The 288,358-nt window shown below is 42.8% G+C and overlaps 2 protein-coding genes, 2 long non-coding RNA genes and 1 other non-coding gene across 8 annotated transcripts; 3 read left to right on the top strand and 2 right to left on the bottom strand.

The window, feature by feature from the left end:
- Positions 1–22,821: 22,821 nt before the first annotated feature.
- Positions 22,822–22,893, top strand: TRNAC-GCA (transfer RNA cysteine (anticodon GCA)). Its single transcript has one exon. It is a non-coding gene; the product is annotated as a tRNA-Cys (tRNA).
- Positions 22,894–25,099: 2,206 nt separating this feature from the next.
- On the top strand, positions 25,100–52,983 carry API5 (apoptosis inhibitor 5). Of its 2 annotated transcripts, none has more exons than XM_004016416.5 (14): positions 25,100–25,313; positions 34,122–34,283; positions 35,363–35,456; positions 35,954–36,019; positions 36,547–36,698; positions 38,543–38,749; positions 39,444–39,548; positions 40,638–40,727; positions 41,865–42,046; positions 43,624–43,717; positions 44,563–44,619; positions 46,331–46,407; positions 46,921–47,057; positions 50,848–52,983. In XM_004016416.5, exons 1-14 carry the CDS (start codon positions 25,245–25,247, stop codon positions 50,928–50,930), a joined length of 1,575 nt encoding a protein of 524 aa, XP_004016465.1. In that variant the 5' UTR covers positions 25,100–25,244; the 3' UTR covers positions 50,931–52,983. The 2 variants fall into 2 exon arrangements, with proteins under 2 accessions (XP_004016465.1, XP_011951655.1); XM_012096265.4 differs by having other exon boundaries at positions 50,853–52,983.
- LOC132657887 (uncharacterized) lies at positions 45,487–50,926 on the bottom strand. Its single transcript, XR_009596671.1, has 2 exons — positions 50,652–50,926; positions 45,487–47,625 (listed from the first exon to the last, which is right to left on the bottom strand). It is a non-coding gene; the product is annotated as an uncharacterized LOC132657887 (long non-coding RNA).
- Positions 52,984–61,631: 8,648 nt separating the features above from the next.
- Positions 61,632–187,163, top strand: TTC17 (tetratricopeptide repeat domain 17). 3 transcript variants are annotated; one of them, XM_027979637.3, is made up of 25 exons: positions 61,632–61,807; positions 84,241–84,330; positions 87,688–87,857; positions 88,506–88,617; positions 88,851–88,982; positions 94,415–94,524; positions 95,101–95,245; positions 95,687–95,826; positions 97,246–97,406; positions 98,960–99,072; positions 103,073–103,219; positions 104,704–104,819; positions 104,976–105,141; positions 106,315–106,392; positions 106,529–106,753; positions 113,475–113,661; positions 133,647–133,817; positions 146,959–147,218; positions 147,736–147,889; positions 153,002–153,122; positions 155,215–155,374; positions 156,304–156,387; positions 182,732–182,851; positions 184,314–184,457; positions 186,030–187,163. In XM_027979637.3, the coding sequence occupies exons 1-25, from the start codon at positions 61,649–61,651 to the stop codon at positions 186,159–186,161; spliced, it is 3,597 nt and encodes a 1,198-aa protein (XP_027835438.1). In that variant the 5' UTR covers positions 61,632–61,648; the 3' UTR covers positions 186,162–187,163. The 3 variants fall into 3 exon arrangements, with proteins under 3 accessions (XP_027835438.1, XP_027835439.1, XP_060256047.1); XM_027979638.3 differs by lacking the exon at positions 133,647–133,817; XM_060400064.1 differs by lacking the exons at positions 61,632–61,807; positions 84,241–84,330; positions 87,688–87,857; positions 88,506–88,617; positions 88,851–88,982 and adding an exon at positions 89,792–89,810.
- LOC132657888 (uncharacterized) lies at positions 159,269–181,037 on the bottom strand. The gene is made up of 3 exons (XR_009596672.1): positions 169,076–181,037; positions 163,623–163,695; positions 159,269–161,604 (listed from the first exon to the last, which is right to left on the bottom strand). It is a non-coding gene; the product is annotated as an uncharacterized LOC132657888 (long non-coding RNA).
- Positions 187,164–288,358: the final 101,195 nt, after the last annotated feature.

Consider the following 288,358-nt stretch of genomic DNA (forward strand, 5'->3'; position numbering starts at 1 on the left):
TAGCTTTGTTTCCCGGGCAAGTTATGTACTGTCGTTGGTAAATTAAGGATAACAAAGTCTACCTTAAAGAGCCCTGGTAAGAAGTTAATGAGATGATTTCCATAAAGCACGAGGTATAGTAACTTACTAGGCACACAGTACCTTCTCATTAAAACCCGAGCAGGACCCTGTGGTGGAACTCCAGGGCATAAAAGTTTTTCCAGGTCCCCCATTTCTTGTTTGTAGGAAAAAATAGCTTTCAAGCATCTAGACCTTCACTGAGCTCTAAAGGGAAGATTCAAACAGTTACTAATTAGGAGAGTGAGGGAATACAGAAAGAAATAATATGCAGGATGGAACGGGGGCATGCCTGGTTCCTCCTCAAGGGTTGAACCTAAGAATTTGATACATACCTCTGAATTCCTCAACAGGATGGTAACTTCAGGCTGAGCAGCCAGACCTCAGACTGGTTGGTAATAGAAATTCCTGGCGACCAACCTGTTACTTCACCACCGACCTATCAGAGGAGGTTTACAAGCGCTGCAGCCTTCCCCACAGATTTTGCCTGTAAAAACTCCCTGAAACCTATTATGGAGAGTTCATGTCTTTTGAGCACGAGCCCCCCATTCTCTTTGTATGTTGTTGTGCTGCTGAGTCGCTTCAGTCATGTACGACCCTTGCTATCCCACGGACTATAGCCAGGTTCCTCTGTCCAAGGGATTCTCCAGGCAAGAACACTGGAGTGGGTTGACATGCTCTCTTCCAGGGGATCTTTCCTACTCAGGGATCAAACCCACGTCTCTTTACATCTCCTGCATTGGCAGGCAAATTCCTTATCACTAGCACCACCTGGGAAGCCCTGTATCCCTTGTAGTAATCCTTGCAATAAATCTTTCACTGCTCCAAACCCCGACATTTCAGTTTGGCTACGATCTGCACTGGGCGCATGAATGTCACTGTTAGCCATTGATAGGGCTACTACGTGCAGAGAGGAAGATGACCACGCTCCTGGCAGACAGGTTTCAGGAATAGAGGATGAGCGCCATCTAGTGGTCTACAACTGAAGGTCAAATACAACAAATAGCACGGCCAAAAGCACCAGAAATGTAATTCAATATTGTCATGAAAGATCTAGCCACCTCCTGCCCACTTCTTAATATCAAGGCTTTAGAGGCTGATATAGAAGTAGAAAATGAGGAAAAAAGCAAATCAGACAGGTAGTTTTCTAAAGCCTTCTTGACTAGCCCTAGTAAAATGCTCAAAACCCATAAGCTATACCATCAGGACATGTCTCGAAAGCCCTTGAAACATTATGGATGAAGTTAATGGAGTTCAGAGAAGTTAAGTACATGTACACCTGTACACATGTACACCTGTACACCACATGTACACCTGTGGTGGATTCATGTCAATGTATGGCAAAACCAATACAGTATTGTAAAGTAAAAAAATAAAAATTAAAAAAAAAAGACTAATAGGAATTCTGGAGTGAAGGATGGATACATTAAACCTCTTATTAAGGTAAAAAAAGAAAAAAAAGAAGAAAAAGAAGTTTCATCTGAGCTGCCTTTTTCCCCCACCAAGTCATGGTCTTTCTCCTCTCTCCCAGTGTGCAAGTTGATGGCTGGGAAAGACCATCTCATATCTGGATTCAAGCCCCAATTCTGCCCACCTCTAGCTCTGATCTCCAGGAAAGTCCTTTAATCTCATTAAGCCCCAACATCCCCATCCGTAAAGTGGGTCTGTACTTCCCAGTGGGAGGAAAAACCAGCTCGACGTGAGAGAGCTGGACTCACGTCTGAGCATCAGTTTGACTTTTCTAAACTACTTTTCTCTTCCACCAGGTGCAACAAGTAATTCCAGCCTTGATGGATTGTTAAGAAAATAACAGGACTGAAAATTTTTAAACCACCTGGCATTTAGAAGTCATTAAACATACGATAGCGTTCCTCCTTAGTTATTCTGCAGGTTTGTTGGGAAGTTTGAATGGCACAGTGTACATGAAAGCTCCTTGCATTTTGCCTGGTCCATAAGTAGAAGTTGTGTGTTATGGATGCTGTGGGTTGCCACCCAGATCCCCTCAAAACCATCAGCACGGAGTGGTGATAACTGAGAGCTCACAGCTGAGTCTCCTTCTGGAAATTGTTCTAGGCTAAAGACAGCAGCCTTGACCAAGGTCATATTCCTTACCAGGGTGGTTCACACCCAAAGAATGCTCAGTGTGTGGGTTAAAGTGGCCTTTAAAAGGCCCAACCCAATTGCCTCCCTTAAGTCAACTCTGCAGGTTTATTCCAACTTCAGAGCTCGCCGTGGGATGACTGAGGCTTTGTTGCAGCTGAATCACACCGCTTCTTCCCCCTCTGCCCATTTCTGCTTTCTTCACTTGCCCACAGCTGTCATTCAGAGAGCACTTCCCAGTGAACTTGCTTCATGCAAACCTTCCCAGAGTCAGCTTCCTGGGGAATTGCCCTGCAACACTTCAGTGTGGGTTCTTTCTTAAAGCCCCAACTCCCTGCCTCTTTCTTCCCCACCTGCAAACTGAGGACCTGGAACACACACATTTGTCTCTTACCGGTTTCACTGGATGAGAATAAAGATAACTGGGGCAAAAAGAAAAAAACTTAATACCTCAATCTCACTTTCCTCCCCTTTAAATTGAGATTATTACTGTGCTATATCTTTCTAGAATGTTTTAGGCAAATCAATAAGACGTGGAAGAGAGAACACTTTGGGTAAAAAGATAAATAATCTATAAAAATCGAAGGAATTAGGAAATGCTGCAGAATTGACTGACAGGTAATAATTATAATAGCGACAATTTACTGAATAGTAAGTGCCAGGCACTGTGACGCTTTACATGGTCTGTGTCATTCGTCACAAAAACCATAAAGGTGAATGCTAATATTACCATCATTTGATAACTGAGGAAACTTGGGCGTAGAGGATTACACGACTTGCCCAAGGTCATGGAGGGATTGAGCGGTTGGGAGGCAGGCTTGATTCCAGAACCAAAACCCTTCTCAACAGGTACACAGTCAACTAGGACTGAAATAATAACAGGGCAAGACTCTCTATTTCCTTGATGAGTACGCAGTCATTCTGAGTTTTGAAAACCATTATTTAGAGTTCCAGCAATTCCAAGAGAAATTCCAGGAAATCCAAGACTTCTGGGCAAAATGTGGATGGGTGGGTCAGAGCCACTGTTTTATGGGGACAACTGAGCCTCTCTGATGAGATAATGAGACTACCCAGCTAGGAGCCTTCCATTACATCCACTTCACTGCCCACTTACGAAGCACATAGTCATCCCGCTCAGACTGCATGGAGCCTCGGGGTCCCTGAGCAGGGGGAGAGGGTGCCGCCCTCCACTCATCGGGAACTTAGGGGTCGGTGGCTTCCACTCCCAGTGAAAGGAACACTTCCAAGACCGTTTCTTTCTGGCTTTTCTGGAACCTTTTGATGGGAAGCTCGAAGCACACGCCGCTGACTTTCCGCTTTTCCGAGGGCCAGGTCTGAGAAAGGAGGGCATTCCACCCTCGGGAGCCGTCTGGGATGAAGGCACACGGCGGAACCGTCTCAGGAACGGGGACACCTGGGACGAGCCTGAGACTATAAAGCATGTTGCCTCCCTTATTTACTGCAGCAAAGCAAACCGTCCCCAAACTCACTGGCCTAAAACTGGGCCGGGAAACCGCAGCCCGTGGACCAGTTCAGCGCGCCACCTGTTTTTGAAAACAAAGTTTGTTTGGAAGACAGCCAGGTCTATTTTGTTTCCGTGTCATCCTATGGCGGCTTCCACACTATAATGGCAGAGCTGAGTCCCTGTGACAGAAATTGCATGACCCCAAAAACCTAAAATATTTACTATGTGGCCCTTTCCAGAAGAAAAGGTTGATGACCCTGGCTTGGCGACAATTTTTTTATGTCTCTCAATGTTGCGGTTTGACTATGCTGGTTTCTCCCAAGCTCCCTCTAGCAACCACATTCAGCTGAAGGGTGAACTGGGTGAGGGGTTCAGCTGAGATTGCTGGGATCACTGAGCCTCTGCCTCCGGGGGTCTCCTTCCTCAAGAAGATTAGACCACATCTCCCCACGTGGTGGTGGCAGGAACCCCAGCACTCAAGTGCTTATCAGGCCTCCGCCTGCATCATGCTTATTGATGTTCCATCAGACAAAGCAAGTCCCACGAGCTAGCCCAGGCTTCAGGTGAAAGGGTATGAATACTGGGAGGGGTGGTTCACTGGGAGCCACCACGGCGGTAACCGTGTATCACATTGGCTTTCAATATTTTTTTGGTTGAATAAATAAGTGCAAAAGATCTGGCTGGAAATAGTGTTCATTCATTCACTCATTCCGCAGAGATTTAATGAGCCCCAACCATATGCTGGGTCTGCTCTGAATGATTGCGTTTGTCCAAGGATTTATCTGAAAGTGAGTTGGTGATGTATGTTTCACAAAAGCTACATGTGTACTGATTCTCTTGCAGTGAAGACGTATTGTGCTTTGAGGTTTTACCTAGTACGTAAGCATTTTAATGTAGTCTAGGAGTATTCCGTTCAGTGCAGATGACACACCTCCCCAAAAGGAACCCAGAGTAATTGCATCTTTACTGTGTCCAGTTGATGAAATGAAACCACACCTGTGGGAATGAAGCGGGGAATGAATCATTTGCTACCATGATGTGTAGTCTGGGTGGCACTGATTTTAATTTTGCTTCAGACGTCAAGCTCTTAACAGATATTTATTTTTCCTTATCAGAGTGCTACCTCCTGAGAGAAAGGTCCAAGAGTGGAGAGCCAGAGTTCTAGATCCCCATCCTGGCTCTACCAGTACCTCATTTCGTGTCAACGTAATGAAGCCAAGATCAATTTTTCACCAGATGTGACTATATTTTGCCAGCATCCTCTTTCTCTCTCCTTTCGGGCACAAGGAAAGTGTGCACTTCTCTGCCACTTGCAGTTAAGTGTAGCCATGTGACTCGCCCTGGCACACTACACGTGAGCGGAAGAGACCAGGAGAAAGGATGAAATCACCAGGGCTCAACTCTCCTCACTCTTCACTTTCGACAGCACACATAGATTTAAAAAAAAAAAATGCAGTACTCAGTCATCACACGCAGGATGGCTGTCCCAAAAAGTTACCCAAACCTACAAGAAACACGGTACGTGCAAGAAATCAACCTTTTTTGTGTTAAGCTGCTGAGATTTCTGAGATGTTCGTTATGCAGCATAACAAAACTCAACCTAACAAAAGCAGATTTCTTGGAGGCAGCACCCCATCTGTTTGGGAAAGATGCTCTGATGTGTTCTCAGTGCAGAGAAGGAGCATTTCCGACACACTCAACGAACAAAAGATGAACTAAACAGCTATGTGTGAGACGGGAAAAGAAAGTTCAGAGAGGGAGATGCAGAAACGAAAGGGAAGGGGAAACCCACAGGACACGGACCTATGCCTGCTAATGGGACTCCTCCTCCTTGTGGCCTCTCCAAGTCGTCCATAAACTGGACTTGAAACACTTTTTTTTTTTTTTTTTTTTTTTAGTTTTTTAGTTTTTAAATTTTAAAATCTTTAATTCTTACATGCATTCCCAAACATGAACCCCCCTCCCACCTCCCTCCCCAGAACATCTTTCTGGGTCATCCCCATGCACCAGCCCCAAGCATGCTGCATCCTGCGTCAGACATAGACTGGCGATTCAATTCACATGATAGTATACATGTTAGAATGTCATTCTCCCAAATCATCCCACCCTCTCCCTCTCCCTCTGAGTCCAAAAGTCCATTATACACATCTGTGTCTCTTTCCCTGTCTTGCATACAGGGTCGTCATTGCCATCTTCCTAAATTCCATATATATGTGTTAGTATACTGTATTGGTGTTTTTCTTTCTGGCTTACTTCACTCTGTATAATCGGCTCCAGTTTCATCCATCTCATCAGAACTGATTCAAATGAATTCTTTTTAACGGCTGAGTAATACTCCATTGTGTATATGTACCACAGCTTTCTTATCCATTCATCTGCTGATGGACATCTAGGTTGTTTCCATGTCCTGGCTATTATAAACAGTGCTGCGATGAACATTGGGGTACATGTGTCTCTTTCAATTCTGGTTTCCTCGGTGTGTATGCCCAGAAGTGGGATTGCTGGGTCATAAGGTAGTTCTATTTGCAATTTTTAAGGAATCTCCACACTGTTCTCCATAGTGGCTGTACTAGTTTGCATTCCCACCAACAGTGTAGGAGGGTTCCCTTTTCTCCACACCCTCTCCAGCATTTATTGCTTGCAGATTTTTGGATCGCAGCCATTCTGACTGGTGTGAAGTGGTACCTCATTGTGGTTTTGATTTGCATTTCTCTAATAATGAGTGATGTTGAGCATCTTTTCATGTGTTTGTTAGCCATCCGTATGTTTTCTTTGGAGAAATGTCTATTTAGTTCTTTGGCCCATTTTTTGATTGGGTCGTTTATTTTTCTGGAGTTGAGCTGCAGAAGTTGCTTGTATATTTTTGAGATTAGTTGTTTGTCAGTTGCTTCATTTGCTATTATTTTCTCCCATTCAGATGGCTGTCTTTTCACCTTGCTTATATTTTCCTTTGTTGTGCAGAAGCTTTTAATTTTAATTAGATCCCATTTGTTTATTTTTGCTTTTATTTCCAGTATTCTGGGAGGTGGATCATAGAGGATCCTGCTATGATTTATGTCTGAGAGTGTTTTGCCTATGTTCTCCTCTAGGAGTTTTATAGTTTCTGATCTTACATTTAGATCTTTAATCCATTTTGAGTTTATTTTTGTGTGCGGTGTTAGAAAGTGATCTAGTTTCATTCTTTTACAAGTGGTTGACCAGTTTTCCCAGCACCACTTGTTAAAGAGATTGTCTTTACTCCATTGTATATTCTTGCCTCCTTTGTCAAAGATAAGGTGTCCATATGTGTGTGGATTTATCTCTGGGCTTTCTATTTTGTTCCATTGATCTATATGTCTGTCTTTGTGCCAGTACCATACTGTCTTGATGACTGTGGCTTTGTAGTAGAGTCTGAAGTCAGGCAAGTTGATTCCTCCAGTTCCATTCTTCTTTCTCAAGATTGCTTTGGCTATTCGAGGTTTTTGTATTTCCATACAAAGCTTGAAATTATTTGTTCTAGTTCTGTGAAAATGTGGCTGGTAGCTTGATAGGGATTGCATTGAATTTGTAAATTGCTTTGGGTAGTATACTCATTTTCACTATATTGATTCTTCCAATCCATGAACATGGTATATTTCTCCATCTATTAGTGTCCTCTTTGATTTCTTTCATCAGTGTTTTATAGTTTTCTATATATAGGTCTTTGGTTTCTTTAGGTAGATATATTCCTAAGTATTTTATTCTTTTCGTTGCAATGGTGAATGGAATTGTTTCCTTAATTTCTTTTCCTACTTTCTCATTATTCGTGTATAGGAATGCAAGGGATTTCTGTGTGTTGATTTTATATCCTGCAACTTTACTATATTCATTGATGAGCTCTAGTAATTTTCTGGTGGAGTCTTTAGGGTTTTCCATGTAGAGGATCATATCATCTGCAAACAGTGAGAGTTTTACTTCTTCTTTTCCAATTTGGATTCCTTTTATTTCTTTTTCTGCTCTGATTGCTGTGGCCAAAACTTCCAGAACTATGTTGAATAGTAGCGGTGAAAGTGGGCACCCTTGTCTTGTTCCTGACTTTAGGGAAATGCTTTCAATTTTTCACCATTGAGGATAATGTTCGCTGTGGGTTTGTCATAGATAGCTTTTATTATGTTGAGGTATGTTCCTTCTATTCCTGCTTTCTGGAGAGTTTTTATCATAAATGGATGTTGAATTTTGTCAAAGGCCTTCTCTGCATCTATTGAGATAATCATATGGTTTTTATTTTTCAATTTGTTAATGTGGTGAATTACATTGATTGATTTGCGGATATTGAAGAATCCTTGCATCCCTGGGATAAAGCCCACTTGGTCATGGTGTATGATCTTTTTAATGTGTTGTTGGATTCTGATTGCTAGAATTTTGTTGAGGATTTTTGCATCTATGTTCATCAGAGATATTGGCCTGTAGTTTTCTTTTTTGTGACATCTTTGTCAGGTTTTGGTATTAGGGTGATGGTGGCCTCATAGAATGAGTTTGGAAGTTTACCTTCCTCTGCAATTTCTGGAAGAGTTTGAGTAGGATAGGTGTTAGCTCTTCTCGAAATTTTTGGTAGAATTCAGCTGTGAAGCCATCTGGACCTGGGCTTTTGTTTGCTGGAAGATTTCTGATTACAGTATCAATTTCCGTGCTTGTGATGGGTCTGTTAAGATTTTCTATTTCTTCCTGGTTCAGTTTTGGAAAATTGTACTTTTCTAAGAATTTGTCCATTTCTTCCACGTTGTCCATTTTATTGGCATACAACTGCTGATAGTAGTCTCTTATGATCCTTTGTATTTCTGTGTTGTCTGTTGTGATCTCTCCATTTTCATTTCTAATTTTATTGATTTGATTTTTCTCTCTTTGCTTCTTGATGAGTCTGGCTAATGGTTTGTCAATTTTATTTATCCTTTCAAAGAACCAGCTTTTGGCTTTGTTGATTTTTGCTATGGTCTCTTTTGTTTCTTTTGCATTTATTTCTGCCCTAATTTTTAAGATTTCTTTCCTTCTACTCACTCTGGGGTTCTCCAACTCTTCCTTTTCTAGTTGCTTTAGTTGTAGAGTTAGGTTATTTATTTGACTTTTTTCTTGTTTCTTGAGGTATGCCTGTATTGCTATGAACTTTCCTCTTAGCACTGCTTTTATAGTGTCCCACAGGTTTTGGGTTGTTGTGTTTTCATTTTCATTAGTTTCTATGCATATTTTGATTTCTTTTTGATTTCTTCTGTGATTTGTTGGTTATTCAGAAGTGTGTTGTTCAACCTCCATATGTTAGAATTTTTAATAGTTTTTCTCCTGTAATTGAGATCTAATCTTAATGCATTATGGTCAGAAAAGATGCTTGGAATGATTTCGATTTTTTGAATTTATCAAGTTTAGATTTATGGCCCAGGATGTGATCTATCCTGGAGAAGGTTCCATGAGCACTTGAAAAAAGGTGAAATTCGTTGTTTTGGGGTGAAATGTCCTATAGATATCAATTAGGTCTAACTGATCTAATGTATCATTTAAAGTTTGCGTTTCTTTGTTAATTTTCTGTTTAGTTGATCTGTCCATAGGTGTGAGTGGGGTATTAAAGTCTCCCACTATTATTGTGTTATTGTTGATTTCCCCTTTCATACTTGTTAGCATTTGTCTTACATATTGTGGTGCTCCTATATTGGGTGCATATATATTTATAATTGTTATATCTTCTTCTTGGATTGTTCCTTTGACCATTATGTGGTGGCCTTCTTTGTCTCTTTTCACAGCCTTTGTTTTAAAGTCTATTTTATCGGATATGAGTATTGCCACTCCTGCTTTCTTTTGGTCTCTATTCGCGTGGTATATCTTTTTCCAGCCCTTCACTTTCAGTCTGTATGTGTCCCTTGTTTTGAGGTGGGTCTCTTGTAAGCAGCATATAGAGGGGTCTTGTTTTTGTATCCATTCGGCCAGTCTTTGTCTTTTTGGTTGGGGCGTTCAACCCATTTACGTTTAAGGTAATTATTGATAAGTATGATCCCGTTGCCATTTACTTTATTGTTTTGGGTTCGGGTTTATACACCCTTTCGTGTTTCCTGTCTAGAGGATATCCTTTAGAATTTGTTGGAGAGCTGGTTTTGTGGTGCTGAATTCTCTCAGCTTTTGCTTGTCTGTAAAGCTTTTGATTTCTCCTTCGTATTTGAATGAGATCCTTGCTGGGTACAGTAATCTGGGCTGTAGGTTATTGTCTTTCATCACTTTAAGTATGTCTTGCCATTCCCTCCTGGCCTGAAGAGTTTCTATTGACAGATCAGCTGTTATCCTTATGGGAATCCCCTTGTGTGTTATTTGTTGTTTTTCCTTGCTGCTTTTAATATTTGTTCTTTGTGTTTGATCTTTGTTAATTTGATTAATATGTGTCTTGGGGTGTTTCGCCTTGGGTTTATCCTATTTGGGACTCTCTGTGTTTCTTGGACTTGGGTGATTATTTCCTTCCCCATTTTAGGGAAGTTTTCAACTATTATCTCCTCAAGGATTTTCTCATGATCTTTCTTTCTGTCTTCTTCTTCTGGGACTCCTATAATTCGAATGTTGGAGCGTTTCATATTGTCCTGGAGGTCTCTGAGATTGTCCTCATTTCTTTTAATTCGTTTTTCTTGTTTCCTCTCTGATTCATTTATTTCTACCATTCTATCTTCTATTTCACTAATCCTATCTTCTGCCTCCGTTATTCTACTATTTGTTGCCTCCAGAGTGTTTCTGATCTCATTTATTGTGTTATTCATTATATTTTGACTCTTTTTATTTCTTCTAGGTCCTTGTTAAACCTTTCTTGCATCTTCTCAATCCTTGTCTCTAGGCTATTTATCTGTGTTTCCATTTTGATTTCAAGATTTTGGATCATTTTCACTATCAATATTCGGAATTCCTTCTCCGGTAGATTCCCTACTTCTTCCTCTTTTGTTTGGTTTGGTGGGCAACTCTCCTGTTCCTTTACCTGCTGAGTATTCCTCTGTCTCTTCATCTTGGTTATATTGCTGTGTTTGGGGTGGCCTTTTTATATTCTGATAATTTGTGGAGTTCTCTTTATTATGGAGCTTCCTCACTTTGGGTGGGGTTCTATCAGTGGCTTGTCAAGGTTTCCTGGTTAGGGAGGCTTGTGTTGGAGTTTTGGTGGGTGGAGCTGGGTTTCTTCTCTCTGGAGTGCAGTGGAGTGACCCGTGATGGGTTATGAGACATCAAAGGTTTTGGGATAATTTTGAGCTGCCTGTATATTGAGGCTCAGGGGAGTGTTCCTGTGTTGCTGGAGAATTTGCGTGGTATGTCTTGTTTTGGAACTTGTTGGCCCTTGGGTGGAGCTTGGTTTCAGTGTAGGTATGAAGGCATTTGATGAGCTCCTATTGCTTAATGTTCCCTGAATTCAAGAGTTCTCTAATGTTTTCAGGCTTTGGGTTTAAGCTTCCTGCTTCTGGTTTTCAGTTTTATTTTCACAGTAGCCTCTAGACTTCTCCATCTATACAGCACCGATGATAAAACATCTAGGTTAAAGATGAAAAGTTTCTCCACCTTGAGGGACACTCAGAGAGGTTCACTGAGTTACAAGGAGAAGAGAAGATGGAGGGGTAGTTAGAGGTAACTGGAATGAGATGCGGTGAGATCAAGAGAGGAGAGAGCAAGCTAGCCAGTAGTCACTTCCTTATGTGCGCTCTATAGTCTGGACCGCTCAAAGGTATTTACAGAGTTATACGGGGAAGAGGAGAGGGAGGAAGTAGACAGAGGTGACCAGGAGGATAAGAGAGAGGAATGAGAAGGAGAGAGACAAATCCTGCCAGTAACCAGTTCCTTAGGTGTTCTCTACCGTCTGGAACACACAGAGATTCACAGAGTTGGATAGAGAAGAGATGGGGGAGAAAAGAGACAGAGGCCACCTGGTGGAGAAAAAGGAGAGGCCAGAGGAGGAGAGAGTGGACAAGCCAGTAATCTCACTCTCAGGTAAACTTGGGTAGTGAAGTTTGGGTTTTTAAATGTACAAAATTGACAACAAAGATTAAAAATCTGGAGTAGAGGTTGGATTTTCAAAGATACAATATTAAAGAAAAGCAGAAGGAAAAAGGAAGAAAGGAAAAAAAGAATTATTAAAAAACAAACAAACAAACAAAAAAAAAAACAAAACACCAACAACCATCCAAAGAGTATATATGGTGTTTGCCTTAAAAAAAAAAAAAAAAGTCTTTTTTTTTTAAAAATAGTAATACTAGGTTATAGAAATAAAAATTAGAGGAGAAATAGAAGACTTAACAATTAAAAAAAAGCTCGGAAAAAAAGAAAAAAAAGCAAAAGGCAAAAAAAAAAGAATGATTTTAAAAAATATTAAAAAATTAAAAATATATCTGACTCTTCTCTGATGTTATGGGCCGTGTGGGCTCACTTCCAAGGTGGTTCCCTCTGTTTAACTTCTGTTTGCTGGTTTTTAGGCTCACTAGTTCAGTCGCGCTGTTTTTGAAGACAATGGTCTGCTTTTCTGGTTGCCTGATGTCCTCTGCCAGCCTACAGAAGTTGTTTTGTGGAGTTTGCTCGGCGTTGAAATGTTCTTTTGAGGAATTTGTGAGGGAGAACGTGATCTTCCCGTCCTATTCCTCCGCCATCTTTCCCCTTGAAACACTTTTGAATGCTGAGTAAGAACGGAAAATCGTGATCATTTATCAATGTGCTTCTGTTTATTGTTCACTTGTTTGCTGTGGATTTGTGGGGCGGTGGGGAGGGGTGGGGGTGGTTAATATTTTGTTTGTTTTGGTGAGAGCTGGGAAAAGGCTGAATTTCGTTTAAGAATTTTTATTTATTTATTTAGGCCACACCGTTCAGCCGGCAGGATTTTTGTTCCCTGATGAGGGGTGGAATCCATGCCCCTGCATTGGAAGTGGGGTGTCTTAACCACTGGACCACCAGGGAGAGTCCCAAGAGGCTGAATTTCAAGACACTAGAAAATTAACACAAGAAGGAGCAGACACAGCCTGCGCCACCACTCACAAGAACGGGAGGCAGAAAGTGACGGAAAGTAGAACTGCAAGTCCCTGGGGATTCACAGAACTCACCAGCACCAGCATACCACAATAGCTAACACACCCTGTGCCAGGCAATGGTCTAAGCACTTTATACTATATGCACTTTATGTAACCGCTTTATATGAGTTCCTTAAATCCTCATAACATTGCCAGGAAGTTCAGTCGGCTTGTTATCCTCATCTTACAGACGAAGACTCAGGCCTTGAGAAGTTAAATGTTGGCCATGCAAACAGCACCCCCTGGTGGACCCCTCTCCAAATGACCGGCTCCCTCTCACCCTTCAGGTCTTAAACATTTCCCTGGTGGCTCAGATGGTAAAGCGTCTGCCTGCAAAGCAGGAGATGCGGGTTCGATCCCTGGGTCGGGAAGATCCCCTGCAGAAGGAAATGGCAACCCACTCCAGTACACTTGCCTGGAAAATTCCATGGATGGAGGAGCCTGCTGGGGTCGCAAAGAGTCAGACACGACGGAGCGACTTCACTTTCACTTTGTCATCAAAGAGACTTTCCCCAGGCGCTGTATGCACCTCTGCCATCCTGTCACAACACCTATCACCGTGCATGGCAAGATTTTAATATGTTTAATCTCTGTTTTCCTCAGTTAATTTGACAGCAAGCTCCATGACCACGAGGAGCAGCGCCTGCCGTGTCTACCGTTCTATACCACCAGCACCACGCGCAGCCTGAATGAGGCAACGTGAGGACCCAGAACTGATCCATCAGGAAGGAAATCAGAACGCTTTCAGCCGCCAGCCACAAACCACCTGATTAATTGGCTTTTTAAAAACACAATGTTTTTATTTTCTTTTCATGTACCCAAAAATACCCAGTATCTTACCTAAACTAGAATTTGTATTTTTCTCTATAAATAGGGGGGAAATTTTTTCAGCAAACGTACCAAAATGTTAAGAGTTTGTTTCAGCAAACATATCAAAATGTTAACAGAGTAGGAGACATTTCCTTCTTTATGCTTTTCTTTGTTGTTCCAACTTTTTTCAGTGAATATCTATTATGTTTGCAATAAAAAATAAACAGGGACTTTCCTGGCAGTCCAGTGGTTAAGCCTCCGATGAAGGGGCACAGGTTCGACCCCTGGTCGGGGAAATAAGATTCTGCATTAAGTATGGCGCAGCCAAAAGAAAAAGAAAGAAAGAAAAGAAAAATGAACATAAAGACTGTTGGTACTTTTTTTGAACATCTCTGCCCTCGAGTTTGTGAATGAATTCTGGGGTCAGTCCCTTCCAAGGCTTCTCTTTCTCTGGGCAAAATTAAGCCAATGCCAATCGCATCACTTTGCATACGGTAGGCATTTCTTTCTGTTTTGATGAATGAACGGGGAACATGGAAGGAATTTTGGAAAAAGAACAGAATCTGCTCGTGCTCCATGAAGGGAAAGCAAACAGAGGGAAGACTTCTCAACTGGCTTCAGTTCGTTGCTGCCATGGAGGATGGTGGAAGAGACATAAAGCTGTGGACTCCAAGAGCTCAGGATTTGAAGTCAGACGGATCTGGGTTCAAATCCCACTTCTGTCTCCAATCAAGCTGAGCAACCCTGGGAAATGTATGTAACCTCCTGACATCTCTGATGTGGCACGGAATTAAGCCTTTTCTTCACAAACCAGAAGGGATCGAGGGAGATTCCCACAAGGAAAAGCAGAGAGAAATTGATCAATATGTTAGCTATCACTTTTTTAAAATTAATTTTTATTGGAGTAGAGTTGCTTCACAATGCTATGTTAGTTTCTGCTGTACAGAAAAGTGAATCAGCCATAGATATACGTATATCCCCTCCCTTTTGGCCTTCCTTCCCGACCAGGTCACCACAGTGCATTGAGGAAGGTTCGCTCTGCTACACACTCTATGCTCATTAGTTATCTGTTAAATATGTGTCAACCCCAATCTCCCAACTGCTCCCGCCCTCCTTTCCCCTTTGGTATCCATACGTTTATTCTCTACATTTGTGTCTCTGTTTCTGCTTTGCCAATAAGATCGCCTATGCCATTTTTCTAAATTCCACATATATATATGTTAACATACCATACTTGTTTTCTTTCTTACTTCACTCTGTGTGACACTCTCTAGGTCCTTCCATTCCTCTACAAATGACTCAATTTTGTTCCTTTCTGTGGCTGAGTAATATTTCACTGCACACCCCACCACGTGTGGGGGGATCTTCTTTATCCGTTCCTCTGTCTTTGGATATTTAAGTTGCTTTCATGTCCTGGCTGGGCTTCCCAGGTGGTGCTAGTGGTAGAGAAGCCACCTGCCAACGCAGGAGATGTGAGAGATGCAGGTTCTATCCCTGGGTTGGGAAGATCCCCTGGAGGAGGAAATGGCAACCTGCTCCAGTATTCTTGCCTGAACAAGTCCAGGGACAGAGGAGCCCGGCAGGCTGCGGTCCACGGGGTTGCCAAGAGTCAGACACGAGTGAGCACACACACATGTCCTGGCTATTGTGAACAGCGCTGCTGTGAACTCTGGGGTGCATGTATCTTTCTGAACTGTGGTTTTCTCTGGGTATATGCCCAGTAGTGGGATTGCTGGGTCATGTGGTGACTATATTTTTAGTCTTTTAAGCAACCTCTATACTGTTCTCCATAGTGGCTGTACCAGTTCACACTCCCATCCACAGTGGATGACGGCTCCTTAGCAATCACTTTTGTGCCTGTCATTACCATTAATATCAGGGGCAAATGCTACATCATCTCAGCTGCTCTCCCTCCCTTTCTGCCTCCCTCCTGCACTCTCCACCCAACAAAACCCTAAAGGTTATCAATCAGTACAAGCTGGGAGGGTCCTCCAAAATCACTGCAGATGGTGACTGCAGCCATGAAATTAAAAGACGCTTACTCCTTGAAAGGAAAGTTATGACCAACTTAGACAGCATATTAAAAAGCAGAGACATTACGTTGCCATCAAAGTCCAACTAGTCAAGGATATGGTTTTTCCAGTAGTCATGTATGGATGTGAGAGTTGGACTATAAAGAAAGTTGAGCGCTGAAGAATTGATGCTTTTGAATTGTGGTGTTGGAGACTCTTGAGAGTCCCTTGGACTGCAAGGAGATCCAACCAGTCCATCCTAAAGGAGATCAGTCCTGAGTGTTCATTGGAAGGACTGATGTTGAAGCTGAAACTCCAATACTTTGGCCACCTCATGTGAAGAGCTGACTCATTTGAGAAGACCCTGATGCTGGGAAAGATTGAAGGCGAGAGGAAAAGGGGACAAGAGAGGATGAGATGGTTAGATGGCATCACCAATTCAATGGACATGAGTTTGGGTAAACTCTGGGAGTTGATGATGGACAGGGAGGCCTGGTCTGCTGCAGTCCATGGGGTCGCAAAGAGTCAGACAGGACTGAGAGAATGAAGTGAACTGAACTGGGAGGGTGGGAGCTGGTCCAGCCTCCATTGCACTTCTTTCTCTGTTATCTACAAATTCTCAAATGTCCTGATGATCGTGAGCAGACTATACTTATGAAACATTTTGCACCATATAGGGCACATTGCAAAGCTTTTTGAAGAAGATGCCACCCTTCAGAAAAACTAGGCTTTCTTTAGAGACTCATTCTCAGTGATTCCTTTCAGTTCCATGAACTCTCTAGTTAGTCAAGAAATCTAGAGTAAATTTCCAGAGCTTTAAGCACTTTGCAAAATGAAGTGGCTCTACACATGTAAGGCTTTTTCAAGTGCACGAAATAAGTGGTGCCAGCTGTTAATAACTTGTAAGTGAAGTCTCTCAGTCGTGTCTAACTCTTTGCGATCCCATGGACTGTAGCCCACCAGCCTCCTCCATCCATGGGCTTTTCCAGGCAAGAGTACTGCAGTGGGTTGCCATTTCCTTCTCCAGGAGATCTTCCCAACCCAAGGATTGAACCCAGGTCTCCCGCATTGTAGGCAGACACTTTTACCGTCTGAGCCACAAAGCTTACTGGGCCCAAATTCCTTCAGATAAAGCAAGTTGATCACCTTCAGTGTACTTTTCACTTACATCCTTTATATCTTCGTAAACATCAATGTATAAATTACTCTTTTCTGCAAATAGAAAAGGTGATTGCAGGGGAGTAAAATTTTGAGTCACTAGCAAAGAAGCCTGAACAATAATTGCTGTCATGAATCTCTTGGGGTCTTACTTAACCCTAGCCTCAGTTGTTTCATCTTAAAAATGGGGACACCCAGGGGCATGTCACCGAGAAGCACTCAAATCTTGGTAGCTATTATTATTATTACTATTGGCTAGTCACTTTGTGATAGGCTCTGGGCAATGTGCTCTCTTTTTAACCCCACAATAGGCCTTTGATGGGGCACTATTGTTATTCCCATTTTGAGATGGGATTACTGAGGTTTGGAGCACTTTAGTAACTTGCTCAGAGTCACAAAAATTTAGCTGGCCCCCTTTGTCAGGTTTCCAATCGAGTGCTCTTCTGTAGCGGGACTGTACTGATGAACATCTGGGGCTACTGCATTCTGGGCAGCAGATAGAGGAAGTGTTTTCCTTAAACAGGTGGTCCACCTGGAGCTTGTTTCCAGGAAAACAATTCAGCTTTCCTATGGCTCTTATCCCACCCTTAATTAATGCTTAGGAACCCAGTCTGGGTTATTGGGCTTTGTGATACATCCTCAACCAAAGTTTGCAGGATCAAATGGTTATACTTTTAAAAAAATTTTTTTTGGCCATGTCGTGTGGCTGTGGGATCTAGTTCCCTGACCAAGGGTCGAACCTACATCCCCTGCACTGGAGGCTTGGAGTCCTAACCACTGGGCTGCCAGGGAAGTCCCAGGTTAAACTTCATTCTAGGCATTTCTGCAAGGACGTTTTTGAATTAGATTTACATTTTAATGGGTAGAATAAGGCAGATTGCCCTCCATAATGTGGATGGGCCTCATCCAATCAGTTGAAGTCTTGAATAGAACAACAACAACAGAAAAACAATCCTAAAAATTTCTCCAGGGGACGCCTTCAACTGAAACTGCACAGTCAGCTGTCTCGAGTCCCCACCTGTCAGCTCACATTTCAGATCTGGACTTGCCAGCCTCCAAATATATCTATTTCCTGTTGATGCTGTTTCTCTGGAGAACCCTGGCTAATATAAGCCCATTGCAGTCTGAGGAGAAGGGGGTCAGCATCAGGACACAGAGAAGAGGAACCACTATCCTTGATAAACAGGAGGAAGAAGCACTTTTACAGGCTATCGTCCGGATAATCTATTCCTCCCTGCTTCACGGCCAGAACCAGAGCTGACTGGCTCCAAGCATCTGTTCTTAACCCCTCAGAGTGGGTCAAATGGCGGTCCCCAACATGTTACATTCACTTCCCAATCCCTAGGACCTGTGAATATAACCTTAGTAGAGAAAAGGATCTTGGAACATGTAATTAACTTAAGGACCTCTGATGAGCTCATCCTGGATTTTCTTGTACTATGCTTAGTCATTCAGCCATGTCTGACTCTTTGCAACCCCATGAACTGCAGCCCGCCAGGTTCCTCTGTCCATGGGGATTCTCCAGGCAAGAATCCTGGAGTGAGTTACCATGCTCTGCTCTAGGGAATCTTCCCAACCCAGGCAGGGATCAAACCCAGGTCTCCCGCATTGCAGGCAAATTCTATTATCATCTGAGCCACCAGGGAAGCCCTTGGTGGCCCCTAAATCCCATGATACATGTCCTTACAAGAGACACATGGGAGAGATTCGATAGACACGAGAAAGTGATGTAAAGACAGAGACAGAGATTAGAACGAGCAACCACAAGCCCAGGAATGCCAACAGCCATGAGAAACTGGAAGAGACAAGGAATAAAATCCCTGCTAGAGCCTCTGGAGGGACCACGGTCCTGCAAACACCTTGATTTAGACTTCTGACTTCTGATCTCCAGAACTAGGAGAACAAAAGCCTCTATTTTAGCCAGCAAGTTTCTCATAATTTGTCATGACAGCTCCAGGAAACTAATACACTCCTATTTCCAATAACTGGGATACAATAGAGGGAGCAAACTGACATCCACTGAGCAACTTACAGTAACCAAGACCATCCATTCTTGAAATATAAATGAGTGAGATCTTCGAATGGTACAAGGGAAGGAAACCAATGTTGACCCAGGGCTTACTGTGACCCAGGCACCGTCTTAGGCACTTGGTTCCATTATTTCATTTAATTCTCATAGCAACCTTATAAAGCAGGCACCATTAATGAGCATGTGAGGCTCTGCTGGCAAGATCTAAGTTGGGTTAGGAGGTCAACTATTCCTTGATACAGAACTGTGAGACTCCAGGCATGACATAACCCATCTAAGAAATCAACGCATTAGACAAGAGGTAATCAGGTATATCCATCAGAACAGAGTACCAGAGCAGCGTAGGAACCCCAAAATTCCCACTCACCAGCTGTGTGACCCTGGGCAGGTCCTTAACATCTGTGTCTTGGTTTCTCCATCTCTTTATACTGGAGTCTGCCTTACCTAAGGTCTTTGTGAGTTAAAGCATGGAAGATACGTAGAACCAATCCTGGCTGACAGCGGCCACTCCATAAGGGTTAGCAAGCATTTTACATAAGGGTTAGATAAAATTTTACCATGCTATCAAGCACATGGTAAACACTCAATGGATATTGACTATCATTATCATCATTAGTTCAGGTTAAGACCCAGCTCGACCTTAATCTTTCCCTGTTTCTTCTAGAGTCACAATCTTGATTCTGTTAGGCTTTTAAAAAGCCCTCTTTAAAAAAATTGGATTAAAATGAATGTTCTCAGAATGTAAGGACTCAGACTGATCCAAAGCACACAGCATATAAAGTAATGGCAGGAGAGGGGGCGTTTCTTTAAGCCTTTCAACACATATTTAGTAGAGAATCAAGCTTAATTTCAAAATTATAACAAAAATAGATTCAAAGATAGTCACAGTGCTTGAAATGCCACAATTTACTAGGGCAAAGGCCACTGACTGTTGGGTGGGTGGAGGGAGGAGAGGCAAGGAAAAAAGACAGAATGGTTTTCCTAAAAATACAATTGTAAAAGTAAAAACGAAGTGAAAAATTCCTTCCAAGCAATCCTCAGGATCTTCGACCACACTGTAATAAACTGGGGACAGAAGAGTTTGACTGTTTGCTTAGTCCTGAGTTCATTCTTTTACTCATTTAACATTTATTGCACATTAATAAGTGGCTCCAAGTTTTATTACCCAGGGCAGTGTCTTTAAACAATTTCAGTTCAGGCTAGAAAGAACTGAGGGTTATAGAGGAACAATAGAAGCGAAGAAGTGTTCACTGCAGATTGCAAGGGTACGTACTAAACCAGATGACTGCCCAGGTCACTTCCTGTCCCTGGAAAGCTCATTTCAGACCACGTGATCAGTCACATATCACAGTATCAGTACATACAATCTGCCTATTGGCTGAGTACACTATGTTGATGTCGTCAATGTACTTTTGTAAATCAAATATATTTTACTTCCGCATTTTGTTTATTGTTCCTCTCTCGCAGCAGGTATGTTTCATGCCTAGCTGTTTGCATTCTTAAACAGTGTCTGGGGACTTCCCTGGTGGTTCAGTGGCGTAAGACTCTGTGCTCCCAGAGCAGGGGGCCCAGGTTCAGTCCCTGGTCAGGGAAACTAGATCCCACATGCTTCAACTAAGAACTCAGATGCCACAACTAAAAAGAGAGAGAGAGAAATCCTGCATGCCTCAACCAAGACCTGGCACAACCAAATAAATGATTTTTTAATAAAATAAACCAATGCCTGGCTCACAGAAGGTGTTCGATAAATACTTGCTGATGAGGCAAAACACAGCCTCTATTCAAGCACTGAGATTGGCAAAGCGGAATCCAGATGGCCTTTAAGCCTCCCCATTGATAGAGGTGTGCGTCCTAAGTCACTTCCGTCGTGTCCAACTCTGTGCGACCCTGTGGACTGCAGCCCACCAGGCTCCTCTAACCATGGGGGTTCTCCAGGCAAGAATACTAGAGTGGGTTGCCATGCCCCCCTCCAGGGGATCTTCCCGACCCGGGGATCAAACCCACGTCTCTTGTGCCTCCTGCACTAGCAGGCGGGTTTTTACCAGTAGTGCCACCTGGGAAGCCCTGTGATAGAGGGTGCCATAGCAACACACTCCCACCTCTCCTTTCTCCGGGAACAGGCCCTCCTTCATCTGAACACATGGCCCCCGTGATCTCACTTTCTTGTTCCTAACTGACTGGACCAAAGCAGGACACATGCCCTGCTGCTGCTAAGTCACTTCAGTTGTGTCCAACTCTGTGCGACCCCATAGATGGCAGCCCACCAGGCTCTGCCGTCCCTGGGATTCTCCAGGCAAGAACACTGGAGTGGGTTGCCATTTCCTTCTCCAATGCATGAAAGTGAAAAGTGAAAGTGACGTCGCTCAGTCATGTCCGACTCTTCATGACCCCATGGACTGCAGCCTACCAGGCTCCTCCGTCCATGGGATGCCCTAACCTGAGCCAAACCAATTCTCTTTTCTGGGACTTCATTCTGCCTTTGTAAGCATAGAGGGAATTTGACAAAATTGACCTGTGAACTCATTCACAGATCCAGCGGCCAGGAAAAACAAAACTACAAAAATAGAAGAGAAGCTGGACAATACGGAAAAGCATAGAGAAGGAAATTAAAAAATCACCCGTTTATCAGACTTTGTAGTAATAAAAAGTGGGCAACAACATACCCTTACAAAAGGAAGTGGATAAATGAACTATGGTACATCAATACTAGTCAGCGCTGTCATGGAAAGATTTATAAAACATATTGCTAAGTAACCAAAGCAAGGCACCAACAAAATGTGCTGTGTTACTACATATACTGGGTTGACCAAAAAATTTGTTCTGGTCTTTCATACCATCTTACAAAAAAACCCAAACAAACTTTTTTACCAACCCAACAGTTACGTATTTTCTTAAACAACGTATTGTGTATAAAGGTCTATAAGACTGTAAACTATACTGACAGCCATAGTTACCTCTGGGGAAGATAGATGTGATGAAGAACTTTTAGGTTTTATGCAAACTCATTTTATAGTATTTGACTATGTTAATATGATACTGTATTCCTACGCTAACTTGCTTAAAGGAAAAAAATCAAAATGATGAAAAGATCTGGGCTTCCTGGGTGGCTCAGACGGTAAAGAATCTGCCTGCAATGTAGGAAACCCAGGTCCAATCCTTGGGTTGGGAAGATCTCCTGGAGAAGGGAATGTCAATCCACTCCAGTATTCTGGCCTGGAGAATTCTATGGACAGAGGAGCCTGGCAGGCTCCAGTCCATGGGGTCGCAAAGAGTCGGACACGACTAAGCGATTAACACACAGTAAGAAGTAGAGTCCACTGAGATCAGAGAGAAAGAAATCATTTAGGAAGCTGTGGTCATTGCTCACATGTGAGGGTACTGGCCTGAACCACTGAAGAAGGGATGATGAGAAAGAGATAAATGTGTGGATAGGTTTAGGGTGTAGAGTTGAGACCCATGATTGGTTGGATGTAGCATTGGGGGCCAGGGGTGGGGGAGGTGGTGTTGGGTATGAGTGACACTTTCAGAGTAAAGAGCATGGGCTTTGGAATTCAGCTGCCAAGACTCAAAAGCCCAACCCAGTTCTTACCTGCTGAGGGATATTAGGCAAGTCAGTTCACATCCCATCTCTGTCTGCTTATTTGTCAGTGAAGACGAAAATATCATTTCCTAGCTCGCAGAGCTTTTAGGAATGAATTTGTGTAAAATGCTTAGAACTTTATCATTGCTCTGGATATATGTTGGTTATTACTAGAAGGACTCCTCTTAATATTACCATCACAATCATTGTCATCAAAATTATCATCACTAGGGCCAAATTTAGTCCCTGAGCCTAGATGACCAGTCGGAAATAGAGGAAAAAAATATAATTTGAACTGAAGCAGGACTGGGGGTCAGAGAAGAGTAAGGAAGCCAAGAAGAGTCCATAAGACTGATTACTGTGGTTAACTAAAGGGCAGCAATGAAGAAAGAAGGGTGAGTCCTGAGGGGAACTGCCTAGCAAGTTAGTTAAGGATTAGGTTTGAAGGAAATTGTATGAGTATGTATATTTTAAAACAGAAAAACACTGGTTGAGTCGTTCATCTTTTTTGAAGTTTATGCTTAAAAAATCAGGTATATAAAATTATAGAGAGCTTGTATATTATATATTATACTTGAGCTTCCCAAGAAGACTCCCTGGTGGCTCAGACGGTAAAGCATCTGCCTGCAGTGCAGGAGACCCAGGTTCGATCCCTGGGTAGGGAAGATCCCCTGGAGAAGGAAATGGCACCCCACTCCAGCACTTTTGCCCGGAAAATCCCATGGATGGAGGAGCCTGGTAGGCTACAGTCCATGGGGTTGCAAAGCGCTGGAAATGACTGAGCGACTTCAGTTCCCAATGGGCGCTAGTGGTAAAACAAACAAACAAACAAACAAAAAACAAAAAACACCCTGCCTGCCAATGCAGGAGATGTAACAGATGAGGGATCAATCCCTGGGTCCATAAGATCCCCTGGAGGAGGGGATGGCAAGCCACTCCACTATTCTTGCCTGGAGAATCCCATGGACAGAGGAACCTGGCGGGCTACTGGCCACAGGGCCACAAAGAGTCAACAGGACTGAGTGACTTAGCATGCAAGCACATTATATTATATGTATATAATAATTTATTCTTACCGTAGTGAATTAAAATATTAAGCCAAAGCAACAGTCCCCTTGAAAACGCAGCCTCACTTCCTGCCCCAGATCACTTTCCTATTTTTATACAAACACTTAACACTATATTGAGTACCTAATGTAGTATATGAGATCAACATACACCTTTGTTATTGCCTTTCACTATCTCTTTAAAATTCATTAAGGTAGAGAAATCTTGTTCGAACACTAGAGGAAAATTCTGGCAGAGCCGGAACTTTTTTACTTGCTTTTAGTTAAAAGATAGTCCTCGATTCAGAAATTAAATTGTCCATTCCCACATGTGAACACAAACACTAAACTCAATTTTCAACCTGATCTCTGCTCCAGGTGGAACTTGCTTCCCATCCTGCCTTTCTGCTGTTTATTCCCCACTCCATTTGGTTGTTCAGTGGCTAAGTCATGTCCGACTGTTTGCAACCCCATCGACTGTATCCTCACAGGCTCATCGGTCTATGGCATTTCCCAGGTGAGAATACTGGAGCGGGTTGCCATTTCCTCCTCTAGGGGATCTTCCCGACCCAGGGATCATCCCTGAGTCTGTTGCGCCTCTTGCATTGACAGGTGGATTCTTTACCACTGAGCCCACCTGGAAAATCCAAGATTTCTCTTTCAAAAAACCCTCACCAACTCCTCCTCTCCTACTTCCTAATATTTTAAAATATCCTTAATCTAAATGAGCAATACAAGGTCCCAGGAACTGTTTTGTAACTATTGTCTGTGTATATTCTGCACAAGTGAATCTGGGTTTGAAATTTACCATAGCTTGATGTTTCAATCTTGACTGTTCAATATGAATACATGTAACTTTGTTTTGTATGATTTTTGTAATAAAAATGTGATCATTTTATAGCTGTTTTGCAACTTCCTCTTTTTTTTTTTTTTTAGTTTAAACTTGTATTTTACAGACTCTCATCAATAAGGATATGTGGCTTCAGTTAGTTATTACCCTCTTGACTATTAAACACAATCAGGTGGTCCTAACTCTACTCTGGCAGCAAGCAAAGATAAACAAACCTTCCTGGCAAGCCAAAATTCACTCCTAGACTTGTTTAGCTTGATGGACAAATTTTTTTGTTTTGTTTTTTGGGGTTTTCTGTTTTGTTTTGTTTGAAACTAGAGTCTTTTTTTTTTTTTTTAAGGACACCTGAGTGATTTTTGCTCAAAAAAAGAAAAATCCCAAATTTAAAAAGAATAAAAACACTGAATCCATTGCCACAGATTTGTGTTATCTTCCTTGAGTCCGTTGTAAATAGTTTATGACTTACAATGGAAGAGCTTGCACTCTCATTCACCATCCTATTTTTCTCCCTGTAAAATCACTTTTCTGGCCAACTTGAGATTCTTTAAGGACAGAAACGCAGTCATCTTTGTATTTCCCTCCAAGCCGCAACCAAGAGCTCCTAGCCAGGCACACTGCAGTTCAGTCCCTCAGTCTTTGCGACCCCATGGACTTCATTCAGCACGCCAGGCTTCCCCGTCCATCACCAATTCCCGGAGCTTACTCAAACTCATGTCCATCGAGTCAGTGATGCCATCCAACCATCTCATCCTCTATTGTCCCCTTCTCCTCCCGCCTTTGCCAGCATCAGGGTCTTTTTCCAGGCCCAAGCCTTCCAAAATAAAAAAAAAAGGACGCGCTTCTTTAATCGTCCTTGCGGCTTTTTGCACCTCCCTGCACTAGAGGGCGATCAAAGCCCATACGGCGCGTTGGCCGGTAACTAAGGCCGCTCCCGACGCGCACGTCCTTACGTAACGTTGGGGGAGGAGCCGCCCTGTGCGCGGTGACTGGCGGCGGCACTGGCGGCAGCTGGAGGCGGAGTAGTGCGGGTCGCAGGCTTGGAGAACTTCGGCGGCGGCGGGGGCGCCGTTGACGACGACGACGAGGACAGCGGGAGCGGGCCCCGGGCTTGTCGTTCACCATGCCGACCGTGGAGGAGCTTTACCGCAACTACGGCATCTTAGCCGATGCCACGGAGCAAGTGGGCCAAGTGAGTAACCCAGCGGCCTGCGGGCCCGGCTTTCCGCGGCCTCGAAAGCGCTCCCCGGGCCCGGCGGGGGCTGCCGCTTCGCCCGCCCGCGAGCTCCTGGCCGCCCGGGCTCTTTTCGTCGGGGTGGGCCCCTCCCGGGAGTGCAGATCCGGGCTTCACCAGCCAGAGTGCGGTGCCCGCGTCCCAGGCTCCTCTGCCTCCCGTGGTCAGCCTTTTCTCACCGTTTCCTAATTCAGCTTTTTCAGCACCAACCCCCACCCCCAGTTCGGTCTCTTCCCTGATCCTTGTCCTCCAGGGTTCCTTTGAAGTCCTTCTCCTTTTCGGTGGCTCTCAATCCCTTGGAAGATTAAATTGAGAGTTCAGAAACGCCTTTCTCGAGGCAAAAATCTGCAGTTAATTTAGGAAGAGCGCTTGGGAGACAGAAGTTTGTGAAATACCGAAGGGGCCGTTACGTCTAGACTTTAATGAGGGCTTATGATTTCGTTATTTAGCCCATTAGATGAGCGCCTGCCAGGAACCAGGTTCTGCCGCCGGGCCCTGGAAGTACGAGAAAGACAGACCCGTGCTCTCCCAGGACGCATCTTTAGTGAGGAAGAGCAGTGATAAATAAGAAAGTTAGATGCTTCCCTCCCGCCCCACCCACCACACACACACACACACACACACACACACACACACACACACACTCACACACCCTGTGGAAAGTGTGAAGAAAATATAACAGGGCCATGCACGGGGGGAAAGGGGGGGGGGGGTGCAGCTTTAAATAGAGTTGTCTGGCAAGAGTTCCCTAAAGTGTTTGCCCAGACACAACTTCAGCAGTGCTGAATCGGCCCTCCGAGCCGCTGCTGCTTTGTGAGCCTTCAAGTGCAGAGTCCATTGAACTTGAGGAGTTGGTAAAGTGGTGGTGTGTTTTCTTGGTAAAACAACCAGTCTCTCCCCGACATAATCTCCATCATTGTTAGAAATCCCATGCTGTATCTTTTCAGTGCTTAAAACGTCATTTGATTCTCCTGCTTACCCATACCAAAGGAGTAGGAAGTGGGAAATCCTAGAGACTGATAACAGTAGCAAAGCTATGGCTGTGCATCTCCCATCCTTTTCTTCCGAACATGTGTAATTCAGTTTAGTTCAGATGCTCAGTCGTGTCTGACTCTTTGCAACCCGTGGACTGAAGCACGCCGTGCTTCCCTGTCCATCACCAACTCTCAGAGCTTACTCAGACTCATGTCCATCCAGTTGGTGATGCCATCTCATCCTGTCATCCCTCTCTCCTCCCGCCTTCAATCTTTCCCAGCATCAGGGGCTTTCCCAGTGAGTCAGTTCTTCACATCAGGTGGCCAAAGTATTGGAGCTTCAACTTCAGCATCAGTCCTTCCAATGAATATTCAAGACTGATTTCCTTTAGGCTGGACTGGTTAGATCGCCTTGCAGTCCAAGAGACTCTCAAGGGTCCTCTACAACACCACAGTTCAAAAGCATCAGTTCTTCTGCGCTTAGCTTTCTTTATGGTCCAACTCTCACACCCATACATGACTACTGGAAAATCCATAACTTTGACTAGATGGACCTTTGTTGACTAAGTAATGTGTCTGCTTTTTAATATGCTGTGTTGGTTGGTCATAGCTTTTCTTCCAAGGAGCAAGTGTCTTTTAATTTCATGGCTGCAGTCACCATCTGCAGTGATTTTGGAGCCCCAAAAAATAGTCTGTCACTGTTTCCCCATCTATTTGCCGTGAAGTGATGGGAACAGATGCCATTATCTTAGTTTTTTGAATGTTGAGTATTAAGCCAGCTTTTTCACTCTCCTCTTTCACTTTCATCAAGGAGCTCTTTAGTTCCTCTTCACTTTCCGCCATAAGGGCAATGTCCTCTGCATATCTGAGGTTTCTGATACTTCTCCTGGCAATTTTGATTTCAGCTTGTGCTTCATCCAGCCCAGCATTTCACATGATACACTCTGCATATAGGTAATCAGTCCATTGTTCCATGTGTGGTTCTGACTGTTGCTTCCTGACCTGTCTCTCAGAAGGCAGGTAAGGTGGTCTGGTATTCCCATCTCTAAGAGAAAGAGTAAAGAGATGTATAATTCAGGTTGAATCTTATGAGCTGAACAAAAAACTTATCTTGGGGCCATATTTAGCTTAATGTAGAATTGTGAATGCAGCGGTTTCAAGTATCACATGATTTTTCTTTCCTGCACATTTCCACTTCAGTAGAGAATTTTGATGTCATCGATGGTAAATATTTACTGATAGTCTGTTGTGGATGTTTATAGGGGGTGTGTGTAAGTCAGCTGTGAAGGAAACGTTTTCTGCCCATCGAGTCAGGGTGGGGAGAGCTTTACATGGTCTCTCAGTTTAGCTTCTGTTGCCCTTGTTCCTTAAGAGAACCAGTAAGTGAAGATGTTCTTGTTCATTATGACTGAGTTGGGGAAGAGTGTAGCCAATTGTTCTGCCTAAAATTGACTTCATTGCAGAGAGGATGGGGGACAAAAGATAGAACAGTGATTCTCAAGTCAGTTGTATACATTGCTCTCCCAAAGAGGTGATTCAGGACTCTTCCCAAGAACCCAGTGCTGTCCCGTAACCCTCATTTTTTGCTGGACAGTCACCTACTTAGAGTATGTTAGAGAAAACAGAAGCCAAACTGGAGTTTTCCTATGCTATGAATTTGAGAGTTGTTCAAATTTTCCTCTTATGTCATCTTTAGTTATAAATCTACCAGCTTAGGTTGAGAGTTCTTCCTCAAGAGGTCAGTAATGTTTCTCAGAAGAAATCTGCTTTTAATTTAGGAAGAGTGCTTAGGAGACAGAAGTTTGTGAGAAACAGGAGGGCCACCTTTCACGCAGATCTGAATGAGGACCCGCAATTTCATTTATTCAGCGTCTTTTTTGAGTGCCTGTCATGTAGCAGACACCATTGTTGATTTAGTCGCTAAGTCACCTCCAGCTCTTTGTGCCCCTGTGGACTGTAGCCCACCAGGCTCCTCTGTCCGAAGGATTTCTCAGGGAAGAATACTGGAGTCAGTTGCTATTTCCTTCTCCAGAGGAGCTTCCTGACCCATGAATGGAACCCACGTCTCCTGTTTGGCAGGTGATTCTTTACTGCTGAGCCACCTGGGGAGCCCACCAGACACTCGGCTGGACAGTAAAATTTTAGCATAGTTCTTTTAAGTGATGGCACATCAGTACCTTCATGACACTGTAATGTCAAGTGTCAAACAACTAAATAAGATAAAAAGATCTCTGTGTAATAAAGTGTCATGATTTGCTGAGCCTCAGACAGTAAATTCTGGTAGAACTGAAGCTGGCCTAAACTGTAATGCCAACTAATTCTGCTCTATTGTGTAATAATCCTTCCCTTTTAGAGAAAATTCCTAAAACTGCTCACTAAAGAAAAGTGTATTGGGCTTCAAGATACTGCTTATAAATTTTAATTGAAAGCAACAGCCAACTTACCAGAAGGGACACCATTCATGTTTTTTTAAGAAGAGGAAAAAAAAGTTTACATTCTTAATGTACCTAAGCCAGATTTTCATGTTACCTTAGAAGATTTACAGTAGAGATTTTGAATTTCCTGGCAGGCACCTCTCTGGACTTCCTGGTGGCTCAGATGGTAGAGAATCTGTCTGCAATGCAGGAGACCTGGATTCAGTCCTTGGGTCTGGAAGATTCTCTGGAGGAGGGAATGGCAACCCACTCCAGTGTTCCTGCCTGGAAAATTCCATGGATAGAGTATGTGGTCGCAAAAAGTCTGATACGACTGAGCAACTAACACACACTTCTCTGGACACTTTTGAAACCATGTTTGAGTTTCTTAGTCTAAAACGTCCTTCTAACTTTATTTTGATTTTCACCCTTTTTTAAAGAGGTGAGTTCCACAGTTGCTCAGGGAGCTGCCCAGGGTTAAATTCTTTTATTTTTTTGTTTCTCTCCTTGCCTTGTCCCATGCCCTTCAGTAGAACATTTGAAGAAATACAGTCAAGGAAGGAACAGGTGCATATTTACCACATAACCCTTGTTTTCAAGGAGTCTGTCTTAATGCAGAAGGGAACTTTAAACACACATACTCAGACATATTTAAACCATGATCATGTATGTTCTAAGGAGCAAACTGCAGGTCATAAATTCTAAGTGAAGCATTATTTAATACCTCAGAACTCCAGTCCTTCTGTCGTCTCTCCTCTCGTAACTCGTGTTGTCCACCTCCTTATCCGGCCCCCTTTCTCCCGCTCTGCCGCTGCCACTCCTTAGGCAGGTCTCCTTCCTCTGCTGTGTTTCTTATCCCTCTCTAAGCCTTTTCCTGGTCCCCGACAGGCCATAAAAGAACATGCTGTGGCCCATCGTTAAATTTTGTCTCAACTTTTTATGAATGTACTTAATTTTAAGATGTAAATATTTAATTTTATGTTATGTAGTTGAGAAAAACTTAAAGAAAAACCAAACAACTATTAAGGGATTTTGTCAGTTAGACTGAGGTAAGATCTGACCGATATAATACCTAAACTCTGATTTCTCTTGTGTTCTCTTACACAGGGGTGTATTGGCTTTAAAGGTGGACGAGTATAAACTACTGACTTACGTTTCATGAAATAGCATTCTTTCGGTACTTTTTTCTGGCATGCTTAAGCTAAAATCAAAGACCAACCAAGTTCATAATCCCTCAAAAATATGTAGAAGTGTTAACAGTTTAACACACAAACTAAGTTTAATTGAGTCTAAGGAAGGAAGTAATGTAGCTTAGTTTATCCGTCTTCTTTACATGTCATACTTGAGAAATTTGTTGAAACTGCATCCTTTTTTCTCTAAAGTAATGGCTTTACTTTGCACGTCACTGCTACTTACTAGTTGTGATTTCACAGTTGTAGGTAGAAGGTTTTTCTTTTAGAATGTGTCTACGGAATGTGAGTCAAATTGTAACTTTTTTACTTGAAAATATCTTAGTGATTTCTTTTGCGTTTGCTCTTTTTATTAGATACTAAAATCACAGATAAATATAGTTTTAGAAATGTATTAAAAATGTTTACAATTAAAGCCTCTTATTAGGATCATAAATCATTTATCTAGCTAAAATATGCAACTGTTGGAAAAGGAAAATGCACAGTGCTGTGTAGGATGTGAAACATTTTATTGTGTTTACACACCTACCTGTTACTGAATCACTGTGATCACTGAAAATATCACTTATATCTTGTTTCTTTGAAAACCAGAAGTAGTAACTACTTGAGGGAGATTTCTGTTCAAGTCTTGTCCGTATACTTCAGTTGAAAAACAGGTAATTTAAAAAGCTGGCAAAGAAGAATATAATTTTATTTTGCATTTCATAAAGGATAATTAAAGTCTCTTAATAATGTCTGTGAAATTATTTGATAAAACTGATGACTATTAATGGTAGTTTAGCGATGTTAAAATGTCTTAACTTTGCAAAGGTCTTGCTGTTTAGGATAATACATTTCAATTTACATGCTTGTGTGAAGCCTGTATTTAGGACTCAAATTACCTTTGACAACCCTGGATCTGGCAAGCTTTTCTTTCCTCTTTTGTTAATTAAGATCTCAGGATACAAATTTGAAAGATTCCAATTAAAGAAGCTTGGTATTAGACACAGGTCGTGACTTAAAAACCCATCAGAACTATGTTTGGGTCCTGGATCTGCTACTTAACTAACTGTGTGGTTCTGGACAAATTATTTCACTTTTCTGAGCCTTGGTGGTTTTCTCATCTGAAAAATAGGGATAGTAGTAACACCTAAGGCACAGGATTACTGTGAGGCATTCCACAGCCCCTTGTAGGCTTTCAGCAAATGTTGCTGGTGATCCCTTTTTGTTCTATTCCAGATTTTTTTTCCTTCATAGAGGGATGGGTTGTTTCAAGCAGGAATTCTTCATTTACTTTTAGACAGTGAATTTTAGACAATTCAAAGGTCTTTCTAAGCTTGAAATTCGGTTAAAGGAAATTGGACTGATAACTCTGCAAAAAATAAGGATGTCAGATGGCTCCAGACTTTGATATTATGACATCTACTGAGGGCTTCCCTAGTGGGAAGCCTTTACTTTCAAACAGTAAAGAATCCGCCTGCAATGCAGGAGACCTGGGTTAGATCCCTGGGTCAGGAAGATCCCCTGGAGAAGGGAATAGCAACCCACTCCAGTACTCTTGCCTGGGAAACCCCGTAAACAGAGGAGCCTGCCAGTCCCTGCAGTGTCAAAGAGTCGGACATGACTGAGCACCTGACACTTTCACTGTAACACTGAGCGACTAACATTTTCACTCTTCAGAAGCTGTGGAGCAAGCTACAGGAGTGTAATGTGGCAGAGAAGTCAGCCATGATTTTTTTTGAACCTTTGCACAAAAAAGTGGGTAATATACTTTTGAAGTAGTAATTCCTGAAGACTGAGTTTGTGTCTGCATTTCATGAGGAAGCTATCCTTATTCACAGAAATTTCTGTTATTTAGGGGTTGGTATTAATGTTTAAGATAGGAGGAGTTGTCATTAATTTAGTAAATACGTATGTATTAAAATCTGTATCGTTCAAAGATCTAATTGTGACCATAGCCTTTTGATACATAAAACACTTTATTTTTGATTATTTTTTTAAAAAAATAGTGTCCTTAATTGAGATTCCAATGAACCTAAATCACTTTGCACCCTGCCTTTTTTTTTTCCTTGAGTCTGTAATCTACTGGATGTTCTTTAGTCATCCACTTACTTACCTAAAGCATTTAGAGGATTGCCTTTTACAGAGTAAATACGATGCTGTGTACAAATTTGGTTTAGTGGTATGTTTAAGGTTTTCCAGTAATTAAGAGTTTTCTGTAGTCACGATATGTATTGCTTTGTTTCCCAACTTGATCCATTAATAAAAGGGCTAGTTTGGAGGCAGGTGTGAAGTGGGGACTGGGAATTGGTCGACTCTTCATATTATGAGTATCTGAGGGCAAGCACTTCTGAAATTTTTTTTTAAAGGAAACAAACGAACTTTGAATATTATTTTAATGAAAAGTCTGTGACATTGGGCATGCAGAAAAAAATACCACTTTTATATTCTAAAACAGACAAAATAAAGCTTCCTAACTTTCCTCTTATTGCTTAATTTCAGGAATATATTCTGCCTTGTGCAGTGTGCCCATTGAAAATAGATCGGTATATCTAAATGTAACACAGTTATTTGAGAACTGTGTTTCTTCAGTCTGTTCACTTGCTCAGTCATGTCAGACTCTTTGCAACCCATGCACTGCAGCACGCCATGCTTCCCTGTCCATCATGAACTCCCAGAGATTACTCAAACTCATGTCCATCCAGTTGGTGATGCCATGCAACTGTCTCATCCTCTGTCATCCCCTTCTCTTCCTGCCTTCAGTCTTTCCCAGCATCAGGGTCTTTTCCGGTGAGTCAGTTCTTCACATCAGGCGGCCAAAGTATTGGAGCTTCAGCTTCAGCATCGGTCCTTCCAGTGAATATTCAGGACTGATTTCCCTTAGGCTGGACTGGTTGCATCGCCTTGCATCCAAGAGACTCTCAAGGGTCTTCTCCAACACCGCAGTTCAAAAGCATCAGTTCTTCTGCGCTTAGCTTTCTTTATGGTCCAACTCTCACATCCATACGTGACTACTAGGAAAACCATAGCTTTGACTAGGCAGACCTTTGTTGGCAAAGTAAACGTCTCTCTTTTTTAAATATGCCATCTAGGTTGGTCATAGCTTTTCTTCCAAGGAGCAAGTGTCTTTTAATTTCATGGCTGCAGTCACCATCTGCAGTGATTTGGGAGCCCAAAAAAATATAAAGTCTATCACTGTTTTCATTGTTGCCCCATCTGTTTGCCATGAAGTGATGGGACCAAATGCCATGATCTTAGTTTTTTGAATGTTGAGTGCTAAGCCAGCCTTTTTACTCTCCTCTCACTTTCATCAAGAGGCTCTTTAGTTCCTCTTTACTTTCTGCCATAAGGGTGGTGTCATCTGCCTATCTGAGGTTATTAATATTTCTCCTGGCAATCTTTATTCCAGCTTGTGCTTCATCCAGCCCAGCATTTCGCATAATGTACTCTGCATATAAGTTAAATAAACAGGGTTACAGTATACAGCATTAACGTACTCCTTTCCCAGTTTGGAGCCAGTCTGTTGTTCCATGTCCAGTTCTAACTGTTGCTTCCTGACCTGCATCCAGGTTTCTCAGGAGACAGGTCAGGTGGTCTGGTATTCCCATCTCTTAAAGAATTTTCCACAGTTTGTTACAGTGCACACAGTCAAAGGCTTTAATGTAGTCAGTGAAGCAGAGGTAGATGTTTTTCTGGAATTCTCTTGCATTTTCTGTGATCCAACAGATGTTGGCAATTTGATCTCTGGTTCTTCTGCCTTTTCTAAATCCAGCTTGAACATCTGGAATTTTCTCGGTTCACATACTGTTGAAGCCTGGCTTGGAGAATTTTGAGCATTACTTTGCTAGTATGTGAGATGAGTACAGTTGTGTTTATTCTGTTTATTACAAAATTTTAAAGCATGATACAGTCACAAGACTAAGAACAGTTAATCACTAAATGAAGAAGTGTTAGTACATAACAAACCTGTTTTTTCCACGTAAAATTAGAATCATTCTTCTCTCTTTCCCAAATCACAAAGATAATGTGAAGGGCAGGGAGCGGATAGTAGGAAGGTAGGTGTTAAATTTAAGCAGTAAAACTCCCAAAATAAGCCCTATTTCTTAGCCTGTTTGAAATTTTACTAATTTAAAGCAAACTTTAAAAAGTTTGTTTAGCTTCCCATTCTTCAAAATTGTATTTCTTTTCTGCTTTATTCTTTTATTTCAGCATAAAGATGCTTATCAAGTGATACTGGATGGTGTCAAAGGTGGTACCAAGGAAAAAAGATTAGCAGCTCAGTTTATTCCAAAATTCTTTAAGCATTTTCCAGAATTGGCTGATTCTGCTATCAATGCACAGTTAGACCTCTGTGAAGATGAAGACGTATCGGTACGTTTATGGTTGATAGTTTCAACAAGTTTTCAGATGTTGCTTTTGCCACTTTCAGACATTTTCTGTGTGTAGCTGATGGAACTGAAGTAGCAGTCATATTAGTGCACGATAAAATACTGCCGTCGGGTCTGGGCTGGTGGGACAGCATCCCAAGGCCTCAGTCTACACGTGAGAAAATGTATCAGCTCTTTCACCACCTTTCAGTTGTGAAAAATGCATACAATATACTTCATTTTGCTTATTTATTTTCTACTGTTGAAAACAGTTGTGGCTCACATCGTTCTCGTAGATTGTTAGGCAAAGTGCATATGAAATCAGACTGGCTTTAGCTTGTAGTCAATTTATGCTTTCTTGGATATTTAAAATAATAGCATTGCAGCATAATATATAGTTTCAACACCCCTAAATATTTTTCATATCAGAAAAATAATTGAACTGTGAAATAATTATATGTCATTACTGGAATAAAAAGGAGTAGTTTTTTCTTGGAACAGAATTAACCATTAGCATTTCTGGCTGCTGATACAAGTTCCTAAGAATTTTCAACTATTAGCCCCTGGCTTTTCAAATGAAATTAGTGAATCATCAACATTTCATGCATAATTTGAATTTTTATATTAAACTAGATAAGCCAAGATCCTGTATTTGGAATTAAGTACACAGAATATATCCACAAATTTGCATACTGAAAATCCTAAAGTAAGTTGTTACCAGCCATGACCTTGGCCTCTGCAGCCATTCTTGAGGGATCCTGTATGGTGTGCCCACATAGTAAAAACCCAACAATTGTATGTAGTCAACATACAGACTGTTTATGATCTCCAGTCTGTCTACTCGAGTCAGAGAATTGTATTTAATGTCCCTTTCCACCACATTTTGTTTTAGTATTCTGTGAAGTTTGAATATTAAAGTGGAGCAAATTATCTCTAAAACTGAAAATCTCATGTTTTATATTTTTGTGGCTCATATGCCGGTAATTATGGTTTCTCTTGTGATTTTGTCCTCTTTAAAGATCGAGGTGGTTGTTTTTATTCATGATAGTATTTGGTTAATTTTTTATTTGAAATTATGTTCAGATTCGACGGCAAGCAATTAAAGAGCTGCCTCAGTTTGCCACTGGAGAAAATCTCCCCCGAGTGGCAGATATACTAACCCAACTTTTGCAAACAGGTAAGGAATTTTATTATTACCCTTTTAGCTAAACGTAACTTCTCTGAAGTAATGATTCTTTTTTTTTCCCCCTGAAGATTTTGCCTCTGATAGAAATTTAAATTCTTTTTTCATTCAGTTAGTTTGCAGCTTAATGACTTCTGGCTGTCTGGTTTCTAGTTTTGTTGTGATTTTGTTTGTGAAGGTATAATGACTGGACTCTCCGGGGCATTGTGATGCGTCGCGGTTTCACCCCCAGTTCCCTGTAGTTTCTTAACTGTGCCCTCTTACCATCTTAGCATAAGCGCTGGCCAGGTGCACGAGATCAGGGTCTGTACCCTTAGAGGAGAGATCACTAGATCAGGGTCTCTACCCTTACAGGAAAGATGTATTTTCTTGGTACCTGAGATAAACGCTTAGTTTATGTCTCCTCTTAGTGTAATCTGTGACAAACTGTGTTGAGGCTTAAGTTTGAAAATGAAACAGATTATACACTGTACCTCTTTCTCTCTATCCAGATGACTCTGCAGAGTTTAACTTAGTGAACAATGCCCTCTTAAGTATATTTAAGATGGATGCAAAAGGTAAGGCCACTTCTTGTTCTGAATTGTGTTTGATGTCCTAAAAAATTGGGGAGTTTGGCATTTCTTATTAAGGGTGAAGTCTGGGATTTACCCAGACATCTGTTTCATAAAAATTCTAAGTGTTCTCAGGGGAAAAAAAAGCAGCTTAACTCAAGATGTTGAGTGAAGATGACTCAAAAAACCAGCAGAAATAGTTTTTAAAACAAACCAAACTTTTCCCTTAGAAATATGTTGGAAAAACTCTGTTTCCCACTTGAAAGAATTCATCCAAAAATACTTGGGCTTATTTACTATTAATAATCATAGAAAAGGAATGTCATGCTCAAGCTGATTCTGAATCCATGAACAAAGTGTACGATCACTCTTATGGTTGAGACTGTAGAAAGTTTAGACTGGTTTAACCAGTATCAGTGATATTCATGATGTATAGTAATTCACTTGAAAAGAAATGCTGTAATTCCAGTTAACCTGAAGGATGTCATTCCTGTATAGATTTGACTTCCCGGATCAACTGTTTTGTTTTGCAGGGACTTTAGGTGGCTTGTTCAGCCAAATACTTCAAGGAGAGGACATTGTTAGAGAGCGAGCAATTAAATTCCTTTCTACAAAACTTAAAACTTTACCAGATGAAGTCTTAACAAAGGAGGTAGAGGAACTTATTCTAACTGAATCCAAAAAGGTAAGCTTCTGTTGTCTTTTAGTGAACTTCCCTAATGCCCAGGAGTGTAGTTGATTTTAGCACTGTTCATCAGTGCTCCACGTAGCTTGTTTATAAGATCACATATCCCGTAAGAACCACTGTAGAACTTCAGGGTTTTCTTCTGTTGTATTTTGCACTTTGGTCATTTTAATGGCAAGTGGAAAAGACAAAAGGAGAAGGGGGCGGTGGAGGATGAGATGGTTGGATGGCATCACCGATCAACGGACATGAACTTGGGCGAACTCCGGGAGATGGTGAGGGACACAGAGGCCTGGCGTGCTGCAGTCCGTGAGGTTGCACAGAGTCAGACACGACTTAGTGATGGAACAACAGCAGCAGCACTTGTAATGATGAATTATTGTGTTACTTTAAAGGGTTCGATCACATATAAATCCTTTGTGGTATTATCCTCAAAATCTATGCATTCGTCAGGTCTCTGAATGAATCATTTCCTTCAGGAAATTTTACTTATTTCCCACCTGTCTCCCTAATTTTAACTTCCCTGGTGGCTCAGAGGTTAAAGCGTCTGCCTCCAATGCGGGAGACCCGGGTTCAATCCCTGGGTCGAGGAGATCCCCTGGAGAAGAAAATGGCAATCCACTCCAGTATTCTTGCTTGGAGAATCCCATGGATGGAGAAGCCTAGTAGGTTACAGTCCACGGGGTCGCAAAGAGTGGGACACGACTGAGCGACTTCACCTTACCTTACCTTACCTCCCTAATTTTAGGATATTCAGCCGTAGGATTCTGAATCATTTCAAAATGGAAATGACCTGTGGTTTTATACTGTTCCATGACATTATAAGCTCAGGAGACCACGCTTATTTGTCTGTGCACCCAGCACTAGCAGAGTTACGGTTGCTCAGATTTGAAAGGTGTGCCACAATTAACTTTTCATTCAAACAGCACCAAAGTTTGGGAATAGTTTATTTTCACATGTTCAGGAAAATTCAACGTTGTCTCTAATGGCACCACTCACTTGCTTATTGGTAAGATTTCTTCAGTGAGAGAGAAAGGAGCTGTGTATTTCACTTCTGTGTCTGGTGGGATATGTCTTGATTGCTTGATCCTTTGGTCAGTGAACAGAAAGGTTTAGACCCACCAATACAGAGGACTGAAAATTTGCATGGTCTCCTGTTTTGTTTGTGTTCCCTTGTGGCTCAGCTGGTAAAGAATCCACCTGCAATGCGGGAGACCCGGGTTCGATCCCTGGGTTGGGAAGATCCAGAGAAGGGAAAGGCTACCCACTCCAGTATTTTGGCCTGGAGAATTCCACACTGTAAAGTCCATGGGGTGGCAAAGAGTCGGACATGACTGAGAGACTCACTTTTCCTGTTTTGTGTGTAACTACCATGTTATGTGAATGAGGCTGCTTTTAAATATAAGGAACTGAATCTGATTTAACAGTTTATTGCCAGATTTTCATGATTTTTTTTTTTTTTTTGCTATCAGCCCCTGAAGAGCCTTTTTAGATATTTTAGATTTAAATAGTATCCTTAGCCACTCTCCCATGAAATTTTTAACACCGCAGATATACTGTATATCTGTTTATGTACTGTGTGTACATCTGTGCTTTAGACGTAAAAAAAGAGTAAAATTTCCCGAGAACTAAGTGTTGTTCCCTTGGAAACGATACAGTGCACCACTGAGAGTGCGTGGCTTGCTCTGAAGCTAAGTCGACTGAAGCTTGAAGTTCTCTCTCCAGTGTTTCAGAAGTCAGCAAACTGGCTTCTGCAAAACGGATTTGCTGTGCAGTTTCAATATTGCCCTTTCTTTTCCATTCAAGTGATAAAGATACTAATAACTATTCTGAATGGTCTCCAGGTGCTAGAAGATGTGACTGGTGAAGAATTTGTCCTGTTCATGAAGATACTGTCTGGGTTAAAAAGCTTACAGACAGTGAGTGGAAGGCAGCAACTGGTAGAGCTGGTGGCTGAGCAGGCTGACCTGGAGCAAACCTTCAACCCCTCGGACCCTGACTGTGTGGACAGGCTTTTGCAGTGCACTCGGCAGGCGGTACCCCTCTTCTCTGTGAGCTCTTTGTTCTATATAGCTAGTATTTTGATTATTGGCTTGTAATTGTGTAGATATACACTTGACCATTCTCCTCAAAGCTCTGCATAAAAGTATTAACACAGTGGAGCAGTCATTTGTTTTATGCAGGCCTAGACAAAGAGCCCAAAGCAGCAAGAAGTTTCTTTAAAGTCTTGCCGGAGACTTCTGAAAAGTCTTGAGAATTTTATGTCCTACTTTGTAGTGTTCACTGAGTTTTTTAAACAGTTTAGTAACCTAACTTCTTTTTCTTAAATTGTCTAGATTGTTGTTATAGGTAAGTTTGCTGTTTTCTCTCTGGCTTTGGGCCTCCTCAGGCACTGAATCTTTTGAGATGTATGTAGCAAAGTTTAAAAAACACAATTTAAAGGAGCTGTCATTTTGGGGAAATGTATACTCTAAAATTCAACAATGAAGTCTTCCACACAGTTTGACCTTAGAATCAAAGAGTTCGAAGATGTATAAAAGTCCCATGCTCCAGATTACTTTGCAACTAAGTATATGCTGTGTGTTGAGGTTACTGATGAGATGCTCTGGGATATGCTCCCCCATTGTATTTTAGCTGTAGTACTTGATGCTTTGATACTGAGCATTTATTGATTGACATTCGACTATTAAATTTGAGAGAATATGTATTTTTTTTGACAATTCAGTATTCTTTGGATTTTTACAGAAAAATGTTCATTCCACAAGGTTTGTGACTTATTTCTGTGAGCAAGTTCTCCCTAACCTCAGTTCCTTGACTACCCCAGTGGAAGGTCTTGATATACAGTTGGAGGTAAGAGAAAATTTCTGGCTTTAGCACTGAAAAGGCATTGCCATATTTCAACCTGAATGTAAACCACTAACTTGATCTGATTGCTAAGAGATTTAAGGCTTGGTGGTGGCTAGCTAATAACCTGTCCCAGGATTAATTACATGGGAATGCTTTATGGATTCATTGAGAGTTTGCTGTAGTGGGAAAGCAATGCCTATAGTTTTCATTATAGTCATTCTGTACCTTTGTAGCCTAAATGCTTTTAAATACATTGTTCAGTCATGACAGTTCCTATCTCTATAACTGACAGAGCCAGGTTTAAATAGATTAACACAAAATGTCGTTTATCCCTTCTCCAATAGAATTGACTGCCCTCTCTCCCTTCTATATCGACTGTAATGTACATACACATTTTTTCAGAGCATATAAAAATACTTCTTTCTCCCCAATTTAACCTTATTCCGCTTGGAATCTCCAAAATCTAATGTAGAGCCTGATTCTGAAAAGCACCTGATGATGTTTGTTTAGTTGAACTGAAATATGGAAATACACCATTTCCTCATGGGTCTTTAGGGGAGGGGAGGCTCACAGTGCACTTAACTGTGGTTGCTCCACATGTCCTGGGTGTGACTTACCATACTGGGACTGAGTAAAGCAGAGATGAACCTCAGGAACAGTGGCGGTTACTGACGCTTTGATAGTGTCCAGAGACTGCATTTGATAGCAGAGGAAGCCCAGCCTACATATTAGCAGTGAAGAGCCCTTGCTCGTCATCTCTTCCTTGTACATCATTGTCCTCTAGCGGAGAGCGTCGTGTGTGTTCCTCTCCTTCCTGATCCCCAGAGGCATATTGAGAGCCATGAGGTCAGGGTTTCAGGGTCTACGCTGCCACTCACATATCTCGTGACTTCGCCAAGTTACACTCTCTCTACGACCTTCAGTTTCCTCAAAGTAAAATAGAGCTGCATCTCTAAATTTTTTTTTCCAGTTCAAACATTTTCTGTAAAAGCCTATTTGAAAAATAAGCAGTCTTAAATAGTTATCTAGAATACTATCTTACAACCCTTGCTCATTCAAAGAATGCTAATAACAGTAAATTGTGTGTTTTAGGTATTAAAACTCTTGGCCGAAATGAGTTCATTTTGTGGTGACATGGAAAAGCTAGAAACAAATTTAAGGAAACTATTTGATAAATTATTGGTAAGAATGTTTTTCTTTCCTTATGGCCTAGTCAGTATAGCGTCCCAAAGCTTAGTAGTGTAGTGTTCACAGATTATGCAGAGCCAGATTTTGAAGTGACTTAGGTAATAATCCTAATAAGTGTTCTTAGCTGCTCAGGCCACAAAATTGTCTACTTTTTTTTAAAAAAAATCTGTTTTAGTCTTTTGCATTTCTTCTGTTGTTGATGCTGTAGACAAAATATAATACGAGATTTATATAGTAAGTTTTTCTGCTATTTCTTCATCAAAATATTGTAAATGTTTGCTCCAGAGCACAATCACGGTTACTGCCCAGGGCCAAATAGCTTTAACAGCCTAGAAGTAAAGTCATTAAGTCATCATTGTTTTTTATTTTGTGGCTTACAATTTAGATGTCATATTCAAAAAATCATTATTGCCATGACCCACGTCGAGGAGCTTTATTCCTATGTTTTCCTCTAGGAATTTCGTAAGAGACAAACATCTTACAGTCTGGTTTCCTCTGGCATGCTTTGCTTAGTAATGATCTCTAGGTCTGTCCCTGTGGCTGCAGGTGGCGCCGTCTCCCCACTTCTTGTGGCTGGGGAGCACTGCAGTGTGTGCAGAGACGCACCACATCCTGTCTGCTTGCCTGTTGATGGGCATTAGGTCGCTTCCATATCTTGGCTATTGTAAATAGTGCTGTGAACATTGGGATGCATGTATCTTTCTGAATTAGTTTTCTCTGGATATTTCCCCAGGAGTAGAATTGCTGGATCATACTGTAACTCTCTTTTCAGGTTTTTAAGAATACTGTTTAAGGAGCATCAGCTTTTGTTGCCAAACCTAGATTGAATCCTGACTCTTTAGCTGGTTTTTTACCTAAATTCTCAGAACTTCAGTTCCTTCATCTGCCTAGTGCTGGGTTGGGTACTTTTGTTGTCAGTAGCAGCAACAGCTATACTATTGGTTAATACGGATTGTTGACCGGTTGGGTCATTGATCCAAAATGTAAAAGGGATATCTTATGTAAATTTCTTATCTTGGTAGTTTTTAATGTTTCATGTCTTAAAAGTGTGTCCTATAATTACTTGAGTATGTTTTATAATTAGAGTGTCTAGAGCAGATCTCGTATATCTCTTGCATTTTCATTTCTTAGGAGTACATGCCCCTCCCTCCAGAAGAAGCAGAAAATGGGGAGAACGCCGGTAATGAAGAACCCAAGCTGCAGTTCAGTTACGTGGAATGTTTGTTGTATAGCTTTCACCAGTTGGGCCGAAAACTTCCAGATTTCTTAACAGCTAAGCTGAATGCAGAAAAGCTCAAAGATTTCAAAATCAGGTGATATATGATTGAAGTGCCTCAGTCCTTGTTAAAGGTGAAAGCTATCTTGAAGCTGCCTTGGTTTTGTTTTCATTTTGCAAGAGCTTTTTCCCCACCCTTTCTTATTACAATGCAAAAGAATGCAAGATCCACAAAACAGGAATGTATACAAAGACACAGCTGTGGTGGCATGACGAATGCTTGGCAGAAGATGGCCTTTTACAGAAATGGACTCTGGCTCTCCTCACTTGCTTTAGGATATTGGGCGGGTTCTCTGACCTAACACCTTAAATTGTCCTCAGCTGTTCAATTTATAGATAACAGCACCTGCCTTATAGAGTTGTGAGAATCAAATTATCCTCAACTGTTAAATTTATAGATACTAGCATCTACCTTATAGAGAATTAAATGACAGTAATGAAAAGCTTTAAGCACAGTGCCTGGCGTATACTGGGTATTTGGTAAACTATAGCTGCTCTTAATCAGAGAAGGCAATGGCAGCCCGCTCCAGTACTCTTGCCTGGAAAATCCCATGGGTGGAGGAGCCTGGTAGGCTGCAGTCCATGGGGTTGCTAAGAGTCGGACACGACTGAGCAACGTCACTTTCACTTTTCACTTTCATGCATTAGAGAAGGAAATGGCAACGCACTCCAGTGTGCTTGCCTGGAGAATCCCAGGGACAGGGGAGCCTGGTGGGCTGCCGTCTGTGGGGTCGCACAGAGTCAGACACGACTGAAGCAACTCAGCAGCCGAAGCTGCTCTTAGTATCTTACAGGGTTTTTATTATGCTATGGTGTGGCTGGAGGAGCAGCACTGGAGAAGTTAATTTAAGTTGTTTCTCAGGAAGATACTTTGTATTAAATCATTGTTAACAAATTCTCTTCTTGAGCTACTGTATCACCTGTTATTGTCCTCTATGCTTTGGTAAGGCAGAGGTCTATTACTTGCTGAAACATTTGACCAGAAGCAAACGTCTTAGGAAATTACTCTGAAAGTGAAAAAAAAACAGTGATGCCACATTGTTATCATGCAGAATTCCTAGAAGGCGGCAGGCTGGAGTTACCGTAGCACTTTTCCACACATACTACCTGGAAACAAATTTGGAAAAAAGATTACTCAACATCCTTTGCAAAATTTACAATTTTGTTTTATTTTTAAACTGGACCCTAAGGTGCAAATGGGTCAGACACCATCCCTTGTTAGCAGATAAACACAGAGAGATTAAGTGACTTGCGTCTGTCACTTGAGCTTCATTTGACTAGTAGAAGAGAAGAATCCAGGCCACCTGATTCTAACCCATGGTTCTGTGTTGTTTCTAACTTAGGTTAACCTTGCAGGTTAATGTAACAAGCTTCCTTAACCCAGTTCTAGAAGTGTTTCCATTGCCAGGTTGAGTGTGGATCTCTTGCAATTTTTGACAAAGAAAAACTACTTTTATTTTACTTATTTGTGTATCTCTTATGATCATACATTGATAATTAAAAGAAATTCCCCCTCAAAATTTACTCTTTATTGGTAAAAGCTGTAGTTTTCTTCAAATTTAAAAACAGAGTTGAAGTGATGATTTGTTAATTAATAAATACTTCTTCATTTAGGCTGCAGTACTTTGCACGGGGCCTGCAGGTTTATATCAGACAACTTCGCTTGGCTCTCCAAGGTAAAACAGGCGAGGCCTTAAAAACAGATGAGGTAAGAATACTGGGTTATATCTCATTAGGAAATTTTTATAATAGCCACGATTCATTACAAATTCAGACTGAACTCATATATTGAAGTGTACCATTCAACTTTATTTGAACTGATGATTTAAGTCTAAAAGTTGAAGATAAAGTGTTAGAAGACTGCATATTTAGCTATATGCTAAGTTATCTAAGAAGCTTCTACCATTGTTGAAATGTCTTGAATGTTTCCAACGTTTGTGAACAGTGTTTGTTACCACACTTTGATACATACTGATCTTTCACTGGGGTCTCATTAGCAGCACATTTTGTTTAAATATTTGATTAGTGATTGTGACACTTTAAAATTTTACCTTTTTGAAACCCAAACATTAGTTTACATTAAAATTAAAAGTATTAAACTACTAATTCTGTACCAAACTATATCTTGTGTTTACGTTGGGATCTTTGGTTTTCCCTGATCGCATCTATTTTGATCAGTCTTCATCCTACTTCATCCTAGTCCTAATGAAATATTTTAAGTTTCCTTGTGCCTTTCTGTAACGTATTCTAGTTTCTTTTGAACAACTGATACATGCCAATGACCTGTCGCTTACTTGGTTTTCAGGTAAACTGTTAACAGTTTAATGTTCTAACCTGTTGAGGGAAGATAAAAGATTATTTGCTGTCTTTGCCATCGCCACATTTGTTAATTGTCGAGAAATAGGAATAAGCATTATCTGTAGATATAAGCCAATTAATTTCCTAACTGTAGAAATGATTCTGAAAAAGAAGTGGAGTTCAAGTTTTATATGGGAAAGTAATATATCATAAAAGTTACTGGCATTTTAATTTAATGTTGTTTTCCTTTTACAGAACAAGATTAAAGTCGTTGCATTGAAAATAACAAATAATATTAATGTTTTAATCAAGGTAAGTCTTCCTTTCTTACTCAGCCATCCCAACTAGCTAGAAAGTTAGTGCAAGGGATATGTCCGTAATGGTCTAGTGAAGGAGAAATGCCATTACATTGCATACATTTGGCCTTTTAAAGCTTTATGCTTTTTATAATACCAGGTAACACTTTTGTAGCTATTATAATTCATTGTTTTATTTATTTAAATGTTATTGCAGAAGATACTGTAAACAAAGGGAGGCATGCACAGTTCTGACAAACAGCGTTGGAGCAGATACATTAGACTCAGAAATTTCACTGACTTAAGCTCTTGTAGTTTTAACGCTATTGGTTCCTTTTGAATGACCAATAAAACCCTGCTTCACTTTTACTAAGAATGGACAGTCTTATGTGGTGCATGACATGTCCTATGCTCTTTTCTGTTAATTTCTCTATGTAATAAATTGAGAGTGTTCTATACTGTAGGCTAAGGTGTACCTTACCATTAAACCATAAATACGGTTCAGTTCCATTTATCCTCCTCAAGTATCTGTTAGCCTAAACAAAAACTAATAACCTGAAAGAACAAAAGAGCAATCACAACAAAGAGCCCATCATTTGATATCATAAGTTAACGGTATTGTCACAGTTAACAGTATTGTAGCCAGGTGGGAGAAAGAAATATTTGTCACACAGCACAAAGCCTGACAGGAACAAAATCAGGGCTAGTGGTATGTCTTAAAAGTAGTCTGGTAAAAATCCCATGGAATACTTACTTTTTATCAGAAGAGAAAGGGAACTTTTCAGAGAAAGCAGTGAGACATTAAGGGATGAATTATCAGTGCCAAGAGGAAAAGGGAAAGGGCATTAAGAGGGAAGAAAACTGACTCACACCTCAAAGAAAATTTTTATAATAGGCTCCATTTATTTCAAATCTTAAATATAAATCATAGTTTGAAATGGTGAATTAATACATTAAAATGTGAGATTTTACTTTATTTGAACTGATACCATAAATCAAAGTTGAAGATAATGTTTAGAATAAGCAAATACTGTGAAAGAAACTCAGTTTACTTTTATCAGATTTTACCTATATATAAAAATTAGGGTAAAACGATAAATATAAATTCATCATAGTTTTGAGGGTATAATGAGGACTAGATTACTTCACTTCTGAATTATTTCAGTATTTAAATTTAGCAAATATTTGCATTGCCATATATTGATAATTTAGTATTTAAATAATGTGGAATTTTTCATTATTGGTAATATATAGATATTTGAGGGGAAGAAAAACATGATTACCCAGACCATTGGTTTTGTTCTAGTATTGAACCACTTAAAAATCTGCAATAGCAAATGCAGATTGCACCATTATATTTTCCTTAAAGCACCTTAGTGACTGCATCTGTGCAAAAGAAACCACTTGATGATTTTATTGAAGTTGATAAAAATTGATATTTTGTCCTGTAACCTGAAACGACATTTGAAAAAAGTTAGCTGCACTTTCTTAAGTGATATGCACAAAATAACATTAATTAGGTAATGTATGTCATTTGCAAACCAAATTGTCCTTGTTTACTTTCTCATGCAGTTTTCCCTAGGTTCTTGTTTTAGTCACTAGCACAAAAGCAAGTGGATAAGTTACTCTCCTTCTAAGATTAAAGATGTGTCTTCCCATTTCCTATCTTTACTGCCACTTGCCACACCACCAAATACTTCAGAAATCTCTTCATTTTGTTTCTTCAGGATCTCTTCCATATTCCTCCTTCTTATAAGAGCACAGTAACATTATCCTGGAAGCCTGTACAGAAGGTTGAACTTGGGTAAGAAACATATTTAAAAGGGATTAAAGTGTTCTAATTTGATTTATAAATATGAAAAGTCTGAATTCAGATTATTGCATTTCCTGTACAAAATGGTACATTATTAAATGAGTCTTAATAAGATGTTAAAATATAGCTATTAGAAGCATGACTTACATAGAAAATCTAATCTAGTGTTTATAAAATAAACTGGTGGAATACAACTCTGGAATTTTCAAACCATTGTTTGTATTGCTGTGGCATAAGACTTTTTTGGTAAGTTCTATGAAATGAGTCACTTGTGTATAATCTATGAAGCTACATAGTTCACATTGTTTTAGAGCCTTGTAAATGCCCTTGTGACAATGTCTGCATAACCGAAGCAGAGTTAATTTGATGACATCAGATGTTATTTCCTTTTTTCTGATGTGATTATCATCTTTAGGGTGTCTTTTGTGACTAATATGATAAATTTATTGCTAGCCTCTGATATAAAAGAATTTTTTTTCATTGCTGCTCTTCCTACCGTTATAGGCAAAAGAGAGCCAGTGAAGATACAACTTCAGGTTCACCTCCCAAGAAATCTTCAGCAGGACCAAAAAGGGATGCCAGGCAGATTTATAATCCTCCTAGTGGGAAATATAGCAGCAATTTGAGCAACTTTAATTATGGTGAGCGTTTCCGTTTGGGTACAAGAAATATGAGAGATTAGGCAGAAACTGTGTTATACTTGATTTTAAATAATAATTGAAGAGTATCATAGCTCTTTCAGGTTACTTTTTTTGCGTTAGCGTGGGGAACTTGAACTGCTGGGAAAACAACTTATCCTATTCCTTTCTAAGTCACCCTTGTGGGTTCACTGACCTGAGCATGTAACACTAAGAACCTGAAAAATAAGCCTGTTGTATTCAGAGATGCCAACAGAAAAAAAAAAAGGAAGGAAGATGACATGAACCATCCATTCCTGATTGTCCCTGTTTTAGCTTCAAAGCAAGAAGGGTTGTCCATTCTCCCTCAGGAACAGATACAGCCTCTGGCAGATGTGGTATTAACGATCCTTCTTGGGCCTCGTCAGCCTCCTGCTTGTCCTCCGGTTGTCTGTGCTCCTTCAGGAGGAGAAGCCTGGAAGGCAGAGGCAGGCGGGAAAGCACCGGCTGGCAAAGATGCGTCCTCTTGCATTCTCCTCCATGCCCAGTGCAGTCCTCTTGTCGACTTCCACTAGTCCAGTCTCGCTCAGGCCTGTTGAATCAGAAGTGAAGTTTGTCTCATTGGCTTATAAAGAAGAATGGACATAAATATCACTGACTCAGATCCCTAATCTTGCTGAAGAAGACAAAGTTTAATATCTAGAACCAAACATACTTGTGATTGGTCTTGATTACCAATCAGAATTAATTCTACAGTAATTATTCCCCCAAAAAAGTACATTCTGAAGCATATACTCCCTATAATTGTTTCCAGGATGAGATGATTTGACATTAAGTAAATGCCTTCTATAATAGCAAAATTCCTCCAATATCCAAGCAAAAAGATTATGAAAAGGCAATTTCAGATTGTGAAATGAACCCTTAAACTCCAGTCAGACTCCTTGAGGCAACTTTAGTGTAGAAAAGATCACTGAACTCTTTTACTTATATAATAATAGGTAAACATGCCTCTCTTGGCTTCTTGTTTTATCTGAAAAATAGGGATAGCAGAGAACTTAAAAACTTCAAAAAATATTTATGATAGCATTTTGTAAATGGAAAAGATTCTGTTACTCCATTCACTAAATATTGTCTGTCCTCTGTCACTTGTATGATCTAATGTGGTACTTATCAAAACCTTTAACATACATCAGCTGTTCTCTCAGATACCATCTTCATTTGATTTAGATGAATGTAGTCAACTATGGAAATACATAGAGAATTATATTTATTTTCACTTAGGCAAGTCAATTACTCTGAATTTCCATGAGTATTCTGCCCTGTGACATTCATTGCCTGCCTTAGAATCAGATGATGTAATGCATGTGGAAAACAGATGTGAAAAATGCAAAGCCTTAGGTTGTGTGTGATTTTTTAAATTATCAATACAGAGGGGGGAAGCAGTTTTACCGAAGACAAAAATCAGGGAATTTCCTGGCCATCCTGTGGTTAGAATTTCGACCTCACCCTGAGGGCCTGGGGTTCAATCCCTGGTCAGGGAACTAAGATCCCATAAGCCACACGGCAAGGCTAAGGGAGAAATCCAGGAGTCCCTTACAGCTTCAGTTGTTCCTTAGTCAGCAAAGTAACAGAACGACAAACACGCCTGATAACTGCCTTTTGTGTCTGGTGTTCCTGTACTTCAGTAGTCCTACAGGAGCAACCTTGTAATTGGAGTGCTTGTCATAAATTGAGTTACAAAGCAAACTAGACTCTGATTGTTCTTTTTGGAAAGTAGGAACAAAATTTCTACTAGTATTTTTATTTGGGGGAGTTGAGATGTATCAGGTTATAAGTATTCTCATAGAAACAATTTGAAGAGTTTTCTTGGATTTCTTTCACCCATTCAGCTGAAAACAGTTCTCAGTATTACAGATGAAAATTAGTTGACCTATCTACCTCAAATTTTTCTACCTTTTAATGTCCTTTCCTTAGGGAACTGACAGTGGGTCAGGAGGAAAGAGAAACAGTGTTGGATTTTTTTTCCTGGGGTGTCAGTGTTGCCTCAAGACAGAGGGAGAAAAATGTTTTGTGTTTAGTCTTTAATACTTAGACTTTATTACCCATATTTAATCATTGAAATTCTACTTTCTATGTCAGCCAAACTCAATTTTATCATATCACTGTCTTACTACAGTGACCAAGTCTGCTGCAAAGAAAATAGATTGTGCCAGTGACTTGGGCCTAAACTAGTTTTATGCACAGAGGGAGCCAGAATTTGTAATTTGTCTGTGAGTCCATGTAGGCATAGTTAGACTTTTTTCCTTATCAAGGTTTTTCACTTTACTAACCATCATCTCTATTATTTGCTTTATCAAAAAGTGTTTGTTCCCATAACTTGGTCCAGCTTCCTGGTGCATTTTCAATCAAAGTATTTGCACATACCCATGTTTAGCTTTCCTTCCTGTAGAACAAGAGTTCCCTGGTAACCCACAAGTACTAATTCTATATTTTGTGACTTGTGTCCTTCAACTTTTACCTTTTTTGAATATTAAAGTAATTTTTTAAGTATAATTTTAGCTAGTAGCAGTATTAGTTTAAGCTTGAAACCATTAAAAAGATCATTAAAGTGATTTTTTTAATGTAATAGCTCATGCTGGTTTCATTTAAATAGTTGGCATACCAGTCAGTTTAGAAAAATTTATCATGACGTGAGAGGTGACTTTGAATCAGATTCCATTCTGTTGACAGGTAAATGTTGGTTAAGCTGGGGAAAGGTCTAGTTAGTTTTCTAACTCAGTTTCTGGAGGGAAAAAAATAAAGCATCACCCAAAAACAGTAACATAATTCTAGCCATAATGGCAAAAAGTGGATTGCAGTACTGACTGGATAGGAATTTTCAAGCCTCCAACATTATGGATCAGAAATGGCAACAGCAGGTTCTTCTTATTGCTCCTAACAAGATTCCTGCAGTGAGGAAGTTTGAAGGTTCCAATGAGGAGATTGGATCTCTGGAATTAGAAGTTTGAGACTCTTACTCATTTGTGTATGATGAAAGGTCCAGCCTTGCTGATACCATCAATCAGTTTTCTTCACTGGAAAGACTCCTTTGAGGAATATTTCTCTGGACCAGTGAAACAGACTGATAAGTAAACCAAGGACTTATTCTATCATATGATCCAAGGGACTTGATTTTTTAGCAAGAGATATGCTTAATTTACATCAATAACCCAAACACTGTAATATATACATACAGCCTTTTTGGCAGCACTCTGAGCAGCTCATACATAGCTGACAAAGCAGTGAGAAAAGCTGTCAGAATTTGTAACATTATTTTTCAGTGTGGTGACCCAAACAGATTGTCTTTTCATTGCATTTGAAAGGTACATTTTTCATTCTAGCCTAACTTTTCAGAATTGATCACTGGTAGTTTAAGATATTTTATATATATGACAGTAACTTTTGAAGGCCTATAGCTTTAATCCCTATTAAATATAGACACGTTTATAGTTTCATTAGTTATCTTTGTGATAGGCACCAAAATAAAGAACTAAATGTAGTTATCGTTAACATTGTCACCTTGAAATATTTTTAATGGGATACATTTAATTGAGTACATACTATGAATATGTTTGGTACCTTGAGGTAATGCGCTTTGGCATATATGATGCCCTGGTTTTATGTAAAGATTTGAACTTGTAGATGTGCTCGCAGAATACCATGCTGTTTTGATAGAGCCTCCTGCTGCATTCAGAGCTTCCAGCTACATTTCTTCTGTGTGTGCTGTCCCATGAAGTCCTGAACAAGACCTAAACCCTTGTTCGCTTTTTCGTAGAGCAGAGAGGAGCCTTCAGGGGAAGTAGAGGTGGCCGAGGTTGGGGCGCACGAGGAAATCGTAGTCGGGGAAGACTCTACTGAAAGAGAAGTCACATTCTTCAGCATTGTCATGAGCTTAATATACTTAATTCTACTACTCATTGGATTGCCGGGGGTGTCCCTTTAAAAAGACTGCTGCCTTCAGCTAAAAACTTACTGTTCTTTATACCTTTGTATGTATGATCTACTTTTGTAACAAACCATGGTTGTGTCCAAGGTAAAAACCACAGCGATATTTTTGGATGCTTTGTCTGCAATCTTGACTTGTTTTTGCAATATCGTCATTATTCAGACTTCACATTGTGAATCTTTTAAACATCTTGATAATTTGTTATTGAGAGCTATTCAGATCTAAACTGTAATAAAATTCAGTCCATTTCTGATAACTGGTAAAGATCATCAGTGCTGAAAGGTTCCTGACTTTCCTGTCCCCTCTGTCTCCCCGATGCCAACATATGGAGAAGAGTAATGGTCAGACTTAACATTTATTTTCATGGTTATTTAATAAAGCTGCTAGGCAATGGTACAGTATTCCTGCGTGTCAGAAAAACAAAAATAATCAGCTTTCTTAAAATGTAGAAATGACATGACATTTTTAGGAAGAAGTAAGTTGCTTTGCATTGCTTACTTAACTCTTCTCCATATGTTGTGATATAAACTTTTGAATATGGGATCTTACTATTTGCATAGAAATGTGTATGTATAATATACATACATACATGAGCATATATCTGTGTGTGTGTGTGTATATATATATATGCATGCTGTGAAACTTGACTATACAACATAAGTCTTTTTTTTTTTTTTTTTAATTCCAGGAACGGGTAGTCTTTGACACGGTGATTATCCTCTTGAGGCTGAATTCATTATTCACTTGTTATTTAGGTTTTCCTCCCAGTAGTGAGGGCTTTTGAGTCAGTTGCACTTACATGATTATTGTTATTTAAAACTAAAACAAAGGCTGCATTTTCAAAGATAAATTTGAGATCCCTGTTGGAGAAATACAGCCAAAATACTGAATCTGATGTACATACAGGTTTCTGCAGGATGAAATAGAGTAATTTAGAATTTGGGGATTTGATAACCAGGGCAGCCCAGGAAAAGTGACTTGGTAATATACCAATAAGTAAGGGATGCTCTCTCAGTTTGCTTTTGCCACTTTCAAGATTTTAACTTCTCAGGTTATTAATCAAAATTATTGTATAAGTTAGTCAATAGAATCTTTAGGTTAAAACAACAGATGGGGGGTTTGTGGAGTGTTTAATTGTCATGGGCATTTTTAGTAGCATAGGCCCTTTGCTCTGCATTTGAATGTTTCATATATTTTTGTTCCACAATTAATCTTCCCTCCCCAGGTTTGTTATTCAAATCTAATGCCTGAGTGACATTTTCTAGTAGTTTGACCTATTTTTTGAGGAATAGTTTGTGATTCCAATGCAGGTGTCTTCATTGTGTTACCTCTATACTGGGGGAATAGACAAAAAAAAAAAAACAACAAAACCTTTGTTAGAATTACTGCACATGTTTCTGGAGAAAATGTTTTTTGAAGACTAGAATGATACAAGTGAGCAAAAGAAGTTGGTCAGCTTGACTATGGAGTGGTGGCAATAATCTCTAAACATTCCGAAAGACTATGAGCTGAACTTAAGCTCCCTTGGTATCTGAACAGATACAGGAACATGGAATTGCCATTTGACAACTGTGACCAGGTAGTCTGGACCTTAGAGTCAGATCAGCCAGTGGCCTAACGCCATTTCAAGTACAGAAGCTGTTTTGGGACTACATTTATATAAATTTGAACATTAAGTATAATTTTTCCTCTTTTTCTTTTTAATATTTGTAAACTCAGAGCTAAAAAGTGACTTTACTTTCTAAAGTTTGATATTAAGTTGACTGTGTTCCTTCCCTTACCGCCTCATTGTTCCCCTTCCCTTTCCTAAAGCAATAGTGCACAACTTAGATTATTTTTGCTTAAAAAATTTGAACGAAAAATTTCATGCCATGGATTTTTTCTTTTGCAAGACACCTGTTTATCACTTTGTTCAAATGTAAATGTTCCCCTATGCTTTTGAAATAAATTTCCTTTTGTAATTTTGTTTTGTGTCTTGTGTTATCATTATGGTATCTTCAATTTCTTAGATATTCATTAACATTTCTTGCTTCTTGTATGCCAAACAGTGTGTCAGACCATGAAAATACAAAGATGGACAAAATACTGCTCTTCATTCAAAGAATTCAGTATTGCCAGTTATCTTTAATCTTCAGCCTTTTGGATTTATTTTTAGAAGCTAATAACCTTCTGAAAAAAGAATTGGGTTGTTTCTATCAAAGCAAAACATCAGACACTTGACAGACATAATGGAATAATTTCTTCCCTCAGTATGTAAAGGAACTTCTTGATTTGACTATCAGACTTTATTAAAAAGATTTTCCAGCCTTTGTTAAGAAGCACCAAGGAGGGATCAGTACAAGCTACCTAAATTTGCTTAGTGATCACATCCATTCCTATGGCTCTGATACCATCTACGTGCTGAGGACTGCCAAATGTCTATGTCCATCCTTTCTTGCCTGGAATTTCATGATAGCCTCCCGATTGATTTCCAAGCTATTACACTTGACTGTATAGCTTGCTCTAAACACAGCAACAAAGAAACATCCACTGTTCTCCTTGAAGATGTTCCATGACTCCTTCCTCATTTTAGAATAAAAATCAAACATTTCTGACTTTAGCTGCTACTCTCATCCTCCACTGCTCTGCCCAGTAGCTTCATGCAGGCTAGGCCAAGACACGCGCCTACCTTGCAGTCTGCACTTCTAGTCACGTATCTGCCTAACTCCACCGCCTCAACTCCTCAAAGGTCGTCTCAAAGAATCCTGTTTAACACCACAACGCCTGCTTTGTTCCCTGCCAAGACTCCAGAATCCACTTACCTACTCTATGTGCTCTGGAGCATTTGCCGACTTCTAACAAAATTATAATTTAAAATATACTATATTTTTAGTGTCTCCCCCTGGTAAAATATAATGTGGCTAGAAAGCCACAAAGGTTAGGGTTTTTGCATTTTGTTAACTGATAACCGAAAGCACTGAAAACAATGGTGGTAAGCAGTCAGTAGTAACTTGAAGGCAGTATTTTATGCTGAGGATATAGTGGTGAACAAGATAGGCAAACTCACATGGAGTTTATATCCTGTTATGCAGAGCCTGATAAGCTGATTTCAGAGAGAAGCATCATGAGGACCCTGAAGCATTTAAGGTGAATGTCTCTAAAAGCTAGCATAGAAATGGTTAGAAAAAGTTTGTGGAATTCATTTGAGCGGAGTCCTAGATGATGATTTGGAGCCAGCCTAGTGGAGATTTCAAGGAAAGGCATTTGAAATAGAGGCAATAAAACATGCAGAACACCTGGCCTTAAGAATACCAGTGCTTAGCTTCATAATCCCAGAATCCCTAAACTCATCTGTGGTGAACTACTTTCAGTAACTCAAGGGGCTCTTTCTGATACTGGGCAGGCACCTCTGTCTGGAAAATCTTTGTTCCCTGATTCTCTCTCCTACACTCACCAGGCTAACATTCCTTTTTCAGGTCAGACTAGATTTCACTCCCCATGGGAAGCCTTTCTGCCCCAGCTGGGTACAGGGCCACCTGAGTGCTCCCTCAGCTCACTATCCTTCCTCCCCATTTTCTGTTCTGATGTGTAGAAAACAGCAAGTGGGATTTAATTATAGCAAGTGTGATGGAAGCTAAAACTTAGATAAATGAAATCTATCAAAATCCTAAGAAACTCTAGATTTATTCCTAGAAGTTGTATGTTTAACATAGCCACAAGTAAAATCAAGTAAAATTCTGTTCAACATAGATGATAATTGAAATAAGATGAGAGAAAGCCAAGATAAACTAGTACATACACTTCCAATTTGTGTTCAAGAAATAATGTTAAGTAGAATTGGAACCAAGAAAAGCAAATAAAAGAGGGAAGGGTATTTCTAGAAGAAACAACTAAAACTTAGTATGCTGCTATAGTGATGGGTAAGATCAAAAGACACAAACTCACTAAATAGTTTTAATAGAATTCACTTGAATTTAATCGTGCTTAGTCGTTCAGTCGTATCCGACTCTTTGCAACCCCATGAAAACAGACTGGTTCCAAATAGGAAAAGGAGTACGTCAAGGCTGTATATTATCACCCTGCTTATTTAACTTACATGCAGAGTACATCAGGAGAAACGCTGGGCTGGAGGAAGCACAAGCTGGAATCAAGATTGCCGGGAGAAATATCAATAAGCTCAGATATGCAGATGACACCATCCTTATCGCAGAAAGTGAAGAGGAACTAAAGAGCCTCTTGATGAAAGTGAAAGAGGAGAGTGAAAACGTTGGCTTAAAGCTCAACATTCAGAAAACTAAGATCATGGCATCTGGTCCCATCATTTCATGGCAAACAGATGGGGGAAACAGTGGCTGACTTTATTTTTCTGGGCTCCAAAATCACTGCAGATGGTAATTGCAGCCATGAAATTAAAAGACGCTTACTCCTTGGCAGGAAAGTTATGACCAACCTAGACAGCATATTCAAAAGTAGAGACATTACTTTGTCAACAAAGGTCCGTCTAGTCAAGGCTATGGTTTTCCAGTGGTCATGTATGGATGTGAGAGTTGGACTGTAAAGAAAGCTGAGTGCCACAGAATTGATGCTTTTGAACTGTGGTGTTGGAGAAGACTCTTGAGAGTCCCTTGGACTGCAAGGAGATCCAACCAGTCCATCCTAAAGGAGATCAGTCCCGGGTGTTCACTGGTAGGACTGATGCTGAAGCTGAAACTCCAATACTTTAGCCACCTGATGTGAAGAGCTGACTCATTTGTAAAGACCCTGATGCTGGGAAAGACTGAGGGCAGGAGGAGAAGGGGACGACAGAGGATGAGATGGCTGGATGGCATCACCAACTCAATGGACATGGGTTTGGGTGGACTCCAGGAGTTGGTGATGGACAGGGAGGCCTGGTGTGCTGTGGTTCATGGGGTCGCAAAGAGTCGGACGAAACTGACTGAACTGGAACTGGACTGAAACTATATAGCCACCAGGCTCTTTTTTCCATGGATTCTCCAGGCAAGAATACTGAAGTGGGTTGCTATGCCCTCTTCCAGGGGATCTTCCCAACCCAGGGATTGAACCCAGGTCTCCCTCATTGCAGGCGGATTCTTTACCAGCTGAGCCACAAGAGAAGCCTAAGAATACTGGAGTGGGTAGCCTATCCCTTCTCCAGAGGACCTTCCCAACCCAGGAATCGAACCTGGGCCTCCTGCATTACAGGTGGGTTCGTTACCAGCTGAGCTGCCAGGGAAGCCCAGATTCAATCATAAAATCAGGACACTGAAAGTTGGGTGTATGTGAGGGAGTAAAAACTGGGGGCGGGGGTGGATATGACCTTTAGTTACTTAGAGACTGAACAGTCACAATACAATCACTCCACAGAAACTCTCATTCCCAAATGTATTAACAGCTGCAAGGATTTGGATAAATTAATGGCTGGTAAGTCTGTATCAAGAAAATTCTTTATTTTAAATTATAGTTGATTTACAATGTTGTGCCTATCTCTGCTATACAGCAAAGTGACTCAGTTTTATATATACATATATATATATATATATATATATACACACACACACACACACACACTCTTTTTTATATTCTTTTCCATTATGGTTTACCACAGGATATTGAGAATAGCTCTCTGTGCTATATATTAGGACCTTACTGTTTATCCATTCTGAATGTAATAGTTTGCATCTACCAACCCCAAACTCTCAGTCCATCCCTCTCCCTCCCTGCCACCCCTCTGGCAACTACAAGTCTGTTCTCTGTGTCTCTGGTTCTGTTTTGCATATAAGCTCTTTTGTGCCATATTTTAGTTTCCATATGTAAGTAATATTGTATGGTATTTATCTTTCTCCTACTGACAACTACACTTGGTATGATCATCTCTAGTTGCATCCATGTTACTACTGCCGATGGCATCGTTTTGTTCTCTTCATGGCTGAGTAGTATTCCACTGTATATCTATACCACATCTTCTTTATCCATTCATATGTTGACGGACATTTAGGTTGTTGCCATGTTTTGGCTATTGTGAACAGTGCTGCCATGGGGTGGGGAGGCGTGTATCTTTTTAATTATAGTTTTGTCCAGGTATATTCCCAGGAGAGGGATTGCTTGATCACAGCATTAAAAAAGTCCTGTTTTTAGTTATCTGAACCCCATACTGTTTTCCCTAGTGGCTGTACCAACTATTATTCCCACCAACAGTGTAGGAGGGTTCCCTTTTCTCCATACCCTCTCCAGCATTTGTTGTTTGTAGGCATTTTAATGGCAGCCATTCTGTTGGTGTGAGGTGGTACCCCACTGTAGTTCTGATTTGCATTTTTCTGATAATTAATGATGTAGAGCATCTTTTCACTTGCCCACTGGCCATCCATGTGTCTTCTGTGGAGAAATGTCCGTTAAGGTTGTCTGCCCATTTTTTGATTGGGTTGTTTGGTTTTTTGTTGTTTTGTTTGTATGGATTGTTTATATATTTTGGAAATTAAGCCCTTGTCTGTCCCATCATTGTCACATCATTTGCAAATATTTTCTCCTATTCCATATGCTGTCTTTTCGGCATTTGGAGGTTTCTGTGCAACTTTTTATGTTTGCGTCAGGAAAATTCTTTCGAGGCTGACCATCACGATATGCTCAGAGCAGCCCTGGTGTCACTGTGAGTTAGAATCCGGAGCTGATTTGACACTTGGTCTCATCCAAAGTAGTCCTCGTGCTTCAGACTCCCTGACTATTTCTAAATGAAATTACTGTATTTCATAATTTCTAGTGAAATTACTACTTAGGTATCCTTTGTCCCCCTGTTGAAACTCCTCTTCACTTTGCATACAGCTGTTGGGAGATATACCTATATAGCCCTTCCTCTGTGACTAGCCTCCCTTCCTAGTACAGAAATTCACCCTTTCAACCCGCACCAATTCAAAATCACTAAAGGAATTAACTACACGTAGTAGGCTGCAGTCCATGGAGTCGCAAAAGAGTCGGACACGACTGAGCAACTTCACTTTCACTTTCATATACTGGAGAAGGAAATGGCAACCCACTCCAGTATTCTTGCCTGGAGAATCCCAAGGACGGGGGAGCCTGGTGGGCTGCCATCTATGGGGTCACAGAGTCAGACACGACAAGCGACTTAGCAGCAGCAGTAGCAGGCTGCCAATAGTTCCTTCTATTCCTGACCAAACATGCTGCTTCACTTATCAAGATGAGTCTATTTCCATTTCCCCTTAAATCTGGGCTAGCCTTGTTACCTTCTTTGATCAACAGAATGCAGAAGTGACCCTTTGCCAGTTCTGGGCCTGGCCCTCAAGGAGCTTCTACTTTCACTCTTTGGGAGCCTTGAGCCACCATGTAAGAAATCTCTGTAACTACTGGGACTGAGAGACAGAGGCCCGGACAACCCTAGCCATTTCAGTTATTCCAGGTGAGCACTAGACATGAGTGGAAGCATTTGGGAACATGCCAGCCCCAGCCGAGGTCCCAGCTGAATGCAGCCTCATGAGTGACCCCCAACTAACAGCAGGAGGAGCAGAACTACCAGCTGAGTCCAGCCAAAAAACCTATGAAATATAATAAATCATGGTCTAAAGCTTAAAATTTATGCCACAGAGATTTACGTTGGTTCACCATGAAGCAAAAGATAATCAGCAGAATTTAAACCAGGGTGTTATAATAACTCTCTCAGGCATATTTATAGCTTAAGTATTTTCTCTAAGAAATAAAAAAGTACAGATCCTTTGCAACATTCAGATAAAGTGGCCCCAGGGAGGAAATGAATAATCCAGCAAGATCATTTTACCACTGTCCAAGTCTCAGCTTAAAAAGTCTATAATTTATGATAGTGATTAAGGGCATATTTGCTAAAATATTTTATGTTGAAAAACCAAATTACATACAGTTATGAGCTTTCCTATCATTTGTTCAACTAAGAATTGAATCACAATTTACAGATTATTAGCAATTTTGATAACTACCATCTTATATTTCGAAAGGTTTTATCTAACCATAAAGAACAAGTATGTGCTTAAAATGTAAAAAGAAATATCAAGTCTTAGAATAAAAAGACAGGTAGCAAGTGATCTGGGCTTCCCAGGTGGTGCTAGTAGTAAAGAATCCACCTGCAAATGCAGGAGACATATAAGAGAAGGGTTCAGTCCCTGGGTTGGGAAGATCCCCTGGAGGAAGGCATGGCAACCCACTCTTGTATTCTTGCTTAGAGAGTCCCACGAACAGGGGAGCCTGGTGGGCTACAGTTCATGGGGTCCCAAGAGTCGGTCCCAAGGAAGGGCTTCTCAGACTTTTATGTACATACCAGTCTGGAGCAACTGAGCATGCACACAAGTGATCTATTTGGATGTCAAAAATTGGCAGCAACAGTTTTATTTGAGTTAGAATTTTTCATTGCTTTATTCACATAAAATGGGAAAGCTACCTTTTGGGGAGTATAAAAATGAAATAAACTAACCACTTAAGTATCAAGCTTTATGGAAGAAAAAAATAAAAACACATTTCTTATACCGCCCTCAGATACTTCCATTCTAGCTGGTTGAAGGAAGAACTACTCGAGAGTTTAGCGTTCAAAATGTACAAAGTAGTATCATAAAGAAACCTGATATTGTCACATTCGTGTTACAGAATTCAGAGGAAGCAAACAGCAGTTGACGGATTTTTTTCTACAATCCAGGATTTAAGCTGTACCTTAAATTATATATATATTATATATATATATATATTTTTTAAAGAGCAAGGAAAGATGTTTTTGCTCATATTGTTTCTAAAGGCAGGGAATAAGACGAGCAAAAGCACTTTTAAGGGTTACTGTGACGCTCAAAACATAGTTCAGTAGGACTAGAGGAGTGGGACTTGGCAGTCAGAACCTGCGACAGGCAGAATTCTAATATGACTCCCCAATGATCCTTGTTGTTGTTCAGTCACTAAATCGTGTCTGACTCTTTTCGACCCCATAGACTGTAGCCCGCCAGGCTCCTCTGTCCACATGGGATTCTCCAGGCAAGAATACTGGAATCAGGGTAGTCTGCTTGGCCCACAGGTTGGTTCACCAGAAGGAAGTGCTTCTCAAACTTTTATGTACATACCAGTCATGTGGGGTTCATGTTAAAGGGGAAAACCTGCTGGAGACATAGATAAGAGCCAAGAATGCGCTTTTTTAATAAGCTCCCAGGTGATGCCAGTGCTGCCAGTCTCCAGATCTACACCCATGATGTTCAGTAAGGTAGCCACTAGACACGTGGGGCTATTAAGCTCCCAAAATCTGACCAGTCCGAATTTAGATGAGCTGATAGGTGTCATTCAGAAAACTAAGATCATGGCATCCCGTCCATCACTTCATGGCAAATAGACGGGGAAACAGTGGGAACAGTGGCTGACTTTATTTGGGGGGGCTCCAAAATCACTGCAGGTGGTGACTGCAGCCATGAAATTTAAAGACGCTTACTCCTTGGAAGGAAAGTTATGACCAACCTAGACAGCATATTAAAAAGCAAAGACAATACTTTACCAACAAAGGTCTGTCTAGTCAAGGCTATGGTTTTTCCAGTGGTCATGTATGGATGTGAGAGTTGGGACTGTAAAGAAAGCTGAGCACAGAAGAATTGATGCTTTTGAACTGTGGTGTTGGAGAAGACTCTTGAGAGTCCCTTGGACTGCAAGGAGATCCAACCAGTCCATCCTAAAGGAGATCAGTCCTGGGTGTTCATTGGAAGGACTGATGTTGAAGATGAAACTCCAATACTTTGGCCACCTGATGTGAAGAGCTGACTCATTTGAAAAGACCCTGATGCTGGGAAAGATTGAGGGCAGGAGGAGAGGGGGACGACATAAGATGAGATGGTTGGATGGCATCACCAACTTAATGTACATGAGTTTGGGTAAACTCCTGGAGTTGGTGATGCACAGGGAGGCCTGACGTGCTGCAGTCCATGGGGTCACAAAGTCGGAAAGGACTGAGGGACTGAACTGAACTGATAGATATAAAACATACCGATTTCAAAGACAAGATACAAAAATAAATAGTTCAGTAGTTTCTATAGATTTCACAATGAACTAATAATATACTGCATATAGTGGGTTAAATAAGATGTTGGTTATCTCCATCTTTAAAAAAAAAAAATTATGTTGTGGCTCACGGCTCGCGTTATGTTTTTACGTTTCTGCTGGACAGCGCTGTCCTAGACTAACAATCCTCCCAATTGTGAAGCTCCCCCTATTGTGAAATTTTCAGAATAAAACAGAACCTATCCCTTCCCTTAGGTGTTTCAAAAGCATACCTTTTATTTCCCAACCATTCGAAACAAATAAAAATAATCTTTTTTTTAAAGTAATAATACATATATGCTCTGAGTCCTCTCATTTTTGCTGAGGCTCCAACTGGAACACTACTTTTCTCTCCCTCTGGTTCCCACGCTACAAGATCGTATCGCGCACCACAAGAAAACAATAACAAAAAAGCGGTCTCCGACCTGAAGCCAAACAGGGACAGGGCCTAAGGCATCGCTTCCGCGTCGCCCAAACAGAGGCGGAGGAAGCCGCTTGTCAGCCGGCGGCACCACCTCGGCTCCTCCTCCTCTAGCGTCGACCTCCCCAAGATGGCGAACGGCAAGGGCTCACTTCCGCTTCCGGTGCGAGCCGCCGGGCCGGGGGGGGCAAGATGGCGGTGGCAGTAGGGGTCCGCGGCCGGTGCGAGCTGCCACCGTGCTCTAGTCCAGGCTGGTTCCTCAGCCTGTCCGCCTTGCTGAGTGTAGCAGCTCGAGGGGCCTTCGCCACCACGCACTGGGTCGTCACGGAGGACGGGAAGATCCAGCAGCAGGTAGCGGCCAGGGTGCCCCTCTCCGCCTGCCCTCGCCCGGGGGGAAAAGATTGCCCAGACCGGCCCGGCCCCTGGGTATTAGGCTCCGCGCGGCTCCGCCCCCGGCTTACCTTCTCACGGTCCTGGTGTCGGGGTTCGGGCGACCCCCGCGCTCTGACCCATCCATTCCCCGCTAGTGGACTGACTCTGGCCTCTGCCGTCTGCAAGTTCTCAGGCTTCCTTCCACCCCTGGGGTCGCGCGCCGCTCGTGGAGAGTCGCCCAGCGGTGAGGGGATCGGGCCCTGGGGACCTTTTCTGGCGCTCTGGCTTTAGAAACCGGATTCATTATTTCTTCCCTGGTGCCTCTCGGGCCCACGCGTCACCAGCCCTCCCCGAGGAAGTAGAAAGCAGGTGGCAGCGCCCGGCTGTGCGCGAGTCCCAAGGAGGTGACAGCTTCGGCCCCCCAGGCAGTGTGTCAGCTAATGCTTCTTCCCTCGTCTCCTCTCCCACATGCTGGCGTTCGTGTCAGGCTCGGGTGCTTTCAGCTGGGACCGTTACCCGGGTCAGCAGGGGCTTATTACAAACCGCACGCACACTCTGTTTGCAAAGGAATGCTTGAGAATGCCTCTGGTGGCGTTGCCTGCATCTTTTCAGCCGTAAACTGCCCTGGTTTCCTAGTGTTCTTTGCCCAGTTTCTTTACCTAGTACCTTTGACCCGGCTCCGCAAGGAGGATATGTGATTTCTTAGAAGGTTGAATGAATTACTCAGAGGAAAGGCTGCTTTTCTTACATAACTTTCTGATGGCCTGTATTTTGTGAATGCTGCTGATGCTTGAAGAATGCATGAGTGTGTATTCTGCTGCAGAAACTCGGTACATTTAATGTACCTGTAAAGTCCTGTAAAGTCCAGGGAACATTTACAGAGTGATGTGCGTGCCCCATGCAATTTCATTTGGTCCGCTGGTCCGAAATGTATTAACCATTGTCCTGTAAAAGTCGCGGGTTGTTTGTAATGCTTGGTGATAGGAGCACAATGCCAGGCTTGCGTTTGGGTAAACTGAAGTTCACATTTAGAGCCACCGTGTGATGGCAAATTTTGTCTTAAATATAATGAATGAATAAAGCAGTTTAAAAGTCATTGTTGGTTTCGGTGAGTGGCTTTCAGTGTATATCTGAGAAAAGGCTGACTTCTTTATACTGGGTGGTAGTTTCTCTATACCCAAGTTATTGCATTAGAAAAAAATTTCCTTTTCATGGCCATACCAAGTGAGATTTAAAATACATATGTGTGTTTCAGACACCCTAGACAACACTTACAAATTCATTTCTAACAGAAGATTGGAAATTTTTTCTGCGAGTCCTGGTTGCTTCTGTCCTTCTGTCTCCCAATAAAGGATTTCCCTGAGGCCCTGGTGGAGGGGGATGTGGAATTAAGTCACTCCTGCTGCTTTTGGGGGAACTGTCTCCTATTGGCTCTTTTGCAGTGTTGTTTTTGGCCACAGCTATTTATTACCCCCGACACCTGACTTCTTCCCATTTTGATGTCTTGCTGTTCAGCTGAGAAGCTGGCCTATCTGAAAAGTGAAAGCTGGTAGAAATGTAATATATGCTGAACATTGCAGTGGGAAAGTTGAATCTGATTCGGTTTTTGTTTCTTCAATACGGCCTTTCTTTTTGCACATCGGGTTTTGGTGGGGAAGGGTGGAAGTTACTAGAAACTTGCTTGAGAAAGGGGCAAATCTACAGAATCATCTGTGTCTCTTCCAAGTCACCCCTATAATTTGTAGTTAGGCTTAAAGTTAGGAAAGCAAGATTTCTTTACTACATCTTTTTTTAGTGATCCTCTTCAGTGAATTGTCCAGTACTTTGCTAAATAACATTACAATGTTAAGTTCAGGCAACTGCAAAATTTTATACCAGAAGTAAAGTTGGTGACTACAGTGTGACAGTAAGAGGCTAGCGAAGGGGAAGTGAAGTGAAGTCGCTCAGTCGTGTCCGACTCTTAGCGACCCCATGGACTACAGCCCACCAGGCTCCTCCATCCATGGGATTTTCCAGGCAAGAGTACTGGAGTGGGGTGCCGTTGCCTTCTCCAAGCGAAGGAAAGTTGGATTTAATCTGAGGAGAAAGCGCATGTAACTAAAGTGAGAGCTGAGCATCAGGGTCGGCCCCTGAGTTCCACTCTGATAGTTATGCGTGCCTTACCCATGCTGTCTTTTCTGGGAAGTTGGATTTAATCTGAGGGGAAAGCGCATGTAACTAAAGTGAGAGCTGAGCATCAGGGCCAGCCCCTGAGTTCCACTCTGGTAGTTATGCGTGCATTGCCCATGCTGTCTTTTCTGTCCATAATTTGAATGCAGGAGAATCAAAACCTTAATTTAGATTTAGATTAATTATCACATTTAGATATATTTATCAAAGAACTGAAAGATTTCTTTAGAACATGAATTTGCATATATTGCAGATGCGGAAGACCTTGGTTCGATCCCTGATTTGGGACGATCCCCTGCAGAAAGGAACAGCTAACCCGCTCCAGTATTCAGGCCTGGAGAATTCCATGGACTAGTCCATGGGGTCACAAAGAGTTGGGACACGACTGAGCAAACTTTCACTTTTTCAGATCTATTCATACTTTCAGAAACACAACTAATTTAGTATATATCTTGTGTCTTACCGGAAATGCCAAACTCCTTTCTATTTGTTTTTGGTTGTATTAGCTGAGAGCAGTGGTATGATTTCATTTTTATTTGTTTATTCTGGCTGTGCCACGCAGCTTCCTGGATCTCAGTTCACTGACCAGGGATTGAACCCCAGTATGAAAGCCCCAAATCTTAAGCACAAGGCCACCAGGGAGCTCCATGATTTCATTTTTAAAGTTAGGGAAAGGGGTAAGGACAAACTGAAATAGCAGACCTTTGCAAATACCTTTTGAAACTCTTCACACAATATTTAAACCTATCCAAATTAGGTATAATAGGTCATTGTTTTCAGAGTGAATGTGAAGTGCTCATGAATTAAAAATCTGAACTGCCCAAAATACAGACTTAGATAGGAACATTTTCCACCATTATAGTTAAAGTTTTAAGTACAGTAAGCAGTATTTCCCAGAAGAAGATAACATTTATTTTGGCTTTTCTGTTTCAAGCCTTAGATGATAAAGATAGACACCCCTAAGTTGCAGAGTGGTAAACCTGCCATATATATTGGAAGGCCTGGATCTGTAGAGGGGTTGAAATGAGTCTTTCAGTCAGGGCCAGGAAGCGAACATTAGACTTCCTAACAGTCAAAGCTGGGACTGCTTCTGGTAGCAGCAGGTGTCTGGTCCTTGGCATGGCAACTCAGGGAATTGTTCCTTTCCACAGTCCCCACTCTGTCTAGGAAGCACACCGTCCATGTTTTTAGGCTCTGTGTTTACTGAGCCACTGAACTCCGTTGTCCAGGGAGTTACTGGAGCTGGGATGTGAAGCAAATGCTCCAGTACTAAGTCCATTTCCCACTGAGTCAGAGGACTTCTAAGAAAAGGCACTCCTCCCCACCTCAGCTTTTCTCCAGGCTCCAGGCTTTGGCATACTTCTGAACTCCTAGTATCCCTGCACCTGAAAATTAGTAAGATTCTCTCACTTTTTTTAAGCAGGAGTTCTTAACTTGTGATCTATGGGCTTGAGGTATGAGATTTTATAATCTAATTACTAGGAGGATCTCCAGTGTAATCAGGGCAGTGGATCTTTTGTATGACTTCAAGATAAATTTTTGTTTGTTTGTTTCATTTTGACAATTCTTTTTGCTTAATTACTAGTATGGAGACAACCCTATTTTCTTTTTTAATCTAAAGTGTCTAGCAATTCACCAGCATTGAAGGTGAAATAAGCTTTTGTGAATTAGCCTAAGAACCTCTAGTGTTTGACCCTTGGGTCAGGAAGATCCCCTGGAGTAGGAAGTGGCAATCTACTCCAGTATTCTTGTCTGGAAAATTCGATGGACAGAGGAGCCTGGCGGGCTACTGTCCATGGGGTTGCAAAGAGTTGGACGCAACTGAATGCACACACACATGCATGCACCTTGTCATATCACTTCTTTGGAGAAGTTTTTGCTTTATTTTCCAAATCAGCAGCTTACAGATCAATTTTTGAAATGTTACCACTTAGTTGTGGACTTACTGAATCAAGAATTTGAACTTCTAGCACAGGATTTATTACCTCTGATAGTGTTTTCATAAATGGAAGTCTAAAAACCTAAAAATTTAGAGTATCAACCCTTGGCATTTTAGATTTGGAAAACATTCTTAAAGAATATATGGTACAACTCCTAGGAGAGAAAGTCACCTGAAGACACTAATGAATGGTATTTAGTGGTAGCAAGAAGTAAAGATGTATTTATTTGTGGTAGCGTGCAAGTGAGCAATTTATGCAGTTTGAAGTGGTTTGGTTTTTCTTAACCGTTATAACACCTACAAAGGAAGGAATATAAAGAAAAATAAAACCAAATGAAGAAAATGTCTTCTCTTTTCCAGTTTGCTTTACCTTTGCAGAATGTTTTATGATAACTTCGAATTGGGGGTGGGTGGGTGGAGAAGGTTCCTAAATAGATGTGAGTTAATTTCACATTAACTTAATCATTCTGCCTCTTATCAAGGGGATGTCTTCAGAGTTCAGATCATTTTAACTGCTCAGAACAAATAAGGCTTCCTACAAAATGCCCTGAAGCCTAGCAAACTTGGCAAAGAACAGTTGATGAGCAACTATTTCAGCAACTATAATATACCCTAAGGAGGAGCTATTATATTTAGTTGGACAAACTGGCTAAATCTTTATTTACTGATCTTTACTAACTTGTAAGTGAAGGAGTGGTTTAATTTTGGTCTCATGTTAAGTGATTTGGTTAATCTGGGAGAAAGCATCCATATGGTACTGTGGAGCTAACAACTTCATTTCAGTGCTTTTCAAAACGGAACCCATCTTTTTGGCGCGGAGCACTGTTTCTGTGTTTTTACACTTCAGGGATTTACTTGGACCTAGAGGTCATGCTAGTTAGTTACTAACTAGCCAGGCACCTGCCAAATCTTTGGAATTTATCCTCAATGTTGACATCAAAGCGTTTCTTACACAATGCATTTTTTAAAGCTATTTCCCACTATTATTTTTCTTCGTGTAAATTACCTAGGTGTTAACTGTGTTTATACGGGAGAGTAGTTATAGCTTGGAAATATACAGATAAATTACAGCTTTAAGTTCAGTTCAGTCGCTTAGTCATGTCCAGCTGTTTGCGACTCCGTGGACTGAAGCACACCAGGCTTCCCTGTCCATCACCAACTCCCAACTCCCGGAGCTTACTTAAACTCATGTCCATCTAGTGGGTGAAGCCATCCAACCATCTCATCCTCTGTCATCCCCTTCTCCTCCCACCTTCATTCTTTCCCAGCATCAGGATCTTTTACAGTGGTCAGTTCTTCCCATCAGGTGGCCAAAGTATTGGAGCTTCAGCATCGATCCTTCCAATGAATATTCAGGACTCATTTCCTTTAGGATTGACTGGTTAGATCTCTTTGCAGTCCAAGGGGCTCTCAAGAGTCTTCTCCAGCACCACAGTTCAAAAGCATCACTTCTTCAGCGCTCAGCTTCATTTGTAGTCCAGCTCTCACATCCATACATGACTACTGGAAAAACCATAGCTTTGGCTAGACAGACTTTTGTTGGCAAAGGAATGTCTCTGCCTTTTAATATGCTGTCTAGATTGGTCATAGCTTTAAGTACTTCTCCCAATAATTTATTGAACAAATATTTATTGACAGCTTCCTTTCTTCACCACCCCACAGTGCTTTGAAGGGTATGTTCTTTTCCATTGGCTACAATTCTCATTTTTTCCTAGATGGTGAGCAGAGCACCCCTCCTTCTTGAACCATTTTTTGGGGGACAGGGGGCTCTTCCACCTCTGCTTATCTTCTAGATCCTGGCTTTCAAACTTGACTGTGCACAGAAATAATCCAAGGTGCCTGCTTAGGATGCTGATTCCCAGGTTGCTGAGAGTGTCTGATTCAGTAGGTTGATGGTGAAGCCAAGATCTTTACATTTTAATCAAACTCCTCAGGAGGTTATGGTGCAGATAGGTCACCGAACATTATGAGAAATTCAGTTTTAGATCTTGCTCTTCCTTTGCCTTTTTTTGCAAGCTTCTCTTTTACTCTTTGCATATACCTGGGCAGTCTCATTCTTTCCCAGGACTTCAGTTACCATATATATGCTTGGAATATCTACCTTTCTACAACTCAGATTTTCTTCTCCAGAGTTATAAGTTCAAGACTTCTGTGTTAACTCCACGTTGAACGTCCTCTGTGCACTTCAAACTTCTTATTACCAAATCTAAACTGTTTTACACCTACCCCTGTGTGATGCTCTGTTTCCCCAAACTTAAAGAAAGACACCGCGTTCGCCATCTGCCGCGACCACTGCTACCATCGGACAAACAGGTAGTACTTGTCTAGTTGTCCTTTCCCATTTCTCCCTCCTCCTTACCAGCATTTTTCAGTTTTACTTTATAATTATATCCTGTTTCTTTCCGTAGCCACTGGCATTGCTCTAATTCTCACTGCCTCATTAATTGCTGTGACTTCCTAACTGCTCTCTCTGCTTCTAGTCCTGTCTTGCTTCCAGTCCATTTTCTCCACAATACAATTAGAATAATCTTTCAAAACCTTCTTTGTTTAAAAATTCGAGTTACAAAATTGATGTGTGGCATTGTAAAAATAAATGCCCGATGCTATGGGAGTATATAAAGTCACAGAATGAAGCCCTCCTACCTCTACTTATTATTACTCCCCAAGAAAAAACACCTTTAAAACAGATGAGTACATACCCAGAATATGGTTGAGGTTCGTTAACAACATGTCTTGAGTTTTGGCCTTCCCTTCGCTCTAGCCTGTCTCTGCTCATCCTTGAGGGCCCCACTCTCACTTCCGAAGGTACACACATAACACACTTAGCCATACTTAAGTTTTTTGTCAGTATCCCCAAATATGCTCTGCTCTCACTTACTTCTGGGCCTTTGTACATGGTCTTCCCTGTAAATGTCTCAGTCCGCCTAACTCACACTCATCACAACTTAAACATCAGTTTGTCAGGGACGCCTCTCTGATGTACAGATTGGAATAAGCTGTTCTCTCAAGGTGTTTTCAGAGCATCCCGCATTCCCCTGTGAGAGCATTTGCCCGGCCATGTTGTGTCTTTTGCGCTTTTCCACGTTTACTTTTGTAAATGTCCTACTAGACTGCTGTATGCTCCGTGAAGGGAGTAGCTATATTCTTCTCTGCAGCTCCAGTATCTCTCACTGTGTCATCACAGAGGCTGCAGTGGTATCTGTTGAATGGATGATGTAAGGAAGCATGAGAAGTGGTTCCCACTTTTTAGAAATTTACCATTATGTGAATGAAGCCTTACAGTACTAACTAGTGTGGAAATCAGCTGGGGACTAGCCTAAAGGAAGCCTCAGGAGGTCTTGAAATCTCCAAGTAACCCATCCGTGCACCAGCCCCGAGGCCGTCAGAGACCTGCTGTACACAGGTGAGATCCATAATTTCAGAGATTGCTCATGCCTCTCTGTGGTGGTCAGACTGTGTATGCAAGAGAAGTCATCCACTCATCGCTGACGTATCTGAAAGGTCAGCACTTGCTCAGTCATTAAAAGTAGGAAGAAGCGACAGGAAACTGATAAACAAGAAAAGCAGAAAAAGCATCAGAAAGGGCTGAGGTGAAGTAGGAGGGAGCTGGCAGCTGCACTGTTGAGGATGGATTAGATCAGCCGTGGGGTTCAGCAGTTGTTGCAGTTGAAAAGCAGCGCTGGTGGAAGTGAACAGAAGGCTCTCTGACAGCCAGCAATAAGAGGACTTGCCAGCAAGTCAGGTCAAAAATTAGAACAGCTTTGCGCTCCACGGTGTAGGGAGCTGGGTGTGGGCAGGGCCTGCATCTCAGCTGTGCACCACGGGGGCAAGAGCAAGGGGAATCCCTCTGCCAGCAGACTTGTCCGCTTCCAGACTCCCTTCCTCGCCACACGGGTCTCTTTTAAACCCATTCCGATCGGTCCTTCATCCGCACCACTCTTGTCAAAATTCCCAGGGCCTTCCATATTGCCTCATTCAGTGCTCAGTTCAGAGGCATCTTTCTGAACCTCTTAGCAGCCCAGCAGTTACCCTCAGACTTCATCAAACTATTTTTTTTACGTGACTTTCGGAATGTATATTCCTGGTTTTCCTTCTAAATCCCTGCCACAAGCTCTCATTCTTTTCTGCTGAATTTGGTTTGTTAGTTTTAAATATTTAAACTTTTTTGGTTTGTTAGTCTTAAATATTGGAGTGCCCCATTTCTTCCCTCTGTGCGTGTGCCCACCAGATGATCTGATGCCATCTCATGGCATACAGTGTTGTATCTGCAGTCCCTGGACCCTATCTGCAGTCTCACCCTGAACTCCAGTTCGTGCAGCCAGCTGCCTACTCAGCCTCTCCACCTGACTGTCGAATAGACACCATGCGTGTATCCTGTGCTAAATTGAACCCTGGATTTCCCGCCCCACCACACCTGTTACCAGATGGTTCATGCCCCCAAATCTTGGTATTGTCCTTAACTCTTTCCTGTCACATCTCATACCCAGTCTATCGGCAACCTGTCAACTTCCGAAATGCATTCTGAATCCTGCCGGGTCATTCCACCTCTACTTTCCCAAGCCTAGTCCAGGCGATCGTCTTCTCCTGAACCTCTGCAGTAACCGCCTAATAGGTCTGCTTGTTTCTCTGTTTGCTGCATAGAGTCTGTTCTCCCTAGAGCAACCAAAGTGATCTTTTAAAAAGCAAAAGTTTTGGTCGTGCCACTCCTTGAGGAGTCTTGGAGGAAGGGAAGCAAAGAGTCTCAGAAAACCTTCAGTGGTTTCCCGTCACTTAAACGCTTAAACACTAAAACCTAGTTTTCACCAGGACCTGTAGGCCCTGCAGGATCTGGGACCTGGCTCTTGGCCACCTCTCTGCCCTGATGCTACTTTCCTTGTGTGCTGTGTTCGGTCATATTGGCCTTTAGCTGGTTTTCAGAGTACCAAGTTCACTTGTTTTGGGTTGACCAAGACCTTTGCCTTTGCTCCTTCCTCTACGTGAAACACTTTTCTGCAGACATCAACATGGCTCATCCTTTCTCTTCTCTCAGGCCTCTGTTCTCATGTCCCCCATTTCTGACCAGACTGTCTAAAACAGCATCTCTTTCCTCACTCTGTCTTCTGTATGTTTCTTCATGGTATTTATCGCTGGCACTATATTGTAACATACACTTTATTGCATGTCTCTCTGCAAGAACATAATAAGCTCTGTGAAGGCAACAGCTTTGTTCAGTGAAGTAACCCAGTGCTTAAAACAGTGCGCTGACACATGATGCACACTCAGGAAACACTGAAGAAGTGAAAGAGAGAGTGTAGGCACATCTGTGTGTGCAAGCAGTGATTACTCCTGTATTAGCTCCCGCATCTCATATGGACATACTGAAGGGCCACCATTGCTGTAATAGTCTGGAGGAGGGAGGTGCATTTACTTTAAAGGAGCCAAGCTAATTCACTCATTCTCCCCATTACCAGTGCGAGGTCTGGACAGCCTAAGAATTTTTTAAGCACATGGAATGTCTAACCCAGAATTGTAAAATGGTGCCTCAGATAATCTGCTCTCCTCTTGGCTATTTTGGATATCTTGCTTCTCCAACCTTATGGTACACTCGAGCTCGTATTTGAGATTGTGACATTTGTGTGTGTGCATAGCTGCTCAGTCGTGTCCAGGTTCTTATAACTCTGTGAAATGTAGCCTGCCAGGCTCCTCTGTCCATGGATTTTTCAGGCAAGAATACTGAACTGGGCTGCCATTTCCTCCTCCAGAGGATCTTCCCAGCTCAGGGGTCAACCCCGGGTCTCCTCCATTGCAGGCAGATTCTTTACTGTGCCCTGAGCCACTGGGGAAGCCCCTGCGGCATTACTTGAGTTAATTGAATATTGTATAAATGTAGGTAAGTCACTTTATATTTTGCTTTCAAGACATACTATTTGGAATTCACACTGTTGTGCTTCCCATGTTTGCTTAGTCAGTAGTAACTGCTTCATGAGTCTAACTTGAAAAGAACTCACTTATATATTTACTAACGTTTTCAGCCTTCATTTTCTCTCTGAGGAACTTAGTTATTTCAGTTAAAATCAGGTGACTGGCAAGAGGCTCTGTCCCCAAAGGTCAAGCCTTTCCACCTTCAGTCTGATTGTTTGGTGGGGAATTGAGATGGGTAGTTAATCTTTAGATAGAACCTAAGAGAGCAGTACATGACAGCAGTGGTCAGGTGGAGTCAGGGAAGTTTTTATGGGAGCAAGTATTTGCCGAGTGCTTTTCGTGTGTCCATCACTGCTCTTGGCACACTTGGGTCACTCATTCAGTACATGCTTGGATGCTTTTTGTGTTAGGAAATTGAAATGCAGCTGTGAGGGAGATAAAGTCCCTGCCTTAATAGAGTTTGCATTTTTTATAGTCATACATGGAAGTGACTCATAATTTAGGATATCACCAGGTAACTTTGATTGTAATAAAAACCATTTAATGTCTGTAATTCACTGAACCCTTTACCAAATGTTTTCATGTTCATTATCTCGTTTTATCATCATACAGACTCAGGAAAATGTGGTACTGATCTTTTATTAAAAAATTTTAGAAAGAATGTGGTTAAATTATTAGCCTGAGGCCATGCAGGTAGGAAGTGGCAGAGTGTGAACTCAAGCTCAGATCAGATTCTAAACCCTCTTCTCTTTTCTACAGCGCTAAACGTTGCTACTAACATAAAGAAAAATATTTCTATAATTTTATTTGTAAAACAAATACTCATAAATATTAAAAATTTTCTTTAAAATTTTTTAGTTTTAAATTGAACTAAAGACTATAAAATATATGATAATTAAAAGTTTTTCGCACTATTTAGTTTGTTATAAAATGAAAAGTTAGAATTTCATGACTACCCACAGTCTCTCTTCTGGAAACAACTAGAATTATTTGTGTATTCTTCCCTAAAGTTTCTGTGCATTTGCAAACACACAGTTTTTTTGTTTGTTTTTTTAAAAAATACGAGACTAGGAACATTTGGTCTCACTGTTAGCTTTTATTCACTTCAGAAGACTTAGACATCTGTCCATATCAGAAATAGAAGGCTACCCTTTTTTCTCTTAAGCATGCATAGTGTTGGGTTGTGTGGATGTTCTGTAATTTATTTAAGCAGTTCCCTAATGATGGACATTTAGATTGTTTCCATATTTTTACTACTACAGACATTCTTGCAGAGGGTGAACATGCAAATGCATATATTTAATTTTCTTAAATTTGCTAAATTGTTCTCTTAGCAGACTGTGTCAACAGTGTTTGGGATGTGCAAAAAAAATTTCATAATCCAGTTCTAGTGAAAGACCTCTATCCACTGCCTTTAGCTAAACAGTATTGTGACCATCAGTGGAAATAAGAACAGAAAGGGAGCTTCAGTTAGATTTTTTTCATCTTCATAGACAAAATTAAACCTTTGTCATTAATGTTTATTTTACAGTTGCTGGGACTGCAATAAAAGAGATTAGTCAAGCTGACTTCTTTTCCCCCATGGTTAATACTGCCACTATTTTGATGAATAATCAAGTTGAACTTTTTCCAGTTGTCTCTTATAGACTATCATTTTCCAGTATGAAATAGCAGAGTCATTTCCTGGCCATTGAGTTTGCCATCATCTGAATAATGATGAAGTTACTAAGGTTTATTTTCTGGCCCTGATTTTAATTTTCCAATATTTGATTGGCAAATCTGTCTTAGCTTTTTGTTGTTCAGTCATTAAGTCGTGTCAGACTCTTTATGACCCCATGGACTGCAGCATGCCAGGCTTCCCTGTCCTTCACTGTCTCCCAGAGCTTACTCAAACTCACGTCCATTGAGTCGGTGATGCTGTCTGAACCATCTTGTCCTGTGTTGCCACCTTCTCCTCCTGTGCTCCATCTTTCCCAGCTTGTCTTAGCTTGGGCTGCCATAACAAAATGCCATAAACTGGTGACTTAAACAACCAAGGCTTATTTTCTCACAGTTCTAAAGGCTGGAATCCAAAATCAGAGTGCCAGCATGGTTGGGTTTCTAGTGAGACCTCTCTTTCTGGCTTGCAGACAGTTACATCTTCCTCCTCCCTCTCATGGCAGAGCAAAAGAGAAGACAAGCTCTCTGGTACCTCCTTAAGCTTACAAGAGCACCAGTCCCGCCGTGAGGGCCCCAGTCTCATGTTGTCGTTTAGTCGCTCCGTCGTGTTTGACTCTTGCAGCCCCATGGACTGTAGACTGCCAAGCTCCTCTGTACATGGGATTTCCCAGAAAAGAATACTGGAGTGGGTTGCCATTTCCTTCTCCAGGGGATTTTCCCTACCCAGTGATTGAACCTGAATCTCCTGCATTGACAGGTGAATCCTTTACCGCTGAACCATCAGGGAAGGCCCCCAACCTCATGACCCTCATCTAAATCCAATTACTTCCCAAAGGTCCAGTCTCCGGTAGATGGTAAAGTGTCTGTCTACAATGCGGGAGACCCAGGTTCGATTCCTGGGTTGGGAAGACCCCTTGGAGAAGGAAATCGCAATCCACTCCAGGACTATTGCCTGGAAAATCCCTTAGACAGAGGAGCCTGGTAGGCTACAGTCCATGGGTTTGCAAAGAGTCAGATATGACTGAGCGACTTCACTATATATACACTATAGGACTTCTACATATGAATTTATAAGGGGGGACACAGTTCAGTCCATAGCATCCCTCTGGTGCACATGTTTTTTCATCACCAAAGTGCCTGGTATTATGTCTGGTACTTAGTAGATTCTTGTGTTAGTTTTCTATTGCTGTCATTAAAAATGACCACAAATTGAGTGGCTTAAAATAGCACAGATTTATTATCTCACAGTCCTGTAGGTGTTTCACTGAGCTAAAGTCAAAGGGACAGCAGCACTGCCTGTCTTTGTAGAGGTTCTAGGGGAAAGTCCATTTCCTTGCTTTTCCCAGTTTCTGGAAACCACCTGTAGTCCTCAGCTTCCAATCCCATTTTATTGCATCTTCAAAGCCAGCAACCTTGCATCTCTCTCTGTGACCTTCCTCTTCCACTTTTAAGGATCCTGTAATTACATTGGGCCCACTTGGGTGACACTCTCTAGCTTGCTTAATTAAGGTAATCTGACTGGCAGCCTTAACTCAATCAGTGACCTTAATTTCCTTTGCCTTGTTCAGTTCAGTTCAGTTCAGTCGCTCAGTCGTGTCCGACTCTTTGCAACCCCATGAATCGCAGCACGCCAGGCCTCCCTGTCCATCACCAACTCCCGGAGTTCACTCGGACTCACGTCCATCCAGTCAGTGATGCCATCCAGCCATCTCATCCTCTGTGGTCCCCTTCTCCTGCCCCCAATCCCTCCCAGCATCCGAGTCTTTTCCAGTGAGTCAACTCTTCGCATGAGGTGGCCAAAGTACTGGAGTTTCAGCTTTAGCATCATTCCTTCCAAAGAAATCCCAGGGCTGATCTCCTTCAGAATGGACTGGTTGGATCTCCTTGCAGTCCAAGGGACTCTCAAGAGTCTTCTCCAACACCACAGTTCAAAAGCATCAATTCTTCGGTGCTCAGCCTTCTTCACAGTCCAACTCTCACATCCATACATGACCACAGGGAAAACCATAGCCTTGACTAGACGGACCTTAGTCGGCAAAGTAATGTCTCTGCTTTTGAATATGCTATCTAGGTTGGTCATAACTTTTCTTCCAAGGAGTAAGTGTCTTTTAATTTCATGGCTGCAGTCACCATCTGCAGTGATTTAGGAGCCCAAAAAAGTCAGCCACTGTTTCCCCTGTTTCCCCATCTATTTCCCATGAAGTGATAGGACCAGATGCCATGATCTTCGTTTTCTGAATGTTGAGCTTTAAGCCAACTTTTTCACTCTCCTCTTTCACTTTCATCAAGAGGCTTTTTAGTTCCTCTTCACTTTCTGCCATGTATCCTAACATATTCACACGTTTGGAGATTAGCACATGGACATCTTTGTTGCGTCATTGTTCTGTGTTTGATATTTTCTGCCTGAAAGAAAAACCACTTCTGAGTTACATATACATCCACTCTAACTGTACAGCTGCATTGTTTCTGTATGTGTTTACAAGAATATCGTTAAGTACACAGATCGGAAATGTTCATGACTCTGGGGTCCTGACTCAGTGTTTCGTTTTCTTTTCTTGTGAGGCTGTAAGTTGTCTACTTTATTCATTATGTTGTTTGTATCCTTTTTGGTGAAGTAAATCAGAAAATGTAGACTGATGACTCTTATAAGAAGTTGTTCATTAGTTGCTCATGTCAAAAATGGTTACTTGCTGATCAGTTGAGAAAATGGTGATTGACATGAATGCTCTAATGATATGTTCAGATCTAGATTATAGCTGTATATTTAATACTTCAAATACCTAGATTATTTTATGTCAGTTTAAGTATTTACAACTGTGTCTTCCAAGAACTGAAAATGATGAAATCTAATTGAGGGTAACTTTAAAAAATAGGGATATAAGGCCATAAAAATTCATGTGATGGTCAAGATTCAACATTTTTATTTCTTTAAAGTTGAATTTTAGTTTGGTAACTTGGTATTCTATAAAATTGAGGCTGGTTTTTTATTTTTTATTAAAATACTCTACAAGTACTCTGAGAGTGGAAAAAAGTCATCTTTAATAAAAATTTATTTTCAAATCTTGACAGTTCATAACAGTAGTATTTTATTGATCTGATACAATTACATTTTTCTAGTAAAAGGTCTAGAAAATGTTACATTTTTTGGCAATTATTACAGCCAGGAAGTTGTGTAAGTCTCTCTTAAGAGTCCAGGCTAAACTGGTATTTTGTGAACTTGAGCTTCTCTAGCCCTGAAAGGCCACAATAGTTGGACTTAAATTCTGAAGAGAGAGTTGCATGCAAAGTCCAGCAGCAGTCTTTTCTGCCTCTCTCATCCTGTCCCTCCAGAGCCCTTCGCACTGGCAACTGCAGGAACCTGACCGGGCCGCAGAGCTGAGGGCCCTTAGGCCGTCATTGTGAACTAGATTTGAGATAAGAATGAAAATGTGAGGGGAGAAAGGAATAAGAAATACAATAGATACTGTCTTTTTGACTGTTTGGCCCCAGGCCTGTGCGAGGAGTCTTTTTCTCTGTGTATATTTAAGGGAAAGCTAAAGATTGTTTCTCAAATCGGAGCTTATACTTGTCATTACAGTTGTTTTTTGTTTTTTGTTTTTTTTTTTAAATACAAGAAGACATGTTGCATAGCACTATATAAAGTTTCATTTTAACAAGATGACCTGTTCATAGCTCTTTAAAGAAAATAAATACTTTGTAAATTTAAGTATACGTGTTCACTGTAGAAAAGGTCAGAAAACACAAACCAGAAGAGAATAATCATCCAGCTAGAAAGCACCATTCATAAACTGCAATGTATAAACTGTCAGATGGATTTTAAAGAAAGATTTTTTTATAAGTGTTTAAAAGGCAAAAATGCATATGGCTGACAAAGAAATTAAAATATGTTCATGCTTTTCTTGTGTTTCTGAGTGTATAGAAACTCAGTTACTGTTGTTGTAAATTTCAGCTGATTGAACTATTCTGGAGAAAAGCTAGTAAAAAATACAACTTTTAGAAGCCAGTCCCAACAATCCCCATTCTGGGAAGGAAACAATTTAATAGCTATTCAAAAAATTTAGGGGCTTCCCTGGTAGCTCAGTTGGTAAAGAATCCACCCGCAATGCAGAAGACCCCGGTTGATTCCTCGGTCGGGAAGATCCACTGGAGAAGGGATAGGCTACCCACTCCACTATTCTTGGGCTTCCCAGGTGTTTCAGCTGGTAAAGAATCCGCCTGCAGTGTCGGAGAACTGGGTTCAATCCCTTGGTTGGGAAGATCCCCTGGAGAAAGGAAAGGCTATCTGCTCCAGTATTCTGGCCTGAAGAATTCTATGGACTGTATAGTCCATGGGTTTGCAAAGAGTCGGACACGACTGAGCGACTTTCACTTTCAAACAATTTAGGTGTAAGGATACTTATCCCAGTATTGTTAAAAGGAGAGCGTAAATTTTAGTAGCAACTTGAGTAAGTGACTTTAATTTAATTGTTGTTGTTGCCCAGGTTGCAGTTGTTACTGTTTAACATAAAGGTCATCTGCTAAATATGATAATGTAAACCTGTATTTATTGGGAAAGAAGTCTGATAAAATTTAGAGAAGAAGAGAGAGGGAAAGGATATAATAGAGTAGATACATTATCTGATTTTTTTAACAGTATATGCATAGCTATATATGTATATAAATGCTGAGAAGTTACCCTGATAAATATATTTGACAGCAGGTATCTCTGAAGTTGAAAGTTCAAGTAATTCTAACTTTCTTCTTTAGATTGTCTATAACGTGTCTGTTTTTATATACCATATATATTTAGCCTGTAAATCAGAAAAAAAGATTATTTTGTTACTAAGTTTTAAATTGGAACTTTAGAATTAAGCATCATGAAGACAGAGAGGGCTGACTTTGTCTGTGATACAGTGAGCAACTTAACATCAGAAATAGCCACTGCTCACTGGAGCCTTGGTGTCATTTGACAAATTGACAGTTGAAAAGAAGCTCTTAACTGTGTCTTTGGAAATAGTCCCTGCCTAAAGTCCATCCTAAAGGAGATCAGTCCTGGGATTTCTTCGAAAGGACTGATGCTAAAGCTGAAACTCCAATACTTTGGCCACCTCATGCAAAGAGTTGACTCATTGGATAAGACCCTGATGCTGAGAGGGATTGGGGGCAGGAGAAGAAGGGGACGACAGAGGATGAGATGGCTGGATGGCATCACTGACTCGATGGACGTGAGTTTGAGTGAACTCTGGGAGTTGGTGATGGACAGGGAGGCCTGGTGTGCTGCGATTCATGGGGTCGCAAAGAGTCGGACACAACTGAGCGACTGAACTTAACTGAAAGAAAGTACACGTTTGTATGAGCAAACTGAAAGAATGACAACTTCGTTCATTTGAATATCAGATTACTTCAGTGGTTTAGACTGGTTAAAAGTGATACTTTAATAATAGTGTTCAATCTTTTATAGAGGTAGAATTTGGAAAACGTCAGGAATTTTTAGAAGTCATTAGGTTGGGCTCCCTCAGTTTATAGAGAAGGAAACAGGAGCCCTGGCAGAAAAGGTGATTTGCTTTAACCGTCACAGAGCTGGTCATGGGCAGGTCAAAGGCTTATTTTTTCCTGATTCCTGATGGCTTAGCCACTTTACCTTCTTTCCAGATAGTCATCAGTGAGCCATGATGCCTTAGGAGATAGAGAATCTAACAAATGTGATGTCAGATACTTTCCATCAAACAATCAACAATGTATCATGTACCTAAATAAGTAGGTGTTAGTTGTTCAATCATGTCTTTGTGACCCAGTGAACTGTAGCCTGCCAGGCTCCTCTGTCCATGGAATTCTCCAGGCAAGAATACTGGAGTGGGTTGCTGTCCCTTTCTCTAGGGAATCTTCCTGACCCAGGGATCAAACCCAGGACTCCTGCATTGCAGGCAGATTCTTTACCATATGAGCCACCAGGGAAGCCTGTTATGTACCTAACATGTACACGAAAGCATATAAATACTGAGGGTAGAAAGAGGAATTTAAAAAATATTTCTTTAGGAAGACACCCATACAATAAAGAATGTAATAAATGTTAATACAGAAGTATATATAAAGTACTGTGGAAGCTCAAGAGAAGGATGGTTTCACACACACAAAAAGAAATAAATGTCAGTGGAGCCAAGTCAGTTGGCCATCAAAAACATAAGAAAAGAAATGCATTCCAAGTAGGGGAATTAGCATGTACAGAGGCACAGAGGCTCCCAAAAGAGCCAGGAGGATTAGAAGACACCCTGGACAGAGGTCCTCAAGAAAAGTAGCCAGAGGTCTAGCAGTAGCAGCAAGACTTTCAGTTTTGAAATTTGTCATTGGAATGTTGAGACAAGTTCTAAGCGTACAGATTCGGTTTGAGCCGTGTCACCAGAACAGGTTTTTTTCTGTCCTCATTGGTCTGCTTTTTTAATCCCATTCTCAGGCTCCCCGTGGGTATAAGAGGACTAGTCCCCAGTAGCTCAAATAAAAGTTCTGCACTAGGGACTGTACAGTTGGTTAATGTCCCTTCTCAGAAAAAATCGCCAAGATACCAATGGGAAGGAATCCACTGATCAGGCTCCCCACATGGGAAGGGATGTTTCCGGCCAAGCAGAACAGGCACTTTTGCTATGAGGAGGAGGGTGCAGGTGGCTGAATAGGAAAAATTGTAAATGCTCAGTGAGTGGGACATTGAAGGTAGAGGTGAAGTCTTGGGGGGGGGGGTCTTCTTAAAGATTTTTCTCTATGTTTTCCATCATACTGTCTCAATATTTAAATAATATAAAATCCAGAATAAAAGATTTAAATATTCCTTCCTATATTTAACCTAAGGACATTATATGTGAAGAATAAGTTGCTGTGAGGGGTGGAACTTATGTTACAGTAGAAGTGTTCAATTTCCTGTCATAAAGGACCAGCGGAAAGTGATTGATTTTGGTTTCTGTTTTGCTGTGCTGTGCAGCTGCAGGATCTTGGTTTTTGCCAACCAGGGATCAAACCCAGGGCCCCTGCAGTAAGAGTCCTAACCCCTGGACTGCCAGGGAATTCCTCGAAAGTGATTGGTTTTGTAGAACTCAAAAGTGTTTATATCCTTAGATTGGTTATTTTAAGTTTACAGTGTTCGCCTTTTATTTCACTTGGCAGTGAAGTCATTACCTTTATATAGTGATATTACCATGTGATTTTACAGAATTCACAGAGACAGGACTCCAGATTAGAGATATAGAAATTAATAGTATCTTGAAGATGTCAGCAAATGAAATATATGAAAATGAACCTGACAATGAATAAGATATTTACTGCCATTCTATATAATTGGATACATGTAGCTATAAAAAATATTAAAAGGAAAATAAAATTGACTGTTACATATAGGTTGAGATTTTCTTTATTAAAATAAATTGCTGTGGTAACAGTGAAACTGTGTTAACCTGGAAGTCTTAAGAGAATGAATTATTTTGAACAGAATTCCATTTAGCTAATTTCCAAACACATGGTCAGTTTTTCCCTGCAGTTTAAATTTTGCCCTAAAATGTATTTCCTACTTTCTCACCTTTTTATTTACAATAAATTGAAAATAATTTCGGTTTTTCTTTTTAATTCAGGTCATTATAAGCATCATTTATTATGCTGTGGAAGTTGTAGGATTGTTTGTCCATTTGTGAAAAAACCATAAAATGCTCAGAGGTCTTGTGGGCGCATTATGTCATGTTTAATCTGTTAATGCCTCTCTGTAATTTGTCCCTCTTTTTGCTCTTGGGCTTATAGCAGCCACTTCTAAATGCTAAAGGTTTTGAAGGGATATTACCACTCCTCCTTAAATTGTATATAAAATCAGAGTGCACAGGCTCCACATGTTGGCTCATAGTGGGCCTGGTTGATAGAGGCTAAATATAACTTTTGTTAGTTGAATGGATATTGTAGCATTTACAAAGTTGTAATCTTTCTTAATCTTCTAAGGAGGAGAGATATTCAAAAGGAGAAAAATTCAAGCTGATTGGCATTTGCCAAAGACAGTTAGCATAAAGTCTTAAAATGTAAGAACGTGAAGGTACCTCAGTAAGAATATGCGTCAGGCTGTAAATCTTCTGTAACCAACCCTGCTCTGGCAGCGCTCCATGCCATTTGCTGCCACGGCAGAAAGAGAAGCACAGCTGTCTAGCTGTCAGTGGAGCCCCTCTGCTAATAATTCCGTCTTTGTGCCTTCTCTAGCTACCATACCTCTGTTGCACTCAGTGCTTCAAGGAAATGAAAAGTGCTTCCTCAGAGTTGAATGTTGGCCAAACCCATGCTATTCAAATACGATAAAGCCCTGGTTCTCCTGTGTCTTTTTAATCTAAAGCTAAAATTATACTTTATTCATTTGTCTTATTCTTTCATTCCACCTGTAGTTCTCCAAATTATCAGATTAATAGACTGGTTGGGTATTTTGGAATGGGAATGTCACACTCCCACATTCCTTCTCCCTCCCTCTGATTTTTTTTTTGTTTCTGTTTTTTTCTAAAAACCTCATTTAAATACACTTATAGAGAGGTATGTTAAATCAGTACCTCTCGAGGTCTGGCTAGTTCCAAAGTCAAGACTTTCTTTGACCTCCTATTAAAGCTCTTTTGCATTCTGACCACTGGCTGTACCTTTTACATTTTCTCCTGTAAAAATTTTGGTGTGCTGTAGTATATTACAAATAATATATTATATTGTTGTATAAAAGATTGATGGACTTTGCAGTTAGATCAGGTCATATTCAGTATAATTACTTTCCCTGCCCTTTTGGCATTTGACTGTTGAATATGTAAGAGAAGCAAAAATGTCCACCCTTCATTGAGAAACACCTACCGTTTTACTTGTAGGCCTTTGCTAGGTTTCATTGTTTGATAGAGATTAACAGCTCAAGTGGTCAAGTATAGGCCTTGCTATTATATTTTTAGTGCCTTTTAAATTCAGAGTGCAGTTTTAATGTAAATTCCGATATAGTAGGAAAGCCAGGGGAAGCAGTGAAGGGATTTAGTTATGAAAGAGAGACCCTGGGTGATGATAATTATCCATCACTGTATAATGGTGATTATGTAGTTCGGATAATTGCTATGAAAATATGAGTGGAAGTTACTCCAGACTAGCATCTCTTTTTCTTCTGGCATCTCTGAGACGGTAGAATGAAGAAAGGCGGATGAGTTTTGTATGCAGTCACCTAGCATCACCCAGTACTACTGTGCGTGTTATTAAAGCAACCATTGGACTTATTCCATGTTATTTTTATTCCCTCTTATTATTTATTTGTTGGCCATACTTCATGGCTTGCAGGATCTTAATTCCCCAATCAGGGATTGAATCTGTGCCCCTGGCAGTGAAAGCATTGATTACTAACCACTGGACCACCAGAAAATTCTCATTCCCTCTCTTTAATTTTTTTTTAATAGGCTTGCATTTACCAAGGTCTATGCAAGGCTATCTTTTGCTCTTAAAAAACTAGCTCTAAAATTAATTAATTGAGCTGCTGCAAGTTCTTAGAGATTACACGAATGTAGTTTCTTCTCAAAGTAGAACTTCTAAAGAGCTAGTACATAATTTGACAGTCTAACCCTAAGGGATACCAGGAACTTCATTCATGTCTTAGGTTCCAAGGCCACTTTCTTAGATTTTCCTGAAATTCAAAAAGCCCCATGTGTGTGTATGTGTTGTTTTCTCCTTGTTGTAAACATATATAGACAATTGAAAAATATACAAGTGTAAAAAGTAAAAGATATAAATATACCTCTCTTTTTAATCCCACTTTCCAAAAGTAAACCAGCTTAGTTTTTAGCATATCCGACATGTATACATCTAAGTCTATGAAAACGTAATTTCTTTAAAAAAAATAACACGCTTATTCTTTATCACTGTTTTAGTTAATTACGCATTGTGAATATCTTTCCGTGATAGTAGATCTAATTTTTCTGTATCCCATTCTATTGGACAATTGATTTCCCTGTTCCCTCACTGATGGACTTAGGTTTGTTTTTGTTGTTTGGTTAGTTTTTTTGTTTGTTTTCAGCTAAAGGCAATATAGTGAACATCTTTCTGTGTATCTTTGCCCACTTGTTTAAAGAATGCCTATAGTTTCCTAGAGTTTCTATTCCTAAATCAAGGGTATGTAATTTTAAAGTTTTGATATATGTTGTCAAATGAGCCTCCAAATAATAAGTTTATAAGCCTGCTGCCAGCATATAAGGATTCATTTTCCCTACATCTTCAACAACATAGTTGCTTGTTTATGATTCAGAAACTTGAATTTTAAACTCTTTAAGTCCCAAGGTTATTTTATATAATCTCTGATTTATGGTTTCACAAATAGCCTGTAAAAATAGATGCTTTTCATATTTTTCCTTTTATTGCTGCCATACTTGTTTAGATATAGAATGTGTTATCAAGACAAAGCAATCCTTTTTTTTTTGTTAGTATAGGTATAACATATATTTTAAGGAATTTATCATTCATTTCCAAATACTTCTCTTCTTGAATATTTCTTATATTACTAGTCCAGTCAGGATATTCATTTCAAAACTTTGCTCTTTTGAGTTGGAGTTCAAGGGACAGCTACTGAACCTCTCATTCTCTTTGCTGAAATTTACACATGATCACTTTTGAAATACCCTGTAAATTTACTGAGCACCTCACACTGACTAATGGCGATCGAACAGTAATTTAAGGCATATTGAAACTTCATTAATCCAAGTACATTTTAATGAAATCTGAACTTTATCTGTTTGCTTGCTTACAGGTGGATTCACCTATGAACTTGAAGCATCCCCATGACTTAGTCATATTAATGAGACAAGAAACAACAGTTAACTACCTCAAAGAACTGGAGGTGAGACAACTGGACAAGCAACACACAGCTGATACGTGGTGCATTTCACAGGAGCTGGAGAAGGCAATGGCAACCCACTCCAGTCCTCTTGCCTGGAAAATCCCATGGACGGAGGAGCCTGGTAGGCTTCAGTCCATGGGGTCGCGAAGAATCAGACACGACTGAGCGACTTCACTTTTACTTTCGCTTTCACGCATTGGAGAAGGAAATGGCAACCCACTCCAGTGTTCTTGCCTGGAGAATCCCTGGGACAGCAGAGCCTGGTGGGCTGCTGTCTCTGGGGTCACACAGAGTCGGACACGACTGACACGACTTAGCAGCAGCAGCAGTAGCACTGTGGTCAAAGAAGAATTGAAACCTGTTATTTCTTAATTCTTCTGACTTTTATAGGAATTTCTATTTTTAGATCATACTTTTCTTTTTTTTTTTTTTTAAATCAGAATGCTATTTGAGCACCAGTAAGAGAAACAGACTACTGGAACCTTGGTTTTATGCCTCATTCTTGACTCACATGTCCTTGAACAGCATTTCCATGTATAAATATTTCCATCAAATATAAAGAGGAATTATCTCAAGATAATCGTGGAAGGAGAGTTTGGGTAAAATATCAAAAGGAAGAATGGTTTGAATACCTCATAAAAATATAATTATGTTAATTCTCAGGTAGAAAAAATTAGGATCTTAGTAGTTTGTGTTATTATGACTGAGGTGAAAACCATTCACCACTTTGCGTCTTGAAAACTCTTCCTTCATTTTTATTTTATATTGAAGTATAGTTGATTAACAATATTATGTTAGTTTCAAGTGTACAGCAAAGTGATCCAGTTATACATATACACGTATTTATTCTTTTTCAGATTCTTTTCCACACTTTAAAAAGCTGATATTTATTAGCACTAATAATATCTGACCTTCTGGTTTCTGTCATTGATTTTTATAAACTGATTTTTCTTAGTAGCAAATAGTGTTAACTATTTGAAAAAGTTTTTTTTCTTTCATATAACCCCCTCTTAAAAGTTACAGTGTAAATTGAATTCAAATTTTAATGAAACTTTTAAGTTGCAGGAAAAAAACCCAATTTGCAAAATGAGATTTAGAAAATTATTGGGAATAATAAGAGTAGAATCAGAGTCTTAGAAAGCTAGAGGAATCATAAAGATCATCCTCATTTCAGAGGTAAGGAAATAATTAGACCTAAAGACTGAATTGCCTGATTTCATGAAACAAGTTACGGCAGAACCGGAGGCAGACGCCTTATCTCCTGGCTGTTTACAGAGATGAAACCAGGTAGCCATTCATCTTCTCATTACATAAAAGTTCCCGACTTCACTTACATAAATTTAAACTAGTACATCTATTAACAGTAATGTAATGAGTTTATACATAGTACTTAGTTTCTGCTTCATATACACAATGACAGATGAAAGACAAAATAGAAATGAAAGTAAAATATAGTCAGGTCTGAACACAACATAAACAATCTCCGTAGAGTTGAAAATGGAACAGAAAACACCAAGTTGAGACCGTAGCTAAAACTATAAACCTGCTGGTTGCCAAGACCAGGAATAGGTTCTGCTGCCTGATGTTCATTTCATCTCTGTGGAGTAAAGGGAACAACAGTGTTCTGTGCAAGATAAAGGAAGATCACCAGATTCACTACTGCTTGAAGACTGGGACGGAGCATGAAAAGAGTCTGGTGGGAAAAATTTTTAAAAGGCAGGAAGACAAAACAAAACCTAATGACCAAACAATGAACCAAACCATCTAGTGGTTCAATGATTGCATCTTCAGTTTCCTGAACACCATTTCAGGGCAGAGTGTCACTTTGGGTTAGAAACTCTAAAATTGTACGATCTGGTTTTGGACTTTGGATCTAGATAGAACCTGGAAGCAGCTACAAAACTGTTAGACCCAGGAGATGGTCATGGAGTGGTTGGGAGGAGACAGAGATGGAGATGGGGTGAAGGATGATTCCAGGAGTTTTGACCCAAGCAGTTGATGTTAGATGAGGTTGGCTTTAGCTGAGATGAGAAGACTGAAGGAGGTATAGACTGGGGAGGAGGCTGGTATATTAAGAAGATGCCTATTAGGAATCTAAGTGGAGACATTGAATGAGGAGTTGGTTCTTCTTATGTAGACTCCTGGGTAAAGGCTTGAGCTAGAGATTTAAGTTCATTTATCCTTCTTAATCACTGACACAGGAATAAATCCATGAGACTAGATAATACAGTTTATCTTCAAAGTAGTGACAACTGGGTATACTTCTTAGATAGCAGAATCAATACCAGAAGACAATAGCATCAAATGTTAAGTACAGAACTTTATAGTCTTTTAAATATAGTATTTTATATTCTCTTAAACCATCATTCAGGTGTGAGGACAAAGCAGTTTCCTGACATACACAGTTTACTAACCACAGACCTTCACTATACTGACCAATGTAGATAAATCTCAAAAGTGTTAAGTTTAAATAAAGGAAGTTGTAGAATATACAGTATGATACTATATATAAAATTTTAAAACTTGCAAAGCAGTGCTATATGTTGATTTTAGAGAGAGATATATAGTAATATTTAAGAGAATAAGGGCAGTATAGTAATATTTTATAAAAATATATTTGAAAATGATACATAAAACATTCAGGATACTGGTAACTTTTGTTTGCTTGCTTATGTATTTATAATATTTATTTTTTTCTCTTGGTCATGCCATGCGGCTCGTAGGATCTTAGTTCTCCAACCAGAGACTGAACTTGGGCTCTTGACAGTGAGAGTGCCAAGTCCTAACCATGGGATTCCCAGGGTAGGGGTAACTTTTGAAAGGGAGAGAGGGGTTTCAAAGACAGGTAAGAGGGGCTTCAACTATTTTTTTTTCTTTTAGAAAAATCTAGAGTATGGCAAAATGTTAAGATTGGTAGTGGAAATATAGCTATTATATAATTCCTCTATACATTTGGGAAAAAAATATGAGTAGCAGAAGTTTCTCTCAAACCTAGTGACTCCAGCTAGTACTATCAACACGCTGGTTGTCTTGAAGGACTGAAATATGACATGTTTGGACAATTCAAGGTGGTTTTAATTGCTGAGCATCCTGTGCCCAGGAAGTTGTTAAATATAGCTTTATAGATAGTCAGAGGTCATTTCATAAGGCACGTATGTGCCAGTATTACACATGTCATGTTCTCTTACTTTCTGTATATGGACACTTGTTTTGAGAAGCTCATTCATGTCAACTAAGGTAACCAAGAGCATATTTAGAATTCTCTGACTTGGTTAACACATTGAATTTTTTCTGTTACATGATATGTAGGTTGTAATATTAGAAAAATCCAGCAAGTTCTTATTTTCTTCTCAACAGAAGCAATTAGTTGCTCAAAAAATTCACATAGAAGAGAATGAGGACAGAGATACAGGACTGGAACAGAGGCATAATAAAGAGGATCCAGACTGCATCAAAGCCAAGGTGCCCTTAGGGGACCTAGATCTATATGATGGCACGTACATAACTTTGGAGAGCAAAGATATCAGGTAAAAAAAATTCTCTTTCCAAAAATAAAAGTACTTCTTCCTGAACAGACATTTCTGAATTTGAAATTATTTCTCTAATTAGAAAAAGCTTCAATAACTGATGACTATTGAAATTTGAAAGTTCAAAATATATACTATGTATAGAATTCTTACAAATCAATTAAAAATATTTATCATCACAGTAGAAAATTGAACAATTTATAGTAAAAAGTACAAATGGCCCATAAACACGTGGAAAAAAATATTTCTCGGTAATGATCAAGTAAGTGCATGCTAAAACATATTTTTCATCAAATTGGAAAAAAATATTTAAAAATCAGTAACTGGTAAAATATGGGAAAACTGTATACAAAAGTATAAATTAGTTTAACATTTCTAGAAAGAGTTTAGCAGTGTCTTATTAGCTGAAAAGTCTGCAGTCTTAACAGTCTGTGACTTACCTATTATTTTCTCTTTAACTCTTGATTTATCTCCTTTAAGTTGAAATCTCAAACTAATTTCTTCCAATAGCAACTATATGAAAAAGGTATGCATGTTGACTAATACTGATTGTACAGTGAGATGCTTTGAGAATATGATTTAATTAGGGGAAAATTGGGCATTTCTTCACTTTTCATTCATTCACTACTCCTTGCCTCTTGATTGTAGCCCTGAAGATTATATAGACACAGAATCTCCTGTCCCTCCAGACCCTGAGCAACCTGATTGTACTAGAATTTTAGAACTTCCATATAGTATACATGCTTTTCAGCACTTGCGAGTAAGTAGAGAAATTTGGGGGGCCTCATCTTCATTTTGTTCTTTAATCTCTGGCTTAGTCATGCTTTCTTTTCTTTCTTCTCTCCTTCCAAACAGCTTTTTGTTTTAACAGACATCTCCTACTTTTAAAATTCCTTCAGAATAAACACTCTTAAGATACCGAATTGTAATCTTTTATGTCTTATAATCTCCTTTTTCTTTTCTCTGTTTTCAATCTTTTCTTCTTCTCTTCAGGGTGTACAAGAGAGAGTTAATCTTTCTGCACCGCTACTACCTAAAGAAGATCCGATCTTCACGTATCTATCTAAACGATTAGGAAGGAGCATAGATGACATAGGCCATCTCATTCATGAAGGCCTGCAGAAGGTAAGTCGTCTGGGACTGAAGAGCCCAGAGGCTGTGAACAGGAGGTAGTTTTCTCTCAGAAAGTGTCTCCGCAGCTTGTTTTTGTCTAGAGAGTGATTTTAAATCCTGATCACAGCAGTATAAACTGTGTAGTTCAAAGTTAGGCAGAAGCGTTGACAATCCAGTCCCCTTTACCAGGGCGAGATGCTACAAAGTTTTATTTGAACTAATTCTTGAAAAAAACAAAGTATAAACTAATATAAGCAACAGGGCTTATAGGCTAGGTTATATATTTTGAGTGTGAAGGAAAATTTAACATTAGCATCTTTGGTACATAACTACACATAGTAAATACATAGATTATCACTGTTCTCTGAACAGGAAAAAAAAATCACCACAACCAATAAAATCTTCATGTAATTTTCTTTTAAAGAAACATCTACTTTAAAAAAATGGAATGCAGAATTATGTAACAGGATCCCAGAATTTAAATGTATCATTGAGGATAGCATGTGGGAATTTAGAGATAGTTTTTGCTCTTCTCTGTGCCTAAGGAGATTCATAAAATGCAGGCTAGTTTCTATGGAGTGGTATTAAGTAAAATGTGTAGTTGTAATCTTTATATACAGTTTACTCAAATATAGATATATTTTATACTGTTACCCAAATATATGTTTATTCAAATACTTTATATAAGATTATTTTTGTAGCTAAGTTACCTTCTTCATCTTGTTTTTCTGAAGGTAATATAAAATACCGCATCCCCAGAATTGATGAATAATAAGGGAAAACTGGCCTAGGATTTAAAATATCCTTCAGAGAATTGTTAGTTGAAAGTAGATCATAGTGGTAAGTGCTCTATAAAAAATTAAAATAGAGGGTTTATTGGGTGGCTACTTTAGATTAATCAGGCGGGGTTATCCTCTCTGGAAAGTTGAAATTTAAGCTGATACTTGAATGACAAGAAGAAACCAAAAGTCAGAGATGAAGGAAGAGCATTCTAGGCTGAGGCCACAGCCCCGAAACCTTGATGAGCTTAGGAGTGGATGAGTCAGCTCAGGCCGCCGTCACAGAATGCCGCAGACTGGGCGGCTTCCGCAACCGAGCGCTTGCAGTCCTGGAGGCTGGAAAGCCCAGGGTCGTGTTGCTGGCTGATTCAGTCCCTGGTGAGGACTCTTCCTGGCTTGTAGGTGGCCGCTTTCTGGCTGTGGCGTCAGGTGGCTTCTCTGTGTGTACTTTGGGAAGGAGTGGGTGCGAGGGGGAGAGAGAGAAAAAAATCTTGCTCTTAGAAGGGCACTGGCCGTATTGGATTTTAAACCTTTGTCGCTTCTTCAGAAGCCTTATCTTCAGTATAGCCACACTAGGGGTTAGAGCACCTATATATGAATGCTGAGAGAGAGACACATTCAGTCTATAACAGGTGTTATATAATTAAATTCAGGTCAGTATGGCTGGAGCCTGGTGAGCGAAGGGGAGGGTGATAGGGAATGAAGCCAGAGAAGGTGACCAGGGCCAGGTTATCTCGAGCTCTGAGAGCCAAGGTTAGGACTTTGAATTTTATTCCAGGTGTGCTGAGAAGCTGAAGCAGAGAAGGGACATAATTTAATTAGTGTTTTTTAAAAGTACACTCAAACTTGTATGGAGAAATGACTCAAGGAGGCCAAAACTGGAAATAGACCGGTTAGAGGGTTAGTGCAGTAATTCAAGAGGGAGGTGAAGATGGTTTGGACCAGAATGGTTAGTAGTGGAAATGAAAGGACTTAAACTATTTCAGAAGATGTTTAGAAGCTGCTTAATCAGATGTGGAGAATGAGAGAAAAAGAAATCAAGGATAATTGCTCAATTTTTAACGTGAGCAACCTGAAGGAGGAGCTGGTTTGGTGTGGAAGAAGATTAAGATAGAGTTCTGTATGGGTCAGGTTAAACTGAAATACTTTTATGAGTCTAGAACTCCAGTAGAGGTCAGAGCTGGGTTTAGAGAGAGAGAATAATTGTTAAACAGGGAGACTTTGTAACGATGGGATTGGATAAGGTCATCTGGAGAAGAGTGAAGTTGGAGAAGAGGTCCTGGGTCCTCCTATGTCATCTGTCAAGCAGAGAGGGAGGAGGGGCCAGCAGAAGCCGCCCAAAAGGATGTTCAGAAGAATGTGGTATCTAAGTGCCAGGCAGAAAAAAAGTGTTCAGTAGAGAAAGAATAATAAGTAGTGACATTCCAGCATTTATAGCTTTGGCAAGAGATTTAATAGGAAATCTTACTGAAAGATTTTTCTTTAAAGATTTATTTTTCTCTTCCAATATGATGTGTAGAGTACTCTGTTTATAATGTTTTTAGTAGTTCATGTTGAATTTTTAATTTATTGTTTTGTCCCAATTCACAATGTAAGTTTTAAAAACAGATTAAAAACCATTTGTTGATTTAAAAAGAAACTTTCTCAAAAGGCTACTAAAAGACAGACTGATGCCTAAGTCATAAATCAGTTGTGAAAGAATATAGCATCTGCTCTTTCTAGAACCTACCAGTTCAGTTCAGTTCAGTTGCTCAGTCATGTCCGACTCTTTACGACCCCGTGGACTGTAGCACACCAGGCCTCCCTGTCCATCGGCAACTCCTGGAGTTTACCCAAATTCATGTCCATTGAGTCGGTGATGCCATCCAACCATCTTATCCTCTGTCATCCTCTTCTCCTCGTGCCTTCAGTCTTCCCCAGCATCAGGGTATTTTCAAATGAGTCAGCTCTTCACATCAGGTGGCCAAAGTATTGGAGTTTCAGCTTCAGCATCAGTCCTTCCAATGAATATTTAGGACTGATTTCCTTTAGGATGGACTGGTTGGATCTCCTTGCCAGTCCAAGGGACTCTCAAGAGTCTTCTCCAACACCACAGTTCAAAAGCATCAATTCTTAGGCGCTCAGCCTTCACCTTTCAGGATGACTTGGGTAAGAGGAGAGGAAGCAGTCCTGGGTGGCCCCAAAAGGCAAAACTGGGACCAGCCAAGTATGGACCTCAGTTCATGACAACAGGAGAATTTCTTCTAACAGAGCGAGCTGTCTTGGAATGGATTAGAGACGGCACCGAGCATGCTAAGGACAGTGAGGCCGCAGAAGGCCAGCAGGAGCAGAGTTTGGGATTACAAGACCCAGGTTCATGTCGTAATGTTGCCCTTTCTGGGCTCTGGGATCTCGGGAGCCTCAGTTTCCTCACCTGCAAAATGGGAGGAGTACTAATGGAACAAGGGTTCCATTAAATGAATTCAGGCCTTAGCACAACCTTTGATATTTCATGTATTTGCTTGTTTATTGTCCACGGGGCTTCCCTGATGGCGCAGCAATAAAGAATCTGCCTGCAATGCAGGAAATGCAAGAGACGTGAGTTCAAACTCTGGGTTGCGAAGATCTCCTAGAGGAGGAAATGGCAACCCACTGCAGTATTCTTGACTGAAAAATCCCAGAGACAGAGGAGCCTGGTGGGCCTACAGTCCAAAGGGTCACAAAAAGTTGAATGCAACTGAGCATAGCATTCCTTAGCCAACTGTACCTAGTGCTAAAATCTTTCATTGCATTACTCAAAAATCATAATTTTTCCTTGAAGATAGAATACTTAATGGATGATTAAAGCAGAATTATACTGGTTTTAATCTTAAAAATAGCTTTTAGAAAGAAAATAACGGATCCTTTTTAAAAAACAGACTACATGAAAATCTGTAAAAGAGAAAGTAAAACTTGTCATTTAAAGTCAGAGATAATTACTGTTTTATAATATTTTGGAGGGTTTTTTTTTTAGTTTAACATTTTTATAGTTACACCTCTTTTGTCTTACGGTTGATGGTTGTGCTAAGTCTGTTTCTGCGCGTGAGCTTCGTCTCTTTGTGGTGGGCAGGGCTGCACTCTAGCTGCAGTGTGCAGGCTTCTCATTGTGGTGGCTTCTCTTATTGCAGAGCATGGCCTCTGGGACATGCAGGCTCAGTAGTTGTGGCTCACTGGCTTAGTTGCCCCGCATGTGGAATCTTCCCGGACCAGGGAGTGAACCCATGTCCCCTGCATTGGCAGGTGGAGTCTTATCCACTAGACCACGAGGGAAGTTCTTTAGTTAAAAATTGTTCTCAAGGATAAATTTTTAATCATGAAATTTGGGGGTAAAAGAGTAATCACATTTTTTAAGGTTTTATACATACAGGTTGTTAAGTTGTTTTGCGCCCCCCCCCCCCCCCGCCCCCCGCCAAGAAATGCTCTACTAACCTACAGTTAATATCGGCAATTAATATACACTGTAGCCTGTAGTGAATACTGGCATTCTGTTTAATCTTTGCCAATTTTTAAAAGAAAAACTTGCATCTTTTAGATTATTTTTTGTAGGTAAGTTTTGTATTTTTTTTCACCTGCTAAGTAGCCGTTGTTTCATATTTTTGAATTGTCCATGTTTTTGGCCCATATTCTCTTGGCTTTTTGTCTCTCTGTTTAGATTTTTTGTTTTTTTTTTAAATTTTACTTTACAATACTGTATTGGTTTTGCCCTACATTGACATGAATCTGCCACGGGTGTACATGAGTTCCCAATCCTGAACCCCTCTCCCACCTCCCTCCCCATATCATCTCTCTGGGTCATCCCAGTGCACCAGCCCCAAGCGTCCTGTATCCTGTATCGATCTATCTGTTTATTAAAGATATTAAACATTGGCTGTCATATGTTTTTTCTGTTTTATCTTAAATTTTATGACTTTTTTCATTCTGAATTTGAGATTTCTTACTTGGGTTTAAACTTACATTGAGTTTTTGACACAGTTCAGTGTAGTGTTTTGACCTCTCTGTGGTTGCAATCAGTGTATGTTCAGGGATGAAAAATCGAAGCCACGAAAGGAGAAAACCTGTCTGCTATCTGAACTTCTGTTTAACTTGACTAAATAATATACTTATTAATATATAGTAGACATTTTTAGCAATGTGAAGATCTGAATGAGTTTCTGATCACACTGAGAAAATGACAACTAAAAATACATCTTTCACAAAAGCATTGTATTTGCTTACAAACATACCTTCATTCCGATGTTTAAATAGGAAACTTTATAGTATGTTGATTTCAGGAATTTCATGTTAGAACAACTAGCATTTTCTAAGTAAGCTAGATTCTAACTTCTGAAGTCCTGAAATAGGGCCCAAGTTGTGGCCGCTTGGTAAGATTGTCGGCTTTATTTCCCTCTTGGAATGATAGCCTAGGGTTGGACAGTCTCTCTGTTTAGACCACACCTTAGTGTACTTGTTCAACTACTAATCAAAAACCTCTTTTGATACAGATAGTTTATTTGTACTTTGCCCTCTGCTTTGTCACTACTGTGTAAGTCTTGATCTTTACCAAGTTCAGACGGCCTAGAGTGGTAACGGTACTCATTTTGAACATTCTGAGTTGAAGAAACTATCTTGGGTTATGTTTGGTTGTCATTTTATGTATTTGATTTCTAGAACTCTTCCTCGTGGGTACTATATAACATGGCTTCATTTTACTGGAGAATAAAGAATGAGCCATATCAAGTAGTGGAATGTGCCATGCGAGCTCTTCACTTCTCATCCAGGTAGGATTCCTGCCCTTCTGGACCTGTTGATTTTCCACACAACTCAGGACTGTTAAATATATATATAAACAAAGAGAAGCGTTGTATGTACTTACTTTCTCCTCAGTCCCTGTTCCAAGAAATTAGTCCAGTCAAAAATGGTAGATGTCAAAGAGTTCAAAACGATAACGGCATAACACGCTTCTGATTTCTGTTAAGGAAAAAATATGCGATATAGATGCCCTCTGACTTACTTGGGACTTGGAAGTAAGGACCTAGGCTGGAGAAATTATCAAAAGTTAAATTTTTCTCAAAGCAAACGTCAGCCGTAAATACATTTTAAAATCATAAAATGTCTGCCAGCCTTGACTTTTGTGGCAAAATTTGTAGCCATCAGATTGAGTAAGCACCATCAATGATGTAAAACGAAACATTAGGATTTTCTCAAATTATTTTCCCCATCTGTAAGCAAACTCAAAATTGCTTTCCAAAGCTCAATAGCTTTGAATGTAATTTGCACCTGTCAGGTAGTTACAGATAATTGTGGAGCACAAGCTTCTTTCCTGATGTCTAATTACATCTCTTCTTCTCTTGTAGGCACAATAAAGACATTGCCCTGGTCAACCTGGCAAACGTTCTGCACAGAGCACACTTCTCCGCTGATGCTGCTGTTGTGGTCCATGCAGCTCTGGACGACAGTGACTTCTTCACTAGCTATTACACTTTAGGAAACATATACGCAGTAAATACAGCTTTTTTTACATGAACCAATCCAGTTGCTCTTTCCTTTTTTTTTTTTTCCCCCCGAATAAAAAAAATACCTTTTTCCTTTCTAGACAAGGGAAAGGGGATAGAAATGAAGAAACCTAAAAAAAAAAAAAAAAAACTCAAACAATAATGAATCATAAGTGTCCTAGCCTCTTGACAAAAAAGAATAATAAATTGATAGGAATATTAAACTTCTTTAGTGTAGTCCTCTTAAGATAGCAGTTATTTGAACTGAGCCATCCTATACAGCATCGCGTCATGTTATGGAGGTTTGGCCACTGATTGAAATAATATTCACTGTATGAAATTTGGTGTGATCTCATGAATCATAAGGACATTTGGACAGACACAACCAGGCTAACATTTTTCCCTCCTGTGTTTGTGTATGTGTGTGTGTTTGTTTTTGTCTCTTTAGATGCTTGGGGAGTATAACCACTCAGTGCTCTGTTACGACCATGCTTTACAGGCCAAACCTGGGTTTGAGCAAGCTATAAAGAGGAAGCATGCTGTCCTGTGTCAGCAAAAACTCGAGCAGAAATTGGAGGCTCAACATAGGTAACTCGGAGGAAAAAATTTTACTAAAGCACTATTTTACTGAAGCATGATAGGATCATAGGTTAGACCTGTACAGGGTGAAATCAGTGTTAATTTGTTCATTAGAATTAAGAAAAACACCTTTTCACTTCTACTAGTCCTGTCCTTTTTCTCCAAATCCAGGAGGCTTAGCACAAGTCAGTGGTTGTGTAAATGATTCTAGGTACCAGAGAATGTTTACAGTACATGCCATCATTTAAATCTTTACAATCTTGATCATCAGTTACTTGTATGAAGTCTGATGAAGGAGGGGGATACTGCCAGATGCTTAGTAACTCTGTGGATTACATTTTTATTTCCATGAATTAGACTGTCAGTAAACTCACTGGCACATGCTATGTTCGATCTTTCTCCCCTTCGACTCCTAGGGTTGGGCTATTATTTTGGTTAAGTGATGTTGAGAGAGATGATTTGGCCCATGTTTTACAGATTTGTATAAGTTGCACAGTAATAGAATTCTGTTGTACTTGATCCTCATACTTAATTTAAAAATGTACTGTATTTAATTCAATAAATAATAAGACCAGTGAAGGAACTTCATATAATTCAGAAGTGAATTGTTTATCACGTATAAAATTTTGAGTCTGATTATTAAAGAATTCAGTGGAGATTAGGATTTCATTGAATTTTCCATTTAATGAATAAATTTTCCATTTTCCAATCTGTTTAAAAGCCTGACGTAGTCAAAAAGGAAAGAATGATAGCTTGTTTATGCCTGGCTTCTGTTATACCTGCTCAGAACTTGCCCTTGCTGAGCTTCTTCCAATATTATGCTCTTCTTACACAATCTGTTCCGCTCTTAAGTCTCCATATGTTAAGCATAATAAGTAATCAGATGTTTGTGACTAAATATAATGAAGCTACTGATTTATTGACATCAGCTGGTAGAGAATATTCCTTTCCAAGCAGTTTCTGTGGTTTTCCCCCAAATCTGTAAACCAAGGAGCTCCAATGCAAGAGCCTTTTTTGTTAACCTTTTGTTTAGGTAGAATCAAAAGAAAAGGAAGGTTCTAGAAAGGCTTTGATTGTCCATGGAACTAATCTTTGTGGAGAAAAACAGAGTTGTTAAATCTGTAGAGCTTTGTAGTATATCGCTCTGTGTCTTTTTTGGCCCTTGCAAAGTCCACCACACCATTTAATGTCATTAATTGTTGTATTTATGAGAAGAATTTCACATGTCTTTTTACCATGCAGATATTAATAAAGCGGTAGCATTTATTTAGCCCCATGGTTTTTGAGATGGTGGTACAGTGGTTGTTTGCTAAAAGTAAAAATCTTGCAATTTTTGCTGAGAACCAGAAAATCTGTGTATTTAAGTGGGCTTAAACATTTACAGTTTTGAAGCTCTGTAACTTTTTCCTGGCATTAAAAAATGTTAAGATCCCTCCAGCGAACACTGAATGAGTTGAAGGAGTATCAAAAGCAACATGACCACTACCTGAGGCAGCAGGAAATCCTAGAAAAACATAAGCTGATTCAGGAAGAACAGATCCTAAGAAATATCATCCATGAGACACAGATGGCAAAAGAGGCACAATTAGGTAAGTCCTGATTCCAAGTAATTTTTAAAGGCAGATGAGGAAGTTCACGTCTAGTGTGCTTCACTTTCAGAACTCTCACGTAGCCACGAAGCAGTGTAAAGTTGTGCTTATGATTTCCTTCAATCTTAAAATGAAATTATCACTGCAAGTGGGCCGGCAGGCCTAGGAGCCAGTTTGATCCTCCTAGCTTTTTTATCATTCACATTTTAAAGTAAAAGCCAACTTTTGTAGCCTGAGTCCAAAAGTTTTTTGCCTTCTGTGGCCAACACTGATGCTTCTCTAACTGTAATGTGCATGCCAGTCTCTTGGAAATCCTGTCAAAATGCTGATTCTGATTCAGGAGGTCTGAGGTGGGGCCTAAGATTCTTGTTTTTGTAACAAACTGCTAATTGCTGCTGGTGGTCAGAAAGCTCACCCAGAGCAACATAGCCCTTCAGCAAGTTAATGCAAGCCAGACACACCCTGGGAACAAAAAATCCACACTTTTCAGCTAACACTGGCAGAAAGACTACATGTTCTTTTTTTCTTCCATTAAAAACAAATGTTTTATTTTAGAAGAGTTTAGACTTTGTCTCAAGCAAAGAAAGTCATCAGTGGATTACTTTCAGGAGATTCTGAAATCCTCCCCCAGATTACACACAGTATGGTGTATATGCGCAACTTCTTTTCTGGGAAAATGATATATAGCTCTTGGAGGGGGGTTGTGGGGGAGGCACGCCGTGTAGACATGCAGACTCTTAGTTTCCTGACCAGTGGTTGAACATGTGCCCGTGCAGATGAAGCATGGAGTCTTAACCACTAGACCACTAGGGAAGTCCCATTATGAACATCTCTTACCGTCTGTGACCCCAAAACAGAACCACTGGTCTAAAGGAACTGGCATTGATGGCATATCAGTGATTTGGTTGTACCCAGAATGTTTCATTTATGATCAAACCCTGTGGGAGCAGGTACGACAGCTTGACACCAAAGAAGAAATGAGTAGAATCCCTTATGTTATATCCTTCTCCCTTGATAAGCAGAGTCTGTTACAGCCTCTTGGGGGTTGCAAAGAATTGGACGTGACTGAGTGACTGAACGACCACATGACCATTTATAGTCCCATTTTACAATTCACCTGACAAGTTTTCTTTGCTATTTTGAGTGTGAAGAGTGTGTTTGGTCCTTGGGATTGCTTACTGCTCAGTCTGTACTAAAATGCAACCAGAGCTCTTATATATATATTTGAAAAAGTTATGAAGTATATAAAGCAAATTGTCTCCAGGGAGATGGGCAAAGTCTTACAACAATTTACTCTGTAGATTTTACAGTCATAGAATTGCCAGAAGACACCTCAGTGATTATTTAGTGGCACCTTCCTTTATAGATGGAGAAATTGAGGCTTTAGAATGATTTAATGAACCATTAAGGCGTTTTCCCCTGGATAAGTACCCCTTCATGAGTACTCGCCAGGCTCTGAAGAGTGCAGGGCTAATACTACATGACTTAGACTAAGAAAATTGTGTTGGCATTGTTGGTCTTTTCATCAGTTTTAATTTCCTTTTGTATCCCAGGAAATCATCAGATATGCCGTCTGGTCAACCAGCAGCATAGTTTACATTGCCAGTGGGACCAACCTGTGCGCTACCATCGTGGTGATATCTTTGAAAATGTGGACTATGTCCAGGTCTTTTTCTTGGTCTCTTCTAGTTCTTATAAACTTTTGCATATCAAGAGTAATATTGCTCTCCCACCCCCAATTCCTTGTATATTTGATCTCTGAAATGTGTGATTGTCATTTAAGATTTTGAGTATCTGTTATGTTTATAAAGTCAGATTTATAGACAGTACTCAAGTTACTTCATGAATGACATTTCTGTTTCCTAAAGCACTAGCTGTATTTGTCTTTTCATATGTGTCTAATTCCTGTCTTTACCATGAGAGCTAGAATTGGTCTACGACTCAAAGCCTTTACCTTTCCTTATAACTTACTTGAGTAAGACCTCTAATTTACAATTTGGGAAAGAGTAGCCATGCTCTTTGCAAAAGTTGCTTCAACCAAAAGCATTAACAAAATGATCATTATCAACAAGAAATGTTTATTAAGCACCATTGCTGTTTGCGTGTTTTCTCTTTCTTCCTGTCTCTGTGTATGTCCACACAGGCACATACACGTACATGTACAGCCACACAAGCACGTAACATCCCAGCCTGTCTAGTTGGGAAGAAATAGTACATAACGACACCAAATAGCATGTAACTGATGCTGATATGGATAGTAAATACAACCAGAGTCCAGTTTTCATTCAAAAGGAGACTGGAAATAAAATAACATTTATTATATCCTATGGAAAACCCATCATGTCCTTAATCAGAGATACAGAAATTTCTAGTGAGAAGCAGTGGAAGTAATTAAGAGATCAGGACAGCTTCTATATAAAGACAGACCACGAAAAATTAGAATGCTTTAATCTAGAAGAAAAAAAAAGAAAGAAAACCCAGACATTGGGAAAGAGTAAGAAGCAAAAATTAAGAGGTCATTTAGGAAAAGAAATAGTAATAGAGGCCAAAAGCTTACTATGATTATTGTGAGCCACCTTCTAGCAATATCCCATGTTTAGTTTTTAGGAGTAGTAAAGGAAGAACGGACTCACACCCTCTAAGATTGTAGCTCCCTGTCTTAAATCTAAGCATTTTAAGCGGAAAAGGGGAATATTTAGAAATCAAATAGACTGAAACACAGTGTAACTTTCGGAAATCATAATGGTCTCGAGACAGACCATTTGGAAGACTGCCATGCACCAGTGTAGCTTCCAGTATTATGTATCCGTAAATTTCATCACGACTCTATAGTGAAAGACTATATTCCTATTCATCAAGGCATAGAGCTACAAATTCATCATATTCATTCCTTCTACTCATGTTTTTCCTACTCCACCCCATCTTAGTCCTACTCTCTTTTCTAACAAGGTTCCAGAAATACATAGGAAATATGGTATCTTGAGAGAATATCAAATATTGTTCTTTGGTTTGGGAGGAGGCTGTACAAACTTGAAATTGATTGTACAATAGTATTTAATGCTTTAGTGATGGTTATATTAAGCACACTAATTTTATAGAGTAGTTATCACTTTAGTCCAGACAGGGGAGAAGAATGAACCAAACCTCTAAGTCAGACATCATTAAATCTGTAAGAGACTAAATCGCAGAAAGGAAGTAGAGAAGAACAGCCCACACTTGGGTTCTCACACATCAACAGCATAGTTGAGTAAAAGTTGCTAGCTACACATTATCTGGAGAGAATACTGTTGGGGCAGCGTTCTGAAAATTAAAGATCTGATTGCTTTTTAGCTGAACTACTCTCTGATTTCCTTGTAATTTTGATTCAGTTCAGTTCAGTTCAGTCTCTCAGTCGTGTCCGACTCTTTGCGACCCCATGATTCGCAGCACACCAGGCCTCCCTGTCCATCACCAACTCCTGGAGTTCACTCAGACTCACATCCATTGAGTCAGTGATGCCATCCAGCCATCTCATCCTTTGTCATCCCCTTCTCCTCCTGCCCCCAATCCCTCCCAGCATCAGAGTCTTTTCCAGTGAGTCAACTCTTCGCATGAGGTGGCCAAAGTACTGGAGCGTCAGCTTTAGCATCATTCCTTCCAAAGAAATCCCAGGGTTGATCTCCTTCAGAATGGACTGGTTGGATCTCCTTGCAGTCCAAGGGACTCTCAAGAGTCTTCTCCAACACCACAGTTCAAAAGCATCAATTCATCGGCTCTCAGCCTTCTTCACAGTCTAACTCTTACATCCATACATGACCACAGGAAAAACCATAGCCTTGACTAGATGGACCTTAGTCAGCAAAGTGATGTCTCTGCTTTTGAATATGCTATCTAGGTTGGTCATAACTTTTCTTCCAAGGAGTAAGCGTCTTTTAATTTCATGGCTACAGTCACCATCTGCAGTGATTTTGGAGCCCCAAAAAATAAAGTCTGACACTGTTTCCACTGTTTCCCCATCTATTTCCCATGAAGTGATGGGACCGGATGCCATGATCTTCATTTTCTGAATGTTGAGCTTTAAGCCAACTTTTCGCTCTCCTCTTTCACTTTCATCAAGAGGCTCTTTAGTTCCTCTTCACTTTCTGCCGTAAGGGTGGTGTCATCTGCATATCTGAGGTTATTGATATTTCTCCCGGCAATCTTGATTCCAGCTTGTGCTTCTTCCAGCCCAGCGTTTCTCATGATGTACTCTGCATATAAGTTAAATAAGCAGGGTGACAGTATACAGTCTTGACGTACTCCTTTTCCTATTTGGAACCAGTCTGTTGTTCCATGTCTAGTTCTAACTGTTGCTGCCTGACCTGCATACAGATTTCTCAAGAGGCAGGTCAGGTGGTCTGGTATTCCCATCTCTTTCGGAATTTTCCACAGTTTATTGTGATCCACACAGTCAAAGGCTTTGGCATAGTCAATAAAGCAGAAATAGATATTTTTCTGGAACTCTCTTGCTTTTTCCATGATCCAGCGGATGTTGGCAATTTGATCTCTGGTTCCTCTGCCTTTTCTAAAACCAGCTTGAACATCAGGAAGTTCACGGTTCACATACTGCTGAAGCGTGGCTTAGAGAATTTTGAGCATTAGTTTACTAGCATGTGAGATGAGTGTAGTTGTGCAGTAGTTTGAGCATTCTTTGGCATTACCTTTCTTTGGAATTGGAATGAAAACTGACCTTTTCCAGTCCTGTGGCCACTGCTGAGTTTTCCAAATTTGCTGGCATATTGAGTGCAGCACTTTCACAGCATCATCTTTCAGGATTTGTAACAGCTCAACTGGAATTCCATCACCTCCACTAGCTTTGTTCATAGTGATGCTTTCTAAGGCCCACTTGACTTCACATTCCAAGATGTCTGGCTCTAGATTAGTGATCACATCATCATGATTATCTGGGTCATGAAGATCTTTTTTGTACAGTTCTTCTGTGTATTCCTGCCACCTCTTCTTAATATCTTCTGCTTCTGTTAGGTCTATACCATTTCTGTCCTTTATCGAGCCCATCTTTGCATGAAATGTTCCCTTGGTATCTCTAATTTTCTTGAAGAGATCTCTAGTCTTTCCCATTCTGTTGTTTTCCTCTATTTCTTTGCATTGATCACGGAAGAAGGCTTTCTTATCTCTTCTTGCTATTCTTTGGAACTCTGCATTCAGATGCTTATATCTTTCCTTTTCTCCTTTGCTTTTCGCCTCTCTTCTTTTTCACAGCTATTTGTAAGGCCTCCCCAGATAGCCATTTTGCTTTTTTGCCTTTCTTTTCCATGGGGATGGTCTTGATCCCTGTCTCCTGTACAATGTCATCAACCTCATTCCATAGTTCATCAGGCACTCTGTCTATCAGATCTAGGCCCTTAAATCTATTCCTCACTTCCACTGTATAATCATAAGGGATTTGATTTAGGTCGTACCTGAATGGTCTAGCGGTTTTCCCTATTTTCTTCAATTTGAGTCTGAATCTGGTAATAAGGAGTTCATGATCTGAGCCGCAGTCAGCTCCTGGTCTTGTTTTTGTTGACTGTATAGAGCTTCTCCATCTTTGGCTGCAAAATTCACTAACATTTTGGGTTTAAGTTAAATCTGAGTCACCACTGCTTTTCTGCTTTCAATTTGACTGAACTTTTCTTTTCATTTTCTAGTTTGGTGAGGATTCTTCAACCTCCAGTATGATGTCTGTGAACTTTGATGTTCAAGCAAATCAGAGTGATATCAGTGATTTGGTCAAGTCTTCTCCCGTAGCCCATTCTGTTCTCTGGATCTGGGGCAGGGACTCTGATGCATATAGGGTAAGTAGTAGAGGATGATGGAGGAGTTTTCTCAGACAAGATTTCTTAAAGGAGTGGCCTTCAACCCCGCTGATGGCCCCAGTCACTGTTCAGCAAGAAGTTGTTAAGCTTAGATTAAATGGAAGGCCTTCTGCTAGCTGGTGGCTAAGTAGGACATAGGATCTGTCTTGATTTCTTGCCAGCCACATGGGGCACATGGACACCCTGATGTTAAATCAAAGCTCTAAGTAAAACTACCAGCCCTCACAAGTTTCTAAATTTGACCTAAGTGTATGTTTGTATATATTTCATGTATTCAATCAGCACTCTTTTACTGAGCTCACAACTATATACCAGGTTCCTTGCTCTGCTGGAGCTCACACTGTAGCAGAAGATACAGAAAATAAACAAGTAAATGAATATGTATTTCCAAGCTAGCTAAGAGATAATTATATGTTAGCCGATGGAGATATGAAGATATGAAGACAAATATTGTACGCTTTCTTTTTTACAGTGTTAGTCACTCGGTCATCTGATTCTTTGTGACTCCATAGTCCGTAGCCTGCCAGGATCCTCTGCCCATGGGGCAGAGGCAAGAATAGTGGAGTGGGTAGCCATGCCCTTCTCCAGGGGATCTTCCCAACCCAGGGATCGAACCTGGGTCTCCCGCATTACAGGCAGATTCTTTACCATCTGAGCCACCAGGGAAGCCCTCACTACTAAATTTTCAGGAATTTAACAGAGTTAATACAGCCACTTATATTTAATTATATGAAATATAAACTCCTAAATTTGAAAGCTTCAGGCTGTAAGTTTAGTAAATGTCTGGTACTAATTATTTATATTTAGAAAAATGGAATTTTACAAATAAAATAATTGCTAAACTTTGGCATTGGCACAAAAAAGGTCTTAGTTAAGGGGAAAATAGTTTTCTGTGCCAGTTTCTTACGTGTCTGTATGCTTCCAGGTATATGTCACAAACTTCACCTCAAATTGACTTGAAAGAAAATTCACCTCGTATTATAGGAAATCCAAAGATAGAGCAAACTTTGGCTTTGGTTGAGCAGTGGCCCAGTAACCCCATTTTCCTCTTCTTTAGTTTGGTATCCACTGTCTTGGTTCCTTCGGAAAGCTGGTCTTCCTCATGATAATGAGACGACTGCCAACAGCTGTTGGAGCAATGTGCTCCTGTGGCTGAAGAGACTAAGACTGGCATTTCTTTCCTGGAATCCCAAAGCAAACCTCTCCCGGCATCTTACTGGCTCAGCTGAGTTAAGCCTGCCCAACCCTGAGCCAGTCTATGGTAGAGCAGGTAGAATTACTGACTTAGACGAACAGTCTGCAATAGAAAGACTATTCTAGAATCTACCTCAGTCTCTAGATCCTAAAATACTAAATTGTTGTTTGGTTTTCCTAGTAACATTTATGTTCTTTTAAAAGTTCATTTAGCATGTTGAAATATTGACTCTGAAGAAATTTATGAGAAACTTTTTTTTCTCTGTTAGGACAAGCAGCATATTCTGTGGCCTAAAAGAGCTGATTGTGCAGAAAGCTATCCTAGAGTCCCTGTTGGTGGGGAATTGCCAACGTATTTTCTGCCTCCGGAAAATAAAGGACTCAGGCAAGTGCTTATGGATCTGGCAGAGCACTTGGTTCTGCATGATTGTCACCTGGCGGTTCTTTGAGAGCACAAGCCTTGGACCTGAAAGGTTAAGTCTTTATTTTGAAGTCACCCAAACTTTGAAAATATGAATTTTGTTCCTTTTTCTTGTGCCAGGATCCACGAACTCAACAGTGATGATTATTCTTCAGAAGAAGAGGCCCAAACCCCTGACTGTTCCATAACTGACATCAGAAAAAGCCAGACCCTGTCCTACTTAGTCAAAGAATTAGAGGTCCGCATGGATCTGAAAGCCAAAATGCCAGATGACCATGCTCGAAAAGTAAGGCTCACTTAGGCTTGGTGTTTATTGCCGTCCATTCTGGGTGATTTCACAAGCCTCACTGGCGGAGCAAAAATTAAATAGAGGGCAGTTGTTGAGCTCTAAGTTTATAAAACTGAAGGATCGAGGTAAAGAATTAGTGAAGTTATTAAGAAGTCACTCATGCCATTGAAGGACTGCCAGGAAAGTGCTCCTTGGGGTTGCTGTCTGCACAGACCACCTACGCACTGCTCCTCTAAAAGGGCTGCAAAGATGAGTCACACAGAACTCCGTTTACCTAGTGGAGGCCATTCTGACCACTGCAGTTTAGCTTTGCATCCTCCAAGCCACCAGAAGTTTGTATAATTGAAATTGAAAGCTTGAGGATTCTCTTTCCTTGGCCTTATCAACCCTGCTTTGGACTCATATGAGGTCCTTAGGAATTTGTATGAATTTGATAACCTCTCTGCAAACATTGTAAATATGTTCTGTTGGGCTGTCTTCTGTAGTTGCTATAAGTTATGTGTAACTAGGAATCTTATTCCTGAACGTAAATCCTAGGGTAAATACCATTCCATGGATACAAATGAAAAAATTTCCTTTTTACAGAGGAAGCAAACCATCACAGTGACCTTTGTTAAATTCAATTTTGAAACTATGAGTAGTTACTGCTTTCATTCAACATTTACTGAAGCAAAAAAAACATTATGTTCCAGGCAGTGTTTGGAGTTCTAGGAATACAAAGATAAACAGGCCATAATCCCTATCTTAGAGTTGCTAACAGTTACATAAATGCTGCAGGAATATAAAGTGATTAACTGCGGATCTGGTGCTTTTCCAGTTAGATAGTTGCGTCAGGTATTGCATGCTGTGTTTTCTGAATAATTTCTCATTTGGCTCTGGACACTTAGGTTGACTTTAATGGGGAAATGATAGGTCATCTTAATATATGTGCTGTACATGTCTTTTGTTTTTTTTTTTTTTTTTTAGTTAAAGGAAACTAAGGCATACATGTGAGTAAGGTAACACCTGTTGGTATGTCAGTGATCTGGTGTTATATATATAAATTATAAATATCTATTCAAATTAGCTGTTCCTGATGAGCTCAAGTAAAGATTGCTGTCTGTAGAAATTCTTTTCAAATGTCTTCCCTGTTATTTTCAATTGATTCAGTCTTCCTTTTAATGATTTCAGATTTTGCTTTCCCGTATTAATAACTATACTATCCCAGAAGAAGAAATTGGGTCTTTCTTATTTCATGCTATTAACAAGGTGAGCCGCCTACTTCAGACATCTGAAATTTAAATGCTGGGTAATTGTAATTAAAAGTTACAGTGCATGTATTAAAAATCCTTTTTAGCATGAGTTCTGTCTTCTTGAATTAAGTGAAGTATTTGGGCTTTTTCAGCCTAATGCTCCTGTCTGGCTGATCCTCAATGAAGCTGGACTCTACTGGAGAGCAGTAGGAAACAGCACTTTTGCTATTGCTTGTCTTCAGAGGGCGTTGAATTTGGCTCCCCTTCAATACCAGGACGTTCCTCTTGTTAACTTGGCCAACCTTTTGATTCACTATGGCCTTCATCTTGACGCCACTAAACTGCTGCTTCAAGCTTTGGCCATCAATAGCTCTGAGGTGAGGTTTCATGTTCCTTTGTAGCAATATGTACTACGTAGTGGTAACTCAAATTCAGAGTGTTTGTTGTATTTTTGTAGAGAGGGCATAAAAGAAATCTCATGTTTTATTTTTCAGAGTAGAACTTGCATATTGTAAGAGGGCTTTTGTTGTATTTTTGATGTGTTTATCTCTATTTTAAAGGAAGTTTATAAATTATGCAGTTTATTTTTAGAAACATATTTAAATAAGAATGACACGGGTGCTAAAAATATACTGCCACCTTTTTATGTCGGAAACATCTGCTTCTCACTTTATCCTACTCATTACGGCATGCACATCCTTTAGTATTACATTGTTTTACAACCTGAAATCTTTATACCAACCAAGCCAGAGCCCAGTTTAAAGGTTGTTTTGATAAGGGTAGATAGGTTCGCACCTTGAACCTTCCTCATGCAGTCCATGGAGTTACACCTCTGCTCTGTAGTTTATTACTTTATTTCATAGTTTCTAAAATACCACTTCCTTTTTTTTCATATATTAACATCTCTGAAATAAGGATACATGTTACAGTTGATGACATTTTAGGTTTGATGAAATGCAGTTATAATAAATATATAATTAAATGGCTTTTATACTTAGTGTCTAAATGTTTCCAAGTTTTATACCCAAAGAAACTTTTAGAAGAACTGTGCATGAAAGGCTTAGGTTTATTTGAGGTGTCCCAAAAGTAATTTCTTTCAGTTTTAGCAGGAAATGTTGCCTATTACAAGTTTCCATTGAAATAGACAAATTCACAACTGGATTCTAAGTAAAAGTTTACAACTTTTCTCTGGCCAACTTGCCAGAGAAGTACATCAAATATTTATCAAATGTTTACAATGTCAGGTGTGGGTGTAGTAGAACAGATGCTTTATATGGGATGTGATAAAAGGAAAGCCCAAATAGAAGGCTCAGCACAGCTGAGCATAAATCCTGAAGGGACAAGCATGTCCCTTCATACTTGTCATGGTTCACTTTTTTGCACCATCACCCAAGGCAGTTAGGCAATATTCTTCTGAAGAAAAAAGAGCTCCTTTAGAGATTAGTTGCCTTTCTGTATTTGAAAATTCTACTAAAATTTCAGTTAAATACTGTGGTACTATAATAAGAATAAAAAGATAAATCAGTGAATCAGGGTAAATACCCCTGAATATACCTTCATCAGACCTTACCCCCAATGCCAACATCTGGAAGTATTTCCTTGTGAACTTTCACTTTACATAAATATTTTGTATATTGTAACTTTACTGTTACTTTACTAAGTCACTTCAGTTGTGTCCAACTCTTTGTGACCCTATGCATTGCAGCCTGCTAGGCTCCTCTGTCCATGGGATTCTCTAGGCAAGAACACTGGAGTGGCTTGCCATGCCCTCCTCCAGGGGGTCTTTCCAACCCAGGGTTCAAACCCACATCTTGTGTGGTCCTGCATTGCAGGAGGTTTCTTTATCACTGAACCACCAAGGAAGCCCCTTACTGTAACTTTGGTGATCTTAAACCTTATTATATATAAAAAATATCACTATATAGTTTTTATAGCCATCAATTCAAATGATTGTGTAAAGAAAATTTTCTTAGGAAAGATTGCTAGTAGAATGAATATTTTGATGCCTTTGATACAGATGACTAAACAATTCAGAAAAAGATTTGAGCGAATATACGTTGCCATAATCAAGATCTGTGAATATTCATTTCTCTAGTATTATCACCAGATAATACAGGTATTAAGCAATTGAAATAACTGCTAACTTTTATTGTTTTCTAGTGCACCATACAAAGCAGTTTACATGTAATGACTCATTTAATCCATACAACCCTCTGAGATAAGATTTACCCATTTGATAGAATAAGAAAACTTAAGGGATTTATAGATAGTCAAAGAGCTTGGATTTGAACTCAGGGAGAAATGGCCTCAAAGTTCATCCTCTTTATAGTCAAGTTACACTGCTTCTGTATTAACATTTGTAAAACAAATTTACTTAAAAAATTTTTACTTCTCTGTTATATCAAATTTCTGTATCCTATTTTAAGGATATTTTATTTCAGTTGTATTTTTAAAGTAAAAGTTTATGTAGGAATTTTGTCCATTTTGTTCGAATCTTTTAAAATTTTACATGAATTTTCTTTATACAATAAAATCTTTAAACTCCATCTGTCATATGTTAAAAATACTTTCTCTGTTTGCCTTTTTCTCTTAGCTTTTAAAAATTCCCTTAATTTACTATCTTATTCCTTTTGATTTCTGTCCTTAGATTTAAGATGTCCTTATAAGAAGGCTGAAAAAAATAGTCCTATTCTGGTTTTGTCTCCTATGGTTGGTCTTTAAATAGTTGACTCTTGCATATATACAGATCTTTTCCTACGCTGTCTTCCAGATATTTTATAGTTTCAGGTTTTGCATCTAGACCTATGATCCATTCCAGGTTAAATTTTCTTTGTAATGTTAGGTGGGGATCAAAGTTCATATCCACAGGGGTATCCACCTGTTCCAAACCATATCTCACGAGCACTGTTCCTTCCTCACTGACTCGTGTCTCAGCTTTGCTCTGAACTCCAGACCCCTTTATTCAGCAGTTCATCTGGCATCTCCACTTGGATGTCTGAAGCACTAAAACTGCAGGCCGGAACCAAGCTCGGTAACATTGCTCCAATCTGGTCTCGGACTTCCCCATCTCTGTAAACGCTGAAGCCAGTAGTTCAAGACAGAAGCTTCCTTCGTACCTTTCTCCTCTCAGGGCAGATGCAATCTGTTGACTAAGCTTACTGATTCTGTTTTTAAAATATACCCAGAATGTCACTATTTATCTTCATCTCCGCTGCTGCCTTCCCTGGTGGCTCAGCTGGTAAAGAATCGACCTGCAATGCAGGAGACCTGGGTTCAATCCCTGGGTTGGGAAGATCTGCTGGAGAAGGGAACCCACTCCAGTATTCTGGCCTGAAGAAGTCCGTGGACAGAGGAGCCTGGCAGGCTGCAGTCCAGGGGTCTCAAAGAGTCAGACACAACTGAGCAACTTTCTCTTCACTTCCACTGCTATCTTATCCAAACCATCATTATCTTTTATCCAAACCATCATTATCTTTTATCTAGATTATTTCAGTAGCCTCCTAACTAGCTTCTGTTTTTTGCTTTTATTGCCCTACACTCTACTCATATTGTAGCAAACAGTGAGATTATTATTAAAAATCAGATGTTGTTATATGTCTATTCAAATCTCTGCAGTGTCCCTCCATGTAACTCACAATAAGAGACAAGAAAACGGAGTAGAAGGTCCTACGTGACCTTGCTACTTTTCCTGCCTCATATCTGTGAGATCGTTCCATTGGTCGTCCTGTTGTAGCCTCACTTGCCTCCATGCAGTTCCTTGAGCGTGGTGCTGTGGTCCCTCCTCAGGACCTTTGCATTTTCTGTTCTTCGTGCTTGAGATGCTTCATCCCACTAAGATTCTTGCTAGTTTGTGCCTCATCTCTTAAAATCTTTTACAAATACTAACTTCTCAGTGAGTCTTTCCATTACTACTCTATATGAAATGCCACTCTCTTCCCAACTCTTAGTACTGCTTACGTCTCTTCCCTGCTGTTCTTTCCTTCATCACATTTTACTCACAGTTGTGTGACATCCCCACAGTTGTGTTACATGAGACTATAAGATCCACTGAGGCAGAGGTTTATCTTTCTTACTTTCTGCTATACCCCCAGTGTGAAAAACAGTATTTGAAACACAGTGAAAACAATCACTCAGTAATTATTTTCTGACTGAACTAGAAAATAACTCTTTTTTTCTAAAATGCTAACCAGTTCATCTGAATACAAGATATTTGCCCAACTATCATTCTAGTTGTAGGGATAATCATGATACTTTGTTTCCTTATGGAAAATATAAAGACACTTAATTTAAGTATGGAATTTAATTTTATATCTTGTAAACCTCTAAGTATTACTTTAAATGTAACTTGAGAACTACTCACATCAGACCTCTTTAATCTGGAATATTTTGTGAACCTTGGCTTGGTGATAGTGAGATATTTGTGATGACCTAACAGCCTCAATCAGAAGCAAGTAGCTGATAAATTATAGGTGTTACACATTCTAATATCTCGTGATTTATAGTCTATGGAAACTTAAATAGAATTTGTATGCTGCTGTTGTGTGAAAATTGTAATTATGTTGAATTGGTTCATAGTTCTTTTCAGGTCTGCTGTATCCTACTTTTCTGTCTAGTCATTCTTTTAATTTTGAGAGTTTGATATTGAAACTCCAACTAAAAATCTTAATTTTATTACTTATAAATAACAATTGTAACATATAGTGGAACTGTGGAACTTTGTTCTGTATTTTCCAAGTCTTCTGTAAATGTATCATCATACTTTCATGATTTAAAAAAGAAAAAAATTATAGGTATTGCTTTTCATGGAGATATACTGTGCAGTTTGGACATACAGCATTCTTAGATCTTTTAAAATATTTTAAATGATAAAATAAGTTTAGAATAAATGGTTTGTACACAGCAAATACTAAGCATAGGCATATTTCCACTAAAATGACCTCAACTGGATACTTTGAGCTGCTTATAAAAACAGTCTCACAAAACAATTGGAAAATAAAATTTTAAGACTATTCACAATAGCATCAAAAAAGCAGGTATCTAGAAATAAATCTAAAGGGAGGTGCACAAGATTTCTGTTATGAAAACATTGCTAAGGGGAAAACCTAAATGAAGGGTTGTGTATTGACACGTCATGTACATGGATTGGAAGGTTCAGTATTGTTAAGGTGTAAGTTCCCTGGTGGCTCAGAGGTTAAAGCGTCTGCCTCCAATGCGGGAGACCCGGCTTCAACCCCTGGGTCAGGAAAGATCCCCTGGAGAAGGAAATGGCAGTTCACTCCAGTATTCTTGCCTGGAGAATCCCATGGACGGAGAAGCCTAGTAGGTTACAGTCCATGGGGTCACAAAGAGTCAGACACAACTGAGCGACTTCACCTTACCTTACCTTCACCTTAAGTTCTCTTTAAGTTGATTTATAGGTTCAATTTCATCCCAAACTCCCAGCAATTGCATGTATTTGTGTGTGTGAATTGATGAATAGTTTCAAAAATCTACATAAAAATGGATCTTAGAATAGCACAAAGATTTGGGGGTTAGGGAAATAAAAACAGAGTTGGAAGACTTATATTATCAGATTTTGAGATTTACTGTAATTAGTGGAATTGGCACAAAGATACTCAAATATACAAGTGGAACACAATAGAGAAATTAGAAATAGGCTGATTTATGACAAAGGCCCACCTGTAGTTTAGTGTTTTGGGGGAGCTTTGGGTTTTTCAGTAAGTAGTAATGGAGTACTTGGATATCCCCTATGGAAAAATAAATGAACCTTGACTCCTACCTCATGTTGTATACAAAATTAATTTGAGGTGGATCATGTACCATAATGTGAAAGATGAAACAACAGAACTTCTTGATGAAAACATAGGAAAAGTCTTTATTACCTTATAGCTGGCAAAGATTTCAGAAAGCACTAACTACAAAAGAAAAAAATATGTAAACTGAACTTCATTAAAATTAAGAGTTTCTGTTTATCAAAAGATACCGTTAAGAAAATAAAAAGGCCAATGACAGACTGGGAAAGATATTTGCAATAAATATGTCCAACAAAGACTTCATGTCTAGTATATATATAAAGAACTCCTTCAAATTAATAAGAAAAAGAAGACAACCCATTTTTTTTAATGGGGAAAACAACAGTACTTCAGAAATAAGGGTACCAAAATGGCAAGTATATGAAAAATGTTTCAATATTATTACTGATCAAGGAAATGCAAATTAAAATCGCAGTGAGATGCCACTTAAGCATCTTACTAAAACAGCTAAATTTTTAAAAACTGACAATACCAAGTCAGTGAATTCTCACACTTGCTTGTAGAAGTATTAAGTCTGTATGTCCATTTTGGAAAACTGTTTGCTTGGATCTCCTAAAACTAAATGTATGCCTATCTTAAGATCCGCTTCTAAATGTATACCCAAGGAAAATGAGTAATATGTCTGTCAGAAGACATTTACAACAATGTTCACTTCATAGTAAATGTATCTGTGGCGGATCAAAAACTACAAGCCATCCAGTAACAGCGTATCGGCAGGAGAATGGATGGACAGACAGTGCGGTGCATTCACATGTGGGTACGTTGCACATCCGTTCTCTTAAAGAGGAGTGAACATACACCCAAAAGAGCCTTACAGGTGTGGTTGAGTAAAAGAAGCTACAGAAGGGTACAAGTTACATGCACAAGGGAACGTGCTGTTTGATTCTATTTATGTGACATTCAAGAGCAGGTGGCAGTGATCTGCGGTGATAGAAGTCACAGCAGCATCATCTGGAGTTGGGGGTGGGGTTGCCCAAGGGAGCCTCTCAGGGTACTAGAAATGTTCTAAATGTTGTATATCTTTAGATGAGTGGTGGTTACAGCTGTACAGTTAAGACTAATGTACATTACACACTTGATGTAATTCATGTTAGTGAAAAGGTAAAAAATAAATTTATGTTAAACAGTTTAGAATTAGCTTATGTAAATAAAATGGACAGCTGGGGTAACTTTTGTAGGATAACCTAAAAAAAAGCCAAAAGACGTACACTGTAAAGGTTTTGTAACTCTCGGAAGATATTAATTCATTAACATTTTACTGATTTTTCTTTTTTTTTCTTTTCAGCCCCTGACCTTTTTGAGCCTGGGAAATGCTTACCTTGCTCTGAAGAATATCAGTGGGGCACTTGAGGCCTTTAGACAGGCTTTGAAATTAACTACCAAATGCCCAGAGTGTGAGAACAGCCTGAAGCTGATTCGCTGTATGCAGTTTTATCCTTTTCTGTACAACATCACCTCTTCTGTTTGCAGTGGTAAGCAGCCGTTAATCCCAGCCAAATAACAAGTTCAGTTGGGATTCCTGCTTTGATCAACAGGACACAGAAAATCATTTTCCTAATTTTCCCAAGGATTTTACTTAACTAGCATAATTCTAGATACATAGAAAAGAAATTAACTCATTGCTTTCTATATAAATACTCTGGGGCATTTAGCTTATTAGTTCTCTCCCAGAACTCTAGTTTGAGAAAGGCTGATTAAAGTATATTATTCAGTTGGGATTGATTAGCAGTGAGGTTTTTTTTCCCCTCTCAAAATCTCTGCTTTCCAATAACTGATATTTATGGCAAAGGAAATTTTTTTCTGCCATGAATTCAAACTGTGTCATGAGATTTGAAGCAGTGTTTCTATCCCCATTCACTGAGATACAGCCCCTTGTCTTTGAGTGAAGGTGATGCAGACCTTTTCTGCACCTTTAAAATAGTCACCTGATGTGAAGCGGCATCTGCTATGCATTCTTCTACTTCCTCCCACCGCCACCACGTATATATAGACATACATGCGTTGCAGAAGTGTATCTACCTGGGTCAGAAATATTTGAGTTAGTATCTAAGCTACTGTAGATTTTTCAATTAGAACTCCCTAAGAGTTCCATGGTATTTTTTTTCTTCAATGCTTTTTATTGAAGTATAGCTCATTTACAATGTTGTCTTAATTTTTTCCGTATAGCAAAGTGATTCAGTATATATAGGTATATTCTTTTTTATATTCTTTTCTATTTATGGTTTATCATAGGATATTGAATATAGTAGTTCTACAATATTTGATTATTTACTTGCTTAATCTTTACTGGGAAGAAAAAAAATGAGTTTAACTTGAATTATGAGTGGTGCAGTTTATATACATATGGATCCTTAGTACCTTGCTTTTGTAGAGCACACAGTCGTTGCTCTGTTAATGTTCAAATTTGATCCAGTATTTGACCAGAGGACGAGTCCAGCTCTTTCTAGCAGATTTTTTTCTAAGTGACACACACTTTATTAAGTAACTTGTCTAAAAGACATCAATAATTAGCAGATTTGGCATCCAAATTGATTTTCTTGATTCACTTTACCACACTGCCTTAGGATTTTAATGGAAGGCAGTTGGTCATTTTAAATATCAAAGCCCAGTTTTCTGGTGAAGAAACAAAAAAAAAATCTCTCAGCAGCACAACTCCAAGGTTCAGTTGCAGATCAGTGTTGAGCGCTGTCTAAACTACAGTAGAGTTTGTATGTGACTGTTGATGCCCTGAGACAGTGTTTTAGCAGGCAGTATAGTGCAGTGGCTTGGAGAAGGCAATGGCACCCCACCCCAGTTACTCTTGCCTGGAAAACCCCATGGAGGGAGGAGCCAGGTCGGCTGCTGTCCATGGGGTCGAAAAGAGTCGGACATGACTGAGCGACTTCACTTTCACTTCTCACTTTCATGCATTGGAGAAGGAACTGGCAACCCACTCCAGTGTTCTTGCCTGGAGAATCCCAAGGACGGGGGAGCCTGGTGGGCTGCCGTCCATGGGGTCACACAGAGTCGGACACGACTGAAGCGACTTAGCAGCAGCAGCAGCATAGTGCAGTGGCTAGTGCTAGAGTCATACGGATTCTTGTTGGAACCCTGGTTCTGCCATTACTGTCTTTCTATTCTCAGTAAAGTATGTCCTAATCTATAAAATGAAAGACAGTAAAATCTCATATACTTTTGGGAAAAATTAAATGAGATTATTTTCACAGAGTAGGTCTTACGTAAAAGTAAGCCATTGAAACTCATGATGAATGCAAAATATGACTCAAAAGGTTAAGAATCTTCTTGCGTAATACTAGAAAATATGTTGTGGTCTTTAAAATGTTGTGGTCATCCAAGGACTGCCTTATAAACAGATTTTCACTTTTTTCAATGAGCTGCTTATATTAATAGGTTATTTCCTATTTTCTTTACTTACTCTCATCTCCCTCACCTCTCTTGATTCTTTTCTGTTACTAGGGAGAAGGGTTTTATATGTATATAGGGATAACTTTTCTGAAAGCCTTTTCTTTTCTTAGCATTTTAGTTCGTTTTTTGTGTTCTTTTTGCCACGCTGAACAGTATGTAGATCTTTCCCAGCCAGGGATTAGACCCATGACTTCTGCAGTGGGAGCATGGAGGCTCAACCACTGGACCACCAGGAAGATCCAGTGTTTTAGTTTTTTGAAATTTATTATTATTTTATGTCACTGATGTCAAGAGAGGAAATTAGTTGTCTTGAGCATTTTCCCCCAGAACATGATCTCAACTAGTTCAGGAACCTATTATCTTGAAACAGATCTTTCTCAGTTTATTCCAAGAAAGATCTCAGATCTTTCCAGTTTTTTCCAAGAATATTATTGGATCCAATACAATAACAATAGAATAGAATAATTTGACTTGGGAAGAGAGAATACCATTTTTAATTCTTTCAGAGAGAGCTCGTTTAAAAAAATTTTTTTAATTAAAAAAAATAGACCTTTTTACATTGCAGTTAATTGGTTTAGAAAACAATCCAGTGTCTTTTAACTCCTAAAAAAATACTGTTACCCCTAATGGAAATGTATGCTGTAGCATTTTCTAGGTTTAAAAACTCATTAATAATACTGAACTAATTTCAGTATTAAAGTTTTCTTTGGCAGTGTTTTTGTATTACTTGTTTCCACAATAATCCTATTTATTGATGGTTGGTTTGCCAAGTTCCAGCTTGGAAAAGCTGAAATTGAAAGATGCAAACACCTCTAATCAAAATGATGAACTTATATTTTAAAACCTAACAGTTGCACTTATTCCAGTTAACTCTGAGCTTTACCAAATGCTTAATGAAAAAGAAGGCAAGATCTCTGAGTAATGATTAGCATTTCTTTACCTTCAAATGATTCTGTCTACCCTTTACTTTTTCATTTTTGCAATATTGAAAGAATCTTAAATTATCTTACTTACTTGACATACTGTCTGTCTAAAGGTTTTACTATGACTATACCAAGGTCTCCAGAGACAGCAAGACTTGTGATTCTATTTCCATATAATAATGAAGGAATTTGTATTGTAATTGAGTTTTTTGGGATAAGAATTTAAGCTGCCCTATTCACCCTTTCCCAACCTATAAAATTCTCTTATGAGCCTATTTGAAAAGCTACCAATCTGAAAGCTTTTCAGGTAAGTTTTTCAAGATCAAAAATAGTTAAATGCTCTTGGAAAACATTTTTTAAAAACTATTTTTCTGACCACTATTATTAATTTTCCACAAATCATTTCTTTAAAGATCCACATTAGACACTTTTTCCGTCAAGTGGAATATAGTGTATAATCTCTTGGGTAGTATGAACTAAATGGTAAAATTATCAGCAGTCTTTTAACATCAGCAAGTATTTTATTGCTTTTCATATATAATCATGGACATTTTTCACACAGATTTTCAGTGTGTATTTTTTGTAATATGTGCACAGGTAATATATTTAGCTTTGACTGATTCATTCTGCTTAAAAGTACATTATCATTATGCTTACACAGTTTTCCTGCTTCTAAAGACTTTATAGCTAACAGTGTGATATTTAGTGAAAAATCACTTATCCGACAGTTTCCTCAAACTTTGATTAATCTAAAGTCATCTTGAAAGTGAAAGTGAAGTCGCTCAGTCGTGTCCGACTCTTTGCAACCCCATGGACTGCAGCCTATCAGGCTCCTCCGTCCATGGGATTTTCCAGGCAAGAGTGCTGAAGTGGATTGCCGTTTCCTTCTCCAGGGAATCTTCCCAACCCAGGAATCGAACCCAGGTCTCCCACATTCCAGGGAGACGCTTTACCTTCTGAGCCACCAGAGAAGCCTAAAGTTATCTTATTTGCTGCCATTTATTAGTAGCATGTGTTCTTATAGCAACTTCTTATCATCGACGTCTCTCTCCTTTGAAGACTACTTAGTAAACCCTTGTCTTTTATAGGTTTTTTACATTAACATTACAGTTTCAAGGATCCTGGAAAGGAAAACATAATAGATTGGTTTTTTAATTGTCCTCTCTCAAGTTAACAGTGAAAGAAGCTAGTGCTTCCAGCTTTGATTAAGCAATTTATTTTGCCAGTTTGGAAATACATACTTTTCCCCACATTTATTGGTTTGTTATTTTATAGTTTAACTTAACTGGAACTGAATTGGCCACTTTAACAAACTCTATTCAATAACAGCATGAAGTGAAGTAAAGTGAGGTCGCTCAGTTGTGTCCTATTCTTTGTGACCCTGTGGGCTGTAGCCCACCAGGCTCCTCCGTCCATGGGATTTTCCAGGCAAAAGTACTGGAGTGGGTTGCCATTTCCTTCTCCAGGGGATCTTCCCAACTCAGGGATCGAACCTGGGTCTCCCCCATTGTAGGCAGACACTTTACTGTCTGAGCCACCAGGGAAGTCCAATAACATCATACTTGGCCTTTTTAAAAGTAAAATGGGATCTGTCAAACTTATCATGGTTTTGAATATAAGTAAGTTCTCATGAGTGCTCAACCCTAAAAAAGGACTTTTTTTAAAAAATGAAAATAACAGTGTCTCACAGAAAATGAACTTTCATGAAGCAGTAATTATTATCTTCTCTAATGATGAAAGATGGAAAATAATTTTAATAGCAATATAAGCAAAATGTGAATATTGTATCAGTAATATTTATGATAGATTTATTACTCAGACTTCTTCATTTTTTAGCTTCACTAATTTGAAAATTAAAAAGTTATATCTAACAGAGATGCTTTCTACTACCTAAGCAATATATGTTTTTCTGTTATTATATCTCTGATATGCATAATTTTACTTTATTTTTAGTATTCTTCATTCAGTATTGTTTTTCTTATACTAGAAAACATAAGACCGATGGTAGGTTATGTTTATTAGACCTCATTACATGCTTATAAGTATGCCACTAACAATGGCATTATTAATAGCTGAATATAATTTAAACATCAGCCCCTAATTTCTGATTGCTTATCTTTTCTTAGTTTACTGAGACACATGCCTACTTAAAATTGTTGGCCCAGATCTTCAGAAAGATGAATAAATATTATACAGAGCTCAGACTTTAGTATTTAACTAAGTATACTTAGAATTTTTATATATGTTTCTCTATAATATGTATTTGAAAGCTTGTTCCGTTACAGAAAAAAAAAAAAAAAATAGAATTTCCAAATCATGTACATGATCTTTTTCTTTTTAAAGATTTTTATTTTTTAATGTAGGCCATTTTAAGTCTTTATTGAATTTGTTAACAATATTGCTTCTGTTTTATGTTTTGACTTTTTGGCTGTGAGGCATGTGGGCTCTTAGCTGCCCCACCAGGGATCAGCACCTCCTGCATTGCCAGGTGAAATCTCAACCCCTGGACCGCCAGGGGAGTCCCTACATAAGCTGTAGTATGTTTTCCAGCATGTGAAAGAATTATCCTGTGTTGCCTTTACAGTGTTTCTGTATTTTTAGCATCTCTTTACTATTTACCTAAATCTTATCTCCTTTGATAACTTGTTCCATTGCCTGCTTTAGTTTTAGTTTAGTTTTAGCCTGTGATCTCCTACCTAAATTTCTGTAGACTTACATAACTTGTAGCTTAAAGCAATTTTACATGGAGTTCAGAATTTGAAGAAAAAATCCTGCATTTTGCTGCCCTCCTGTGGACTATCTGAGATATGCTACCAGCAATTAAGGACCCTAGCTTTATCACATTCTTGATGAGAGTTAGTGACGATATATGCTCTAAGAAAGAAAGAGATACAGTCTGAAACACATAGTTTTTAAGGTGTCTACATTTTTATATTTCTTTACTTAAAAGGCTTTAATTATTTGGTCACCAAACAGTCCTTTGTATCTATGTGATGGTGCCAGGGAGGATAAGAAAGTCCCCTTTTTATGAATTGAGAAGCAAAGGTGATGATTTACTCAAGTCAAAGAGCCAGTCATTGGTAGCATGGAGACTGAAATCTGAGTCCTCTGCCTTCCAAGGCCTCATGCATAATTCTTTTATCCCCAAGTCATAAATTAGCACACTTCTAAGACTGAAAGAATTCATATTTGTAGATTCTTGAGTATTTTATGAAAGTATAATCACTGCATTTCTTGTATCACCCCTCAAGAGAGATACATACATCCCCATATAAAACTTGGATCTGAGCTGTATTATGGGGGACAGTCATAATGAGCCCTAAAAAGCACACCTAAAATGGCCCCTTCAGTTTAGCATGTCACTTTGTTCGCTTCTGAATTTTGCATCATTAGATTGCGGTATAACCTTGGGCTTCACAGAGACGATCTGGTAGCTGTACTTGTGGTACTATTTAATGAGACAGTAAAGTCTGAGAGAGGAGCCGGCTTAGGGAGAAAAAGAAGTTTGGTTTTAAACACGTTAAGTTTCAGTTGCCTACTGAATGTTTAAATGAGGGTATTGGATAGGCAGTTTAATGTATAGCAACTGCTTATCTGTTGCTATGCACAGCTGTCATTGTGGTCAAGGAAGAGCCCCAGGCTAGAGATGAAAATTTGTGAGCCATGGACCTGTGAATGTTTTTAAAATCACAAAATTGGATGATGTTACCTCAGTGATTGTAGAAAAAGGAAAGTACATCAATGATTAATTACTAGGTATTCCAGCTAACATTTAGTGGTCAAGAAGAGGAAGAACAGTACAGGAGTAGCCAGTGAGATAAGAAAACCAAGCAAGTATTCTGTTCCAGAAGCCGAGTGAAGCAAATGTTTCAGGGAGTGGTTAATTATATTATCATCATTCTTACGTTACGTGGGGGTATCCTATGAGCTTGAGTTGGATGAAGACAGAGTAAGGCGTTGGGTTTTGGAACACAGAAGTCACTGGCAGTCTTCTCAAAGTTTTTTTTAATGGTTTGTGGAGGAGATGAGGAGGTAGAGATAGCAACCCTTTCAAGAAGTTTTGCTATGGTGAGGAGCAGAAAAACGGGGTGGTTGCTGGACGGGGATGTGGGGTCGAAGATATTTGGTTTTGGTTTTATTGTTCTAAAAATAAAAGGTACTGCATTGTGTTCCTATAGGAATGATCCAGTAAAGAGGAAGTAATTGAAGATGCAGAAAATATTATAAAAGCAAAGCTCTTGAATAAACAGAAGGGGATGGGACCCAAGGCACAAAGGTAGCGTAGAGGGGGTCCTTAGATAGGAGAAGGTACAGCGTATAGGTAGAGATACCGGTATAGTGAGACCTCTGATTACTTCTCAGTGGAATAAGAGGCCAGTTGTCAGATGAGTATGAAGGGGGGCAGAGGAAATTGGAGATAACATTGAGAGAGGAAGGGCTGGAAACACTAGACTAAAAATGTGAATTGACTTTAGAGGTTTCTAATTTTAGTAACTGGGTAATTATCAGTGTCATTAATTAAGAGGAGGAATGTGGAAAAGGAATTATCCATGCATTGATTTAGGGCTGGAAAATAAGTTCAGTGGTAGACGTGTTCATTCCAAGATGCCACTGGTTCCATCAGAAGGTTCACAGTGAGGAGAAAAAAGAAAATACTAACATTTAAGGAGCAGAGCCAGGGAAAGAGTGAGTAAAGAGAGGGGCCTGGGAGAACCAAGAGGGAGTTAGGTCTTGAAGGTCAGAGGAACGGAGGGTTTGAGAAGGAAAAAGAAATTAACAGTATGGTCTGTATTGGTTCCTAAAATATGGTACAGATACCACCAGAGGTGCACAAGCTATTAGGTGATATTGAATAACATTTTTTAATTTTAGTATTCGTGACTTATCCTAATTGGCATTGGAAGAATTATATAACCAGCACATCAAACCTGTCATTCTTGACAAGTGATACTTATTTTCCCTTTTAACATAAATTATTGTAAGATTAAACAATGAGTCCGTTTAAAGGAAAACATTGCATAAATAAAGGTACTGGTACCTATGGAAAAATTATGACAGAAATGGATGAGTGAATAGTGTGAAAAGCTCTGGGTTTAACAGTTGAGAAAATCAGTTGGTGATCTCAGTTTATCAAAAGTATTTTCTGTACAATAGCAAGATATCTATACTAAAACAAGAATAAATTCTAGGATAATAGAAATATTAAAGTGAGCATTCTGTATACAGTTGGATTAATTTTGGAGTTAATGGCATGATTCTAAGCTATATAACTTGTGTTTTGTCCTGTCACTATGTAACTAAAATAACTTTAAAGCAAATAGTTAATGATACCAAGAATCATTCTTTAGATAACATATAAATAGTAGTGGTGACTGCAGCCATGAAATAAAAAGACAATACTCCTTGGAAGAAAAGTTATGACCAACCTAGACAGCATATTAAAAAACAGAGGCATTGCTTTGCCAACAAAGGTCCATCTAGTCAAGGCTATGGTTTTTCTAGTAGTCATGTATGGATGTGAGAGTTGGACTATAAAGAAAGCTGAGCACCAAAGAATTGATGCTTTTGAACTGTGGTGTTGGAGAAGACTCTGGAGAGTCCCTTGGACTGAAAGGAGATCCAACCAGTCTATCCTAAAGGAAATCAATCCTGAGTGTTCATTGGAAGGACTGATGAAGCTGAAACTCCAGTACTTGGGCCACCTGATGCGAAGAGCTGACTCATTTGAAAAGACCCTGATGCTGGGAAAGATTGAAGGTGGGAGGAGAAGGGGACGACAGAGGATGAGATGGTTGGATGGCATCAATGACTCAGTGGACATGCGTTTGGGTAAACTCGGGGAGTTGGTGATGGACAGGGAGGCTTGGCGTGCTACAGTCCATGGGGTCACAAAGAGTTGGACATGACTGAGTGAGTGAACTGAAGAAAGACTTTTAAAAAATTCACTTGTTACGGAAACATGAGAAAGTAGGTGAAAAAAACTGAAAAATTTGGCAGGTTCGTGAAGAAGTAAGGCATTTGTCGGGAGGGTATTCTAAGCCCCTGTATGTAATAAACACAGGCAAGTGGTTTTATTCTCTGTCTCTGGGACTGTTGGAACTGAGTCACTGCAGCTTGGCTGTGCTGCTCTAAGAGGACTGAGAATGAGAGCAGCAACTATATGGTTACTTTAGACACTGCAGTAGCACTTATTGAAGTCAGCTTCACACTGCAGCTTGTCACTCAGTTATAGAATGCTTTTCTTTAAAAATAAGTTGCAAATTTATTAAGATACTCTCTCTGAGTTACAGAATTTGTAACAACTTCAGGTGTGTGAATGGTCTTTGCCAGTGTTAGGGTGACTATCTTGCATGTCCAAAAGAAAGTGAGTTATATTTTTGAGTTTGTAAATTAAGTCTAGGTCGTGTACATTAAGTCTTCCTCCTTTCTGCTGTGTATGTAGTGTGGAAATAACCCACTGGAAGACATTGTTCGTCATATTTTGTGATCGCTTCTCTGCAGATAGGGTTGGAAAGTTCTACTAAGACATCACCCTTTGTGTTTAGACTCCATTCTGCATCAGGAACTTTTTCTAACACTCACATCACTGAGGTCACAGTGATGGTACACACCAGCAAGAGAAATGGATGAGCAAGATGGGGTCTGTTTTATCCAGCCCTCGTTAATTACTAAACAAGATGTGTTTAACATGGTTTGTCACTGTAGTTGTACATGTCTCCTGATAGGAGCTGAAGGGGGCTAACATCTTGTTATGAATACTTTGTGTGAAGGAAGTTAGGCAAGTTCATTGGATGCTATCTTTCTGTCTATGTCTTCATATCCATTCATGGTATCAGATGTTTTTGGAGATATTTCAGTTTGTGACGTTCAGCTTTGCTATCTCATACAGCAAGCATTTGCATAACTCTTCCCCATTCAAAAAATTATTCTAGTTGGCAGAATTTTCTCTCCCTCTCTCTCTCTCTCACACATATGCTATAAATCCATGCTACGTTAGAGAGGGCTTTTTTTTTTTTTTTTTTTAGTGACCTATACCTCAGAAAATTCTTTCTGTACATTGTGAACCAACTAGTTGAAATGAATTACTCTGGTGGCTCAGCTGGTAAAGAATCCGTCCACAGTGTGGGAGACCTGGGTTCAGTCCCTGGGTTGGGAAGATCCTCTGAGAAGGGAAGGGCTACCCACTCCAGTATTCTGGCCTGTAGAATTCCATGGACTATTCCATGGGGTCACAAAGAGTCGGACATGACTGAGCAACTTTCACTATTCACCAGTTTACAACAGTGAGTACCATGTATTTAAACCCCTTTACAAATATAACCATTGAATGATTTTTTTTTTTTTTTAACTCAGTTCCATGGCCTAATGGAAATACAGTAGTTGGGCCTGATAATCACTAGAAAAGAGCACTGGTAAGATTTAAAGTACTCATGATTGAGGAAACCTGGCGTATACATGTATGTGGTCATATATATGCTGGTTTGAGTTTTTCCTCCTTTTTTCTTTCATTGTTATTACTAGTAGTTGAAGTTGTTTCATACTAAACTGTTGTGTTCTTTGACCAAGAAAATCTCAGTAATCTGTTACTTTTTCTTAACCATCAAAGTTTATTTAATTGTGATATTTAAAATACAGGAGAAATTTAAATCAGAATTCTTAGCTGTTGAAAATAACACAGCTTTGGATTTCTCTTCTCACTTAGTTGATTTTTATAACAACAAATCTAAATTTGACGTTCAAAATTTTCCACTCTCAAAGCAGTTTAAACTGCTTTAGCTGTCAGGCATTAGTTAATAACCAAGTCAGATCACAAATATCCAGAGTGATGAATATTAAAATAAAGAAAGCATATCACATTTTAGGAAAAAGAGTAGTAGCAGCTGACAGGGCGTGTGGTGTTAATCAAGTCTTCTGATTCCTGATACACCTGTGATAATACAGCCAGTTTCCCTTGATGACATGAAATACAACTATAGAAAAATTGAACCAAACAAGTCACCATCTCTCACTGTACACTGCCTAAAAACCATAAATGTTAAAGATTGGGAAAGAGCAGAGTCCTGGAAAGTATATTATTATGTGCAAAGTGGCAACTGAGGTGAATGCCTCCAATTTTGTTTGGTGACATAAAGCAAAAGGAAACAGTATCATTTATTTTTCTGATGCTTTACGCTTGATTTATAGAGCATTGGCCACATGGAAGCATCAAGGGCTTCTAATGCTAGGTCCCTTTCCCATTTTGTGTTTCTCTGTGCCTCCATTTGTATTATGAGGAAGAGGACCAGAGTTAAGGTCTGTTGATTTTTTTACTAGATTTTTTTTCCTTGACACCAGCAGGTGACTATAAACACTTTCAGCCCGAGAAAAGAGAGGTAAATATAAACCAGAAAGGTTGTGAGTAGCTAGGGAGTTTCCTAAGCCCTCCCGTGTTCCCTCACCCCTACCCTCTGTGTATAGGCTTATTCTAGGTGTTAAGAATTGAATGAAGCCAGCTTACTACGAGAGTCTGTGGTTGACTCAAATAGGGCTGCTTAATCTAAGCTCACGGACAACACAGAGACTTTAATATCATCCTCTCTTTCGCAGCGTCATTGGAGGTTGTAGCAAACCATGACACATGACGCACGACGCTGCTGCGGACAGCCTGTTTTCTCTACCACGTACACCCTCCTTTCCTGGTTCCGTGTGTTTGCTTATGTCGTTCTCGGTAGTTTTCCCCCATAACTCTCCTCGTGCCCGCCTTCCCTCCCTGAATAAAAATTCTAATCTTGGTCATTCTTCAAGGCGCACTTCTGCCATGCGCCTTACCTGATCCCTTAATCATAATATAACTACGTGAGCAGTCATCCCCCCTGTGTGTCTCCTTCAGCTCCTGTGACTTGCCATTACAGTTATTTGTGTGCAAGACAGAAGTCTCCTACAGGACTTTCCTAACTCCTTGAGAGCAGGGACCATTCCTTTTTTCATCTCCATATGCTGGCCCATGCATTCCACACCCTCCTCCCAATGTTTAGCCCTTAGAATGTGCTCATATGGAAAGTCATCTAATGGCATTTCAAGTTTGAGCTACTGAGAATACCTGGTAATAGAGGGTAATTAGCTGTATCCACAGAACACTTTCTATCGTACATGTATTAAGGCCTGCAGCTCCCACACGGTAGGAGGGGGCAGAGGAAAGGAATCACATTGTCTCGCTTGTCCACTAGCAGATGACACATCCAATAGGTAGCCTGTATTTTCCCACCTCCTGTCTGCACTGTTTTTAATGAAAATTACACACAAATGTCCTTGTTGACCCTCATTAAAAAACTAACATTCATAAATAAATCAGTAAGTGTGAGAAATCTATTGGATTTGTTTCCCCAACATTCTTGCTCAAAACCCATTTCCTTAGGCTGAAGTAGAACAGATTTTTAAATTTAATAGTAATAATAATGACACCTATGACAGTTAACTTTTTAATGTAGTTGCTGCATGGGGAAATCTTTCCTAGTAAACTTAATGTTTACATTCCCTTGTTTAGGGATCCAGCCTAATCTTTCCCATTTCTGGAGGAAGTTACAGCATTGGAGAGCTTAGATTCCATCACGGGAGCCGTTTCTTGCACAGCCTACGTGTCATGGTGTCTGTGTCTCAGCTGATGCCGAATTTGCACCCTCCGCTTTAGCCACTTAGGGAATGCCACGTGGCAGGACAAGGAGACCAGATTATAGCTCACTCTCCCCCTTCTCCTCTAAAGGAGGCAGGGCGTATAGGTCTATAGAAACCAGTACGGATCAGATTTCCCCACCATGTGTGAACAGTGTCCCCCAGGAGAGAATTTAACTCTAGGATATATAGTAGAAAAGAATTTCTCTCTTGCCTCCCCCACCCCTGCTCTCATTTCATTTTGAGGTCACATACTTTTCTTTGCTAGCTTTTCTTTTTTAAACTCACTTCTGACTCATTCACCTCACCATGAGGGAATGCCTATATAATCCTGAGGGTGCTGATTCCAAGTCGTTAATATGATCTGTGTTCTCTCTGGCAGTTAAAGGTCAGCCAGTACATGGCCATTACTTTTAAACCTCCTGTAAGAATGTCATTCAGCAGGAACTGCTGAATGAGAACAAGTCTGAGCCATTGCGACTGTTGAAATGCTTTCTCTCATCTTTCTAAGCCGAGGACAGCCCAGGGTAGAGGAGGTGAGGCAGATTCTCTTGTCTCGGGGTCACTTAAATTCAGGGAGTTCTGAGTGCTTATGTTCACTGTGGTTTCAGCAGTGGTATTTACTCAGACCCCTCTTATTGCTGGACAGTAGCTTATCTCAGGTAAAGAACCTAGATGCAGAGAAGAGAGTCAGTTTGCCCAAGTTCATATGGTAAGGCTGTATCTAGGCAGGATTTGCACTTATACCATGGAATGCTTCTTCTAGAACAAGGTCTATAAGACTTTGAGGTAGAAATCATAAGGAATCCATTTGCAGTAAGGCTTCTTTCTTCTTCATTATTGCCTGTTACTCAGTGTGACCCCAAGCCTCACATGCCACCCACAGTTAAATTTTCCTGGTGGTATTTTAAAGTAATCTTTGTAAAGAAACTACTCCAATAAAATTTAATTTAAAAAATAATAATCTTGCTTAGCAATGGTGATTAACTCAAAGATACACTTTTGTGATAAACTTCACAATTTATCTTATCATTTTTCCCAATAGATAGATTTCTTACTAGAGAAATAAATAGAAAATCAGTTACTTGCTCTTACAAAATTATGATGCCTCAGTTTTGTAGCATTTCTCTATTATAACAAACCCCAAAGAATCCTAAAGAACCCTAAAGGATTCCTAATCCACCCAGGAATCTTTACCAACTTATGAGATTCAAAAGAGAAGAATTCTTTTTAATAAGTAGGTGGTTTCCCAACTCCAGTTGAAAATAATCTTCAAAGACCTTTGTAAACAGAATTAACAAGAGAAAATAGGAGATTTCTTTAACCCTAGTCATGATAGGAGTTCCCGAGAACTTAGTTTACTCTGAAAATCTGTTTAGCCACAGAATAAATTGTGCCTTTCTCCAGTAGGAGACTTAGGCTTAGACATGGTGTATTAAATATTTAGTCGTTTTCCAGAATACCCTTATAGGGGAGGTTAATATTAATAACCCAATTTATGCAGGCAGTACTCTAACTGCAAAAAAAGGATGTTGATAAGTTTAAGATCTCATAATTGTTCCAGAACCAGAAATACTCTCTTTGAAGTTCCATGCTTAGTTCAGTCAGTTCAGTTCAGTTGCTTAGTCGTGTCCGACTCTTTGCGACCCCACGGACTGCAGCACGCCAGGCCTCCCTGTCTATCACCAGCTCGTGGAGTTTACTCAGACTCATGTCTGTTGAGTCAGTAATGCCATCCAACCATCTCATCCTCTGTCATCCCCTTTTCCTCCCACCTTAAGTCTTTCCCAGCAACAGGGTCTTTTCAAATGAGTCAGTTCTTTGCATCAGGTGGCCAAAGTATTGGAGTTTCAGCTTCAGCATCAGTCCTTCCAATGAATATTCAGGACTGATCTCCTTTAGGATGGACTGGTTGGATCTCCTTGCAGTCCAAGTGTCTCTCCAGAGTCTTCTCCAACAGCACAGTTCAAAAGCATCAAATCTTCGGCACTCAACTTTCTTTATAGTCCAACTCTCACATCCATACACAGCTACTGGAGAAACCAGTCATAGCTTAGACTGGACGGACCTTTGTTGACAAAGTAATGTCTCTGCTTTTGAATATACTATCTAGGTTGGTCATAACTTTTCTTCCAAGGAGCAAGCGTCTTCTAACTTCATGGCTGCAGTCACTATCTGCAGTGATTTTGGAGCCCCCAAAAAAACAATCTCTCACTGTTTCCATTGCTTCCCCATCTATTTGCCATGAAATGATGGGACCAGATGCCATGATCTTAGTTTTCTGAATGCTCAGTTGGTATTGCCTTATCCTCTCTTGCTTGTGTGCATGCTAAGTTGCTTCAGTCGTGTCCAACTTTTTGCGACCCAGTGGACTAAAACCCGCCAGGCTCCTCTGTCCCTGGGATTCTCCAAGCAAGTGTACTGGAGTGAGTTTCCATGCCCTCCTTCAGGGAACCTTCCCCACCCAGGAATCGAACCCTCATCTCTTATATCTCCTGCATATCCTCTCTTAATTCTAAGAAAAACCAGACTGCCAGGATTTGAATTGGGTGCTAAATTCTTTGCAAGCAAATATAGAACATTAAGCAGAGGAAAGTGTTTCCATTTTCATCTGGGACCTTGTTATCTAAAGCATTTCATTTAAATCATGAAGTTCCCACCCCCGCAAAAAAAAAAGCCTATCAAGGTTAGTCTAAGCCACAGAATCTCCTCATTTTTGCATCAGCAAGAAATAATAGCCATATGCACAGAAGGTACTTGTTACTTTTTAGGTATCTTTCCACTTTTCCTTCTTCAGCATTTCCTTGTATTTCTTTAATGAGAAGACAAGCAATATTTTCCTTATATAGGCAACTGTTTTCAGTTCCTCTTTAGCTGGAGTAGACCTGTACTATAGTCCAAAGAATAGATAAGTTTATTTTTTCTGAAGTTCTTCAGTTCTGCCTCCGGCAAGTGGAAGGAGTCGTTCAAGAATTAGGCAGTGTGACTTTCTGTGATTAGACTAGTTAATCATGGAAATCACACCAGAATACTAAACCAGTCTGTTTTTCACCATCAACCTAAGAAAATTCATATCAACAGTTCTAATTTTAAAACATGTAATTTTTATTTGATCATTTTGATTTTGCCTACTTCTAGAAACTACTAAGAAATAGTTTAAAATAAACTTATTCCCTTAATTCCCCTGTTTTTCCCTGATCCCCTTTTATACCCTCTCCCTCAGAGGTGCTGGCCCCGATTTCCTGAGTTGGAGGGGAGGACATTCTTAGAATTCACGAGGCTTGCTTCAAGAGGGTGTCTGCTTTAAGGTCGTGCAGAAGGACTAATTTTAGCTTCAGGATCTTATGCATATCATATCTTATAAATGACCTGTAAAGCATTTTTAAATATTTCAGACATTTAAAAAGATGAAACCAATTAAATTTTTATAATAGAGGGTGGGAGAGAAAAATAAGAGATGCAAAGGTTGGAGGACAGAATCAACTGCAGGAAACACAGCTAGAATTTCACCAGGTTCCAGTGTTAAATGGTTTGTGCTTTTGCTTTACCCAGCTTGAGTCAAGGTGAATAATGCTTTAGAGGCAAATTCACCAAAATTAAAGACAGAGAACATTCACTAGGAACAGTGTATGTTTTAAATGATCAGTATCATTGTCATCGTTTTCTTTCATCTCTGCTTTTAATAGTCATGCTTATTTATATCCTAATTAAGAATTGCCTCTAAGAGACATGCTGTTCTTCACAGTAAAGTTCAGACAGCTGGGTGTATGGAGTTGTTGTCATTGCTTTGTTTTATTTTAATGCTCGTGTGCTTGATTTCCCACATGTACCTACACGGGCTCAGTGGTGAAGACAGAAGTGGAGGCAGCTCAGCAACCTCTGGCCTCTCAGGAGAATCTGGAGAAAGAAAGCAGCTACCCTTGCTCTTTATGGCTTCTTTCCTGGTAGCCCTCCAGGGCCCACACACTCCACCCTTTTCATCTCCGTCAAATTGTACTTCTCATGGCCTCCCAATCACAAATGAGAATCCCTATTCCTGTTGCTTTGCTCAGCACATGATTCCTCCCTACCTAGAATGCCAACTTCTTGACATGTTTTTTTTTTTTTTTTTTTTGCTTAAAGAGGTAGTATTGACTAGGGGGAAGCCAAGAAGCTTTGTAGTAAAATAGAACTGATTCATATCCCAGATCTACCACTTACTTACGTTTGACCTTAGACAAGTTACTTAATCTCATGGAGAATCAGTTTCTTTGTCTGTAAAATTAATAATATTTCATAGGGTGTTTTTGAGGTGTAAGTGGGGGAAAAAATGCAAAAGTACTGAAGAAATACTGGTGCCCTTCCTTGTAATTCCCCCTTTTTAAAGTTGTGTTTTTAAGTCCTACGTATTCTTCACAATTCAAGATCTACCCACTCAAAGCTCATTCTCTGAAGTACCTGCTGGGCGCAGTAGACCAGTTCATTAGTGTTTGTTGTCTTTCTTTACTGTCTCCCCAGGTTGCTTGTTAAATTTCTTGAGAGCTAAAGCTCTCTTGAGACAGAGAGTCTTCAGTTTCTGGCGTAGCCTTGTTGAAAATAGCCTCAGATATATGATAGTGTAGAATTGGAAAATGGAAAGTGACTCCCAACGTATGCAGTTCCCCTCTCTCTAAACTAGTAAGTTGGGAAAGGCTTTGAGTCCTTTATGTTTTTTTGGTACAATGAGGGAAATGACTGAGTAGCAGTTTCCAAAATTACAGAATGTGAAGGGGAGTCATCAGATCCAGAAAGACTTCCTGTATTCCCATTGCTACAAAGACAGCTTGATTGGGTACATACATCTCCTTGAGGCAACATTCTCTTTTAAAAGAAAGAAAAAAAAAAAACTTTCAGAACATGTTTGGATGTTCTGATAAAGGAGAAAAATTACTTATACACTCTTATTCAAAGAAGTGTCCTGTAATAAGAATGTAGGCTTCTACTGAATATACTACATCTGCAACAACTCACATGGAACATGAGGAGACCTGTTCAGCCAGCCAGATCTCCACCAAAGACACAGCAGTCTAGTAATACATTCCTCTTCCCAGAGAATGACTATCAAGTGGAGCTAGATAGTGGCTGTTTATCTCTATTAACGCATGGTTCCCTAATAAGATCAAAGCTCTTTGACTTCTGCACAAAATTGTATCAGGAGATCATGCTAACTATACATGTCAGAAAGTATTAGGTTGGTACAAAAGTAATTGTGGTTTCGGGCCATGAATTTTAAATCGTTACAACTAGGCACAAACTCATCTTTGTGAATCAAAATAGGAACCATTACAATCAACACATTTTTGCCAATGAGAAACAAGTCTGTTTATTCCTGTATCATAAAACTCCGTGCTTTGGGATTTGACAAACTCTTGGAAAGCATTTTCTGCCTCCTGCTGGTTGTGGAAGCATTTTCCCTGCAAAAAGTTGTTGAGATACTTGACGAAGTGGTAGTTGGTTGGCTAGAGGTCAGGTAAATATGGCAGATGAGACAAAATTTTGTAGGCCAGTTCACTCAACCTTTGAAGCACTGGTTGCACAGCGTGCAGTTGGGCATTGTGACAAAGATTGGACCCGTGCTTTTGACGACTACCAGCTGCAGACGTTGCAGTTTTCAATGCATCTCATCAATTTGCTGAGCATACTTCTCAGATGTGATGGTTTCACCAAGATTCAAAAAGCTATATTAGATCAGATGGGCAGCAGACCACCAAACAGTGACCATCACTTTTTAGTGCAAGTTTGGCTTGGGCACGTGCTTTGGAGCATCTTCTCTGTCCAACCAGTGAGCTGTTCATCACTACTCAGTCGTTAGAGCAGTCATAAAATCCACTTTTCATCACATGTCACAATCCAATTGAGAAATTGTTGGTTCATTGTTGTTGCATAGAATAAGAGAAGACAGCACTTCAAAACTATGATTTTTTTGATTTTCAGTCAGCTCATGAGGCACCCATTTATCTAGCTTTTCACCTTTCCAATTTGCTTCAAATGCCAAATGACTGTAGAATGGTTGAAGCTGAGTTCTTCGGCTACTTCTCATATAGTTCAAAGAGAATCAGCTATAACAATTGCTTTCGGTTGGTCGTTGTCAACTTCCAATGGCCAGTCACTACACTCCTCATCTTCAAGGCTCTCATCTCCTTTACAAAACTTCTTGAACCACCACTGCAGTGTACGTTTGTTAGCAGTTCCTGGGTCAAATGCATTGATGTTGCTAGTTATCTTCACTGCTTTATGACCCATTTTGAACTTGAATGAAAAAAGTGGTTGAATTTGCTTTTTTGTCTAACATTTCTGTAGTCTAAATAAATATAAAATAAACAGTAACTAGTCATTAGCCAAAAAAAAATAAAGTGAGAAATTCATATAAAATTTATGAATAAATAAATACATTTATTTAAGAATGTATTGTAATATTAACTGGCAGAGTTCAGCAATTCAAAACTGCAGTTACTTTTCTACCAACCTAGTATCACACAGTGCTGTGATTACATTCAAATGTGACATTTTATGCTTAAATTGTTACTGGGCTTCCCAGGTGGTGCCAGTGGTAAAGAACCTGAAGATCCCTTGGAGTAGGAAATAGCAACCCCATCTAGTAGTCTTGCCTGGAAAATTCCCCACCATGGGCAGAAAAGCCTCGCGGGCTACAGTCCACGGGGCTGCAAAGAGTCAGGCACAACTGAGCCAACACACACGTGCTTCCCTTGTGGCTCACACAGTAAAGAATCCACCTGCAAGGCAGAAGACCAGGTTCAGTCCCTGGGTCGGATGATCCCCTAGAGAAGGAAATGGTAACCCACTCCACTATTCTTGCCTGGAGAATCCCCCTGGCAGGCTACAGTCCATGGGGTTGCAAAGAGTCAGACACACGACTAAGCGACTGACGCTTTCACACATGATCAAAATTTGTTTCCAAAAGGAAAATAGGCACCTGTGTGATCTGACAGTCACAAATGTGGCTTCTCTGCCACCACTATCCCCCTCCAAGTCCTTGGTTTTTAATTTCTAACCCTTCACCTTTTAGTCTTTCACTTTAAGCTATAATGCAAGAATGGTATACTCTTCTGCTATAATTCATCTATCTACAGACTTGTTCAAATACTCATCTGTCATTTCTCACCTTCGAAAGGCAAATAGAAGGAAAACCACCTTTTTTTATGATGTTTCTGACTTTCAGAGAAGTGTTTCACAATCATTCATTAAGAATGGAAGGAGATCTTGGGACTTCGTTCTTAGAGCTTTTTCCCCAAATACTTAACAGTAGCCTAACAGGTGAAACTTGAACTTCAGTGCAAAATCATGAATCACAGTTATGACCTGGCTTTAAAGGGCACTTTCCTCCTGCTGAAGAAAAACGCAACGGTCACCTTTTTGCTCTTCCTGATACTTGGGGACCTTGAGCTGCGGGACTACACAAGAGAGGTTTCTAATGTGCTCTGTCTGTGTCTCTTGTCATTGAGGTAATTGTCATGCGAAAACCCTGGGCAACGGCCATGTCAAACAGAAGTATTTTGACAACTCACAGTCACTGGATGCTGCTGAAGAAGAGCCCTCTGAGGCAGGGACAGAGGAGGACCCTGTGCTGTCTGTTGAGGATTCAGGGAGGGACTCAGATGTCCTTAGGCTTGAAAGTAAGTTGCTTTGACCTGAGCTGTGTTCCTGGGGTAGAATCAACCCTCAAGCTTGGAGGTTAACTTAGGCTTTTCTTTGCTCTCAAGCATCTGTTTCTTTCTTTTAACAGTCACTTACCATCCTATAGAATCATGAGGGTGACCCCAGATTGGGAGGCAGAAGACAAACTATAATGTGAAATTGCTCTTCACACTGCTTTTCTCTCCACCTCAACGTCTTCATTTACTAGAGCCCATTTGATTTATGTACCAGTCTTCTTAATGTCCTTAGTCTATTGAGTAAATCATCAAAAAAGCACGTTGTATTTATACTAACCCAGTAAAATTTAAAGATTTGAAATAATGGGCATACTTGCCAGGCCCTCTTCTAAAATTGCATTTTATGATCACATTTTGAGCTGTGCTGTGCTGAAAAGTTCTTAAGATGTATCAGTCTGTTTATAATTACCAAAATGAGTGACTTCCTAGTGCTCATCCTACTCTAACCTCTTCACTGCCTTTGGAACTCTGCACAGCTCCCCAGTAGGAGCTTTTCCTTTTCCTTTTCCTTTGGCTTCTGGGATATCACTTGATCTTGGTTTTCTTCCTGTCCTCAGAATATCTTTTTCCAATTTCATTCACTTATTCTTTACTTTGTCCTTCTTTTTTCTTTTTACCCAGGATCTTAACCTTGGTCTTCTTTTCTTAGTCCCCTCTTTGTTATCTCTTGGCCTTTGAGATGCATTGGAGTACACCAGTGTCTCAAAATCCGTGCTTTCAGCCAAGACACTCTGTGACCCCGGATCTCACTTCTGTCTTTTTAGTGCTCTATCTGGATGTGCCACGGGCACTCCACGTGTAACATATCTGAAATTCAACTTGTCCTCATTTTGTCCTATTTCCTGAACTGCTTCTGATTGCTGTATTCCTGCTTCCTGTGAATGGCACAGCTCACCCAGCCACCACTATATCCAGTCAATCCCTAAGACCTGTTAAGCTTCCCGTCTCTCTATCTGTTCCTTCCTTCACTATCTGCATTCCAACTCTCTTCATTTGTGTCTGGGCTGTTAACAGTAGCTTCATGATTGCCACCCCCCGCCCATATCTAGTCCTTTACTTCAGTCATGTAAGAGAGGTGGGTGGGTATGTGTGTATGTGGGAGAGAGAGAATGCATACAATTGGTATACAATTTAAAAAGCAGAAATAACCTGTTACCAATTTCTTGTGTCCAAGGAGTGGTTTCTAAAATCCGACCTGATCTGGTAAGTTGCCTATGCTTAAAATGTTCTGTGGTTCTCCAATATCTATAGTTCTGTACAGTCGCTCAGTCGTGTCTGACTCCTTGCGACCCCATGGCCTGTGGCCTGCCAGGCTCCTCTGTCCATGGAATGCAAGGACACTGGAGTGGATAGCCGTTCCCTTCTCCAGAGTATCTTCCCAACCCAGGGTTTGAACCCAAGTCTCCCACATTGCAGGCAGGTTCTTTACCATCTGAGCCACCAGGGAAGCCCACCTATTACCTGTAGGAAGAACCCAGATGTCATAATGTGGGATACGATGCAGTTGGCCCTTGATTCTGTCTCCAGCTGTACTGTCTACTGGTGCTCTGTACTGCGGGGAATGCAAACCTCTCCCATCTCCCTCTCGGGCCATGCTGCTTTGAGCCCCTGTTCCTTTGCAGAGGCTGGGAAGGGCCCCTCTACACACTGCTTTTTACAGACAATCCCTGTGCATCTCCAAGTTCAGCTCGAATGTCATCTTCTCTGTGTAGCTTTCACAAGGGTCGGCAGGAGTTCAGTTGCTTCATTTGCTGTCTTATTCCTACTTTTTGTCAAGGCACATTTTATATAGTGTTAAATGCTTGTATGACTTATGTTCCATCAAACAATGAGATTATTATATATTGTGCCCTATGTAACTTTATATTCCTGTGTACAGTAAATGTTAGAGAAGTGAAATGTGGCCTTTGCCTTCCTGCACAGATTGGATGAACATATCTAGCAATGACAAAATCTTACATTTCCTTCTAAGTGGTTTATTATATATAAAAAACAGTGTCTAAGAGAAAGAAGCAAGCTAGACCTCAAAGAGGGGATGTTGCGACCTTCACTTCTGTGGGTTTAGAAAATTAGCTTCATCTCCTCTACCAGGAATCATGGGGCTTTAAGGAAATTAATTTCCCATTTACCTACGCAGAAGAACTGACTTAAACCAGATGGCCACTTTGCTCACTCACAGTGGGGCTACACCTCTCTGGTGCCCAGGAGCCTCATGTCTCCCTGGCATTAGGTACCCACACAGCCACATGAACATCATGAGATTGTTTGATAAACTCAGAATCAACAAAAATGAAACTGAGTAGTGATAAAGGGGTGTTTTTTTCAGCTTACAGAAACTGACACTCTTCCAATGTGACTCCTTAATGACTGTAATAGTCGTGACTACCCAATCAGAATCTTGTCCTAGGACAGTTCAGAATAAAACCCAACCGGAATCTTATTGTGTGTCACTTCATTTTCTGAATGCATCATTGCTTGAGTCAGGTAACCTAATATTTACGTTTCTTTGGTTCCATGTTTCCCCCATGGTTCCATTCCGTCCCCCATGCTTGGGGCGCTGAACGGTTGCCCTGTTGCCAGGTCCCTTCAGCACTCTGCACACTGCCTCTCAGGATGCGTTGCTCATGTAATTACAGTATGGTGATGAGTCTCACTAGTTTAAGATACTGTTTTTTGTTTTTTAAAAAAGCCATGTCTGAATTCTGGGAGTACATTCTTTTCTCTAGACGCTGACGAGGCCACAGGGACCACAGTCATGGTGTACGTTACCACGTTGATACCAGCAAGCTTCCTATAGTGTGGTTAGGGGAAAGATTCTATATTTTAATTTAAATAGTGTGGTATAGTAAAAGTCAAGCATAGACGTTGAAAGTTTTTTTTGAAAACTCTGATTTTGGAGGGAAATAAATACAAATAGTTAAGCCCTCTCCAGTAACCATAAATTATTATGATAGTTGCTACCTTTTTGTGATACTTTATAATTTTAAAAAATGTTATAGTTATGTATTAACTTCGTGAAATAGATATTATTAGCTCATCTTGTGGGTGAGAAAATTGAGACTCAGAGAAGTTAGGTGCCTTGCCTAACATCTTTAGTAGGTGGTGTATAACTAAAACTCATCCTTGGGGCCTTCTGCTTTCATAGCTGTGTCATTTGCCTGTGGTTCTCAGACATAGGGGGTTGATAGATTAGAGCTTTATTTTTAAATTTGTAAGGTCATTCTTGAGGAAAACTGGAATTTGCTGTTACCATTATTTTATATATATACAAAACATTTTAATGTCAAAAAAGTACAAAGACCGTGTTAGAATAAAGATAGTCTTCCTCAAAAATGGACGGTTGGCAGCTTTACACCGAAAAATGTGTATCTGGACATAAGTGTGTGTGTAAGTACTCTAACTTTAGATACATTCTCTTTTCTTGTTATTATTTTTTTACTGATTCTCTTTTTATCTAACCATGCCAAACAGCATGTGGGATATTAGCTTTCCGACCAGGGCTCGAAGCTGTGCCCCCTGCAGTGGAGTATAAAGTCTTAACCACTGGGCCGCCAGGGAAGTCTTGTACATGTTCTGTTTTGTTTCTCGTTTTGCTAAGGATTGGTGAAAACTGTGTCACTGATTAACCTTTGCAAAGCCAGTGCTTTAATACCTTATTATCTAGTCTGGAACCTCTCCCCCGGAAACCTTATCTGTAGGTTTTGTAGTCAGAGATTTTGTTATTATGTCTGCCACCTACTAGCTGTTAAATCTTGGGCAAGTTACTTAATCTTTCTGAACCTTCCTTATCTCATTAATTTGAAAATAAACTGGGGGTTGGGGGGGGTAGAGCAAGCTTCAGAGTGCTCATGAATATTTAAATGAAATAACTTTGGGGGAAACATTTGTGCCAGGTACTGGTACACACATGGAACCCAGTAAATGTTCATTTCTGGAAACACAGGCATTCCTGTGTTTCTGCTGCTTCGTGACTTAGAGGCTGGTTGTGAGCCACAGTCCTCACAAGTACATACAGTATCTGCTCAATGTTAACATCAGGAAAGGGGGCCCTGATGTATTTGCACAAGGGTTGTTAACAGGAACAATTCCCTACTTGCTTTTCTAGATTGTCTTTTCCGAATTCTGTCTTCTTTTTACATCCTTCAGTTCAGTTCAGTTCAGTTCAGTCACTCAGTCGTGTTCGACTCTTTGCGACCCCATGAATCGCAGCACACCAGGCCTCCCTGTTCATCACCAACTCCTGGAGTTCACTCAGACTCACGTCCATCGAGTCAGTGATGCCATCCAGCCATCTCATCCTCGGTCGTCCCCTTCTCCTCCTGCCCACAATCCCTCCCAGCATCAGAGTCTTTTCCAATGAGTCAACTCTTCGCATGAGGTGGCCAAAGTACTGGAGCGTCAGCTTTAGCATCATTCCTTCGAAAGAAATCCCAGGGTTGATCTCCTTCAGAATGGACTGGTTGGATCTCCTTGCAGTCCAAGGGACTCTCAAGAGTCTTCTCCAACACCACAGTTCAAAAGCATCAATTCTTCAGTGCTCAGCCTTCTTCACAGTCCAACTCTCACATCCATACATGACCACAGGAAAAACCATAGCCTTGACTAGACGGACTTTAGTCGGCAAAGTAATGTCTCTGCTTTTGAATATACTATCTAGGTTGGTCATAACTTTTCTTCTAAGGAGTGAGCGTCTTTTAATTTCATGGCTGCAATCACCATCTGCAGTGATTTTGGAGCCCCCAAAAATAAAGTCTGACACTGTTTCCACTATTTCCCATCTATTTCCCATGGAGTGATGGGACTGGATGCCATGATCTTCGTTTTCTGAATGTTGAGCTTTAAGCCAACTTTTTCACTCTCCTCTTTCACTTTCATCAAGAGGCTTTTAGCTCCTCTTCACTTTCTGCCATAAGGGTGGTATCATCTGCATATCTGAGGTTATTGATATTTCTTCCAGCAATCTTGATTCCAGCTTGTGTTTCTTCCAGTCCAGCATTTCTCATGATGTACTCTGCATAGAAGTTAAATAAGCAGGGTGACAATATACAGCCTTGACATACTCCTTTTCCTATTTGGAACCAGTGTGTTGTTCCATGACCAGTTCTAACTGTTGCTTCCTGACCTGCATACAGATTTCTCAAGAGGCAGGTCAGGTGGTCTGTATTCCCATCTCTTTCAGAATTTTCCACAGTTTATTGTGATCCACACAGTCCAAGGCTTTGGCATAGTCAATAATGCAGAAATAGATGTTTTTCTGGAACTCTCTTGCTTTTCCCATGATCCAGCGGATGTTGGCAATTTGATCTCTGGTTCCTCTGCCTTTTCTAAAACCAGCTTGAACATCAGGGAGTTCACAGTTCACGTATTTTACTATCCTAACCCAGCTAAACGAAGGAAGAGGACCACTTGTGCAAATGAATACTCACTATTGTTTTCTTCTCAGAAGTGAATGATTTCCCTCCCTATCTTAGTCTTAGTGATTTAATCTAAGCCTTTTGTGCTTTCTGATTACTAGTTTGAAATTTTATGCTGTTGTTTATGCATTAAATCTTAAGTCCACAGCTTTATCCTCTGACTTCAAAAAAGAGATCACTGCCTTTTTTAAATTGAAGTATAGTTGCTGTACAATATCATGTTACAGATGTATAATATAGTGATTCACAATTTTTAAAGGTTTTCCTCCATTTGTAGTTGTTATAAAATGCCTGTTACATTCTCCATATTGGACAGCGTATCTTTGTAGCTTACTTTATCCTTGTGGCCCAGTAGTCCAGTACAGGAGACGTGGGTTCAGTGTCCGAGTCGGGAAGATCCCCTGGAGAACTAAACGGCAACCCACTCCAGTATTCTTGCCTGGAGAATCCCATGGACAGAGGAGCCTGGCGGGCTGCAGTCCACGGGGTCACAAAAAACCAGCACAGTTTAGTGACTGAACAGCATCACAACTAATAGTTTGCGCCTTTCGACCCCCTGCTCCTGTAGTGCCCCTCCTTCCTTCCCTCTCCCCACTGGTCATGTCTAGTTTGTTCTCTATATCTGTGAGGTGGTTTTTTTTTTTTGTTATATTCACTAGTTACACATTTTAAATTCCACATATAAGTGATATTCTACAGTATTTGCCTTTTCTGTCTGACATATCTCACTAAGCATAGTGCCCTCCAAGCCCATCCGTGTTGTGCAGAGAAGACAGGAACTCCAGACAGAACTACCCAAGGTCCTGTGGTGGTGGAGTCCTAATTTGAAAACAACTTTGTCTAATTCCAGAGTGTACTTTCTGTTTTGTGAGACAAAGGAACATATTCTGAAAGGTAGAATGTGGCTGCTTGCCTTTAGAAGCCACAGTCTTACAGAACAACCTATGGATATGAATCACATAAGACTTTCTGGACACATTTTGATCCAAACTTTGAAGGAAGGACTTTGTCTTGCTGGTCATCTCTTTGAATATGTGATCTTTACCTCTGTTTATTGTCAGTCTGTTCATTTTGCATTTGTCTTTTCAGTTTCTGCTCCCTAAAACTCTTCCTGGAACCTTTCTTCCAAGATTATTAACGCTGCTTATCAAACACAGTCACCTTCTTTTAATCACCTTCTGATGGTCCTCTCCCTCAGTGTTCCCGGCATTGTCTTGCTTCTGCTTCTGCTCCAGGCATGGGCAGCTTGGTCTCTCCCTGGGTAGCCCATTCCATTTCTGACCACTCATAATTCCTAATACAGAGCTAAAATACGGCTTCTCGTCTCTAGCCCTGCCCTCTGAGGCTAACAGAGCCTGTCTCTCTCTAATGTGCTTCCTGAGATGTTTGAAGACGGTTATTGTTCCTGTCTACCAGCCCCCACCCCACGTTTCTGCTCCCTTTAGCTAAATGTCCTCATTTGCTTCTAGCTTCTCTTTAATACAGTTTTAGTCCCTTCACTATCCTTGAAGTACTCGCTCTGGAATTTTTTAAAATCTTCATAGCAAAATATTTTCAAAGTCTGATCATGTGTGTATGCGGTATATCAGCTGCTCTTCCTGCCACAGGATCACCTTGATTTTTTCAGTCCTCCCTGGTTTAACATGGTTTTAAGGAGTTTCACCAAGTCCCTTTTCTACGAATGTGCTCCACTTTGAAAGTCTCTTCCACCATGGTGCCCAGATTGTGAATTTCCAGATTTCCAGTTGTGTCTACAATGTTGCAAAGTTATAGTGGGCTTTTTTTTTTTCCTTTTCTTATATCAGAACTACAGACGCTTCTCTCTCTTTCTCAACACTCCTCCTGTCCCTGTGATTCTGGCCTGATTACCTCACAGGGCTCAGACTCAGCTGTGAGTTTTCCCAGTACCCTGAGATATAATTCATCCAAGTGAGAAAAGCGTGAACTTTTCTTTGGGTGAGCCTCACTGTGGGTGCTCACAGTCTCTTCACTTCACAATATGTATTCTCCTTTTTCCAGTTTGAAAATGGTACATGTTGAAGACAAAGAAAAAAACAAGGGTCTCTGTCTCTCTGTTTCCAGTTTACATCCCAGCATCTGGCCCACAAGCAGCAAGCCTAACAGTTACTTTTGTTTTCTGTTGTTCAGTTGCTAAATTGTGTCTGACTCCTCGTGACCCCATGGATTGCAGCACACCAGGCTTCCCTGTGCCTCACTGTCTCCTGGAGTTTGCCCAACCTGCTGAGACCCCTCTGTTGTCCAGACCTCTTTCTGCCTGAGTTCTGTATTTGCAGCTGCTTATTGGACAGTGTCTGGAGACGTGTCCATACTTCTAGCCTAGACCATAGCTCCACTGGTTGTTATATTCTGAGCCCTCAGCACATTGTTAAGCACGTAACAACAAATGTTGAAACAAAGTAATAAATAAGCGCCTGAAATCCCAACACTGTCCTGTTGTGCTGTCCCTGTGCCATCGACTTTGCAAACAGCATCACAGTCACACATTCGCAGATTCTAAAGCTTCACATAGTATAGTAAAATGCTCCCTGTTTCACATCAGGCTTTAAAATCGTGAAGTCATCTTTGGCTTTATTCTATTTCCCATTATATCCACATAATTACCAAATTCTGTTCATTTTTCTTCACTGAAATTTCCCCATACCTCTTTCCCTTCTCTTTTAAATATTTCCCCTTTATCCCCAGCCTAAGTCAGTTTCTCTTTATGTGCATAGAGATAAGTGTATAGAGATTGTTGAAATACCTTTCTGCTTGTCCGCTGTCTGCCTTCTGCCCCCACCCCTAGTTCCTGAGACATCACCTGATCCACTGGCCTAACCTTTGGACTGTGGTGGCTGCCACCTCATTATTCTTTGCTTAACGAACTGGAGGCTCCCTTTACAATGAATCTGTGTCCAGACTCTCCCAGACACTCAGTGTCACCCACTCCCCTGAGTTTCTTTTTTGCTGATGTACCCTGTATAAATTTTTTGTTCTATTTAATTTGAAAGCAGTAGTGCCTTCACATACACCTTCCTTACACCTGTTTCTGTATGTGTGTGAATGGGTGTTTAGTGTCATCACTCTGGGGAGTGCCCTCCCTGGACCTCTTCTGTCTTAAATCCTGCCTCAGGTAGTCTACCTTCCTGTAAAAAAAGCATTTCGTGACTACATTCAATTATGTCTTTCCTTTAGAAAAAAATATTTAAATGTAATTGTTCTCTCTTTGTTTAATGTATAGTTTCATGTCTCCAAATTGGTTATATTTAATTCCTTAGGATCAGATTCTTTTTGCTCCCAAATGTATAGCACAGAGACAGGCATGTAGTAGGGCCTAAATAGATAAACGTTGGTCTGTTTTTTCTAAGGCTTAGCACCTTTATGATCTCCCCATTTCTCCCCTTTATTCAGTGCTGTTTAGGAACTGCTGTCACCCCAACCCCAGCAGCTTTGAAAAGGCCAAATAGCTGCCAGCAGCAGAAGCCTGCAACTAGTTTTTAGTTGAATACTGATTTCCACCAGCGAAAGGCCTTTTCCCTAGGAACTTTTTAATGATATATATTACCATATGGTAAGGGCATAGGAGAAAAGGAAAGATACAAACATCTGAATGCAGAGTTCCAAAGAATAGCAAGAGGGGATAAGAAAGCCTTCTTCAGCGATCAATGCAAAGAAATAGAGGAAAACAACAGAATGGGAAAGACTAGAGATCTCCTCAAGAAAATTAGAGATACCAAGGGAATATTTCATGCAAAGATGGGCTCGATAAAGGACAGAAATGGTATGGACCTAACAGAAGCAGAAGATGTTAAGAGGAGATGGCAAGAATACACAGAAGAACTGTACAAAAAGGATCTTCACAACCTAGATAATCACGGTGGTGTGATCACTAATCTAGAGCCAGACATCTTGGAATGTGAAGTCAAGTGGGCCTTGGAAAGCATCACTGTGAACAAAGCTAGTGGAGGTGATGGAATTCCAGTTGAGCTATTTCAAATCCTGAAAGATGATACTGTGAAAGTGCTACACTCAATATGCCAGCAAGTTTGGAAAACTCAGCAGTGGCCACAGGACTGGAAAAAGTCAGTTTTCATTCCAGTCCCAAAGAAAGGCAATGACAAAGAATGCTCAAACTACCGCACAATTGCATTCATCTCACATGCTAGTAAAGTAATGCTCAAAATTCTCCAAACCAGGCTTCAGCAATATGTGAACCGTGAACTTCCTGATGTTCAAGCTGGTTTTAGAAAAGGCAGAGGAACCAGAGATCAAATTGCCAACATCCGCTGGATCATGGAAAAAGCAAGAGAGTTCCAGAAAACATCTATTTCTGCTTTATTGACTATGCCAAAGCCTTGGACTGTGTGGATCACAATAAACTGTGGAAAATTCTGAAAGAGATGGGAATACCAGACCACCTAACCTGCCTCTTGATAAATCTGTATGCAGGCCAGGAGGCAACAGTTGGAACTGGACATGGAACAACAGACTGGTTCTAAATAGGAAAAGGAGTACATCAAGGCTGTATGTTGTCACCGTACTTATTTAACTTCTATGCAGAGTACATCATGAGAAACGCTGGACTGGAAGAAACACAAGCTGGAATCAAGATTGCCGGGAGAAATATCAATAACCTCAGATATGCAGATGACACCACCCTTATGGCAGAAAGTGAAGAGGAACTCAAAAGCCTCTTGATGAAAGTGAAAAGAGGAGAATGAAAAAGTTGGCTTAAAGCTCAACATTCAGAAAACGAAGATCATGGCATCCAGTCCCATCACTCCATGGGAAATAGATGCAGAAACAGTGGAAACAGTGTCAGACTTTATTTTTGGGGGCTCCAAAATCACTGCAGATGGTGATTGCAGCCATGAAATTAAAAGATGCTTACTCCTTGGAAGAAAAGTTATGACCAACCTAGATAGTATATTCAAAAGCAGAGACATTACTTTGCCGACTAAGGTCCATCTAGTCAGGGCTATGGTTTTTCCAGTAGCCATGTATGGATGTGAGAGTTGGACTGTGAAGAAGGCTGAGCGCTGAAGAATTGATGCTTTTGAACTGTGGTGTTGGAGAAGACTCTTGAGAGTCCCTTGGACTGCAAGGAGATCCAACCAGTCCATTCTGAAGATCAACCCTGGGATTTCTTTGGAAGGATGCTAAAGCTGACGCTCCAGTACTTTGGCCACCTCATGCGAAGAGTTGACTCATTGGAAAAGACTCTGATGCTGGGAGGGATTGTGGGCAGGAGGAGAAGGGGACGACCGAGGATGAGATGGCTGGATGGCATCACTGACTCAATAGACGTGAGTCTGAGTGAACTCCAGGAGTTGGTGATGGACAGGGAGGCCTGGCGTACTGTGATTCATGGGGTCACAAAGAGTCGGACACGACTGAGTGACTGAACTGAACTGAACTGAAGGACATAGGGAAGTATTAATCTTTGGGACCTGGGCTTGCGGAAGTTTTTTCAACTAAACAACATGAATACTTTCTAAATAGTAGTAGCTTTTGAGTGGAAATAAGGCTTCCATCCATTTGCAGCTCTAACTATGCACTGGGGAATTACTTATGTGCTGTCTTCCTTTGACCAAAAGCCACTTTTCTTTAATCCTGTATTCTTGGTCATGGCCAAATCTATCAAAAGTTCTTTTCTGTCCCAGAACCAGGTGCAGGGTATCCCATGGTAGCCAGAGAAGGAAGGAGAGGAAGCTAAAATAACATGAGGAAGACTTGGAGACAACGCTGTTGCTACAAGTCAGCTGCCGAGCAATTCTATTTAAGTTCCTGTTGGAATCCCTATAGCAGTCCTTTTCTGCTGCTTTCCTGGCTTAGGTACTGAGAAGTTTGTGAATTATATGGCGTATTAGACGCTATGCTAAACACGTGATGCCTGCCTTTCCATCGCTTGCCTATCATCTAGGTGGGCGGTACTTGAACACGTGACAAATTTCCAGAAGGACAAGGCAAAAGCAGGAACAGCAGATCCTCAAGGAACCCACAAAACAAATTTTTCCTGAGTTCCCATTAATTGTTTCTGTAGCTGTTCGCGCCTGCTCTGTGCCAGGAGCAATTGTGGACATTTGGAATATAGGAGCAAACAAGGTAGAAACTAAAACTTAGAACTCTTTGTCAGCCCCACATTTGTAACCATTCTTATCTAAATATCCTAAAGGAAAAGACTTTGCCAACCCCTGTTTGACTTTATACTTGTTTCAGAACGTTAATGATAATATTAAGCAACAGAAATTATCATATTGGCTCAGAAAACAAAGTTACTTGAAAGGATAGCAATAGATTTTGTAGTCACTTGTTAACAAATGGAAGAGCCGTATAGCTTTTCAAAGAAATAAATGACATAGATTTCTAGTGGTACTCCTCAGCTTGGCAACAGCCCTGCCCACCTTCCCACTTTCTATTCTGGAAAGTGGAATGGGAGACAGAGATGCCATTGGAGAGCTGAGTGACGCTGCAGACCTTCTGTGAGAAGAGCTCAAAGCTTTAAGTTGTTTTTAGTAATGGGAATCAGCCTGCTTTCTCAGACTTCTCAGAGACTGAAACTGCATTTCTGAGACGGGTTACTCACTGTGGTTATAGGTCTATTGATACCGTTATGAGATTCCTAACCTTGGCCTTATGAATACCATGTTTTAAATTACTGAAAAGCCAGATTACCAGTTGAAGATTATTGGGGTACTGGCATAACATAAACTGTCAATTTGTGAGCCATCAACCCCAAGCTCTCAGGTCGTCCACTGGGCACATATCATAGAAGGAAGCATTCCATTTTATTTGTTTTTGTACTCTGTATACTTCTTAGAAGGAGTAGAAAGAACTGTCACAGAACACAGTGTAAGATTCAGCCATTTATTCAAAATAGCAAAAGTTAAGTAGTAAAGAATTTTTTTTTTTTTTTAAGGAAAACATTTTGTTAAGAAACTGAGACTAATTTTGCCCTAAGCTTTCTTTCTAGTTAGGCATAGAGGGGAGCTTGTAAGGTTGTGTAACCTACAGTGTATAATAATGGAAACATACTGACTGCTCAGGAGAGAGAATTTTTACTAGGCCATTGCACTGAGAAACATCCATGGGAGTCTTTACATAAGAAACATTAGCAATATAATAAATATCTTGATAACCATTTTAGAGAAAAATTACACTAGCAAATTGTTATATCTTATATTAGCCATTAGTGAAAATGAAAGCCTTCATGTGGAATTAGGATAATTTTCCACTAAACAAATCATTGTTCAGTTAAGGTAATTAGGCTGTATGGTCTTAACAACTATATTTCATATGCCATTTGAATAAAGCTTGAAGAATCCTATATATTAAATAATATATCATAATAAACTTCTTTACCATCTATTTCTTATATCTAGAGCAAGTTGGCCTTTCCCCCCTCCCCCAAAATACACATAAAATAGCCATCTTCATGCTCACTAGTGACAATCTATGACTGCCTACCATCTAGCTTCTGCCATTGTTCTCAATCCAGTTTTTTATAAAAGCTGGATGACAAAAATGATATATTATGAATTCTGAAGATGTTGAATGGTATTTTTATGGAGATGGACTACAGAAGTGCCTCTAAGCAGAGCCGAAACTTTTCTCAGAAAGCAAGGTTGGAGTCACTCAAGTGCGTGAATGACTGTGTAACTTGTAATAGCATGCTTGCACTTGAATTTCAGGCACAGTGGTTGAGGAAAGCAATGGTTCTGATGAGATGGAGAATTCAGATGAAACAAAAATGTCAGAAGAGATATTGGCCTTGGTGGATGAATTTCAACAGGCATGGCCCCTGGAAGGCTTTGGAGGAGCACTGGAGATGAAGGGACGGCGTCTGGACTTGCAGGGCATACGAGTACTGAAGAAAGGCCCCCAGGATGGAGTAGCCAGAAGTTCTTGCTATGGAGACTGCAGAAGTGAAGATGATGAAGCGACAGAATGGGTAAGAGTTTGCCAACTCAGTCCTTACCAATTTGTAGCCCAGGTCCTTGAGAGTGCGTAGGGGGCAGTGCTCCTAATTTGCCAAGTGTAATCTGTTGGGTGTGTGCCACTCGACTCCGTGCCCTAGTCAGCCTTCACATGAGAATTGTACTGCTGGAAGCATTTCATGTGCCTTGGGTAGGGTTGGCTTTTAGAGGAAATGGGTGTGAAGCCACGCTCAAAGCCTGCAGGCTTCGAACAGCCCAGTTCAGACATCTTAAGTTTTAGTTTCCTCTGTATCCTTTAAGGCCAGGTTATTTTGTTTATTTCACTAAACATTTTTCATCTAGACCTTTAAGAATTAAACTGAAGGAAAGAACTTAACTCTTGCACAGTACTGGTTGTTTTTTTTTAATTGGAGGATAATTGCTTTACAATACTGTGTTAGGACTGGTTATTCTTAAAGCCACCAATACTCACAGCCACAGGCAGATGTGAAAATTGATCTCATTTGTCCCTAACATGTTTTCATTTCCCAGATCACATTCCAGGTCAAACGTGTAAAGAAACCCAAAGGAGATCATAAGAAAACTTCTGGGAAAAAGGTAGAATCAAGTCAGACAGAAAATGTGCATCGTAACCAAGGAAACCTGGAGATCACTGGCCCAAAGGTGGCATCTCCTGGGCCACAAGGTAGATTGGAATGTTCAATATGCCAGTTTCTTCTTTCGGATTTCACTGTTTCAGTTCTCACAAAGGGTGTGTTCATGACTGCAGACGTAGATCACATGAAAAGGTAATTGAGCCAACTGAACAGGAAGCCAGTCATTGGTATAAAAAGTTTGTTTTAAACATTTGGCTTATGTTCTTACCATCTTGAACTTAAATACTCTATTACTTCTTACCTTGACAGCTTAGTTTAATATATTAAAAAAAAACTGTGGGTTCGAGACAGACTCCTTGGGTTCAGACACCAGTTTTGCCATTTAGTTCCTTTGTCTCATTTTTCTTATCTATAAAATGGGGATAATTGCATCTATCTTATAGAGTGGTTGTGTGTATTCTATAAGGTTATACATGTAAAGTGCTTTAAATGAACTGAACACATAGGGCTTGATAATTACTAACTATCTAGTAATTTTTTATGTGTTAGATAGCTCTTTAAGTATTAGATAATGCTTTGGAACTACTCCCCAGGGGAAAAAAAATACATTTACATCAAAATGTGGCATGTACTTTTAGGGTTCATAGTTATGCCAAAGTCTGTCTTTGGACTCCAGGTTCAGGGCCACTGCCATGAGTACAGTTGACTTTCTTTTCCAGCAGTGAAATGGTGGTGATAGAATTTCTTAAAGAAAATTCTCCTCTTTAATTTTTTTTCTCCTTTTTTAAAAGGCTATTTTCACTGTGTTAGATTTAACAATTCAAGATAACTTCATGAAAATGTGTCTAATTTAAATTGTATTTGCCAAAGCTGCGGAGAAGGCAATGACAACCCACTCCAGTACTCTTGTCTGGAAAATCCCATGGACGGAGGAGCCTGGTGGGCTGCAGTCCATGGGGTCGCGAAGTTGGACACGACTGAGCGACTTCCCTTCACTTTTCACTTTCATGCATTGGAGAAGGAAATGGCAACCCACTCCAGTGTTCTTGCCTGGAGAGTCCCAGGGACGGGGGAGCCTGGTGGGCTGCCGTCTGTGGGGTTGCACAGAGTCGGACACGAAAGAAGCGACTTAGCAGCAGCAGTAGCCAAAGCTGAAAGCAGAGAGCACGTAATAAAATATAAGGGATGAGGTAATCTTAGCTAAATCTCAGAATGATCTGTGACTTGACAGAAATACTAAGGACACCAAAAAGGACATTTTGGCATGACTGGAGTTGAAATATAAAGTAGTTTTACTGTTTAAGGAAGATAGCATGTGTTAGCAGATTATGGGAAGAAAGTGGCACTTGCTCTAATAAGCCTATGTGCAGTAGCAATGAAAAAGATACTCAAACTATAAAACATCAGTCATTATAGCAGTGAAACTTCCAATGGTTTAAATAGTAAACGTAATAATAATAAATACATTAAAGAGGAAAATTTAAATGGATAGTTACATACTTTCAAGGTGAAAAAGGACTTTCTAAAGCACAGAGAAAAAGAAAAAAGTAATTCTGGCATCAGAAAACACTACAAAATAGACAAAGAATTGAAACAGTATTTTTTGCAGAATATTTATATATTTTTACAGAATACATGATAAACAAAGGATATTAGTGTCATTTAAAGAGCGCCTCCAAATCAATAGAAAAAAACACAGCATTTCAGTAAAATATGTGCACAGTACATAGGCAGTTCACCAAATATGCAGAACACACTCACACACAGACACACGCACGGCCGCTCCAGTGGTTTAAATGTTTAGCCTCTCGAGCAGTCAAGGAAATGGAGACGTAAAATGTAACATGCCGTTTCGGCTTGTCAGATTGTCTTTGTATAATACACAGTGAGATTTAATAAAATGAATTTTGGGATAGTTTGACTAGATACATCAGAAAATTTTTAAATATACCAACAGTTCTACTTCTAGTGGTTTACCCTAAATAATCTTCTAAGCATATTCAAAAGCAGAGACATTACTTTGCCGACTAAGGTCCGTCTAGTCAAGGCTATGGTTTTTCCAGTGGTCATGTATGGATGTGAGAGTTGGACTGTGAAGAAAGCTGAGCGCTGAAGAATTGATGCTTTTGAACTGTGGTGTTGGAGAAGACTCTTGAGAGTCGCTTGGACTGCAACCAGATCCAGCCAGTCCATTCTAAAGGAGATCCTGGGTGTTCTTTGGAAGGAATGATGCTAAAGCTGAAACTCTAGTACTTTGGCCACCTCATGCGAAGAGCTGACTCATTGGAAAAGACTCTGATGCTGGGAGGGGTTGGGGCAGGAAAAGGGGACGACAGAAGATGAGATGGCTGGGTGGCATCACCGACTCAATGGATGTGAGTTTGAGTGAATTCTGGGAGATGGTGATGGACAGGGAGGCCTGGCGTGCTGCGATTCATGGGGTCACAGAGTCAGACACGACTGTGTGACTGAACTGAACTGAATCTTATAAGTGCAACAGATATACATATAAAGATACTGATCATCATGCTGCTTATCGTAATAAAAATCTGAAAAATACCTAAATGATGACAGTTGCCTAAACCACAGCATGTTCCTGCCCTGTACTGTGCAACCAAGATGTCTGTAATTTAGCAAGTGAACAAAAGCACTTTATAAAGTAGCATATATTGAAGATACCTCAATTTTACACTAAAACGTCATAAATGGTCATCTCTGGATGCTAATAGGGCTACAGGTGATTTTCATTTTCTATGTTTTTTTTCCATTTTTAAATTTTCTTAAAATAAGCCTATATTACTTTTACAAACAAAAACTAAAAATTTCTTGTAAAAGTGAAAATTAAAGCTCAGTATGGTTGAGAGGATAGAAGAGCACTTAGGCAATTTTAAGTGGATTCAAATAGGTGGGGTTGGGTAGGGCACTGAATGTACTTGCAAATAAGATCATAAAACTATTTACTTTCACTCATGTCCAAAGTTCTATAGTGTGGAAGAGGTAAGAGAAGACTGCAGAGGTTCAGTATCCCAGTTTTCAACCAACTATAGATTCTGTCCACTGCCGAGTGATAAGATTTGTGATAAATCCTTATATGGTGGTAAAGCAGATTATTAAACTAGTCCTTTGTGAGCCCGTGGGGGAAGAGTCTCAGAGATGAAGGGTCATTGTTGATTTTCTAAGAATTAATAAAACTGATAATGCATAATTGACTTCATTTCCCATTTTGGTGAGGTCTACTAGACTAGAAGACCAGGGAAGTGCCATATACATAATGTAATTGGATTTAAGCAAAGCACTTAGCAGAGTGTCTTATGACATCCTTGTGAACAGTGTGGTGAGAGATGGGCTTAAAGGCTCCCCAGTGCCTGCAGCATAAAGACCACACTTTCTAGGGTGGCGCACAAGACCATTTACAACCGAGCCTCTGTCTCCCCTTCAGCACCGTTCCCTGAACCAATCATGCTCTTGTTTCACCTCCTTGTCTTTGCACATGCTCTTCCCTCCACCTAGGATGCACTTCTTCCACCTCCGCGGTGCTAAGATGTCACTCATCCTTAAACTTCAAACTCCAGTGCCATCTCTTCGTTGCCCCTTGAGGCAGCATCAGTTTCTTTCTCCTCTGTACAGCTGCTCTCTGCCTTCACTGTGGCACTTACCCTGTTGTGTTCTAATAATTTATGTTTGCCTTCCTCACTAAACTGTGCACTCAAGGGCAGGCCCTTTTATTGTTCCTCTCTGTATCCCTAGTGTTTCAATACAGTTCCCAGCCCCATATAATAGCTGCTCAATAAATATGGCATCACTGACTCAATGGACATGAGTTTGAGCAAGCTCCGGGAGATGGTGAAGGACCGGGAACCTGGCGTGCTGCAGTCCATGGGGCTGCAGAGAGTCGAACATGACTGAGCAACTGAACAACAAAATATTTTCCAAGCGAATTTCTTAAACAGAAAGGAAAAATAAGTTGTATTGTGAAAGTTATGGTTTAATTCTCTTGTTATTTATTTAAACAGGGTTCATTTGAAACTCTTCCTAACTTTTTTTTTCTCTTTTATTAAAATCTAAATCTAAAGCCCTGCCTCTATCTTAAACGTTTTCTATTGTTGGTAAATTCCTACAGTATAGAAAGAGCTATACATTACCAAAGTTCTCCTTCCTATCCATTCCATTGGAATTTCTTCAGAAGAATCCTTCCCAGATAAGACTTAGATCTGCTCTTTTCTTGGGGGTTTATCTAAGTAAAGAGCCTACACCCAAAAGGTACCTTTGAAGGTACCTCTCCCTCTTTCATGGCATCTGTGTACCAGTGATCAGGAAACAGAGCCTTAAAGGCCCAAGAAAGCTTTAAATAGCATGACTGGTAGCGTGCATGTTATAGTCAAAGAGACCTGGATCTGAATCGCGGTGCTGCCCCCTAGTAGCCGGGTGACCCTGGGCAGGTCGCTTGATTTCCCTTGAGCCTCCATTTTCTCATTCGAGAAACAGGGATTAAAACCTGCCTCCTGAGGTTACAGATGAAAAGCATTTAGCACAGGACCTGAACACACAACACAGTAAGTGCACTGGAAATAAGCGATCACCTTTCGCTGTCATCATTATTTTGTATCGCACTGCCCTTCTTCACAACAGCTTCTCTGCCAGGAGTGGCTTTGCCCTCCCAAGGAACACTTGACGGTCTCTGGAGACACTTTTGGTTGTCACACCTCAGGGAAGGTCCTGCTGACGTCTGTTGTGTAGAGGCTGGGGACACTGTGAGACATCCTCCAGGGCCCAAGGCAACGCTCACAGTGTCAGTAGTGCCAGGTTAAGAAGCCTGCATTAGACGCGTCAGCTTCTCCTGACCTAGAGCTGTCTTTATAGAATCAAAATGTAGAAAGGTGAAAATTAAGTTTGGTAAAATGTTAACACTGAAGAGTATTTTAACCCTCATCTCAGTCTTAAATCCAGTGAAGGACTCATTCACTTTTACTTCGTCATCTTATCTTTGAAAACAAGGCTTTCCTCAATGATGACCGTTACTCCCATCGCTGTGAATGACAAAGACTTTTGTCAGTTCTGTAAGTGGTAGAAATTCTAGACTAGAAGGATGACTGGCACCTCCGATACACCAGTCTGAGTGAAGTAACCACCAGGGCTTAAGACACTATATGTGTCTTTGGGTCTTTGCCATTGTGTTGACAGATGATGTACTTTCCTTCTAGGAAAAAAGCGTGACTACCAGAGTCTGGGGTGGCCCAGCCCGGACGAGTGCCTCAAGCTCCGCTGGGTAGAGCTGACAGCCATCGTGAGTACCTGGCTTGCAGTTTCTTCAAAAAACATTGAGTGAGTATCTTAAAGCTCTCCCTCTTTCACGGCATCTGTGTACCAGTGATCCCACTGGGCCCTGGCTGACTTTAGGGATGCCCTTCTTTGTCAGCAGCTGCCATAGAGTCATCCTTCCTGGGGTTGGTGGTTCCGAGGATGCCTGGGATGGACTCAGCTCATGGTCCCAACATGGTCTGGGTGCCCTCCTCTCTGTGCCTGCTCCCCTGCCTTCTATCGATCCAGTCACAGAGGACTTAGTTTAAATTAAAGACTGGCGCTCTCCATTAAAGCATGAAACCTCACTGGCATCATATGCTTGAAAAGGGAGTCAGAGCAAATCCACATCTGTGAGCACCTCCCAGGACACAAGCAGGCCGGGTGCCTCTCTGATAACTGCTTTTCTTCCTGGATGCTCATTCTCTTTCGTTGGCCCCCACTTTTTTTTTTTTTTTTTTTACCTTTTAAGCATTGCAATTCCCTAAGATTTACCACTAAACCTTATTTTAAAATCATTCCTAGTCAGAGTCCAAAACTTCTGTCACTGATATGCTGACAACTCCCAAATCTGAATCTCCAGACTAGACCTTTCTTCAAATCCCTTAAGTCGTCTCTCCAGTTGGCCTCCCTGCCTAGCTCTCTCTCCAGCACTTCAAGCTCAGGAAAACTAAACTCACCCTTTTCTTGTCCATTCTCCTTTCCCCCAAAAAATCTTTGTTCTGTTTGTTTTCTATTTCTTGCTCTTAGTAAATAGCTCCCAGAAGTGCTTAGGCCAGAAACCCAGGAGTTACCCTTACCCCGCCAATCCAGTCTGTTACCAGTTCTTGTCATTTTTACCCTTTGAGTATTTTTCAAAACTGCTTGCTTTTCTTCATCCCTGTTGCTGCTTTATTCATTCTTGTATCTCCTCAATCCATTCTCTCCATAGTACTCAGAATTGTTCCTCAGATAGAAGTCAAATAATTCTTAAACTGCTCTAACAACTTGTAAATACTGCTGTTTACAGTGGCCCACAGAGCCCTTCATGACTGCTCCCCACGTGTCTTTCCATCTTCAGCTCTGCCCTCCCTCCTGCCAGGCCTTCACACGTGTGCTGCCTTTGCCTGTGGTGGTCTTCTCAGCATCTTCTCCCTCCCTACTCAATTCATTTTCCTCCTTCTGGTCTTCACATCTTTCCTCCTCAGGAAATCCTTCACAAACTACCTCCCTCCTCCATCAGCACAGAGGAAATGTACACCCCCTCTAGGAAACTGACACTACTGTGTTTTTATCTTTTATAACTCATCCCATCTGTAATAACTATCACAAGACAGTGAGCATCATGACAGTGGGGACTGGGTATGTTTTGTTAATTATTATAATTCTGATATCTGACATGTGATAGACTGAATAAATAATGAATGAATGTTTTCATATTAATATATGGTCAACTTCTTTAAGTAGCTAGAAGCAAAATTTGCCAGTGTCAAATTGCCACATCAGTATATATGGTAGAGTAAAACATTTGGCCAGTATATAGCAGGAAAGTGACCACTTTGGAACCATGAAGGGAAGTGCTTACATCTTATACATGGATACAATGAATAGCTGGATCTGTGTAACATTTACGGTCTAAACTTTAGGGAGCTTTTCCTGTGGGGACAAGTATGCCTCTGTGCATAGAGGGAAAATGAAAGATAGGAACCCCTTCTGGTTATTTATTACTATCTGTACCCTGGAAAAGAAATCCTAGAAGAAAACCTACCTGGTTTAAAACCTCCCCAGTGAGAAAAAGTGGCCAGCAGCAGTGAGGAAATCAGACACCTTGATGGGTAGAAAGGAGGCAGCTTGAGAAAAGACTGAGCTCAGGACTCAGATCCCAACGCTGCTGCTCTGACCGAGGGCACAACCTCTACTCACACAGTCAGCAAACAGTCAGTACCAGGCACTGGAATCCTTGTACCTATAAAGTGAGAGGCCAGACTAAATAGCTCCAGAAATCGCTTCCATTTTGAGATTCTGTGGTTCCAGATAGTTCTATTTATATATTGCAGTTATGGTCAGCAAATGAGTAATACTTTGTCCCCACCCACTTAACTTTTCTGTGGCTAAGGTGGTCCTCTCCATTTTTCAGCATCACAGAACACATAGACTTTGCCACTCCAATACAGCAGCCAGCGATGGAACCTGTCTGCAATGGCAATCTCCCGACGAGCATGCACACCCTGGACCACTTGCAGGGGGTGTCCAACCGAGCCAGCCTACACTACACGGGTGAGAGCCAGTTAACAGAGGTGAGTGCTCTGTTCAGCCAGAGCTATATTCAGCCAGTCTGTAGTTTTTGCCATACAGTTATGATGCAGCTGATAGCGAAAGCGCCAGTGGCCAGGCCAGGTTTTTTTTGCCTTTTTCAGATGGCTGTTGTCTAGATGGCTTTAGGAAAAGCCTGATTTCTTTCAGGCCCTGTGACTGAACGTATGCTTTTTTTATGACCAGAAAATTATAATTCTGATTCATTACTCCAGATGGGTAGCATTCTGCTTGTCATTGGACGGAGGCTCTTTGTGAGAAATACTTGGGACAGTTAATTCTCCTGTTGACATTCTTAAGAAGGGAGGGAAGGAGGGCAGACCCAGCATATATCTAGCAAAGAGTGTACATAGAGGAATAATCAGAAAACATGCCACAAATATCCAGCAGTAGAGGATATGTTAAATAAGTTTTGGTGTAGATATAAGCTATTATACAATAAGAGCCATTAAGAAAGATGTATGAGAAATATAGTTATTGACTTGAAATTTTTTGACTATATTGTGTGAAAATGTAGGTGATAGTTTACAGTGTGATCCCATAGTACACAGTCTGTGAAAGTAATGGTACATGTGTACATAGAAAAATATCTGAAAGATACATAAGCGATCCTAACAGTGGCTGTGTCTGGGTGATACAATTACAAGCGCTTTTTGTTTTCTTTACTCTACTTTTTGTAATGCTATAACGAATGTGTTTTACTGCCTATAACCTTTGTTAAGCGAGAGAGGGCTGAGGGAATGGTAATGGCCTTCAGTGTGTCTTCCACAAAATGCCTTAGCAACAGGACCACAGCAGGCGCCCCCAGATACAGTCTGCACCCACGGCACAGTGCCCAGCTCGGTGTCAGCAGCGTCGTCAGACCTCGCCTCATTGTCATTCCTCTAATCTGTCATCTCCCTCCCTGAACCAGGTATTGCAGAATCTTGGCAAAGATCAATATCCACAACAGTCACTTGAACAAATTGGCACCAGAATTGCCAAAGTTTTGGAAAAGGTAAGTCACTCTGTAGGAAAGCTATAAACTGTTACGCACTTTCTAACTTTTCCAGATTATTTGCCATTAAGTGGCCCTAACCTCTTTGGTTAGTTTTTTAGCACTTGGTAACTAAAAGGATGACGTGAAATAACCCCACACAGAATATTTTAATCATTTTTCTGTGACTTTTTCCATTACATGGTTACTATTCTTTTTTGCTGCTTTGTTTACTTTCTGTGCTTAAATTTATGTGGTCAGTTTTCTCGTTTTTAGTCTACCATGGATAGATTCAGGTGATGCTACTAAGAACTTTGGAATCCAGGTATGAGAAATAAGTCAAAGTTTCATCTTCTGGTGAATAAAGAATATTTGGTAGTTTGGATCATGGGTAGGAACCATATCTTGAAATATCTTTTTTCTGAAGTCATGAAACAGGATATTTGCAAAACTTTGTTTTCTTACTTTATGGTTAAGAATCTATCCACTTATATGATATTGAAGAGGTGGTATAACAGTGATTAAAAGAGTGTACTCAGCTTCTAGTATGACTGTGGCAGTGTGGTAGGGAAGGGTAATCACGTCAGTTTAAAGGAGAGGAAATGCACACAGCCATCACTGTTGCATGGCAGTTCTGAAATTCACATGGCCAGCTGTTACCAGTTCCCCCAATTCCAGGGTAGGAAATAGTCCTTGATTAGGGCCTGTTTTGGTTCCCTGGGGTTAGCTTCCTGTTCTGTTTCTCAGCTCTTCTCTCGAGGCTGCCTTTCCTTTTCCTTAGAAGTGTCCTGTATTTGCAGCTAAAGCGCTTCCTCAGCCTGCTGCCTGGGTATCCTTGGCACAACTTTGTAAAACTTTGTGGACTTTCAGATTACAAGCCATTCCAAGAGGCAAAAGCCACGCCCACAGATCTCTTCAAGAAGGCCCCGTCTGCTTCAAACATGAGTCCAGGACAATACCTTTAAGATTCTTAGATGCCTTTTGTCTGACAGCCCACGAGACTTAACTCAAGACGCAGATCTTTCTGAGGTGGAGTAACAGAGGGTCTTACTGCTGTGTTTTTGATGTGATCTTGATCCTGAGGCCGTAGTTTTACTGGTAGCATCTGGATTTGATTTTTTTTTTTTTTTTTTTTTTTTTGTCAAAACCTTGTGCTGACTGGAGAAGCTGGTAATTGAGATGAGGAAGTTTCATTTTCTAACCTTGCAAGTCCCAGTTTGGAAGCATTTTCTCTAAATTCTGCTTGGAAACTGTGCAGTTCCTTGTTTAGTTCTCCTCTTTTAATGCTTTATTATGGGTGACATTTAAAAAACCATTTGTCACTTTCAGCATTCTTCCTCAAAGCCTCCCTAGCCAGATCCACAACATCTTTAGGTATTTTCCTATATTCCAGATAGAGCCTCCCTGTTTGTTTTGCCAATAGGTGATGATGCCTCTCCTCCAGCCTCCAGGAGCAGTTTCCTCAGTGCTCTTCCAGCCTGCATTAATGGTCTTGTTGCTGTTCCTTCAGCAATATCCTCAACCCATTCCCCAGAGTACTGTCAGCATGGCTCTAAGTTTCTATTATGGCAGCAGTCTGTTCTTGATACCAGATATTGTTTTTAGTTATCTTTTTTGCTTAATAAATTAGGCCAGAATTGAGTGGCTTAAAACAAAACTATTATTTGCTCAAGACCCTGCAACCTGAGCTGGATTTCCTTCTGATCTGACTTGGAATCATCCATGCAACCACAAACATATGGAGTCTCAATTGGGGCTGACCACCAAAGAAATCTGGAGTGGTTGGAATAGATGAGACACAGCTGTATATTGTCTCTCTCCAAGCAGACTCTCCAGCAGAGAAGCTGGACCTTTTTACCTGGTGTCTCAGGGCTCCAAGAGACTGAGAGCAAAAGCATCCAGGCCTTTCAGAACCCATGCAGAGAGCTGGAACAGCAGCGCCTTTACGAGTTCCATCCGTCAAAGCAAGTCCCAGGGCAAGGGAGATATCCTTCACCTGCTGGTAGTGCAAAGACTACGGTCCATCTTTAATGGTGGATCTTTAATCCACCACAGTGCCTTTCAAAAGGAGCAACAGTAAAACCGGCAGCGTCTCAGTGGAAATGATAAAAACTAGCAGCCAATGCAATGACATCTTTAAGGTACTAAAAAAGAAAACTGCAAACCTAGAATTCTTTTCCAGCAAAAATATCCTTTAGAAATTAAAATGAAATAGATAGGTGTTCAATAAAAATTCAGAGACCTTGGCACCAGTAGGCTTGCACTGAAATAAAAATTAAAGGGAGTTCTTCAGAAAAATGATCCCAGACAGAAATATGGGCATGCCAGAGGGAAAGAACACTGGAAAGAAAATATAAATGAATACTAATTGTACAAAATGATAACTGCACTGCCCTGAGGAGCTTCACCTTTATATATAACCAAAATTCGTGGTAACAGTAACATAAACGATGGCAGAGAAATAAATGGAGTCTAAAAGTTCTAATTGGTATCGGCCAAGTCATAAAAGAAAGTTTGCGTTGGACTGTAATAAAAATGTGTGTTTTAAGTTCCAGGCTAACTACTAAAAATGGTTTTAAAATGTAATTCAGTGGAAGGAGAATGAAATAATGTAAAACATTTGATTAATCCAAAGAAAATTAAGAAAGGTAAAAAGTACATAAAAATAGACCACAGATAGTAAAATAGTAGATAAGTATATCATTAGTTAGCTTCAGAAAAGATTTATCATTAAAGCATTTTGTATGGAATGGATTTTTATTAAATCCAACTATATGCTGCTTATAAGAGAAACTCTTCAAATATTAGGACACAGAAAGGCTGAAAATACAAAGATGAAAAATACATCATACAAACAATAAAAAAGGACAGCAGATACAGCTATACTCTTATTTTTTTAAAAAAAGTTTGAAGCAAGAAACAGAAGGGCTAAAATGAAAAAATTGATAATTTGAGATGATATGGAGCAACCAGAACTCTGATACATTGCTAGTGAGAATATAAAATAGTACAGCTATTTGGAAGACAGTCTGATAGCTTATTAAAAAGCTAAGCATATATGATCCAGTATTTTACTGCCTGGTACTTAATAAAAAGTGAAAGTGTCAGTCAGTCATGTCTGACTCTTTGCAAGTCCATGCTCCTCTGATTCTCCAGGCAGGAGTACTGGAGGGAGTAGCCATTCCATTCTCCAGGGGATCTTCCTTACCCAGAGATTGAACCTGGGTCTCCTCCACTGCAGGCGTATTCTTTACTGTCTGAGCCACCAGAGAAACCCCATGAAAACTATGTCCACAAAATACTTGTTAAAAAATGTTCACAGCAGATTTATTTATAACAGCCAAAAACCTGGAAACAGATACCCATCAATAAGAGAATAGATAATCAGTATTATATTTATACAGTGGATACTATTCGACAAGAAAGATCCTATATCCATACTGGTGAATCTCAGAAATACTGTGCTATTAAGTCACTGGACACAAAAAAATGTATAGTGTATGATTCCCAACTATACGAAATCAGGCAAAATTAACCTCTGGTGGTAGAAATCAGAAGAGTGAATTGCTTTGTCAGGGGAAGGGGTTGATTGGGAAGCAGCTTGAAAGAACATTCTGGAGTGTTTAATGTTTTCTGTGTCTTTAAGTAATAGTCCAAACTGAATGTTATACCTAAGGTCTGAGCATTTCCATTTATATTATACCTTGATTTTTTTATGAAGTTTAGATAAAGGTTTTAGACCACCAGAAACTGAAAGATACATGTTATCAGCAGACTGGCATTAAAAGTCCTTAAGGGATTTCTTTCAGACAGAAGGAAAACTATTCCAGTTAGAAACTCAGAAAAAAGCAAAGAAAACAACAGCAAGAGTAAATATTAAGGTATATGTAAATAAGTATGTTGATACAAAATAATAACAGTACTGTCTTCTGAGGTTACAGTTCATAGCAACAGCAATACGAAAGGCAGAAAGGAATCACACTGGCCGCTGTAGATGGTCTCAGATCCAGTCAGACATTTCGTACTCGGGTAATTGGCCTCACTTGGCGTGGGCTTCACTTGAGGATCAGAGGCCAGGACACCACAGCAGCAGCAGGCTCGTACCTCCAGAATAGGCACTCATTAGGCCAGGGCCGTTCTCTGCCCACCCTTCTTTCCTGCCAAGTGACTGTTCAGGTACGAGGGAACAAGTCAAATGGTTAAGTGAGGACTACCCTGACTTAAATGCTCTAGGTTCCATATGAGAACCAGTATCTTTTGTAATAGCCCCACATGCACAGAGCAGTAGAAAGGGACACAGTTAGCCACAAGAACCATGGTACCTAGAGGCTCCCAGCGGTGGCTTTCTACCAGGTGCTTAGAGTTTTTCCCAGTCTTTTTCTTTTTTCTAATGGAGAAGTATCTATAGGCTATACATTTTACCAATTACACTGAATTACAACTTTATTTTAAAACTTTATAAAATTCTCGCAGTAGACTTGCGGTGAAACATGTCACAAGTGGTTAAGATAATTCACAATTCTCGGTCACGACTTCATTTGAGAGTTTTCTCACCATCCTAAACACTGAGGGCAACAGTATGGTTAGAAGTAAAACAATAACTTTCAGTGTTGCTAGAGAGACACACATTTGGTAGACAGTTCTTTCAGTGGGATTGATCTTACAGGTCCAGACGGTTGGGTCAGCTGCCTACCGTTGCTGTTGTCTCCTCCTCCTAGTGTGGGTCCGCATTTGGGGTCAGCAGTCCTTACTCTAGACCAGTTCAGAGCAGAGACTTTCCTTAAGTGAGAAACATGAATTCAAGAGACAAGTGCTTTCGTTTCCCTGTGCATGAGCTAGTTAAGAGCACCTGGTGATGGTCCTTTTATCTGGGATAGATAGTCCTTTAAATGATGCCTTTTCCAGTATGCATAATCTGGCTGAAGGGCGTGGGCCGTTTGATCTTCATCCAAAGATTAGAGCCCTGGGATAAGCTGATAAGGCTGTTGGGAACGCGCACACATACGCAGGTGCGGTCGCTCAGTCGTGTCCGACCCTTTGTGACCCCGTGGACTGTAACTCACCAGGCTCCTTTGTCCATGGGGCTTCCCAGGCAAGAGTACTGGAGTGGGGTGCCATTTCTGCCTCCAATGTTTTCCAGTCTCACCAGTCCAGTTACAGTTTACCAAGGTCATTTTTACTGTAAGCTGTCTCGTCTGGTGACAGCTAACGTTTCTCCTTTATTAGGTCCTAATAGGGCTAGAAGGTAAATCCAACATGAGATTTCATTATAGGCTCACAGACCAACCATGACCTTATTAACTTTTAAGCACAGTAGATCTTATACTTGAGGATACACCGCAGTCACCTGGAGGACTTGTTAAAACATATTGCTAGGCTTCTATGACTTCACTTACTGATTTAGTAAGTCTAGGGTTGGGCTTGATAATTTACATTTCTCATAAATTCCCAGGTGATTCTGGGTGATGTTGCTGATCAGAGGATCACACTTAGAAAATGGCAGTGATAACAAAGCAAAAGCACCTTTTTCCATTTACCTTTCACAAAAGAACAAGGATCTCCATACCCTCTCTGCTTCAACGTTTAAAATACTTAGTCATTGTCCTTTATTATTTCTCGAAAACCCCATCTGTAGTTGTCTCTTTAGAGAGTTTTTAGTTTGCATTACCATAATTATCAGTAAGTGTCAGCAGATGACATTGGTCAGACTCCATTTTAGGGTTCAATCATTATGCACTTTCAGAGCCCTCAAAAAGCCGCCCAGCTTGCAGCCGAGGTTACTGTCACATGGTGGCCTCTGTCGAGGTCTCGCCTGTGATGCCAGATGCACAGCACGCTGCCGCCATTGCCGTTGCAGCCAGTTTGTTTGCCAGGTTGCCACATCGTCCTCTTTGACCTTGTGGGCTGGTGCAGAGGTAGTCTCCCATTTTTGTCCCCCCAGTTCTTTAGGTGGTGGCGTGAGCACTACTTTGTGCTGGTTGGATCCCCAGCCAACCCAGCTTGGGTCAGAGCCACGCTGCTCCACCCCCTTGTCTGATCCAGACCTAGTCACAAACATGCAGCCTTGAGTGCTTGTCTCCTGCCCACCCCTTGTCAGGCATCAGTGCCACCTTTGGCTCAGATGCATCAGCTACGCCACGGGAATATGATTCTTGCCAGTCAGCCCATTTTCCACCAGGCATTTCTTGGAAAGTGGGACGTTTTCTCTTACCATAAGTTTGTCTCCAGCTTTCATCCATTCCTACAAGGGGAAGATTTATCCCCTGTCACAGTAAGCCTTTGCCATCAGACTCTGAGAAGGTTAGTCCCCACTGAGGCTTACCAGCATCTCCCTCCCTGTTCCATTTGTTTCATGGTGCTCTGGCCATTGAACCAAGCGTATGAAAGTCTGTTTCACTGATGCTACTACCACTCTGCAATGCACACTGCCTCTGGTTTGAAGCTCAGCTCGACAGATGTTTCATATTTTGCACAACCCAGTAGAGCTGTTGTCTTGCTTTCACTCTGGAGAATACAGAACACATAGCAAGCCAGCAGAGCAGCTTTTCATGTATTTCTCCAAGAGTTCCCATAGCTTTCTGACAGCAGTCCTGGGGACTGTTCTCTACTCAGCCCCCCAGCTGACAGCTGAGGGATAAGGGATCAGGACCACATAGGTGAGTGTGGGAACCATCCTAGCCTGGAAGTCTCAAGTTCCATGTAAGAACCAATGCCTCTTATAACAGTCCTGTGGCCTAGAGTCTAAGAGTTCTAACAAGGGACAAGAAATGTCACACAGGGGAAAACTCAGAGCTGGGTCTTTCTACCAGGTCATCACAGTCCACTGGCAGTTTAGAGTCAGGTCATCTTTACCATAAGCAGTGTTGCCTAGTAACATGGGTGACAGTCTACCTTTATAAGTTTCAAGGGGAACACAGCTGAAAACACAAGATTCATTTCCCACAAATACACATGGACAAAATATTAGGCTTTAGCATTACAGGAAAGTCATAAAATTGAAGTAATACTTTATATTTTTAGTCTGTAATAAATCAAAGATGCATGTTGTACTTTTAGCTAATTACTAAAAGAGTAGTTAAAGAATGTATAATTAAGGGAAAATGAAATAATAAAAAACATTTGATTAATTCATAAAGGAGGCCACGAAGACAAAGGAATATAAAACAGGTGGGTGAAGTAGAATGCAAATAGTAAGATGATAGCAATAAGCCCAGTTTATCAGTGATCACAGTAAATTATATAAAAGGATTACATACCTCAATTAGAATGCTCACATCAGACTAGGTTAAAATGTTGAACCCAATTATATGCTGTTTGCAGATAACACACCTGTAGTAATATTCAAAACAGCTGAAATTAAACCGATGGAAAAAAGATAACATCAAATAAATACTAATCAAAAGAAAGCTGTTGTTACTATGCTAATAACAGACAATGTGGAATTTAAGGCAGGAAGCATTACTCTATAGATAAAGACAATTCATACTGATAAAGTGGTCAGTCCACCAGAATATTGAAAATTGTGTATCTGTACAGAATCAGTATCATAGTTTCACATGACATAGATAGACATTAAACATCGACAGATGTAAAGGGAGCAATGAATCCATGATCAAAATACACTTTAACATACCTCTTAATAGGTGACAGAACTAAGCGGACAAAAAATATGATACAGAACATCTTGCTTATATACATACTTGACATAACTGATATTCATATCATGCCACATTCAACGGTGACAAACGTCTTATTTTAAAAATGCATGTGGAACATTTACCATACTGATCACAAGCTGAATCATAAATTAAGCCTCAGTTAAATATTAAACCACTGAAATAATTCAGAGTTTATTTTCCAGCTGTAATGGAATTAACCTAGAGAAAAAGATCAGAAAAAAAATAAAGACAGAAAATTCCCAGTGATTTTGGTGAGATTAGTAGTGTACCTGCCCCTGGTGGCTCAAGATGGTGAAGAATCTGCTGGCAGTGCAGGAAACTCAGGTTCAATCCCTGGGTCAAGAAGGTCCCCCTGGGGAAGGGAATGGCTGCCTGATCCAGTATTCTTGCTTAAAGAACTCCATGGACAGAGGAGCCTGTTGGGCTGCAGTCCATGGGGTCACAAAGAATTGGTCACGACTGAGCAACTAACACTTTCACTTTCTGAATAACTCACAATTTGGTGAAGAAAGCAAAATTAGAAACTATTTTTAAATGAATGACAATAAAGATCTTGTATATCAAAACTTGTGGGATGCAGCTAAAGCAATGCTTGAGGCAAGTTTGTAGCCGTATAAACTAATGGATATATTAACTTAAAAAAAAAAAAAAAAACAGGCTGAAATTAGTGATCTGTGCTTCTATCCCAAAAAGCTAGAAAAAGAACAAAATTATACTGTGATATTTCTTGCCTCTATGTTTGGCAAAAATTCAGAAGTTTGTTAGGATACCCTTGGTGTGACCTAGGGAAAACTGGCACTGCCATACACTGTTGGGAGAAATGCAAAATAATTCCTCTCTGAGAGGAATTAGATGCCTAGCAGATTATCTATCTAGCAAGATTATACATTCATTTACCCATTCATCCAGCAATCCTACTTTTAGGAATATTTCCTAAAAATACAATGGCAAAAAATTTATCTGACAAAAATACCTATGAGTAAGACTGTTGATTGTAACCTGACTTGTATTAGTCAGCAAAAAACAATCCAAATGCCCAGTAGTAGGGGGTTGATTGAATAAACAGTTCACTGTGGTTGTTCATTGTGTGTGAAATCCACACAGTGGAGGCTTCTGCAGCTGTCAAAATGAATGAGGACAATCTCTATAAACTTATATGAAATAATCTCCAGAATACAGCAAGTGAAAAAAAGAACAATAGAAAAAAATTATACCTCAGATTACTACTTATATCTTTTTAAAATAGCAAGTTGTAGGGAAGGAGAATATTTGTAGAAAGAAACATATTTTTAAATGAAAAGACTAACTTTGAAAAAAATTTTTAAATGCTGTCCATGGAAGGAAGATAGAAATAGGGTAGAAAAGACAGGAAATAAAGCTAGCTTTCCTTGAATCTACGTTTTTTTACTTTGAAGCCAAATATTTTGCATAATTACAAAAAATTTTTAAATAAGGTAATTTCCTAATTAAAAGTAAAATTGAGCCTAACTATGCATTCCATTGGTAGTATAACCACATCAAGAGGAACTATTCCAAGTGACTTTAAAACACAGTTATTTGGCTGTACATTCCTAATGAAATTTATCCTAAGAACAAGGGAAAACCTTATACTGTTTTCAGTAGTACTGTTGCTAATAATATTAATGTTATTCCTTTGGGATTATGGGTGCATGTACTGCAAAGTAAACGAGTAGGTTTGTTGGTGATTTGGAAACTGGAATTTTGAATATGGGTGAAAGAACATAGAAATGTGAGAACAATGACGTAAACATCTTTAATCTTAAACTGAAAGTATTAGTAAGAATTCCTGATATATTTAATTGACGTATTTACACATATGCTGGCTTTATTTTGCTGTAGTAGAGTCACTAGCCCAGTATTAGTAAGCACCCTCAGTACCCAGATTGTGGTCTTTAGATACTTTTCCACTTTAAAACAAAGTCTATAATAAAAGACAAAGAAGGGCATTGTGTAATGATAAAGGGATCAATACAAGAAGAGGATATAACATTCATAAACATAAATGCACCCAATACAGGAGCACTTAAATATATAAAGCAAATATTAAAAGACCTAAAGACTGACAGTAATACAATAATAATGGGGGACTTTAATACCCCACTTATATCAATGGACAAATTAATCACCCAGACAGAAAATCCATAAGGAAACAGTGGCCTTAAATGACATTAGACTACTTGGCTTTAATAGATATCTATAGGACATTCCAGGCTTCCCTGGTGGCTTAGATGGTAAAGAAACTGCCAGAATTGCAGGAGACCCAGGTTCAATCCCTGGATCGAGAAAATCCTCTGGAGAAGGAAATGGCTACCCACTCCAGTATTCTTGCCTGGAGAATTCCATGGACAGGGGGGCCTGATGGTCTCTGGTCTATAGGGTTGCAAGAGTTGGACACAACTGAGCAACTAACACACACACACACACACACATACACACTCCATCCCCAAACAGCAACTAACACACACACACACACACACACACACACACACACACACTATAGGGTTGCAAGAGTTGGACACAACTGAGCAACTAACACACACACACACACACACACACACACTCCATCCCCAAACAGCAGAATACACATTGTTTTCAAGTGCACATGGACCATTCTCCTGAATGGATCACATGCTAGGACACAAAACTAGTCCCAGTAAATTTAGGAGCATAGAAGTTATATCAAGCATCTTATCTGACCACAACAATATGAAAACTAGAGATCAGTTACAAAAGAAAAATGGGAAAAACAGAAATACATGGAGACTAAACATGATACTTAAAAACCAGCAGGTCAATGAAGAAATCAAAGAGGAGATCAGAAAATACCTTGAGACAAATGAAAATAAACAACTTTCCAAAGTCTGTGGGACACAGCAGTAACAGTCACAAGAGGGAATTTTGTAGCAATGCAGGCATACCTCAAGAAACAAAATCTTAAACATAACCACCTACCATCTAAAGGAATTAGAAAAAGAAACAGGGCTTCCCTGGTGGCTCAGTGGTAAAGAATCTGCCAGCAATGCAGGAGACACAGGTTCTACCCCTGGGTCAGGAAGATCCCCTGGAGAAGGATATGGCAACCTACTCCAGCATTCTTGCCTGGGAAAGAAAAAGATAAACCCAGTTGAGCTATTTCAAATCCTGAAAGATGATGCTGTGGAAGTGCTGCACTCAGTATGCCAGCAAATTTGGAAAACTCAGCAGTGGCCACAGGACTGGAAAAGGTCAGTTTTCATTCCAGTCCCAAAGAAAGGCAATGCCAAAGAATGCTCAAACTGCCGCACAATTGCACTCATCTCACATGCTAGTAAAGTAATGCTCAAAATTCTCCAAACCAGACTTCAGCAATATGTGAACCATGAACTTCCAGATGTTCAAGCTGGTTTTAGAAAAAGCAGAGGAACCAGAGATCAAATTGCCAGCATGCACTGGATCATTGAAAAAGCAAGAGAGTTCCAGAAAACATCTATTTCTGCTTTATTGACTCTGCCAAAGCCTTGGACTGTGTGGATCACAATAAACTGGAAAATTCTGAAAGAGATGGGAATACAGACCACCTGACCTGCCTCTTGAGAAACCTCTATGCAGGTCAGGAAGCAACAGTTGGAACTGGACATGGAACAATAGACTGGTTCCAAATAGGAAAAGGAGTACATCAAGGCTGTATATTGTCACCCTGCTTATTTAATTTATATGCAGAGTACATCATGAGAAATGCTGGGCTGGAAGAAACACAAGCTGGAATCAAGATTGCCAGGAGAAATATCAATAACCTCAGATATGCAGATGACACCACCCTTATGGCAGAAAGTGAAGAGGAACTCAAAAGCCTCTTGATGAAAGTAAAAGAGGAGAGTGGAAAAGTTGACTTAAAGCTCAACATTCAGAAAACTAAGATCATGGCATCTGGTCCCATCACTTCATGGGAAGTAGATGGGGAAACAATGGAAACAGTGTTGGACTTTATTTTTGGGGGCTCCAAAATCACTGCAGATGGTGATTGCAGCCATGAAATTCAAAGATGCTTACTCCTTGGAAGGAAAATTATGACCAACCTAGATAGCATATTGAAAAGCAGAGACATTACTTTGCCAACAAAGGTCCATCTAGTCAAGGCTGTGGTTTTTCCAGTGGTCACGTATGGATGTGAGAGTTGGACTGTAAAGAAAGCTGAGTGCCGAAGAATTGATGCTTTTGAACTGTGGTGTTAGAGAAAACTCTTGGACTGCAAGGAGGTCCAACCAGTCCATCCTAAAGAAGATCAGTCCTGGGTATTCATTGGAAGGACTGATGCTGAAGCTGAAACTCCAGTACTTTGGCCACCTCATGAGAAGAGTTGACTCATTGGAAAAGACCCTGATGCTGGGAGGGATTGAGGGGGCAGGAGGAAAAGGGGACGACAGAAGATGAGATGGCTGGATGGCATCACTGACTTGATGGACGTGAATCTGAGTGAACTCTGGGAATTGGTGATGGACAGGGAGGCCTGGCGTGCTGCGATTCATGGGGTCGCAAAGAGTCAGACACGACTGAGTGACTGAACTGAACTGAACTGAATAAGTTAGGAAATAATAAAATAGGAGAAGTAGAGACCAAGCAAAACAATAGAAAAGGTCAGAGAAACCAAGAACTGTTTTTTTTGTAAAGATAAAAGTAATAAGACTTTATCCAGGCTCATCAAGGATAAAAGAGAAAGGATCCAAATGACAGAAATTAAAACATATCACAGATATACAGTCATAAGAGAATACTATGGAAAAAAAAAAATAGAGAATACTACGAACAGTTATATGCCAAGAAACTGGATAACCTAGAAGAAGAAATGAATAAATTTCTAGAAACATACAGTCTTCCACGACTCAATCAGGAAGAAACAGATAATCTGAACAGATCAACTACTAGTATTAAAACTGAATCCGTAATCAAGAAACTACAAAAAACAAAAGTCTAGGACTAGATAGCTTCACAGGGCAAGTCTATCAAACATACAAAGAAAAGTTAATACTTACCCCTTTCAAAGTATTCCAAAAAAATGAAGAGATGGCAGTGCTCCCAAATGCATTCCACGAGACAACCATTACCTTGTGTACGTGAGTATGACCATGAGTTGCTGATACATGTTGAATCTAGGTGGTGAGCACATGGAGTTCATTATACTGTTTCCTTTTTTTGTATATGCATTTGAAATTTTTCATTCTAAAACACCTAAAAGGTGTAGTCACAACGGTGAGCAAAGAAATGGCATATCAAAAAATGAGTAGGCAAATTTTTACAAATTACATACATCTTAAGCTAAAAATACATTTGTGTAACTAATTAAGTCAAGTGCCCAGCGGATGAGTTAGATAGATTTAGCCACAATTGAGTAATCAGTGAATTGTAAACTTTATGTAAAAAATTACCTGGAGTGTTATAAAGATAAGGAAATAAGCAAATCCACAGATTCAGGAAGCACTAGGTGTCCCAAACTGGGTAAATAGAAATAAATCCACGCCAAGATGCATTATGGCAAAGACAAAAGATATCTTCAGAGTGTCTGTTTCAGTCAGGATCCTGTCAGGAAAACAGAAACATCATTACGTATTTCAAAAAACAAATTTAATTTAGAGAACTGATTACAGGCAGACCTAGTTTTATTGCACTTCACTTTATTGTGCTTGGCAGATGCTGCATTTTTTGCAGATTGAAGGTTTGTGGGAACCCTGTCTTGAGCAAATCTGTTGGTGCGGTTTTCACTTTCTCTGTGTCACATTTTGGTAATTCTCACAATACTTTGAACTTTTTCGTTACGACTTCTGTTACGGTGATCCCTGACCAGTGATCTTTGATGTTACTGTTCCCACTCACTGAAGGTTCAGCTGATTGTCACCATTTTTTAGCAAGGAGGTATTTTTAATGAAGATATGTACATAGTTTTGTTTTTTCTTTTTTTAGGGCTTCCTGGGTAGCTCAAACAGTTAAGAATCTGCCTGCACTGCAGGAGACCTGGGTTCAGTCCCTGGGTCAGGAAGATCCCCTGGAGAAGGGCATGGCAACCCACTCCAGTATTCTTGCCTGGAGAATTCCATGGACAGAGGAGCTTGGTGGGCTCCAGTCCATGGGGTCACAAACGACTGAACGACTAACAAAACAGCACATATTTTTTTAGACACAGTGCTACTGCACACATAATAGACTATAGTATTAAATGTAAACATAACTTCTATATGTACTAGGAAACCAAAAAGTTTGTGTGACTCGCTTTTTTGCAGTATTCCCTTTATTGTGGAGGTCTGTAACCAAGCAGGATCTCTGAGACATGACTGTACATTGTGGTGGAGGGCTGAAAAAGAGAAAAGGAAACACTTAAGTAAATCAGAGATATGCAGTGTAGGGAGTGGGAAGGCAAATCCTTGGGGTTTCTGAAATCTAGAGTTCACAGGTAAGAACTCTGGGTGAACTAGAGTTCCTGCTTCAGAGGAGAGAGCACAGGCTGGCCACTGGGTCTGGAAGTGTTGCCAGAATGAGCAACTGGAATAGCATACCAACTGAGGGAAAAAATCCCACTCCTTCCCACCTTCCAATGCCTAGCACACATTTGCAGAACTCAACAAGAAGCCCGCTAGCAAAGGAGAAATGTGGTTTGTAGTGTTCAGCCACAACTTCACAAAGCAGATTGTACAATTTTGGATTTGCATCTGAGAGGAACTAGCTTAAGAAATATAACAGCAGCCATTCATTCAACAAATATGTAGCAAAGGCCTGCTTTGTGCAAAATACTTCTCAAGGGCTTGGTGTATAGCAGTGAAGAAAAATTAAGACAAAGATCTCTGCCCTCATGGAGACAGAAAGGACAGATTTCCTATAGAGGAATTTGATTGAATGTTTCTCATAGCAACTGTCTAATCCAGATGACAGTTTTGGAAGGATACCAGGCCCTCTAGAATTGTGGCCCCTACAATGACGAAGAGTAAAGGCACTTAAAGAACTGGAAAAAGTTTACCAAGAGCCCCACCCTGAAGGAGCTTTTCTGTATGATAACTAAAGAAAAGCTATCTGAAGCAAAGGAAGATTTACTAAGCAAATAAAATAACACAGGTATACAAACCCAAACAAACACTGTAGAAAACAGTTTGAGATTTCTTTTGTAATGATGAAACAAATTCTGGACAAATGTACATTTGAGAATGGGATAAACAGAGTTAAGGTATTTAAAGGCCCTTTTCGTGTTCAAGAGGGTTAAGTTAGTATGTTGCTTGGACTTTAAGTTAAAAATTGAGTAGAAATTTAAGGGTAACCTTTTAAAAAATGTGCAAATCCCAAACCTGTGAGGATAAAATAATGGAGTAAGAAGAGAAGGACAAAAAAAAAAAAAAACAAGAAATGCCACCAAAAAAGGAAAAAAAGCATTCAAGAATTTGGATAAAAGAAACCAAGAAATATAATAGTCTTTAAAATCATCCACAGTGTAAATCACACTAATGTCAAATTGGAAATTTTTTAAAGGAGCTACATATATTTTTTAAGTCATACCTAAAACATAATAGAAATGCTGAAAATAATGGGAAAATACTAATCAAAAATGAATATACTACCAAAAGGTAGTAAAGACAGTTACATTAATTACCTGAAAAGATATATTTCAGAGCAGAAAAATTATTAGGGTAAGAGAGAATGACCATGTAATGATAAAAGCTTTAATTCACCAGAAATATATACCAGAAAAAGAAGTGCAAAAAACAAGATGGTTGTCTCAAGAGGCCTTACAAATAGCTGAGAAAAGAAGAGAAGTGAAAGGCAAAGGAGAAAAGGAAAGATATATACATCTGAATGCAGAGTTCCAAAGAATACCAAAGAAAGATAAGAAAGCCTTCCTGAGTTATCAATGCAAAGAAATAGAGGAAAACAATAGAATGGGAAAGACTAGAGATCTCTTCAAGAAAATAAGAGGTACCAAGGGAACATTTCATGCAAAGATGGGCTCAATAAAGGACAGAAACAGTATGGACCTAACAGAAGCAGAAGATATTAAGAGGTGACAAGAATACACAGAAGAACTATACAAAAAAGATCTTAGTGACCCAGATAACCACAGTGTTGTGATCACTCACCTGGACCCAGACATCATGGAGTGCAAAGTCAAGTGAGCCTTAGGAAGCATCATTACAAACAGAGCTAGTGGAGGTGAAGGAATTCCAGCTGAGCTATTTCAAATCCTAAAAGATGATGCTGTGAAAGTGCTGCATTCAATATGCCAGCAAATTTGGAAAACTCAGCAGTGACCACAGGACTGGAAAAGGTCAGTTTTCATTCCGTTCCCAAAGAAGGGCAATGCCAAAGAATGTTCAAACTACCATACAATTGCAGTCATCTCACACACTAGCAAAGTAATACTCAAAATTCTCCAAGCTAGGCTTCAACAGTACTTGAACCGAGAACTCCAGATGTTCACGCTGGATTTAGAAAAGGCAGAGGAACCAGAGGTCAATTGCCAGCATCTGTTGGATCATCGAAAAAGCAAGAGTTCCAGAAAAATGCCTACTTCTATTTCATTGACCATGCTAAAACCTTTGTGTGGATCACAACAAACTGGAAAGTTCTTCAAGAGATGAGAATAGCAGATCACCTAGGCTGCCTCCTGAGAAATCTGTATACAGATCAAGAAGCAACAGTTAGAACCAGACATGGAATGACGGACTGGTTCCAAGTTGGGAAAGGAGTACAACAAGGTTGTATGTATATTGTCACCCTGTTTATTTAACTTGTATGCAGAGTACATCATGCAAAATGTGAGGCTTGATTCCAGCACAAGCTGGAATCAAGATTGCAGGGAGAAATATCAATAACCTCAGATATGCAGATGAAACCACCCTTATGGTAGAAAGCAAAGAGGAACTAAAGAGTCTCTTGATGAATCTGAAAGAGGAGAGTGAAAAAGGTGGCTTAAAACTTAGCATTCAAAACTCTTAAGATCATGGCATCCGGTCCCATCATTTCATAGCAAATAGATGAGAAAACAGTGGAAATAGTGACAGACTTTATTTTCTTGGGCTCCAGAATCACTGCAGATGGTGACTGCAGCCGTGAAATTAAAAACAGTTGCTCCTTGGAAGAAAAGTTACGATTAACCTAGACAGCATATTAAAAAGCAGAAATATTACTTTGCCAACAAAGGTCCGTATAGTCATGGTTTTTCCAGTAGTCATGTATGGATGTGAGGGCTGGACCATAAAGAAAGCTGAGCACCAAAGAATTGATGTTTTTGAACTGTGGTGTTGGAGAAGACTCTTGAGAGTCCCTTGGACTGCAAGGAGATCCAACCAGTCAACCCTAAAGGAAATCAGTCCTGAATATTCATTGGAAGGACTGATGTTGAAGCTGAAGCTCCAGTACTTTGGCCACTTGATGCAAAGAAGTGACTCATTAGAAAAGACCGGATGCTGGGAAAGATTGAAGGCAGCTAGAGAAGGGGATGACAGAGGATGAGATGGTTGGATGGCATCACCGACTCGATGGACCTGAGTTTGAGTGAACTCCAGGAGTTGGTGATGGGCAGGGAAGCCTGGCATGCTGCAGTCCTTGGGGTCGCAAAGAGTCAAACACTACTCAGCAACTGAACTGACTGATAATGATAACCTTATGCATACCCAGTAAGATAACTTCAAAATATATAAAGCAGAAAATGATTGATTTAATGAAACAACCTGACAAACCAACACACACACACACACCTTTTTCTGCTGCTGCTCAGTCAGTCAGTCCATTCGAATTTATATTCATAAGTATGTTAGCCTGTGGTGTAGCTTCAGGAGAAGCTAAAATTTCATCACCCAAATTAAAGGAGAAAAATTATGAAATCATTTCAGTAGATTGCATTTTATAAAATTCAGTACACTCATGAACTAAAGGTAGTACAAATTAAGAATATAGAAGAATTTCTTTAATCTGATGAGAAGAATCCACAAAACATTTTTATCAATGATAATTCTTAATGGAAGAAGTATTTTAAATAATTCTTTGAAGTCAGGAAAAATAATGCCCACCATTACCCCTTCTTCTCAGCATTGTACTTAAAGTCCTAGCATAAGTATTAGGAAGAAAAAAAACATGTTATTCAGAAATGATGTGATTATCTGCATAGCAAACCTAAAAGACACACACATTTTTAGAAGTAACAATGTGTTATCAAGGTAGTTGCCTGTAAAGTCAGTAAATAAAAATGTTACATTTCTATACAGCAGCAATAAATACTAGAAAACATAATTTTAACATGTAGTTACTTTGTTACAAAAATATAGTTCTCCAAAAAAAAATTTATATAAAATTCCCAGTACTAAATCTAACCAGAAAGTCATAAGGCCTATGTGCAGAAAGTGATAAAACTTTACTGAAAGACATTTTAAAAGACCTAAATAAGCAGAAGGGTATGTAATGTTCATGGATAAGAACATACATACCATAAACACCTCAGTTTTCCACAATTTGATTTATAAAGTCAATTCTGTTATAATCAAAATAACAGGTTTTGGGGTTTTTTATGGCTCTTGAATAGCAGATCTTTACATTTATATGGAAGAGTAAAAAATAGATATGACATTCATGAAAAGAATAAGGTTGTGAGAATTGCCTTACTTTTATAAAAAATTATAAAATAAAACATTGTGCCATTTACTCAAGGAATAAACAAAAATAACAAAGGTGAATAAAAGCCTGTATAACAGTCTCTAGCTTACATGGAGCTATGCAAGATCAGTGGGGAGGAAGCTTTCTAGGGCAGTTACTTAATTTCAGTCGGCCCCTCACATCCTACACAAAAAATGAATTCCACACAAATTAAGGATTCAAGCATCAAAAACAAAACTTTAAAAATTAAAATATGAGAGATGATCTTTCTGGCCTTGAAGTACAAAAAGGTTTCTTGAAGAAGATTATAGAAGCACAAACCAGAGAAGAGAATGTTAATAGGTTCAACTACATTAACATTTAAAATGTTTTAATTAAAGATTTTTTTTAATGAAAAAGAAGCCAGAGTAAGGAAAATTCATGTAACACTCTTAGTTTATAAGGATTAATATGCAGAGCATGGAAATAAAGTGATGAGAAAGATAAATAAGAAAGAAAAAAAGTATAGAAAAGATATTAACAGACATTCGACAGAAAACAATAAGACCAGTGTGTCTATGACCAATTAAAAAACAGTTCTCAATCTCACTAATAGGAAATGCAGATTAAGGCTACAGTAAGATACCGTTTCACCCCCACTGATAATACTAAGAATTGTAAAGGGTAGAAAGTAGGAGGCACTTTTAAACATTGCTGGTAGGACTGTAACTTGTAAAACCTTTAGGAAGCAATTTTACTTTCTCTTGGACATTGGCACATCCTGGGATGTAGCAGCTCCACTCCCATGTATATAGACTAGAGAAACTCCTTGCACATTTACTGACAACAGGAAGTAATGCAAACTCCTCCCCCCATTTACAGAAAATGGATAAACACATTATGGTATATTCACTTAATGGATGTTTAATTGTGTATAAAGGAAATTGAGTGAGCTAAGAACTACATTCAGCAACATGGAGTGCCTAAGAGTGTTGAGTAAAAACGCCCAAATCCCAGAAGACTGCTTACAGTATTATACCATTTTTATAATGCACAGGAAGAAGTCAACTAAGCATTGTATTATTGGGGTAAATATGTGTATGTGTGCGATAGAACAGTGTCTAAAAAGAGCAGTGGAAATCAAATCAATAAAATTAGAAATGAAAATGGAGAGATCACAACAGATAACACAGAAATACAAAGGATCATAAGAGATCTACTATCAGCAATTATATGCCAATAAAATGGACAATGCGGAATAAATGGACAAATTCTTAGAAAAGTACAACTTTCCAAAACTGAACCAGGAAGAAATAGAAAATCTTAACAGACCCATCATAAGCACAGAAATTGAAACTGTAATCAGAAATCTTGCAGCAAACAAAAGCCCAGGTCCAGACGGCCTCACAGCTGTATTCTACCAAAAATTTAGCGAAGCACTAACACCTATCCTACTCAAACTCTTCAAGAAAATTGCAGAGGAAGGTAAACTTCCAAACTCATTCTATGAGGCCACCATCACCCTAATACCAAAACCTGACAAAGATGCCACAGAAAAAGAAAATTACAGGCCAATATCACTGATGAACATAGATGCAAAAATCCTTAACAAAATTCTAGCAATCAGAATCCAACAACACATTTAAAAGATCATACACCATGACCAAGAGGGCTTTATCCCAGGGATGCAGGGATTCTTCAATATCTGCAAATCAATCAATGTAATTCACCACATTAACAAATTGAAAAATAAAAGCCATATGATTATCTCAATAGATGCAGAGAAGGCCTTTGACAAAATTCAACATCCATTTATGATAAAAACTCTCCAGAAAGCAGGAATAGAAGGAACATACCTCAACATAATAAAAGCTATATATGACAAACCCACAGCAAACATTAATCCTCAATGGTGAAAAGTTGAAAGCATTTCCCCTAAAGTCAGGAACAAGACAAGGGTGCCCACTTTCACCGCTACTGTTCAACATAGTTCTGGAAGTTTTGGCCACAGCAATCAGCAGAAAAAGAAAGAAAAGGAATCCAAATTGGAAAAGAAGAAGTAAAACTCTCACTGTTTGCAGATGACATGATCCTCTAAGAAAACCCTCATAGAAAACCCTAAAGACTGCACCAGAAAATTACTAGAGCTTATCAATGAATATAGTAAAGTTGCAGGATATAAAATCAACACACAGAAATCCCTTGCATTCCTATACACTAATAATGAGAAAGTAGAAAAAGAAATTAAGGAAACAATTCCATTCACCATTGCAACGAAAAGAATAAAATACTTAGGAATATATCTACCTAAAGAAACTAAAGATCTATATATAGAAAACTATAAAACACTGATGAAAAAAATCAAAGAGGACACTAATAGATGGAGAAATATACCATGTTCATGGATCAGAAGAATCAATACTACCCAAAGCAATCTACAGATTCAGTGCAATCCCTATCAAGCTACCAGCGGTATTCTTCACAGAGCTAAAACAAATAATTTCAAGATTTGTATGGAAATACAAAAACCCTCGAATAGCCAAAGCAATCTTGAGAAAGAAGAATGGAACTGGAGGAATCAACCTGCCTGACTTCAGGCTCTACTACAAAGCCACAGTCATCAAGACAGTATGGTACTGGCACAAAGACAGAAATATAGATCAATGGAACAAAATAGAAAGCCCAGAGATAAATCCACACACCTGTGGACACCTTATCTTCAACAAAAGAGGCAAGAATATACAATGGATTAAAGACAATCTCTTTAACAAGTGGTGCTGGGAAAACTGGTCAACCACTTGTGAAAGAATGAAACTAGAACACTTTCTAACACCGCACACAAAAATAAACTCAAAATGGATTAAAGATCTAAACATAAGACCAGAAACTATAAAACTCCTATAGGAGAACATAGGCAAAACACTCTCTGACATAAATCACAGCAGGATCCTCTGTGATCCACCTCCCAGAATACTGGAAATAAAAGCAAAAATAAACAAATGGGATCTAATTAAAATTAAAAGCTTCTGCACAACAAAGGAAACTATAAGCAAGGTGAAAAGACAGCCTTCAGAATGGGAGAAAATAATAGCAAATGAAGCAACTGACAAACAACTAATCTCAAAAATATACAAGCAACTTATGCAGCTCAATTCCAGAAAAATAAATGACCCAATCAAAAATGGGCCAAAGAACTAAATAGACATTTCTCCAAAGAAGACATACGGATGGCTAACAAACACATGAAAAGATGCTCAACATCACTCATTATCAGAGAAATGCAAATCAAGACCACAGTGAGGTACCATTTCACACCAGTCAGAATGGCTGTGATCCAAAAGTCTACAAGCAATAAATGCTGGAGAGGGTGTGGAGAAAAGGGGACCCTGTTACACTGTTGGTGGGAATGCAAACTAGTACAGCCACTATGGAGAACAGTGTGGAGATTCCTTAAAAATTGCAAATAGAACTGCCTTATGACCCAGCAGTCCCACTGCTGGGCATACACACTGAGGAAACCAGAATTGAAAGAGACACATGTACCCCAATGTTCATTGCAGCACTGTTTATAATAGCCAGGACATGGAAGCAACCTAGATGTCCATCAGCAGATGAATGGATAAGGATGCTGTGGTACATATACACAATGGAGTATTACTCAGCCATTAAAAAGAATACATTTGAATCAGTTCTAATGAGGTAGATGAAACTGGAGCCTATTATACAGAGTGAAGTAAGCCAGAAAGAAAAACACCAATACAGTATACTAACACATATATATGGAATTTAGAAAGATGGTAATGATAACCCTGTATGTGAGACAGCAAAAGAGACACAGATGTATAGAACAGACTTTTGGACTCTGTGGGAGAAGGAGAGGGTGGGATGATTTGGGAGAATGGCACTGAAACATGTATACTATCATGTAAGAAACCAATCACCAGTCTAGGTTCGATACAGGATACAGGATGCTTGGGGCTGGTGCACTGGGATGACCCAGAGAGATGATATGGGGAGGGAGGTGGGAGGGGGGGTTCAGGGTTGGGAACTCATGGACACCCATGGTGGATTCATGTCAATGTATGGCAAAACCAATACAGTATTGTAAAGTTAAATAAATAAATAAAAAGTTAAAAAATAAATAAATAAAAAGAGCAGTGGGATCATAAACACAACACTTGGGATAATGTATGCCTCTGGAGCAAAGCCAGAGGCCAGCACCGTGAGAGAAGACACAGGTAGATGCAAGGTACCTCACCACCCTGCCACCACCATTTACAGAAAGTAGATAAACATATCATAGTATATTCACCTAGTGGACAGTGTAATTGTGCAGCAAGGAACTTGCACGAACTAAAAACTACATTCAGCCTCATGGGTGAATCTTATGAGGGTAGTAGTTTCTGGGATATTGATTATTTTATGCTTTACAGCATAAGTGTATATTTTATATAATTACATATTATCTATGTGTATATATTTACAACACATATATAACCTATATATGTGTTCCTTGGAGTGTGTCATATATTGGCAGTAAGTGTGTTAGTCAGTCAGTCACGTCCGACTCTTTGTGACCCCGTGGACTGCAGCCCACCAGACTCTTCTGTCCATGGAATTTTTCAGGCAAGAATATTGGAGTGGGTTGCCATCTCCTGCTCCAGGTATGTTCTTTGGAATGTGTCAGATATTGGCAGTAAAGAAAGATAATTTTATTTTCTTAAAAAAACACACACACACACACAACAAAAGAATCCTTTTGATAAGCCAGTCAGAAGGATCAAGTCATTAAGAAGGAGGGGTACATCAGGGTAGCTTCAGAGTTACTGTCATGTTACACCAAGAAGCAATGGAGCAATGCCAGCAGATTATTCAAGGAAAGAATGGGCCACGGTTATATCCAGCCAGTTGTGTTTCAGGCATAAAGGCTACAGACAAAGTTCTGAACATACTCGATTGTATTAGTTTGTTAGGGCTGCCATAACAATACTGCCGGCTGCTGCTGCTGCTAAGTCGCTTCAGTCATGTCCGACTCTGTGCAGCCCCATAGATGGCAACGCACCAGGCTCCCCCCGTCCCTGAGATTTTCCAGGCAAGAACACTGGAGTGGTTGCCAGTGTTCTTGCCAATGCACGAAAGTGAAAGTGAAGTCGCTCAGTCGTGTCCGACTCTTAGCGCCCCCATGGACTGCAGCCCACCAGGCTGCTCCGTCCATGGGATTTTCCAGGCAAGAGCACTGGAGTGGGGCGCCGCTGCCTTCTCCTTCATTTCTTCTTCTACTGCCGACAAGGTGACTGGAACAACAGAAATGTATCCTCTCAGTGCTGGAGGCTACAAGTTGGGGATCCAGGTACCGGCAGGGTTGTTTTCTTCTCAGGCCTCTCTCCTTGGCTTGCAGCTGGCTATCCTCTAGGCAGCTCTTCAAGTGGTCATCTGCACAGAGGACACTGATGTATCTCCTTCTCTTCTATAAATCCACTTACATTAGATTTTGTTGTTTGGTCACTAAGTCGTGTCCGACTCTTTTGCTACCCCATGGACTATAGTCCACCAGGCTCCCCTGGCAAGAATCCTGGAGTGGGTTGCCATTTCCTCCTCCAGGGGATCTTCCTGACCCAGGGATCGAACACGCATCTCCTGCATTGCAGGCAAATTCTTTCCTGCTGAGCCACCTAGAAAGCCAGTTACATTAGATTAGGGCCCTACAATAATGACCTCATTTTTAACTTAGTATGCTCTCTAAAGACTCTATTTCTAAATACAGTTGCATTCTGAGATAACTAGGGATTGAGACTTGAACATATAACTCTGGGCAGACACAATTCACCCCATGACAACCGTCTCAGAGAATAATTTTCCTATTAACCCTTCTTAAGAAAACTATTAAAAGATAAACTTTAGCCAACCAAGAGATGACTAGAGAAGCCACACAAAAGTAATGTCAGTAATCAAGGAATATATTTACATGTAGAACCAACACAAAAACAAGGCAGGAAATAGTATTTATATCACCCTATGTGCCCCGCCAATGAAAAATGATAGAATTACCAAAAAAATAGATTGAAAGAACAAAACAAGATAGGAAGCAGAGTAAGTTTTCCAGTTGCCTCAACCAGAATGGCTGGGAATTAGAAACATCCATCAAAAGGGGTAAATGAAACAGGGAAATTAAAAATTAGATGTAGATTAGAGCTATTTCAAATCCTGAAAGATGATGCTGTGGAAGTGCTGCACTCAATATGCCAGCCAATTTGGAAAACTCAGCAGTGGCCACAGGACTGGAAAAGGTCAGTTTTCATTCCAGTCCCAAAGAAAGGCAATGCCAAAGAATGCTCAAACTACCACACAATTGCACTCATCTCACACGCTAGTAAAGTAATGCTCAAAATTCTCCAAGCCAGGCTTCAGCAATACATGAACCGTGAACTTCCAGATGTTCAAGCTGGTTTTAGAAAAGGCAGAGGAACCAGAGATCAAATTGCCAACATGCACTGGATCATCGAAAAAGCAAGAGAATTCCAGAAAAACGTCTATTTCTGCTTTATTGACTCTGCCAAACCCTTTGACTGTGTGGATCACAATAAACTGGAAAATTCTGAAAGAGATGGGAATACAGACCACCTGACCTGCCTCTTGAGAAACCTCTATGCAGGTCAGGAAGCAACAGTTCGAACTGGACATGGAACAACCAACTGGTTCCAAATAGGAAAAGGAGTACATCAAGGCTGTATATTGTCACCCTGCTTATTTAACTTCTATGCAGAGTACATCATGAGAAACGCTGGGCTGGAAGAAGCATAAGCTGGAATCAAGATTGCTGGGAGAAATATCAATAACCTCAGATATGCAGATGACACCACCCTTATGGCAGAAAGTGAAGAGGAACTAAAAACCCTCTTGAGGAAAGTGAAAGAGGAGAGTGAAAAAGTTGGCTTAAAGCTCAACATTCAGAAAACGAATATCATGACATCTGGTCCCATCACTTCATGGGAAATAGATGGGGAAACAGTGTTGGACTTTATTTTTGGGGGCTCCAAAATGACTGCAGATGGTGACTGTAGCCATGAAATTCAAAGATGCTTACTCCTTGGAAGAAAAGTTACGACCAACCTAGATAGCATATTGAAAAGCAGAGACATTACTTTGCCAACAAAGGTCTGTTTAGTCAAGGCTATGGTTTTTCCAGTGGTCATGTGTGGATGCGAAAGTTGGACTGTGAAGAAAGCTGAGTGCCAAAGAATTGATGCTTTTGAACTGTGGTGTTGAAGAAGACTGTTGAGAGTCCCTTGAATGCAAGGAGATCCAACCAGACCATTCTAAAGGAGATCAGTCCTGGGTGTTCTTTGGAAGGAATGATACTAAAGCTGAAACTCCAGTACTCTGGCCACCTCATGCGAAGAGTTGACTCATTGGAAAAGACTCTGATGATGGGAGGGATTGGGGGCAGGGGGAAAAGGGGACGACAGAGGATGATGAGATGGCTGGATGGCATCACCGACTCTATGGACATGAGTTTGAGTGAACTCTGGGAGTTGGTGATGGACAGGGAGGCCTGGCGTGCTGCAGTTCATGGGGTTGCAGAGAGTCAGACAACTGAGCAACTGAACTGAACTGAATAGCCATCTGGAAAAAAAATAAATTGGAGCCTTATCTTTTACTTTACACCAAGTTAAATTCTAAGTGGATCAAATATTTAAGTGTGAAAAGTGAAACTAGAAAAGTTCTGAGGAAAACACATGGTAAAACTTCTTGATAACCTTGGAGTAAACAAGACTTTCCTAACTACAGCTGAAAATCCAGAACCCACTGGAAATAGACTAATAAACTGAAGTGTGTAGAAGTTTAAGCTTTGAAAACTATGATCCAGAGAGGTTAAACGTTTATTAAAAAGGCTGTAATAGTAGAATCAGGCTTGTGGGATGGTTACTAAGGTCAATGAGAGGGTGAACGTAAGGTGCGAGGCAGACCACCAGCACCAGGTAAATAGCTAAATGGTCATTAACTTGAGTTGCGATTCCTAATCTTGGTGGTAAATTAGTATGTTATTTAAGAGACATCAGCTTTAACTGACCTTTCCTTTGTAGAACCAGACGTCCTGGGTCCTTTCCAGCATGGCAGCCCTCTACTGGAGAGTGAAAGGCCAAGGAAAGAAGGCGATTGACTGCCTGCGCCAGGCCCTCCATTATGCCCCACACCAGATGAAGGTGAGTGGGGCTCCGAGGGTGTGAATTCCCATCCCTCAGCCATTTCCTGTGCCCACTGCTTTATTCTGAGGCTTCACCAACCTTCCTCATGCTCAGAAAGCAGCAGAAGGCGAAGGGTGGAGAAACTTAACGACCCACTTGTGCTGCCACAAGCCTGAGCTACACCTACCTCCTTACCTCAGCAAGAGGGGCCATCGGGGAAGGGCTTTAGGATCCCGGAAAAACACTGTATCAGGAAGAGGCGTGGCTGAGTCGTAAATGCAGCTCTAAGTGCAACTCTGCCTCTTGCTACCTTTGTGATCACCTTTGTGACCTCTCAGTACCTGTGTGACCTTAGGCAAGTTCTTAAACCTCTGTGACCTCATATAATGACATGTCTCTGTGGGTGTCCAGCAAGGACAAACGTGGGTCTTTTTTCTGTTCTTCTGTATCTCGTATGGAAGAACCCAGTGATACAGAATAATGGTGTATAGATACCAGTTGCTCAGGTTACGCATCTAAAGGGGGCTTCCCAGGTGGCGCTAGTGGTAAAGAACCCGCCCGACAATGCAGGAGACACAGGAGACTTGGGTTCTATCCCTGGGCCAGGAAGATCCCCTGGAGGAGGGCATAGCATCCCATCCCAGTGTTCTTGCCTGCAGAATCCCACAGACAGAGGAGCCTGGCGGGCTACAGTCCATAGGGTTACAAAGAGTTGGACACTCCTGAAGCGGCTAAGCACACATCTAAAGGGAGTTAATATTTGTGATAATGATACTGCAACTTTTTCAGCCCATCATCCTGTGCTCTATACTTCTGGCTATCACTAGGCTCCGCAACAAGAAGGGCCAAGACGCTGGATCAGGGGTCAGGGAACTTTTCTGTGAAGGGGCAGATAGTACAAATTTAGGCTCTGAGGCCAGCCTGCCTCTTGCAGCCACTCAGTCCTGCCATGATAACATGAAGACAGCACAGAAGTACCTCGGGGAATGGGAATGATGAGGTCCAATAAAAAGTTTCAGAGTCGGGCAGCAGGCTGGACGTGGCCTGTGGCCACAGCGCGCCAGCCCTGCCTCAGAGGGCGCCGTGATCCTTGCAGAGGACAGCTCGGCTCTGTGGCAGCGAGCCTCAGTGTGGACCGTGGACAGAGTCTGGCCACCAGCTACTCCTCACAAGCTGCAGTGCGACCCGGAGCTGGCACCACAATGGAGAGCAGCTGCCTCACTCAGCAGGTTGTTCACCCAGCTGACAGTTTTGTTTGTTTTTTGAGGCAAGACTCTCTCCGTGAGAGAAGTGCTGCACAGCTGGGCTGGCACACGCTCCTTCCCCCTCACAGACCCGCAGCAGACAGAAGCCCCCACATCGAGCTGCACGACTCTCATTCACCAGGGAGCACTGACCACTTTGCTTACGGTCACCACAGCCACAAGTGAGAGCCCAGAAGCCAACTTTCTTCCCTTCTCGCCCCCCCCTCCTCTCCCAGGACGTGCCCCTCATCAGCCTGGCCAACATCCTGCACAACGCCAAGCTCTGGAACGACGCCGTCATCGTGGCCACCATGGCGGTGGAGATCGCGCCGCACTTTGCCGTCAACCACTTCACGCTGGGCAACGTATACGTGGCGATGGTGAGGCTGGCCTGGGAGCCGCGCGAGCCACCCCTGCTGCCTTCTGTCAGGGACGCGCCTCTAGGTCCAAACCTCTGACTAGTCAGTGGCCTCTGGTTTCCTTAAGTTGTGTGTCTAAAGTTGCGGCTCCCCACCACAGGTATAAGCCATGGTAGGGGGGTTGTAAGTTTTTTAAAAACACAGTAAACTCACCCAGGTATTTGCAGCTGCGTAGTCCTCACCATAGTTTAACACTGACAGGCCCATTTACCTACTTTCCTGAAGACTGCACTTGTTCCAGAAAAGCCTCCCCTAACACTCCAGGCGGACACACGCACCCGGGCGCACTTACTGCCAGGCCGGGCCAGATCCCCAGGACTGCTCCCATGTGCCCTGTGTGGATTTCCCTTGTTGTCTTTTCACCTTAGTTTTATAACTTTTGTTTTGAGTATTGGTCTCTCCCACCAGACCAGGAGCTCCTTAGGGACTCCTCTTCATCTCCCTGTTCCTAGCTAGCACTTCACGGGGTTTGGCACATAGTAGGTGCTCACCAAAGGTTTAATGAATGGCGGAATGCCACTAGTTCCCTGGGATACCATTTACAGCCAAAATGGCAGAGCCATCATCCAGAACCCTGTTGGGGTCAGAAGGAGGACCAGTGTCGGAACTCAAAGCCCCAGGGGTCTCGCAGAAGCTGTCATAGCTGAGTCTAACATGAGAGTCATGCCATCCGCTTTCATCCAAAGTTTAGGGTCCAGCATGAGGCTCTTTCCAAGGTGCTCTTCATAAAGGTTAATGTAATGAGCAGCTTCAGGCTCCAAGTTGTATGTGTCATCCTTCACTTCAAAGGCAGGAAATTTAATTTGGCCAGGTAGGGCTTGCTGAATGTGTGGATTTCCCTCTCTGCTTCTTAAAATTGAAGAATCTATTTTCGTCCCCAGTAAATGCAAAATTTGCTGCTATGAGTGAGGAATTCTGCCTCTCATTTGGCTGGTAGGAGTCATTTAAGTGGTAGATTCGGGCTCTTCTTCAGGAGTATTAGTCTAAGTAAAAGATGAACACCTTCTGTGTGGCAGTGATCATTTCCAAACCAGGTTCATATTTTCAAGTGTCAGGGAGAATAAGAAACTGCTTCAAAATTTACAAGTCTAATTGAGATACCTGACTTGACTTCCTTCTTTCCAGTTACAGTAGAAAATTCAAGCAGATGCAAAATAAGGTTTTGCCAGACATAGTTCTAGAGGTTTCTGTGAGGATTACAGGAAGGGATTCCATGCAGCCCCTGGCTCTGCGCCTGGCGCGCAGCAGAGCCCGGTGACAGTGGTTCCTGCCGTGGGGCCAGGTCTCTGTAGAGCTGGTCCCCCTCTGCCTCTGGCTCTTGGGCTGTGCCACCGTTTTCTTTGTAATCTGTGACCCCAGGGATGGAGGTCGTTGTCCCCAGCACCTCAGTTTTCCTCAGAGATTTAGATGCGCTGAGAAAATAACTGCAGGGCCGCCACTGCCACAGACATGCTCTTCAGGAAAAAAGATGCCACCACATCTGTTTAGTCTGGTGGCCATACCCCTCTCACTCTGTCCCTCTGCCCCTCACAGGAAGAGTTTGAGAAAGCACTGGTGTGGTACGAGTCTACCCTGAAGCTGCAGCCCGAGTTTGTCCCCGCCAAGAACCGAATCCAGACCATCCAATGTCACTTGATGCTGAAGAAGGGCCGGCGCTCTCCTTAGCTCATCCCTCCCGCCTCTCCTGTCTCTCTTCTCACGCTCTTCAAAAAATGAATAAGAAACCAATCATTGTCAGTATCTGCTTTTAATGTTGTGTGTGAAAATAACTGAATAAGACATATAACAGGACTTTTACATATGTGGGAATTGTTTTGTTTTTGTTTTTAAGTTCCTTCTTTCCCCCGGGCAGCCTCAGAAACGTAAATTTCTTAAAAGGAAAATGCAGCTTAAAGATATTGTGTAAATACTGAGCCAAGACATTTCTGGAGCCGTGCTCTGTCTCCAAAACCTCAATGCCTGTAGGGCTCTTCTCAGTGGTCCAGCCAGCGTCCGAAGCCACATGGCACCTTCTCCGCTTCTCGTCGCAGCCTCTGTGTCCATGCAAATGCAGAAGCCCGTCCGGCGCCAGTCAGCAAGAAGCGCTGTCCGCGCTCTTCCCGCTAGCTCTCCACGCTGCCCCCCGGCCTTGCCCGTTCCATGCTGCTACGTTACAAACTCTCAAAGGTAGTTTGCGGGGGGAGGGAGGAAGGGGAAATGATTTTAAAAGCAAAATATTTACAACAACAGAAACCCTTAGGATCACCTGACCTTTGTGCTGTTATTTATGTTGGGGAGGGAGGGGGGCTGAGAAGGGGAAATCAGCAGTGTACAACATCGCTATCATTTGTACTTTAAATTGCAGATCACAAGGAAACCAATACGTTGACATCCTATATAACAGGTTTATATATAGAGAATATGTATATTTGAAGCCCTCAGCAGACTGAGTCTGTGTTTTACTAACTCTTTGTTCGCCGTGTTACCCATCTTGGAATGAGGCGTGAGTGTCAGGTCCCTCTCCCTGAGGCCTTCAGACTGCGCCCCTCAGGAGAGTGAGGAGCCAAGGCTGAGTGTTTCCTTACAATGCTTATACCTCTGGTCCCAGGAGAGTCAGAAACTCCAGGCATTTGGGAATCTTCAAGGGCACATACTGAGGACAAAAATAAAAGTCGTTTATGAACAAAATAGGCCTGTGGCATGGTTTTTCTTTAGAATCAGGCTCATCCGGGCAGCTCTGAAGCCTCACTGTAACCCTGGGTCAGGTCTTCTCACATCCTAGGTTGTCTTTTTCTCTTTTTCCACAACAAAGTGAGCGGAGAAATAGTCCATCACTAGGTTTTACGGCTGATGATCCTACACGATGCATTTGACCACGGAAAATGCACAGTCAGCAGATGTTCAGAGTTGGCATTTGACCTTCCAGGGAAAAGAAGACTCTAAAGCACAAAGTCACGTCCCCTGCGGTGAGCACCGATCCTAATGTTCTTCCGGGTGAGCTTTATGGGGAACCTCGGTGAGAGTCATACCAGTGTGAAATTGAGCACTCCTTTTGGGACAGGACTCTGCCGAACACAGGGTTTCCTAGAACACTATCAGACACCGATCATCTCAAATACTGGGTCACTGAACCCAGAGCATTTGGTTCTAGCACAGACTGTAATTTCTTAGAAGCAGGTGAGCAATTAGACATGCCTGTCCACTCTGTCTGCCTTTTGTGCAGCCCGAGTCCAGCTGATTTCAAGCAGTTTTATCAGATGTATTTTGAGAAGAGGCTCACTTTGTTGCTGGATAAAGTGAAGCTCTTTTCACTCAGAGTATCTTTGCCTGTGTCTGAATATGTTCCCTGCTTCCCCACCTCTCAGCAATGTGGCATTTAGTTTTTCCTGAAACTTGCAACTATTTTTTTTTTCATTTACATACAATGGGAAATTCATTCTGTGGTGTACAGTAATGTGAGGTTTTCTTTGTTTTTTCTCCTGGCACCATGCAGCATCTGGGATCTTAGTTCCTTAACCAGTAATTGAACCCGCGCCTCCTTGCATTGGAAGCACAGAGTCTTAACCACTGGACTGCCAGGGAAGTCCCTTTGTGAGTTTTGACAGATGCGTGGTCATGCAGCCACCACAACAATCAGGATATAAAACTTTGATCACCTCCAAAAGACTCTCTCACTCTGCCTCTTTGTAGCCAAACACCATCCTAAACCCTCAGCAACTTCTGACCCACTGTTTCTGTAGTTTTTCATTTTCTCCCACATGGTCAAGAAGTCAGACTCCAAAGGCTGTGTGCTGTATACTTCTGTGTACATGACATTATGGAACAGCAAAGGTAGATGACTTGAGGCAGAAGTATGCTTTTTAAGTTTAAAACAGGAGACTAGTGTGGCTGAAGAGGTGTAAGCAAGAGGGAAAATAATAGAGGAGATAAAGCCAGAGAGGTGAGCCAGATGTATAGTTTTTCGTGGGGTTGGTGTATTTCTGTTGTAGGGCTTTATAAGTCATTGCAAAGTCACTGGTTTTAAGCAGAGGAATAATGATCTGACCTGTTTTAACAGGAATCAGGATTATTCTAGGATTTTTTTGATGTGAGTAATTAGGAGGAAGCTATTGTTAACTCAGATGGGAAGATCAAAGTGAGGAATCTGGAGAGAAGATAAGGAATTCAGTTTTGTACAGATCATGTGAAGATACTGTGTAGCTAGTTGGGTAAATTGGGGTTAAGAGAGGATATCCATGCTGGAGATATAAATTTGGAGGTCACAGCCATGGGAATAGTATTTGAAACCATGTGACTGAGGTCACAAAGGACATATGAGAATACAGATAAGAGCACAGATTAGAACACAAAACAGAACTGGGAGATTCCAGTGTTATGGGGTCAAACAGTTTACATGCCCAACAACAATTTATTCCTGATGTACAAGAAATAATAGAGCAATTTGAAAAGAATGCTGAACATGTTCAAGTAGTTAAAAGACCGGCTTCCACGTAACATAAAGGATGAGCAAGTGGTGTGTCTGTTCGACTCTGCAGCCCCATGGACTGTAGCCCTCCAGACAACTCTGTCAAAAAGAACCACAGAACAATCCTTTAAGTGAAAACTACTACTGAAATAAAAATCTAAATGAATGGGTTAAACAGACTAGACACAGCTGAAGAGAAAGTCAGTGAATTGTAGGACAGAATGAAAGGGAATCTACCAAGGTGAAAAACAGGAATAAAAATTTCCTTAGGTGTTTGTATTAAACACTCTTGTAGGGCAAACTCCTCACTTTTCAGCCTAGGAGTGAAAATGCTTGACTGCTTTCTTAAGCAGTCAAGCTTTTGAGTCAGGGTCCAGAAACAGAATACAACTCTTAATTTATTTCTAGAATTGGAAAAAGACTTAGTGGCAGGATTGAAGACCTCTGCTGATAAGAAGAGCTAGTGTCTGTCGTCATGTGTGTCCCTGTTCAAAGTACTTTACAGGATCAGGAGCAATGGGTGGCTGGGAAGCACTGAGAGGCCAGACAGTGAGCTGTGCAGGCTGAGTGAGAACAGCTGTGCTGGAGCTGTGTCTGATTTCCTCTTCCTTCTCCCTTTTGATTTCCAATCTCCTCTCCTTGATACTGCTGTTGCTTCTTAAGGGGTACTGCCGGGTTTGTCCACCATTATTAATTCAGTAGTTTATTAACTTCTTTAAAATCAAGCAACTGTTTTGTGTCAGGCCCATGTGCTATAAGAGTCAGGAATATAGACATTGTATTAGACACAGACCTAAGCATCTGACTGGAGACAAACTGTGTAGTCAGCAGACCCAAAATTTCCAAAGCAATCCTAAGGGGAAAGAACAAAGTTGGAGGCATAACCCTCTCAGGCTTCAGACAATACTACAAAGCTACAGCAATCAATACAGCGTGGTATTGGCATGGAAACAGACACGGATCGATGGAACAGAAAAGAGCCCAGAAATAACCCCCACACCTGCAGTCAATTAATCTTCAACAAAGTAGGCAAGAATACACACCAGAGAAAAGACAGTCTCTTCAGCAAGTAGTGTTGGGAAAGCTGGACAGCCACATGCAAATCTGTGAAGTTAGAACACACCTTCACACCATACACAAAAAAACCTCAAAATAAGACATGACACCATTAAACTCCTAGAAGAGAACCTAGACAAAACATCCTCTGACATAAATTGTAATGTTTTCTTAGGTCAGTCTCCCAAGGCAATAGAAATAGAAGCATAAATATACAAATGGGACCTAATCAAACCTACAAGTTTTGCATACCAAAGGAAACCATAAATGAAAGCCTAGGGACCAGGAGAGAGTAACCTGCAAATGATGTGACCAACAAGGGCTTAATTTCCAAAACATACAAACCACTCACAGAAAAACCTCAATCAAAAAATGGACAGAAGACATAAACACCCAGCTCCCTGAAGAATATGCACAGATGGCCAAGAGGCAGATGGAAAGATGCTCGAAAGCACTAATCATTAGAGAAATGCAAGTCAAAACTACAATGAGGTGTCACACTTCACACTGGTCAGAATGGTCATCATTACAAAGTTTACCAATAATAAATGAGAGGGTGCTGAGAAAAGGGAACCTTCCTACACTGCTGGTGGGAATGTAAATTGGTGCAGCCACGATGGAAGATAATATGGAGGTTCCTTACAAAACAAAGTTGAGTTACCCTACAATCCAGCAATTCCACTCCTGGGCGTGTATCCAAAGAAAACCATAATTTGGAAAGATACCCCAGTGTTCATGACAGCATTATTTACAATAGCCAGGACACGGAAGCAATCTAAATGTCCATCAACAGATGAATGTCCATCAACAGATGAATGGATAAAGATGTGGAATATTACTCAGCCCCCCAAAATGAGCAAAATAATGCCATTTGCAGCCACATGAATGGACATAGAGATTATCATACTAAGTAAAGTTAGACAAGTAACATGATATTGCTAATATGTGGAATCTAAAAAAGGGTACAAATGAACTTATTTCAAAACAGATTCACAGACATAGGAAGCAAACTTATGGTTACCAAAGGGGAAAAGGGGGGAAGGGATGAATTATGAGTTGGGATTAGTAGATATGAACTACTATATTTAAAATAGATTTTTTAAGTCCTACTATATAGCACAGGGAACTATATTCAATATCTTATAATAATGCATAATGGTAAAGAATCTGAAATAGTGTGTATATGTATATTCAGATATATATAAAATACATATATAGCTTATATATATATCTCGAGAATATGTATAAAACTGAATCACTTTGCTGTACACCAGAAACAAATACAACATTGTAAGTCAACTCTACTTCCATTTTTTTTTTAAAGACACATGGTCAGCTCATTTCCATACAAGTGATGAGTGACACCAAAGAGTAATTGCAGTGCTTGCTATAGGTACATGGCATCGTGAGGCACATGGACAAAGCCTCTGAAAAACTGGAATTAAATAAGTGGGAAAAGGGGGAGAAGTGGGAGGAGTTGGCATCCAGAGAGTAGCAGTGGCACGGTCCCAGGCAAGGCAAGGTGGAAGCTTGGTGCATGGGGGAAAGCAACTGTAGCTTTGAGTGCAAGCTGGAGGCACGGGGGTGGTGGCGGGGCATCTTCATTTCTCGAGGGACAAAGCCCAGAGTTCTTGGCTCTGCCCTTGCTGATTCTAACGACCTGGCCCCGACTCATCTCTCACACCGTCCCCTCCCACACTGTATTCTCCCACCATTTAGGGTCACCTGTGGGACCAGCACGGTGCCTGGCATGTGGTAAGTATTCAGTACGTGTTTGGGGAATGAAATATGAGTTGAAGAAAAAAAAAAAGTATGGAAAGGCAGGCAGGGGGGCTCTGCTTGGAGTGTCCAAACTGAGGTTCCTGCACCTGGAAGAGGCTACACCACCCCAGGGGGCTCAGATAGTGAATCCATCAGAGAGCACTATTTCTGGGTCTTCAACATTCAGGAGGAGACTTTGTATCCGCTGATTCTCTCAGTCCTGTCTCTCCAACTAGGTTGTCCCTCCTTGAGGGCGGAGCCATGTCTGATGTCTCACTCACAGTGTTGGACTTCAACAGGCTCTGAGTTAAGTGTCTGCCAGTGGAGCTGGACTTGCCTGTTTGCATCTCAGCGGAAAAGGGAAATATGGGATGAGATCCGACCGTTAGGAGAACCACAAAAGCTGAAGTTAGAAGCTCATCTCCCCTGTTGCTGGCTCATCCACTGCTCCGGAGACAAGCAGGCATGGACTTCAGGGCAGAGTCCCTGGACCCAGGAAAGGGGGTTATCTGCACAAAGCTGTTCCCACCAGAGCCCCCTTTCTCCTTAACCAGGGCCCTTGAACAGTGAAACAGACTGGGTTTCCTCTATCAGCCTCTTAGCCAGATCAACAGTAGAGAGCCTGAGGCATGTGTGGGTGTGTGTTGCAAGTACCATTGCAGAGAAGCAAGATATTTCCCTTAGATTGTTTTCCTAAAAAACCCTGCAATGTGAGTGGAAAGCCATCAGATCTCCAACAGCAGTAAGGAGAGGATCACGTCAATTGCACCGTCGTTCGTTCAGCGTTTACTAAGTATTTATGACACACCGGGTGCCCCATCCAGTGCTGGGGACACAGACCTGTGACCTATGAAAGAGAAGACACACGAGAGAGACAAGGTCAGCACACCTGGGAGCAACCAGAGAACAGTTAAATACAGGAAAGAAAAAAGGCTCAACTTGGCTCGTTTTTTAGAGAGATTCAAGTCAAAACTACAATGAGGTCTTTTCTCACATCAGTCAAAATGGCCATCATCAAAAAATCTACAAACAATAAATGCTGGAGGGGATGTGGAGAAAACCCTCTTGCACTGTTGATGGGAATGTAAATTAATACAGACACTATGGAGAACAGTATGGAGATTCTTTAAAAAACTAGGAATAAAACTATCATATTGACCAGCAATCCCACTACACTTAGCACGTACCAAGGGTCTGGCTGGACCTTCCTTTCAGTATGGGTCTGGGCTTGTACTCAGGTCACAGAAGCAGCCAGGCATGTTCAGAGAGGCTGAGCTCCCTGTGACAGGCCTCTGCAGAGATTTGGGGTTGGAGAGAATGGCCTAACAACAGAGGAGGTGAACTCTAGAAAAAAATGGGAGTCTGCTCTGATCCCAAGTGTGTCTGGAACCCGACGCCCATTTCTGTTTCATACTATATGAAGGGACTTCCCTGGCGGTCCAGTGGTTAAGACTCTAAGCTTCCAGTGCAAGGGGTGTGTGGGTTCAATCCCTGGTCAGAGAACTGAGGTCCCACCATGCTGCTCAGCATGGCTGAAATAAAGATTTTAAAAATCATACTGTATGAAAGATATAATTCATGTCTTACAGTAGCAATGCTTCTCACTCAGGAGTTCATCTCCCCAGGGAAAATTTCCAGATTTTTTTGAGGAAAGTCATATATAGCATAGAATTGGCCTCTGCAAACGTCCAGTCAAGGCCGAGCACTGAGGAATTGATGCTTTCAAACTGTGGTGCTAGAGAAGACTCGAGAGTCCCTTGGACTGCAAGGAGATCAAACTAGTTGGTCCTCAAGGAAATCAACCCTGAATATTCATTGGAAAGACTGATGCTGAAGCTCCAATACTTTGGCCACCTGATGTGAAGAGCCGACTCATTAGAAAAGACCCCGATGCTGGAAAAGATTGAGGGCAGGAGGAAAAGGTGGCAACAGAGGATGAGATGGTTGGATGGCATCACCGACTCAATGGATGTGAATCTGAGCAAACTCTGGGAGATGGTGAAGGACAAGGAAGCCCGGCAAGATGCCATCCATGGGGTCACAAAGAGTAGGACATGACTTGGAGCCTGAACAATGACAAAACGCCCGGTCATGTTGGCCCATGGAACACACACACTGGAGTCCCACACCTCCAACTCCAATACACACGAAGGCAGGATCGGATACTTCAAAATGTGAACACATTCAAAATCAAGACATTATTACACCAGGTGCCAGTGATGGGAAGCGGTGCTGAGAACCCCTACAGGCCTGAGGAGCTGTGGTCTTGGGTCCCCTGCCAGGACAGGGCTTAGGCCTCAGGGACAGGATTAATGGGGCTGGACTCTGTCTAAGGCCAGGAGCGGGGGCCTGAGCCAGAACAGGCAGCCCCCCTCCACCAGGTAAAACTATTAGGATCTTGAGCCCCTAAGAAAACCATAGTTCAAAAAGACACATGTACCCCAGAAATGGCATGAATGAACTTATTTACAAAATAGGAACAGACTCATGGACATAGAAAACAAACTCACAGTTACTGAAAGGAAAAGGTTGCAGGGAGGGCATGCTAACTTCATACAATTGGCAGAAGGGAACCTGGAGCTTCTCCAAGAAGGCCTCTCCCAGAGTTCTGAGAATGGGTCCAGAGTCGTTCTCACCAGGCCTTCTCTCTACAGCCACGGGCCTTGGGGTGAGGCTAGTGAAAACCAGGGGCCCAGGGATAAGGGGCCAGGCCAACTTCTGCCCACTGCTCTCCAAATCCTGCAGGTGGCAGCTGGACACAAGGCTGAGCATCTGAGGACCAGACAAAGTGGGGACCACGTGGCGTTCCAGACCCGGGGATGCTCACCATCAGCACAGCCTGGAGTCCTGCCTGCGGAGGACGGTAAAACAACAGGGAGATGGAGGCGCCCACAGACCCCGCTGTCCACAGCGGCAGCCGCGAACCAGTCTGCCTACTGACGTTAACATTTAAACTCATCAAAATGGGATAAAACTAAAGATTCAGTTCCCTTGGTTGCACCAGTCACGTTTCAAGTGCTCAGCAGCCACACAGGGCTGCTGTATTGGACAGTGCAGATACGAGACATCTCCATCAGCAGAGTGTCCCACGCGGGGACCACTGCCCCGGACAGTGAGCTCCAACCTGCCCCAAGGGTATGAACACCCAGGCACCAGACAAGTCTGCGTCAACCCCAGAGAACATCCATTCAGAGTGGGTCCCTGGATCCAGACCCTTCCTCACCTCCTTCTCTTATTCCTTTCCAGTTTTATGGAGATAGAGTTGACATGCAGTCCTGTAAGAGTCTAAAGCGTACTGCTTAACGACTTGACTTACATAGTTTGTGAAATGATGACCACAGTAAGTTTCATGAACATCCATCACCTCTTATATTGGAACGGCCAAAAAAAGTTCATTTGGGTTTATCATAACATCTGATGGAAAAAACTCAAACGAACTTTTTGGCTAGCCCGATAGATACAAAAAGGAAAAAACGTTTTTGTTCTTTTGTTTTCCTGTGATGAGACCTCTTAAGATCTAGTCTCTTAAAAAGTTTCAAACACACCATGGAGCAGTGTTAACTATAGCCATCAAGCTGTATATTACATCCTTGGTACTTTTTAATCCTAAGACTGGAAGTTGGTACCTTTCAACTGCATTCATCCATTTCTTCCTCCCCTTCTTCTTAGGAAATAATCATTACTTCTCAAAGGCCCTGAGGCCTCAAGGACCCTGGATGGTTTAGGCTCCTTCAGGCCTCAGGGGCTTTGAACCTGCTTTCACCTCTCCCAGGGATGCCAGGATGCTCTCTCGCATCTACATACCAAACGGTGGGCACCATTCCAGGGCTGTTGATACCTGCCCATCCCCTCAGCACCGCATCAACATGCCCACAGCTGTCACCTGGGGACTGTGCCAGCTGTGGGGGCCGTCTGGCCCTTGCACAGGCAGGCAGTGCTGGGGAGTTAATGCCCCGACAGATGGGGTGTTGGTGCACAGACACCTCTTGAGTGGATCCCTCTGAGAGCTTTCTACATGTGCCGCAGAGGCCTGAGTTTCGGCGTCCCCAGGGGCAACTGGCCTGAATAGACAGACGCCCTTTACCAGCTTTCTCCCACCCCATTTGACTTCTCACTCCTCACTGGTGTTTCCTCGGATCACTTCCCAAATGTCTGGAGTGACTGGGCAGGGATGTCACTCACGGAGAAAAGAAAGTCAAAGGAAAATTCAGGTTTGGGGTTAAAGGTGAGGAGTTCTGTGTTGGAGAGTGACGGATTTAGAAATCTATCACTATCTGTCATTATCAATTTCTAAATTGAAAAGTATATAATAAATATATACACCATTTTTATATTCTTAAGAATATGTTACTTGCTGTAGCACTTTGAACATGATGGGTGGCAACCACATCCAAGGGGTAGTTGGAGCCTTGGCTGAGGCTGGGCAATGCTGGGATGATGATGAGCAAAGTGAGAAGGAACAACGGCCAAGGACAGCACCCTCAAGAACACCAGTAACTCCTCACCCCAGGCCCTCATCTGGAATCTGCTAGAAAATCTCTCTCGGACTTCCCCAGTGATCCAGTGGTCAAGAATCCACCTGCCAACACAGGGGGCGTGGGTTCGATCCCTCGTCTGGGAAGATTCCACATACCACGGGGCAACTAAGCCCGTGCACCATGACTACCACGCCCACATGCTCTAGAGAAGCCCGCGGTCCGTGACGAGAGAAGCCGCTGCAGTGAGGAGCCCTGGGCCGCAGCTAGAGAGAGCCCACACACCACGATGAAGAGTCAGAGCAGCCACAAACCAACCAGTCAATAAGCAGGCTGTAAGAAAATGCCTCTCTGTCCATGAAGACGGACAGCCTCTGCTTCTGCGTCACCTTTTCTGGGAAGCCTCTCGCCAAGCACAGCGATTTGGTGCAGCGGCGGTCACACTGCAGCCATAAGGTGCTCACTGTGAGTCTCCCCTCTCCCCTCGCTCCTAGGTCCCAAGGTCAGGGCTGGTTCAATCACGTTTGAGTCCCTGGTGCTTGGTACAGTGTTCAGCAAAGGTTTGCAGGTGAATGAATGACTGAAGGAGCCCATTCTCCGAGGTCTGTGACATACTCTGCACTTCTTGTCTTTCTGGAAGGAGACTTTCCTGCCTGGGAGGATACTGCCTCTGGAAGGAGCCCTTCGGCCAGTGAAGTACCAGTGACCTACCTGAGGAATGTGGCCCAACCCCACAGCCTGGCTTTCAAAGCCCTCCATGGGGAAGATCCATCCTTTTCTCCACTGCCTGTCAAAATCCTAGACTTTCTTCGAGATTCATATTTTTCCTGATCACCTTCTCCCAATTATTCGGAAGTAACTGCTCTAATTCTCTTAACATCTTATCTGATCTCTTTTGTGGTATTTTGATCATGTTCTACCTTTTCTGTATTTATTCAGTTCAGTTCAGTCGCTCAGTCATGTCTGACTCTTTGCGACCCCATGGTCTGCAGCACACCAGGCTTCCCTGTCCATCACCAACTCCTGGAGCTTGCTCAAACTCATGTCCATTGAGTCAGTGACGCCATCCAACCATCTCAACCTCTGTCGTCCCCTTCTCCTCCTGCCCTCAATCTTCCCCAGCATTAGGGTCTTTTCTAAGGAGTCAGTTCTTCACATCAGGTAGCCAAAGGATTGGAGCTTCAACTTCAGCATCAGTCCTACCAATGAATATTCAGGACTGATTTCCTTTACGATTGACTGGTTGGATCCCTTGCAGTCCAAGGGACTCTCAAGAGAGTCTTCTCCAACTCCACAGTTGAAAAACATCAATTCTTCAGTGCTCAGCTTTCTTTCTAGTCCAACTCTTACATCCATACATGACTACTGGAAAAACCATAGCTTTGACTAGACAGACCTTTGTTGGCAAAGTAATGAATCTGCTTTTTAATATACTGTCTAGGTTGGTTATAACTTTTCTTCCAAGGAGCAAGCATCTTTTAATGTCATGGCTGTAATCACCATCAGCAGTGATTCTGGAGCAAAAAAAATAAAGTTTCTCACTGTTTCCCCATCTATTTCCCATGAAGTGATGGGAGCAGATGCCATGATCTTAGTTTTCTGAATGTTTAGTTTTAAGCCAACTCTTTCACTGTCCCATTACTTTCATCTAGAGGCTCTTTAGTTCTTCTTCAGTTCAGTTCAGTCGCTCAGTCGTGTCCAACTCTCTGCGACCCCATGAATCGCAGCACTCCAGGCCTCTCTGTCCATCACCAACTCCCGGAGTTTACCCAAACTCATGTGCATTGAGTCGGTGATGCCATCCAGCCGTCTCATCCTCTGCCGACCCCTTCTCCTCCTGCCCCCAATCCCTCCCAGCATCAGGGTCTTGCTGAGTTCTTCTTCACTTTCTGCCATAAGGGTGGTGTCATCTGCATATCTGAGGCTATTGATATTTCTCCCAGCAGTCTTGATTCCAGATTGTGCTTCATCCAGCCCAGCATTTTGCATGATGTACTCTGCATATAAGTTAAATAAGTAGGGTGACAATATACAGCCTTGATGTACTCCTGTCCAGATTTGGAACCAGTCTGTTGTTCCATGTCCAGTATTTATTTTATATATATATATATATATATATATATATATATATATATATATATACTATTGTTATATTCTTAAGAATATTTTACTTTCTGTACCACTTTGAACATGATAGGTGGCAGATATTCAGGATTATTTACTGAATTCCAAATGAATTTCCTTTAAGATATCTAGCCAAGAGGAAATCTACAGATCTACAGAAATCTCTGATAAATGGGCCTTTGTATCAGTCAGCTATCACTGCATAACAAGCTACCCCAAACTCAGTGGCCTGAAATAACACTTATTTTTATACCTTACCTATCTTTAGATTGACTATGAGTAGGCTAAACAAGGCTGGGCTCAAATGGGGCTCAGGGGTCTGCTGACTTTACTGGGGTCACTTCTGTATCTAGAGATTGGTTTAGGGACAGTCCTTTAGGCTGGGCTTGACTGGACAGCTTCTTTGGGGCACACGTCTCTCATCCTCTTCCGAGGATCAGCTAGCCCAGAATATTCTCATGGCAATGGCAGAAGCACCAGGGAACAAGCCCAGTCACGGGAGCATGTTTAAATACCCTGCTCGTGCCACATCTGCCAAAATCCACCATCTAGGGTGGGGGAATTACAACTCGCTCCCAAAGTCACAGGGCAATGGGCACGGATATAAGGACTGAAAAATTGGGAGCATTAACACAATCTGCCACGGTCTTCTTCCAAGTTTTGCTGTCAGGAAGCCGGGTAAACAGAACATGTGCTTTGCGCTCCGTCCAACCCACAGCCCCAGAGTGTCACTTTGGGGTAAACTCAGTGCTACTCTGGGTGAGCTTTTAGGGCGTCACTTCCCCAGTAGCCCCTCTGTTATAACACACCCCACATGGTTCTATGGTTGGTTCTGAGACCGTTAAAGCTTAGAGCCCTTTTAAGGAGGAGCTGAATAAGGTTTCTCATGCTTTCCTTGAGCCTTGTGCAACAATGTATCTTGCCTAAGAACTGGTCCTTCTTTAGGAGTTAATAATCATACCGCACAATGTCTTACTCATGCAAATACTTGACTTGTACCCCTGATTACACAGCAACAGTAGCACTGAGTTCACCCCAAAGTGACACAGAGATGGTTGCCCAAACCCTTCTCCCTGGCTAATCTTGTGCCAAAGTTATCTCAGGATGTATGCCTTGGGAAAGAATCTGGTGGAACTCTAACAACCTTGAGGTATTCTTTTTATCTTCTCAGCAGCCAGTTGAGAAGTATATAAGGCCCTGCTTAAACTAGTGAGGATGGGTATTCTTTTGACCCCCTTCTGATGTCTATGTCAGAAGCTTCCTCTGTCCTGTCACTTTAAATAAAAATCTTTGCTGCATGAAGCTGAGTGACAGACTGTGTCTTTGGTCCCACAGTTAAATCTTCTCCTTCGGAGACCACGAACACGGCCCGAAACACTGTTCACCGTAAGCAACCGGTTTTGGGGTGTCTCTCTCCTCCGTTACACTGGGTGCCCCTGTCTTATTCATCTAGAATCCGGAGTGGATGCCCATAAACACCAATTTTGTGTGTGTGTGTGGCTCTCCTGGGTCTTCACTGCTGCGTGTGAGCTTTCTCTAGTTGTGGCGAGCAGAGCCTACTCTCCAGCTGTGGCTCACAGGCATGCCGTTGGGGCGGCTTCTCTTGGCACAGAGCTCAGGTTTGAGGCCCTGCAGGCCCAGTAGTTGCACTGAGCAGGCTTAGTTGCCCTGAGGCAATGTCGAATCTTCTTGGATCAGGATCAAACCTATGTCCCTGGCACTGGTAGGTGGATTCTTATCCACTGGACCACCAGGAAAGTGCCCCCAAAACTCCTCCTGAACGCTGAGTGAATGGCAGTACATTTCTGACCACCAGGACCGCTCCCTTCCCTGTCTGCCTCTTTTTTGACCTTTTATCTTGTTTTCCAGGTATTGCTGGTTCATCTGTTGTGCTTAGAATTCATCATCAGTGTCACATGGCTGACTTTTTACTCGCAGAATATTCAAGGCAGTCACCTCAAAAGGCTACAGTTTTCCACACTCTTTCCCCACTCTGAATTCTGAAGGAAGTTTCCAGAACTCCCACAGTAAGCCTGTCATGTTCACCGGAATACTCCTGAGGGTGACAAATGTTCGCCTTGTTAAGGTGGATGGAATTTTTGGAAACAGCTGACAGTCATTCGGATCCAAAGCTGGTGACTCAGGTGGGTGATCAAGCTGGGTCACTCTGGGGACAGAAACGAGCTGTGGTCAGAGAGAGGCGAGCCCGTGCTGTCCCCGTAGTTTTAAAGCTATTCCTGAGGACAGGTCCAAGGAGCCGTAGCTGAAGAGAAAATAATCATCTAAGCACGCCAGCCCCTCCCAAAGTGACTGTTGTGCAGGGGGCCCTACACTGCGGAGGTTTTCATCCCACCTACTTTACCTCTGGTTCTGGTTCTTTTAACTCCTTTGAGAATGTGATGAAAGCTCTGGACCTCCTCTCCAGACAAACGCCCATCTCGCGCATATAACTTCGGGAGGCCCGTGGACCCCTGCCAAGGTCGAGCCAAGGACCCCAACTAGAGCTTCTGTTTGGAATGCACAGGCTACCCAGTGCGAAGGCAGCAGAGAGCAAAGGGGCCGCTTTCCTGAGCCCAGCCCAGGTCCTTGACGTAACAGATTCTCCAGGAAGACCATGTGAGCTCCCGGCCGCTCTCCTTCACTCCGAGCTCATCTCCGGGGACGAGGGTCCCTGTGGCCAGCTTGTCCCCTCAGCAGCTGTCAGGTGGACCGTGCCGTCTGCGCGTGGTGAGCCTTCTCAGGATAGCTGGGCTTCAGCCTCCGCGAGGTTCATGCTTGGGAAGAAGCGGGAAGGAGCCTCGCTGCTTCAGTTAGACTCGGGGCGCCTTAGGGGTCAAGGCCAGGAATGTCCTTTACTTTGGGTGCTCGAGGGCCACGACAGACCAGCTCCCGCGTTCTTGGCGCCCCTCCCTTCAGGCACCTGTCAGGATGCTCTGAACCGCCGCCAAGGGCGCAGGGGTGGGAGACGCCTGCCATGAGGCCTGGCAGCCACAAGAGGGAGCCATTTGTCCTGAAAGCCCAGGCGTCTGGCTGGAATCGTGACTCCCACCTTCACCACCTCCCCGCCCCGTCACCCTCGACACCCACGCAGGCTCGCGGTCATGTTAGGTGCTGACGGCGGGCGGGGACAGAGCTGGCGGTGCAGGTGGCCCCCAGCTGAGACAGATCGTCCCCCAGCGACCTTCTTCTCACTCAGGCGGGTGCGATGGCCACAGCCACCCCCAAAGCCTCTGAGCTCTCAGACCTTTTATAAAGGTGCTCCCTCATCTAACTTTTTCCTTTCTTTATGGCAAAAGCAACCCACGTTCAAAGGGGATAATGAGAAAATTCAGACATGCAAAGGACACCTTGTAACCAGCTCTTTCTCAGAAATAAGTCTGGTCACCACAACAGGAGCGCATTCTGCCTGAGACCCTCAGGAAGGTAACAAGAGTAGGGGAGCCTCCCAGGGAGAACGGGGGTGCCTTTGTGTCGAGGTGTATCTCAGCAGTGTGCATAGAGCCGATGACACCTCCAGGGTTCCGAGCCACAGGTGCCCAGAGGAAGAAGTGTGTGGCCAGGGAGAGGAGGGAAGGAAGCTGGTCCCCACCGAGCAAGCCATGCCCGCCCCATGTATCACACGCTCACGCGTGCTGGTTTGCAGCGAGAGCAACTGAGACCCAGACGGGCTCACTCCCTCTGGGTCACGCAGCCAGTGAAGTGCCTGACCCCCCGACCTGAAGTCAGGATGTCTCGCTCCAGAAGCTGCCGCCTTTACTAACACTGATGCTGGGCCTTTTGGGGCAAGGGTCTGTCCTCAGGCTCAGAGAACGGGGCCCAGCTTCGCATGACCCACCTGCACCCACACCATCACCCACATCCCCAGAGTTAGCAGGACAGCCGCAAGCTGGGAGGGCCCCTCAGGCCATCGACGTCTGGTCCTGACCTCATGGCCCCTGCCCTAAACCTAGCTGTCAGGAGGCCTCAGAGTGGGCAGAGCTGGGCGTTTGGGGAAGGTCCTTGGGATACCCACAGCTTGCTCAGCCAAGGGTCTCCCACGTGGCCTGACAGAAACGTTCGCTCTCGTCTCCCCGCTGAGGCTCTGCAGAATGGGTCCACAGAGACTTGACTCCTCTACTCCAGAAAGAAACCCCTGCAGCCCTTCCTGGGGTGGGGGTGCTGGGGACAGGCTGCTCTGAGAACAGCCCCCACCGCGCCCTGCTCCCAACCTCCCTTTCTCAGGACACCTCTTTCTAGACTCAGCCTGGAGGCCCAGAGAGGCCTCCCCTGGTTGCCAGGGCAACCGCTCCATTGTTTCCTGCCGCAGGAGTGGAGCCTGCAGCCCCCCCCCCCCCACCCCCCGCATCCAGTTCCTAGACCCCCACTCTCCCTACGGTTCTTGAGCTGGTGGAGCCCACAGGGCCCCATTCTACTCCTCCGGGCCTCTCTGTCACAGCAGGATGCTGAGGAGGGGGAGACAGGCGGACTGGTCACCATGCCAACATCACTTTGCCAACATCTCCGGAGGGCAGGGAGGGGCTGGGGCGCCGCTCATCCAGCCTTCTGGGGAGTGGCTTGTCTCTCCCTTGGGTCACCTGCCAAGCACCACCCCCCCCACCCCCCCAACCCGGCTGCCGGCCCAGCCACCATCCTTGGCGTCCATGGCTGGAGGGGATTCCACTGGCTCTCCGCCTTTCACCCAGTTTGCGCTGTTTTCGCTCAGTGAAGCGCAGCTCGGAGCTCAGGCTTCACACCCATCCTGAAGTTTCACCAGCAGATGGGGCCTGGGCTAAGGGAGAGGAGCCAGGCTGTGCCCTGGAGCCGGGGGCCACGGTTCCTCCTCCATTCACGCCTTCACTCACTCTCATTCATTCAACAACATAACCCCCAGGCTGACGCAGGACCACTTCAATATTATTAAAACCACTTCACAGAAGGAGAACTCTTACTCCAAGAGGTAAATGGCCCAAGGTACCCCAAATATTAAGTGTCAGAGGCAGGATTTAATCTCAGGTCTGGCTGCCTCTAGTATTGCTGCCTGTAAGTCAAGATAGGACTACATTCTCCCCACCATTGACAGTATCTTGACCGCCTCGGGCACCATATGTAGATTGATTATTGACTGGAAAATAAAGGTCTTTACAAGGAAGTTAAGGGCAGGGCGCTTTGCACATAATAAGTATGGAGTGGATGCGGGATGGATGGACGAACAGATGCACAGAGAGTATTAAGGGCAACTGTTCAGTCACTCCGTTCATTTGTACATTCATTCAGTGAATATGTACTGAGGACTTCGGTGTGCCAGGCATCGTGCTGGGCACTGTGGGCACGGGAAACAATCCATCTCTGGTCCCCAGTCTGGGGAGAGCGGTGGGCAGGGAACCCGCCCGTGACAGTGCGGTGGCGTGAGAGCCACAATGGGGAAGCCAGGCTGACCCCGACGACATCGCTCATCCTCTGAATCCCCGAGGCCCAGACCCTCTGGGCGACAACAGATCATAAAATTCTTCCAGTTCCACTTTCACACTCTAGTCATTTCATGGACCTCCATCGCCATTTTTGCCATATCTACCTAGCACTCACTGTTAATATATTAATAATGTTATTATATCATATACATATCAGTAATATTTTTCTTTAAACTGACTCACTTATTAAGCTCTAAAATGATTATGTAAGATGGAAACTTTATGTCACTACCAGACGTGGAAGACCACGGAAAACCCATTCACTGTAAACAAAACAACGTGCTTAAATTCAAGGGACATATAGTTGCTGCCAGCGGACCCTGATTCTAAGGCCCACTATCTTAAAAGGGAAATTCACAAGGGTCAGTGAGGGTGTTAGAAACACGGGCACCAAGTTGATTCCTTCTCTTTGATTTCAAAACGCTTAGAAGAGACTTACAATGGGAGGAACCTTCTTAGCAGGTGATTTAATGTTATTTAGGGGCTGGCAGGCAGCGAACCACTGAACTTCATGTAAAGAGCTATGGTTTTGTGGCCACACTTGACAAGCACTGGAGGGTCCTGCCCATCCCTGCACAGGTTACTATGTCCCCATGGAGGGACCACGTGGAAGAAAGGACAGGCTGGGGCTTCTGGATGACCTCCCTGTGAAGCCCCCTGGGGGCTCCACGATAGTATCCCCTCTGTCTACCCCACCTGCCACCTCCTGATCAGCACCAACTGGTCTCCCCCTCAAGTGGGATGCTCCAGGCAGAGAGCCACCCTTCCCCACCCCTTCCTTTGTACAGTGCTCAGCAGGGTCCCAACCACTGAAGTGATTCATGGGCCTCCTCCTGGATTCTGTAGGTGGTTTACTTTTGACATTTTCCTTCCAAGTATAAGAGGAAAAACAAACAGGCTAGATTTGTGCACAGAGGAAGGAGGGTCTGAGTCTCCAAATCCTATCCCCTCCCTGAAACACATAAGCACCCCTGTTGCTAGTACCTGAGAGTCCACTGTTACTGCTTCATTTCTTCACATTTATAATACAAAGGCATTCGAGAAACGAATTTGCTTATCAAGCACTGACCAATTTACATGAAATGTCCGCAACAGGCAGATCATAGACACAGACAGTAGACGAGGGGTTTCCCGGGGCCAGAAGTGACGGGGGCTAGGGGGGTGCTAAAGGATATGGGTGTTGAGCTGATTAAAATGTTCTATAATTGATCGTAGTGATGGTTATACAACTTATATGTGAATATAGGAAAAATTAAACTGTGAAATTTAAATGGGTGAATTGTATAGTACATGGCTGGTATCTTGATGAAGCTGTTATGGTGGGCGGGGAGAGAGAGAGAAAGAATGAGGAGGAGGAAGAAGTGGAGGGGGTTCTTCAGGAACCTGGGGATGGAAGATAACGTTCTCAGCGCTATTCCCTCCTGTCCCCTTTTACTATCAGATCTAACCCGTCTCTCTACGGGCCCCATCAGTCCATCTTCTATTTCTTCTACTTGTCCCCGACTTAGTAATAATTAGAGCCAATATTAGCCAAGGGCTGACTATGTGCCTGGTGTTATCGTCCTAAGCAATCTTCCATCTCTCCCATTCCATCACGCGGCTTTCTTAGCATGCAAATCTCTCTATTCTGAAGTCCTCCATGAACTAACTCTTATTTCCTTTATCACCAAATGTCCTGCAGGAGTTCTGTCCTCACTCTCTCTTCACAGAGCAGCTCTGTTCTTATTTATCATCGAGGATCAGAAAGTGAATTTTTAAAGATGTGGCTTTGACAGAACAAAGGGCAAAGGCCAAGCACAGCTGGATAGTCAGGAGGACTAGAAGGACTATGAGGTGGGCTGACTGCTTCTCCCCATCCAAGAGAGGATAAACAGAAGCAGCAGCCCAGGGCATTAAATCCATGGCTCAACAGGCAGAGAATCAAGGGCTCCCTATAACTAACTGTCCTAAGAGAATATCTTATGAATGCCCTAAGATCATATCTTATCTCTCACAGCTAGTGAGTAGCCAAAAGCCAAATATAAATTCTTATCCTATAAGTTGCTGATTTACAAAATAGTCTGGATTCACAGCTCACCATATTTCTAATGGGAAATTTTAGGGCAATGATTAGGGGCTCTCCGAGTAGCTCAAAAGGTAAAGAACCTGACCACAGTGTGGGAGACCTGGCTTCAATCCCTGAGTTGGGAAGATCCCCTGGAGAAGGGCATGGCTACCCACTCCAGTATTCTGGCCTGGAGAGTTCCATGGACAGAGGAGCCTGGTGGGCTATAGTTCATGGACTCGCAAAGAGTCGGACACGACTGAGCAACTAACACACACATTAGGAAAGACCGAGTCCCAGAATATTAGAATGACGGTGCTCAGGAGGCTGGTGAAATCTGAAGGCCCCAGACCTCGAAACTGCACCAGGCTTCTCTCACCAGCAGAAACAGCCCCTCTGACCCTGCCTGGAGGAGACCAGTCTTACCTTATTTGATGGTTTCGGGCCTGTCCCCCACCCCAGAGCTTCACATGTCCCCAGATCCATGGCCAAAGGCAATCTCCATGTGACCAGGGAGCTGATTATAAGTGTCCAATAGACACTTTGATGCTAAAATGTGTGAATTTATATATCAGTGAAGACCTGGAGAATATTGATAGGAATAGGTTCAAACCATGCTATAGTATAAAGGAGAGAATGTAGCTTTAAATCTGGCTGAGTTTTTCAGTATGTATGTGTGGCTTACCAGAGATTCTGAAGCTGACGCACCAGCTCAAGGATCTGATCAAAGCTTTATTGTTACTTCAGTTGGCAAACTGAAGCCTAGACTCAGTGATAGTCAAATGAAACTGACATGCCAAAAAGCTCCTGGGTGTAATGTAGGAGAAATACAAAGAACTGGGGAACTAGGTCTGATGAAGTGGAGTTCTCACTTCTGACTGGTCTATCCAAGCTTTAACTACAGATCTTCCTCGACTTACAAGGCAGTTGTGTAAACTCATGGTAAGTTGACAATATCATACACTGAAAATGCTTTTAAGACATCTGACCTACCACATGTCATAGCTGACCCTAGCCTATCTTAAACACACGCAGAACACTTACGTTAGCCTACAACTGGGCAAAATCATCTAATAGAAAGTCTATAATAAACTGTTTAATATCTCATGTAATTTACTGAATGCGAAAGACAGAATGGTTCTAAGCGCTCCAATGGTTTACCCTCGTGATTATGTGGCGAGGACTGGGGCCTGTGGCTTGCTACCCATGCCCAGCATCACGAGAGAGTACCAAATACATATTGCTTGCCCAGAAAACCAAAAAAGCCAAGCTCAGAATCAGAGATGCAGTTTCTACTGAACACATACTGCTTTTGCACCATCGTAAAGAGGAGAAGATTGTTAACCATCAGAAGTCAGGGACTGCTCGTACATCCCCTGAGAGAGACCAGAGGACTCCCCTTCCCCAAGGCATGAAGAAATTCCTTGAGGGGAACACTAGCTTCCTCTGCAGTTCTCTACAAGTTGGGGATGATGATGGGAGACACTGCCATTGAAATATGTTCCTGGGTACTAATGGGGATAATGAGATCCAGAACAGGCTCTGACACTAGGCGACCACAGCAAGCTGGATAAGGAAGGGAGCAGGGCCAGAGTGACAGTGAGAGTACCGTGACCCACAGGGCTCTTCAGTGGTGGCTCAGCGAATACCAGGCCTCAGCCAACGCCACACATACCAGGGCCTAGACCACATGGAGCCCTGCATTAACATCCTGCTGGATCTGCAGAATTAAAAAGCAAGCCAGAGCTCTAGAGATCTGAGACAAAGTCTCAGGACATCAGAGGGTCACAGGTCTTCACTGAATCCCCGCGCTTAAGTCAGCTGAAGAGAGGAACTGTGTACTCTGTGCCATCTGACATTACAAATTGATATCGCACTTCTTCCCCCCAGCGTTTCCCCACAGGAACTGCGGTTATTCAGCAGAGTGAGTGTAACACTGGGAAAAGGGGAGAAGACTCCTCAGGGGTTATTGCTGGCACTGAGTTAATACTAATCCCAGGTCATTCATTGAGTGGAAATTAATGAAGGCCAGGAGATAAACGATGTTGGGGTCCAAATCTTTACACAGTGGCTCCATCCTGCAGTTGTCTCTCCAGGTCCTGAATGTATAGTTGAAATATGTATACTCAGTGACAGGCAGAATCTCATATGGGTTCTGCCTGACCTATGGATTAAGGGCCATCATGACAGGAAGGACCAAGTGATAATGCCCAATGAGCCCCTCCTTAACAAAACGGTAAAGAAAAACCCATGCCGCATTTCTAGGAGAATCACAGAGGTTAGTATCGCTATGAAGACCTGAAGGACACAGGGTTAATGGTCCAGAGGCATGCAGGAATCAGCTCGTACAGCCCTATGAGCACTGTTATTATTTATTCATAGGAATTGTTATGAGATTGTGAACCTTATCTTGAAACTTCATCTTTGGTAGCTTTAAATTGGCCATGATGAGACTATTTTAACCATGAAACTGGCAAACACTAAAATCAGGGCTTTTTTTTAAAATCCTTTCAGAGACAGTCTGCCAACAAACTAGAGGTGATCCCCATTGTATCCTTATTTAACCTACCTGTTTGGCCTTGACTGGACAGATCTTGGAATTGGAGAATGGTGGCAGATTATGTAAGATCAGACTGTGATTTCAACCGCTGTTGCTGTTCTACACCAGGTCAGCTCACTGCACCGTATCAACACAGCAGCTTCTGATGCCTACTGTGGTTGGATGGATGATGAATGGATGGATGATGGAATGCGAATGCCTGTTACTCACAACAGCTAAGATACAACCTAACCCTGATGATGACTGAATGACTAAAGAGAATGTGGTACACACAATGAAATATCATCCTTCAGCCAGAAAAAAGGACAAAGTCCTGGCATTTGGTGATATGGATAAACTTGGAGGGCATTACATGAAATAAGCCAGACACAGAAGGACAAATACTGGATAATCTCACTTATACGTGAAATCTGAAGTAGCCAAACTCATATACCAGAGAGTAGAAGGGCAGTTGCTCACGTAGGTTTGGGGTGGAAAGAGCAAGGTGTTACCCAAGGTGTACAAAGCTTCAGGTGTGCAAGATGAGTAAGCTCTAGAGATCTACTGTACAACGTGCAACATGGTAGCTACTGTTAACAATACATTATTTACCTGAGATATGGAAAGGAGGGAAAGGAAGGGAGGAAATGGCAACTCTGTAAAGTGATGTCTGTGATAATGAGCTTGATAGTGGTGACCATTTCACAATGCATCAGTTCAGTTCAGTTGCTCAGTCGTGTCTGACTCTTTGTGACCCCATGAACCGCAGCACGCCAGGCCTCCCTGTCCATCACCAACTCCCAGAGTCCACCCAAACCCATGTCCATTGAGTCAGTGATGCCATCCAGCCATCTCATCCTCTGTCGTCCCCTTCTCCTCCTGCCCTCAATCTTTCCCAGCATCAGGGTCTTTTCCAATGAGTCAGTTCTTCGCATCAGGCAGCCAAAATATTGGAGTTTCAGCTTCAACATCAGTCCTTCCAATGAACACCCAGGACTGATTTCCTTTAGAATGGACTGGTTGCACCTCCTTGCAGTCCAAGGGACTCTCAAGAGTCTTCTCCAACACCACAGTTCAAAAGCATTAATTCTTCTGTGCTCAGCTTATATCAAAACATCAAGTTACAGGGACTTCCCTGGCAGTCCAGTGGTGAAGACGCCATGCTTCCACTCAGGAGGCAGAGTTCCATCCCCGGTTAGGGAGTTAAGACCCTACATGCCACAGGGCTCAATCAAAAAAACATCAAATTATATGTCTTAAATATATATCATTCCTATTTGTAAATGATAGCTCAATAAAGCTGAAAAAAGAGAAAATTATGAATAAGACTAAGGAAATTGCTTCCAGTATGATAGACAGATTAGCACACTGTCCAGTGAGACTGAATTGACCTATAACCTGTATGGTTCATCATGTATTATTACTGAATGTACTGCACAATCTGTTCTCTTTGATGGACTGTAAATACGTTTGGTAAAGAATCCACCTGCCAAGGAGAAGACGCAGGTTCAATCCCTAGGTTGGGAAGATCGTCTGAAGAAGGAAATGGCAACGCACTCCAGTTTTCTTGCCTGGGAAATCCCATGGACAGAGGAGCCTCATGGGCTACCGTCCATGGGGTCGCAAAAAAAGTTGAACAGGACTTGGCAACTGAGCAACAATAGCAAAAATACATTTGGATGATAAAGTCCTTTGCAATACTGTACCAATGAAGATGTTTATGTCAGCTGCAAAATGAAACCAGTAACCCCTACGAATGTCCAGTTCACAAAATATAATAATCAAATGAAATCATGGATGTGAAGAACACTGTGAACTTCAGTGCCTTACCTTAAAAGATGGAAGAGGCTCCACACCAGGTGGTTTTTATACCCAAGACTGAAGAGAAGAATCTTTCAGTTCAGTCCACTCCCTCAGTCGTGTCCAACTCTCTGCAGCCCCCAAGGACTGCAGTACGCCAGGCTTCCCTGTCCATCACCAACTCCTCCCTGGCAATTATTTATATTGTTCAAGGATGAAATTCTACTGTTATTAACCAGCTTTATCAAATCTTTTAATTGTATGTTAGGCTTACATCTGATTTTAGCTGAAATTAAAGATGGATGGATGGACGGCAGTTTGTGTGAAGAGACAGTCAAGTCAGGTCGGAGCATGCTACTGTTGTTGATTAGAGTTTTAGTGTGGGGATAAAGGTGCATATCCCTGTACGGCAGAGAATGAAAAACCAAGAACTTCCCAAACTCCTGTATAGCTAGAGTTTAGACTGCGACTTAGGTTCTGCCAATAAGAAACACCTGATGAGACTCGAATGTGGACCCTTGGCCCTGTACCCACAGTTACTGTCCCAACTTCCTGATCCCCGTACGACAGCTGTGTTCCAAGGCTCAACAGCGCGGGCTTTCAGACTCCCTAATTTCTCTCTCTTTCTGTCCTATGCTGTGCAGCATGCAGGACCTTAGTTCCCTGACCAGGGATCAAACCCCTGCTCCCTGCAGGGAAAGCAGGAGCTGTAACCACTGCCCCACCAGGGAAGTCCCTCCCCAACTTCCTGACAGTAACAGAAGGGGTAGGTCCCCTGGGAGATGAGTGATCGCCCTGGGTTCATTCCTGGAATCTCAGTTTAGAGTTTCCAGTGATTTTTGTAAGCAGCCAATTGGCTGCATTAAGTCCTTCTCTTAAAATAGCTACAAAGGATTGTTAACTGCAACTGAACTCTGACTAATACAGCCTTTTCAAGTTTTCCTTCCCCTCATCATTTCTACTATCTAGCCACCTTCCATCACACTCCCCAGAGATGAATCATCTCTCACATTTGAGGGGGAAAAAATAGACAACATCATTGAGGAATTTCTCTAATTCCTGCTGATCCATCTAAGGTTTCTGGACCCACTGCTACCTCCACTGCATCGTTCCTGCATGGAAAACCCAGCCATCTTTGCTCCGGATCCCACCCTATTCATCTCTGGAAGCCTTTGCTTTCCTCACTGCACATTTGACCTCTTCCTCCTGCTGCTCTGCTCATTCACTATCAAAACACCGTCAAATCTTTCTCATGGAGGAAAAAAAAAAAAAAAAAAACCACTCCAAATCGTCTGTCCCCCTCTAGCTCCAGTCTCTTTTTCTTCTTCCCTCCACTGCCAAGCTTTCTAAGAGAAGTACCCACACTTCCTCCCCTTTCACTTCATTCCTCTGTCTATGCAACCTAACCCTGGCTGCACTGACTCCACTAAAAGTGACCCCCTGAAGCAGCCAGTGGCCATCACATAGCCAATCCAAAGATTCCCTTTACTTCTTTTTCATTCTCAGTCTCCAAGGGGCATCTGATGGTGTTAGCTCCCTCCTGATATTCACCAGACATTCTCCAGGATCACCTAGTTGACCTTTCTCCATCTCATTTGGAGGCTTCTCATCTCACTTCTTCTCTCATTGCTGGGAGAAATATCAATAACCTCAGATATGCAGATGACACCACCCTTATGGCAGAAAGTGAAGAGGAACTAAAGAGCCTCTTGATGAAAGTGAAAGAGGAGAGTGAAAAAGTTGGCTTAAAGCTCAACATTCAGAAAACGAAGATCATGGCATCTGGTCCCATCACTTCATGGGAAATAGATGGGGAAACAGTGGAAACAGTGGCTGACTTTATTTTTCTGGGCTCCAAAATCACTGCAGATGGTAACTGCAGCCATCAAATTAAAAGACACTTACTCCTTGGAAGGAAAGTTATGACCAACCTAGGCAGTATATTAAAAAGCAAAGACATTACTTTGTCAACAAAGGTCCATCTAGTCAAGACTATGGTTTTTCCTGTGGTCATGTATGGATATGAGAGTTGGACTGTGAAGAAAGCTGAGCACAGTAGAATTGATGCTTTTGAACTATGGTGTTGGAGAACACTCCTGAGAGTCCCTTGGACTGCAAGGAGATCCAAACAGTCCACCCTAAAGGAGATCAGCCCTGGGTGTTCATTGGTAGGACTGATGTTGAAGTTGAAACTCCAATACTTTGGCCACCTCATGAGAAGAGCTGACTCACTGGAAAAGGCTCTAATGCTGGGAGGGATTTGGGGCAGGAGGAGAAGGGGACGAAAGAGGATGAGACGGTTGGATGGCATCACCAACTCAACTGACATGGGTTTGGGTAGACTCTGGGAGTTGGTGATGGACAGGGAGGCCTCGCATGCTGCAGTTCATGGGGTCGCAAACAGTCGGACATGACTGAGAGACTGAACTGAACTGAGCATCTCACACGTGGAATGACCTTCTCCTCCAGGTTTTGTCCCTGACCCTACATTTTTGTTTCGCTCTAAAGTTTCACTCTAGGGACGTCCCTGGTGGTCCAGTGTTTATGACTCCATGCTTTCACTGCAGCGGGGGGAGGGGTGGGGAGGAGCAAGTTCCATCCCTGGTTGGGGAACTAAGATCCTACAAGCTGAGAGATGCGAGCCAAAAAAAATAGGTTCCTCCTATGTAACTTCAGGCTTCCTGGGTGGCTCAGATGGTAAAGAATCTGCCTGCAATGCAGAAGACCCGGGTTTGATCCCTGGGTCAGGAAGATCTCCTGGAGAAGGGAATGGCGACCCATTCCAGTATTCTTGCATGGAGAATCCCATGGACAGAGGAGCCACAAAGAGCTGGACACGACTGAGTGACTCACACTTTAGGTAATTTCATCTAAGTCTATGACTTCAACTACTGAGAGCTCCCATATATATATATAATAAAACCTGGACCTCTTCCCTCACTTCCAGACTGTATTTACAGTAACTTTCTACTCTATATTTCCACCTGACTGCCTCCCACAAGCATCTCAACATGTCCAAAGGAGATCTAAGGTTCCCCCAACATCACTCTGCCTCCTGAAGTCCCTGTCTTGTAAATGCCCTTGTCTGCTCAGACACTCACACCAGATACCTAGGGATCAGTCTAAAGCCCCACTCCCTTATCTCTCATGACTAAGTTGTCACTAACAGATGTCAACTCTCCCCCCAGGACTCTGCATAATGGTTTCTCCTCTCTGCATCCCTACTACTTTGGTCCAGCCCTCTGTTCTCTTTCTCTCTCATTCCTGCCTCTGCCCCCTCACTAGTCTCCCTGGCTCCCCTCACAACCCCCTCAATCCATCCTTCCCACAAAAGCCAAATCTAATCATATCACTGTGTCCTTCAATCTCCCAGATGATGTCCCCCGCACACCCTGAAAACTGTGTCAAGTATACGTGTAAGTTCACACTCCTTGGACCCAAGGCCCCTCATGATCTGGCATCGCTAATCTCATCTTCCTCCACTGACGCTAAAGCCATACTCTTATTCACACAAACCTGCTGCCCTCACTCACTCTATGGACTTCCCCCCGCATGGAACTCCCTTCCACTTCTTCTCCCCCTGGGCCACCCCTTTGTTATCCTTGGAGACTCAGGTCATGTCACCTCCTCCAAGAAGCCTTCCCTGACCTCCGCGAGTAGCACTGACCATCTGCTTTTTTCTTTTTCATTAATTTTTTGGCTGCACTGGCTCTTTGTTGCTGCATGCAGGCTTTCTCTTCTTGAAGTGAGCAGAACTATTCCTGGTGATGGCGGGCTGCTCACCGTGGAAACTTCTCTTGCTGCAGAGCGCAGGCGCTAAGCATGTGGGCTCCAGCAGCTGTGGCGCACAGGCCCAGTTGCCTTACAGCATGTAGGATCTTCCCAGACCCAGGGTTGAACCCGCGTCCCCCACATTGGCAGGCAGATTCTCATCCACTGGACCACCAGGAAGTCCCCACCCGTTATCTGCATGCTACCACCATGCTCTGTATCATTCTCTGCTTCCCTGTAATGTCATGTTAAACTGTATCATACAAGTGTGTTCCAGAGGTAAATATCAATATATTTGTCATAGCACTTATTAGCCTGTGAAAGTCAAAGTTGCTCAGTCATACCAATTCTTTGCGACCCCATGGACTGTAGCCCACCAGGCTCCTCTGTCCATGGGATTTCCCAGGCAAGAATACTGTAATGGGTTGCCATTTCCTTCTCCAGGGGATCTTCCTGACCTAGCGATCAAACCCAGGTCTCCTGCATTGCAGGCAGATTTTTCACCATCTGAGCCACCAGGGAAGCCCTGTAGTACATATTTTTACACATTTGTATTGTAACACAGACCAAGTGTACCTCTGGGGCCAAGACCCCTCTCAGCAGTGTACTGGGTACAGAGTAAGCATCTGGTACGTGTTCAATAGATGAACTAGTAAGTTCTGCTTCAATCTCATTTGGTAGTTGTGATGGGTCCATTGTGTTTCCATAAACAGATATGTTGCAGTACTAACCCATAGTACTTGAGAATGTGGCCTTATCTGGATGTCAAGTCTTTACAGACGTAATCAAGGGAAAGTGAGGCCCCGGTGGCAGACCCTAATCCAGTAGGACTGGAGTCTTTATAAGGGGAATGTGGACATGCAGACAGACAAGAATCGAGAAGGGACAATATGAAGACAGACAGGCAGATGACGGCTGTCCACGTGCCGAGAAGAGAGGCCGAGGAAAGCTCCAGCCTCACAATCTCAGAGGGAACCAACTTTGCTGACACTCTGAGTTCAGACTTCTGGCCTCGAGAACTGTGAGATGATACACTTCTGTTGTGTACGCTACCCAGTCTGTGGCACTTTGCTATGCCAGCCCAAAGTAAGTAAATACAGTAGATTTCCTGTGCCTGTTAATCCACTTTCTTTCTCTGACTCTCTAGCCATAAGCTAGTAACGCTTATCTTCCACCTGGAGTTGGACAGATTTGTTTTTCTACCATCTCTATCTCTGTTGCCCTGTCTCTCTCTCACACACACACACAAGCACACCTCAGATGGTCACGTGTCCTTTTCTCCGCAGAACTTCCCATTTTCCTCCAGACACTTCCATTTCACCAGCAAGTTCTTCCTTGCTGGTTGAGATTAGATCCCAGGTCACAGCTCCCCTCATTGCTCTCTCGTCTTTCTGAGAGTATCAAGTCAAGAATCTAATTTACTGCAATGTTCATGACAGAACAGGGCACCCGATGGTTGTGCCCGTGAGCCCGGTTCACTGCCTCCAAGTCAGGCCTTCCTGGGCAAGAAAAGCATCACCACACTGTTAGCCAGGCCAGCAGTCAGGAGCTCCCATAGCAACATCACCTGTTTCCTCCTTGCATCCCCACCCGTGTTCCCCATGGTACCATCACCAGCTTTTATGACATCAAATCATGCCATTATCCTGCTCAAACCTCTGTAATGTCTCCCCACTGCATGTAAAGCTAAATCTCAACTTGCTCCAGAGGCCCCTCCCACGTTCGCTGAACACCTGTCAGACCCATCCAGCCTCAGAATCTTTGAGCATGCCCTTCCCTCTGCTTACCATGCTCCTCACCCGCTCCCTTACCCTTTGCTTGGCTAAGCTTAGTGTCATTTCCTCCAAGAAATTTTCTTTGAAGCTCCACCCAGTATCAGCCTCCTATTAGCTGCTCTCAGAGAAAGGTATAGTTATCTTGCTCTAAGGATTTATCACAGTTTCTACCTAAATATATTTATATTTGTGGCTATCTGATTAATCTCCTTCTTTCCCACTAGATTGAAAACACCATGAGAGCTGGATGTTTATTTTCCCTTTTCTGACTCCCCAGCCCCCACCGTAGGGCATGCCATACAGTAGATACTCAATAAATGTTCATTTAAATAATTAAGCGAACCGAGTCTTCTCCTTAGCCCATCGCCATGGAGACTAAGTTATGTGGGTGAACAGAATCCCTACTGACATAGAATTCACATAAGCCTCATCCAACCAAGTATTGGTGATGACGCTGAGCTTATACTACTAACCTCATGTTACAGGTCCCACTTGGTGTTATTTATCAGATTATTGTATTAGGTGGGGTCCCAGCAGAAAGTGGCTGGCAACATCAGATGGGGTAAATGGGAGTTTAATAAAGGGGTTGGTTAAATCCTGTGGGTGAGGTAAGGGGAAAGCAGCAATGGCTGGAGCTGGCAACAGTGGGGATCTGTTGCTGTTCCAAGCTCTGGAGCCCCAAGGGGAAAGGCAGGTGCTTGAATCTGGAGAGAGCTGCTGTCGCAGGTTGCCACCTGACAGGAGCTGAGGTCCTCAGAGGAGGGATACAGCCAGCATGCGGAGACCCTGCTGGGAGGGAGCCGGAAAATAAACAGCCCAACTTCACTTTCCTCCCATCTCCCACTCTCCCGCTAAGTAAGTAAGTGAGTGAAGTTGCTCAGTCATGTCCGACTCTTTGTGATCCCATGGACTGTCGCCTTCCAGGCTCCTCCATCCATGGAATTTCCCAGGTAAGAGTAGGTTGGAGTGGGTTGCCATTTCCTCCTCCAGGGGATCTTCCCGACCCAGGGATTGAACCCAGGTTTCCCGCATTGCAGGCAGACACTTTGCCATCTGAGCCACCAGGGTGGTTAGGTCTCCTGCTGGTTGATTCTTACTGTCTGAACCCAACAGAAGCCAGAGGGCCTGAGAACCCACTGACACATCCATTAAGACAGGCTACTGGGTCTCAGGGCAGGATGTTAAAGAGAGGAGAGGAGAAAGTCAAGATCTCCAGCCCAAATCGGAGACCACACAAACGTTGTTACTTAACCAAGAACATCCTTGCTTCTATTTTTCCACTGATTCCGTGCTCATTTTCCACAATATCCAGTTTTTACTGCAGATGGATACTTTCCCCTCCCTCTTTCTCACAAAAATTCAGTTTAAGTGACTTGGACTGGGTGGGAGATTTTTCCCCGCCAACCACCATTGTCAGGACCCTGTGTAGAGGGACTCTTGTCCTTGGTAGAAAGTCCACTTTTACAATGTTAAGTCTCAGTTCTGAAAACCCCGTTCTGACCTTTAACACTGGGTGCCCATTCGCACAGCTTATTTTCTGTGTCACGTGAACATAAGAAAGGGTGAGAGACAAATGTTATTCAGTCTCGCCCTGTGAGGTCCCACCTCACCTGCAATTCCTGCAGCTTTCCAAGTGACCAAGTTCCATTGAGAAGCAGCTGTTCCCATTCCTCGGTCATCTCCCTAGGGCCCAGAGTATGCAAGCCCACGAGATGCTTCCATCTCAGGGATGTGGGGCCAACACCATTCTTGCTCTGGGGAGCAGGGCCCCCAGATATGTTCAGGCATCCTTTTCATTCCTGGGATCCTGGGACTCAATGGCGTGTCTCCACATCTCTGGCCCAATATCTGGCTTCATGGTGCCACGCCCAGGCCACCTTACCCTCCTCTCACCAGAGCTCTGTGCCCAGTACCTTGTGCTTCAGACCAACAACTCTGTCGTGAAGCCTGCAGGCTATGAAAAATTCTGACTCCTCTGGGTATCCACTGAATATGACCTCCTTGAGTTTTAATATTTCCTTTTAAAAGTATCATAGACATCTAAGGGCTTCCCTGGTGGCTCAGATGGAAAAGAATCTGCCTGCAGTGCAGGAGACTCAGGCTTGATCCCTGGGTCGGGAAGATCCCCTGGAGAAGGGAATGGCAACCCATTCCAGTATTCTTGCCTGGAGAATTCCATGGACAGAGGAGCCTGGCGGGCTACAGTCCACGGGGTCACAAGGATTCTGACATGACTGAGCGACGAACACGGACACCTAAGAAGCTCTTGGCTGTCTTAAGTAATGCTCGCCACTTCCTTGTTTCTCGAACCTGATCGCCTCTCTCTTCTCCCCGCCCTTTCAGAGAGGTTGTGTCCTTCCCCATGCCCTTCCCCACGGGGTCAGCAGAGGGAAAGTCTACCGCAGAGTCTGTGGCATCTCCTCACCGCCCAGCCCACACAGGCTCAGGCTGAAGACAAGGTGTCCAGGAGGGCCTCCCGCGGGGTGGGGGTCCCCGTCAGTAACAGTTGGTCTCACAGCTGACTTGTGGAGGATTAGGGCTCCAAAGCAGGAAGTCCTTTTGTCCAGGCTGAAGTCTGGGGGGCTTCAAGGGAACGTAGCAATGGGAGGGGGCCACATAATCGTGGTTGCCTTGCTTTTGATCTAAAACCAGGGACTCCCAATGACCCCAGCCTCCAGCCTGCTGTCTTCCTATCCGTTTCCCTGGGATGAATTTTTTTTTCTCCCCTTCCAAATATTTTCAGCATTAAAAATATATATATATAAAGCCAAATCCTGAAATCCTAACACAGTATAAAGCCAAGACAGGAGGAAAAATAACAAGGGATAAAAGCTCTCAGTCCCAGCCGCAGACAAGAACCCACTCTGACGTCCTTGGGCGCCCGGAGCGGTTAACCCTCTGCTGACCGTGGGGAAGCCACTGGCTCCCTGCCTCCCTGCCTCCCCTCGGCCCCGCCCACTTTCAGCGGAGGACCCGGTGGGGGGGGGCGGGGGCGGGGGGGGGGGGCGGGGTTTGCCTTCGGACTGGCTATAGATAGATGGAGTTAGTTCTCCATCTTTTGCCAAATCCTACACGAGCTCCTCTGCACCCTCCCCGCTACTCCCACCCCCCCCACCAAAGCTTTTGTCTCAGCGCCTCCTTCCTACACCAGTCGAAGAAATTTCCCCGGTGAAACTGAACCATCCGCCTGACTGCTTTGAGGACACTCACTGCTTGTGAGTGCTTCTCACCATCACTTGCCTTCTTCCTCACACACCCTCTCCCCATGTGCGAGAGACAGGTACGAGCCTTCTGGAGCCCATCTTTGTATCACTAGTGACAGCTTCTATCGTCCTGTGGGCAGAAAGCAAGTGGACAAAGGACCCCAGAGGATTTAAGCCACACCCCTTGACAGCCTCTGACAGCCCCCCAACCCTACCCCACCCCACCCCACCCCAAGCCAGCCTCCTCCAAGGAGAACAGAACAGAGAATCCTTTCAGAGCCACTCTTTTCTTAAGCAAATGCCAAGTCGACAGTACAGCTTACCTTTGGGAGAAGCGTTTTCACCACCCCATTAAAACTGCATTTGTCTCAATTTTTAAACAAAAGGGAATTGGGGTTGAGGTTCCCCAAACCCCAGGACAGCTTGGTGAGATAAGAGGGCCTGCCACCATGCAGGAGGCTAGAGAGATTCTCTGACAAAGTATGACTAGAAGGCATTCAGATCCGCCCTCGCCCTGCCCCATGCCAGAGGATCCCCCAGTGGGTCTCACATGCCAGGCTGGAACCAGGTGCTAAGGCATTGCAGTGAACTGGGGTGAAGCTCCAATGAAGCTCACACCCGGACTGGACAGAACACGTGGGAAAGCAACCTCTCAGGCCCAAGGCTGCAGTTGTTATGACTTAGGGCATGGATCAGCACCAGCTGGTTTGTTCAAGTCCCTTGTTGGGAGTGGGGTGGGGGTGCCTGAGAGATGGAGAGGGAGACTTAAGAGAGGAAGAAGTATTACGGATGCTGGGAGCTTTCTTGAGAGCTTCTGTCCAAGTGCCAGCACAGAGGCTTCCCTGGTGGCTCGGTGGTAAAGAATCCACCTGCCAATGCAGGAGACACAGCTTTTATCCCTGGACGGGGAAGATCCCACATGCCGCAGAGCAACTGAACCTGGGCACCACCACTGTTAAGCCTGTGCTCATGAATCAAGGCAAATTGGAAGTGGTCAAACAAGAGATGGCAAGGGTGAACGGAGACATTCTAGGAATCAGAGAACTAAAATGGACTGGAATGGGTGAATTTAACTCAGATGACCATTATATCTACTACTGTGGGCAGGAATCCCTCAGAAGAAATGGAGTAGCCATCATGGTCAACAAAAGAGTCCAAAATGCAGTACTTGGATGCAATCTCAAAAACGACAGAGTGATCTCTGTTCATTTCCAAGGCAAACCATTCAATATCACAGTTATCCAAGTCTATGCCCCAACCAGTAACGCTGAAGAAGCTGAAGTTGAACGGTTTTATGAAGACCTACAAGACCTTTTAGAACTAACACCCAAAAAAGATGTCCTTTTCATTATAGGGGACTGGAATGCAAAAGTAGGAAGTCAAGAAACACCTGGAGGAACAGGCAAGTTTGGCCTTGGAATGCGGAATGAAGCAGGGCAAAGACTAATAGAGTTTTGCCAAGAAAATGCACTGGTCATAGCAAACACCCTCTTCCAACAACACAAGAGAAGACTCTACACATGGACATCACCAGATGGTCAACACCAAAATCAGATTGATTATATTCTTTGCAGCCAAAGATGGAGAAGCTCTATACAGTCAGCAAAAACAAGACCAGGAGCTGACTGTGGCTCAGATTATGAACTCCTTATTGCCAAATTCAGACTCAAATTGAAGAAACTAGGGAAAACCACTAGACCATTCAGGTATGACCTAAATCAAATCGCTTATGATTATACTGTGGAAGTGAGAAATAGATTTAAGGGCCTAGATCTGATAGATAGAGTGCCTGATGAACTATGGAATGAGGTTCGTGACATTGTACAGGAGACAGGGATCAAGAGCATCCCCATGGAAAAGAAATGCAAAACACCAAAATGGCTATCTGGGGAGCCCTTACAAATAGCTGTGAAAAGAAGAGAGGTGAAAAGCAAAGGAGAAAAGGAAAGATATAAGCATCTGAATGCAGAGTTCCAAAGAATAGCAAGAAGAGATAAGAAAGCCTTCTTCAGTGATCAATGCAAAGAAATAGAGGAAAACAACAGAATGGGAAAGACTAGAGATCACTTCAAGAAAATCAGAGATACCAAGGGAACATTTCATGCAAAGATGGGCTCGATAAAGGACAGAGATGGTATGGATCTAACAGAAGCAGAAGATATTAAGAAGAGGTGGCAAGACTACACGGAAGAACTGTACAAAAGATCTTCACAACCCAGATAATCATGATGATGTGATCACTAATCTAGAGCCAGACATCCTGGAATGTGAAGTCAAGTGGGCCTTAGAAAGCTATGTATGAACAAAGCTAGTGGAGGTGATGGAATTCCAGTTGAGCTATTTCAAATCCTGAAAGATGATGCTGTGATAGTGCTGCACTCAATATGCCAGCAAATTTGGAAAACTCAGCAGTGGCCACAGGACTGGAAAAGGTCAGTTTTCATTCCAGTCCCAAAGAAAGGCAATGCCAAAGAATGCTCAAACTACCACACAATTGCACTCATCTCACACGCTAGTAAACTAATGCTCAAAATTCTCCAAACCAGGCTTCAGCAATACATGAACTGTGAACTCCCTGATGTTCAAGCTGGTTTTAGAAAAGGCAGAGGAACCAGAGATCAAATTGCCAACATCCGCTGGATCATGGAAAAAGCAAGAGAGTTCCAGAAAAACATCTATTTCTGCTTTATTGACTCTGCCAAACCCTTTGACTGTGTGGATCACAATAAACTGTGGAAAATTCTGAAAGAGATGGGAATACAGACCACCTGACCTGCCTCTTGAGAAACCTATATGCAGGTCAGGAAGCAACAGTTAGAATTGGACGTGGAACAACAGACTGGTTCCAAATAGGAAAAGGAGTACGTCAAGGCTGTATATTGTCACCCTGCTTATTTAACTTCTATGCAGAGTACATCATGAGAAACGCTGGACTGGAAGAAGGACAAGCTGGAATCAAGATTGCCGGGAGAAATATCAATAACCTCAGATATGCAGATGACACCACCCTTATGGCAGAAAGTGAAGAGGAGCTAAAAAGCCTCTTGATGAAAGTGAAAGAGGAGAGTGAAAAAGTTGGTTTAAAGCTCAACATTCAGAAAATGAAGATTATGGCATCTGGTCCCATCACTTCATGGGAAATAGATGGGGAAACAGTGGAAACAGTGTCAGACTTTATCTTTGGGGGCTCCAAAATCACTGCAGATGGTGATTGCAGTCATGAAATTAAAAGACGCTTACTCCTTGGAAGAAAATTATGACCAACCTAGATAGTATATTCAAAAGCAGAGACATTACTTTGCCAACAAAGGTCCATCTAGTCAAGGCTATGGTTTTTCCTGTGGTCACGTATGGATGTGAGAGTTGGACTGTGAAGAAGGCTGAGTGCCGAAGAATTGATGCTTTTGAACTGTGGTGTTGGAGATGACTCTTGAGAGTCCCTTGGACTGCAAGATCCAACCAGTCCATTCTAAAGGAGATCAGCCCTGGGATTTCTTTTGGAAGGAATGATGCTAAAGCTGAAACTCCAGTACTTCGGCCAACCTCATGAGAAGAGCTGACTCATTGGAAAAGACTCTGATGCTGGGAGGGATTGGGGGCAGGAGGAGAAGGGGATGACAGAGGATGAGATGGCTGGATGGCATCACTGACTCGATGGACGTGAGTCTGAGTGAACTCCGGGAGATGGTGATGGACAGGGAGGCCTGGCGTGCTGCGATTCATGGGGTCGCAAAGAGTCAGACACGACTGAGCAACTGAACTGAACAAGAACCCGAGAGCGGCAGTTACCGAACCCACATGTCACAACTACCGAAACCGCTGCAGCCCAGAGTCTGCTCGGCAATAAGAGCAGCCAGTACGGTGGGACGCCTGCAGGCCCATCTGGAGAGCAGCCCCTACTCGCGGCAACTAGAGAACAGCCCGCAAGGAATGAAGACTTAGCACCGCCAAAAATAAATAAATTATGGGGGAAAAATAGTGTCAGCAGAAAAACCATTTATTCATTCTTTTCAAACCATGTGGACTGCATCCTGGCCACTTGTCCTGAGGATGCGAATCTGTGATAAATCAGACACAACCCTTGTCCTCAGGAACGCTGTCTAGTGTCAACGACTCCACACCAAGGATCTAGTTTCCAGTTTCCAACCTTAATTTCCCGCTCAGTTTCTACATCTGTAAAATGGATGTACCAGATTCTTTATTACATCATGGAGCAGTGAGAAGAAGAGCTGAAAGTTTATTCTTCAATTTGAATTAAAATATAATGGACGTGAGTCTGAGTGAACTCCGGGAGTTGGTGATGGACAGGGAGGCCTGGCGTGCTGCGATTCATGGGGTCGCAAAGAGTCAGACACGACTGAGCGACTGAACTGAACAGAATGCCAATAAATTGTTAAAATATTAAACAGTTAAAATAATAAATTTATGTATCTTTTACTACTAAATTTCAAATATGTACATGTGATTGTGATTTATAGTAAGAAATAAATATTTGGACTTCTGACACATAGCTCCTAAAACATTTGGAATTCTCTAAAAGAATTAGGAGAAGGCAATGGCAACCCACTGTAGTACTCTCGCCTGGAAAATCCCATGGATGGAGGAGCCTGGTATCCTGCAGTCCATGGGGTCGCTAGGAGTCGGACATGACTGACAGACTTCACTTTCACTTTTCACTTTCATGCATTGGAGAAGAAAATGGCAACCACTCCAGTATTCTTGCCTGGAGAATCCCAGGGACAGGGGAGCCTGGTGGGCTGCCATCTATGGGGTCGCACAGAGTCAGACACGACTGAAGCGATTTAGCAGCAGTAGCAGCAGCAAAAGAGAATTAAAGGGGAAAGGACCATCTTTTGTTATTCATCACTAACCCCTATAAACCACACCTGAGTTTGTTAATGAGGTGACTATTGGAAAACCCCTTAGGATGGCAGCTGGTTGCCAGGGGAACCAATGTTTTAGAGGGCTGGAACTTTCAGCCCCTGACCTGACCTCCAAGGAAGGGAGAAGGGCTGGAGGTTGAGTTAATCGTGAACGGCCAATGATTTGATCAACCATGCCTAAGTAATGAAGGCTCCATACATAAGCGATAGTTTGGGGTCCTGGGTGCCTCCAGGTGGCAGAATACGTGGAACAGTTGGGAGGCTGGTGGGCCAGGGGAACAGTCCGGCTGTACACCATAGGCCTTCAGGGCCTGCACCTGCCCAACCTCAAGTCCAAACCAAAAGCCTGGAGTCAGTGACAGAGACATCAGTGGTTTAATGGCTGAGGGATCTTAAGCGGCTGGAGCAACGCCCCACTGTGCCGAGAGGCAGTTTTCACTCCTGGCCGGGAAGGGGGGTACCTAGGTTACCAGTTATAGGGGCAGTGGCATCAGGTTGGCGCATTCACTTGCCTCACCTTCAGAAAAACACGAATCAGCATTCAAACAACTAGGACCCTTTGATAAAGGTCAAAACCAGAAAAACAGAACAGGACTTGCATTCGTGGACAAGACACCTGCACACACCCAAGACAGAAGCCAACCTGACAGCAAGACTCACTGTGATGCCATACCAGAGACTTTACTCTCTTGGTGGCCCCCATCCCTCAAGGACAGCCACCGCAGGGCCCCCCATACGAGGGGGTGGCTACCCCGGGACCCTTCGGCCCCTGCAGCTTTCCATTCCCCGTCCTTGTGTCCCAACATCTCGGCGCTCTCGGGGGGTTCCTCCGTCTCCTGGCTGCCCCGCCAGTTGTTGGCCTGCACCGCATAGGTCTACAAGGCCTGGACTTGCCCAGCTTCAGGACCAAAGAGCCCAGAGTCAGCAACAGAGATATCAACAGCTTAATGAATGGGGGATCCTACCTTTCTGAAGCGATGTCCTGGAACAACACCCCACCGTGCGTGGAAAACATCGATAGGCAGGCCAGGTGAGCAGTCTTCACTCCCCGGAGGGAGGGGGAGGTAACCAGTTACAGGGTGAAGTGATGTCAGGTGGGCTCAATCTATGATGTCAGGTTGGAACAATCACTAGCTGGGGTGGGGGTGGGGCAAACATGTAGGCGGGTCAGTCCTGTAAATAGGGTATAGATGAAGCACGCACTGGTTGGCAAGGGATGTACAGAGGGCAAGAGAACAGCCATCTTGGATGGCATGATCATACAGAAAGGCTTGGAAGCTCCACATCGCCCCCCCAACACACACACACACACACACACACACACACACACACACACTTTGCCCTTTGCAACTCTTTGATCTGGCTGTTCCGAGCTATATCCTTTTATAATAAACCAATTATCTAGTTAAGTAAGGGCTTCCCTGGTAGCTCACACAGTAAAGAATCTGCCTGCAATGCAGGAGACCTGGGTTTGATTCCTGGGTTGGGAAGATCCCCTGGAGAAGGAAATGGCAACCCACTCCACTATTCTTGCCTGGAGAATCCCATGGACAGGGGAGCCCAGCAGGCTACAGTTCATGGGGTCGCAAAGAGTCGGACACGACTGAGAGACTAACACACATCAGTAAGTAAGCTGTTTTCCTGGACTCTGAGATGTTCTAACAAATGATCAAACACAAGGAAGGGTCATGGGAGCCTCTGATTTATAGCCAGAAGGTGAGAAGCACAGGTGATAACCTGGACTTGGTGACTGGCACCGAAGCGGGGAGCGGTCTTGCGGGACTCAGCCTTAACCTGTGGGGCCTATGTTAACTACAGGCGGTTATTGTCAGAATTGAGTTGAATTGTAGGGCACCCAGCTGATGTCTGCAGAGTTGAAGAACTGCTTGGTGGGGAAAAACCCACACACTTCTGGTGTAAGAAGTATTCAGTGAACACTGAATAAAGAAAACAAGTGTTCTCCTTTCCATATTTAAAATAGGACCCATTGAAGGCCAGTTTAGCATGCTAGTATGAATCATAGGGCTGAGCAAGGAGTAGGTGTGCAGGGCACGCTTAATGGATGGTGCTGTGCCAGGGGGTCAGATTTGCATCCAGAACAAAGGCTCTCAGAATTCAGAGGGCGTTCACCTGGGGTCAGGTCAGCCTAAAGGTGATCTCCGATCTAGCCCACCCACACACTAGGCAGACCTCCTCCAACACGTGTTGTAAATTCAAAAACACACAGGAGTCAGGTGCGTCCCATAAATGAGAGAGGAGGCCCTAGAAGAGGGCATACGACATACCTACATATCTTAAGGGAGTCACCACAGCTCAGCTCTGTTACTGATATCCAAGACTGTCGACTAAATGCTGCCGGATCTTCCAACTCTGCAAAAATCAAGCAACCAAACGAGCTGAAAGTCTAGATTTTTAAATAAAAAATCTCCCAATGCATTGTGGACTCAGTGAAATTTTAAAAAACCGACAACATTGTAGCCCAAACAACACACCTTGGGATTTAAAATCCATCCAGCCCAATTTGAAAAGTCTGTTCTCTCAATTCTAGGAGAATTTCACATACCATCTACCTGGATGGCTAGTCAAGATTTTCCTGAATGCCTCTGATGACAGGGGAGCTCATTACTTAATTTATTGGCCAATTCTAATTGTTAGGAAAAAAATTTTTTTTTTTTGGCCCTGAAGCATGTGGGATCTTATCTCCCCAACCAGGGATCAAACCTGCAACCCCTGTATTGGAAGGTGGAGTCTTAATCACTGGCCTGCCAGGGAAGTCCCAGGAAGATGTTAAATAGAAATTTACCTCCTTGCAACTTCCTCTCACTGTGTTCCTACAACCACCCATGTTCCCTCCCCATCTTAACTAAGAGAACAGCTACCCACCAGGGTCATCAGTGCCAGTTCCCTCCAGAAACTAAATCTTACATCTCAAAATGAGGATAATAATAGCCAACATCATTTATTGAGCACATATATGCTGGACGCTATTCTAAGCACTCTACATGTATTAATTCTGTCATCCCTCCTGAGAACCCTGTGAGAGATTCTATTACAAATACATTTTACAGACAGGGAAACTGTGGACAAATGATGCTAAATAATGTCCAAGTCACACAGCTAGTAAGTGGCAGAGCCACGCCTGGAACACAGACAGCCTGACTCCAAAGGGGATGCTCTTAACACTGCAGCACTTGTACAGGGACCATCACGCTCATTCAATAACTGTTGATGTGAAGTAAAACAATACCAACTCTTTCTTCTGGAACATGAACATCATGAACAGGTCTCTATCACATAGGCATTAGAGACAAGTTCCACCATATTCAAAGACGTGAAAGATGAGAAGGGAGAAATAATGGGCTTTGATCATGGAGAATCAAGTTAGACACAGTGCAGAATTTCCCGATGTGAGGGCTTTACACCACTGGAATACAGAATGAAAAGTTGTGCTTGCTTGCTTGCTTGCTTGGGGATCCATTTAAAAAGGAAAGGAAGGAAGAAAGAGGGGACTAATGTTTCTGGATGGCTCTTCTGTCTGAAGCTATCCAGAAGCAAAGACAAGTTTTATTAAGAAATATGGCTTCTGAGAAACTTGCCTTCTTCCAGTTTCTCTTCCTCATGGGTTTCCTTATGGGAGGCAGAACGATGATCATCTGGGTATTTGAGCTTACTGTGGTCTCAGGCCCTGAAGGATCCTGGACTGAGGACACTGGAAGCAAAGAGATCAAAGGTTCACAGATCAAACCCCATATCCTAAAATATAACTACATGAGTCAAAAATTGACACAGTGTATGGTTATGCCAATCAAGATGGTTGTTCTCTTGCTCTCTGAACATCCCCTGCTCAACCAGCCCCTGCTTCTCTCACATGAGGATGCAATCCTCTTAATTATAGGACTTAATTATTCCATGGTAATTCACAAGCCCACCTGATGTCAATACCCCTGTAAATGGTAACCTCCTTCTCCCCTAGTAGGGAAGACTGCTGCTGTGTCCTGCCCACTGTTCTCCACATATGATGCAGTCGCTCCAGGAGCTTTTGTGAGTGATCCCCCTGTCTAATAAACCACTGATGTCTTGGTCACTGTCTCTGGGCTCTTTCTTCCATCTTGAGGTTGAGCAGGCCTGTGGGGTGCAGCCCACACACAGAATACCCAGAATCAGAGTATCTTAGTGTGGGAAATGGCTGAAGAAGCAACCTCTTCTCATCCAATCTCCCACTCACAACAAGAATTCTTTCCACTATGTTCCAGACAGATGGGCACTCACCCATCATAGCTCCTGGATCAGCCCTCACACCCTGGAAAACAGGTGAAGTGAATTACAGATAGTTGGTGCAGGAAAATCTAGAGTCGGACTGAAGGCGAAGGCCTTGGGAAAGAAAAGTTAGGGAGACAAAAGAGTCTGCTATGGCAATTTCTCAGCAGGGACCTTTCATGCATGTCCATGTGAACATGGGACAATTTTAAATAAAGCTAGATGGATGCAGTTTGGGAAATCTGGAGCAGTCCATCCTAATCCTATTGCTGAGCTCATTTTTTCCAACACTGTGATAAACTGGATTATATTTCTCTGCTCCACTGATGTTAGACTTGGCCTTCCCATTTGTTTTGGTGAAACGAACACGGGTAGAGTCAATAGCGCACCAGTTCGGAGTCACGGTTCTTAAAAGGCATGGGGTGGGGGTGCTTCTGCCCCTCCCATGAGCTCCTGGCGTTCACCATGAGAAGAACACACCCTGAGTGACTCCTGTTTCCAGGCGGTGGTGGTGGTTTAGTCATTAACTCGTGTCCAACTCTTGCGACCCCATGGACTATAGCCTGCCAGGTTCCTCTGTCCACGGAATTCTCCAGGCAAGAATACTGGAGTAGGTTGTCATTCCCTTCTCCAGGGGGTCTTTCTGACCCAGGGATCAAAGTCAGATCTCCTGCACTGCAGGCGAATACTTTACCACCTAAGCCACCAGAGAAGCCCTTGTTCCCAGGAAGATGAGAGAAAACAGACCAGACCTGAACCCAGTACACATCCTGGGGCCAAACTTGGTCAACCTGCAGCCTGAAGCAGAACTGACCTGGGTGCGTGTGTGTTCGTCGCTCAGTCACATCCGACTCGTGCAACCCCGTGGGCTGTAGCCTGCCAGGCTCTATCCATGGGATTTCCCAGGCAAGAATACCGGAGTGGGTTGTCATTTCCTTCTCCAGGGGATCTTCCCGACCCAGGGACTGAACACAGGTCTCCTGCATCCCAAACACCTCACAAACCCATCAGTGAGAAAAACTTAATGCTAAATAGCATAAGCCCCTGAGTTTAGGAATGGTTTGTCATACAGCATTATTGTAACAAGAGCTGACAGACACAGACGACTATCAGTGAACTGAGCATCTGCTGTTTTTGTCGCCCACCCGTTATTCTTGTCACCATCTTTTCATGCCTCCTCTAGGCCACCTCCTCTCCATCTCTCAGTCCTGTGCTTTGGGTGGGGAAACTCACCCACAATACACACGCCTTTGGCCTTTTATCAATGGAGCATCACAGTCCCCAAACCACAATTTGTTCAGGAAATACCTGTGCCAGGATTGCTGGAAGAGGTACAGATGTTCTTTCCCAATGGACTTGTATCCAGGCAGGTGCAAGATTGGAAAGTCTGGAGCCATCTTACCACGAGACTGAAGGAGCCTATATGAGAAAGGAGCCAGCCAAGGAGAAAGCAGAACCTAGACCTGGAGAAGGGCTTCCCAGGTGGCACTGCTGCTGCTGCTGCTGCTGCTGCTGCTGCTAAGTCGCTTCAGTCGTGTCCGACTCTGTGCGACCCCGTAGACGGCAGCCCACCAGGCTCCCCCGTCCCTGGGATTCTCCTGGCAAGAACACTGGAGCGGGTTGCCATTTCCTTCTCCAATGCATGAAAGTGAAAAGTGAAAGTGAAGTCGCTCAGTCATGTCCGACTCTTAGTGACCCCATGGACCGCAGCCTATCAGGCTCCTCCGTCCATGGGATTTTCCAGGCAAGAGAACTGGAGTGGGGTGCCAGGTGGCGCTAGTAGGTAGTAAAGAACCCGCCTGCCAATGCAGGAGACATAAGAGACACGGGTTCTATTCCTGGGTGGGGAAGATCCCCTGGAGGGCATGGCATCCCACTCCACGATTCTTGCTTGGAGAATCCCATGGACAGAAGAGCCTGCTGGGCTACAGTTCATATGGTTGCAGAGAGTCAGACACGACTGAAGTGATTTAGCACACACAGGGAGAGAGAGTGAAACCAGATGTCTGCTTTAAGCCCATACATGAAGCCACTGCTGAGGGTGACTCTGCCCTATGGACTTTCCAGTTAAATGAACTGAAAAAATAAAAAACCCTTTTTAGATTAAGCCAGCTAGGCTGAATTTTCAGTTACTTGCAGCTGAAATATTCCTGACTGTTTAGAAGAGTTGCCTTCCAACTAACCAACCCAGATACAAATCTCCCTTGGGTGACTCGGTCCTCAGGAAAATACTGCTCTAGGGGATACAGGGGGGTGGGAAGCATCAGGCCATGAGCACTGCCCTTCAGGTATTTACGGCACCAGGAAGGAAGAGCCGAACCACTGCAAAAGGTTTAACTAACTGTTCTACACATCAATAACATGCATTTGCCACCTAGACATCTTGGTTTACCATTGTCCCTCCTTTAACACCTAAATTAGGATAGAACATTAAAGAAGTGGGTGGGAATGAGGCTTTTATTGACCAGGCTTACCAAGAGACACAGCAAGGGTGGCAGAGACTTAGGTGACTATCAGAACCATCTAAAGACATCCCCTGAAACTCCTCCATGAACAAAGGCTGAACTCTTGCAAGGCTTGACATCTGCAGGGGTCACTCTGGTAGCCCCCAGCCCCTAGGCACAGCCGCACAGATCCATCACTATTCAACCTGCAAGGCATCAAGGACCTCACAGCAATTTGCTGATTTGTTGTTGCTGTTGTTTTCTTTTACAGTACTTATAGAAGACTTTACAAAGTACTTTCCCAGTACTTAAAACAAAGTTGTTTAGGGTAACCTGGGTCCATTTCCTCCGGGAAGACACATAACAACCAATCAGCACCCTTCCCCTAGTGACAGCCCTTTGAAACAGGGCTGGAGGCGAGCCCCTAAAGAGAGATCCATATATGTGAAGGGACAGTGGAAGAAGGATTCCACACCACACTACGCAGACTTAGAGGGAAAACTTGTTGGACCAGGCAGTTTCATATCTCCATGACTGTGGCCAATGAGGTTCTCTCTACAGGAATACCCTCCCCTGCTTTGTCTGCTTACCTGCCCAAGTTCTAATCTACTTTTGCAATCAGTCCAAGCATCACCACCTCCAGAAAGCCATGGTAGATTGTATTTTTGGTCCATATATTCCCCACCCCTCCCAACTGGTCTGACCCTGTAGAGAGATTATACTTTCTGCTCTATTTACGGCCAACTTATCCACATGACTTGCCTTGGTCAGTGCAGCATGAGTGAGAGTGTTATATTCTACTCTAGAGCAGAAGCCACCACATGGCTCTGCCATCTCTCTTTTCTCTTTGCCAAAATCACTGCAGATGGGGACTATAGCCATGAAATTAAAAGATGCTTGCTCCTTGGAAGCAGAGGAGGCAATAGCACCCCACTCCAGTACTCTTGCCTGGAAAATCCCATGGACGGAGGAGCCAGGTGGGCTGCAGTCCACAGGGTTGCTAATAGTCGGACACAACTGAACGACTTCACTTTCACACATTGGAGAAGGAAATGGCAACCCACTCCAGTGTTCTTGCCTGGAGAATCCCAGGGACAGGGGAGCCTGGTGGGCTGCCATCTATGGCGTTGTACAGAGTCGGACACGACTGAAGTGACTTAGCAGCAGCAGCAGCAGCTCCTTGGAAGAAAAGCTATGACAAACCTAGACAGCATATTAAAAAGCAGAGACATTACTGACAAAAGTCCATCTAGTTAAAGCTATGGTTTTTCTAGTAGTCATGTATGGATGTGAGAGTTAAACTATAAAGAAAGCTGAGCACTGAAGAATTGATGCTTTTGAACTGTGGTGTTGGAGAAGACTCTTGAGAGTCCCTTGGACTGCAAGGAGGTCCAACCAGTCCATCCTAAAGGAAATCAGTCCTGAATACTCATTGGAAGGGCTGATGATGAAGTTGAAGCTCCAATATTTTGGCCACCTGATGCGAAGAACTGACTCACTGGAAAAGCCCCTGATGCTGGGAAAGGTTGTAGGGGGTAAGAGAAGGGGATGACAGAGGATGAGATGGTTGGATGGCATCACGACTCGATGGAATGAGTTTGAGCAAGCTCTGGGAGTTGGTGATGAACAGGGAAGCCTGGCGTGCTGCAGTCCACGGGGCTGCAAAGAGTCAGCACGACTGAGCAACTGAACTGAGAGCAGAAGCCACTGCATGGCTCTGCCATCTCTCTTTTTTCTCTGCCATTAAGACCAGCCAGACCCACGTAGGGACAGCACTTTTACCTTTGGTTCTAGAATGAAGGGAACATGAAGCAGAACCACAGGCGACCTCTGATGGACAGGCATGCAAATAAATAATACCTCCTTTGTTTTTAGCTACTTGAGTCACTGGAGTCATTTGTTACTGCAGCTCTATGTAGCCCAAGCTGACAGATACACTTCCCAGGGCAGATTTCAGCAACTGCATCCCCTATGTTATCATTGCATCTCATAAGCAATCCAGTTACATCAATTATTTCACTGTAATAAAATCATTCATTGTCTTCTCAGTGGACACAAAACTCCTCCCCGACAGAGGCAGTGTCATTTTAACTAGGTTTCCCCAGTGCCTTGCACAAGGCGTGGAACACAGTAAGCCACCAAGAAACATGAGTAAATAAATGATCAAAGGATCCTAAAGCTCCGTACTGCCCTTTCCTCCTCCAGGAATGAAGCCCTCTCCTGAGGCCTTTTGCATGTTTGCACATAAGTCCCCGTTTTCAAGGTGATACCAGGTGACAAAATTAAATCAAAGAACAAGCTGCTGCTGAACTGTATGAAACTACCATCCTGAGTAACACGAATTCGGAGGAGCATGACCGGGAGGATAGAGGGCCTTCTGAAGGGTGTTCTCAAGTTTCTAATGTCCAAGGCAACCAGATTCAACAACCCTAGCAGGCTGGAGCAGAGGAGGGCGCAGTGGACGCTGAGCCTTCCACTCAGACTTCTCTTTGGGGGCTGATAGAGCTTGTCGGCAAGGCTATTTTCAAGAACCTATCCAGGTCAAGTTCTTAGCAGCTATGTCTGGAACCTGGAATCTCAACCCCAGGCCTGCTGCCTCTCTCCTAGAGAAACTTCAGCCTCAGGCAACTGCAACCTGGTAGAGAGGGCCCCACGAAAGTCTTTTAGGGCAGCATCCAGAATCACCCTCTGGCGAGGGGAGGGGCAAAAACACCTCCCACACAGTCCTGCCCTCTGAGTAAGCAAACACCTTCCAATGCAGGGCATTCCCAACTGGGAGAGCACAGGGTCTGATTTCTGAGTATCTCTTGCTTTTCATAATATTTATTTCTCACCCTACTTGTGTGTCCAACACACAACATCTTATCTCAGCTCCTGCGTCAGACGCACAGTAACCCAGAGGAGACAGACCTGGGCCAGGCCTTGCTGCCCAGTTACCAGGGGCAGCGAATGCGTCTTTTGGGGGGCTGAATGGAAGCAAACCACAATATTTACCCAGGGGGCGGACACGTGCTTGGGTGACCAACAAGGGGCGGGTGAAACGAGCTGGTGTTTAGGCTCCATCTCCTCCTGCGAAGCTCCTGTTTGTTTTTCCACTGCCCTGTTCGAAGCGGGGTGTACACCGAAGGCGCCCTGCGTACACTGTGTGTCACCCTGCTCGCGTCCGTTGCCCGCACCCATACGGACTCTAGAGGTGGGGGTCTGGGGAAGGGGCGCCCACAGGAAGAGATGGGAGATTTCGATGCTATTGAGGGCAAGCAAGTGCAGGATGGAGTGTCCTGAAGGATGGCTGGGGGCATGGGTGCGGGGGGGGGGGGGGTGCTGGGCCTGGGAATGACCTAGTGTGGGAGGGGGCAGGAAAGTGGGGTGCCTGGCAGGTGCAGGGAGGCCCGAGGGTGGCCAGCTCAAGGGGTTAAGGCTGGGAGCCAACCTTCCCGCCCCCGCCCCCAAGTGCACGCTGCGGAATTTTGCCAGCACGAAGCAGAGTCACGAGCTGAGCCAGAGCAGCGGAGCGGGCAGGACATCATCAGCGCCGGGAGAGCACGCGCGCGTGGGTGGATGGGGGGAAAGGGCTGGGAAATGGAGGTGGGGGGGGGTCCTCGCATCCGACTGCCTCCCTCGCCGCCACCAGCCCGCCCGCCGCTCTAATTCCGCATCCCAGCTTCTCCTCACCCCAACCCTAGAAAAAACAACAACAACAAAAACCTAGAGTGTCCGGGAGAGACTGGGGGGACTGGGGGACGGGGCTTGCCCAGAGGCAGGCGGTCGTTCAGCCCCGGACGCCAGCCCTCCCCCCTCCACCTCCTTCCCGGCCCATCCCCCTGCCTCTCTCCCCCCACCCCGGCTCCTCGTCGCCTGGCGCCCGCTCCCCCGGCTCCGCCGCCCGCCCCCGCGCGGGAGCTCTCGGGGCGGAGGCGGCGCGCGCAGCGGCGCGGGGGCGGCGGCGCCGGGAGGGGCGGGCGCCGCGCTCCTACGCAAGCAGCCGCGAGAGGGGATCCTGGGCGCAGGCCCCGCCCCCTCACGTGCCCGCGGCGCAGCGCCGCGTGCGGCCCGCGTGACCGGCTGGCTCCGCCCGGCCGCGGCCGCAGCCACCGCTCGGCGCCCACGCGTGGGAGGGAGGCCGCGGCGGCCGCGGGGGCGGGCGGGCGGCGAGGAAGTCGCCTCCTGCAGCAGCGCCCCTGCCCCCGGCCGCCGCACCCGCGCGCCCCTCTCCGTCCTGAAGTTGGAGGCCAGGGTTGCTGACCTGCCAGCTAGCCTGGATTTGGGGGAGGAGGGTGGAACTCTGTGAAAGGAGATCTCCCATCCCTACTCTCCAAACCCCTGAGCTTCAGGAATGTAAGAGAGGGCAGAGTAGGGGGGTTCTTAGTGAAGAGATGGTTCCCCGATTTAAACCTAAGCTTGCCTTGGGAGGGGCAGGGAGATGAGGTTTTGAAATGAGCGGGCGCGCACTGCCCTGTTAGACCTCCATCACTGCGCCGACGCCGAGGCATCACCGCATGGGTTGGTCTCGACCACCGCAGACTCCCGGCTCGGTTGCATCAGGTGCCCTGGCATGCTGGATACAGTGCCGAGCATCGAGCTCAGTCCACAGGACAAGAGTCTGGTATCTTCTTCCTTCCCGGGTCGGGACCTTGCCACCAGAAGTGGCAGGGGAAGCATCTAGAGAGAACCAGGGAGCAGTGGAGGCCAAGGACAGGCTAAGCACCGAATTGAGTGTCCTCAGCAACGGAGAAGGAAGCCATCACCTGTGCCTTTGCCTTGTGTCCTTAAGTGACCCATGTTCCTGCCGGGTGTCAGGTGTTGAGAGAGTCCACGCAGCCTTGTTGCCGTCTTGAAACTTGGGTCTTGCTGCTTGCTGGTTCCAAGGGCCGGTGAAACGGGGTAGGAAAGTGGCTCCGAGTGGAAGCCCCTCAAATAAGTACTCAAGCTCAGGGAAAAGCAATGCATGATGTGGTCCAGAGCTTGGGAGCAAGATGCAGGAAGCCCGCAAGCGCCGGAGTGGGAGAGAGCCCTGCATCTCTCTGAGTCGGGCCCACTTCCGTTTCCCCGTGGAGATCCGTGGTTTGGTGTGTCCTCTTGAATGTGGATAATAGTGTCTAGAGCAAGGGTGATTCCCCAGGATGGTTCTTTTATAGAAGGCAAAACCTGGGTGTGTCCAGTTCATAGTGGTTTCGTTTCTGAATGGCCAGGGAATGGAAGACATTTGGAGACAAGAGGGGTCCTCTTGGGCTGTGTGTTTAGGTGTCAGTGTATCTGGACTATTGGCTTTCTACTCTTGGCTCTTGAGAAGGCCTATCGGCTCTCAGCACTCACTGTGTTAGATATGAGGGTGGTCAATAGAATTGAATGGCTACTGAGTGCCAAGCAGTGTGGAGGAAACAAAGGGGATGCCGGCTAATATCCTTGACCAAAAGGAGTTTACATCTCATAGGGAAAGTCCTTCTTGAAATACATAGGTAAGGAATGTGCGTATATGAAGTTAAGAACCGACATGAGTGCTGTAGACAAGTGCTTTGATAGTAGGGAGGGAACAATAGAGGCCAAGGAACCAGAGAAGAATGGGAGAGGTTTTGAATAAATGGACAGGAGCTAGGCAAGGTGTCCTTGGTGCTGAGAGCTACCTAAATAAATAAAGGCAGGGAGGAAGGCATGGTTGTGGGCAGCCCACTGGTCAGGTAGAAGGCTGGTCTGGCTGGAACAAAAGATTCAGGATTAAAGGAAGTTGAAGATGGCCTCAATGAATGAATCTACAGAAGCCCAAAGCAGAAACTTCAAGGTTCCCCTGCAGCTGCTAATTACCCAATAGGCTCTAAAGCTCAGCTCTGATCCCATAAAACCCTCCTTAGGAACATGCTTGTGACTCCATTGCCCAAACTCTCTCATGGCACTGCAGGCGCTCTGTGATTTATCCCAAACATACCTGTTCAATCTTAACATCCTATTCCCCTCTTTGCGGTGCATTATAATCTACAGCTTGGAGAAGGAAATGGCAACCTACTCCAGTATTCTTGCCTGGGGAATTCCATGGACGGAGGAGCCTGGCAGGCTACGATTCACAGGCTCTCAGAGTCAGACACGACTGAGCAACGATCACTCACACTCGCTCACATAATCCACAGAACTGCTGCTGGGCCCCAAGCATGCCTTCTGCCTTCTCTCTTTTGTGTCTTTACTCATCTGCTTTTCCCTTTCTTTGGAATGTCCTCTCCTCCCTCGCCATTTCTACCCACTCATCCTTGAAGACACAGCTCAAGTGCCAGCTCATCCCACAGCCAGATGTAATTTTCGTCTGAGTTTCCACAACTCAGTGTACTCTATCTTGGCATCTCACGTTCTACGCCGTATTATGCATATAGAGAGGCAGCAACTTTCAAATGAGGTACTGCTGGTCCAATCACTTCTCGCCGCTCCGTGAATGTCAAGTCTCATCCAAGCCACGGTCATCTCTTGTCTCAGTACCCTGATAGCCTCCTGACCAGTCCCATGACTTTCCCCTTGCCTTCCTCAGTCAGCGTTCTACACAGCAGCAAGTGTGATTTTTTTAAATGTAAACTGGTTCGTGTTACTCTTCTGCCTCAAACCCTACAATGGCCTCCCATCACATTCAGATGTAATTCAAAATTAACATGGCCTTCAGGACCCTATGTCATCTGGCCCCATCTGTCTTTCACAGGCTCATGATCTCTAGCTACTTTGGTCTTCTTATTTCTGGAATATTCCATTTCTGCTTCAGAACCTTTCTGAAGGTTCTGGTTGACCCCTCTTTTTTTTTCTTATTTATTTTTATTGAAGTATAGTTGATTTACACTGCTGTTAATTCCAGTTTTTCAGCAAAGTGCTTCAGTGATACATGTCCTTCTTTAATATTCTGTTCCATTATGGTTTATCACAGAATGTGTGTTTTTAATTGGAAGATAATTGCTTTACAGTATTGTGTTAGTTTCTGGTATACAACAGTGTGAATCAGCTATAAATATACATATATCCACTCCCTCTTGAGCGTCCCTCCTGAACTGCGCCTCTCCTTGTTGGTCCCTCTTCATGAAGTGCATTTCTTTCGGAATGTACAGGGTTTGCACTCATATTTCATGTCTGTGGTCCAGTACCTTCTTCTTAGAGGTTTTCCCTGACTACCCTGTCTGAAACAGGCCTTCCTATCAGTCACCCTCCATTTCCTTACTTTTTCTTTCTCTTTTTCTCTGTTTGTTTATTTACTTTCAGCTGTGCTGGGTCTTCATTGCTGGGCACGGGCTTTCTCTAGTTGCCGCAAGCTGGGGCTACTCTCCAGGTCCAGTACACAGACTTCTCGTTGTGGTGGCTTCTCCTGTTGTGGAGCACCAGCTCTAAGACACGTGGGCTTCGGTAGTTGTGGGTCCTAGGCTTAGTTGTCCTGCAGGCATGTGGAATCTTCCCAGACTAAGGATCGAACCCATGTCCCCTGCACTGGCAGGCAGATTCTTAACCACTGGGCCTCCAGGGAAGTCCCCCCACCTTTTCTTAAGAGCCATTACCACTGTCAGCACTATATTCTGCTGTTTTGGTCCTTTATTCATTTGTTGTGTGTCACTCTCATGAGAAGATAAGCTTGGTGAGGTCAGGAACTTGTTCACTGATGCAGAACAGTGCTACCTAGCACATAGTAGGTGCTCAGTTTGTTATGAATAAATGAGTGCGTGAATCTTGTTACTCCGCTATCAGCTCCTTGAAGGCAAGCGCCATGTTTTATACACTTGGCTCCCTTTCCCCAACACCTGGTTTCTGTACATGTAGGTCCACTCAGATACCCACTGTGGGAGTTTCAGATTCTATAGAGTATCTTTAACTGACTTTTTCTGCGTTAATGTGACTTTACCTATTTAGAACACATGAAGATATGGTCTCTACCTAGTCCGTCACCTTCAAAGAACATTCATCCCTGGAAGATAAACCCAATCAATGTTTCTGCATTGATGAGTTGGGACCTACATTGTGTGTGTGTGTGTGTGTGTGTGTGTGTGTGTGTGTGTGTGAGATGAAATAGAACAAAAGAAGGAATATCAGAGTTGATCAAGAGTTGTAAGGCTAGGTGTTATCTTTTACCTTGGTGTATGTTATCTTCAGATCATGATGTAAAATGGAAATCTTACTGTTGGCCAGGGACCCAAGACTTTGAAAGTACTAGATGCTCCATAGATGGTCATCTGTAGAATGCATGCTTACAGTCTGAATAGTTAAATACCTAGGCGGTGACTGTTGGCATAAGTCCTCTTGGTGGTCACCATTAGCCCTACCATTGAGCCTTTAGACTCCAGGACTGGGTCACCTCAGGCCAAACAACTGACAGGGAAGGAGTAAAGCCCCGCCGTCAGCAGCTGATTGGATTAAAGATTTACTGAGCATGGTCCTGCCAGGGGAGCAAGACCCAGTTTTCCGCACAGCCAGTCCCTCCCATCAGGAAGCTTGTACAAGCCTCTTATCCTCATCCATCAGAGGGCAGACAGAAGAAGCAAGAACTACAATCCCACAGCCTCCAGAATGAAAACCACAAACCCTGAAAGCTCACAGAAATGATCGCATGGATCACAGCCTTGTGTAACTCAGTGGAGCTATGAGACACAGCATGCAGGGCCACCTAAGACAGATGGGTCATGGTGGAAAGTTCTGACAAAACATGGTCCACTGGAGAAGGTAATGGCAAACTACTCCAGTATGCTTGCTTTGAGAACCCCAGGACAGTATGAAAAGGAAAAAAGATATGACAATGGAAGATGAGTCCCCCAGATCAGTTCAGTCATGGTCGTGTCCAACTCTTTGAGACCCCCATGGACTGCAGCACACCAGGCTTCCCTGTCCATCACCAACTCCAGGAGCTTGCTCAAACTCATGTCCGTTGAGTTAGTGACGCCATCCCACATCTCATCCTCTGTTGTCCCCTTCTTCTCCTGCCTTCAATCTTTCCCAGCATCAGGGTCTTTTCCAGTGAGTCAGCTCTTCGCATCAGATGGCCAAAGTATTGCAGTTTCTGCTTCAGCATCAGTCCTTCCAATGAATATTCAGGACTGACTTCCTTTAGGATTGACTGGTTTGATGTAGATGTCAAATATGCTACTGGGGAAGAGTGGAGAAATAGCTCCAGAAAGAATGAAGGGACTGGGCCAAAGCAGAAAGGACACTCAGTTGTGGATGTGTCTGGCGGTGAAAGTAAAGTCTGATGCTGTAAAGAGAAGTATTGCAAAAGAACCTGGAATGTTAGGTCCATGAATCAAGGTAAATTGGATGTGGTCAAACAGGAGATGGCAAGAGTGAACATCAACACTTTAGGAATCAGTGAACTAAAATGACAGGGATGGGTGAATTTAATTCAGATGACCATCATATCTACTACTGTGGGCAAGAATCCCTTAGAAGAAATGGAGTAGCCCTCACAGTCAACAAAAGAGTTCAAAATGCAGCACTTGGGTGCAATCTCAAAAACAACAGAATGATCTCTATTCATTTCCAAGGCAAACCATTCAACAACACAGTAATCCAAGTCTGTGCCCCAACCACAGCTGCTGAAGAAGATGAAATTGAATGATCCCATGAAGACCTACAAGACTTTCTAGAACTAACACCAAAAAAAAAAAAAACAAAAACCACTCCTTTTCATCATAGGGATTGGAACACAAAAGTAGGAAGTCAGAAGATACCTGGAGTAATTGGCAAGCTTGGCCTTGGAGTACAAAAATGAAGCAGGGCAAAGGCTAACAGTTTCCAAGAGAACGCACTGGTCATAGCAAACACCCTCTTCCCACAGCACAAGAGACGACTCTACACATGGACACCACCAGATGGTCAATACCAAAATCAGATTGATTATATTCTTTGCAGCCGAAGATGGAAAAGCTCTACACAGTCAGCAAAAACAAGACCTGGAGCTGACTGTGGCTCAGATCATCAGCTCTTTATTGCAAAATTCAGTCTTAACTGGAAGAAAGTAGGGAAAACCACTAGACCATTCAGGTATGATCTAAATCAAATCCCTTATGATTATATAGTGGAAGTGACAAATAGATCCAAGTGATTAAATCTGATAGAGTGTTTGAAGAACTATGGATGGAGGTTCGTAACACTGTACAGGAGATGGTGACCAAACCATCCCCAAGAAAAAGAAATGTAAGAAGCCAAACTGGGTTGTCTGAGGAGGCCTTGCAAATGGCTGAGAAAATAAGAGGATTCTTTACTGCTGAGCCACTGGGGAAGCCAGAAGCCCTGAAGAGACATCTAGTCTTTGCCATTCTGTTGTTTCCTTTTATTTCTCTGCATTGTTCATTTAAGAAGCCACACTTCCCTGGTGGCTCAGATGGTAAAAGCGTCTGCCTGCAACGCGGGAGACCCGGGTTCAATCCCTGGGTTGGGAAGATCTCCTGGAGAAGGAAATGGCAACCCACTCCAGTGTTCTTGCCTGGAGAATCCCATGGATGGAGGAGCCTGGTAGTCCATGGGGTCACAAAAAGTCGGACACAACTGAGCGACTTCACTTTCACTTTCTTACCTTACCTTGCTGTTCTCTCGAACTCTGCATTCAGTTGGGTATATCTAAGTTATATACCAGACAGCGTTTTACTGCTGCTGCTAAGTCACGTCAGTCATGTCCAGCTGTGTGACCCCATAGATCGCAGCCCACCAGGCTCCCGTCCCTGGGATTCTCCAGGTAAGAACACTGGAGTGGGTTGCCATTTCCTTCTCCAGTGCAGGAAAGTGAAAAGTGAAAGTGAAGTTGCTTGCTCAGTCGTGTCCGACTCTTAGTGACCCCATGGACTATAGCCTACCAGGCTCCTCCATCCATGGGGTTTCCCAGGCAAGAGTACTGGAGTGGGCTGCCTTTGCCTTCTCCGCGTTTTACTGACAAAAGTCCATATAGTCAAAGCTATGGTTTTTCAGTAGTCATGTACCGATGTGAGAGTTGGGCCATAAAGAAGGCTGAGCGCCAAAGAATTGATGCTTTTGAATTGTGGTGCTGGAGAAGACTCTTGAGAGTCCATTGGACTGCAAGAAGATCAGACCAGCCAATTCTAAAGGAAATCAGCCCTGAGTATTCATTGGAAGGGCTGATGCTGAAGCTGAAGCTCCACTACTTTGGCCACCTAATGCAAAGGGCTGACTCACTGGAAAAGATCCTGATGCTGGGAAAAATTGAGGGCAGGAGAAGGGAGTGACAGAGGATGGGAAGGTTGGATGATATCACTAACTCAATGGACATGAGTTTGAGCAAACGCTGGGAGATAGTGAAGGGCATGCTGCAGTCCATGGGGCTGCGAAGAGTCGGACACAAGTTAGTGACTGAACAACAGCAACAACCCAAGATTTATTATGGGTTAACTCTGTGCCAGGCAGTGGGTTACACATTTTCACATGTATTACCTTTAACAGTCCTTATAACAATTCTAAGAGCAGGGTACTGTCATCATTACTATTCCCATTTTACAGGGGAGGAAACTGAGGCTTAGAGGAATTAAATAACTTTCCCATGATCACGAGGCAGCTAAACAGCTAAGCTAATGGTCCACTTCCAGAACCCTCCTTAACTGCTCTGCCGCAATATCTCCTGCAACATCTGTCCTTTAATGTACTTAACTGAAAAAGCTCACCTTGTTCTGTGTGCATAAAACACATGCTATTTACTCAGCATTCTGATGGGAGATGTTTTACAGTAGCCAGTAGGAACCAATGAGGAACGTGGATCCAGGGACTTTTGTGCTGTGGAAGAGGAACACAGCCACAGACAACCCATAGCTTGGCCCAGAGGAAGATGGTGCTACCCTCCTGTCTTCAGACTTCCTGGCAGGGTCCCCCCATTGGTTGAACCAGACATCCTGAGTTCATGGAGGTCAACCTCCAGAAGCACAGAAGAGAATGAAGGAATTCCCAAGCAGCTCTGGAGGGGCAAATGGAGAATCCCCAGCGCCTCAGCCTCGGTGTCCAGCCCCTAACGGATTCCCAGGGCCTGGGAATGCCAAGTCTTGGCTCCTGCAGGACTTGACAGCTCTCCACAACTCTCACCTCTTCCCGAAGGACAAGATCCGAACGGGCCAAGTGGGGCACTGTGCAAGCTTGGGCCACACTGCAAGCCCCTCCCTTGGCCCTCTCTTTGTCCACCAGGCTGCCAAGGGAGGAAAACCAGGCCAGGAAAAGAATTGGCGCCCCCTCATCCACCTAGACATCTGCACCTCTGCCAGCACACTGGCAGGTCTTCATACAGGCTGGGGAGTCAACTGTCTGTATGGCAGATGGCTCAGAGGGTAAAGCATCTGCCTGCAATGCAGGAGACCTGGGTTCGATCCCTGGGTCAGGAAGATCCCCTGGAGAAGGAAATGGCAACCCACTCCAGTATTCAGGATTCTGAAGAGTCCTATGGACGGAGGAGCCTAGTGGGCTACAGTCCACGGGGTCACAAAGAGTCAGACACGACGGAGCGACTTCACTTTCACTTTCTATGGCAGAAATCTGTTCTTTTCAAGGGGGAAGGAAGCAAGGCCAACAGTGAGGATGTGTGCGCAAGAAGGGAGGGGTGGAATGCAGCCTTCTAAAAACATGTTTCTGCTGTGCATACTTGCTCAGCCTTTGCAGGCAAATGTGTGGCTGCAGCTGTGGCTAAAATATGAATGCCTGTCGCTGTGTGCAGGTGCATGACTGGCTGTAGATTTCTGTGAATGAATGCATTTGTGATGCAGGGTGTCTGGGAGCCCTTGCAAGCTGGGGTAGTGGTTTGCAGGTGCCTGGTTGGCTGGAAGCATCCACCGATCTGTGTCTTTACCACAGTCTACAGACTGTGCTGCGTTAGGGGCAGAGAGGAACACTGGGTTTTCTCGTAGCATCTCCCTGTTGCTGCTGCCGCTGTGGCAGCACACACCATAGGCACTTGCCTTGCCCTCCATGAACCATCAGAGAGGAAAGAGGGGGAAAGACAAGGAAAACCATGTGGTCAGTCTGTCATCAGCTGAAGGTTTCTCCAAACCCCAGAAACTGTCCTTAGATAAAACTCTGGCCCTACTAGCCCTCAGGGCTTCTCCTTGGGTCTGACAAGGGCCAGATGGGGTTTGGTTTTCTCTGCCCTCCACTCCCCTGACCTACTAGCCTGGCATAATAGAATTATGTATTTTCTGTCTGAAAATGTTGAGGATGACAATATCTTACCCCTCTCTCTCTCTCTCAACTAGATTTCAGGGAGTGAAGGCAAGGGCCTCATTCTTTTAGGAAATAGTGATCCGCACAAATGATCAGGTGATGAGGCATGGGAAGCCTGACTTTGTGGGTGTATCCAAAAAATTCAAGGTCCTCTTAATTTTAAGTCTTAATTTCAATACATTATGGACACTTGTCCTCCACCCAAGACCCCCCACACACTTTGTCATCCAAATGCTTCCCAAGAGGGCCCCTGTACACACTGGGCCTAATTAGTCCCCTCATTAACAGTCTCAGCAGAGGCTAAAGACTGAATGGGTCAGAGGCACAAGTGCCAGGAGGGAGGGTCAGGGGGAGAGGGTTGGGAAGCAAGAAATGTGGGCAATGGCCTCTATAAATTGCTTTCTCTGAAAATAGAGAAATCCAATATCCCCCCTCCCCAAAGTTTTGAGAGTGATACCTGTCACCCAACTTGCTTCTATGGGGGAGGCACTCTCTATATTCCTGTATATAATTCATAGATATGTAGGAAAATGTACGGTTGTAAAATAGTCCAGTTAGAACTGTACTGTGAACTATGTGATGAGGGTGGTGGCTCCCCACACACACACACAAAAGAGCAGATTTTTAATACATGCAGATTTTAATAATTATCTAATCTAATTACCAGGTTGAATATTTAAGTCCCGCCAATTAAACTGAAACCTGTTTTGGTGGGCTGCTATGCCTTTTCTGCCAAGCAACCAGGAGAGGAAGGAAGATCCCAGAGCCTTTGCTTATGAATGTACGGTGTCTGCTAAGTGTGAATGCCCTGGTGCTTTGTGTTTGTATGAATGGGGGTTGCATGTGCTGGTCACAGGCCACGTGAGACACGTGGGGTGGGAATTGTATCTTTAAAAGATGAATTGGGGAAAAAAATGAAACGATAAAGTGTGAATGGCATACATCTTCCCAGGGTGCCCCCTCTTCTCTATTACCCACCACCAAGATGAGTCGCAACCGTTTTTATTAAAATTAATTCCTGGCTTTGCAAATATCAATAGATCAATATCTGCACTGTGTTCCACCCTTCACCAGGACCACACTGCTAAAAGCGGAGAGCTGCAACACAAAAGATACCGCAGTCAGCTCAAGCAAGGGGTTATTTTTAGATCAGAAAAAAAAGAGAGGAAAGAAAAAAAAAGCAGTTCTGGGTTTTTGCAATCTAATTTGGTCCCTTTTCTTAAGGGGAAAAAAAAATCCCATCAATGGCATTTTCCATACAATCTGATTTCTATTTGGCTCCTAGAAAAAGAAGAGATCTGGGGCTGAAAATTCTGGAGTTTTATGGCTGATTCCAGCTAGTAGCCTTTCTTCACCAGGCTCCAACTGAATTAATTTGATACTATTTTTGAAAGTCAGTGTTTCTAAGGGAGACCTAATGACGCACTGACGTCAATGCAGGTCAATAGCACACACTGCTGGAACTGGGCGTGCTACACCGAGCCAGAGCTGGAGCCTTTTCAAACAGCCCCAACTCTGCAAATATCCCAGCTTTGCAGGGGGAAACAAGCCAGGGCTTGGTAGGTGTTGAGACCCCCCACCATTCTTCTCAAACACCCTCAAAATTGATGCATGTTTTCCTGATGCAAAAAAAAAGGGAAAAAGAAAATCCAAACATATAATCAGACGCACTGCAGTGCAAAAAAAAAAAAGAGAGAGAGAGAAAAAGAAAAAAAATTAAAAATCATACCTGTCAAAGGAACCGTATGTAATCCGCACACACACATTTACGCTCAGAATGCAATGCATATCATTAGGGTCTGTCTATATATAGCCCCCGAGTGTGTGTGCATCGGGACTTAGTCCCCAAACGGGGTTTTCAAACGTGGGTGATGAGTTCTTGCTCTGATCAGTTACTCAGGAGGTGCCTGAATGTGTGGGGGTGGGAGCGTGGGAGGGGGGCTGCCTCCTCTCTCTCCTCTGGCTCCCCCTCCTTTCTTCTCTCTCTCTCTCCCCCTCCCTCCTCGCTTACCTCGCCTCTCCTCTCCCTCTATCTCTCCCTCATTTCCTTTCTTTCTCTTCTCCCTCTCTCCTCCAGTCTCCCCCACCCTCTTTCTTACTCTCCCCTCCCTCTCTCCTCTCCTTCTCTCCCCCTCCCTCTCTCTTCTCCCTCTCCCTCCAAGTCTGGCACTGAAGCGAACTGTTTTGCTTTGCTCCGGGAAGAGTGCAGACACAGAACGTGAAATCCCGAGCTTCTTTTTTTTTTTTTTTTTTTTTTTTGCGTGGTGCATTTAAAACGCTTCCTTATTTATATTACCCTCATTCCCTCACCTCTCCCACCCCCTCACCAGCCTTTCCAAATTTCCCTAGAAATCTCTATAAAGCATGCAGAGGGGAAAACATTTGCACAAAAAGTGAAGGAGCTCGCCAAGGTAGGTTATACCATGCACTGTCTTGTGTTTGGCTTTTGCAAAGTTTATGATGTCAGTTGGTGGATGTTTGGAGGAGTAGAGCTGTATGACTGGCCATGATTACTGTCTGTTTCATTGAACAATTATGTTCCTACAAATCGACTAGACTTCTTGAGCAGGCTTTCCTGGGGTTGGGTGTGTGTGTGTGTGTGTGTGTGTGTGTGTGTGTGTGTGGTTTTCGCAGAGGCATGCCAGTTGGAAGACAGTTCTGTGGTGTCAAGCTGGGGAGGGGATGCTGTCTCCTCCCTCTCCCCCCACCCCGATGTTTTGTGGTGGGGGGGCGGCATGGAGAGGGATTCTGTAGTGGGAGTTTGTCCACTTTGTCATATTTGGGGTTGATTCTCATTCACTAAGTGTCTTCATTCTTGTCATTATTTTGCACATGTAATCTTAGTTCAGAAAAGGCTTCATGAAGTCAGAGCAAAGTGGGGGAGAGTGGGGAGATGGAGAGAGTCAGGGCACGGTGGTGGTGATGGTAGTAGTAACATTTCTTGCATAAAGAATTTAATCTCTCATCCCATTATTTGGAGAAATGCTGAGTCTTTAGTGGGGGCCGGCAAAATAATTTTTTTTTAAATCCTGAAGAGCAAGTAAAATGAAATTAAAGAAAGAAAAACACCCCAAACCACCACGTTTCTATTGCAAGAGCAAAAACTGCTACAGCTCACAACCACCTGTAGAGGGAAATCTCTGTGCAGGATTTCTTAGGGCCGGTTGTGTGGAGGAAAACCGCCGGAAAAAAGCGCCTGGCAAACTTTGCAGCCTGAAGCCGGGAGAGGCTGAACTCCGCAGGGTGGAGGGTTAAACCGCGGGGGCGGCGGCGGCGGCGGCGGCCGCGGAGGCTGGCGCGCGGCCAGGGCCTCTCGCCGCCTGGGAAGACGCGGCGCTGGCCTCCGGGCTCTGGGGGGCTGGTGCTGGGATGGGCCCAGCTTGGAGTGGAGAAGGTAAATAAACGGGGCGCGGGCTTGCAGGCTGTGGGCGGTGGTGCTGCGGGGTGTGTGTTTTGCGGGGGCGTCCCGTGAGGTGAGGGGGCGCCCCTGCCCGGTGCCCTGCGGAGATGGGGGGGGGGTCAGAGGCCGGTGTCCCCCGCGGAGCCCTGGTTTCCCCGCGGCTGCACAAAGCAAGGTGGTGACCAACAAGTGTTTCTCTTGAGAAGATTGATTCTGACAGAGACTTCAAGGGGTTCTCTAATCTGGGTAAATCCACCGGGGCTTCATTGTGTTGTGGCAAAGAGCGTCCTTCTTCGTGAGGAGGGAGAGCTTGGGCAGGGGAAGTGGAGGGACAGACAGAGGGGACTTTTGCACATCAGCCGTTTGACCTTGGGGGGTGGTGAGCAGAGTTCAGATCCTCCAGAGAGCTGAAAAGGCCACATCGGACCCCTTCTCCCACCCCCACGTCTTTCATCCTGAGCTTTAAGTTTAATGGGAAAAATTCAGCGCCTGGTGTTGGTCAGACCTCGTCAATGGGAATTCCATGTGTCTGAGAGCAGGGTTTTTTTGGTGATTTTTTTTTTTTTTTAAATCTCTGGAAGCAGGCAGCACTCTGAGCAGTAGTACTGTGTTTTCCCCTGCAAATGATCTTCTAGGAAAGCTGAATCACCTCCACTCTGATGAGCAGCCACTTCTGGGAGGTGGAACACAGGTCTCTTCTGAGGGGGGTGGGGGTGGGGAGTCCCTCCACCACAGCCTTTAAATATAGACATGGGGTGCCATTTGAATGTCTGGTTAAAATGCACTGGGAAATATGGAAACAATAAAACGCAATGATTCTTTGGTGGGCTGGTGGTGGTCAAGACCACCCAGTGAGGGGTGGGGAATGTGCTTCTAAAGAAGTGAGTTAGTGACTTTTTTCTCCTGGGGGTGCTGGCAGGTTTACCAGATTTTCATGAGAAGTGAATCTCTTTCAGCAGAGGGGGTGGGAGACTGGGGAAGGTGCGCTTAGAAGTTAGAATCAGCAGTGCCCTTTGCCACCTGTTGGCTAGCATAACCCAAAGGCGTAGAGATGGGGTGGGACGTGAGATGGGGACACAGATTGGCACTAAGCCTGCTGTGGGGAAGAAGCACCAGGCAGCTAAAGGGAGCGAGTAGATGGCGACCCCATCCTTCCAGAATCGCTGGAGTAAAAAGAGGTCAGCGGGCCTGACATCTGCTCTCCACGTCCCTCAAGGGCCTCGTTCATGAGACTGTCTCCTCCTTTTTTTGTCCAGGGGTGGAAGGGAAGAGTCTTTCACAGCCCCGGAGGCGGTAGGGTTGCTCCTGTCACTCACTCCTTTCAGAAGGAAGTCGAAGATCCTCTGTTCTTTAAGTCAACAGGTGTTTGTCTTCTTGTGATATAAAGGGGGAGAGTGGTTACAGGAAAAACTGGTCCTGGAAATGGAGCCATGTGTCCCCCCCACCAGCCCCCCAAACCCACCAGGATAGCCCTCCACGCTCAGCGGTGGTCTCCTGAGGACCAGGGTCCAGAAGGACCGTGTTCACCCAAGCCTTAAGGTGCTCTGTCAGCCAGCCAGTCCTCCCCACCCCACCCCCGCCGCCGAGACCCGTGTGAAAGCCACCTCTCTCAGGCGCTAAGAGGCGCCCGAGCCCACATCACACGCAAACACTTAGGTGTGGTGTACCTGTACCATGTGTGTCAGGACCAACCACAGCGCACCCAAATGTGCAAGCGTGTGTGTTTGTGCACACGCAGAGTTCTCTCCACCCGTGAGCTCACGGACAGCATGGACTCTCTTCACCTCTGTCACTGCATGAAGACGCCAACGGAGAAATACCACTTCTGGTTTAGGGGTGGATCTGACGTCCCTGAGTATATGTGGTGAACCTGAATTTGCCTGGGGTTTCCTCATATTCATTCAGGAGTGTCAGTTCTCCCTGCACTCGACGTTGGAGACCGCTGTTACTGCAAACGGATGCCCACCTGCTTAGGAGAAGAATCAAGTCCAAGTTTTCCGTTCATTGCCTTGAATTAGCCCTGGTGCTTTGCCTCTGTTTCTCTTAAGAAAAATAAGGGAAGGAGCAGGGCCAGCAACATAAGTCATGGGGCCCAGTAAAAAAATGTAGGGCCCCTCGTTCAAATACGCAGGAAAAAAGTGTTATTAAAGGTACTAAAATATAAAGCTTTTTTCCTTAAGTCTCTCTCTTGTCATGTTATTTGCTAGTTTCATGTCATGCTAAATAAAAATTTTCATTAGCATGGATTTTACCATCCATCTTTATATTGTGCAATGCTAGTTTTAAATGAAAATATAAGAGCATTTAATTCATTTGCAGAATCACTGAAATCACACAACTTGTATCTCATAGGTCATACCTGCATGTGTGTTTAGTTCTTACCAGCACACTGAGCACGTTGAACAAAACGAACTCAACTGCTTTCATCTGACTTCTAATATGTGAATGTTCTACCAGCATCTCTGACTTCAGCTGAATGATGAGGAAGGAAGGACTGGAAGGAGAAGCAACTGTGGACTGCTCTAGTCTCCGCTTTCCTTCCATGCCATCCTTTTCAGCATAGGTGGTTGGCAGATAGAGGGAAGGAACACGAGGAAGAAATGCCAAAGTAGGGGTCCTCGTCATTAGTGTTTCATACAAACCCACTGCCTTATTTCTACATTCAAGCAAGTTCTGGTTCCAACAGCAGGCTTGATGTTGTCCGTGCCCCCTCCTTCCTCATACACTCACCTTTGACTGACTTTGCGTCTCACTGGGCTCCCACTGGAATTCTGTGCTCTTGGGGGAACTGCCAACCTCATGGGGGCAGCGAGGAATGGTGAATACATATATGGTGCGTGTCTTCTCTACTCATGCATTCCCCGTTGTCCCACAACAGACTGCTTACAAAGCACAAGTTCAAAGATACAATTATTAAGAATTTCAGGACAATGACAGCAGAGGATTAAACCAAGCACATGGCCCTGCTGAGCACAGGGCCATGTGTATCTATACAAATTGCACACCCGTGAAGCCAGCCTAGGCAAGAAGTCACCCAGATCCTAGACTGAGAACACTGTTGCTAGTTTTCCGTCCTCAAGCAAATAATCCATCTGCAGCAAAAACAGCAACAACAACAACAAAACTTCACTAGATTCCATCTTTCCTCCACTGGGGTTTCCTCCTTCTCTAACCAAGTCTCACTCTGCAGTGTCACAGCTTTGAAGACAGAATTCATCTGTTGATATCTCCCTAATCTGCTGAAGCCTTGGGTTACAGCCCAGGCTTTGGAAATGAAGCATCTATCCAAGTCCCACCCACCACTTTCGAGCTTGGCTCCATCAAGCAGATCTTCTGCCTGATACGTACTTGCTGCTGCTGCTGCTGCTGCTAAGTCACTTCAGTCGTTCACCATCTACAATCAAATGAAAAAATACTTAGCTTTGCTTCATGAGAAATTTTGCTATTATCTACTACTTGATCAATTATTACTTACCTCACCACTGCTCCAAAGTCTCCTCAGGGATCTCTTGGGCTAGTGTGACAGGTTCTCAGCAATGACTTTGGTAATACATTCAATTGATGTTGACATGGGAGAATTAGAGTTCGAGGCTCAAAGGGTCAAGAGGAAGACAGACCTAAATTCCTGATGAGCTCTAGAAGCAAGGGAATTTTTCCTTCCTTCCATCATCAACTGCCTCCCTGCTTCTTTACCTTGAAGGAGCAAAGCTAGAGGGCACCTCAGAAATGTGAGGTGGACTAGAATGGAAATAGGATGGCATTAGGAATGCATCCAGCAAAGAGAACGAAGACACTACTGACCCACCATCATTGGATCGGGGACTTTGAGACTTGAGTTTTTCAACCTTAATCTAGTTTTCCTTTTTTCCCCTGGTCCTTCAGGTGACAACAGCACCCTTTTGTGAAATATTTAGCTTGGACTTAGCTACTGAGAATACCTAGAAAGAAGAAGAAAAGGAATTACTCTGATTTATTCTTTCATATAACCTTGACTAGGAGGCTGCTGCAGCTGCAGCCCAGCTTAGTGAACTGGAAGACCAATCAATGAATAACCATCTGCTGTTTGTGAAAGAGCCTAGCACAGTGCTTAACCTGTGGTGGGCGTGTAATAAATGCTAGCTGACTCTGAGTACATCTGATTATTGTGACAGTATGTTATAGTGAAAGAGCCATGGATTTGGCATCAAACCACATAGATTCAAGAAATCGAGTGGATGTATGATCTTAGACAAATTATTTAGCTTCTTTGTGACCTGCATACTTCACCTAAAAAGTGGGAGTGTGTGCGTGCTTGAAACCAGCTGTCTGCGACCCCATGGACTCCAGCCCACCAGGCTCCTCTGTCCATGGAATTTTCCAGGCAAGAATACTGGAGTGGGTTGCCATTTCCTTTTCCAGGGGATCTTCTCGACCCAGGGATAGAACCTGCTTCTCCTCCATTGGCAGGTGGATTCTTTACCATTGCACCACCTGGGAAGCCCCCCAAAGTGGGAGTGTTCACATTATAATGTCTAATGTATGGAGAATGAAAGAAGTAGCTTATCTAAACACACACTCTTCTACATACATGATACATGAGTCTGCACATATGAGTGTGCACAGAAGATGCTAACGCTTTTTTTTAAACCATGCCTTCCTCTCTGTCTCACCTCACTCAACTGTGGAGGTAGACATAGGGCTCTGGTAGGCTAGACTCTCATATGTCATGAGTATAACAGCGAATAGTTCAGGGTTTGCAGCCAAACAGACCTGGGTTCAAATATATCTTGGCACCTGTATTTCATTGATTATATGACTTTTCATAAGTTATTTAAACTTTCCAAGTTTTGGTTTCTTGACACATCAGTCGCTCATTCATATCTGACTCTCTGTGACCCCATGGACTGCACAACACACCAGGCTTCCCTGTCAATCACCAACTCCTGGAGCTTACTCAAACTCATGTCCATCGATTCAGTGATGACATCCAACCATCTCATCCTCTGTCATCCCCTTCTCCTCTTGCCTTCAATCTTTCCCAGCACCAGGGTCTTTTCCTATGAGTCAGTTCTTTGCATCAGGTGGCCAGTATTGGAGTTTCAGCTTCAGCATCAGTCCTTCCAATGAATATTCAGGACCTATTTCCTTTAGGATGGACTGATTGGATCTCCTTGCAGTCCAAGGGACTCTCTAGAGTCTTCTCCAACACCACAATTCAAAAGCAGCAATTCTTCAGAGCTCATCTTTCTTCATAGTCCAACTCTCACATCCATGCACGACTACTGGAAAAACCATAGCTTTGACTAGATGGACCTTTGTTGGCAAAGTAATGTCTCTGCTTTTGAATATGCTATCTAGGTTGGTCATAACTTTCCTTCCAAGGAGTAAGCGTCTTTTAATTTCATGGCTGCAGTCACCATCTGCCGTGATTTTGGAGCCCGAGAAAATAAAGTCTCTGTTTGCATTGTTTCCCCATCTATTTGCCATGAAGTGATGGGACCAAATGAGAGTAATAATAGTATTCACCACAAAGAGTTATTATAGTTTACTGAGTTATTTGCAAAGGTTTTGGTACATGGCAAATGATCCATTACTGTTATTTTTATTGTTATCTTTATTATTATACCTATGGCCACTGACAGGCCCACGGAAGCATCAGAAAAGTGACTTGGGAAGCATCTTCTCGTGGCCCAGTGTGGGATGGCATCTCCACCATATGACTTTCTTTCCTGGGTAGATTCTTCCTGTTCTGAAGCTAGTGGAGTTGTTCTTAGACCGTTTCACATACATACACAGGTACTCCTCTTGAGAGATGCTGGGTAAAATCTACCTTCCCTCTTCTTGCCCTACTGAAAGTCAAAGGAACTATTCTCATTGACCCTGCCAAGCAAGGGACAGGCCTGGGATCTTCTCTGGATCTTTCCCTTCAGTTCAAAGCCCATAAACCCTTTTCTCTCAGCTCCCAGTCCTAAAAGTGGAGGTTCCCAGGTAAGGAGAAAGGGTCCCCGTCAATACTTAGCACAAGTCTGGACCTCAAGAGTCTGGGTATAAGAAGATTATCTGCATTTGACTCCCTGGAGCCGAGGGGCAAGACTCAAGTCTCCTCCTTTCCACTGGGCCAGATGTTCAGAGTTCTCCTTGGACATTGTGAGAGTCCCTCAGTGATTCCTTGGGGGCAAGGATGACCATCTACTCCTCATCCAGGTCTTGATTTTCAATGACCTCATTCTCTAATAGAGAACAGAAGAAAGTTATAACTTACCCAGTCCCCACAGCCTCATCAACATTGTGGAGGGTCTGGGAGGCCATATACTTCGTTGTTTAGTTGCACTGTTACGTTTGACTCTTTGGGATCCCATGGACTGCAGCATGCCAGGCTTCCCCATCCTTCACTGTCACCTGGAGTTTGTTTGCTCAAACCCATGTCCATTGAGTTGGTGATGCCATCCCACCATCTCATCCTCTGTTGTCCCCTTCTCCTCCTGCCTTCAGTCTTTCCCAGCATCAGGGTCTTTTCCAATGAGTCAGCTCTTCACATCAGATGGCCAAAGTATTGAAGCTTTAGCATCAGTCCTTCAATACTCAGGGTTGATTTTCTTAAAGACTGACTGGTTGTATCTCCTTGCTGTCCAAGGGACTCTCAAGAGTCTTCTCCAACACCACAGCTCAAAAGCATCAATTCTTCGGCACTCAGCCTTTATGGTCCAACTCTCACATCCATATATGACTACTGGAAAAACCATATTCTAGGCTCAGCAGATTCAGAGATCTGGATCCTGCTTGCCACCACGGCACTCACAGTTCAAAAGGTGAAAGAGGCCTTTAGCAGCCCACATTCTCCTCTCAGTAAGACTTACACCCACCCTGAGTTCTTATGAACTTATATAGCCCTTGCCTGACCAACAAGCCACCATGGGCTTCCTTTCCCTGTTGCAGACTTCTATGTCTTGTGTCCCACTGTATCAGGAACACTTTCATCCATGAGTTTATATGAGAACGTCAGTGGGAGCAGATGTATCAGCTGAAAAGAAAAAAGCGCATCTGTTAAGATCCAGGTTTTAGTTCCAAGGACTTGGTAACGCTTGGGGACAAGGCCAGGTTTTTATGGGCAGTTCATACTCTTAGAAGGCCACAGGCTGATTATATTTGAGTTGTCAGGTCCCAGAATTATCCAGACCACCATATCTTGGGTGTTAGGAACGACCAAGTCTGAGAAGGGAGTGGCTTCACCTACCCTCACTCTGGGGCAGAAGTTAGGGTCCCAAATCACTATGAGGGCGATTTGCTTCTACTTATTTTCTGTCTTGAAGTCACTTAGATTTAGGAAACAAAAATGGTTCAGGGAGGTGATGTAAGAGAAAAGGAAAGAGCAAATTAGCCACTATCCCTCCCTGAAAGCATTTCTTTGACCACTTCCACCAAGGCAAGAGAAGTTCTCCTGCTCTACGTTAGCCTACAGATGTCTGAGCTCTCAGACTTTTATAAGCTAGCCACCCCCACCACCTGTGTATCTGGTGATCTGGATATTTGGGGACAGAAATCAATGAGCTCATTCCCTAACTTGGCCTGTGAAGTGAAGTCACTCAGTCATGTCCGACTCTTTGCAACCCCTGTAGCCTACCAGGCTCCTCTATCCATGGGATTTTCCAGGCAAGAATACTGGAGTGAGTTGCCATTTCCTTCTCCAGGGGATCTTCTGGACCCAGGGATTGAACCCAGGTCTCCCACATTGCAGACAGAAGCTAATACCGTCTGAACTACCAGGGAAGTCAACCTGGCCTGTGAGCTGGCATAAACTGACTCTCCCTCCAGGCTCTAGTTCCTGACACAAATTAGAAAAACATCTCCGTTTCTTTCCTAGAAGGTGGGGTCTTGACCACTAGTAGCCTCCCTCAGCAGTAAGCACTGTATTCTCTTATCTGACCCCCCAGCCTTCAGACACCCCATGATCAGACAGCCTGACTAAGCCAGAAGGCAGTTGGGTTCCCATCCAGGCTCTGCTGCCCTAACCTCGTGGACTTCATGATTCACTTGGCCTCTTCGACCTCATCTCTAAAACGAAGGGTCAGAGTCCGCACACCCTGTAATTTATGCGATCTCATGACTGTTGCTCAGAGAAAGTTGAATAATTCTTGCCCTTTAGGAGTCACTCCAGTATTCTTGCCTGGAGAATCCCATGGACAGAGGAGCCTGGCAGGCTACGGTTCATGGGGTTGCAAAGAATTGGCCACAACTGAAATGACTTAGCATAGCGCAGGAGTTCCTAGGGTGTGTTAAAGCTACTGTTATCACAGTCTTCTTCTATGGCGCTGGATTGAGTGGTCAGGGGATCCCCAGGCCTCAGACAACAGGTTTCTATGGGCCCATTAGTCCCTCTGTTATCTGGTCTTCTGCACACTGTCCACAGCAAATTCAACACCAGACTGAATATGGATCCCTTTTCATTTGAGACCTATACATGCCCAGACCCTCCCCCACTGACCCCACTGGAGATCCTTCCATGAGGAGGAGAAAATCTTGCGTGGGGCTCAGAGCATAAACCAGACAGCCTGGATGAGAACCCCACCTACTTAAATAGCTCTGAGACCTCGGACAAGTTCAGTCACCTCCCTCTTTCCTCATCTGTAAGACAGGAATAATACTGGTACTTGCCTCCTAGGGTTACTAAGAGTAAATGGAGCTATGTGAAGTGCTTTAGGACACTGATATAGTGGTTTCCCTGGTAGCTCAGATGGTAAAGCGTCTGCCTGCAATGCAGGAGACCCGGGTTTGATCCCTAAGTCGGGAAGATCCTCTGGAGAAGGCAATGGCAACCCACTCCAGTATTCTTGCCTGGATAATCCCATGGACGGAGGAGCCTGGTAGGCTACAGTCCCAGGGGTCGTAAAGGGTCGGGCATGACTGAGCGGCTTCACTGGTGTATAATAGGAGCTTGGCTAATTCTTACTAGTATTATTAGTGTTTCCCCCCTTCTTAAGGCATCTGTGTCCCTAATACCTTATCCCTTTAGGTCCCTTGGAAGAGTGCCAGGCATTTGAAGACGATTTCAGGGAAAACATAAATATTCTGTAACTAATTTGGCCCCGGAAGGCTCCAAGCAGGATGCAGATGAAGCAAGTTGCAAGTTGTAGCCGGATGAAGGCTGGCCCCTGCTGAGGACTTGGTGCCTCTTGTTTAAGTGAACTGGGCCCCAAATCCCTAATCAGAATGAACTTGTCCTATGCATGAGCTCCAGATATAATCAAAACATTAGTAATTCTCCTGTTATTTACAATCCAGACCAAAGTTTTCTTTTGATTTGTAACTGAACATATTTCAAACCAGTTGGAACAAATTTGCTTATTCTGGTGGCCCAGAACAGCAAGTTATTCCATGAGTCAAAACGTTACAAGGTAGGAGGGACCTGGGACAGACCTGAGCCTCCTTCCTGCAGCCAGTGGTTCTCAGGCTCTTCAAGGCAGTATCATTTTTTCCCCCTCTTATCATGAGAAACCCACCTTCTCACTGGACAGCTCCCTCTGTTGACTTCAGGAGAAGAGGGTAGTAGTAACAGCCAAGCTCATGGGGCAATTGAAAGCAGGGCCTCTGTCATCTCGGATTAAAAAGAAGTGCCTCCTGTGATGTTAGCTATACAGCCTCTGTTTCCCTACCTGGTCCAAACCTCTGTGTCGAAAGAGCCAACACTGACCCTTAACCAGAGTTGGGCAAACAGGCCAGCAAAGTTACAACTCGGGGTAGATGGAGTCATGGCTTGAGAGCTGCTGATAAAATCCAGTACCTACTCCTACCCCCGCTATAGATTATTCTTAATGGCAGGTCCCAAACAGTCTTTTCTCTTCTGGCATAAGGCTTAAATAATTCTCTGGAACTAGGTCTCCAGCTGTCAGTCTTCCAGCTCATCCCCAATTCTAAAAATCGAATGAAATTTCCAAAGATGTAATGAGTCCCGTTTGTTCTCTGCAGCTTGGTCAGGTGTCAGATGGATTATCTTAGAGAGAGAAGAGGAAGGCAAGAGCTTCATCCTGGTGTAATTGTTTCCTCCCAAGACAGGGTGCACTTACCCCATGGAAATGAGGCAATGCAATGAAAAGGAGCATCAGATGCTTCCATGGGGCCTGGGGGAACTTGACAAGGTGTGTCCCACGGCCCAGGCTGCCCTTACCCTTGGGAAAATCCCCTGATGCTGAAGAGAACTGTTGTCTGTTCTGGAGAACCCAGCTAGGGCTCAAAGAGGGGGTCACTCTGTATTTCAAAATATAGCTAATACTCTGAAGCAGCTCTTTGGCTCAGGGCAGGTGATTTCTCCTCTCCAAGCCCCAGCTTTACAACTTCAGAATGGACACTGTAAAGGTAACTGTTTCACTAAGATGCTGTTAAGGATTGAATGGGATAATGTATACATACTTAGCACAGCACCTGAGGCTTGTCAATATTCAGTAAATATCAGCTGTTCTTATTCTTGATAGTGAACCAGCAGGAGGAGGGAGAGGAGCACTCAGATGTTCTTAAGCTTCCTGAATGGCAAGGCTTCATCTTATTCTGGGTTCCTCCTGAGCTCTGCATCATTCTGTAAGTAGGTGAGGCACAGAGCCCCTTGGGTACCCTTTAACAAAGGAGGCCACTGCTGATCAAAACCACACTGAGGAAATGTTAATTGCAGGAAAGACTAGCAAGACCTCCCACCATCTCTTGGGGCTCCTACTATTATATTGATTAACTATGAGCCAGAAAGTAAGTGGGGAATAAAGAAGGCTTGTCCCTTGATAGTGGGCCTCCTGGTTGACCTGAGGGGTCTGAGCAGAGAAGGAACTGTGGAAAATCTTGTCTCAGAGACTCAGCAGAGTCCATCTTGCCACATCTTGGCAGCATTTAAGGTCTTGTATCTAAGAAGGGGTTCATGCCCATCACTGAGTTCTCTAAAGGCTCTTCAGAGTGGGCAAGGACTCTTTCCTTCAGCCTGCTGCTTGAGAGCATCCAGGTTCCATGACTGCCTTATAACAGGCTGGTAATAAGGACTTTTGGGGCTTCCCAGGTGGCCCAGTGGTAGAGAATTGGCCTGCAGATGCTGGAGACACAGATTCTGTCCCTGAGTTGGGAAGATCCCGTGGAGGAGGTAATGGGACCCTGTCCAGTAGCCTTGCCTAAGGAATCCCATAGACAGAAGCATGGTGGGCTACACAGCCCATGAGGTTGCAGAGTCAGGCATGACTTAGGGCATGAGCAATAAGGTCTTTTAGGGACTGTGATCTTTTAGATTTGATAGACAAAGTGCCTGAAGAACTATGGATGGAGGGTCATAACATTGTACAGGAAGCAGTGATCAAAACCATCCCCAAGAAAAAGAAATGAAAAAAGTCAAAATGGTTGCCTGATGAGGCCTTACAAAGGGCTGAGAAAAGAAGACAAACAAAAGGTAAAGGAGAAAGGGAAAGATACATCCATCTGAATACATAGTTCCAAAGAATAGCAAGGAGAGTTTAAGAAAGGCTTCCTAAGCGAACAATGAAAAAAAATACAGGAAAACAATGGAATGAGAAAGACTAGCGATCTCTTCAGGAAAATTAGAGATACCAAGGAAAGATTTCATGCAAAGGTGGGCACATTAAAGAACAGAAACAGTATGGACCTGACAGAAGCAGAAGATATTCAGAAGACGTGGCAAGAATACGCAGAAGAACTGTACAAAAAAGATCTTCATGACCCAGATAACCACGATGATGTGATCACTCACCTAGAGCCAGATGTCCTAGAGTGCAAAGTCAAGTGGGCCTTAGGAAGCATCACTACGAACGAAGCTAGTGGAGGTGAAGGAATTCCAGCTGAGCTATTTCAAATCCTAAAAGATGATGCTGTGAAAGTGCTGCACTCAATATGCCAGCAAATTTGGAAAACTCAGCAGCAGCCACAGGACTGGAAAAGATCGGTTTTCATTCCAATCCCAAAGAAGGGCAATGGCATAAGAATGTTCAAACTACCACACAATTGCACTCATTTCACATAGCTAGCAAAGAAATGCTCAAAATTCTTCAAGCTAGGCTTCAACAGTACATAAACAGAGAACTTCCAGATGTTCAAGCTTGATTTAGAAAAGGCAGAGGAACCAGAGATCAAATTGCCAACATCCCCTGGATTATAGAAAAACTAAAAGAATTCTAGAAAAACATCTACTTCTGCTTCATTGACTATGCTGAAACCTTTGACGGTGTGGATCACAACAAACTGTGGAAAATTCTTCAAGAGATTGGAAATACCAGACCACCTGACCTGCCTCCTGAGAAATCTATATGCAGGTCAAGAAGCAACAGAACTGGACATGGAACAACGAGCTGGTTCCAAATTGGGAAAGGAGTACACCAAGGCCGTATATTGTCACCCTGCTTATTTAACTTATATGCAGAGTACATCATGCGAAATGCCAGGCTGGATGAAGCACAAGCTGGAATCAAGATTGCCAGGAGAAATATCAATAACCTCAGATATGCAGATGACACCACCCTTATGGCAGAAAGCAAAGAGGAACTGAATAGCCTCTTGATGAAAGTGAAAGAGGAGAGTGAAAAAGCTGGCTTAAAATTCAACATTCAGAAAAGGCATCTGATCCCATCACTTCATGGTAAATAGATGGGGAAACAATGGAATCAGTGAGAGACTTTATTTTCTTGGGCTCCAAAATCACTGCAGATGGGGACTGCAGCCATGAAATTAAGACACTTGCTCCTTGGAAGAAAAGCTATGACAAACCTAGACAGCATATTAAAAAGCAGAGACATTACTTTGCTGACAAAGGTCTGCATAGTCAAAGCTGTGGTTTTTCCAATAGTTATGAATGGATATGAGAGTTGAACCATGAAGAAGGGTGAGCACCGAAGAATCGATGCTTTTAAACTGTGGCTTTGGAGAAAACTCTTGAGAGTCCCTTGGATTGCAAGGAGATCAAACCAGTCAATTCCAAAGGAAATCAGTCCTGAATATTCATCAGAAGGACTGATAATGAAGCTGAAGCTCCAGTACTTTGGCCACCTGATGGGAAGGGCTGACTCATTGGAAAAGACCCTGATGCTGGGAAAGACTGAAGCCAGAAGAAGATGAAATGGTTGGATGGCGTCACCAACTCAATGGACATGAATTTCAGCAAACTCTGGGAGACGGTGAAGGACAGGGAAGCCTGGTGTGCTGCAGTCCATGGGGTCACAAAAAGTTAGACACGACTGAGTGACTGAACAACAGCAAGGGACTGTGAATCTCGATCTTTGTAGGGAGAGGATGATTAGAAAACTAGAGAATATTCAAAATTCCACGGGCTGGAAAAGTGTTAGCTTCAAAAGTCTCAGCCCCACACCTCCTGGGATCAGCCCTAATAGGAACTTTCTATTCTGGGTAGCCCCAGAGCCCAAACTTGGCATGGTACTCAAGCTGTCTCTGAAGTACAATAAGCCCTCCCTGGCTACTCTGAAAACAGGACTGGGTCCAGGTCTTTTGATGAGGGCTCCAATTTTCTCTAAGTAAAAAATGTCTGGTAGAGAAAAAGTCCCCGGCCTCTGAGCAGAGATTTGTTTTATAGAGAAATGAGGTAGACCAGGGAAGCTTTACTCGGGAGCTCCCTCTACTGGCTCTTCGGTAGAAATTCCATAGCGGTCATTTTGCCCTGCCCTGTGGAGAAGGCAATGGCACCCTACTCCAGTACTCTTGCCTGGAAAATCCCATGGACGGAGGAGCCTGGTAGGCTGCAGTCCATGGGGTCGCTAAGAGTTGGGCACGACTGAGCGACTTCACTTTCACTTTTCACTTTCATGCATTGGAGAAGGAACTGGCAACCCACTCCAGTGTTCTTGCCTGGAGAATCCCAGGAACAGGGAGCCTGGTGGGCTGCCGTCTATGGGGTCGCACAGAGTCAGACAGGACTGAAGCGACTTAGCAAAAGCAGTGGGTAGCAATTTGAGACATCAGAGCTTCTTGGTGCCTTGAACCAAGGAGAAAATAAGATATCCTGAGCCGCCAAGGAGGATGAAATTCCAGAGGCTGGTTTCTTCTGCCTCCTTCATAATTTCATTTAACATTTACTGGGTGCCAACTCAGTGCTAAGCATCTTACTTGCATGATCTCATTAAATACCACAATTGAGTGAGACAGCCAAGACCTGGGGAGATGTAAATAACTTGCTGGCATCACCAGAGACTAGCAGACCCCCCACCCCCGCCCCCCAGTGACATGCATGGTTCTTAGAATTTCCCTGAGAGAGAGCTAGAGAACTCAAAAGAAGAGGACCAAGGGACAGTGTGGAACTGGAAGTGATACTTGTTCTTATTACCTGATATGAGTAGGTCATACCTGGTTCCAAGATTGTTCCATAAACTTCCTGGAGCTAGAGCATTTTGCGCCTGTTTTTCTGAAAAAAAAAAAAAAAAAAGATTCAGTCCGTAAAGCAATTACTTACATAGTAATGCTTGTCCAATCTGTGCTCTCCGAAGCTCAGACAGAAAAAAAAAAAAAAAGAACTGCCACAATGACTAAGAAGAATTTCCATGACAGAGGTGAGGCCTTTTAATATTTTGGTGCATGTTCACACCTGTGTTTTTAAAAATAAAATCCTGTGAGGTAGGGCAGGTAGCAGAATGCGCATTTTCTAAGTTGGGAATTTCAGGTACCGAGTGCCGTGTTCTAGATTTCACTTGGGAGCAAATGGCAGAGTCAAGACCAGAATCTTCACTCTCAGCTCAAGTTCAGACTTTCTGGTTGGTGTTAGTTGAAAGCAAGGTTCTTGATCAGGCTGTTTAACTGCAGGTAATAAAGATCGTGAAACCACCTCCTTGATTTACACATAGTTCCTGTCCTGAATCACTCCTTTCCCTGTTTCAGGTTGGTTCATGATTGAGCTCCCTCAATACAGAGTCATTTGGGAATTGGGAATTACTCAGGCCACTTACCTTTTTAAAGTTGGTCACTCACCAGCCCATATTTTCAAGGTATCTAGGTCCTTGGGCGAATCCCGCATATTATTTCAACTTTCCTGTACCATGCAAAGGTGTAATCCTTTTCACTTCACGCAGAACCTTAAAGCATTTTCCCACATTGATTCTTCCTGGACATTTGAGATACAGGTAAGTCATAGGACGGGGCTTCCCCAATGGCTCAACAGGTAAAGAGTCCACCTGCAGTGCAGGAGATGAAGGAGATGTGGGTTCAGATCCCCTGGAGGAGGAAACAACCTACTTCAGTATTCTTGCCCGAAAAATCCCGTGGACAGACTATATGCAGGCTGTAGTCCAAAGGACTGCAAATAGTTGGACATTATGGGGCCCGCACACAAGTCATAGGATCCCCATTCCTCTTTGGATTGAGTGATGCTTTCCAGTTTCACTTCTGTGTCTCTAAATCTACACAGTGAGACAGCAGTCACACCAGATATTACCTACTTGCCCTACCCCATCTCAAGACCTCCTACTAGCTGCCCCTTTCCCAGTAGGCAGAGTGATGTCATAATGGGGTCAGAATGGGACCTGCTGATACTAACACAGTAGATGCAAGAGCAGGCTTGCCACAGCACCTCCTGAACACCTGGGCTGTCGTCTTAAACGGAGTGGTTGGCTTAAACATATTTGTCTATGATGTAACCTCCTGGCCCTCAGCTACCAGTGGAAGCAACTCTTTCTGGTCTGACCTGGTTGATATCACAAGCTCTGCTTTGCCAGAAATGTGACTTCTTGATGAATAGTTGGTCCAGATATACCAATTTGGAGTGAACTCGTATTTGGCCACCTGCTGGTAAGGCTGAGCATCCCTTTACCTAACTGTAGCCGTGAGCATCTGGCCCTCGTGTCTCTGCTATGTCCAGAGAAACCAAAATGATACCACTGAAGGAGAGGATGGGAGAAATTGGAACTGAGTGCTCACAGGGAGCTCTGAGTGATGGAATGTAGATTGCTGACACCCTTTCCCTTTCATTCTTGCTATTATAGGAGCGCCAGCGACCAAGAGGAGACCAGATGAGTTTTCAAAGCAGTCCTCAGACACCCAAGACACACCTCATCCTTTGCCTCGTGCTTTCCGCAATGTTGCTGCTCACGTTCATCTTCCTATTAACCCTCGCCATCATCACCCCCTCTTGATCACCATCCTTCCTCCATTCACTGTCTACCCAGCTCTTTCTCTGAGGTGCCCCTCCCGGGGCAGTGGCTTTGCTCTTTCTTCGGCAAGTTCCCCTCTGAGTTATATCCAGATGGTTGATAATAGTTTCCCTGTCTCCTCCCCCTGTCTCGTGCCAGAATCAGCCCAGTACTCAGCCCCCGAGGTCAGGGAAACCACGGCAAATCCTAACCTCTTCCAAAATGAAGTTTCAAGACTCCCCGGCAGAGCAGTCTCACTCAGTGAAGGTACCCCAGGTATCTGAGAGTGATGTAATTGAAACCAGATGGAGGCACCATCAATCCGTTAATCCTAGTCATATAGAGTGAAAGAGCTTACTCAGGACTGATTGAGTATATGGGGGGTAAGAAAGAGCGAGCCCCAGAATTGGACTGCCCCGACTACAGGATGAAATTATCTCGATTTTTTTTTCTTCAATTAAATTTGCATTTCATTCTACCATATTGTGATGGCTTCACTCTAAACATTTTCATTTAAGATCCAAGGCTTTTCTTCATGGGTTTTGAGCCACAGGTTCCTGGATGGTGAGGTAAGTGACATTTGCCAGCACTGTCTAGGATGACTGGTAATGATCTCAGAAACCCAGGGCTCCGCCTGGTTAGGCCGTAAGATTTGTCATGTCTTGGTTTCTTTTGACCTGAATACCCCTTGGGGATTCCCCAACCCTGACACAGACATTGGTCCAGCCTCACAATGTTAATCTAGACTACACATAAAACAGACCCCCTCCACCCCGCCACCACCACCACCAGGATTAACCAAATCAGAATTTGTTGAGGTCAGAGTGCTCTCTCACAATCACTACAAAGTGTGGTTCTCAGAAAACCCACTATACTTAGAAAATATGTTTTCTCTCCCCCAGTTTTATTTCCACTTCTAGGGGTAAGTTAAAACCATTGGCAGATGCCAGATTTTCACGTGTGAGCTGAACTATCTCTTCTCATGAAAAGATTCAGACTCAGCTCATTAACTCATAGCCTTGCCAATAAGTAAAAAAAAAAAGACAAAACTGGCCGATCCAGGGGATATGTTAGGCCTTTCTTCCACTGCTCCATGGCCTGTATTTATTAGACTAGGACTTAAATAGATGCAATGCCCATTTTTTACTGTTGGACTATCAGATATAGCAATCCAAGTCTCACCAGAGCAGCAGCTAATTTCAAGACCGCTTTAATAGTGAAAGGATAAAAAGTTCAGCTAATCTGGATCCACTAGATCACCCCCTCCCAAAGAATTTGTGATTGAGGTCTCTCTGCCCTCAGATGTAGACAACTGTCCATCAGCGACAAGATCAAGGCCAAACTCACACAGCTATCTTGAAGCACTCCTCTTTTATTATTATTATTTATTATTTTCTCCCCATGATCCACAGTTCCGATTCTTTTCTATGTAGCTTCTGCTAAACTAAAGCACGCTGGTGTCCTGAGTCCCACCCCACCCTACTGCTTCAGCCTCAGCCCCTAACATGTGCTTGCTCTGACTTCCTTGTCTTTGCTTAGATCCTTACCATGAAGACACTCCCGGGTGACCCTCTAGGTCCCGATTCTCCCAAATGTGCCTTTCATCTGGCAAGGCGTAGGAAAGCATGTCATCTGGTTCTCCAGGCAGTTCGAGTGTCATAGGATGGGGAAGAAGGCATTTGAAATAGCTTGCTCCTCGATGATGGAGGTGTGCAAAGAGCAGATATTGTCTTAACTGTTCTGATATTGAACACTGTCATCGCTTTCAGGTGGATAGAGAGTTGAGACTTTTTTGAGTACTGATGCCAACAAAAGGAAAGGGAGGGGGTGGAATTCTAGTTACTTTCCTTCAGCGTGCAAGTGGTCCTTCAAAACATCTCCCTTAAACCTCCAAATATGCTGGCTTCTAAGAAGTGTTTTCCAAGACTGAATGTACCTCTTGATCAGGGTAAGTGATGAAACGTGTACTTAACAGAGGAAGGGGATGGTGGAATAGCTTGTATTACGCATGCTGTGGGTCATCTCCCCCCACCGTGCTAATGGCTTGGCCTCTGAAGTTTTGAGAATCAGGAAAAGGATCAGGGATGCCAATTTCTAAAACTGTAAAGGACGACTAGCCAACCCAAATGCAGATTTGTTACTGTTCTCAGCTTCAAAGAGCCTTCTAGGGAGACTGGACTGGGGAGTTCCTAACTCCTCCCTGGTACCACCCACAGGATTTCCTTAATGGAGGGGGCCACATGGTTGGCTGTAGCAGCCTGAATGGACAGAAAGTTCCCTGCATCTTCACTTCACACTGGCTGGCTTCAGACAGATCCCTTGAGTTTTGGATGAAGCTGAACCAGCTGGAACTTTTCGGTAGAGAGATTTGGAGAGGGAGGTCTCTTCTCATAGGCAGATAGCCTTGTGGCGAGGTAGGGAGAGGGGGGTAGTGGTGGTGTGCTATATTGGCTCAAGGGACACTTAGGAGAAATAAATCAATTTCATTGTTCAGGTTACTGCTGAAAAAGTCCCAGATATCTCTAATTCCTAATGATGGAGCTAGAACTAGAATACAGAAAACTGGATACTGGAATCGAAGCAATGTGAGAGAGAGATGGGAACATGAGTATGGGAACCACACAAATATAAATATGATCAAATCCTTAGTTTTACAACTTCAAGCTCCAAGACTTTTGCACAAGTCACTGAAACTACCCGCTCTCCATTTTCTTAGCTTTAAACTCTAGTCTACAGAATTTAGTCCAACTCTTTAGTCCATGGACTTCTCCAGGCCAGAATACTAGAGTGGGTAGCCGTTCCCTTCTCCAGGGGATCTTCCCTGGAGAACCAGGGTCTCCTACATTGCAGACGGTTGCTTTACCAGCTGAGCTTAAGGAAACCCTTGAAAACAGAAAAAAAAAAAAAAGTAGTATTTTGGGATTGATTTATGTACAACCTAATGGGGTGGGCAACATCATTATAGTGATACCCATAAAACAGCCATAAGCATAAGATCATTTATGTAAAAGCACCCAGCACAGTGTCTGGCACATAATAGGTTCTCAAAAACTGTTGGTTTATTCTCCGCCTACCCTGGCCCTTATTTAGGCCAAAATAGTTCTGCTCCCTGATGGAGACATCTTTAGGCCAAGAGGAATCTCTTTCCTGGATTTCTTCCCTGATAGACTCCCCTTGGTTGATTTCCTAAGAGCTGGATTTTTTTTCCCCCCTCTTCCAAACGCAGTACTTTACCTACTGGCATTTTTCTTGGTGCTTGGAGAGCAGACAAGAGACACGGGTGGGACATTTCTGGGCTTCATTGACCCTGAAAGAGAGAAGACTCAGTTCTTTCAAGGGCTTCGTGACAGCAGCCTACCCCACAGGCCCTCTGGAGCAGCATTAGGGGAAATGAGTTCACTTCATGCTTGGGATGCCCAGGGATGGGTTGGCAGTGCAGAAGGCGGTTTTCATCTTGGACAGATTCCATGTCGGTCTATTAATTCTCTGGGTCCTTAGCTTGACTGCTCAGACAGGAATTGGGCACCACAGCCCTTAGCAAAGAATGGCAGGACAGCTTGGAAAGCCAAGGTCACCAGCTCCATTCCAGGCGTGTACCAAACGATCTGACTTTTGACGCGTAGGGCAACCAGAGATGCTATCTGTGAAGGACTAACCTTCTGCAAATGTCTCTGCTGAGTTTCCTAGGTACCCCCAGCCCCCAGTGTAACCACTCAGCTTGATTAGAGTAACAAGACAGAGAAGAGAGGCGTTCTCTTGGTGGGGGTGGGGGTTGTGAAGAGAAGCAGAGATACCGAGTCTATCAGACTGCCACAGGTCGTGTAGTTTTGGTTGCTACTCTCAAAAGTGCTGAGCACATTTCCTCTATTTCCAACTCTGCCTTATTTGTTAGGGTTACATACGGGGTTTGCTGAAAGCTGTTAGGGGCGCCCAAAGTGATCTTGAATGAAGCTGCTTTGGCTTCAACATCAGATAGCACCCAACTGCCATAGAAAGCCTAGAAACAAAAAGCAGCTCACACGGCTCCAAAGTGTCTCTTCTCTATGTAGTTCATGTAGTCTACTTAGAAATGGTGTGGTCACATGAGTTTATGCTTACACATAGCTCATCTCCTATCTCTAAAAACATATACCTACTCTGTGCCTTTGAAAAACATAGTCAGCCTAACACTCGCATTAATCCAGTAAGACTTCCTTGAAACACACGATGGGGACACTTTCTCTGTCCAACAGGCCACATCTAATGATCCCATGTGATAAGCCATTTTCAGTGCAAGAACCCAGGCGGACTCTGTTTCATTGATACTTCTTCTGGCTGCCCGCCCCCCCCCACTGCAGCAGCATTCTCACACGCATACATACACGCATTCATGGAGCTAAAAATAAACAGCTGTTGATGGGCTGCCAGAGGGTGTCCTCCATGCTGAGCAGGCGTCCTCTGCCTTCCTATAGTAGGCAAGGCTTAAGCCACAGACAGGAGTCGAGGGTCCAGGATAGGCTTAAGCTTAAACCAAAATCTCCGAGGCAAGTTACAAAGGCTCAGAGGGCCTGAAGAGGGAGATGAGAGGGTATTAAAGATCACACTGATTAAAGGTCAGTCCCATGACCACTCGCTGTCTCTCGGGCCTTGTGCCCCCAATCCTAGTAGTAACCTCTGGAAAATTGTTTATTGGCGTAGGGGAAATCACTGACAGGGAATGTTGATAATTAAAGTTGATTAAGGAGACGGACCAGGCATCAGGCATGATGTAAATAGCTTTCTGGTCTGCCGCCTCCTCTCCTCCCCTCCTTGGGGGCAGAAGTTATATGAGCTGGATCTGGGATCCTGTGTAGATTTGGGGAGGGTGATTTGTGTATGTAATTGTGCTCCGATCTTCCAGTCTGCAAGAATTCTTGCCACCTCCATCACATCCCCAATCAATAAACCCTCTGTCATGCTGAGGTGTGGCATGTCTTCTGCTGAAAACCTCAGATTCAGACACAACACACACTGAGACACACACTCGCGTGCGTGCACACACATGCCTTTTCACCCTCATGAAACAAGCTCCTTTCAAACTGATTTAAAATTAGCACTAATCCATTCAGCTCATTTTTCAGGAGCATTATTTTAAGATGAAAAATAGAAGATCCCCTGGTCTTTGAGAGGGAGAAAGGCTAAAGCCTCGCCTAGTCTTAAAAAGTCCTGATAGTGTTGCTAGAGACTAAGCCTTTGCAGTCTTTGTTCCATTTTCTCCTCCTCTCATTCAACAAAAGTTGTTTATCGGCTAATACCCTGCCATCTGGGTATTTATAGAGGTGGGTTTCCTTTTCAGGTGGTGGTGCCAGGGCAAAGCTACAGCACCAAGCCCTTCCCTGTCCCTGGCCTCTCGTCGGCTCTCCGCTCCCCCCGCCCCCCTGCAGTGACTGGAGGCCGGTGGATTTGTGAATCAGCTTTCCCCTCCCCTACACAGGGGAGCCCCTAAACGCTGCTGGCCATTTGCAAAAGGCTGTGTGCATGTGTGTGTTTAATTGCAGGTTTATTTGTTCCTGCTCTGGGAGTCTGTCTGTCTGTAACTTGGATGACTGCTCTTTGGGAAGCTGTAGCTGGCTGATTCCGTGGGCGACCGAGCAGGATGCGTGGGCGCAGGAAACAGAAGAGGGAAAAGAAAGCGGGAGGGAGAGAAAGGGAACGCGAGAGAGAGCGGGAGCCTTAGAATCTGTTATTTGCGTCACTAGAGGAGCTGGGGCTATCTGCCCGACAAACACACAGAATTAATCCGAGTTATAGCCAGAGCTGTCTCCGCTACGGCGGTCAGCTGCGAAAGGGAGGGGAAAGGACGCTCTCTCCGCGTCTGTGCAGAGCCGAGCTTGCCCCCGGCGGCGCAGGGCGTTTGGGGAGGGGGGCTGTCCTGCTGGGCAAACCCTCGGGGGCCCCGCACGCCCGGTGCACACCAGGTTGCAGCCTTCTCTGCAGCTGCCCAGTCCAAGCCTGGGGTGGCGCCCGCCTCGGCCGCTTTGCTTGTTCAGTGGCTGCACCGAACACAAAGCGTTGTCTCTGAGCAGAAGCCTCTTCTCGGCTGAACCAGACCCACCAAAGAGGAGAATCTGCACGTGACGTCAGTAGCTGATGACTGACGCAGGCTGGCAAAGGAGACTCAAGGCGGCTGCTCCGCGCTGCCTTCATGAGTCTATTTTCTCCAACCCCTTCGTAGTGAATTACTAGAACGCAAAACACACACACACACACACACACACACACACACACAGCGCCTTCAAAATATACATTTCCAAAGGCGGTGTGTTGCAAACACAGCGAGATTTTGCAAAGCATGGGTGGGAAACGTGGGAAGGGTATGGAGGGTTTTTTTTTTTTTTTTTAACCTTTCCTCATTTGGGAATCTCCAGCGTGGACCGCATTAGACTGTAGAGCTTTTTTTGGAAGCTCCTCTGGGGATGGGGTCTAAGCACCCCACCCCACCCTCATTTCCCAAGCAGGTCTGGTCAATGGAGACCTGCAGCTCTAAAAGAATACAACCACTCCAAAGCCTTCTGGTCGGGGAGACAGTGAGGAGCTTGCAACAGGCGGAGGCAGACGGGAGTTAATGGGAGGGAGGGAGAATATAAGCAATATTTGGGTGTTTTTCTGCTTTGAAAAAATCATCTGCAGTAATGTGAGTGAGTGTGGTGGTGCAGGGGAAAGTGGGGAGGGGGCGCTTAATGCACATCTAATGTTTTGGATGTAACGTTCCAGCGAAATGCCTTTGTGTGTGGAGGTTTTTTCAGTACTTGCTAAAAATAGCATCAGGGTTTGATCGTGTTCCAGAAATAGACCGAGGGCTGCACTGGGATAAAAAGCCAGCGCGGGTGGAAGAAAACCTGGACATCACCGCATTCCTCCCCCCGCCCCCAACTATGTCTGGAAATTAATTGTTGGATTTTTCCTCTCCTCTCTTCTGTCTCCCTCTCTCTCTCCACTTTCTCTTCCCACCCTCTGTGTTTCTCTTTCTCTTAAGGAGTTCCCGTTTGGGTAAGTAATATTATGTCATGTGCATGCCGCAGACTGTGAGTATGAACTGAGGCTTACTTTGTGCATGCCCTGGGGTTCTTTTTTGGCTGCCTTTTCACCCCTTTTCTAAAGAGAAGGGTGGGACTGAGTTGGGGGTGAGGGGTATAGCTGTGTGTGTGCATAATGAATTTGGGGCTGCATGAAAAGGAACCGAAAGGGGGAATTCTTGCAGAGCCGGGAATCACCCTGACCAATCTCTGAATCAATAGCTGCAACTCTTTCTCTCTCTATGGGTCGGCGCTGTTGAGCCCGCTTCTCTCGACTGCCCCCCTCCCTTCCCCATTTTCTCTGTCTTAAAGGGTGTCCAGATACGACTTAATGGGTCATCTCTCCGCGAGATTAATGGAGACGATACGATATAGATTAAAATTGCATGGTGGGACTGGGAGGTAAAAGAAGGAAAAATCCGCGTTCCTTTGACAAACTTCCCTGCTTGCTCCGGAAGGGAGCCGGAGGACCGCGACCCTGGCGGATCCCGGCTGGCCCAGGGCGCGGTAGCTGTCCATGGAAGGCAGGTGCTGAAAATTCCTTGGTCCTTGGCGAGTTCAGCTCCGAGCGCCAGGGGGCGGGGTTGGCGCCAGTTGCGGATAGCCCCGCCCTGAATGCAGAAGAGGGATACGGAGAGGAGAGGGTTAAGGATGTTCAAAGAGGATAGTCGTGACTTCGGTGAGAGCTTTGGGGAAAAGGAGGGGTGAGTGGGAAGGAAAGGGAAAAAAATGTAAAGGAGGGGGTGCAAAGTGTTAGATTCGAGGATGAGCCAAGGCCCAGCGCTCCAGGAACCGCAAGCCGGTGGTTTACCGGCTTTCTCCGCAGAGGCCAGGCACTATCTGGGTCTCCGTTCCCAGGCGCCCGCACCTTCCCGCCAGTGGGTTTGAAAGATTTCTCTCCAGTGATGGTCCCTTTCAAATAAGAGGCTATAGGGTTACTCTATTCGGACTCTCGTCGCTCCCACTTTATACCCTCCACGTTCCCACATTCTGCAGTTCCCGGGAGGTGTGTAAAGATGTGTCTGTGCGTTATGGCAGTTTTCTTACTATTCCCTTTCCTTCGCGTCCTAGTCATGGGAGCCCCAAATGAGTTGGTGGAATGAATGAATTAGAAGCCAAACCAAAGCACAAGAGTTGCTGGTGCGGTCCGCAGAAAATACAGGCTTGGGAACATCACCCAGCGCCTTCAAGCCAAAAATGCCAAAGGGTTTCTGAAAACCGGCTCTGAAGGAAACTAGGGAGGGAGGGGATTCTTCTCCAAGTTCCCAAATGTTACTGGGGAGACCATCAGCTCCCTGGGGTTATGGGGTTGACCCAACGTGATATGCACTGCAGTCAACTCCAGTGACTTCAGTTAAACCTGGAGCCAGACAGGTGAAGAGGGAGGAAGGTTATCAGAGGCCGGGGGTGGGGGTGGGGGTGGGGGCGGTAGGAATAAACATCACTGGGGCATACAAAGACATCCTTGCTGATTAACTCCTCGGGGAGAAATAATAAAAATGCATCCTCAAATTGGCCCACAAGGGTGGGCTGTAGACAGTGGGGTGGGGGGAGGTGAAGCTATCTTGTAGATCTGCAGTAAGCTTGTGTGCATGCAGGGATATTTTTTATACCTGTAATAATAATAAAGAAAAAAAAAAGGACAGTGAGGTAAGTATCTGTGAGGTCTGGCCTTCAACTGAAAGAGGAGAGCCCAGGTACTCCATCCTAACCCACTAACAGCCTATGGCTACAGTGACCTGGCCTCCCCCTCCCAACTCAGGGCACCGGAGGCGCAGACCTGGGGTGCGGACTGGGGGTCGAGTTATTTTTACTTTAGAAGTAGTCTCTCTGGGAAGATTCCCTGGCTGAGACAGTATTCGTCAACTCATAATAGTAACAAGGGCTGTTACTGATGTTGTGGAGAATAACACAAATAACTTCAACCCACACTTCGTCTTGACAATTCAGCTCAAACCAAAGACGCTCGCAGCCTCTCGGCCCACCCCTCGGCCTCCTCGTCACTCACCCGGACCCACTCGCTCCCTTTCCCAAACCTCGCTCCACTCAGCCCCACAAGTTGCGTGGTTATGTTTACAAATTCTGCCACATTTGCAAAGGCAAGAGCTTGGGAGAGGGGGGCGGCGCTAGGAGGGATGGCAGCGCAATAAAACATATGCAACACGTGGAGCGGTGGGAAGGGGGTCATTAAGGGGAAAGAGAGGACGCCCCAAGTCCTCATTTCCCCCCCGGACCCCTCTCCTCATCGCTTGGCACAATGCACAAGTTTACCCCCGAACTAGATCCTATTAAATAATTCAATGGTAGCGGTGTAATTTTGGTTGGAACCAGCACGGATTCCCAAGTCGTGACTGCAAAAAGTGAGTAATGCGCGCTGGCTGCGTCATGGCTCTAGTCACAGTTCATTCCGAACTGAGAAGGAATCGTGACTTCGCCTGGAGACGTCCCCTACAAGGGAGACGAGGTGGGGGGGGGGACAAGCTGGGGGGTGGGGGGGTAGGGAATGGAGGTGGGGGGGGAAGACCTATCCAATGAAAACCGCTGCCAGGGAGACTTTTGAACTCCGCCGCTCGCTGTCTGGCTCTCCCCTCTCGGCCCGGTGCACCTCTCTCCACCCTCCCCCCTGCACCCTCCTGGCCGGCGCGCTCGCCAGCGCGCTCGCTCGCTCGCTCTCCCGCGACCCGACGAGTCCTCAACAAGTTGGAGGAAGGCAGGAACGGAGGGGTTAAGCTCGGAGAGCCGCAATTACCAAGATCGTGACCCTCCCACACAGTACAGTAACTTATATACTTACCTGGAAGAGCCCGCTCTGCCGCCGGGCCAACACCCGTGGGGGGCGGGGAAGGGCGGGAGGGGAGCGGGCCGGTTCGAGAGGGGCTCCTCCACGCTGGCTGCAGTGCGGACCGGACCGGCGCGCTCCAGGGACCTGGGGACCCAGGTAAGGAGAAGGGGTGACGGTGCACAGGTCGGCCGGCGGTCGGTCGGCTCAATGGTCGGCTGAGTAGAACTTTTTTCTTTTATTTCCCACCCCCCAGGGGGCCGCGCCGCTCCTGCGGCGGCCGCGGACTGTGGAGCCCCCTCTGGCGCGGCGGACGCGCCGCCGCTCGGAGGGTGTGTGCGTGCGTCTGCCGGTCGCCGAGCCGAGGGGACGCCGTGGGAGGGTGGGAGGGTCGCGGAGCTGCCGGAGGGTGATGGATGGGCGGAGGGGGTGGGCCAACACAGACTTGGAGACGGTCTAGCTGGATTTTCTCTGGGCAAGCTTAAGCCAGAGCTTGCGTGTGCGCCCGCGCCCGCCGGCACGTCGATTCCAGGGTGGCAAAGAACAAATATGGCAACTTTTCCCCCCAAGTTCTGGCGATGTTTTGCAACACCCCACTTAGGCTAAATCTTTCCTCCCCCAGGGGGACTACCCTCGGGGAGGGAGGTGGTCCTAAGATTCCTTTGCCCAAATCCTTCTTGGACCGTGATGGGCGGGGTGGCGGGGTGGGGGAGGGGAGGAAGACCAGACTCGGGAAGGGTGGCGCTGCCCTGGGGAGAAGGAGGGCAACCCCTCAAAGTTTGACTACGTTGGATGGTGGAGGGGGCCTAAAGGGAGAGAGGGAAGAGGGAAGGAGGGATAACGTAGAAAAGAGATCTCCCTCCTCCTTCCACCCTGGTCTCCCTTCCCCTCCCCTCTCCTTCCTCCAGCAGAGGGTGGAATCTCCCGACGTTGTGGGAGCCGGCGGTCAGAGAGGGGCTCGCCTCTTGTTGTTCCCCTCAACATTCTGCAGAATGGGTAGGGAGTGCGGGGCGGGGGCTGGGGGGTGGGCTGCAGCAATGAAAGGGCACCCGAGGCAAGTGGGACATTAGACACAGAACATCTAGATGGGTTGGGGGGGTGCTGGTGGGTAGGGTACGGAAGGAGGGACTTCACCCTGCCTATCGAGCCTCCAGAACTTTACGGGGAGTGGGGTTCAAGCCCTCCTCCTTTTTTTTTTTTTTTTTTTAGAGAAATAGGCTGACTACTGTGCAGTTTGGGTATATTTTCTGTTTATCTTGGCCTGTCATTTTACGTCTGAATCTCCTGGCTTAGGTCCTGTTGGGAGAGGTCGCTCTCTTGAACCCTGGCCCAATATCTCACGCCCTCGCCTGGGCTGGAATGGGGCAGGGGGCTTGGCCGGATTTTTTGCAACAACAATATTTTAACGTGATCCAGTCTGGGTTTTGTTAAATAATTAGAAATGGAAATATTTTTTTCCTCCCTCCCCCTTCTGGAAAAAAAAAAAAAGGAAATGCGAGCTCTCTCCTGATTGGTGGGTGACGATTTTAGTCCGCACCAATGAGCTGGCGGCCTCGTCTGTATTTATTTAGTGCTCTGGGGGAGTTTTTCTCTTTACGCAGCGCCTGTAGTCACGGCTGGAACCTCTGCTGGGGGACTAGGAGGGACAAGAGGGGGTTCGGGGGAATCCGAACTGTACCTGTTCAGAGATCCGCGACCTTGCAGCCGGGGCTGGCGGAACCCTGAGAGGGGAAAGAGGGTGACAGGACAGATAGGCGGGGAGGCTCAGGGTGCTGGGATACCGGAGAGGGGTGGAGGCTGGGCTCCGGGATCCCTGGTCCCCCCTCTGCGCTCCTCCTCTCGCCCTCCACACACCTCGCTCGAGGCTGTTGCGGGCTGAGTTGGGGGATCGCGGACGGTGTAGAGAAATGGAGGGATTGGGCGAGGGGTTCGAGGAGGGTCGAGAGTAGGGCGGGCGGCGCGCGGGGTGGGAAGGCTGAGCCGCGTTGGAGCGCGCTGGGGAGACCCAGCCTGCTCGGCTCCGGGGTTCGGAGACATCCTGGGCTGAAGGCGGCGGCGGCGGCGGACTGAAGAAGCCGGCAGACTCTGCCCTTCGCGAATCTTTTTGCGGTCTGGGCTTGCTGTACATAACTCAATAGCCGGAAGCCCTTACCCCAAAAAGCATTCGCGGAGGGCGCACTCGTCGAGAAGACGGCAGCCACCAGCGATCGCCGAAGTCCGCACCTTCCCGAAACAGCTTAGTCCGAGTCTTTCCCAGCCCTCTCCCCGTTTTCCACGGAACAATCAGTCCTTTCCCTCGCGTCCTTCCCGCGCTCCCTGAGGCTTTGGTCACCCGCCTGTCCTCCGCGCAGGTCCCCCACCCCCAACTTTTTAATCGACTTTGTATCACAGGGGGAATCGGAGCAGGCGGTGTGCGTAATGTTTTCGGAGAAGTGGGAAGAAGCTGAAATACAATAAAAGTTTACACAAGTTGTGTCTCCCCCACCACCACCACCAACCTCCGCCCACACCCCGAATAAGCCCATTCACCCACTGCAAAAAAAAAAAAAAAAAGGAATCTGGTCTTAGGGCCAAATCATTACCTGGAATATGAATCAGTTTAGGACATTTTCTGGTTATTTTTGACCCATATGATCCAACTCTGCAATATAGGGGTGGGGAAGCCCTTGAGGGAGAGGCGGGAAGCCCTCAGCATCCCCTTTCCTAGTGGGGGACCCCGAGGTGAGGCGAGCTGCGGTGAACTGGGCAGCTCCGAAAAAGAGGGAGAATACCCAGGCACCGCCCGCTCCCCGGAGTCCCTTCTTCCCCCCACACCGGCTTCCAACCTAATCTGAAGCGTTTTGCAGCCTCAGGTACCCCCCTATCTCGCCATGCTCAAAACTAAGTAACACAGAAAGGGATAAAACATGTGAAAACTGGGGAAAACCCCGCAGAGAAGGAGCATTTGAGAGATGTGGTTGCACCCGAGTCAGAAGCTCAGCAGTGGCAACAGCAGCGCAGTCCTGGCCTCTAAAGAGGTGCCCCGTCCTGGGGAGCGAAGCAGAGCTGCAGGGTTGGGGATCAGCTCTGGGTACCCCCCTCCTCACCTCCCCTTCCACTGCTTGCAGTCGTGACCGCTTCGGTTACAAGTGGCAAAGATCAGGCCTTCACCATGCTCTGCGCCCCCCACGTCCTTCGTCAGCTAGAAACACTGCTAGACGCCCTTAGGGACTGAACCAGAAGGACACGCAGACACACGGAGGCCCAGAGGGATGGACACGGCTAGAGGATGAGTCTAGGGATATGGGAGTCCGAGACCCGAGGGCTGCGAAGCTTCGCATTTTCGGGGAGGGCCTGAATTTCCCCCCTGCACCCCAACCACCATTCTCCCAGCAAACTAAACGCCCACCATCATTCCTTCTCCCTGAACCGAGCACCCAGAGTTCACCTCCCGCAGGAGGAAAAAGGGCTCCAAAGTCCGAGAGTGCTGGACAGAGTCAATCTTTTCTAGCTCAGCCTGCGAGGAGGCACGGAAGGCGAGGACTCCAAACGCCAGGGATAAATCAGAGCCCCTCTCCGCAGATAAAGGAGATTTTCTCTCTCCGGTTGCGTTTTCTGAAAGAGTAAAAGGGTCCCTAAGATGTCCAAAGGAAATGGAGCCAAAGCAAAAGCTCTGGGGGATTTCCTCCCTGCCTCTCACCTGGGGCCGTCTGTGGAGCGATAGCTTCGCGGAGGGAAGAAGCGCAAAAGGCAGGCTAGGTTAAAAATAGCCTCACCCCAGGTCCCTTCAGCATCTCTTTTGTTTTTCTTTTTTTGTGTGCTTCTTACTTTCCCCTTCCCTCCCCAGCCAGAAAGCCCTCCTCTCTCCAAAAACCGGAACCTCCACCAGGTTTTGGAGAGAGGTGACCTGAGCGAAGTGAACTCGCACAAAAACAGTAAGAGCCGTCTGAGTGAGGGCGGCTCGAGGTTGCCGCGCCCCTGGCCCCCCTCACTCCTCCCACGAGGCGAGGTGTGGGGCCGGGGCTCGGGAGCCCACGAGCACCCGGCCGAAGCCGGCGTCGTGCGCGCCCGAGCGAGTCCTTGCCTCGCCTCGCCTCAGCCAGACAACTGTTGCTGCTTTGCAGCTACTGCGGCTGCAGCACAGCTGCTGGGGCGGCCGACAGCACACCGGGGCTGGGGGTGCTCACTCCTGATCCGGGGCGGGGGCTTGCGGAGAGTGGGGGGTCTCATTCCGGGTGGGATCAGAGGAAAGCACCCCCCTCCCCTTTCCCTTCACCAGGAGTGAAAATTGGTAGCTTCTTGTACGCCTTTCCTTCCCTCCTAAGGGCGGCTGCTTCAACCTGAGGCCAGTGAGAACTGTCTCTCCGCTTTCTCCCCACTTTGCCTTTGCTGAGAAAGGAGGGCAAAGTCGGGGGGAGGACCTCTTTGAACCCTCAAACTGCTAACGCACACACCTTTTGGGGGGAAAAAAAAAAGCCACATTACCCAGTAAGCCAGGGGCCTGATGGAAACTTCCAGGCACTTGCATCTGACGCAGACTCTCTAGCCCCTATATTGGGGAGAAGGGGTAGCGGTTGGAGACCCTTCCTCACCCCAGTGTGTTTCCCCATGGGGGTGGGAAGTGTCCAGGGAGTCCCTGGGGACACTTGGTTCCCGGAGCCCATCAGCTAGCTTAGCTTTTGCCTATGTCAGAAAATCCAGACCAGACTGGTCTCTCGAGCTGAGGAAGGGGTGAAGACATCACGGAGCCCCCTCTCTATCACCTGCCCCCTGGTGGCTGGGTCAGGCTGGGGGTTCCACGAGCTCTCACCCTCAGGCCCAGTTTTGGTTGCTCTGTTCCTGCAGTTCCCCCTTGCCTCTCCTGCTCTATCCGTGGCTGGAGCCAAGTTTCCTCCCCTCGCAGGGCTCTTTTGCCCCTTCTGGCCTCTTTCCCAAGACCTGTGGTTGCTTTGAATCCCTTCCTTACCTGCCTTAGGCTGGAGGCAGAGGAAGGGACTGAGTCAAAGGCGCTGAGCACACTTTCTGCAGTCTCAGACCAGGACCTCTCCTCTGTCTCAGGACTTCTCAACCTAGGGAACTGTGTGGGCCTCTCTGGAAAGCTCTCCCCTTGCTTCAGCTCTCCTGCCTTGTAACTCTTAGCCCAGGTGCACCCTTCTGCCTTTTTCCTTCCTTGTAGTCTCCCTACCCCCATGATTTCCTATAAAATGTCCCAGCCCCCAAACTTTCCCATTCTCCTCCAGAGCAGCAAAGTAACCTTGCCCATCTTTGGCCTTTTCAGGTAGTCAAAACTGCCCTGACACCTGGACGTCTGCATGAGGGATGGTCACAGAAGGAGGAAGTCTCAGAGGCCATAGGAGCTAAAGAGTCTATGCAGATGAGCTCTGGAGTCCCAGGTAAGTGCAGAGATACCCCAGCCTGCGGCCCCTTGGCCTGGGCAGTGTGTGTACACTCCCCACTTGGTGATGAGACACAGGACAGCCAGAGATCCAGTGCTTGGGCATGGTCCTTGATAGCTTAGCATTTGGCAAAGAGAAGCATCCATCATACAGGTGGGGGTGGGGGGGGGCGGCACAGTACCCCATGAAGCAGGCCCCTTTCCTGTCTTATCCCCTAGCAGGACCTGGACCTGGGTGTTTGGAAGTTCCCAAGCCTTAAGGACTCAGGGGTGCAGGGCTTCTTCAGTGGGGCCCAGAGTTGCCCCTCTGCCCCCATGTCCTGGACTATGTCAGGCCTCTGAGGGGCCCAGGAGAGGTGTGGAGTTGAAGGGTAATTTGCTGCTGAGCTTAGTTTTTCCGAGGAAGCCAGTACATTGAGTTATGTCTACTTAACTGGGGTTCATCATAGGAAAGATAAGATTTTTAGGTTATTGATTTTTTTTTGAGGGGTAAGGCATTAAACTCTAAACACATTTACTTTTACTATTAACCAGCAAAATCCTTTGCTACAGAGCTTTTGTTTAGCTGCTTTGCTGAGCTTCAGAGTCATACTGTGATTTGCATTGGGGAATTCAGTTCAAAGCTAGGCAGAAAATTTTGAAACTCCAGGGCTGTTAGACTTGTGAGGTAGGGAGAAACCGAGCTCCCTAACTTATCCTTGGCTGTTTTGTGAGCAAAATGTAGGAAGCTGCCAGAAATTCTATAGGAAACTTGAGGCTTATGGTAGAACAGAAGCACAGTCCATGGAAGACCTTCAGATCATTATACAACAGACCTATTTACTGAATTAATTAACTGACGGCTACATATATTTTGTGAAATGTTTACTTTTGAGAATGGAACTTTAACAATAAGCTGACTGACTAGAAACCCCTGTAATCCCACCCTGTAAAGTGAGAGCAAGATCTTCAAATCACTGGCTGAATCTAACTTCTCTTAAATTCCCCTTTTGAATATAAGTTTTCAGCATCTGTCTTAGAGCAATAGGGCTGTAGTTCATTCCAAGAGCTTAACATATCCCCCTTCTCCCTCTTTAATTGATATTTCAGTTGCCTTGTAGAAACATCTAAGAAAATAATATAGGGGGTAAGATTTTCTTGCCTGAAGGGTAACCTCTTCTAAAAACATCTGTTGATGGGTTAAATCTCAAACGTAAATATATACGTAGCATGTAAGTGCTAGAAAGAGCTACAGATATACAGACCAATACCTTTATTTTATAAATCACGAAACAGGGGTTCAGAGAGATTAAGTGATTTTACCAAGGTCACACAGCTGGGACCCTAACCCAGGTTGTTTATTGTTTACTCTGGATTCTTCCATCTTCACTCAGTAATTCTTAGCACTACTAAATAATACAGACAGTCCATAAACACAAATTGTAACAGATTTCCTTCCAAAATGGCTTGCATTTAGGATGCCAGGGTTCAAAGAAGAGTTTACCTAAAGGTTCTTCTGCTAGTAGTTAGCATTCTGGGGGCATCACTAGGTTAGGCAAGGCTCTCCTCTCTTGCTTCTGACATAGCCTAGACCTCAGTGCCTCCATGTGGGCCTTAATTCGCTAAGGAAGTCATCAGCACAAGAAATTTGCTGTGTCACAGAATCTGAGTACTCGTCCCTTCCAGAGTCTCTCTTAGCCTGAAGCAGTTCCATGAGGCCTAGGCCTCTCTCCCTTATTTCTTTCCTCTGGGTGGCAGCTTGAATCTTATCCTTCTTGCCTACTAGGCTTGACTGGGAGCTGTAAGGAGGGTAGTAAGGTCCAGTTGAATTCCCCCAGGATTTCTTAATTACGTGACAAGCAAGGAAGGTCCACAAAAGCAGCTTTCAGACCAAGCAGGGATTCATGTGATCCTTGTCCCTCGGATATCTTTTAGAGTGCTGCAGGTCACCTGTTCCTAGGACACTGGCTTGGTCTGGTCAGTTTTAAGATTTACTGCCAACGCCTGGATCTAACTCAGCTTTGCATATTTCCATCAGTGACAGCCATTTTGATGCCATTATTAATCATGTCTTCAGCACATAGGAAGAGTAGCCATGCTGTGTGTGCTATGACCAATAAATTATTGTGATGGCCTTTTTTTTCATAGACTCTCCCTGCTGTTTGCTTCCTCACTTCTCTTTCCAGATGTGCTCTTACTGGCAACTTCTAACTAGGAAATAAGATGCATTTCTCAGCTTAAAGAGAAACACATTGGAAGGAAGAAAAATGAAATGGAGTGGAAGATACAGTTAGGTTAAAAAACAAAACAAGGAGACAGTCAAACAGTGGAAGGCATTAAAAGAGCTACTTCTATCTGGTCCTGACTACTTAGGTTCATGATCCTGAAAAAGCTATTATATCCTTCCTAGGCCTCTACTCCTCCATCTCTAAAGTTGGGTCCTTTAGAGCTCAGATCCCTCTTGTTCATTCATTCATTCAACACATGTTGAATGTTTATTGAGTCCTTACTATATATCAGGCCTTATTCTAGGCATTGGAGATATAAATACATTATTCTCCCTTTGATAACCTAATGAAGTTATGGAGCTTCCTCCCGGAAAAACAAAACAACAAAAGGAAAGAGAAAACAGAAAAACACAGATATTTTACATAAAATTTCAAGAAGCTCATGACTTCCCAAGGCTTCACTAGGCCCTAATTAAACATTTTTCATCTAGTTAGTCTCAAGTCCTATATTTTACAAAATTAAGGTTTGCAGCTTAGGTTGAATCATCAAATCTTGATCTGTAGCTGTTCTTTTTTTTTTTTTTTTCTTACCTAGCAGCTCTGTGTTGTGTTTTTAATCATGGTTTTTGGCCTCCCTTTTTTTGTAGAATAAATATTTGGAATTTAGTTAATACTGCAAGAGGCTAGAGTAAATGCTATACAGAAAATCAGTAACTGAAAGGCAAAGCAGGCATGGAGGTGAGGGACAGAAGCAGATGAGAAGTTTTAATGGCCAAGTCTAGCCCAGTCCTGCAGAATTTTGAAGTGACAATCCATCTTTCAGGCTAAATGTTCTTGGCAAAGTCTGGTGATTTGGCGGAGGGAACAGAGGTTGGTGTTGAAGCTGGACAGTGTAATGTCTCAACATCAGGGCTCATAGCAAAGATGGATTTTCTCTGGTGCTTTTGACCACCAGGGAAAATCAGAGATAGACAGGAGAGGGATTCCCTGAGAAGGAAAGGAACAGTCCATTGACTGGATTATTATGTTGGTAAGACTGGCCCTGTTGGGGTGATCCTGTTGGGTTGGTAGGTTGCCTTTATATTGCATAGCTGGGGGCTTTATCGCAGGCAGTGCTGCTGAGGTCTTCAGTAAAGGGGAAATTGGAAGTCTTTAAGACTCAAAGTAGACATGGAGAGGTCAGCATGCAAAGGTTTTGCCCCACTCCAAGTCTTCCAAGCCTCTTTCTCCCCTGCTGTTAGCTCCCCAAAATTCTTCCCTGCAATGAGGAAGGCCTGGCTTTTTTTCATTTAGGGTGAAGGATGTTTATAGGCTTTAGTGTGATCAGCTACTGATGCAAGCTTTATGTTCAGGGCAAGCTGGATGCTCTTACTCAGCGCTCCCAGGGTAAATAGCCAGTGGAAGGCACCGCTGGGAGATGACCTTGGAAGTGGAAGGTCTGGATTAGAATCTGAATTTGTAAAGACTTCCCCTAGATTGTGGGAGGATCCGGTGAAGTGTGTGAGTTTCTACTTAAGCAAGAAAGTAACAGATTGCTGCTGCTGAGGCTCAAGAATAGAAAGATCCACCTAAAGGCAAATCAGTCCTTCTCATTTTCTCAATTTCCGTATCTGTAAAGTGGGAATAACAATAACAACCCTAAGATTCTGGTGAGGATTCAATCAGATTATGCATGTAAAGAGCTTCACTCAGCTCTCAATAAATGTTAATTGTTATTATTATGTTTTTCCCCCCCTGCTTGACACATATACCAATGGCATACAAGGCTTATATCATGGAATCTGCAGTCATAGGACCAGAGCTATTCCCTGAGTAACAGATAAAAGATAATCTTTTCTGAAAGCATCTGTCCATTTGCTCCATAGCCTGCCAGTGCCCAGGATTACCCGACTGGGAGTAAATCAGGAGGGCTGATAGAAAAATCTTTTTCTCTACTTGATGTATCCCTACCTAAAGATTATCTCTTTGTTGTTTCATTCCCCTTTAATTCCTTGCTTTCAAGTTCTTTTTAAAAAATCTATTGAATTTAATCACAATTGTTTTTGCAAATCATTCCCTTTTTTACTTAAAAAAATTTTTTTTTTTTTGATCAGAGGGGAAAAAATGATTCACTGGGTATACTTACCATTCACCTTTTACGTTTGGCTTATATCCAGTCCTACATTTACAGTTTAGGTGATTCCCACTGAGCAAAGAGTAAAGGAACAATAAAAGGGCAAGAACAGATAACACTATTTGCTATCATCAAGGATGCTTTCTCTTTCCTTTTCACATGTATTTTCTCTTCGTTTCTTCCTTCCTCCAGCTTCACTTTTCACTGTCTTATAAATCTTTTGTCTTCTCTTATCACCCCTTCCCACCTCAAAAAAACCTTTGCTCTCTTCTGTTTGATTCACTTAACTGGTTCTATCAGGCATTTCTTTCAAGTCTTAGCTGAAAGTTGCAGGGTGATGATAGGAAGCATCTGATGAGGTCTTTATGTTTTCTGGGGAATCCTAGAAGAAAAGCGCTACTCTTTGTACCCGGGAACCTATAAAGCACATCTGAGGCCATTCCAAAAGATGTTTTTGCCTTTGTTTGCTTTTTATGTATTTTATTTAATTTTCTTAGAAACAGGAGCCTTCTCCACAGGCCTTTCTGCATTTTCCCCACAGTCTGCCCGTCAACTGTACTCGAAGACTTTTCTTCTCTTTTTAAAAAACCATGCTAAAAAGCCCAGGGATGTGTCAAATGCAAACTGCACACGTAGTCCTCGCCATCCCTTCTTTGCAGCCTTTCAAGGGGCGGCTAAAAGCAGCATAATTTGAGGAAGCAGTACAACTGCTTGGTCTAAGGCCACGGGCTTTGAGGCCAGTGAGATCTCGGTTTACTTGTCAGTTTTGTTCTTTTCAGCTGCATGCACTAGAGCAAGTTATCTCTCTGAGTCAGTTTCTTCACCTGTAAAATGGGGATATTCAAGTGCCTATTTCGTAAAGTTGTTGGGAAGATGAAATGAGATATCAGTTAACTCACAATCTGGTACTTCAGGTGTGTAGTATGTATTCAACCAATATGCACTGCTAGTCTGGAGAATCCCGGGGACAGAGGAGCCTGGTGGGCTGCCGTCTATGGGGTCGCACAGAGTCGGACATGACTGACACGACTTAACAGCAGCAGCAGCAGCAGCAGCAGCAGCAGTGTTAAGACAGGTGCCTGCAGACCCAGAGTCTAGACAGAGTCCTGGACTGGTTGAAAGAGTTGAAATAGGAATAGGAAGCAGGTAACACCACCAGGAGTCATGAGGTGGAAGATGAGTCTAAAGTCAAGGAGTGCTGGGATCATCTTGAGATTTTCCAGATGTTGTGAATTGGGCTAGGAACTGGTCTGGAGCTGAACAAACAGTAATGGCCTCTCAGGACAGCTGTCATTCAGATTGCAAAGATTTATACCACATTGACCTTTTAATATCGCCACAGGCAAATCAGTCTGACTTTGTAAAAAATTTTGATCCCCAGGGTTGACCCCTCTTTAAAGCCCAGATCTTAGGTTGGTAGAAAAAAAAATCAACTTAAAAAATAGTTTCACTGTTTCAAAGTGGAGTTAAGTGATTTTTTTTTTTTTTAATTAAGGGGTATTAAGGGGTCTCTTTTACCCTTGGAGTTTGTGACAAGAATACTTGATCAGAGATAAGAAAAAGAGCAGAAAACCCTCTTGCCAGAGATGGGTGTGGTATGAACCAAAATCAAATTGTCTGAGAAGTTCTGTAATTCTTAGCTGATAAAGGGGCAGTAAGTAAATTGGCAGCCTATACATTGATTTTGAAAAGGAAGGGTGAATTAGAGATAGCCCTCCAAACTTTATCCTCTCGACTTCTACCACTGCGAACCTCAACATCACATCTAATGAAATGATATTTAAGTAAAAGAGGAAAATTGTTTCCCCTCAGCAGATTTCCTTTATGCCTCTCTTTTTAAATTTTAAATTATATGTAGGTAATGGAGCACAGAAGCAGTCATTCATAATAAAAATTTTTAAAGAAAGAAAAAAAAATTATTGATAGCGTCCTGAATTAAAATTTGCTCATTAAAATCTTAAAGAATTAAAATTAAAATACTAAGAAAATATTTTAGGCTGTAACACTAATTTAGTATTTTCATTTATTTACAGACTTATGAAATCCTCCAGTTCATAGCTATTTCCCGCTCCAACTTGCCCTTCAGGGAGCTTGTCCAGAAAAAAACCTGTTTCAGGTAGTTTTGCATAAGAATTATTTGTATTTAAATATGAAACAGTTATGAAAACAGTTGCTATCTCTTCAAATAATAAAAACAAATGGTATTTAAAAAATACAAGCTTATTACTTTTTTAAGGATTAGCTGTTAGCTTTAGAATTTTTTTCAAAGTCATGCTTTAGAATTCTGAGAGAAAGGAAAATATTTTTTTCAAAGAAGGGAAACCTTTAAAGATAAACTGTAAATTTTTTTTAATCTTGTGATTAAAAATCTTGCTTCTCAGTGAGCTACCTCTCAGCTTCCCTGAGATTTTAACAGGAAATTTTATTTCTTTTATTTGTATAACATTAAAGATAGTTTATCCCAGTAAAGATCATTATTTAACCAAAGCTCAAATATCTAAGAAGATATTTTATTTATGATTATAAAACATTAATTTTTCATGTGGCACAAAACAAATATAACTTCCACAGAGAGATGTGTGATATTCATTAGTATGCTTATTTTAGGGAGGAGTGGCACTTTCTTCTACTATTCATAAATTTATTCCTTAATTTAAAAATAAGATGTCTTTTTAGTTAATCTCTTTTTTAGTTAGAAATAGAATTTTCAGTCAAAATGTTTTCCCAATATAATTTTAAACTGACCACACTTTTTTTTTTTTTGCTAACATATTTAGGAGTTTACGTTTTAGCACTAGGTTGATTTCATCTTTTTTTTTTTCTACATATGCTCACAGGTAGATTTTAATATAATACATCAAAATAGGTTGTTTTATTTCTAATATTTATGCTTCTAGAAGGATTATATACGGCACTAAATAGGGGCTATGTGTTTATTGCTGTGTTTTTGGCAAAAATATTTTTTATTTTTTAAAAAAAGTGATAAGGCTTTGTAATAAATTAAAGTAGTAGATTCTAGAAGTTGCTTGAGGAATCATATTATAGAATTAAATAAAATTTATGGAAATTTCCCCAAAGGATTGCAATTTAAAAAGCCAAATATCCTCCCCCAAAGTATAAAAACCTAGGTTATAGAATTGCTCCAAATTAATTTTTTTTTTTTCAGAAATTTCACAGATCTCTCATTGTCTCTCATACCATGCACCACAATCATCAACCTGTTGCAAATGTACTAAATCTGCCATAGAGAAGAGGAGACATGAGGTGATTAAAATGATGAAATTCCTCAAGTAGTCACTGACCTCTTCTCTCTGCCATTTTCTTGGGCAGACAGGCCCAACCTCAGAAACAGTTTTTTCCTATACACAAATCTTTTTCCATTTTTCCTGTTGTCTGTTAATATGCAGTCCTACAGGGGAAAATACAGCTTATAGAGCTATCGTTTTTTTTTTTTAATGGAGGTTCTTTGATAGGAAGGTGATGCCTGTTAATTCTTCTTTCTTTTAAAGGGGGTCAGAATTATGTTTTTGAGGTCATCCACTCTTGGAGGTTAATTAACATTTACTGAAAGTAAGGGAAGGAGTCTGCGATCTTAAAAAGATCCCCAAAGAATGAGGTGAAAATCTGTCACTAGATTAGGAACTGATTCGGAGAGGACAGGGTAAAGAGAGATACAGGGACGTTATCCCAATGTCTTAGTTCAGGGGCACCATCAGAACCCTGGAACTGGATGCTCGACATCGGTCTACATGTTGTTAGTTTCATTACGGTGTTTTTGGTCTGTTGCGCACGCGCATGCGCGCACACACCTATGTGTGTGTATGTATATATATATATATATATATATATATATATATATAGTCTCACCAGCAGAGACAGTAGCTCATCTTCCTTACCCAGAAGGTAGAACTTAACCAGTTGTATCTGAAGGTAACCTAATGTTAGAACATAGTCTCATGCTGGCTTAGACTGACTGATATACTAGAAGATATGAATTCCTCTAAATTTCATTTAAAATTAGAGTCTGCACATGAATAAACTAAATATTGACATTATTTTTGACATAAGATAGTCTTTTCATCAAACGTAAGTGGCCCTCAACTCTGAATTAAACCTTAGAGGTCTTTTGTCTCCTTAAAAAGACTGATGGAACTGTGTCTGACAATGCTAAATAAAAACATCTTTAAAAAAATATAATTTTAGTCTCCAATCCTGAATATAAGGAAATTCCAGCAATGATGTAGGAAAGGCACTGTTTAGAATGATTTAGCATCAGTATCATTTATCCCCCAAAATTACAACTGTCAAATTTTTAAATCCTGTGACAGGAGAAGGAATGCTGATTTTATTTTCTCTTTGTAAACTACCTTGAGATCCTTTGAAGGAAAACAATAGATAATATAATTATAACCTTCAGTGTTGCTGTAACCATCATTATTTACTGATAATTTTGTTATTAAAAAATATTGTTCACGGGCAAAAAAGGAAATAGTATGAATAGCAAAATAAAAGAAAAAGTAAAACATGAAAAAAGAAAGAGAAAACCTGAGCATAGGAAATTAAATGTAGAGGACTAGTTGAGCTAGGTTTAAACACATAGCATAAATACCAAATGCAATTCTCTGTTCCCCTTTCTTTCTCCAGGGATGCACATACATAAACCCAAAATTTATACACAAGAAGCAGTTTTTTAATTGATATGTACAAGCTTATTTAAAAACTTCACTGCTATTAAATTTGCCATCTTATTTGGTAAATTTAGAAATCAGTGTTTTCTGAAAGAGATTTTTTTTTTTCTTTTTCCCAAACTAGAAACAGGATTGAAAGGAGAAAAGGTCAATTCGTCTTTCACCCTGATAATTGGATTAAGGGCTTTCTGAGTCATAAAGATCGTTAACTTTTAAAAATCTTAATTACTCCATAATGACATAATTCTTCAAAAAGTAGCAATTACTTTTAAATATCCTGAATAAAAAAATAAAAATTTGGAGGAGGATTTTCTTTCAGGAAAAAAAAAAAGGAGGGGAGGGTCTAGCAAATTCTACAAAAACAAACAAAAAGTTTGAATCTATTTTATTAATATATTGAAAGTATAGATTTGGAGGGAAATTTTCTTTTGGGGGAATCTTCAGCAAAGGAAAAAAATACATATTTGATTTTAGGAAAGGCATTGCAGTGAGAAAAATATGTTTTAAGGGATATATATTAAAATATATGAAGAAACTGAGTCTTAAAAATAGTCTCTTGAAGTTTTGGCTCAAAATTTTAACTGATTTTCTTTTCTTCCTTTAAAAATTTTTTTTAAAAATTCTGTTGATTGAGCAACACTGATCTGAAAACTGTCCCCCTCCTTGTAGACTGGCTTAGTTTGGCCTCTAAGAGCTAATGGCTGTACTTAACTGAAGATCCCTGTTTTAAAAGAGCCCTTGTGCTTCTCCTATGTTTGCATTAAAAATATGTTTACCCCGTGAAGTACATTGGTCACTTTTCTTTTCCCTTTATTTTTGATGTTTTCTTTTCTCCAGACTTTTACGTGATGTTACTCCTCAGTCCCTCCAAAAAGTACTTAATCAAAATTTTCTTTTGTCTTCTTTTTTTTTTCTTATTTTATAAGTTTATTTTTCCCTGCAGATCTAGTACCTTTTACTTATAGCAAACTCATAGTCCTGATATACTAGAGCATTTTTACTGGTGCCAGGGTGGC

Source organism: Ovis aries, chromosome 15 (assembly GCF_016772045.2).
Source record: "Ovis aries strain OAR_USU_Benz2616 breed Rambouillet chromosome 15, ARS-UI_Ramb_v3.0, whole genome shotgun sequence".
In the NCBI taxonomy this organism is placed as follows: Eukaryota; Metazoa; Chordata; class Mammalia; order Artiodactyla; family Bovidae; genus Ovis; species Ovis aries.

What these genes read in the sequence shown, in the direction of transcription:
- TTC17 (XM_027979637.3), top strand. Translation starts at nt 61,649, where the DNA reads ATGGCGGTGGCAGTAGGGGTCCGCGGCCGGTGCGAGCTGCCACCGTGC. An exon ending in ACGGGAAGATCCAGCAGCAG is followed by an intron (nt 61,808 to 84,240) that starts GTAGCGGCCAGG and finishes GCTTGCTTACAG; the next exon opens with GTGGATTCACCTATGAACTT. An exon ending in CAGATGACCATGCTCGAAAA is followed by an intron (nt 105,142 to 106,314) that starts GTAAGGCTCACT and finishes TAATGATTTCAG; the next exon opens with ATTTTGCTTTCCCGTATTAA.
- API5 (XM_004016416.5), top strand. Translation starts at nt 25,245, where the DNA reads ATGCCGACCGTGGAGGAGCTTTACCGCAACTACGGCATCTTAGCCGAT. An exon ending in ATTTAAGATGGATGCAAAAG is followed by an intron (nt 36,020 to 36,546) that starts GTAAGGCCACTT and finishes TTTGTTTTGCAG; the next exon opens with GGACTTTAGGTGGCTTGTTC. An exon ending in TTCTAACTGAATCCAAAAAG is followed by an intron (nt 36,699 to 38,542) that starts GTAAGCTTCTGT and finishes AATGGTCTCCAG; the next exon opens with GTGCTAGAAGATGTGACTGG.